The sequence below is a fragment of the Schistocerca nitens genome, chromosome 4, assembly GCF_023898315.1.
Source record: "Schistocerca nitens isolate TAMUIC-IGC-003100 chromosome 4, iqSchNite1.1, whole genome shotgun sequence".
NCBI classification, from domain to species: Eukaryota; Metazoa; Arthropoda; class Insecta; order Orthoptera; family Acrididae; genus Schistocerca; species Schistocerca nitens.
Window position 1 is genome coordinate 136413137 of NC_064617.1, and position 288358 is coordinate 136701494.

General features: G+C 42.6%; 1 protein-coding gene across 1 annotated transcript; it reads right to left on the bottom strand.

Annotated features, from left to right (window-relative positions):
* Positions 1 to 15203: 15203 nt before the first annotated feature.
* On the bottom strand, positions 15204 to 235665 carry LOC126251484 (spondin-1). The gene is made up of 14 exons (XM_049951932.1): positions 235510 to 235665; positions 139803 to 140006; positions 91167 to 91419; positions 83732 to 83876; positions 79206 to 79412; positions 78875 to 78998; positions 71405 to 71535; positions 60937 to 61171; positions 45835 to 46006; positions 26771 to 27002; positions 22424 to 22625; positions 17789 to 17959; positions 17070 to 17248; positions 15204 to 15802 (listed from the first exon to the last, which is right to left on the bottom strand). The coding sequence occupies exons 2-14, from the start codon at positions 139996 to 139998 to the stop codon at positions 15710 to 15712; spliced, it is 2340 nt and encodes a 779-aa protein (XP_049807889.1). The 5' UTR covers positions 139999 to 140006; positions 235510 to 235665; the 3' UTR covers positions 15204 to 15709.
* Between the last annotated feature and the right edge of the window lie 52693 nt (positions 235666 to 288358).

A 288358-nucleotide genomic window follows, 5' to 3' on the forward strand; every position in this document is an offset into this window, starting at 1 on the left:
GTTTCTAAGGTTGTGAAATCACATGGACTTACAGCAGCAGCAAAGGATGTACTGTTCAACAGTTGGCAGGGGGCAAAGTTAGACATGGTAAACAGCCCCAGTGTCCCATACGGTGAACTAGACAGTCTTTCCTTCCACTGACCTGTCCTGTGTTGACACCATCGATTATTCAAATGAATTGGCATCATGGTGCCACCCACCTTCACCCATGCTGGGCATGGCAGGTTCGAGTCAGCCACAGCATCGTAATCCTGGTTTGCGGCATTTTTCAGGTTCTCAATGTTGCTCTCCTTCTGCCCCTGTTTCTGCTCAGTTCTCATGTTGGCAATCCTGCCCCGGTCATTATTTGCTGCATATTTGATGGGATTGCTCACACTTAGATACCATGTATGGGGTGCACTGCATGGTACACCATTTAGCAACAGTTTGTGACAGTTGGCAAGCCGAAGGATGGTCATTGGAGGCTCAGTTGTTCTCCCTCATCTCAGACGCTGTCTCCAAAACCCCACAAGCATCCTGCAGCTTATTCCGCTGACATTGGTAGTGGATCAACAGTAAGCCTAATTGACTTAGGTACATACAGGCTCTTGCGCTGCTGTGCATTGAAGTGACCACTACATGAAGTTGTGTCTTTAAGGGGGTAATTGTCTGTCTCTCTGCACATTGTAATATGGAACAGCAACTTAAGTTGTTAGTGGATAATTTACTGTTGGTGAAAACTTTTCTTGGGTTAGATGCCTTTTCTGTTTTTAGTCTCCAGATAGTTGACAAAGTATGTTTAGTGTCTTGAGCTGCCCCTTTTCAAGACTTGGACTCTTTACTACCATTGTACGACCAGCTTTCTGAGAATCCCCTTAGTCAGGCAGAAAATTTTGAGGCACACATCTCCCTCAAGCCATCAGCAATACCTAAATTTTGTCACCTCTGCCACATTCCCTTCACAGTGCACAACTAGGACAAGGCCGAGTTGCAGCATTGGCAGAACCTCAGTATCATTTCTCTTATTTTGTAAGTTACTGGGCCACTTCTTTGGTTGTGCTTCAGAGACCAGACAGTAGCATGTGCCTTTTAAACAGATGGTCAATGCACAATGTGACATAGACTTGTATTCAGTTTCTCAGCTGGGGGAGTTGATGAAGTTTCAGGAAGTCTATATTTTTCAAGCATTGACTTGCGTGACACATACCTGCAGGTGCCATTGGACGCCATTTCTCAGATTTTTTTAGTGCTCAACATACTATTTGCCCTGTACCAGTTCAATTGCTTACCCTATGGAATGTTGTCTGCACCAGGATTGATTCAGGACACCCCCCTACGTGCAAACTACCTTGATAACAACTGGGTCATGGTGTCCATGTCAGAAGAGCATTTTAAAAAAAATCAGCAGGTGGTTTCCTAAACCTTCTGGTGAATACCCTTCAATGTGAACTGGAAAAATGTAGTTTATTTTGCTCAAAGGTGCATTTCTTGGGATGTACTTACCAATGATGGCCTCATTCCTACAAGACAAGCACATCGTCAACCTGTTGGCACCCAAGAACCTGAAGGAGCTCTAGTCCTTTTTGGGTAAGATTTCTTATTATATGAAGTTCATTCCACAGGCTGTGCATATCTGCTGTCCTCTTAACTGTGTAACCAACAGGGTGTCAAGCTCTTTCTGAATAGGCCATGAAGGCCCCACGGTACTGACCGGCCCCCATGTCATCCTCAGCACATAGGCATCACTGGATGTGGCTATGGAGGGGCACGTGGTCAGTGCACTGCTCTCCCGGCTGTAAGTCAGTTTCTGAGACTGGAGCCGCTACTTCTCAATCAAGTAGCTCCTCAGTTTGCCTAACAAGGGCTGAGTGCACTACACTTGCTAACAGCACTCGGCAGAATGGATGGTAACCCATCCAAGTGCTAGCCCAGCCCGACACTGCTTAACTTCGGTGATCTGATAGGAACCAGTGTTACTACTGCGGCAAGCCTGTTGGCTATGTCAACTACAGCTGAGCAGCCGGCCACCTGGTAGTGCATCCTGGGGACCCACGCTCCATGAACTTTAATTTCTGATAATACTTGGCAATTCCTGTTGCAGAAATTTGCAGCTTTTTGCAAGTGCAGTGTTATCCAGCATATGACTACCATCCGATTTCACCCAGCTTCTGACTTGGAGGTGGAGTGATCGCACAAACATTTAAAACTCAAATGAAGAAGTCTGTGTCTGCTGCCTTGTCCCATGATGATTCGTTGACTAGTTTTCTTCCCACATACATGCGATGCCGGCTAATGGGTGCAGTCTGGAAGAATGGTTACATGGCCATAAGCTGCAGGTTCTTTTGGATTGGTTGTACCCCAAGCTGTATACCCCTACTGTTGTGGCCTGCTGTATTTTCCTCTCTGGGCCGCTGTTTGGGCACAGTCTTTCGGCTTGCAGTAGGGGTGGATGCTGGGTATGATGGTGGATCACACAGACTGGCATTTATTTGTGGTACACATCGGTTGGGAACCGCTGACTATTTGTTCCACTCAGTTGCTCACCTGCTGCTGCCCCCGCTGCATCCTCCATCATTCTGCCTTTGACTGCAAAATAGGGCATGAGCACAGATAAATCCCACAACTGCTGGTGCAAAGTCAATGTAAAGTGACCAGCAAGCATGGATAACTCCCACAACTGGTGGCACAAAGTCAATGTAATTTGATCACCACCCTCTTTGCTCTTCTGTCCAGTGGACCAGGTCTCACCCCTGCCGATGCTGGTGAACCAATTGTTATCCCACTGTCCACAATATTCCACCATTACAGCAGAGCCAGGTGCATCGACATTATCTCCTTCAGTGGCCTATCTGCGGAAAGGATTCAGTAAACCCACCAGTGGGTATTGAGATGGATGCAGATGAGATGGCATGGATATTGCAGCAGAATAGTGTGTAATCCTGCCATGAAGGGTGTGCATGAGAGGCATTGCATAGGCAGAGCCATTGATCCATGTGTTTATTTGCTGGTGGCAAAAGACCTGGCCTGGCCGTTCATACGCAAACTACCTCAGACCTGGCCTTTGCCTCACACTATGCTCTGTTTTCCATTTGATTAGTTACTCTATCACTTGTGCTGGTCACATTACATTTGCTTCGTGCTTGTCTCTTCGTGGATTTTTGGACTCTGGTACCGCGTAGATTGAATCACATGTTGAGTTTCATTCCCTCTTCCCTGTTTCATCTTCATGGGCTTGTAGTCGAGCCACTGTCAGTTGGTGTAGTAATATTTTGCACAGTTATGGCATTGCAGTGATAAAATAGCCATTCACTCCCTTTACAGGGTGTGATTCAAAAGTTTCAAGGCTTAAAAATGGTTAAAATGGCTCTGAGCACTATGGGACTTAACTGCTGAGGTCATCAGTCCCCTAGAACTACTTAAACCTAACTAACCTAAGGACATCACACACATCCATGCCTGAGGCAGGATTCAAACCTGTGACCGTAGCGGTCGCGCGGTTCCAGACTAGCCCCTAGAACCGCTCGGCCACACCGGCTGGCTTCAAGGCTTAACTCAGAACTAGAAATCTATTCGACATTTAAGTACAGCGGACAAAAATTCTTCAAAATATGATCCTTAAGCATCAACACAGTGCTGCCAGTGCGTCTTACACTGTTCTTAGCCCTTCTGGAAGGCCTTGGGTGTCATACTGTCAAGGGCTCTCATCGAAGGCTGCTGGATGGTGCCAATGGATTCGAATCACTTCCCTTTTAGGCCAGTCTTGAGTCGGGGGAAGAGGAAAAAGTCACTTGGAGCCAAGTCGGGGCTATAGGGTGGCTGCAGCAGTGTTGTCACATTGAACTTGTCCAAAACTTTGGCGGTGGTGCACGACGTGTGAGCGGGTGCGTTGCCATGGTGGAGAATGCAGTCGCCCCTGATCGCCGGGTGGATGCAGCAAACTCGATCCCTTAAGCGGCGGAGCACTCCAGCATAAAAGTGACCTGTGTCAGTCTGTCCACGAGCAACAAACGCCTTGTGAATCCACTCCTTTACCATAAAAAAAAAAAAAACCAATCAGCATGCACTTCACACACAACTTGCTCATGTGAGCTTTGATGCTTCGACTCAGGATCATATTTGTAGACCCAGGTCTTATTACCAGTAACCAGTTTCTCCAGAAGGTTTGGTTCAACATTCACCTGTTGGAGCATTTCCTGGCAAACAGTCATGCGCCGCTGCTTCAGATCCACCGAAAAAAATTTTGGCACCAGTTTGGACACACTTTTCACATCATCAAATTCTCCATCACAATCCTCCACACCATACTCTGACTGAGCCCCAGTTCATTGGCAATTTATCTAGTACTAAGATGATGGTCATTGTTTAAAAGTTCCCACACTCTCTCCACATTTTGATCCGTTCGGCTTGATGATGGCCTCCCAGAGTGGTCGTCATCTTCAACATTCCTGCGGCCATCTTTGAAATGTTTATGCCACATGGAAACCATGCACAGGATATGGCTTCTTCCTTAAAGGCCTCTTGAAACACACAGAGTGTCCGTGGTAGTTTTGTTCAATTGCACACAAAACTTGATCACATAACACTGCTCCAAGTGCTGCTTCATTTTTGCCTTTCCCACTTTTTGACTGAGGTCAATGACACGCACTCACACTGCAAGCAATGTGCACTCTCCTGGTTTCTGGAGGCAACTGCCACAGCGTCAGTTTGTTCCCTGAGATCCCCCCCCCCGCAAATCCCCCACCTGGCAGAACCGGTCTGCTTGTACTCCCTACTCAGAAATAAATCAGTCTTGAAACTTCTGAATCACGCCTTCTTTCCTACCTTCAAAAATTCAAAAAGTGTAGTCATGTCAGCATTGTCGAAAGCTTCCTCGAAATCTACAAATGATATAAACTTAGGTTTGCCTTTTTCAACCTATCTTTTAGGATAAGTTGTAGGTTCAGTATTACCTCACATGTTTGTACATTTCTCTGACAACCAAGTTCACCTTCTGCAAGATTGATTTGTATAAATTTTTTTCCATTCTTCTGTAAATAATTTGTGTCAGTATTTTGCAACAATGACTTAGTAAACTGATGAGTTGGTACCTAGTATTCACACCTGTTGACACCTACTTTCTTTGGGTTAGGAATTATTAGTGTCTTCTTGAAGTCTGATGGTATTTCACCTGTCTCATATATCTAGCACACCAGGTGGAATAATTTTGTCTTGGAAAGCTCTCCCAAGGATCTCAATAATTCTGAGGACATGTTATCTACTGCAGGATTCTTGTTTCTACTTAGGTCTTTCAGTGTTCTGTCAAATTTTTCTGACAGTATCATGGCTTCCATCTCATCTTCTTCTACATCCTATAGCCCCTATGTATATTCCTTCCACATTTCAGCTTTCCTTGCTTTGCTTAGTACTTGGTTTTCATCTGAGCTCTTACTATCCACACATCTAATTCTCTTTTCTCCAAAGGTGTCTATAATTTTCCTGTATGTGGCATCTATCTTTCTCCTAGTTACATGTGCTTTACAGCCTTGATTCTATCCTCTAAGTATTCCTGCATAGCCAGTTTGCACCTTCTGTCAGTCTCATTTTTAGATGTCTGTATTCCCTTTCACCTACTTCATTTGCTGCATTTTATATGAGGGTGGTTTGAAAAGTTCTCGGAACAGAACAGAAAAAAAAGTACTTACATCACTCAAACTTTTTTTATTTTTCAATGTAGTCTCCTTGTAGATTAATGCACTTGGTCTAACGATGTTCCAGTGCCTTGACCCCATCTCGAAAATGAGTTTCCTCCAGGCCTGCAAAATACAGGGTGGCACACGAAATGTGTTACCAATTGTTTCTTTCACAATTTACGATGCACATTATATATCCTGCTGGGATCTCTAGAGCAGTACCAGCAGAGCTTGGAAAAACAAATGAGTTACAAAATGACGTCTAATTCCCGATACTGCCGCTGGGAGACTAGTAAGCACCAATGGCTGACAAAGGAAGACTGACAACACAGCAACGATCGGCAATTGTGTTACTTTTTCATGAAACAAAAAGCCTTGTCGCGACTCAGAGGCATTTTCGACAACAATTTAACACATGATGGGTCCCATGCAAGAAGACCATCCACAGGTTGTACGATAAATCTGTACAGGAAGGAACAGTATTGGAAGCAAAGCGACCTCGGCGTAAGCCTGTTTGTTGGCTGGAGAATATTGAAGCGGTATTAGTTGCTGTACAGACAAGTCCTGGGAAATCGTGTAGAAAGGCAGCAGATCAACTGGGAATATCCAGACGCTCCGTTCAACGCATTCTTAAAAGTGACCTCCGTATGCACCCATACAAGATGACCTGTGCACAGAAGTTCACTGAAGAACATAAGCAGCAGAGACTACTGTTTGCTCAGTGGGCGGAGGATAGGGAAGAAACTCTCAACAACATTTGGTTTTCAGACGAGGCGCATTTTCATTTAGACGGTGTGGTTAACGAACAAAATGTGCGCTTTTGGGCCACTGAAAACCCACAAGTGCGTCATGAACGACAACATTATGCTCCGAGGATTACAGCGTGGGCGGCAATTTCCAGTCACGGACCCTTTTTCTTAGAAGAAATTGTGAACAGTGAGCATTATTTGAGCATGCTTCGCAATAGCTTCATTCCACAGCTTCTTGCTACTGCCTTGCCCTTCAACATGCAGTGGTTCATGCAAGATGGAGCAAGGCCACATACTGAAAACACTGTGTTGGAGAATTTACACAAACATTTCGACATGTCGATCATTTCACTTAGGTTTCCTGGTCGCTTCAATGACGCATAAAACCCCCCAATAGTCCAGACCTCAATCCATGTGACTTTTTTCTTTGGGGCTACCTAAAGGAAAAATTTTTCCCGAAACATCCACGTGATTTAATGCAGCTCAGAAGACTTATTCCTCAAGCTTGCAGTGAAATTACGGAAGCCATGTGCCGTAGGGCAATCACCAACTTCAGTGTTCGTTTGAAGGAAGTTAGGAAACGAAATGGTGGACATATTGAGCATGTGCTGAGTTAGAAGAAATCTCCGTAGACGGCTCTTCATTGTAGTATATGTTCCTTTCAGATTGTATTGACAATAAAGTTAATATTAAAAAACAAAATGGTAACACATTTCTTGCGCCACCCTGTAATTGTCAACTACGGCGATCAGTTCTTCTGTTGAAGTTAATCTTCGTCCACCAAGAAAAATTTTCAGTTTTGGGAAGAGATGGAAGTCTGACAGAGCTTTATCGGGTGATTAAGGTGAGAGAGGTAACAATTCATATATTAGTTCATGTAATTTTGCCATAGCAATGGCACATGTTTTTGATCCAGTGTCAAGAGTCGCGGCACCAATCTTGCAGATAATTTTTTAATTTCTAATTCTTCAGTTAAAATGTGAAATACCCTTTCAGATGACATCTAGCAAGCGTGAGCAATTTCGCACACTCTCAATCGACAATTGTCCATGATCATTTTGTGGACTTTTTGCAATGATTTCTGGAGTAGTGACACACCTTGGCTGACAACTGCGCGGATCATCATCTAAGATCTCCTGACCAAATTTAAATCCATTTGTCCACTTGGAAACAGTTGAATACGAAGGAGCAGAGTCCCCCAGTGTATTCTGGAACTTGGCATGAATGTACTTTGCTTTCATACCTTTCTTTACAAAGTACGTAATCACAGCTCGAATCTCGATTTTTTTTTTTCCGTCTTCACAAATCAATACGCGGGAACAACAACAGAGCCGCATCACCGCCACAGCTCTCTTCCAAGAGCATGGATGTGGCACGTGTTTACAGGCGAAAGTCCAATGAATATCATGTAACAACTTGGTCTGTTAGTGCTGACCTCCAGTGGTGATTCTGAGAACTTTTCAAACCACCCTCCTATTACCATTATACATGCATAATCAATCTGAAACCTTCCAGTGCCTCCAGGTCTCATCCACATTCACAATCCTTGTTCATGATTCTTAAACCAAGAGTCAGCAATGATTATATTATGCTTTGTGTAAAATTCTACCAAGCAACTTCCTCTAACATTCCTTTCCACCATTCCATGTTCTGCTATCAGAATATATAAATTATACATAGCACAAGATGATGTAATTTACTTTTCATTAAATTTTTTGGCCAGAAGCATCAATATTCCACTGCAAAGCATAATAGAGAAACTTCTTCCTTTAAAAAATGTGTACTGTGTAGGACCCTGTAAATATCAGCATGTTGCGGAATGAGCCAGGCCAAACTATTTCTGTTTTTGACAATAGGAGTTCTTGAACAAAGAAACATGTGCCATTTTGTAAATTTCATAAGACTTACAGATCTCAAGCTGGTTCATTATAATATGAATAAATTTATATTTTAACGTTGAAAGAAATTCAGCTATAACACATTCTTTGTTGATCTGCTGTGCTTTCTAAACTTTTCGCATGTTAAGTAGAATTTGTCTGAAGTATGACGGTGTGGCTCACCTCATGGTAACAGGAATCTGGTCAGTGAAGTGATCATTCTCAGAAGACCATGCCATCCACCTTGAAAATTTGTGAAATTGATTTTTTGTAGCAAGAAAGTGAATGTGAAACAACTGTTTGTACATTTGATTCTCAGATAGCCAAAATATATAATTTTATAACCAGTTACATTCAAGTTATTCTGAAAGTTGTTTCACAAACAGCTTGAAAAATAAAGCTGACAAAAGAAATGAAAGTCCAGGGTGGAATAACAACAGTACGGAAAGAATAGGTGGCTGCTCAATACACAGAGAAGACACTGAGTTGCAGACAGGCACAGTGAAAAAGACTACTAGAAATATTCAGCTTCAGTAAAGATGGCGGCCAAGTCGAAAGTGTATCATGTGTCTCCACGAAAAAACGTAAATTACGGTAGTAAAAGGAAGACGTGTGCAAGTTAAAAGAATGAAATACTGAAGCTGAACGAACGGACGGATATCCAGTCTACAGTTTACAATCGATGCTCAGAAGGTGGAAATAAGTAAACTACAATCTGTAAAACGGGAGACGCTAATGAAGACTCGGTCTCGGGAAAATGGAAGATAATGACTGAAGGAAGTTGTACTCAGAAGGTAAAAGATCTGAAAGACAGTGAAAATTTAGAACAAAAAAAAAAAAAACTCTTTTGAAGTCCTTTCTGCCGTAGATTCAGTGAACACGTCGGAAAGGGTTGAAAAGTTAGAAACAAAGTAGGCCAACCGTTGCTCGTTGTAAGTAGGTCAAACAGTGAAAATACTACGTCAGGAGATATTCTAAAAACTCCTAAAATAATTGGGCACACCTACACTTCCACAGACTTCACTGCAACAAAGGAAACTACGTTAAAAACGCATCTCCAGCGAAACTGCAAACTGAAGAACATATAGAATACGCGCGGCAAAAAAAACAACACTAGTCACGTGAGAAGAACCACCTTAAATCCTCCGGTTACAAAAAGTGTTAATCACAAAACAATCTGTGTGTTAGGTGATAGTCACGGCCGTGAAGTTTCTGCAATGTTGATGAGAACATGTAGTTTCAAGGCATCTGGTTTCATTAAGCCAGGGGCTCCACTGAGTGAAATAACGGACCTAACAACAGCAACTGACGTAGCTAGTTTGAATAAAGACGATTTCGCCGTGTTAATAGGAGGATCAACGACGTCTATAAAAACGAGACATACAAGGTTATTACAGAAATGAGGAAATGTTTCAATAATTTAACCCACACAAATGTACTCATTGTGAACATCCCACATCGTCATGATTTACCGCCCTGGTCGTGTGTGAACCACAAAATTAAGGTAGCAAACGAGTGTATCACTGAAATATGCACTAACCTTGTGTCGATATTGTAGATATAAACAGATTGGAACGAAGGTTACATGCAGTCCATGGACTTCATTTAAATGCACCAGGAAAGAAATTACTAGCCTTAAAAATATGTATTGCCATCTCGAAGAAGAGTAAAGAAAAAATGTATAAGTGACAAACAAACGGAGATTAAGAAGTGCTTTAGACGAGTTACAAGCTGTGCCATCGGCCAAACGCAAATTACCAAGTGGTTTATACCGATTAGGCGAGAAACAAACGATCAAGTCGTCAGCCAAACGAAAATTAGGAAATTGTTTGAACTGAAGAGGACAGATGTGGATGAAGCAAAACTTATACAAGCCCCAGAAGTTGACTCACCTGCTGATTGCCACCAGCAAACAGAAGCCACACACAAGAAAGACACCGAAAATTTTTTAGGGTAAGTGCTGTATTAGAAATGCCATTAGATAAAGAATCAGAAAACGTTTCAACTAAAGTTACTAAATACCCAGATTTTGCTATACTACACCATAACGTTCAGTCACTCACAAATAAAATTTCCATGTTCACTACTCCAGTATGCACTAAATGTAGACATAATTTGCATTACTGAACACTGGCTACGAAATGACGAAGTAAAATCTCGGGATATAGATTAGCAAGTCATTTTAGCCGAGAGTTTTCCAAACATGGTGGCTCTGCTATCGTTCTGAAAGACAAATAAAGTTCTGTGATGTCAGTAAAAATTATATCGATTCAATTAAAAAATACTTTGAACTTCCCATTACTAAACTGCCAGAGCTTAATTTCATAGTTATTAACATATACAGAGCACCAAGTGGAAACCTTCCAGTCTTCATGAATAAACTAGAGGTTCTGCTGAACAGGATCAGTAGCTACACTAAATATGAAGATAGTGCTTTGTGGGGATTTCAATACTGATTTTAACATAAGAACCAGAGATGGTTTGGTAAATATGACCAACATATTCAATATGATCCCCACAATACACAGCCCAACAAGATTAACAGAATACACAAATTCCATTATTGACCAATTATTCATCTCAGAAACAAATTACAGTTTCACAAGCAGAGTACTGAGCATGGGTTATAGTGATCATGAGGCACAGCTGCTGTGTATAGAAATGCCAACAAGTAGTAGTAGTTCCGAAAAATTAGTTGAAAAAAAGAACCTTTTCTGAAGATAACATTAGAATTTTTAACCTCTTACTGGCGAAGGAAAACTGGGAAAGCATCGCCCCTCTGAACAATGTTAATAGCATGTACACGAGTTTTCAGAGCATCTTTCGTCACTATTTTAATGTAGCATTTCCAAAAGTAGTAAAAACAGCAAAATCTAACAATAATAAGCAATGAGTAACTAAAGGCATAAAAGTTTCCAGTGAGAGAAACAGATTTCTGCAGTACTGTATAGAGTAACCCAAGAATTCGCAGATTATTCAAAAGCCTACAAAAGAATCTATGGTAGAGTAGTCAAAGAGGCAAAAATTATGTGGTATGACAATTTGATGAGGAACTCTCCTAACAAAATGAGATCCACATGGAGAGATATAAAGAAAGAAACTTGTAGTTTAGATCCAAAGAAAAAGAATGTATCATTAACACTAGAAGGCTCAAAAGTCACAGACCCAAATTCAGTTGTGGAAAAATACAATGAATACTTCACTTCACTAGCTGAAGATCTCATTCAAGTACACTGTCAAGGACCAGTTCCAAGTTTTTCCAGCAAGTCAGTAATCTCGACTGCTTCTATGTATGTTTATGAAACAAACCCCAATGAAATTATAAGTAAAATTAAATCATTAAGCAACGAAATGTCAAGTGGTCTTGATCAAGTACCTGATTTCATATTAAAAGCATGTGCTCACCACATAGCAAACCCCTTGGAAAAAATTTTCAACCTCTCTTTAAAAACTGGTGTATTTCCAGATATTTTTAAAATGACAAAAGTTTCATCCCTGCTAAAAAAGTTTATTCTGAAAAAATGTCAGACTACTGACCCGTGTCACAGTTCCTCCTCAAAAATTCTAGAGAAACTCTTCTATGACAGGCTTTGAAGTTTCATAAATAAATATGCACCTCTTACAGTACAACAACATGGCTTTAGAAAGTCTAAATCTACACAGACAGCAATTTTTGAATTCTTGGACTGCATTTTAAAATCCCTTGATCAACATAAATTAGCTGCAGGTATTTTTCTAGATCTATCAAAAGCCTTTGATGTCCTGGACCATAACATTCTGCTCGAAAAATTAGAAAGACGAGGAGTAAGAGGTGTAGCACATAGCTGGTTGTGTTCATACCTTAAAAAACCGCAAGCAGAAAGTATCACTTCAGTATGAATCTAAGAAAATGAATAAAACAAGAAACAACTCCTTTCTTTCTAGCGAATTACCAATAAAATATTGTGCACCACAGGGCTCAATCTTAGGTCCACTACTCTTCTTGATTTATATGGATGACTTAGTTGAATATATGAGTCCCACAACAACTGTCCTGTTTGCTGATGACACCAGCATATTGTTCACTGGATCCAGTCCAGAAACTTTGCAGTCAACAGCAGAAAATTCAATGAAAAGACTTTTTGAGTGGTTCACAAAAAACAAACTCATTATAAATACTGAAAAAAAACTGTGTCTGTCGATTTTCATTTAATTCCTCCAACTAATCAAATGTCTATTCAAGCACAATTAAAAAATGATCCCCTAGAAAATGTGTCACAAAATTTTTCGCTCTATGGGTTCAGCAATACTTGAAGTGGGAAACACATATAAATAACTTGTCTAGAAAACTATCATCTGTGTGCTATGGCCTAAGAATTTTAAAAGCTACAACAAGCAAAACAACAGTACTGCAGGCATACTATGCACAGTTCCACTCACTAGTCCGATATGGCATCATTTTCTGGAGATAATCAACTCACAGTGTAAAGGTTTTTAGAATGCAAAAAAGAGCTCTAGGAATAATTTGTGGCATTAAACAGATGGAGTCCTGTAAATCCCATTTTACTGAGGCTTGTGTTCTAAACGTTCCTGGTTTATTCATTTATGAAACTATCTTGTTCACTAGGGACTACCTCCTGAAAACAGGCAAACTGCTACAGAACAAAAATGTAGACAACTTTAGTACCAGAGGGAAATCAAATATACATCAAAAATTTCACAGATCAACCACCTATTGGAGGAGCATAATTAACATTGGTGTAATACTACACAATAAGATACCAGATGAAATAAAAAATGCTAATCATCCAATATTTGAAGCTAAACTAAAGACATTTCTAATAAAGTACTGTTTCTATTCTGCCAGAGAATTCCTGAATATGTAGCAAAATTAATTGTAATAGGTACCTATTTTTAATTTGCCTACTATTTTGCGAATACTATGTATTATTGTAACTTATCTTTGACCTGTCCAATATCAAATTGTACAATTTGTGCTGTATGATAAAAAAATCAAATCAGGAAGTCCTTCTTCAGAAGTAGAAAACTCATTTACATTCACACAACCACGACTCACACACACAGGGCTGCGTTGTTTCCAGGCACTAGGCCTGACTGCAACTGCATCTTACCTTAGCAGCAATCTATTTGAGGTAGGTAGTGGGAAGGAACTGTACCAACAACATATCCCTCATTCCCGTAACCCTCCTGGCGTCAATCTTAGCTACTCCCTGTCCTGCAATTGCCTATCCTCTTCCTTGCTCCCACCCCAGTTATTACAAACGACTTCTATCTCACCAACACAACTTCAGAGTCCTTTCCCCTCCTCTCTTCCTCCTTCCTCCAAGCACAGTCTCTCAGTGCTCCACCTAGCACCTTATTCTGCTCCCACCACATCTGTACGTGCTCCCATAGACAGCACCACCCCTACCCTGCTTTCCTTTCCACCCCATGCCTCTTCCTTACCCCCACTACCAACCCGAACTACATTGCTGCCAATGTCAGACACAATTGCATTCGGGCCTTAGTGCCCAGAGATGATGGCCATATGTGTGTAGAGTTGTGCGTGTGTGGATGTATGAGAGTTTTCAACTTCTGAAGAAGGACTTTGTCAGAAAGCTGAATATTTCTGGCATTATTTTTCATTGTGCCTGTATTCTATTCAGTGCTTCATCTATGGAGTAGCAATCACCCATTTTATTTTCAACATTCTACTACAAGCCCACATGTTGAATGCTTCAATTTTGTCCCTATCTTCTTGAGTGTCCAGTTTCCACTCCACACAAAACATTTCATCAACCTTTTTCTTAACCCCAACTATAATTTGTTGCATAATAAACATTACTTCTTCTGGATCACTTGATCTCCAAATATCTGAACTGTGCAAGGAGGTCAATTTCACCTTCTGATGCTTTCTTCTCATATATTCTTTATCATGTTCTCTGATCAACTTATCTTTCATTGTGTTGATGATTTACTTTAATACAAACATTGTGCAACACTGTTGTATGTCTGTTTTTAGTAAATGAAAATTTTCAGAGAAGTTGTGTAAAATCTCACACAGCAGAGTGAAAGTATGAAATGGAAAGATCTGGTACATAACAAAAAATTACTGCAGAATAGCTATGGGGTGAAATGGTGGCAGGATTATGACAGCAGTGTTCATGATTGCCTTGCTGAGCAACTGCATCTAATGAGCAGCTGTCCATCATCAGAACATGTAATTTGTAATAAACCAGACATTATGATCTGGCATAACTTGTAAAAAATTACAATATAAAACATTTTTCTGGGATATAAATGCTACATACTAATGTTAAGAGCAATAAATAAATATTTAAAAAATTTAAATTTTCAAAAGCTGTGATTTTCAGTGAAAACAGTTGACTCCCTCTACCACTTGAGTTGTGTTGTGTCATATGATCTTAACATTAAAACAATGCTACAAGACTGAATTTCTGGCCAGTACCTATTTTCAGGAGGCAATGTTATGTCATTCCTATCACACATCGACAACATCACATAGGAATGACATAACAAACACAAAAAACACACTTGAAAATGGGAATCATTTCCCAAAACGCACCGTGTGAAAAATAAAATAAAGAAAATCGTGACTGGTAGCAGATGAGTTATTTATAAACAAACCTTCTATTAGTTTTCTTGACAGAATTTTCTTTCGGCAAATTAGCACTCCAGTCTACCATTAACACTCTGTATGATGAGAATGACTGATTGTTATATGTTGGTAAGATGGCCCAAGCTGAATAAAAACTCTGCTCTTTGATGTGTCTTGATGATTCATATGATTATTGTCACTGGATGTCAGTAAGTAGCTACTCTTTTAAGAGAAAATACAATCCAGCATAAAAAAACTGTAGTTTTATTTCATATTTACAGTACCCACAAATTTTTCATAAAAACTTGATCTTCAATAAAAAAAAGCGTCATGTTTTTTGAGGTCTTTATTATATAAACAGTAATTATAAAAACTATTTTATTAATTCTAATTGTAAAATAGAAATATATTTTACTTCATATATTTGTCTATTGAAGTACAGTTGTTTTATAGGCATTCACAATGTCCAGGTAACTTTAAACAAAACTCTATCAAGCTGGTACATCATTCTAATTACTTAAATCATACTGCAAGGAGTAGACGCCAAAGAACTCAAAATGTAAAAAGAGCCACTTTGACATACAAAATTCATAATTGGTAACATTATCATATACTAAATTATTTCAAATTTCTAAAAAAATATATGGCCATCAAAATCATTTTTGCCTTCAGAAAAGTAGTAGTATATCTAAATTAAAAACATTTTTTTTCTTGCAGTATGCAAGTAATACAATTATTTTATTATTTCTGTCATAGAAGCAAAATAAAATAACATTTTGTAAGAAATGGAAACTATTTGTCATTTATCAGAAAACTCCATAGGAAATCATAATGAAATTATGAATCTGGAACAGGACACACTCCAGCAAAGCACCTTTTCCTTCTCACCAACCTCGTTGGACATCTCCGACCGCCATTTTGTGATTGTGTCTGAAACATTTATTTCAAAACATTACTACAATGATTGATGGAAAAAATATAGGATATCATTTGGCTGTGATGTGAATCAGATTACAATTTCAGGCTTTTAGGACTTATTCACCAATGAAAAACAAGCACAGAGAAAAAGATAAAGATAGAAAAATGTAGCAGAAAGGGAACTACTGAGTTCTAAGAGATTGCATCCTGTGAGAATGCACCTCTGTAATGTAAGATGAGAGAGTGATGTTGGGGACAGGCAGTTAGGGAAGAAAGGAAAACTGACAATAAATGCTGTAGAGAAATAATAAGTGAGAGGAGGAAATAGAAAAGAAGAAGTACGGAAAAACAATGCAAATCAAGGATAGACAGTAGTAGCAAAAAACAATGTACTAGTTGTAAAATGGCACACAATTTGTGGAGCTGACATGTACTGATGCTCAGAGGTTAGCAGCTCCACACTATTGTGTTATGTGATATTACATAAGTGGTGTCACTTCTGGTACTTACTTGAGATATTACATCAATGATGTCACTTTTGGTGCTTCATAACTCCAGTAATGTGCCAGAAGATGCACATGGGAGCTAGAAGGTCAAAGCAATCTGTTTTACATCAAAAACTAGGGAAAAGAGACATTGTTAATGAGAAATGCTTTCTATTTATCTCTGAATGATTGGAAATTATTAATTTTCCACTTGATATTGGTAAGAGAGAGCATGTAACTTTTAGGCATTTACATCCCAGTACATAACTATCATCTGTACTTTTCTGAAAATTATAAATTTATGTATGTGTTTAGTGCTGTGGCTATGGATGTCACAATAAATAAGGAATGCATTTGTTTCCTGCTGCAAGTATCATCTGGTGGTCTTGCAACATATCCCTAGAAAATCATCCCTAACAGAGTAAAGAATGAAAATTTAAATTTCAGCCATCCTTCAGTTTGGTAAGTGAGTGCAAAATACGGCAGACCAGTATTCATCCATGCTCGTTTCATCGTAATAGATTATTATCAGTTGTCTTGAGTCAGATCACAGATCATTCTCTCTCTCTCTCTCTCTCTCTCTCTCTCTCTCTCTCTCTCTCTCTCTCTCTCACACACACACACACACGCACACACACACACACACACACACACACACACACACGCCAGTATGCACTACTACTCAACTGAATATGTGTGTAAATGATATCAATTCATAAAACATGTTATAACATAGTCAAAACAGACTCCTAGACCGTCCCACCCACTCATTAGTCACCCATCTGTGAACTTACAAGAATCCTGCGCTGCCTTGTTTGGAATCCATATCCACAGCTTACACTGCATCTACTCCAGGGCGACCAGGCAGAAAGCCTGCAGTTTACAGGAGCACCTTGAATAGTGTTTTCTTGGTTTTGTTGCACATCCTGTTGTAGGGCACTAAACTGAGCTGGTGGTTGAACAGGTGCTCCTCCTAAAAATTGAGAACAGAAGTAGAATTACGTACATTTTATATTAGCGTCAATACTAAATTTATGCTTTTATTGTGAGAACTTTTATATATTAAAAAAGCAGGTAGTTCAATCATATCCCTAGTTTGCAGGTGTATCAAACACAGTTCAATCTCTTCTGTGATGGAAATAGACAAACACTTGCTCTTTCACCATTTAAGATATTATTGACAATTACTTTCAATTAATTGTTAAAATCAACACTGAGATACATAACAAAAAACATATTCTGAATTTAGAACATGTTGCCATCACGAATGCATATAATTTTTATGTGTGTGTCTATAAACACACACACACACACATACACACACACACACACACACACACACACACACACACACACACACACAGAAAGAGAACTGAAATATGGACTGGCGATGAGCAAGAAAGGCAAATTTCAAGTGATGAGAGGTAAATGCTATGAAAATCAGCTCGTAATGTAAACAAAACCTGAAAGAAATTCCCAACTAAAGTAAGAGAAGATGGACAACTGTTCTTACCAAGAATAACATTACACGAATCTTGACATTCCTTCTCAGTTAGGAAATTATTTCTATTTCCTCTGCAACCACCATAGATGAATTTAATACACATCCCCTTTCTTGCATCAAAATACCAGCGTTGAAAGTACCCACGACATACTCCTGGCTCTGGCTCCATCATACACACCTCTGAAACCGTCCAAATAAATTTGAGACACATTATAGTGTAAAGACATTATGTTCAGTCACATGAAGGTAGTCATAAATTCTATTAGAAATCATGGAATAATAAATGAAAATTGTGAAAAGGATAGATTGCTACTCACCAGAAAGATGACCTACTGAGTCGCAGACAGGTGCAATGTAAATCCCTTCTTAGAGCCTTAGGCTCTTCTGAGAACATCTCCCCTGAATTCATTTCTCTCCTCACCCCTGTGACACCCTGCATATCCTCCTTCTACATCCCCCCCCCCCTCCAAATTCACGAATCCAACAATCCTGGACAATCCATTGTAGTTGGTTATTGTGCCCCCACTGAAAGGATTTCAGCCCTCATTGACCAGCACCTCCAACCAATTGCCCGTAATCTACCCTCCCATGTCAAAGATACCATCCAGTTCCTTCACTGACTCTCCACAATCCTCACTTCTTTACCTCCTGGTTTCCTACTGGTCACTACTGATGCCACTTCACTATACACTGACATCCCTCGTGCCCATGGTCTTGCAGCACTATCCTAACACTTAACTACTTCTTCTTTGAAGGGAAAGGATACAAACAAATTCACAGCATAGCCATGGGCACCCATATAGCATCCTCCTAAGCCAACCAGTTTATGGGCCATCTAGAGGAAACCTTCTTAGCCTCCTAAAACCCCAAACCCCTCATCTGGCTCAGGTTCACTGATAATATCTCCATGATCTATACTCAAGGCCAAGACACCCTATCCTCATTCCTTCACAACCTCAACACCTTCTCTCCCACCTGCTTCACTTGGAACTCCTCAACCCAGTGTGCCACCTTCCTAGATGTTGACCTCCTCCGCTCTGGTGGTTCCATCCACACCTCCGTCCACATTAAACCAACCAATCACCAACTGTACTTGCATTTTGACAGCTGCCATCCCTTCCACACCAAAAAATCATTCTTATACAGCCTTGCCATCTGTGGGCATCATATCTGCAATGACATGAGCTCCCTGTCCCAGTATGGTGAAGGTCTCACCACGGCCTTCACAGACAGGCACTAGCATCCAGACCTAGTGTGCTAACAGCTTTCCCATGCCATTTCCTCAAACACACTCAATCCTCCCACCACTCCCAAAGGACCAGCTACAAAGGAGTGCCCCCTTCATTACACAATACCAGCATGGTCTGGAACAACTGGCCCACATCCTTTCTCAGGGCTTTGATTATCTATCATCATGCCCTGAAATGAGGAACATCCTACTCGAGATCCTACCCACCCCTCCTGAAGTGGTGTTCCATCACCCACCCTCCTCCACAACATCCTAGTCCATCCCTATGCCACTCCAAATCCCAACATCTTGCCACATGGATCATATTCCTATGGAAGGCACAGGTGCAAACTGCCCAGTCCACCCATCCAGCACTTTTATTCCAGTCCTATCATAGGTTCAGCCTACCCCATCAGGGGCCAGGCCATCTGTGAAAACAGCAATGTCATTTACCAGGTCTGCTGCAATCATTGCCCAGCTTTTTATATTGATATGGCTACCAATCAGCTGACCATCAGGATGAATGGTGACTGCCAAACTGTGGCCAAGAGCAAAGCAGACCACTCTGTGGCACAGAATTCAGCTGAACATAACATGCTTGATGTCCATGGTTGCTTCACAACCTGGGCCATCTGGATTCTCGCCTTCACTGCCAACTCGTAAGAACTGCATAGATGAGAGTTATCCTTACCACACATTCTCTGCTCCCGAAGTTATTCCAGCCTCAACATACGCTAACCTAGTGTCCCCACACCCCATATTCAACAGTTTCTGCCCCCTCATTCTATCACCTCTCTCCCTTTTCACATTCCCTCTTCCTCTTTGCGTGCCACTCTCTGCCAATTTATCCATCCATCCTTTCCCTTCCCGGCTCCTCTCCTTTTCTGCTCACTGTTGGTTCACCCCCTGCCCCCTCCCCCCTCTCTCATGCTCTTTTTATACCACCCTCTGCCAATGCTTCCACCTGCCCTGCCAGACAGCGATATTCTCTCCCCACCACCCATACCCTGCTGTCCCTCCCCCTTCCATGCCTCACTCCAGATTGGTATTCATGTGACGGTCTCATTTAGTCGGAGCTGCTAGTGGTAGTGGTCATGTGTGTGTTATGTGTGCTTGCTAGTGTGAATGTGTGCTTGTGTGTGTTTTCTTTGCTGAAGAAGGCTTTGGCTGAAAGCCACATGTGTAACAGTCTTTTCATTGTGCCTGTCTGCAAATCAATCGGTCTCCTTTACAGTGAGTAGCAATCTATCCATTTCCAAATATTGTTGACATTCCAACCGGAGGCTTCCACTGTTCAGCAAAAACTGTTGTAGACATAAGGAGCATAAAAATTAGTATTCAGTGAAAATGCCATTAAAAAAAAAATGAGGAAAGGCACATAGTTAATCACAAAGATGGTTTTTAAGGTACTAGCAGCAGTTGTTACATGTGAAATATGCAAAGTTTCATCATGACTAGGATTTAATGTTAAACGGTAAGTTCCAATACAGCTGGATGACTGAGTAGCATTTTGGGCCAGAGGAAGGCAGGAGCACACCATCTGCAACAGACCCATGCCTAGTAAAGAACTGTGGTATTCTAATCACCTCTTATGTTGATGACCTCTATACTTTCATCAGATAATTCCAGTGTCATGTAATAACTACCTTGATTTTGTTAAGAGAAACCAGGGAATATCAGCTTGGCATTCTGCAGTGACTGGGGTGATTTTTTCCCATTGAATTCCTGGATTCTCTCTGCCATTGCCAGCACTTCAGGGCTTTGATCTGCAAAGTGCTACTCCAGCCTGCAATTGCCTCTAATCATTCAAGCATGGTTAAATACAGCAGCCTCTTCTACATGCCATTGCCTTTTATTGATCTACTTTTACCTCATTTCTATCTTATCACACAGAACATAATACTGTATTGCCTGTTTTTCTACCCTGATACTTTCAGCTATTGTTTTGCAAACGTTTGTTCCAGGTCATTCTTTTTTTCCTCATCTGTCAGCAAATTATTTTAACTTTCTTTTTAGCTGTGGCTCTCAAATTTGTATTTCACACTTAATCCATGTATATATCTCAATGCAGTCCATATTCCTTTTGGCTCAACTTGAGATCTCATCTTGCGTTCCTGCAATATCAGTTGTAACTTTTGACTCTGACCAGATGATTGCACTGGTATGTTATTAATTTTGGTGAACTTGGTTACATTTCCCTGTATGTATTTGCCTTTCATTCTTTATAGCGAGAGTTTCTCATGACATAGTCAAAATGAGTGGTATTATTTTTCTTGTACTATCACAATCATAATTTAATGCCTTCTTTTGTCTTGTTCTTCATCAGTCTTCTAAGAGGAATCAATTGATTTCAACAGTTTCACATCAGCATTTCCATTGGTAGTGAGAAATAACACATGATGATAATTTATGCACCCACACACCTTACACCTTTCATTTTTCAGATGAATCTGCTTGAGAATTCAGAAAAAGATTCTGTAATTATCAGCAATTAATGCGTTATTGTGTGAGATCTATGAAATATGGTAAGAAAGTGATAAACTCCCATGACTAATACACAGAAAGTTTCTGACTCAAATTTGATCTATGCTTTCCACAGACTTTGTTTCAACACATGGCTATACTATACACATCCAAAGATTAATTAAATGCTGCAGTCCATCACAGCTTCATTTTCATTTTTTCAAGCTAAACAGAAACTTTGTGGATAGAACTTCTGAAGAGAAAGACACAGCAGGGTATAACACAGCTACAGCCGAGGTGGATACATTGGCCAGCTGCAGACATTGGCAAGACATTATCCCTATTTAATTTTTGTGAACTGATCGTCTTGAAATCTACAGCAATCATTGTGTTTCTTTGTATATTTTATTATTCATGACTTTATCTTTGAAATGAGTAGCATGTAAGACCAAATTGAAGTCCAAAGTTCAGATATTTGGAGAACAAGTGTTCCAGGAAAGCAATGTTTATTATGTATTAATATATCACTGTGCCAGACTTTGAGCTGAACCTGGATTTCCCACTTTTCATGAGCAGCCACTTTTACCATTGAGCTATTTGATCACACCTCCAGCCCTAACTCAAACCTTCACTGTCATTGATTTCCAAACATTGCACTGAAATGAAATGAATGGATCAGTGGCATTTGATATTACCAAGATCCCATAACATGAACAATATTGGTTCAGACCATCCAGAAATGTTGAATCTACAATCTAATGAATCATGGCAAGCATTTTGTTTCACTGAATTTAACTGAACTGTTATATTAATAAGATCAGTAGAAAAAAAACAGTGTACTTGTTATTCAACCTTAATATGGAATTGTTCTGCCAAGAAGTAATCGAAGAATCTACAAATAACATTAATAAGGTTAGTTTATGCATTTGAAACAATAAAATGTCAGGACTAACGTTTGGCTGTAGCCATATCGAATGTGCAGTCAGGGAGCTCTACACAGTGCAGCTGTTGCACGAGCTCGACACGTGTGCTGCACTTCTCTTGCAACTCAGGCTGCACCAGCAGAAGCCGTGTGCGCAGCTTCACTCCTTTGCCACAAGAAGCGCTGCAAGGACTCCACTCACTCCAGGCTGTCACTGGACACATGGGGTCAGTCTGAAATAAAGTAACAATTGCTGTATGCTGATGCTGACAAGGGATGCACAGAATTCTACTTGAATGTGATGAAACACTCAAAGGTTCCCTCTTCAGGAATTCAAAAGACAATAGAAAAGTGAAATACCCTGCAGCAACTGTGAAGCATGGGATAAGTTATTCCAAGCATCCTGTTAATAGAAAAGGAAGTGTAGAAATATAATGGAGTGCATAAACTGTGTTCTACCCATAGTCAATTTAAGGATGTTGCTTGGGGCACCAAGCTGAGATTTGGCACCAGCAGTGCTACAACTGTCAGATTTATATGCAGGGCATATCGTAATTCACAGCAGGTTCTTGGGGGCAATGTTTCTACCACTTTTCTTTCTAGATTGAATTCAGCCAAAGTTTTGTAACACTCTGCTGCTCTCCTTTGACATAGGCATTTCAGAAAGTTGTATGTGATGCAGAGAGGAGTTATTTTGCCCTATTTGAAATTTGCATTACACAGAATTTTTACATTCATTTACATTGTGTTCTGGAAATCCTGTCATGGGCCTTCAGGGATGTGGAACAACTGAAGTCTTATCAAGACTTCAGCAGTGATCTCTGATGGCATTCTTTATTTATTTATTTGTCCATATAAATCTCTTTTTAAGTACATATATTGTACACAGGATATTGGACAGAAAACCTTTTTAGCTATTGGATTTTCAAATGTCAAACATAAATTTTATAATTTTTATGACAAATTGGATCTATACGGTTAATAATTACAAATTTTTGAAATACTGTATATTTATAACTTATTTCTACAATTAAAGATACAAATTACATTTTTTGATATGAATATAATAGAGGGAAACATTCCACGTGGGAAAAATAAATCTAAAAACAAAGATGATGTAACTTACCGAACGAAAGTGCTGGCAGGTCGATAGACACACAAACAAACACAAACATACACACTAAATTCAAGCTTTCGCAACAAACGGTTGCTTCATCAGGAAAGAGGGAAGGAGAGGGAAAGACGAAAGGATGTGGGTTTTAAGGGAGAGGGTAAGGAGTCATTCCAATCCCGGGAGCGGAAAGACTTACCTTAGGGGGAAAAAAGGACAGGTATACACTCACACACACTCACACACACACACACATATCCATCCGCACATACATGTATGTGCGGACTGGAATGACTCCTTACCCTCTCCATTAAAACCCACATCCTTTCGTCTTTCCCTCTCCTTCCCTCTTTCCAGATGAAGCAACCGTTTGTTGCGAAAGCTTGAATTTCGTGTGTATGTTTGTGTTTGTTTGTGTGTCTATCGACCTGCCAGCACTTTCGTTCGGTAAGTCACATCATCTTTGTTTTTAGATAAATTACATTTTTTCTTGCATAAGATACTGTGAGACTGAATAGTAGCAGTTTTTCAGAAGGTAGGATGTCACAGACTTTTTAAAGCTTTGTAGTTCAGTAAGAGATTTTATATGTCTTGGTAATCTGTTGTAAAGTTTTGTTCCTGCATGATATACACCTTTTTGGCATAATGTGGTGTTACAATGATTGACATGTATGTCACTGTCTGACCTGGTACTGTAATCATGGACACTTTTGTTTTGAGGAAAAAGGTTTTCTTTTCTCAGAATGCTTTATTTGACATGCGTGACTACTTCCAGTATATAAATGCAGGGAAGTGGTAGGATCTTTAGAGCTTTAAAGAAAGGTTTGCATGATTTTCTGCTGCTCACTTGTTTCATTATTCTTATAATTGCCTTTTGTTTCCTGAAAACTGTTATGGCCTGATGTACATTTCCCCAGAAAATGATACCGTACTTCAGTATTGAATGTACACGAGCATCTTAATGAACCACTGCACTGTGTAATTTACCCAGGCAGTTTTGTCAGCCATTTACTGCCCTCAACAATCACATTACTTCAAGCAACATCAATATGTTTTGTTGGGACATTTAATGGGTTCTGTTACAGTAATATATAAATAATAGCTTAGGCATAAATAACTACTCTCTACATTTTTGTATTAACAACTGACAACAGATAGAAAAGTATGTCAGCCTGACAACTGGTTACAAAACAGGGCATGAATCATTAACTGTTTCACTTTTGGATAACAGTCCCAAAACTAGTGAAAATTAATGAGATGAATGCCTATTAATCATTTTTGTTGCTGTTTGCTGAGTGTATGCTTACAATTCTGAAAGATTCTGGAATCATTGACACAGACATAAATGACAATGATGATGAATCAATTACAGGTTAAAAAATAGGGAGGGGGGAGGGAATCGTGAAGAGAATAAAAGGGATGATCTTAAAGTTTTGACTATCATCTCAAAAATACAAAGTTTTTAATTAATTGTTTGTTTCTTTTGCAGGAACATGTCTGCAGTCCTGATACATATTGAAATCCTTACATACCAGTACTACAGGACATCACAAGAGGGGTCAAATCAAAATGGCAAATCCTACTGATAAAATGGAGATTGTCTTTGTGCTATGCTAATCTGTTTTTACTAAGGTCGTATATTTGTTATATCAGCCTGCACTGTGATCAACTCATATTTCCTTTACAACAGTTTACAATATTACATTGAAGAGCCAAAGAAACTAATACACCTGCCTAATATTGCATAGGGCCCCCGTGAGAATGCAGACGTGCTGCAACACGATGTGGCACAGATTTGACTAATGTTGGATACCATGAATCCTGCAGGGCTCTCCATAAATCCATGAGAGTACGAGGGGATGGAGCTCTCTTCTGAACAGCACATTGCAAGGCATCCCAGATATGCTTGATAATGTTCATACCTGGGGAATTTGGTGGCCAGCGGAAGTGTTTAAACTAAGAAGAGTATTCCTGGAGCCACTCTGTAGCAATTCTGGATGTGTGGGATGTTGCATTGTCCTGCTGGGATTACCCAAGTCCGTCGGAATGCACAATGAACATGAATGTGTCCAGGTGATCAGACAGGATGCTTACGTACCTCTCACATGTCAGAGTCATACCTATCCTCCACCAGCTTGAACAGCCACCTATTAACATGCAGGGAGGCCTATGGAGTCGAGGTTGTCTCCATATCTGTACACATCCATTCACCCAATACAATTTGAAATGAGACGTCTGACCAAGCAACATGTTTCCAGTTCAACAGTCCAATGTCATTGCTGGTGGGCCCAGGCAAGGCGTAAAGCTTTGTATTGTGCAGTCATCGAGGGTACACGAATGGGCCTTTGGCTTCAAAAGCCCATCCCAATAATGTTTCATGGAATGGTTCACATGTTGACACTTGTTGATGGCCCAAAATTGAAATCTGCAGCAATTTGCAGAAGGGTTGCAATTCTGTCATGTTGAATGATTCTCTTCAGTCATCATTGGCCCTGTTCTTGCAGGATCTAATTCCAGTCGCAGCGGTGTCAGAGATTTGATGTTTTACTGGATTCCTGATATTCATGGTACTCTCTGAAATGGTTGTATGGGAAACTCTGCACTTCATCGTTACCTCAGAGATGCTGTGTCCCATTGCTCATGAACCGACTATAACACTACATTCAACCTCATTTAAATCTTGATAACCTGCCATTTTAGCAGCAGTAACCGATCAACAATTGCGTCATACACTTGTTGTCTTATATAGACAATTCCAGCCGCAGCACCGTATTCTGCTTATTTACATTTCTCTGAATTTGAATATGCATGCCTATACCAGTTTCTTTGGTGCTTCAGTGTACAAACAGTATTTAAAAATTGAGCACATATTTCAAGTTTTAGTACAACAGCTACCATCAAAACTGGAAATAAGAAAAATTAATTTTTGGATGTTGATGTAAGTATTATCAAGGAAGTAAAATTGAATCCTATCAGCTGAAATCATATACTGTGTGCTCACATTTTTATGTATATTGCACAGCTAAATTTTGAGGTTAAAAATGTGAAAGAGCCATATTTATACATAAAAGAGAGAAAAGGAGGTATGACAAGTAGACCAGATCATAGACAGGTTTTACGGGTAAACTTTAAAGCCTGGCACTACAAGGCTACAATTTTACAATAACATCAGTAATGTGTAAAACTGGTTTACTCCAATCAATCTTCTTTGAGACTGGGTTTTACCTTACAGGGAGTCAGAACTACAGGTGAACACTGAATACTTACAACTTCAGGTGGAGTTGGTGGACCAGTGCACTCAGGAAGCATGCATTTGTCTTTCTCCACCAATGATACATGTGGACATTTCTTGCGACCCATTCTGTCCAGGAATTTTCTTGTTCTCATGGTGAAACCTATTCCACAAGAAACTGAACACTCTGACCATGGACCCCACTGTGTTGTCCCACAGATTGCACCATTGTCCTCAACAAAGAAACCATCTTCTTCAAGGCCACCCCTGCGTAAGAAAACAGAGACTTATCATCATTACCTAGCACCTGAATATCAGCTTTCATAAATTATTGTATTTTTGAGGCAATGTGACACAAATCTGATTATAAAGTAACTTTTGTAGTTTCTGTTGATTTCACTGTGGTGAAACATTCTGTAGAAGTAGGCGGAGTTGAGATAACAAGACAAATCACCAAGAGAACAGAGAAACCAGATGAAAAGGTGAGAAATAAGTACTGGGTTTTCAGCAGCAAGTGAGACTGTTGGCAGCTGAAGCAAAGGAAGTGATGGGAAAGACTATAACCACCATAAAAAATGTACTATGCACAAGCATGAAGTCTGTTATTTTGCTTAAATTCTGATGAGCCCTAGATGAAGTGTTCTGTTAGATTAGATTAGATTTACTTTCATTCCAATTGATCCATAGTAAGGAGGTCCTCCAGGATGTAGAACATGTCAGAAAAACAATAATACATGACAAATATTTACAACTCAAACAAATAAGATAATGTACCATTCCACAGGTCCCAAGTGGAATGATCGTCATTTTTTTTAATGAACACTATATGAAAGAATCATTTTACAAACAGTAATGCACTGAATTTAAAATAAAAAAGTTTATTTATTTATAAGGTAATAAACATGTAGTAGAACTACTACAATACTTATTTACAGTGAACACATTACTGCATTGAAATGGTGCAGAAGTTAGATTGTACTTACACACACACACACATGAATTTAAAATAAAAAAGTTTATTTATTTATAAGGTAATAAACATGTAATAGAACTACTACAATACTTATTTACAGTGAACACATTACTGCATTGAAATGGTGCAGAAGTTAGATTGTACTTACACACACACACACACACACACACACACACACACAGACTCATTTACAACGAACACATTACTGCACTGAAGTTGTGCAGAAGTTAGATTGTACTTTTACACACACACACACACACACACACACACACACACACACACACACACACACACAAAGAAACAAAGATGATGTGACTTACCAAACGAAAGCGCTGGCATGTTGATAGACACACAAACAAACACAAATATATACCCAAAATTCAAGCTTTCGCAACCAACGGTTGCTTCATCAGGAAAGAGGGAACGAGAGGGAAAGACGAAAGGATGTGGGTTTTAAGGGAGAGGGTAAGGAGTCATTCCAATCGGGGAGTGGGAAGACTTACCTTAGGGGGAAAAAAGGACAGGTATATACTTGCACACACACACACACACACACACACACACACATATCCATCTGCACATATACACAAACAGGCAAACATATCTGCAGATGAGAGTTATTAACAAAGTTCTCACCAATGAACTGCTAATTACATGATAAATGTAGGGAAGACCAGCTATAGCTCAAGTGTGATTTAATCAGATTAAATGTGCAAATAAGTGAACCTTAAATAATGGTGTGCTTCTTGAGTTTCTCCTGGCGTATTTGATAATCAAAATATCCACGGGTATGCTGCCGGTCTATAGTGTCCAATGGGCACAATATTTCGGCGATCATACATGTCGCCATCATCAGGTGAACTGACGGACTGAGCTCCTGTGAACGTGCCGGCACGGAGATCCGTACGCTATGGCTGCTCAGAGGGAACTGGGTTCGGTCGCGGCGGCGGCCGATTTAAATACCCTCCGCCCGCGGCGCGCTCCCTGCGCCGTCCGCGCCCCGCGACACGGTCGCGCGGTGGAACAGATTGCGACGGCATCTGAGATGACGTCGGTGTGATGGCTCTGTCCGCCGTGGTCGTCACAACTATACGTTTTCTCGATTTACTGTTGATTAACCCGATCGCTGGTTCCCAAGCCTTGCTAAGATTATAGCCACAGTCACGGTTTATGAGGTCGTCATTGGTGCGAATTTTGATGGCCTCTCTAACAACGCTGTCCCAGTATCTCGACGTCTGTACCAGAATCCTCGTGCGGTCATACTCCATGGCGTGATTTTCCGACAAACAATGTTCAGCGACCGCCGACTTGCTTGGATACATCAGTCGAGTGTGCCTCTGGTGTTCACGGCATCGATCTTCGACGGTACGCATCGTCTGACCAATATACGACTTGCCACATTGACACGGAATCTGGTACACGCCGGCCTTCCTCAAACCGAGGTCATCTTTGGCGCTCCCCACCAGTGCACGAGTTTTATTTGGAGGACAAAACACAGTTCCGACCCGGTGTTTCTTCAGAATGCGGGCGATTTTCCCCTAGAGTGCGCCTGTGTATGGAATAAATGCAGTGCCTACCTCCTCCCTCGTGACTTCATCCATCTCAACAGGTTGTGCTGCAGTGGTTGGGCGGAGAGCACGTTGAATCTGCCACTCTGAGTACCCATTTTTTCGAAATACAGTTCTCAGATGTTCCAATTCCTGGGGTAGACTCTCTGCGTCAGAGATAGTGCGCGCCCTATGTACTAGAGTTTTAAGTACCCCATTCCTCTGTGAAGGGTGGTGGCAGCTGTCTCTAATGGTGTTGGATCTGTTATTCCTCAATGTAGTTCAAAATATAAACAGTTTTCAGCAAGAGGCTACGAAGTTGGAGCTATAACCAGGTTAATAATCGTATACAGGGTTGCAGGCTATCACTACTACTGGAAAACTAATGAAGTGAAAGAAACTGTTGGAAGAGGAATAGAAGTGTAATGGGGACAGACAGCAATGCTAAGGTTCACAAATGACACAGGCCTTCTGGCTGGGTGTAAAAAGCTCTTGTTGATCAGATATTGATTTAGTAGGGAGAAGTTCCTGATAATATACAACAGAAACACAGAATTGCATCAAAATGAAATGTAAAACACTAGGAATCCAGAATGAAGAAACTGGAAGCAGCTGAAGTGCAGAGCCATTTTAGAACGTGAACAATTAAGTGGACATATAAAGTACTGAAAACACTAGGGAAGAAATCTACAGAAGAGCTTACCAGAAGAAGACAGTGGTTAGTAGGGCATCTGCTATGGCATCCTAGAGTAGTTAGCAAGATGCTGGAAGGCACAATAGTGGGGAAGACTAGTATTGGTTGACCAAGACTAAAATATATAAAACAGACTAGAGAGAATTTTGGCTGTAGCAGGTATGTAGAGGTCAAAATATTAGGGCAACATAAAAGAAAAAGAAAACAGGTGAACATGTGAAACATTCAGCACAAAAATCATTATTTAGTCCTGTTTCAGCTGCAGCATGTGCAACACTGATTAACAATGGACTTGCCTCTCCACCAAAAATGTTATTGTCAGTTTGTTCACCTTATTACCACATCTCATAATTCCTACTATCCATTCTATTCTGAGATACTACCTTTACAATACCAGTATCATCAATGTGAAGTTTTCATATCTAGTTCTTGATGTATTGCTTGGAGACACTTGTTTCAATTTATTTTGCTAGTGTTTGTTTGGTAATTTGAGGTTTCCCAGCATGTGTGGCTGGCATTCTCAAAGAATTATCCTCCACTGCTCACAACAGACACAATTCAGCTATAGATCGAGGTCACATAATGTGTGGCAGCATTATTTGAAGGCCTTTCTCTGGTCATCACCACCACGCCTTCTCACTAGCTACCTGTAGTCATTGTTCTCTGTAAGCTAGGAATCCAACATTCACCTAATATAAGGCTTTTGTCTGTCTTATTGAAGTTGTCTTGCTTGCAGACCTTGATGGTTTTTCAGAACAAACAGGTAATTCTAATTTCTCTCAACAGATGGAAATTGAGTTTTTGCATATTTTATAAAAAGTCTGTATTTTTCAATGGCTGCTCAACACTGGCTGATTCCTTCATCTATCATAGCGTGCAGTTGAGTTTATGGTCTTGTTATTCCAACATAGACTTTGCTGCAATGGCATGCCATTCAGTAAGTGTCTCATGCTGTGAGAGGGTCCAATTTGTCTTTCGCTGGTCCAAGATACTCACTGATTGTCTTAGTCAGTTCCTGTACTATTTTTATACTATGTTTTCAAAGTGTATCACCCTGCTGATGTATGGCAGAAAGACGGTCCCAGGGTTTCTTCTTTTCCATGTGTTGGATTTCATCACATTTTCATGTCTTTCGTAGAATACGCTCCTCAGACCACATTCCAAGTGTTGTGTCTTGGACTACAGTTCTATCTGTGGAAAGGAATCATCATACCTATTTGTTCCTAGAAGCTGTAAATGAGCACCATAATTGCTTCAATAAGAAAAGAGAAAGACTCACGGTAAGCGGAGATGTTACAGTTCTGTTTCACAGAGAACAAGACTGCAGGAAGCCCGTGCAAAGGCTCATCAGGCAAGACCACAGCAAGGTCTTTGGACAATGACGCCATGAGTATATATGGCATCTATTCATGAACTCGCTTTCAGTCCTCGGTGCAGTGAATCCTATTTGGGGTCCCACAAGGTCTGATGCCTGTTACATTGTTGTTCACTCTGTGCCCAGCTGATTGCCAACACATCTTTACTTCCAGCTTCTACTGTATGTGGACAACATGGTGCTGTATGCAAGCATCATTAATGTTCAGCTCATGGAGCACAGACTTCAGTCTAACTGCAATGACCCGGTCGAACTCTCAGACTTGCACTGAACCTACCTCAGAATTTTTCGAAGGTGGACCTCCATCAGGTAGCTGGAATATGGTATGTCTAGGAGATGTCTGGTGATGTCACAGAAGTGACACAACCACAACATAGGCATGCTACAACAACACTAGATGTCAATGCCTGTTGTTGGAATGATATGTTTTCTTTCAACATACTAATGTGGCCACTTTTTGTGTGTTTGAGGTTAACACCAGAGATGACAAAATGGCTCTGAGCACTATGGGACTCAACTATTGAGGTCATCAGTCCCCTAGAACTTAGAACTACTTAAACCTAACTAACCTAAGGACATCACACACATCCAAGCCTGAGGCAGGATTCGAACCAGCGGTTGCACGGTTCCAGACTGTAGCGCCTAGAACTGCTCAGCCACTCCGGCCGGCCCAGAGATGACACAGAGAAGAAGCTATGCTGCATTCATGAGAGTGTTCAAAGGAGCAGCCCAGAGGTCTAAGCCTTTATAGAAGATTGAGAGATAAAGATACCTGCTAAGAGGATTTGGCTGCTCAATTTAAGTCCACTGTGGGCATCCTGAAGCAGACTCCTTTGGGCATCTACATCTACGTGATTACTCTTAGATTCACAATAAAGTGCCTGGCAGAGGGTTCAATGAACCACCTTCAAGCTGTCTCTCTACAGTTCCACTCTCGAACGGCGCGCGGGAAAAACGAGCACTTAATTTTTTCTGTGCGAGCCCTTATCTTATTTATCGTAATGATCATTTCTCCCTATGTATGTGGGTGCCAACAGAATGTTTTCGCAATCGGAGGAGAAAACTGCTGATCTGAAACTTCACGAGAAGATCCCATCGCAACGAAAAACGCCTTTGTTTTAATGATTGCCACTCCAATTCATGTATCATGTCTGTGGCACTATCTCCCTTACTTAACGATAATACAAAACGAGCTGCCCTTCTTTGTACTTTTTCTATGTCATCCGTCAGTCCCATCTGTGGTATCGATAACTACGATGTCACAGCATAGGTGCCCATTGCTAGGTTGGCACTACGAGAGTGGAAGATCTTCGCCGAACACAGCGCCCTCTAGCTGACGCTGTGCAACTCTACGAGCGTCAACTTTCGCACAGTTCTTCAAGAGCAGACGGCCGGGACACTTTGCTCCAGCTTCGCTTGGTATAGAGACTTTGCACTACTTACGACGGGCCTAAGGCTTCGCACCTACATGCTCATCTGTACATAGTTACGTAATCAGGTTGCCTATGTTTATACACTAGTAAACCCCTTTTACTTACTTGCAGTAGCGACGTGTTTTACCTCACACGCTCCTACTCACTTCCTTCATTCGGTCAACCTTTAAGTTTTCAGGAACAGACCCACGCGCCGCCTTCCAAGTGGGATACAAAACCATCTGATGCGGATCCCACACCGCACAGCAATACTCCAGATTAGGGCGGACAAGGGTGATGTAAGCAGTCTCTTTAGTAGACCTGTTGGACGTTCTAATGCCAATGAATCGCGGTCTTTGGTTGGCTCTACCCACAACATTATCTATGTGATCGTTCCAATTTAGGGTATTTGTAATTGTAATCCCTAAGTATTTAATTGCATTTACGGCCTTCAGATTTGTGTGACTTACCGCGTAATCGAAATTTAGCGGATTTTTTTTTTAGTACTCATGCGAATAACTTCACACTTTTCTTTATTCAGGGTCAATTGCCACTTTTTGCACCATACAGATACCTTATCTAAATCATTTTGCAATTCGTTTTGGTCATCTGATGACTTTACAAGACGGTAAATGACAGCATTATCTGCAAACAATCTAAACGGCTACTGAGATTGTCTCCTATGTCGTTAATATAGATCAGCAACAATAGAGGGGCTACAACACTTCCTTGGTGAACGCCAGATATTACTTCTGTTTTACTCGATGACTTTCCGTCTATTACTACGAACTGTGACCTTTATGACACGAAATCACGAATCCAGTCGCACAACTGACGCGATACTCCGTAGGCACGCAGTTTGGTTAGAAAATGCTTGTGAGGAACGGTGTCGAAAGCATTCTGGAAATCTAAAACTATGGAATCAATTTGACATCCCCTGTCGATAGCACTTATTGATTCAAGTATAAAGAGCTAGTTGTGTTTCACAAGAACGATATTTTCTGAATCAGTGCTGACTATGTGTCAATAAGTCGTTTTCTTCGAGGTACTTTATAATGTTCGAATACAGTATATGTTCTCAAACCCTGCTGCAAATCGACGTTAGTGATATAGGCCTGTAATTCAGCGAATTACTCCTACTTCCCTTTTTGGGTATTGGTGTGACTTGAGCAATTTTCCAGTGTTTAGGCACGGATCTTTCTGTGAGCGAGTGGTTGTATATAATTGCTAAATATGGAGCTATTTTATCAGCATACTCTGAGAGGAACCTGACGGGTATACAATGTGGACCGGAGGCCTTGCCTTTATTAAGTGATTTAAGCTGCTTCGTTACTCCGAGGATATCTACTTCTATGTTTCTCATGTTAGCAGCTGTTCTTGACTGGAATTCAGGAATATTTACTTCGTCTTGTTTGGTGAAGAAGTTTCGGAAAAAAGTGTTTAATAACTCTGCTTTAGTGGCACTGTCATCAATGACTTCAGCGTTGTTATCGCCGAGTGGAGGTATTGACTGCGTCTTGCCACTGGTGTGCTTTATGTACACTCCTGGAAATTGAAATAAGAACACCGTGAATTCATTGTCCCAGGAAGGGGAAACTTTATTGACACATTCCTGGGGTCAGATACATCACATGATCACACTGACAGAACCACAGGCACATAGACACAGGCAACAGAGCATGCACAATGTCGGCACTAGTACAGTGTATATCCACCTTTCGCAGCAATGCAGGCTGCTATTCTCCCATGGAGACGATCGTAGAGATGCTGGATGTAGTCCTGTGGAACGGCTTGCCATGCCATTTCCACCTGGCGCCTCAGTTGGACCAGCGTTCGTGCTGGACGTGCAGACCGCGTGAGACGACGCTTCATCCAGTCCCAAACATGCTCAATGGGGGACAGATCCGGAGATCTTGCTGGCCAGGGTAGTTGACTTACACCTTCTAGAGCACGTTGGGTGGCACGGGATACATGCGGACGTGCATTGTCCTGTTGGAACAGCAAGTTCCCTTGCCGGTCTAGGAATGGTAGAACGATGGGTTCGATGACGGTTTGGATGTACCGTGCACTATTCAGTGTCCCCTCGACGATCACCAGTGGTGTACGGCCAGTGTAGGAGATCGCTCCCCACACCATGATGCCGGGTGTTGGCCCTGTGTGCCTCGGTCGTATGCAGTCCTGATTGTGGCGCTCACCTGCACGGCGCCAAACACGCATACGACCATCATTGGCACCAAGGCAGAAGCGACTCTCATCGCTGAAGACGACACGTCTCCATTCGTCCCTCCATTCACGCCTGTCGCGACACCACTGGAGGCGGGCTGCAGGATGTTGGGGCGTGAGCGGAAGACGGCCTAACGGTGTGCGGGACCGTAGCCCAGCTTCATGGAGACGGTTGCGAATGGTCCTCGCCGATACCCCAGGAGCAACAGTGTCCCTAATTTGCTGGGAAGTGGCGGTGCGGTCCCCTACGGCACTGTGTAGGATCCTACGGTCTTGGCGTGCATCCGTGCGTCGCTGCGGTCCGGTCCCAGGTCGACGGGCACGTGCACCTTCCGCCGACCACTGGCGACAACATCGATGTACTGTGGAGACCTCACGCCCCACGTGTTGAGCAATTCGGCGGTACGTCCACCCGGCCTCCCGCATGCCCACTATACGCCCTCGCTCAAAGTCCGTCAACTGCACATACGGTTCACGTCCACGCTGTCGCGGCATGCTACCAGTGTTAAAGACTGCGATGGAGCTCCGTATGCCACGGCAAACTGGCTGACACTGACGGCGGCAGTGCACAAATGCTGCGCAGCTAGCGCCATTCGACGGCCAACACCGCGGTTCCTGGTGTGTCCGCTGTGCCGTGCGTGTGATCATTGCTTGTACAGCCCTCTCGCAGTGTCCGGAGCAAGTATGGTGGGTCTGACACACCGGTGTCAATGTGTTCTTTTTTCCATTTCCAGGAATGTATGATCAGAGTCGCTTTGGGTTTTCTGCCAGATTTCGAGGCAGAGTTTCGTTGTGGAAATTACTGAAAGCATCTCGCATTGAAGTACGCGCTATATATCAAACTTCTCTAAAACTTTGCCAGCCTTGGAGATTTTGCGTTCTTTTAAATTTGGCATGCTTTTTTTGTTGCTGCTGCAACAGTAATCTGATCCGTTTTGTGTACCATGTGGAATCAGTGCCATCACTTATTAATTTATGTGGTATATATCTCTCAATTGCTGTCGATACTATCTCTTTGAAATCATTCCACAACTTTTCTATGCTTACAAGATCAGATCCGAAGGAGTGTAGATTGCCTCATAAAAGGCGTTAAGAGCCTTTTTATCAGCTTTTTTTAATAGACATACTTCGCGTTTCCTTTTGATGGTTGTAGGAGTCAATATTACAAAGTTCCACAACAGCTATACTAAGATTACACAGAATCCTCCTGATCTGGTGGACACTATCAGGACCAGATTAGCTTCAATGTGTGGGCAAGAATTTTTGGTGATCGCCTTGAATGACTGGACATCCTTTTGCATTGCCCCTTGAGTGAGACATATCTGCACTCCTGTGTGATGCAATGGCTCCACTCTAGAAGAAGTTCCTTTGGTAACATGAAGAGTTATGTGACTGCTATGTGAGAATTCCCAAGGCCAGTCCCTTGGCGCGATGTGGAAATGGTTCGAGAACACCCTACTCAGTCGACACATCACACAAGGTGATCCAGGTGCGAGGACCACTCGCTCTTTGGACCTGAACCCTTTGGATTTCTCCTAGAATGAATAGGCGAATGGGTGCCATATACAGGGTGTTACAAAAAGGTACGGCCAAACTTTCAGGAAACATTCCTCACACACAAATAAAGAAAAGATGTTATGTGGACATGTGTCCGGAAACGCTTAATTTCCATGCTAGAGCTCATTTTAGTTTCGTCAGTACGTACTGTACGTTATCATGATTTCATACGGGACACTCTACCTGTGCTGGTAGAACATGTGCCTTTACAAGTACGACACAACATGTGGTTCATGCACGATGGAGTTCCTGCACATTTCAGTCGAAGTGTTCGTACGCTTCTCAACAACAGATTCGGTGACCGATGGATTGGTAGAAGCGGACCAATTCCATGGCCTCCACGCTCTCCTGACCTCAACCCTCTTGACTTTCATTTATGGGGGCATTTGAAAGCTCTTGTCTACGCAACCCCGGTACCAAATGCAGAGACTCTTCGTGCTCGTATTGTGGTCGGCTGTGATACAATACGCCATTCTCCAGGGATGGAACAGCGCATCAGGGATTCCATGCGACGGAGGGTGGATGCATGTATCCTCGCTAACGGAGGACATTTTGAACATTTCCTGTAACAAAGTGTTTGAAGTCACGCTGGTACGTTCTGTTGCTGTGTGTTTACATTCCATGATTAATATGATTAGAAGAGAAGTAATAAAATGAGCTCTAACATGGAAAGTAAGCGTTTCTGGACAATGTCCACATAACATACACTCCTGGAAATTGAAATAAGAACACCGTGAATTCATTGTCCCAGGAAGGGGAAACTTTATTGACACATTCCTGGGGTCAGATACATCACATGATCACACTGACAGAACCACAGGCACATAGACACAGGCAACAGAGCATGCACAATGTCGGCACTAGTACAGTGTATATCCACCTTTCGCAGCAATGCAGCCTGCTATTCTCCCATGGAGACGATCGTAGAGATGCTGGATGTAGTCCTGTGGAACGGCTTGCCATGCCATTTCCACCTGGCGCCTCAGTTGGACCAGCGTTCGTGCTGGACGTGCAGACCGCGTGAGACGACGCTTCATCCAGTCCCAAACATGCTCAATGGGGGACAGATCCGGAGATCTTGCTGGCCAGGGTAGTTGACTTACACCTTCTAGAGCACGTTGGGTGGCACGGGATACATGCGGACGTGCATTGTCCTGTTGGAACAGCAAGTTCCCTTGCCGGTCTAGGAATGGTAGAACGATGGGTTCGATGACGGTTTGGATGTACCGTGCACTATTCAGTGTCCCCTCGACGATCACCAGTGGTGTACGGCCAGTGTAGGAGATCGCTCCCCACACCATGATGCCGGGTGTTGGCCCTATGTGCCTCGGTCGTATGCAGTCCTGATTGTGGCGCTCACCTGCACGGCGCCAAACACGCATACGACCATCATTGGCACCAAGGCAGAAGCGACTCTCATCGCTGAAGACGACACGTCTCCGTTCGTCCCTCCACTCACGCCTGTCGCGACACCACTGGAGGCGGGCTGCACGATGTTGGGGCGTGAGCGGAAGACGGCCTAACGGTGTGCGGGACCGTAGCCCAGCTTCATGGAGACGGTTGCGAATGGTCCTCGCCGATACCCCAGGAGCAACAGTGTCCCTAATTTGCTGGGAAGTGGCGGTGCGGTCCCCTACGGCACTGCGTAAGATCCTACGGTCTTGGCGTGCATCCGTGCGTCGCTGCGGTCCGGTCCCAGGTCGACGGGCACGTGCACCTTCCGCCGACCACTGGCGACAACATCGATGTACTGTGGAGACCTCACGCCCCACATGTTGAGCAATTCGGCGGTACGTCCACCCGGCCTCCCGCATGCCCACTATACGCCCTCGCTCAAAGTCCGTCAACTGCACATACGGTTCACGTCCACGCTGTCGCGGCATGCTACCAGTGTTAAAGACTGCGATGGAGCTCCGTATGCCACGGCAAACTGGCTGACACTGACGGCGGCGGTGCACAAATGCTGCGCAGCTAGCGCCATTCGACGGCCAACACCGCGGTTCCTGGTGTGTCCGCTGTGCCGTGCGTGTGATCATTGCTTGTACAGCCCTCTCGCAGTGTCCGGAGCAAGTATGGTGGGTCTGACACACCGGTGTCAATGTGTTCTTTTTTCCATTTCCAGGAGTGTATTTTCTTTCTTTGTGTGTGAGGAATGTTTCCTGAAAGTTTGGCCGTACCTTGTTGTAACACCCTGTATGTAGAGTACATCTGAGAATGCCACCTGTGGCGCCATTTGTATGAGTCCTGGTGTATCTGAATGAAAGAGGCAGCCAGTATTGTGGAATGAGCATTGGTGTCTGGCGGCCTGTGAAGAGAAATTTGAACACATCTTCTATGCAAATGTCCAATAAATCTACATATACAATGCATGAAAAGAAAGTGAAGCACCCTGAAAACACAGCTGGATGTCAATGTAACATCATAGATATACACACCATTTTCAGGTGTGTAAATGAGTTACAGCTCTCTGTGACCAGTAGACTGACCACCAGAGAGCAGTACAGACTGCCCCTGTGGGCAGGCTCCACTGCTGTGGCGTGACTAAGCACGATTCCACACACTTTACACGGGTTCAAAAATGGTTCAAATGGCTCTGAGCACTATGGGACTCAACTTCTGAGGTCATCAGTCCCCTAGAACTTAGAACTACTTAAACCTAACTAACCTAAGGACATCACACACATCCATGCCCGAGGCAGGATTCCAGCCTGTTCACTTCACCATTAAGAAAAAATGTTGCTTCATCACTGAAAACAAGTTTCGCACTGAACGCATCCTCTTCCATGAGTTGTTGCAACCGCGCCGAAAATTCAAAGCGTTTGACTTTGTCATCGGGTGTCATAGCTTGTAGCAATTGTAAACGGTAAGGCTTCTGCTTTAGCCTTTTCCGTAAGATTTTCTAAACCGTCGGCTGTGGTACGTTTAGCTCCCTGCTTGCTTTATTCGTCGACTTCCGTGGGCTACGCGTGAAACTTGCCCACACGCGTTCAACTGTTTCTTCACTCACTGCAGGCCGACCCGTTGATTTCCTCTTACAGAGGCATCCAGAAGCTTTAAACTGCGCATACCATCGGCGAATGGAGTTAGCAGTTGGTGGATCTTTGTTGAACTTCGTCCTGAAGTGCCGTTGCACTGTTATGTCTGACTGATGTGAGTGCATTTCAAGCACGACATACACTTTCTCGGCTCCTGTCGCCATTTTGTCTCACTGCGCTCTCGAGCGCTCTGGCGGCAGAAACCTGAAGTGCGGCTTCAGCCGAACAAAACTTTATGAGTTTTTCTACGTATCTGTAGTGTGTCGTGACCATATGTCAATGAATGGAGCTACAGTGAATTTATGAAATCGCTTCAATCATTTGTAATAGCCCTGTACAGACGGCAGTTCAGCACTACGGGCTGGTGACTGGCTCATTTTTTCCGCCTTTTTGTTTTGTGTGTTACAGCTGTGATTAGTAAACAGGACGTCCATAAGAATTTAAAAGTGACATGTACGAAACTGCAGTAACCTGCGGAGATCTCGCAATTCATGGGTAATTGGGGGGAGTGGCATTTGTGACCGGTGAGGTGCCAGTACCGTAATTTCTGTGTAGACGGGAGTGTCAGCTACGTGAAGCACATGCAGCTTTGAATAACGTTGGGTCGTAACACGTCGCAAAGATTACTCTAATTGTTTCCCCTGCTGTATGTTTATTGTCGTTGCCCCCATACTTTTTTTATTGTCATATGGAGATTACACAAAAGCCAGAAACATCGCAGCGACTGCAGCGTTGACGCAGAAGCAACGCTACGTTGAAATACAAGCAGGCACTCTATAAGCTATTAATGAGCGTGCACGAGCCGAGTTAGTAGTACCTGTTCCTTCTATTGATCCTGTTGCAGCTAATCTGGTAAATTCCTTTTTGCGTAAATCAATGAGGATGTGTTAATGAGCTGAAAACTGCCGCTAAGTTAGATAACTGGTCAGATGAAGCGCACTTGATTAAGACCAAGCATCGTTTGATTGGCGAGATGAAAATATACATCATATATCGTGAGGAGTTAAATGAAGCACAAACATGTCAACAGCTTACAAAGGGGTTTATCAACGTTACTGCAAGCAGAACAGCGCGAAGGTTGTTTAAATCAGAATTGTTTAATGGTATGAAAGAATACAATATAAATTAAATATAACATCCGCTTTGAAGGCTCGACAAGAAATGCTATTTTATTTTAGAGCTTCCTTTGTTCGTCGCTGTTTACATTCTTCGAGAGATTGTCTGCTCCTTGACAGTCGAGACAACACCAAGTCGCAACGTCGAAACATAAAAGGCACAGCCCACAGCGGGTGAAGCAGTTTACTCGCCGTCGCGGCTTGCCGATTACTCGAACCGCACACCTCTCCTTTCAACTCTGCACAAACGTGAAACAAAACGACCGCGCACAGTACTATCTGTTTCGCGACTTATTTCGTTCCTACTACTAATTTAGTATTTTGGCACTATCATCTGTCCTTGCATTAATAGCAAGCGGGAAATATCGTTGCCTAAACAGCATGTAAAACTGCAGTCGGTAATGGCTTAGGGAAATATCTTCTGTAGGACATGAGTCTTCTCGACAGAAGGGAGAAAATAATGTTTTAGGATTAAGATCATACCTGATAACCACGTGGGTCAAGCCAGACTAGAGTAAGGAAGAAACCAAGACTATTTTCTGTAATTAATAAGTTGTGTATGTACGTTAAACATTTTCCAGAGGTAACCTCGAGCAAAATACGAGACAGATTTTTTGACAGAGAGCGTACTGTTCAACCGCAAAATAATGTATCTGGTGGTACTTGTAAAAATTCAATTCCGCAATGAACAGAGGAAAGCGTCAAGCCATAACTGGGAGGAATTTCAACAAGGGGCTCATATTGCTTGTATTACAGATATTATGGGCACACCACGACGTGGTTACCTCACCCTGTACAAAAGATGGGCAAGCCAGGTGCTATATTATGGAGTTGCAAAAAGTGAGAGCAGTTACGCTATACAGGGCTATTACAAATGATTGAAGCGATTTCATAAATTCACTGTAGCTCCATTCATTGACATATGGTCACGACACACTACAGATACGTAGAAAAACTCATAAAGTTTAGTTCGGCTGAAGCTGCACTTCAGGTTTCTGCCGCCAGAGCGCTCGAGAGCGCAGTGAGACAAAATGGCGACAGGAGCCGAGAAAGCGTATGTCGTGCTTGAAATGCCCTCACATCAGTCAGTCATAACAGTGCTACGACACTTCAGGACGAAGCTCAATAAAGATCCACCAACTGCTAACTCCATTCGGCGATGGTATGCGCAGTTTAAAGCTTCTGGATGCCTCTGTAAGGGGAAATCAACGGGTCGGCCTGCAGTGGGCGAAGAAACGGTTGAACGCGTGCGGGCAAGTTTCACGCGTAGCCCGCGGAAGTCGACGAATAAAGCAAGCAGGGAGCTAAACGTACCACAGCCGACGGTTTAGAAAATCTTACGGAAAAGGCTAAAGCAGAAGCCTTACCGTTTACAATTGCTACAAGCTATGACACCCGATGACAAAGTCAAACGCTTTGAATTTTCGGCGCGGTTGCAACAACTCATGGAAGAGGATGCGTTCAGTGCGAAACTTGTTTTCAGTGATGAAGCAACATTTTTTCTTAATGGTGAAGTGAACAGACACAATGTGCGAATCTGGGCGGTAGCGAATCCTCACGCATTCGTGCAGCAAATTCGCAATTCACCAAAAGTTAACGTGTTTTGTGCAATCTCGCGGTTTAAAGTTTACGGCCCCTTTTTCTTCTGCGAAAAAAACGTTACAGGACACGTGTATCTGGACATGCTGGAAAATTGGCTCATGCCACAACTGGAGACCGACAGCGCCGACTTCATCTTTCAACAGGATGGTGCTCCACCGCACTTCCATCATGATGTTCGGCATTTCTTAAACAGGAGATTGGAAAACCCATGAATCGGTCGTGGTGGAGATCACGATCAGCAATTAATGTCATGGCCTCCACGCTCTCCCGACTTAACCCCATGCGATTTCTTTCTGTGGGGTTATGTGAAAGATTCAGTGCTTAAACCTCCTCTACCAAGAAACGTGCCAGAACTGCGAGCTCGCATCAACGATGCTTTCGAACTCATTGATGGGGACATGCTGCGCCGAGTGTGGGAGGAACTTGATTATCGGCATGATGTCTGCCGAATCACTAAAGGGGCTTCTATCGAACATTTGTGAATGCCTAAAAAAACTTTTTGAGTTTTTGTATGTGTGTGCAAAGCATTGTGAAAATATCTGAAATAATAAAGTTATTGTAGAGCTGTGAAATCGCTTCAATCATTTGTAATAACCCTGTATTATGGAGTTGCAAAAAGTGAGAGCAGCTACAACTCAGATATCCTAATTTCCCCATGTCGAGGCCGCAGCGATGTTATGAGCTGTGGCGAAGAAACCCGCATGGTTATAACAGGAATGGGCCAATGCCGTGTAAATATTGCTCATTGTTCAATGTAGATATCTTAGTCCGCAGCTCGACAGCCTGTAGGAGGGACCTAAATTTTTGTAACTTCAGATGCTGTTAGTAACAGTTCCGCCTTTCATGCCGAGTCCGATGGATCAGCCTTAGGTCAGCAGGCCACTCGTGATGTTGTGCCGTTGGCGTCGTCACTGCAGCGTCCACGTGGACCGCACGCTGGTGTCGGTACATTGCTGGTGGAGCGTAAATGCTTCTGTCCTGTTCTGCTGCCATGGCCAGTGCGGAACATTATCGCAACATTTGTGTATTGTCCAACAATAAATGTTTGGTTCTTTAATACTGTTTTATCAACGCCTTTGGACGTCAGGCAGGCATCCACTCACCGGGCCACTATTCAACCACGTCATGGGGTGATGGTCTACAGCATCCTGACGTCGACGTCGACCTGCCCTCAATCGCCACCCAAAGTAACGTATGGGTTCCGGGCATTACAGTGCTTTTCTGCTGTGAGGTATACACTGACTGACCAAAAAAGTTAAGCACCAACTAGGGCAGTTGGAAAACAAAACGAAACTTCACGTCTGCGCTATTTCACTGATTAAAAAAACGAGTGAAATTTACAAAAAACTTGGCAGTATGTGACTACTTATCAGTGTGATGTGCGATCCCTTCCGGCCTCGACTATTTGGTTGGCAGGTGTGTTACAGCTCTCCTCAGGCAATGTAGCTGTTCCTTGATATCCTGGTTAATAACACGGGGTGGCATAAATGTCTGGCCAGGTCCCATACATGTTCTGTTGGATACAGATCTGGGGTTCTTACTTGCCACAGGAGTACAACATCACGCATACATTTCTTAGAGAAAGGTGCCATGTGTGGACGAGTAGGGTGCTGAGGAAGACTGGTACGATGACACTGTCGCGTGAGAGGTAACATATAAGGATGTAGAATGTCCCTTACATCTCTTGTGCCATCAGAGATCCCTGAGTGACCACCAGCTGTAACGTACTCATTAGCTTCCCACACCATGACAGGATGAATAACCAGTCTATGCCTCTCCAAAACACTGCAACAAAACACTGGAAGAGTAGGACCTCTTCCCAAGTCACTGTCATACTCACCATAGTGCAGAACCGTGATTCATTGTTGAACACTAAACACGAACGACACTAATGCACCAAAGTGACCTTTCCATCTTTCACAGAGAACTCCAACTCTAAATCATTTAGATACTTGCTGATGGTGTACTTTTACGAAGTTACATTGACCTCTGACCATGTCTTTTAGGTGCTTTACTTTCTATGTCGGGCAATGTATTAGTTCGAAATGGTTCAGATGGCTCTAAGCACTATGGGACTTAACATCTGTGGTCATCAGTACCCAAGACTTAGAACTACTTAAACCGAACTAACCTAAGTACATCATACACAGCCATGTCCGAGGCAGGATTCGAACCTGCGACCGTAGCAGCAGCGCGGTTCCAGACTGAAGCGCCTAGACCCGCTCAGCCAACGCGGCCGGCTGACGCTACATGTTCATCAGTTTACGTTGAAGAAGTAGGGCAGCTCAGACGCTATGACTTAGCAACGTCTCTACCACCACAAAGAAGTTCGAAACAATTGCTACATCGCATTAGGCGAAAATATATGCGAATTCCAGAAGATCCCACCCATTCTGGAGGAATATTATTCTGAGAAAATAATTTACTGGTGAATGACGTCAGCAACTTTTTACTTGCAGATGATAACAGGGGACATGTTAGCCATCGAAAAGAGAAAAGCGTGGTTATCAGACTATGAATCATTCTTTGTGGATGGAACTTTCAAGAGTTCGAGCAAGCAGTTTGGACAGTTGTCTGTACTCCACGCCGACCTTAATAGTTCTTCGGAGGAAACAAACACCATTCCAGTTGTTCGCGCATTGCTGCCAAATAAAAAGCGAGAAAAATATGAACGTGTTTTTAAAGCTATTAAAACAAACGTGCCTGGATGGAACCCTGCATCTCTAAATTGTCATCGTCTAACCAGCTGACTATTTGTGAGCCGTGACTTCCTGCGGTGCTCCTGTCAGGAAAGTTTCTCTGTCGAAGTTACGCGCTGTGCGGCGTCCTGGTTGGCTAGCGCCCTCTATTTAGGACGGAAGTGTATTAGTTACTAGCAACAGTTGATTTACGTATTTAACGAGTGACAGAATGAATTTGTTGATTATGTAGGAAACTCTTAATCACATACATAATCACAATCATTTACAATTGAGTAAGGATCGAGTACTGTGCAATCATGGAAGGACGAATGGCTGTTTCTAGTACTGATATGCCACAGGTAATAATTTTAGTGTGATATTTCATTTCAATGTAGTATTAAAAATGTATTTTTTCTAATGTATTTTATAGAGTGACCATTGTGGTGGTTCAAATGGCTCTGAGCACTATGGGACTCAACATCTGTGGTCATAAGTCCCCTAGAACTTAGAACTACTTAAACCTAACTAACCTAAGGACATCACACACATCCATGCCCGAGGCAGGATTCGAACGTGCGACCGCAGCAGTCGCGCGGTTCCTGACTGAGCGCCTAGAACCGCTAGACCACCGCGGCCGGCCATTGTGGTGGGTTAGAGGGAAAAGGGAGGAGAGAGAGAGAGAGAGAGAGAGAGAGAGAGAGAGAGAGAGACGAGATGTGGGGGACGATGAAGTGAGGTGGACGAGGCAGAGGAGTTACGTGTAGAGTAGGGAGGGTGTACACCTTGGTATAAATCCCGACAGGCTAGACAGTCATACGCATTAAAACTGTATCACTTTACTTCAGTTAATTAGAGACATTGGAGAAGAGAAGCTGCGGTACTCACGGGCAGGAGGGCGCGGATGCGACGCACATCTCCTTGGAGACGAGCTGTCGGTCGCAGCCCAGCATCTCGGCCTTGGGCGCGTTCAGGTAGGAGCGCTGGCGCATGCGGATGCCCTTGCCGCACGTCACGGAGCACTCGCTCCACGGCGAGTACTCGGTCACCGCGCACTCCGCTGTCCCAGACATGCAATGAACTTCCTGTCAGACACTTTGTACTTTTCACATTCAACCTTACAATTAGAATTTCGCGAAGTTCGGGGCGTTTAAAAAATAACATACGTATTTCCAATGCATATATGTAATAAACTATACGACATACAACCATGAAACCTGCGAATCTCTCAAGTATAGATTACATATGTTCAATGTGTCCTCCACCAGCGACACGAACAATATCACATCGATAATCGAATACCTGCCATACTCTGGTAAGCATATCCATTGTGATCTTCCAGCTTTCCCGGCGGATATGTCGTAAATAGTCTTCACGGGTTTGCAAATTCCGTAATACTTCCTCGGAGTAACTTTCCGATATCTTCAGCTGGTTTAACCTTGCTGGTGGCTGTTAGTAAACATATGGTACAGTGCATGTGCAGGAGGAAAGCTCTGCGATTTTCGGCAGAAGGCGTTTTAGTATGGCGCCATCTACACTACTGGCCATTAAAATTGCTTCACCAAGAAAAAATGCAGATGATAAAAGGGTATTCATTGGACAAATATATTATACTAGAAATGACATGTGATTACATTTTCACGCAATTTGGGTGCATAGATCCTGAGAAATCAGTACCCATAACAACCACCTTTGGTCGTAGTAACGGCCTTGATACGCCTGCACATTGAGTCAAACAGAGCTTGAATGGCGTGTACAGGTATAGCTGCCCATGCAGCTTCAACACGATAGCACAGTGCATCAAGAGTAGTGACTGGCGTATTGTGACGAGCCAGTTGCTCGGCCACCATTGACTAGACGTTTTCAATTGGTGAGAGATCTGGAGAATGTGCTGGCCAGGGTAACAGTAGAACATTTTCTGTATCCAGAAAGGCCCGTACATTATACTGCTGAAATGTAGGGTTTCACAGGGATCGAATGAAGGGTGGAGTCACGGGTCGTAACACATCTCAAATGTAACGTCCACTGTTCAAAGTGCCGTCAATGCAAACAAGAGGTGACCGAGTCGTGTAACGAATGGCATCACATACCATCACGCCGGGTGATACGCCAGTATGGCGATGACGAATGCACACTTCCAATGTGCGTTCACCGCGATGTCGCCAAACACGGATGCGACCATCATGATGCTGTAAACAGAACCTGGATTCATCCGAAAAAATGATGTTTTGCCATTCGTGCACCCACGTTCGTCGTTAAGTGCACCATCGCAGGCGCACCTGTCTGTGAAGCAGCGTCAAGGGTAACCGCAGCCATGGTCTCCGAACTGATAGTCCATGCTGCCGCAAACGTCGTCGAACTGTTCGTGCAGATGGTTGTTGTCTTGCTAACGTCCCCATCTGTTGGCTCAGGGATCTAGACGTGGCTGCACGATCCGTTACAGCCATGAGGATAAGATGCCTGTCATCTCGACTGCTAGTGATACGAGGCCGTTGGGATCCAGCACGGCGTTCCGTATTACCCTCCTGAACCCACCGATTCCATGTTCTGCTAAAAGGCATTGGATCTCGACCAACGCGAGCAGCAATGACGCGATACGATAAACCGCAATCGCGATAGGCTACAATCCGACCTTTATCAAAGTCGGAAACGTGATGGTACGGATTTCTCCTCCTTAGACGAGGCATCACAACAACGTTTCACCGGGCAACGCCGGTCAACTGCTGTGTCTGTATGAGAAATCGGTCGGAAACTTTCCTCATGTCAGCACGTTGTAGGTGTCGCCACCGGCGCCAACCTTGTGTGAATGCTCTGAAAGCTAATAATTTGCATATCACAGCATCTTCTTCCAGTCGGTTAAATTTCGCGTATGTAGCACGTCATATTCGTGGTGTAGCAATTTTAATGGCCAGTAGTGTATTTGCAAATCATTGCGCATGCGTGATTTCCGCGCCTGAGCATTTTTCGCGCGCGTGTTCTATGTACAGGGCGTTGACGTGCGGATGCCATCAGTCGTACCTAGCCACTAGCAAGGCTGAACAACCTGAAGATGTCGAACAATTGCTCCGAGGAAATAGTGTGGAATTTGCACAACGTCATCTGACGGCAAACCCGTGAAGAATATTTACAAGCATGTCCATTGTCACTGATATTGCTTCTGTGGTAGTGCTGATGTACAAACATGGTTTCTTCATCTTCAGAATCAAATCAAAGTCACAAGGACTTAAGTCCAGGGAGTATGGTGGATGGTACAGTACTTCCCGGTCCCATCGAACGGACAGAGCAGCCACAGCTTGCGCTGTGTGCGCCCGCGCATTGTCGTGCAAAATGATGGGTGCAGAAAGTGTCGCCGCTTCTTTCGCAAAGCTGGTGGCCGGTGATGCTCAAAAAATGAACAGTAATACTGTGCATTTGATTCCAAAGATGAAGGAACCACTTCGTGGCATACGCTTCAGAACTGTTCCAGAGATTCGCCAAGCAGTAGACCGCTCCATTCGCACCATGAACAGAACAGGCTCTGCTAACGGTATAGTACGCCTTCCACATCAGGATCCAACGACTGTCACGCATTTACGGGTTCTGTTTCTTCAAGAGGACCTCAACGGCTCCACACGGCTAGCGCTGAAGCGAACTCCTTTGCAGCACGATAAGTATGCACGCTCACAGTGCAACTGTCAGCACGGCGACCATTGGTGCCACTTACCATACCGCGGGCAGCAGTGAGATGCGCGGCAGCTGCGGTACGCCCAATGACCCACTGGACACAGGAGAGCCGCCATGTCGTCTTTTCAGACGAGACCCAGTTTCGCGTACACTGTCTCGATGGACATACCCTCGTGCAGAGCCTCCGAGCAGAACGAATGTTTCCAGATTGAGTTCGTCATCATATGGGGCCAGCACCTGGCGTGATGGTATGCAGCGCCACTGGTTATAGAACATGATCACCCTTCTTTCTCACAGCTTACAATTTGGACTGCAGCTATTATTTTTTTATGATCCCCCCCCCCCCCCCGCCCCCTGCTGGTGGCTGCTGTCTCCTATGTTCGAGGTCCACGTGACGTTATTTTTCAACAGGATACCTCAAGACCCCCCCCCCCCCCCCCATGAACCATGGACCTTGCCGTTGGTGGGGAGGCTTGCGTGCCTCAGCGATACAGATGGCCGTACCGTAGGTGCAACCACAACGGAGGGGTATCTGTTGAGAGGCCAGACAAACATGTGGTTCCTGAAGAGGGGCAGCAGCCTTTTCAGTAGTTGCAGGGGCAACAGTCTGGATGATTGACTGATCTGGCCTTGTAACATTAACCAAAACGGCCTTGCTGTGCTGGTACTGCGAACGGCTGAAAGCAAGGGGAAACTACAGCCGTATTTTTTCCCGAGGACATGCAGCTTTACTGTATGATTAAATGATGATGGCGTCCTCTTGGGTAAAATATTCCGGAGGTAAAATAGTCCCCCATTCGGATCTCCGGGCGGGGACTACTCAAGAGGACGTCGTTATCAGGAGAAAGAAAACTGGCGTTCTACGGATCGGAGTGTGGAATGTCAGATCCCTTAATCGGGCAGGTAGGTTAGAAAATTTAAAACGGGAAATGGATAGGTTAAAGTTACATATAGTGGGAATTAGTGAAGTTCGGTGGCAGGAGCAACAAGACTTTTGGTCTGGTGATTACAGGGTTATAAATACAAAATCAAATAGGGGTAATGCAGGAGTAGGTTTAATAATGAATAAAAAAATAGGAGTGCGGGTTAGCTACTACAAACAGCATAGTGAACGCATTATTGTGGCCAAGATAGACACAAGCCCATGCCTACTACAGTAGTACAAGTTTATATGCCAACTAGCTCTGCAGATGATGAAGAAATTGATGAAATGTATGATGAGATAAAAGAAATTATTCAGGTAGTGAAGGGAGACGAAAATTTAATAGTCATGGGTGACTGGAATTCGTCAGTAGGAAAAGGGAGAGAAGGAAACATAGTAGGTGAATATGGATTGGGGGGAAGAAATGAAAGAGGAAGCCGCCTTGTAGAATTTTGCACAGAGCATAACTTAATCATAACTAACACTTGGTTCAAGAATCATAAAAGAAGGTTGTATACCTGGAAGAATCCTGGAGATACTAAAAGGTATCAGATAGATTATATAATGGTAAGACAGAGATTTAGGAACCAGGTTTTAAATTGTAAGACATTTCCAGGGGCAGATGTGGATTCTGACCACAATCTATTGGTTATGAACTGCAGATTGAAACTGAAGAAACTGCAAAAAGGTGGGAATTTAAGGAGATGGGACCTGGATAAACTGAAAGAACCAGAGGTTGTAGAGAGTTTCAGGGAGAGCATAATGGAACAATTGACAGGAATGGGGGAAAGAAATACAGTAGAAGAAGAATGGGTAGCTCTGAGGGATGAAGTAGTGAAGGCAGCAGAGGATCAAGTAGGTAAAAAGACGAGGGCTAATAGATATCCTTGGGTAACAGAAGAAATATTGAATTTAATTGATGAAAGGAGAAAATATAAAAATGCAGTAAATGAAGCAGGCAAAAGGGAATACAAACGTCTCAAAAATGAGATCGACAGGAAGTGCAAAATGACTAAGCAGGGATGGCTAGAGGACAAATGTAAGGATGTAGAGGCTTGTCTCACTAGGGGTAAGATAGATACTGCCTACAGGAAAATTAAAGAGACCTTTGGAGAGAAGAGAACCGCTTGTATGAATATCAAGAGCTCAGATGGCAACCCAGTTCTAAGCAAAGAAGGGAAGGCAGAAAGGTGGAAGGAGTATATAGAGGGTTTATACAAGGGCGATGTACTTGAGGACAATATTATGGAAATGGATGAGGATGTAGATGAAGACGAAATGGGAGATAAGATTCTGCGTGAAGAGTTTGACAGAGCACTGAAAGACCTGAGTCGAAACGAGGCCCCGGCAGTAGACAACATTCCATTAGAACTACTGATGGCCTTGGGAGAGCCAGTCCTGACAAAACTCTACCATCTGGTGAGTAAGATGTATGAGACAGGCGAAATACCCTCATACTTCAAGAAGAATATAATAATTCCAATCCCAAATAAAGCAGGTGTTGACAGATGTGAAAATTACCGAACTATCAGTTTAATAAGTCACAGCTGCAAAATACTAACGCGAATTCTTTACAGACGAATGGAAAAACTGGTAGAAGCGGACCTCGGGGAAGATCAGTTTGGATTCCGTAGAAATGTTGGAACACGTGAGGCAATACTAACCTTACGACTTATCTTAGAAGAAAAATTAAGAAAAGGCAAACCTACGTTTCTAGCATTTGTAGACTTAGAGAAAGCTTTTGACAATGTTAACTGGAATACTCTCTTTCAAATTCTGAAGGTGGCAGGGGTAAAATACAGGGAGCGAAAGGCTATTTACAATTTGTACAGAAACCAGATGGCAGTTATAAGAGTCGAGGGGCATGAAAGGGAAGCAGTGGTTGGGAAAGGAGTGAGACAGGGTTGTAGCCTCTCCCCGATGTTATTCAATCTGTATATTGAGCAAGCAGTAAAGGAAACAAAAGAAAAATTCGGAGTAGGTATTAAAATTCATGGAGAAGAAGTAAAAACTTTGAGGTTCGCCGATGACATTGTAATTCTGTCAGAGGCAGCAAAGGTCTTGGAAGAGCTGTTGAACGGAATGGGCAGTGTCTTGAAAGGAGGATATAAGATGAACATTAACAAAAGCAAAACGAGGATAATGGAATGTAGTCAAATTAAATCGGGTGATGCTGAGGGAATTAGATTAGGAAATGAGACACTTAAAGTGGTAAAGGAGTTTTGCTATTTAGGGAGTAAAATAACTGATGATGGTCGAAGTAGAGAGGATATAAAATGTAGACTGGCAATGGCAAGGAAATCGTTTCTGAAGAAGAGAAATTTGTTAACATCGAGTATAGATTTAAGTGTCAGGAAGTCGTTTCTGAAAGTATTTGTATGGAGTGTAGCCATGTATGGAAGTGAAACATGGACGATAACTAGTTTGGACAAGAAGAGAATAGAAGCTTTCGAAATGTGGTGCTACAGAAGAATGCTGAAGATAAGGTGGGTAGATCACGTAACTAATGAGGAGGTATTGAATAGGATTGGGGAGAAGAGAAGTTCGTGGCACAACTTGACTAGAAGAAGGGATCGGTTGGTAGGACATGTTTTGAGACATCAAGGAATCACAAATTTAGCATTGAAGGGCAGCGTGGAGGGTAAAAATCGTAGAGGGAGACCAAGAGATGAATACACTAAGTAGATTCAGAAGGATGTAGGTTGCAGTAAGTACTGGGAGATGAAGAAGCTTGCACAGGATAGAGTAGCATGGAGAGCTGCATCAAACCAGTCTCAGGACTGAAGACCACAACAACAACAACAACCTTAAGACCGCACGTTGCCCGTGCTTTGGTGGCCTACCTCGACCCAGAGGGTGTTCGATCGTTGCCTTGGCCTGCACGTTCAGATCTTTCAGCCACCGAATGCATATGGTCGTACACTTCGCCAACCACTACAAATGATGAAATCTAGCTTAGATGTGAGGCAGAATGGAAAGACGTACCCGCATCTTTCAAATGTGTTTCGTACTCAGCTAGGTTAGAGCCTCTGCTGCTGCCAGAGATGGCAACTCCGTGTACTAAATTTTTCATCCTGTGTAACTACGAATCACCCACAAATTTAGTCATGTATTTTATAGTCACAGTAAGTAAAATAGCGTTACTTGCCACCCTTTTGAAAAGTTAGCTCTAGGTTGTACTGTTTTATGCTACGTGTAGGGTTCAAATGGCTCTAAGCACTATGGGACTTAACATTGAAGGTCATTAGCCCCCTAAACTTAGAACTACTTAAACCTAACTAACCTAAGGACATCACACACATCCATACCCGAGGCAGGATTCGAACCTGCGACCGTAGCAGGCGCGTGGTTCCGGACTGAAGCGCCTAGAACCGCTCGGCCACCGCGGCCGGCTGCATGTAGGGAGAGGCGTGTACAAGCACATGTAGGAATTCTGCTTTACTTTGTTTCTCCCAGTCCATGTTCTGTCTACTATTTTCCCTTCTCTTCCTGTTCTCACTAGGTAATTCCATGGGCCCTCAGCATAAAGTTTTTACCTCTTTTGTTGCACTAAACCGTTAGACATATTAAGGAAAGAGACAACGGAGTGAACGAAAATGATATGTGTGATTGTACATTGTGAAAAGAATTTGGCAGTGCACTGAAAGATCTGAGACGAAACAATGCACCCAGAGTAGACAACGTTCTATCACAGTTATTAAAATTCTTTGAACCGACAGTGAGAGAACTTTCCATCTAGACTCGGCTACAAATTCAGAACAGATAAATCCTAATTTCTAAATTTGATAGTTTCCGCGAAACTATTTATGAGATTTTGAAGAGTGAGAACGGTTGAACTTCGATAATAACAACAGAAATTAATATATATCCATAGGAAAACAACGAAGCAGATTCCATTATCTCTGTAACTGCACTGCCTGATAAACAAATGTTGCAGTCACCAGGAGAGGAGATAACGAAATGAAAGTGATTAAAAAAGTCGAGTGAAATTTACAAATAAATTGGTAGCATGAACCCACTTATCTCTATGATGTTGGATCCCATCTTGCCTGGATGCATACACTTATTTAATTGGGGAGAGTGTCATAAAGACATTATATCATCTGCTGAGATAAGCTGGCCCATAACTACTGTAACTGATCCTTGATGCCCTGGATACTGGTTCTGGGCTGGAGTTGACATCCAAGATGATCTCACAAATATTCTATCAGAAATAGATCTCAATATCTTGGCGACCACTGGAGTCCCTCAACTTCATGCATACAGTACATAGAGACGTGCCTTGTGCAAATGAGCACTGTTCTCTTGAAAATTGGCACCACAATAATGTTACGTGAGGGCAACTCAGGAGGAGACAAGATGTCCATGACGTACAGTTGTGCCGTCGGAGTTTCGTCAATCACTACCAGCCGTGACGTGAAGTCGTACTGCATGGCCCCCGACTCCACGATGCGAAGAGTAATACCTTTCTGTCCCCCCCTCCTCCCCATAATGTCAAAATGTTGCAAGAATGGGATACCTCCCCAGATCGCTTCGATACTCGCCAACAATGGTCATCCGAGGTAACACAAAACAGCAATTCACCGCTGATCACAGTGAGACGCCATTCATCAACAGTCCCTGACATGGCAACAATTCAAACGCAGCGGTTTGTGTTGTGGTGTTAACAGAAGCCTACGTACCGGACGACAATTTGCTAGTCTGGCTGCAGCTGGCCCCCAACCAATGGTTGGGGATGACACAGAATGTTGCAGGAAGTCTGATACTTGTTCTCGAATGGAAGGCGGAGATGTGAAAGGATTATGATGTACTTGGTGCACAATACGGCGATCCTCCATTGCGTTGGTTAGACGTGATTGAACAGAACCCTGACGATGGGTATGCCTGCCGTCACATTCCCATGCAGTCCAACATCGGGCCACTGTCACATCCAAATGCCCACAGATCTCTTTATTGCATGATTTGACCAGCTGGCCAAATGGAGACACACAATGTGGCCTCTTTAAAACTCAGTCCGCTGCTGATAACGAATATATGGCACCTATATGTCTTTCAAAGTGATCACTCAGCATCTGACGGTGTTCATGGCCGTTGTATACCGTACCAGGCTTGGTAACAACACTACACACTAAAAACCCTAATACACTCTGGTGGGCATTCTACATGTCACAAGAATTGAAATTCTAATCATTCACATAATGCCGATTTCTGCATCTACATACACACATCAAAAAAAATTTTGCATCACCCCAGTTCCTAAAACTCCTGAAGATAGACGTTGACTGTGGATATTGTATCACAGACACAGTCCCTTTGACTGTTCAGATATGTTACTAAACCCGTACAAAGATGTAAACAACCATGCATGAGCAACGCCTATTAAGTGGAGAAGATCCGACAGCCGATCAGTTCCAGTCATTCCATCAGGGAGGAGGTTCACGGTTCGTGTTGTCTATAGTTCAGCCATGCCTAGACAGTCAATACTGGCGTTCAATCACGTCTTCATTGTTACTTTGTGCCAGGAAGGGTTCTCAACAAGGGAAGGGTCCAGGCGTCTCGGAGTGAACCAAAGCGATGTTGATCGCACATGGAGGAGATACAGAGAGAACAGGAACTGTCGATGACATGCCTCGCTCAGGCCGACCAAGGGCTACTACTGCGTTGGATGACCGGTACCTACGGGTTATGGCACGGAGGAACCCTGAAAGCAACGCCATCATGTTGAATAATGCTTTTTGTGCAGCCACAGGACGTCGTGTTAGACTCAAAATGTGCGCAACAGGCTGCATGATGCGCAACTTCACTCCCGACGTCCATCTTTGCAACCACGACACCACGCAGCGCGGTACAGATGGGCCCAACAACATGCCGAATGGAGCACTCAGGACTGGCATCACGTTTCCTTCATCGACGAGTGTCGCATATGCTTTCAACCATACAATTGTTGGAGATGTGTTTGGAGGCAACCCAGTCTGGCTGAACGCATTAGACACACTGTCCAGCGAGTGCAACAAGGTGGACATGACCCACCAACCACTGTGAGGGACCTACGCAGAATTGCCGTTGAGGAGTGGGACAATCTGGACCAACAGTGCCTTGATGAACTTGTGGATAGTATTCCACGACAAATACGGGCATACATCAATGAAAGAGGCCATGCTACTGGGTATTAGAGGTCCCGGTGCTACAGCAATCTGGTCCACCACCTCTGAAGGTCTCGCTGTATGGTGGTACAACATACAATGTGTGTTTTTCATGAGCAATAAAATGGGTGCAAACGATGTTCATGCTGATCTCTGTTCCAACTTTCTGTACAGTTTCCGGAACTTTCGGAACCGAGGTGATGCAAAACGTTTTTGATGTGTGTATATATTCTGCAAGCCACCGTACGGTGCTTGGCAGAGGGTAACCTCAGTCATTTCCTTTCCTGTTCCACTCCGCATGACTCCTAATTTCTTCTCTCTTCATGGTCCTTACACGAAATGTATGTTGGCGGCAGTAGAATCGTTCTGGAGTCTGCTTCAAAAGCCAGTTCACTAAATTTTCTGACTAGTGTATCTCGAAAAGAACTTCGCCTTCCCTCCAGGGGTTCCCAATTGAATTCCCGAAGCATCTCTGTAACACTTGCTCATTGTTCGAACCAATTGTAAACAAATCTAGTGTTAACGAGTACATTGTTACATTGACGTACAACCATTTCTACTGGTTGACTTTCTTTGTCAGGCAGTGTAAAATGACTATGAAAAGGAGCTTACATGTCGGCAAAAGCTTTCTCACAATTCATTTGTGTGAAAACAGAATTACGGTAACTTTATGGTCTTAGATGAACCGCTCGGTATACGGGATGGTCAGGAACAGTCTGAAAACCTCGTAAGGATGTTTCTGGGTAGGCTGTGTTGAGTAATAATTGTTAACAAAAAATTCGATACATTGCGTCGTCTATGAGTTAGTAAGTACTGAAATCAGCCGAGCTGGCCGTTGCTCACGCAAATGCAAACGGCCTGCCAGAGACTGTGTCGCCAGACCCGAACAAGAGAGCAATAGCAAAATTGGATACAGGACGGTACCAAGGGAGAAACTCGAGCCAAAGGCTGAACATTCTCGTGCGCTATCATACACTCTACGAGAACAACTGACACTAACTGTATCTGGCAGCCCGCTTTAATTTGTATGCACAAAGGCATGACTGGCTACCTTCAATGGTAATTAACTCGGAAATGGCGCAATGTATCGAATTCTTTTCTGAACAGTTATTCCTTAGCACTGTCTCCCCTGTAACACCCTTGAAAGCTTGTCAGACTGTTTCTGGCCACCCTGTATGTATAAACGTTATATTATGAGGGCGAGTCGAATGAAAACCTTAAATATTTTTAAAAATATTATTTATTGTGCAGAAGTGGTACAAAGCAGTATCACCTTTCAACATAATCTCCCCCACCCCCGGTCAGTGCAAGTACTCCAGCGCTTAAAAAGTCCATAAATTCCTTTGGAAAAAAAAACTTTTGGTAGTCCGCGCAACCACTCATGCACCGCGTCGCGTACCTCTTCATCAGAACGGAACTTCTTTCCTCCCATTGCGACTTTGAGTGATCCAAATATATGGAAATAACTTGGGACAAGGTCTGGTGAGTATGGTGGAGGAGGAAGACACTCAAAATGCAGGTCTGTGATTGTTGCAACTGTTGTACGGGCAGTGCGGGGCCTTGCATTGTCATGTGGCAAAAGGACACCTGCTGACAGCAATCCACGTGGCTTTGATTTGGTTGCAGGCCGCAGATGATTTTTTAGGAGATCTGTGTATAATGCACTGGTGACAGTGGTCCCTCTAGGCATGTAATGCTAAAAAATGACGCCTTTTTCGTCCCAAAAAAGAGTCAGCATAACCTTCCCTGCTGATGGTTCTGGTCGAAACTTCTTTGGTTTCGGTGATGAGCAATGGCGCCATTCCTTGCTCGCTCTCTTCGTTTCCGGTTGGTGGAAGTGAACCCAGGTTTCGTCCCCAGTAACGATTCTTGCAAGGAAGCCATCACCTTCTCGTTCAAAGCGCCGAAGAAGTTCTTCACAAGCATCAACACGTCGTTCTTTCATTTCAGGGTCAGCTGCCGTGGCACCCATCTTTCAGACACTTTGTGAAACTCGAGCACGTCATGCACAATGCGGTGTGCTGACCCATGACTAATCTGTAAACATGCTGCAATGTCATTCAGTGTCACTCGGCGGTTTTCCTTCACTAAACCTTCAACTGCTGCAATGTTCTGTGGAGTCACAACTCGTTGTGCCTGCCCTGGACGAGAAGTATCTTTCACTGAAGTCACACCATTTGCGAACTTCCTACTCCATTCGTAGACTTGCTGCTGTGACAAACATGCATCACCGTACTGAACCCTCATTCGTCGATGAATTTCAATAGGTTTCACACCTTCACTACGCAAAAACCGAATAACAGAACGCTGTTCTTTCCTGGTGCAAGTCGCAAGTGGGGCGGCCATCTTTCTACTTATACTGCGATGGTATGTGTTATAACACCCCAATGACCCCCTTAAAGTCAATTAAGACAGAATATCATAATATGAAATAGGGAAGAGTTATCTTGGTCTTGGCAAGTACATCTTTGCCGATAAGCTAACACCAAGAAGTTTTGATAACAACAACATTATACATCACTGATAGTTTTTGTCATGAAAAGAGGAGGAAGAAACCTCAGATTTCATTAATGGACAAATATCCAAGTGATAATTGCAATTAATATCTTGAAAGCTAAGTCCAAGGTGGTGTTAGTCAGGGATAACTTTTATGTGGAAGAGAGTTGTAAGCGCAACGAAGAAATTCAATGCGCCTACAATACTCTTTCACAGAAGAAGTCGCTTGCTGGCTCTCGTCCTGTAAAGACGTGCGAGAACAATTCTTGTCTTAGTTATTGAGAGTACGGAACGCGACGAGATTGTTTTGCGTTCAGAAGTGTTTCTTGCGTGACGTGATTCACGAACTTCGGAAACTGAGTTTCTAAGCAGAGACAGGAATTGATAGACGCGTTTAACCGTGCATAACGGGTTAATTGAACTTTATTGACGAAACTAGTGAATATTGGACTTGACTTTCAAATAGTTGGAACTAAAAGAAGAGTGGATAGTATATCAAAGGACTACACTGAATTAGTCTCGAGTAGGACACAATTACACGACTTCACGAAGATAATACAATTACGCTGAAGAGTCAAGTTGTCGTAATTGTCGAGAAACTTAATTTTAATAGAACTGACTTTACCAACCAACTGCGTGTGCGTGTGGTGCGAAAGTTATAAAGTATTCAGTGGCCAAGGAACAATAACCTGTTCGTTCCAAGTGAAATATCAAGCGTGGACCAACTTATTAAGTGATTTAATCAATGACTGTTCAGCAAGGACAATTTAATCTGAATATCAAAATACCTACTTCATTAACTGAAAAGAGAACTTTTGAACATTTTTTTTAACATTACGGTGTAGGTTCACTCAGACGTGACCAAAGAGTATCTGTGGATCTCGCTTCATACAGGTTCAACAACTCCATAGCAACGAGCCAACAACGTACGAGAAGACTGATAATTGCAATGTTTCCTCGCAAATGGTGGTGTGTACGATACTGATGAGCTACAATTTAACAACTACTGCATATCCGGGCAATGAATCATCCAATCTTAAATCAGAAGAAGCATCCATCGTACGAGTTCGCATTTCTGTCTCCCGTTCACCAACGGGGACCTACAGGGCTATTACAAATGATTGAAGCGATTTCATAAATTCACTGTAGCTCCATTCATTGACATATGGTCACGACACACTACAGATACGTAGAAAAACTCATAAAGCTTTGTTCGGCTGAAGCCGCACTTTTGGTTTCTGCCGCCAGAGCGCTCGAGAGCGCAGTGAGACAAAATGGCGACAGGAGCCGAGAAAGCGTATGTCGTGCTTGAAATGCACTCACATCAGTCAGTCGTAACAGTGCAACGACACTTCAGGACGAAGTTCAACAAAGATCCACCAACTGCTAACTCCATTCGGCGATGGTATGCGCAATTTAAAGCTTCTGGATGCCTCTGTAAGGGGAAATCAACGGGTCGGCCTGCAGTGAGCGAAGAAACGGTTGAACGCGAGCGGGCAAGTTTCACGCTTAGCCCGCGGAAGTCGACGAATAAAGCAAGCAGGGAGCTGAACGTACCACAGCCGACGGTTTGGAAAATCTTACGGAAAAGGCTAAAGCAGAAGCCTTACCGTTTACAGTTGCTACAAGCCCTGACACCCAATGACAAAGTCAAACACTTTGAATTTTCAGCGCGGTTGCAACAGCTCATGGAAGAGGATGCGTTCAGTGTGAAACTTGTTTTCAGTGATGAAGCAACATTTTTTCTTAATGGTGAAGTGAACAGACGCAATGTGCGAATCTGGGCGGTAGAGAATCCTCACGCATTCGTGCAGCAAATTCGCAATTCACCAAAAGTTAACGTGTTTTGTGCAATCTCACGGTTTAAAGTTTACGGCCCCTTTTTCTTCTGCGAAAAAAACGTTACAGGACACGTGTATCTGGACATGCTGGAAAATTGGCTCATGCCACAACTGGAGACCGGCAGCCCCGACTTCATCTTTCAACAGGATGGTGCTCCACCGCACTTCCATTATGATGTTCGGCATTTCTTAAATAAGAGATCGGTCGTGGTGGAGATCATTATCAGCAATTCATGCCATGGCCTCTACGCTCTCCCGACTTAACCCCATGCGATTTCTTTCTGCGGGGTTATGTGAAAGATTCAGTGTTTAAACCTCCTCTACCAAGAAACGTGCCAGAACTGCGAGCTCGCATCAACGATGCTTTCGAACTCATTGATAGGGAAATGCTGCGCCGAGTGTGGAAGGAACTTGATTATCGGCTTGATGTCTGCCGAATCCCTAAAGGGGCACATATCGAACATTTGTGAATGCCTAAAAAAACTTTTTGAGTTTTTGTATGTGTGTGCAAAGCATTGTGAAAATATCTGAAATAATAAAGTTATTGTAGAGCTGTGAAATCGCTTCAATCATTTGTAATAACCCTGTACGTCATCGCGCATCGTGTCTCAACTCCACTACGAGAGCTGTGGCAGTAGCAACTCTACGGCGTCGACAATATCAGCACGCGGTTGGAGTGCGGGGACACCACAGTGTGCATCTGCACTATGCTGCCACCTACAGTCCATTCTGCAAGCTGTTTGTGACACGCTTACCACCTTACAGGATAACGGCGAGAAATGTCGATTTGTTATTACAAATTTAAGGTTTTCATTTGAGTCACCCTCGGAATAGCAAAGAACATAAAGTGCATTTAAAACAGCGTGACGAGCCGTTTTTGTCAGATGACGCGGATGTGCTTCGGCAGACTGGGGTAGGTACTCACGTCGCGTGGTGTCCTCGGTGTTCTCGGTCTCCTCGATGGCCAGATCTGCGAGCGCGGCTTCCACGTCCTGCTCGTCGCAGCTCTTGGCGATGACGGTGTCGCGGAAGAGGTAGAGGCGAGCCAGCGGCGCCATCTCCCTCCCAGACGGGTCGTAGAACGGCGCCCGCGGGTCCTCCGGGTACATCGTCGTGATGCGGTGGATCTTCTCCCGCGGAATCGTCGGCGTATTTGGGGACTGCAATAGGAACAAGCGCAATGCGGGAAACCTCGACACGTAGCAGACCGAGCTCTAAACTCTTATACACACGGGGTGTTAGGAGTCGCGTCTCCCTAGGGCATGCCGATCGGAATAGTTAGCAGCAGCGGCACGATTGTCATCGAGACATCGCTGCCCCAAGATGCATCAATAGTAGCGGCGCGGTTTGTCCATGTTGAACTTCTTCCTCTTGATTCTTGAAGCCCAGTTTTCATTAGAGGGTGGCAGTGTGACACGTGTCAGCGGCAGGCAGTTTTCTTGTCGTCAAGACTACACGCGGAATCGGCGTTCCCATCTGAAGCGGCAGCCGCTAGACGTAACCAATGACAGGCATAAGAGAGGTATTGGAGGGGAACAAATGAAACGTGCTTAATGACTGGAATCTGGGAGGTGAATATACCACTGTGGATGGAAACTGCGAGCGGGAATAGCACTTGCGGTAGTATCAAATTCGTCCAATTGAGCATTGTTTTGTTAAAAATTACCACCACGATACTGTTACATGTGGGTAACTCATGAGGACATAAGATTGTATGTTAACGCCTGCTGTAGGTATGACAGTGTATGATTAACTATACCTTGAAGCTTTACGAAAGAAAGGCAAAATAAGGTGAAGACATACTTACACTACTGGCCATTAAAACTGCTACACCACGAAGATGACGTGCTACAGACGCGAAATTTAACCGACAGGAAGAAGATGCTGTGACATGCAAATGATTAGTTTTTCAAAGCTTTCACACAAGGTTGGCGCCGGTGGCGACACCTACAACGCGCTTACATGAAGAAAGTTTCCAACCGATTTCTTGTACACAAACAGCAGTTGACCGGCGTTGCCTGGTGAAACGTAGTTGTGATGCCTCGTGTAAGGAGGAGAAATGCGTAGCCTACCATCACGTTTCCAACTTTGATAAAGGTCGGATTGTAGCCTATCGCGATTGCGGTATATCGTATCGTGACATTGCTGCTCGCGTTGGTCGAGATCCAATGACTGTTAGCAGAATATGGAATCGGTGGGTTCAGGAGGGTAATACGGAACGCCGTGCTGGATCCCAACGGCCTCGTATCACTAGCAGTCGAGATGACAGGCATCTTATCCGCATGGCTGTAACGGATCGTGCAGCCACGTCTCGATCCCTGAGTCAACAGATGGAGACGTTTGAAAGACAACAACCATCTGCACGAACAGTTCGACGACGTTTTCAGCAGCATGGACTATACGCTCGGAGACCACGGCTGCGGTTACCCTTGACGCTGCATCACAGACAGGAGCGCCTGCGATGGTGTACTCAACGACGAACCTGGGTGCACGAATGGTAAACCGTCATTTTTTCGTATGAATCCAGGTCCTGTTTACAGCATCATGATGGTCGCATCCGTTTTTGGCGACATCGCGGTGAACGCACATTGGAAGCGTGTATTCGTCATCGCCATACTGGCGTATCACCCGGCGTAATGGTATGGGGTGCCATTGGTTACACGTCTCGGTCACCTCTTATTCGCATTGACGGCAATTTGAACAGTGGACGTTACATTTCAGATGTGTTACGACACCTGGCTCTACCCTTCATTCGATCCATGCGAAACCCTACATTTCAGCAGGATAATGCACGACCGCATGTTGCCGGTCCTGTACGGGCCTTTCTGGATACAGAAAATGTTCGTCTGCTGCCATGGCCAGCACATTCTCCAGATCTCTCACCAATTGAAAACGTCTGGTCAATGGTGGCCGAGCAACTGGCTCATCACAATACGCCAGTCACTACTCTTGATGAACTGTGGTATCGCGTTAAAGCTGCATGGGCAGCTGTACCTGTACACGCCATCCAAGGCTCTGTTTGACTCAATGCCCAGGCGTATCAAGGCCATTATTACGGCCAGAGGTGGTTGTTCTGGGTACTGAATTCTCAGGATCTAAGCACCCAAATTGCGTGAAAATGTAATCATATGTCAGTTCTAATATATTTGTCCAATGAATACCCGTTTATCATCTGCATTTCTTCTTGGTGTAGCAATTTTAATGGCCAGTAGTGCATTTCTTTATGGTTGAATATTTTATTTAAATATATTCTTTCACATATGTCATTCTTCATGCTTTCTTATTTTGCCGTCAACAGATTCGAGGAATTGCGCTTCATAATTGTTCCCAGTTTCATTATGTTGTCGACAAAATTTAGAAAACCTATCGCTCCAGAAGAACAACTTGCTACACTCTCAAAACAACTCTTTGGAATTAGTCGAGTAAGTAGTACAGGAATAAAATAGGAAGCTGCCTGGTGGAATTTTGCACAAAGCGCAATTTAATCACTTTTATCACTTAGCTTAATAATCATGAAAAAAGGTTGCATGTTTGAAATGGACCCGGAGGCACAAGAAGGTTTCAGATTCGTTATATAGTGATATGACAGGTTTTAGAAACCAGCTTTATTTATTGGAGCAGAAGTGCATCCTGACTATAATTTATTAGTTATGAACTGTAGATGAAAACTGATAAATTGTAAAAAGGTAGGAAATTAAGGAGGTAGAAACTCGGTAAGTTGAAGGAACCATAGGTTGTTGACAGTCTCAAAGGAAGCAACAGGCAAGCAACGACTGAATGAAACAAGGGAAAGGATGCACTGTACATAACAGAAGGGGAATGGGAAACTTTAAACATATACTATAGTGAAGACAGAGGAGGAACAAAATGGTAAAAACAAAAGGTCCAGTACAAGTCCTTAGGTAACACATGAGATACGGAATTGAATTCACAAAAGGAGAAAATATAAAAAGGTCGGAAATGAAGCAGGCAAAGGAAACTAAGGCGTCTGAAAATGAGATAGAAAGAAAGTACAAAATGGCAAAATAAGAACTGCTGGAGAAAAGTACGGTGCTGTAGACGTATCTGATTATGGAAAGGGCACAATGACTAAAGGAAATTTTTTTAAAAAAATGGAGAAACAATTGGCCACGTGCGAGTAGGACCCTCGCGTTGAGGGCTCCGTACAAGCTTGATTATGTATGTAGACAGTATCATCCATTCCGGTAATTGTCAATCTCTACCATTTTTGCTGTTATCGAAACTGATATTGGCAAGATATCGATTCCAGAGATTCCAAGATTTTCGAGAATGTTTTAATTTCAATAATATAAGAAGGCATAAAGTCGTGTAGGAGTCAGGCGACCATTATCACAGCAATCAGTAGTTCTGCATTCAGGCCGAGTGGGTCGCAGTGGTAAAAATCGAACATCAGGCAAGGAATCGTATGACGCGCTTCGGAATTTACCCGTCATCTGATTTCCAGGAGGTACTCCTGGACGTAGAAATGACATTTCATATATAGCTGGGAGTGCCGTATCTACAGGGTTATTACAAATGATTGAAGCGATTTCACAGCTCTACAATAACTTTATTATTTGAGATATTTTCACAATGCTTTGCACACACATACAAAAACTCAAAAAGTTTTTTTAGGCATTCACAAATGTTCGATATGTGCCCCTTTAGGGATTCGGCAGACATCAAGCCGATTATCAAGTTCCTCCCACACTCGGCGCAGCATGTCCCCATCAATGAGTTCGAAAGCATCGTTGATGCGAGCTCGCAGTTCTGGCACGTTTCTTGGTAGAGGAGGTTTAAACACTGAATCTTTCACATAACCCCACAGAAAGAAATCGCATGGGGTTAAGTCGGGAGAGCGTGGAGGCCATGACATGAATTGCTGATCATGATCTCCACCACGACCGATCCATCGGTTTTCCAATCTCCTGTTTAAGAAATGCCGAACATCATGATGGAAGTGCGGTGGAGCACCATCCTGTTGAAAGATGCAGTCGGCGCTGTCGGTCTCCAGTTGTGGCATGAGCCAATTTTCCAGCATGTACAGATACACGTGTCCTGTAACGTTTTTTTCGCAGAAGAAAAAGGGGCCGTAAACTTTAAACCGTGAGATTGCACGAAACACGTTAACTTTTGGTCAATTGCGAATTTGCTGCACGAATACGTGAGGATTCTCTACCGCCCAGATTCGCACATTGTGTCTGTTCACTTCACCATTAAGAAAAAATGTTGCTTCATCACTGAAAACAAGTTTCGCACTGAACGCATCCTCTTCCATGAGCTGTTGGAACCGCGCCGAAAATTCAAAGCGTTTGACTTTGTCATCAAGTGTCAGGGCTTGTAGCAATTGTAAACGGTAAGGCTTCTGCTTTAGCCTTTTCCATAAGATTTTCCAAACCGTCGGCTGTGGTACGTTTAGCTCCCTGCTTGCTTTATTCGTCGACTTCCGCGGGCTACGCGTGAAACTTGCCCGCAGCGTTCAACCGTTTCTTCGCTCACTGCAGGCTGACCCGTTGATTTCCCCTTACAGAGGCATCCAGAAGCTTTAAACTGCGCATACCATCGCCGAATGGAGTTAGCAGTTGGTGGATCTTTGTTGAACTTCGTCCTGAAGTGTCGTTGCACTGTTATGACTGACTGATGTGAGTGCATTTCAAGCACGACATACGCTTTCTCGGCTCCTGTCGCCATTTTGTCTCACTGCGCTCTCGAGCGCTCTGGCGGCAGAAATCTGAAGTGCGGCTTCAGCCGAACAAAACTTTATGAGTTTTTCTACGTATCTGTAGTGTGTCGTGACCATATGTCAATGAATGGAGCTACAGTGAATTTATGAAATCGTTTCAATCATTTGTAATATCCCTGTATGTGCAGTAATCGCTCCTAGAAATCTGATGATGTGTAAATTCCGAAATGAGTCACATGAGGAGTAAAGTCATTTCTTGCCTGATATTTGACTTTTACCATTGCAACCTGATCAGTCTGAATGCAGAACTATTGATTCTTTTAATTTCAAATTTGAGGACGTATAACAAATGACAAAAAGCAACATCCTTCATGTGATATTAGAAGAAATTAACAATTTTCGGATTTTTTTTTCCTTTACTTACACCACGAAACCTTGATTCCTGCAAATTTCATGATTCTATATCACGGGAAGGACCCTACAGGTTCTGATGAGTGAGTTTACAAGTATCAAAACTTTTGACATACATGCGTATCTTTTGGCTGCATTGAGTTAGAATCTTAAATTTATTACAGAGCCAAGTGTTCAATAGACCTTAGTACGTGACATATACTTCAACTTGATATGTCTACCTGTTTTTTTATTATTTTTTTAAAGCGTCCTAACAGACGGACGAACAGAAAGAGTCAGATAATGAAGGAAACAATTTTTTTTCGTGTGATATAATTACAAATTTACAGTTTTCGGATTTTTTCATTTTGCCAAATTTCTCGATTCTAGGCCAAAGGGAAGTGCCATACAGGTTTTGATGAGTGAGTTTGCGAGTGTCAACATTTGTTACGTGAATGGCCGTATCTTTTGACTGCATTAACTTAGGAGGTCCAATTTTATGCAGCGCCAAGGGGCAGTAGGCCTTAGTGTGTGATGTAAATTTCAACTGCGTACGTCCCGTGAGAAAGTAGACGGACAGACATACAGACAAAAAGTGATTCTATAAGGGTTCCATTGTTTCTGATTGGGATACAGAACCCTAAAAAGAAGCAGCTGTATGAATCAAGAGCTCAGATAGCAAGCCAATCAAGAAGAGGAGGCCGGAAGGTGGAAGGAATTCCCTATCTGCTCAAAAGTGTCTGGACACCTATTACTGGCAATTAATATGGAATATGCCCACCCTTTACATTTATTGTGGCGTCACCGCAAGGCACCACACTTGCTAGGTTGTAGGCTTCAAATCGGCCGCGGTCCGTCAGTACACATCGGATCCGCGAGTCGCCACTGTCGACGCTAGCAGACTGAGTGCCACCACTCGGCTGGTCTGACGAGACAAGCTAGCGCATTGGCCAGCTCTACAGCCGACGTTAATAGGAATGGCTCACTTGTTATAGCTTCAGATATCTTATTTGCTGAGACGCTAGTTAGCATAGCCTTCAGCTAAGTCAGTAGTTACGACCTGGCCAGGCGCCACATACAGTTTATGCATTGATAATTGACCTATACGTGTGAAGCAATCAGAATTGTAAAGAAGTATTCGCAGTTCAGTCTATAACTGCTCTTGTAAATATTATTGTACAAAGTCAAGATCGACGTTCACCGCTGATGCTGAATTAAAGCTAAGTATTTAATTGTATTCTTGTCTACTAACTTTCTAATCACCTAAGATGTTCCAGATACATCCCTCAAGTATAGTTCATTGATCCTCACGTCAGCCTACGTGATCAACGCGTGCAATTAATGGCCACGCCTCGTGATCAGGCTAAGAGTCAAATTGCGTGTATAAGCCGGGTCACCCTTTTTCCATGAGGCCCATAGTTCCGCCTCGTATACAACATTTATAAGGGCTCAAACTCTGATAGGACCACTTTCAATGATGTATCTGCAGGTCTGTGGAGCAATTGCCAACTCATTCTTTCTCTAGAGCCGAAACCAGAAAAGGTAGTGACGTAGGACGCTGTGGCCTGGAGCGAAGTCGCTGTACTAACTCACCCCAAAGGTGTTCCATTTGGTCCAGGTAGGGACTTTGGGCAGGCTGGTCGATTTCCAGAAAAGTTACTGTCTACAAACCATTGTCTCACAGACAGTGCTATGCACCGACGTGCTGACACAAATATCGTCCCTGAACTGTTTCTTTGCTTTATGCAATACTCAGTGCTGGAAAATGAGATGATATCCTTTCACAATTAGCATTTACTTAAGTGCAATAACTGGGTCCACACCCTAATCACGAGAAACAACCCCACTCCGTAACGCAAGCTCCTCCGTTCTTCATTGTTGGCACAACACATGATGGCAGGTAGCGTTCTCCATGCATTCGCCAAACCTAAACCCTTCCATCGCATTGCCACAAGCTATAGTGTGACATATCCCTCAAAATCACTCGTTTCCAGTCATCCACAGTTCAACTGCGACGCTCTTTACACCGTCTCAAACGTCGCTTTGCACTGACTACAGAAATGCGTAGCTTATGAGGAGCTGCTAGACCGTTGAACCCTGTTAATTCTAGCTTTCTACGCACAGTCATTGTGCTAGTTGGACTGCTGGTAGCTCTTTGGAAGTCACGAGTGCCTCATTTAGCTGGTTTCATGCGGTTTTGGACAACCATCCTTCACAACGCTCGACGGTCCCTCTCCATCAGTATAAGGGGTCTGCCTGGTCTTGCTTTAGGTGTGGTTATTCATTCGCGTTTCCGCATCACATTTACATGCCCTACAGCCGACTTGGGCAGCTTTGTAATGGCTCGAATGTCCCTGAAGCTTTGTTACTTGGATGACATCCAATAGCTAGTCCACATTCACTGAGCTCTCTTGATCAACGCATTCTACTATTGCTGCTTCTGTACTGTCAACACAATACTCGTCGCCTCCTTTTATAATGGACGGTCCGCCTTGTGTGACATCTAGTGGTCCATTTCGCCTTAAATAGGAGTATTCGGGTACTACTGAGCAGGTAGTGTATGTAGAAGGGGAAGTGTGGGGTACACCAACAAACTTGAACACATAGTTGGATTCCGGTGGACTGTCTGAACACGCGAGGTAATACTGATGCTACAACTTACTCTGGAAGACAGACTGAAGAAAGGCAAACTTGAGTTTATAGCATTTGCAGATTTAGAGAAAGCTTTTGACAGTCTTAAGTGGAATGTAGTCTTTAAAATTCTGATGGTATCTGGGATAAAACACAGGGACACAAAATTATCTACAACTTGTACATATACCAGACTGTAGTTACAAAAGTTAAAGGACATAAAAGAGAAGCAAAAGTTGGGAAGGTGGAAGTAGAGAAGAGAGAAAATGCAGACTGGTTATAGCAAGAAAAGCGTCACTAAAACAGAGACAGTTGTTGACATCAATTACAAATTTAAATGCGAGATAGTCTTTTCTTAAGGTATTGTCTGGAAGAAGCATTTGTGGCACATCTTGACTAATACAAGGGTAATGCATCATGGACGGGGTGCCTTGTTAGGACCATCAGGAAGGATGCAATCGGTGTTATTCTGGGAATCATTGCAACATATTTCTATAGCACGTCCAGAGGGGGGACTTGGCTGTTATTTACATAGACATGTGACGTCAGTATAATATTGAGAACCTTTCAGCTGTTATGCAAACATCTCTCCAGGTGCTGGCCCCACACCACAGATATGTGTCATCGTCCAAGCAACGGCGCCTAGGTGAACACATATTTTGACAGGAATTTCTCAGATGTCAGGTATGAAAGGGATGCCGCCGCCTCATGCTTGCAGGACCCAAACGAACACCTGTGCGTGGCTCGGCAGCTGATGGCTGTGTCGTCACTTTGCAAGTGGCGACAGTGCACCCTGACTCATGGGGGCGTGTGCGGAGTTGGCAGCATCGGCGTCGGGCGTCGGGCAGCGGGATGTGTTTTTTATTAGCGATCGTTTCCATCGATTTCACTGACCAATAGAATGCTGCGAATTAAAAAAACCTACCCCATACATGTAAGAATATCGATTTAATTAATTTGCATAAATTTTTTACAACAATGTGGTGTTAGCAGTACAATAGTTAATGGGAGGGTGTGTGTGAATGGGTGACATGGAGCAGAACAGCAGGTTAAGTGCAGCACACTAGGTTAATTTGCATAATTTTTATGTAAAATGCAGTACAGTAGTTCAAGGGGGTAGATGACAAAAAGAAGAATGCACCAGAAATGGCGTTCAGAAACATGTGAGATTCGTAAAGTGTAGCAGAAAATGGTGGTAGAACATAACCACTTACATAATTTGATATAAAAGGCGGTACAATAGTTTAACAAAATGGGGGTGACATGGAAAACCACTCAACAGAAAAATAGGTTAAGTGCCGACAAAGAGCCGAACTTTAGGATAATACACCCAGAGTACAGTGTCAAACATTAGGTTATGCAACATGTTTGCCCTTTGCAATTACTTTTTACAAGATCTACATATTTCCAAATAGCAGAGAATGATGAGCAAGAGAAATCAAACCCCCACAAACTGAATTTTTTGTAAGTAAACAATGTACCCTTGTATTTCCTGTTATGAGATCCTTCCTCTCCAAAGAGCCACCAATTTCCATATATTCCATACACTGCCTTGAATCCCCTAAATTATTTAAATAAACAATATTCCACACATTGTCTAAATTGTTTAAGCTATATTCTACACACAACAATCGATTTCTGGACAAATTCTTTAACTAAATAAATAAACTATATTCCATACATTGCCATAAATAATTAAATAATATTGTATACATTGCTAAAGTGTTTAAACAACATTACTCACACTGCAACCGAATTTCCTCCAGATGACGGATCAGCTGAGTTTTTTTTCCTGCTAATTTCTGGGAGGGAGAGTGGGAGGGGAGGAGGTTTACCAGAGGGGGAGAGGTTAATTAATTGATCAATTTAATTAAGTAGTCAATCAAATTGATAAGAGTGGGAGGGTCTATTCCAATAACTCAGACCTGAAAGTGTACCTGTAGCAGAGAGGGAGGGAGGTTTCCTGAGAGGTCAGGGTGAGGGAGAGGGGGTGGGAGGACAATAGGTTAAGGACCTCTCAATCAAAGGAGAGCAATACGTTAATCACCTGTCAATCAAAGGATAACAACAGGTTTGTCTCCGAGTGCATACCTGCCCCTGATGTAGGCAACCCACACTAACAAAATGTGCTCGCGCTGGCCTTGTCCCCCTACTACACTCATCTTCCAAGATGACAACAGCTGTATTCATAGGGCAGCACACATATGTTCCTGATTTGATGAACATCTTCGCTGGCCTGTTAAGTTACCCTATCCTAATCCTGCAGAAAATATATGGGCCCATTTGGAACAGCACGAGAAACATAGCAAGCAGCATCCCTGCAATTTTGTAGCTCTTCCCAGTTTAATCATCAGTGAGTGCTTTCAGTCTGATATAACATATCTGAAGAAACTTGCGGACTCCTTTCCTCGCCAGTCTGTGGTAATTACGAAAGCTAGAGGCGGTATTACATGGTACTGGCAAAGTAGTCCTCTTGGGGTGTCTATTTTTTTTTTTTATTTCGTGCGGTTTTTACAGCAGAAGCCTTCTAGACTTGCACGAAGTCTGGAAACAATGGCGTGTAACTGCCGAAGACAGCTATTTCGAATGGTACAACAGTGACATTGAACAAGAGTAAAAGTTAAGGTCAAGAAAAATCAGTGGGATTACATTTTTAACATAGATCGTTTCTCCGTGATCAGCTACTCACCATGTACGTTATCCCGCTGTCTGTTCCTGCGTCATATGGAAACAAGTCAACTATCTTCTCCTCCATCCAGGTGCAGTCTTTCTTACACAAGTTAAGGCCTGATACACCGACAATCCAGTCTGGGGTAGGTCCTGCAAAATAGATCATAGTGCATAACACAATATGTAAGATTGCTGTTGCTGCAGCTACCGCTATGAGGGCTGTCTTTTATGTTTTTACAAACACATGAAAAAATTCTTTTTTTGTAAAGATAGTTTTATTAGTTTTCGAAATATTCGCCTTGAAAATTTATACACTTTTGCATGAGCTGTAACTAGCCCTGCGAACTTGTCCGCTCTAATTGTGATACATGTAAACATGGCTTTAAAACAATCAACAGCCATTGTTGTCAGATCTGCTGCCTTTCCAGGAGATGTCCTGCTTTTTGAAAAAACTAAAAAGCAAAACAGAACAAATCTCCTGTTTTTATCACATTGAGTTTATTCTTTCAAAGTAATTTTACTTTGTAGAATGCTGGTAAACTATTTGATTAATTCGTTGTTTCTCGAGATGATAATTACGTTTTGGGCCTTCCTTCTGTGAATTCCTCATCTCTCTTATCAGCCCCAAGTGCTGAGCCCACTTTCTTAAAGTTTATTCCTCGCATGGATTTTATTTAAAATCTCTGCTTATCTGTTTATATCAGTAGCAGTCAAATGAAAACGGAACACCACACGCATTAAGACATTTATCCCAGTGGGAGATAAGACGATCAATTCCTGTTTCGTAGAACGTGGACAGCCGCTTAAGGATCCATTCCCTCGTCCAGCTGAAATCGACGTCCACGCACGTCTTTCTTCAAGTGAAAATCATACCACGAATAATCCGGGCTGTACGGAGGATTCTGCAGTGTTTCCCAACCGAACCGCTGAAGCATAGCCTTCTTCCAGTTGGCAATGTGGGGCCGCGTGTTATCGTTCAGCAGGATGATTCCATCCAGCAGCATTCCGACAGCCTGAGGGCAAACAGCAAAGCCAACAGTACAAACATTTCACATCTATGCCGCCAAAGAAATCCAAAGTCAGAATGAAATTTTCATTCTACAGCGGAGTGTGCGCTGATATGAAACTTCCTGGCAGATTAAAACTGTGTGCCGGACCGAGACTCTAACTCGGGACCTTTGCCTTTCGCGGACAAGTGCTCTACCAACTGAGCTACCCAAGCACGACCCACGCCCCGTCCTCACAGCTTTACTTCTGCCAGTACCTCGTCTCCTACCTTCCAAACTTTACAGAAGTTCTCCTGCGAACCTTGCAGAACTAGCACTCCTGAAAGAAAGAATATTGCGGAGACATGGCTTAGCCACAGCCTGGGGGATGTTTCCACAGTGAGATTTTCACTCTGCAGCGGAGTGTGCGCTGATATGAAACTTCCTGGCAGATGGAAGGTAGGAAACGAGGTACTGGCAGAAGTAAAGCTGTGAGACGGGGCCTGAGTCGTGCTTGGGTAGCTCAGATGGTAGAGCACTTGCCCGCGAAAGGCAAAGGTCCAGAGTTCGAATCTCGGTCCGGCACACAGTTTTAATCTGCCAGCGCACACTCCGCTGCAGAGTGAAAACCTCATTCTGGACGTCTTTCCCAATGCTGTAAGTACACCTGAGCCAGCACAGGAAGCCTCCTCTGTTAGAACTAGAATCGATCTTCCTGAAAGATTCCAGAGAAGCGCGGAAGGTGCGTTCGTTGGTCTCTGGGAGGTCCATCGTTGCCGAGTAATGAAGTCTCCTGAGAAAATAGGAGGCAGGGCGGGAAGGAGGGCTGCTGTCCGCTCGGTACGCATGCCAGGTCATCTCGTCCGAGATGCGGAAGATGCTCTGCTGGGGGTTGTAGGTATACTGGGTGCACCTGACTGCAAATCGTGGCTTACACCAGTGACGCCTGACACTTAGATTCAGAAGCTATCTGCGGTTTCTACAGGCAGTTCGCTGCATTGTTGAAGACAACTAGCCACGAACGTGTGGTGGAAGCTGAGCTAGCAATTTGCAACATTGTTCCCAAAGCCGGTCATAGTCCTCTGGTTTGGAGCCGAGTGGAAGGCTTAACTAGTGTCTCAGTCGACTCTGTGACGATCTTGGATGCGTGTTTGCCGACCACCACTACTGGGTGGAGAACTGTAGGATCCCTCTTAATAACTCGGTCGTGCACTACATGCAAGAAGTGGCCACTAGGATAGCGGCATACATGTGGCATGCACATATGGGTTGTTTTAGAATAGAGGAATCCCTCTACAGGGCTGGTAAATATTTTGATTACAGAGAGGAAAGAATAGTAGCCTCAACAATTTCAGAGAGAAATATTCCTTATGACAGAGCAATAAAAGAGAAAGTGAAATTAGTATATTTGAAGTACTTGGGAAGACCCCAGAACTACTCTTGTTTACGAACAGTAATAATTCCCTTAAGGTGTTAGGAACAGAAAGCTGGCTGAAACCAGATGCTGATAGCAACGAAGTTCTGAATTCAGCTTGGAATAAACACTGCAAAGATCCATGTAGGTTGGACGTCAATGATGGGGAGGCTTTTACAGCCGTAAATAATACAATAAGATCTACGAGGTTAATACAGATTTCGAATGCGAAATAGTTTAGCTGAAAATAATTTTAAAAAGCGGATCAGGCATGATAATCGAATGCTATTATAGACCCCCGCCTTACGAGCATTGTTGACGGTACATTTCGAGAAAAACCTGGAGAATATTGCGCGTAAATTTCTTGGTCGTGTTGGGTTAGGGGGAGACTTCAACTTACCAGCCGTAGGGACTTCAGGGTTAGGGCGGATAGGGAGGAGAGAAAATCGTTTGAAATTGTTCTACATGCCTTATCCGAAAGATATCTCGAGTAATTAATCAGAGAACCGCCTCGTGAGGTTACTAAGAAGACTGAACTTTTCATCTCATCGTAGAGCAGAGAATCAGTGATCATAAGGCAGTTACAGCATCGCTGGCTACGTGGGTCGACAAAATTATAAAGGAAGACAGGATGATACTGTATTTATGATCCCGTTGTGGCGGGTATTCCGTCTTCATTTGACCGCCCATCATAATACACTATGTGATGAAAAGTATCCGGACACCTCCAAAAACATACGTTTTTCATATTAGGTGTATTGTGCAGCCACTTACTGCCAGGTACTCCGTATCAGCGACCCCAGTAGTCACTAGAAATCGTGAGAGAGCAGAATGGGGCGCTCCGCGGAACTCACGGACTTCGAACGTGGTCAGGTGATTGGGTGTCATTTGTGTCTTACGTCTGTACGCGAGATTTCCACACTCCTAAACATCTCTAGATCCACTGTTTCCGATGTGATGGTGAAGTGGAAACGTGAGGGGACACGTACAGTACAAAAGCGTACAGGCCGACCTCGTCATTTGACTGACAGAGACTGCCGACAGTTGAAGAGGGTCGTAATGAGTAATAGGCAGACATCTATCCAGACCATCACACAGTAATTTCAAACTGCATCAGGATCCACAGCAAGTACTATGACAGTTCGGCGGGAGGTGAGAAAACTTTGATTTCATGGTCGAGCGGCTGCTCATAAGCCACACATCACGCTGGTAAATGCCAAACAACGCCTCGCTTGGTGTAAGGAGTGTAAACATTGGACCATTGAACAGTGGAAAAACGTTGTGTGGAGTGACTTATGATGGTACACAATGTGGCCATCCGATGGCAGTGTCATCTGCCAGCGTGTGTATTGCCAACAGTAAAATTCGGAGGCGGTGGTGTTATGGTGCGGTCGTGTTTTTCATGGAGGGGGCTTGCACCCCTTGTTGTTTTGTGTCGCACTATGTGAAGTACAATCAAAACGACAAAACACTAACCCAAAAAAGAAAAAAAATGCCATTTCGTGTTGCAGATAATTTTTCACGTTGTAAGGTGTATGTATGGAAGTAAAAATATTTATTCTGGAGGGAAAACTATTCCTGATAGATATGTAGAAACGCAGAGGTATGTGCAATGTGCTGCAAGACCGATTAGGCAGAAAACTTTAACTTCACTTTCTTTCCGGGACTCAAATGTGAACAATTACCTTAAGGAGACGTTAATATGGCTCTGTGCATTTATAGGTGTACACTACGTATCTTGCAACGTTATAGAACATTTGCTTGCATACTGAAGTCAGTAGCCTATGTTTCGATTCAGAAATTGCCCTAAAAATTACATGTAGTAGAGAGAAAGCCACTGCAATGTGGAACATGTTACAGGTGGCGAAAGTATAGACACGCCACGTCATTCGCTTCGCAAATATAAGTTTTCAGTAATTGCTTATGAATCAGCTGATCTCAGTTGTATGCCTACCAATCATTTGTGCGTTGTTGCTATAGTGGACGTAGGTCATGGAAGGATAAAGCATGCATTTTTTGATGTGATTCCAGCAACTGAGACAAATGCTGTAAATCTTTACAACAGTCTGATTGGATGCTTCAACTTAGACAATATACCAAATAAGGAAAACTTAATAAGTTTCACTGCCTATGGAGCTAGTATTAAAATGAGCAAGTATAGCCTCCTGTCTACCCTTCTGAAAAGAAATTTTCCTAGGATTGCCACCCGCACAGTTTGTCCTGGTGTTTAAGGTACAGTCCAGGATCCCGGAAAGGGACTCGAGACACACTTTCGTCCAGCCTTGTTCCGAATTTTCGAGTTAAGCGAACGACGAGAAAGAATGTGTATAATTTCCTCATCCAATCATTAAACATGATTCAAACTACGCATTTTCCTGTTAAATGAGAGATTATTGGGCAGTTAAGTTGCCAGCATGTTCCATGTTTTGTTTGAGCATTTTACGGAAAGGATCTGCGTTCGCAAAAGTTGTCTCGTCCTTCCTCCAATGATGAAGATAGTTCCTCAAGTTCGTTTATCCACAAGAAGAAAATTCAACAAAGAATAGTTAAGATTTTTCCACATGGCTGATGAAAGAAAACGACTTCACAGCAAAGTGTGCGATTTTCCCCGCCTCGTTTTAAAGGAAGAAAAACTGTATTGATCATTAGAAGACACAAAAACACATTCTGAGACGACAGCAGTGTCGTAAAACAACAATTACAATTTTATTTGAGAAAAAATATACGTCTGAACAGTGTAAAACATTGCCTTAGCTACAAATCATTGGACAGCCAAATGAAATCGTATCATCCCTCGTTGGCAGACAGTAATATTGTATCTAAAATTTCCTGAAGGAGAACTAAGGCAACGGTTAGCCCGCCCGGCTAGCCGCGCAGTCCAACGCGCTGCTTCCCGAGCGGGAAGGCGTACCGGTAACCGGCACGAATCCGCTCGGCGGATTAGTGCCGAGGTCCGGTGTGCCGGCCAGCCTGTCGATGCTTTTTAAGGCGGTTTTCCATCTGCCTCAGCGAATGCAGGCTTGTTCCCCTTATTCCGCCTCAGTTACACTATGTCGGCGATTGATGCGCAAACATTGGGGTTACACTCGTCTGGTATACACATTCGCGGGGGAGGGTGTTCACTGGGGGCCCAACCGCACAATAACCCTGGGTTCGGCGTGGGGCGGCAGTGGGGTGAGAGTGGACTGCTGTACCCTGTTGTGGGGTTGTGAACCACTGAGGGCCACGGCAGGGACGAAGCCTCTCCGTCGTTTCTAGGTCCCCGGTTCAATACACAATGCAAGGCAACGGTTATCTCGGAAAACGTTCTTGTCCCATACAGTCGAGATGTAGTCGTAGGCTCGCTTCACAAAGCCTTTTATTTTTCTGTGTCCTCAGATGCTCCAAATCGAGGAAATAGAAAACCTTACACTTAAGGCAAGTTCAGTACTTCGATGTTAATCCCGGGATACGCCAGATATTGCTAGGTTTTTATGAAGACTCCAAGAAAACCCCATACACGCTTTCCCAAGAAATTGAATCTCAACCTGGGTGAGGATCAGTTGTACAATGAATTCTGTGGTTTCCAGAATGCACAAGCTGGACTCGATAAAAGAAAAAGAAAATCAAAAGACTAGATTTGGGTACATTTCTCTTAGCAGCAGACCACAACTGACGTCTCCCATTCCCTGCTTAGGCTTATACTCATTTTTAATGCCTACCAGTAACTCATTTGCTGAAAGTATCTTCAGTATAATGAAGAAATAGTGTCCAGAAGAAAGAAATCGGATGTCCGCGGCCTTAATGAAAAGAAAACATGAAATAAAAGTGAACTTTTCTGGAAGTTGTAGCGAATTATTAAAATTTTTGAAAGAGAAAGGGGATAACGAAGGACTACAGAAAGCAGCAAAGACCAGCGCAAGACATGCTTTCAAAAATATAACAATAGTTATCATGTTATTGTTAGACATTTTATTGAAGATATCTTTTTTTGTCTGAACTATGAATTGAACTTATTTTATGCCTGTAAATGTCCATTTAAAACTCCAGTTCATGTTTAAGTGGCAAATCCATAATTATAAATAAGAATGAAAAGGAGAAGACTTCCTTTTTTATTTTTATGTTAACGCAATATTAAAACTCAATTTTGATATGTTTAGACATTAGCTGTTTAACTGTTTAATATTACTTATAATATTTGTGGCAGACTATTAACATTTTTTTCATTCCATATGCTAGAAACGTTGTCCAGCTCAGGGCTTCTTGAAAAGTGGCATCCCTAATTAAAGCTGTGAGAGCTATGTCGGGATAGCATTGTTTGCGAAAAGCATGGTTCCGGTTTTGAACCCTGGTCCAACAAACAGCTTTTATCTGTTAAAAACTTTCGGAACGTACTTTAACCTCTTTTTCGAATAGTAATATAGCGATTAAGTCTTTGTCTCAGGGCGAAATTACAACGATACAACAATTTTTTAGATACCTCATAAAAATTTCTTTTTCGCTGCGTAACAGTTTTACGATACCTGTTCGATTATCCTGGATAGGCGAAAAATTTTACTGACATCTGAAGTGCACACTCGGAAACATTAGAAAGCAGACGTAAAAACAGAATATCTGCAGCTACATACATCCTGTACAAAGCACTGTGAAGTGCATGTTAGAGGATATCACGTGTTAGGATTTCTTCCCGTTCTAATCGCGTATGGTGAGCGGGGACAGTGACTGCTTAAATGCTTTTATGTTAGCTGCCTGATTAACCAGATCTTGTCTTCACGGTTCGTAGAGGCGGCGTATGTAGTGAGCTGAAGATTATCTCTAAGTTCTCATTTAATGTGGTCCTTGAAATGTCGTAAGCAGACTTTCACAGGACAATTGACGTGAATCCTCAAGTGTTTGCCATTTCATATTTAACCTCTGACCGTTCAATACCCTGATTGTAAAACTTAGGAAGCGCTGATGTGACATCACTCTTAGGTAATTGCGGGACGAAAGACACATGTTCAAACAGGAAAAGCTCAGTCAAACACAAGCTTAGTAATTGTTTTGTCCATCATTTATCAGCGAGTCTACTCCCAGTTCAAGATTACAGCAAGATGGTTGGCAGTCTTACCCAGCATGGACACCAGCGAGACGAGAGGGTGGCGCCGGTCCACCCTGAAGTTGGCGCTCGTGTTGGAGTTGACCCTCGGGTACCAGAGGCCAGCCGCCTTGATGAGCGTCCGCAGGTGCTTGCTCTGTTGGGAGAAACGTGTTTAGCTTATCGTCCTGAAAGTCTAGGACTATAGGGTTTCAGTAGAATAACCAAGGTATTCAGATTTCGGACTCGATGTCCAAAATTTGTTTAGGCAACTTCCCAAAGTTTCGCCATACGCAGTATTCGGCAATTGGTGGGAGTTCACCAGATAGAAGCCTCAGGCGGAGGCCCAGATCCAGAAACTCACCTTGGCCCGCAGCTCGGCCTCCATGCCGCGGACGGACCCCCACTCGGCGACCTGCATCAGTCCGTCTGTCGCGATCTGGCCCTCTCCCCAGAAGGAGAAGTTGCGCTCGTGCGTCGCCCCGATCACGTCGCTGAAGTGCGTGAGCCACAGCGAAAATGGGAAGTCCTTGGGGTGGGTCTTGTTCGACCAGATGCCCTCGAACACCATCTGAAACCACGTCCAAAACCGTGCTGTACCTTAGGCTTCATGTGCAGTTCGAGAAACAACTCTTAAAACAACGTAGCTTATAAAAGTTTCTGGGGCTTTCTCATAGTGAATACAGGATATATGACTCCGGTGAAATATCTTCAGACTCTCAGAAGAATGTGATAATTCCAATACCAAAGAATCCAACCTGAGGGAATATCAGTTTGGGTTCTGGGAAATTAGGTAATGCTGACCCTAGGACATCTCAGAAAATAGGTTGAAGAAAAACAAACCCACACTTGCAGCATCTGAAGGTTCAATAAAAAGCTTTTGAGAATGTAGACTGGAAAACGCTCTTCGAAATTCTCTCGCTGTCAGTGATAAAATATGGGGTCTGAAAGGTTGTCTGCAACATATATAGAAACCAGACGGCCTTTATAAGAGTCGAACGACATCAAAGGAAGATGATAGCTGAGAAGGGGAGGACAGGGTTGGAATCAATCCACCACGTTTTCAAGCTTCTGAAAAGCTGATAATTAGTGCAGGAAACAAAAGAGAAGTCTGAAAGAGAAATTGAAGTTCATGGGAAAGAAATAAATGTGTGATGACCAGATCCAGCAGCCTGCATTTTTCAGCGGCATAGCGGAAAAATGCTACGCTTAAACTGTTATGGTAGGAAGTTTTTGGTACGAGAATACCGCAACTCAGCGTGCCATGTTTCGTATAAGCAGTAACCGGTCAGGAGCTGAGAGGAATATGCAAACCTTCTTTAAAGAACGCCAGCCATCACTGTTTCCATATCCAGCAATGTCATCCATCGAAAATGTTTGGGATTTGTTCGTCACGTTCCTCACGCAACACTATTGATCGTAGACTCGTGTACAAATTGCCTAGATTGTGCTATGCGAACATCCCCACACTTCCTTAAGTTTCATGCTATTATTTAGAGGCTCTGACTGTGCCACTTGGGAGCATCACATCGTACTGAAATTCAGACATTATGTAGAGTTTTGTAATTCCAATTATTTCTGTAATCTGTAAGTTATAGAAGGTAAATGCAACGATACATTGCTAGTTCTGGAATATGTGCATAAGATATACAGACTGCCGGATCAAGCCATGACGCAAACACTTGTTGGTCTTGTGCGAGGATGAACGGTTAGGTGTTCAGTCGAGAGGCTGTCGCAAAAATATTTTCATGCAGGATCCTCCACGTGTGTAGAATATAGCAAAACGTATCCTTCGGAGCACAGTACAGTTTCTTATACTGTAAAATATTCCCAACTTTACTGTGGCGGCGTTCCCATTGCCGTTACAGACTCAAGAGCTGGCATCGTGTATAAATGTGTTGTGTCCAACATGGAGCCGATGTGCAGGTCTTCTCCTAATTCATTTGAAGTGGTCTGACTTCGGAGCCTGCTAGGCCGGCTTAAGGTCTAGTGATTTTCGCATGACATCATCACGTCTTTCCCAGCACCTGTTAGCGATAAACTAGGGAGACGAAGCAGCTCTTTCCATAGCAATATGTTAGTGGTAGAAGGGAATGGAATGAGAACGCTATTATGCAGCTCCTAAAGTTATTGTAGTTCAGGTCAGCCTATTATGTAAACAACTGTTTTCTATAAATGCCCAAATATGTCTCAGCATCTTTGTGTCATCATCGGTGGGTCCATTTATTCAGTTCTGTAAAATGTAAACATTTTTAAGTAATAAATATTGCAACAATATTAGGACTGGAACAGTTTTTGTCAGTTGTTATTATTACCTTAATTTTTCTACAATGTTGCGTTCCATAGGATCCTCTTTACCTTACTGTGTATTGGTAGCTTCTCATGTACAGTTAAATGATGTTACTGTGAGTCTGGTTGGCGAGTTAACAAACCACTTTTCCTAAAAACGTAATTTTGTTGCGTTTAAATATTTTGCGACTATATTTTACCATTACTTACTTATCCGTTCTCTCCTGAATTCTCATCTGTCGTGGAAATGCATGCGCAGTCACTGTTGCTGTTCACTTGCTTTCGTATTAGTTTGCTGCCGATTCAGAACTTTGTCCACTTTATCCCTCTGTCCCTTCCTTCCTCTCTCTCTCTCTATCTCTCTCTCTCTCTCTCTCTCTCTCTCTCTCTCTCTCTGTGTGTGTGTATGTGTGTGTGTGTGTTTATCTGTTTGTGTCGTCTTTCCTGTACGGCTCTTTTAGTGTGTTTAGTTGTACTCCATTGCATAGTATATCGTAGTGTAGTCGTTTACAGTCTGATTTACTTCAGCTAATGATTCTCTAAGTGGAAGTTTTCTTTTGTTATAGTTGTGTAGAGTAGGTTGTGTGTGGTTTCTAATATCTTTAAATCTTTTTCTATTTTAGTTAGGTGACAGTTATGGGCTATTATGTGGCCAGCAAGTGTGCTATGGGAGCAGTTACTTTTTAGATTTCTAAATATCTTGTATTAAAGTTCATACATGTTTGCCCCATGCATAGTGACTGACAAGAGACGCATGTAAGGGCGTTCCCGTTTGTGTGTGTGTGTGTGTGTGTGTGTGTGTGTGTCATTCAGATTCGTCATTTCCTAGTTCTCTAGGAGATAGTTATGCTGTAGTGAGTGTAAACTTGCCTCATAGCACACGCGAAGCCGTTTGCTAGCTTAGGTGATATTTAATGTAAGAGGCGGACTTAGTAAGATGTAACAGAATCTAATAAATCATATTTGCACGGCGAAAAGTTGAAGTTTTTGTGTGACTTCCGAACTACTGAGTTTGAAGTGTTACCCAGTTCTGTCCTTGTGAATATTGTCGGTTGAAGTTGCTTGGTACCATTTGGAGGCGGTGTATTGACCAATAGTGCTGTTCGTTTTCCAGTTCAATGACCCATACTCAAAAACTCTCTGAATGCAGTTAGACAGCTACAGGAAATTAATAATTGATTTGTCGCGCACACAAGTTTAAACCTGTCTCTTGGGTCAAAGCGAGGCTGGAGACTCTTTTTCAGACTATTTCGTAAAAGCAGCAGTGCGGAAGACCGATCCGAGTCTGCCAATAAATGTTTCCTAATTAATCCTCAGATAAATACGAGGGGCGTTTGAAAAGACCGTACAAATTTCGAGAGGTAGCACCACTGGTGCGTATCGAGGTCATGTTTAGTTAGCAGCATCTTTGGCAAGAACGCACACCAAGTTCAGCCATATTGGTGTATTTTTTTGTGTTTGGCAATCGTGTGAATCAAGGAAGTCGAGTGATTGTCAAAAAATGGTCGAAAAAGAATTTCGTGTGGTGATTAAACATTACTTTATGAAAGGGAAAACGTCTCAGGAGACTAAAGAGAAGCTTGATAAACATTACGGTGACTCAGCACCTCCGATTAGAACAGTCTATAAGTGGTATCAAAATTTTCGGAGTAGCCATATGGGCACAAGTTATGCTGAACGTTCTGGACGCCCTGTGGAGATTACGACTCCAGAAATCATTGATAAAATCCATGATATGACGATGGATGTCAGAAGAGTTAAGGTGCGTGAGATTGCTAGTCCTGCGGGCATCTCAAATGAATGGGTACATGATATTTTGCATAAACATTTGGACATGAGATAACTATCCGCAAGATGGGTTCCGTGATTCTCACGTTTGACCAAAAACGGAATCGTGTGAATTGGTGCAAGGATGGTTTGCAGCTGTTCAGGAAGAATCCGCAGGACTTTAAGCGTCGTTTCGTCACTGTGGATAAAACATGGATACATTAGTATACTTCTGAGACCAAACAACAATCTAAACAATGGGTTACCACGGGAGAATCTGCACCAAAAAAGGCGAAGACACGTCCTTCGGCCGGAAAGGTTATGGCGAGAGTCTTTTGGGATTCGCAAGGGATAATCCTCATCAACTATCTGGAAAAGGGTAAAACTATTGCAGATGCATATTATTCATCGTTATTGGACCGTTTGAAAACCGAGCTGCAAGAAAAACGCCGGCGATTTGACAGCAAAAGAGATTTTCCATCACGACAATGCACCAGCACACACCTCAGCAGTTGTGGTCACATAATCAATGGAAATAGGATTCCAACTCGTGTTTCAGGACGAGAAATGCATCACGTGTAAGGACGGGTTTACCCCATGAACTGGACTCGCATTCGGGAGGACGACGGTTCAATCCCGCGTCCGGCCATCCTGATTTAGGTTTTCCGTGATTTCCCTAAATCGCTCCAGGCAAATGCCGGGATGGTTCCTTTCAAAGGGCACGGCCGACTTCCTTCCCCATCCTTCCCTAATCCGATGAGACCGATGACCTCGCTGTCTGGTCTCCTTACCCAAACCAACCAACCATCTTTTTTACCCCATGAGCTGAGCTACCTTGTATTTGGCCTCATCGCAGGCACAGCACTCGAAGTCGTCGTCCTCCTTCTTGGACTCGTCCTGGGAGGGCAGCTCGCACAGCTGTCGGCTCAGGCTGCCGTCGTCCGCGTACCAGTTGTTCGGGTCCTCAAACACCATGGCCCTGCAGCATTCGGTGTCACACTGAAGTAATGCAGTCACACACGTCTAGCAGGAAACAGTACAATTTGACAATGAAGTCACAGAATCACTGCATGCGTTTTTGTATTTACGGCAAATGAAGACAGTGAAAGAGATTAAGAGAAAAGTAGAATGGTTTTGAGTGATTTTGGTAAACAAGATATGATTTTCAGCACCAAGCGCCTGATGTTTCTGAAAGGGAAAGTTTACAATCACTGTTTATTGCCAGTTTTGGCTTAGACAGTGAGATTTGGACTTTTAATGTGAAAACTATTCAAAACCTGAGGGTTGCTAAGTTAACTACAGAGAGACACCTACCTGTTGGTAATTTTTATGAGAGACAGGAAAGCAAACAAATCGATTACAGAACAACCTCCAGTTGAAGATGTAACTTACTCGTATAAGTATATCATATGTACTAAGTAAGATCAGATCCTGTAGTAACCGGGCAGAGAATCGTTGGGCAGTTGTGTTAGGAATGCGTGGTTTTTTAGATTCGAGCACCCGTGCAGTTTTCTGTAGACAGTGAGTCGTTTGATTCGCGTGGAGGCTGTCGGAATCTTGGGTTAGGTCCATGTACTGCCCATAAATAGTGCACCGCATCGCAGAGCGATCTGTTCTAAACGGCGGGGGAGGGGGGGGGGGCGTTGCGTACAGTAAGAGCTGCTCAACAGCAAACACGTTTCCGCCACTCTGCGCAATAGGTACCGTGGATGGAGGATTTCCCTGGCGATGCAAGTCCGAGAAGGATATGGCTGTAGAAATGCTACAGAAAAGACTCTGTGAGTGCTGCAAATGCTAGAATATGTTCTCGTCATTTCAATAGTACTGAGCGCACGAGCGATGGGACACAGTATCTCCCCAAGGTAGCGATGAATTGAGGATTTTCCCATACGACCATTTCACGAGTGTACCATGAATATCAGGAATCCGATAAAACATCAAATCTCCGACATCGCTGCGACCGGAAAAAGATCCTGCAAGAACGGGACCAAAGACGACTGAAGAGAATCGTTTTACATGACAGAAGTGCACCCCTACCGCAAATTGCTACAATTTCAATGCTGGGCCATCAACAAGTGTCAGCGAGTGAACTATTCAATGAAACATCATTGATATGGGCTTTTGGAGCCAGAAGACCACTCATGACTGCACGTCCCAAAGCTTTACGTCTCACCTGGGCCCATCAACCCCGACATTGGACTGTTGATGACTGGAAACTTGTTGTCCGATAGGATGAGTCTCGTTTCAAATAGTATCGAGCGGATGGACGTGTACGGGTATGGAGACAACCTCTGAATCCGTGGACCCTGCATGTCAGCAGGGGACTGTTCAAGCTGGTGGAGGTTCGGTAATGGTGTGGGGCATGTGCAGTTGGAGTGTTACGGGACCCCTGACACGTCTAAATACGACTCTAACAGGTGACACATACTTAAGCATCCTGTCTGATTACCTGCATCCATTCACGCCCATTGTGCATTCCGACGGACTTGGGTAATTCCAGCAGGACAATGCGACACTCCACACATCCAGAATTTCTACAGATTGGCTCCAGTAGTACTTCCCTGAGTTTAAACATTTCCGTTGCCCACCAAACTCCCCAGACATGAACATTATTGAGCATATCTGGGATGCCTTGCAACGTGCTGTTCAGAAGAGAAATTTCGCCCCCTCGTACTCTTACAAATTTATGGGCAGCCCTGCAGGATTCGTGGTGTCAATTCTCTCCAGCAATACTTCAGACATCAGTCGAGTTCAGAACACGTCGTACTGCGGCACTTCTGCGGGGGGGGGGGGGGGGGGGGGGGAGGCTCTACACGCTATTAGGGAGGTGTACGAGTTTCTTTGGCTCTTCAGTGTACTAGCGCCAACCATAGTCCACCGCGTGCAACAGAGTAAAGGAAAGAACGTTTCAACAAAAGTGAAAGCCATAGAAGATGCATAGAGACTTCAAAAAAGCTTTTATCACGGAATAAGTGTGTTGATAAATGCACAGTTACAGATGAAGTGTTTGTAATGATCTGGAGCAAGTCAGTTTACTGAATTCCGTTGGGGCACTGCACAGCAGAAATGCTCGTCTGGAAAGCAAATGCAATAAACTGCGAGCAGGTAACAAAGGTCTTCGAAGTCAGTTGTCATCAACGAAACGACATCTGCAGGATGACGAATGGAATAAAAACGCAATTGTGTCTCGTGAAATTCATCGAATACTGGACAAAATATTTTCATCTAGTCATATCAGAAGTGTGTTACAAGGGTAAAAATTGGTTTGATGGGACAGAGAGGACATCTGAAAATCGATTACTTTGCGTATCCTCTACCTGCAGTACGAACCTTGCTTTCTTGGATAAACCGCAGTTTCAGTTGCCATCCAGGTATTTTGAAGGATGCTTTAGTAATGATATAATTGCAGGCTGGAACACTGACTGATAGGGAAGGTATTTGTGTTTTGTTATTTGATGAAATGAACATTGATAGCAAAATTTGTTATGAGCAGCATGATGACAGGAGACTTGGACCTCACAGCAATGTCTTTGTTGTTATGGCGCGAAGAAGCAGCCCATCTACTTCAGGTTTGATATTCAAATGATAGCTGCACTCTTGACCGAAATAACTGTCTCGTTGGCTAGTATTTGCCTTAATGTCGTGGCTGCCCTACTTCTGTCTGGAAAGATCTTGGTGTTACTCACAAAAACACTTGTTTCCCGCACACAAGTAACTCTCTGATACGTGTGTGGGTGTTCGCTCACGTCCCACATTCGCTAAAACTTTTGAGAAACCAATGCATTGTGTTCGGAAACAAGGCAGATACAAAAGCTGTATTCGAGAACTGTTAATTTTGTACAGTGCGAGATGAAAATATGCCCTACGTTATCTCATCAATACATTACAGAGAACGAAAGCGAGTGCACTCAGCAGCTCAATTTCAATATCACACAACTGCATAGGCGATTCGTTATTTAATGCTGAAGAAGAGCACACCAATAATTTCATACAGATGGTGGATGAGACCTTCGATGTGGTCAGTTCAAGAGCTCGCGAAAGTAATAAACCATTAGCTTGTGGATTCGACTTTCATTTTGAAGCCCAAGAGTAATGCCTACGTAAATTTTGTAAATGCTCTGAGAAAATAAGCGTTGGCTCCTCAAAGCATCGTCTACTATTTCAAAAAGGATTTTTGAAAACTATACTTTCACTCTTCAGTGACTTAGCGGCTTATAATACTGAATATATTCTCACTGCAAGGCTAAATCAAGACTGCCTGGGGAACATTTTTTCCGTTATAAGAGGCCTGGGATATTTTTATAATCATCTATCACCAGTTGAGGTATAGAGCTGTATAAGATTGTGACTGCAAGGGTATTTGGCAGCATCCGGCCAGGTATGTCTCAGGCAATGGCAATGGTTGAAGCAGAGAAGGAGACCGAAGACCTAGATCTCACAGCAGTAGATTTCGATGTTTCACCAGTGTTATTGGCTTCCGACTGCAGCGTTGAAGGATTCAAATTTCTTGCTAGATATGCAGCATACCGCCGGCCGCGGTGGTCTCGCGGTTCTAGGCGCGCAGTCCGGAACCGTGCGACTGCTACGGTCGCAGGTTCGAATCCTGCCTCGGGCATGGATGTGTGTGATGTCCTTAGGTTAGTTAGGTTTAAGTAGTTCTAAGTTCTAGGGGACTGATAACCACAGCAGTTGAGTCCCATAGTGCTCAGAGCCATTTTTTATGCAGCATACCGATGCAGATAGTACGACAGATCACTGGGTATACCGACTGGCGAATTACTGACAATGCCAGAGGATACATCAAGTGGATGTCTTGGCATGATTTCTCGTGGAGGTTTGCTAGTACCCTCAGAAATGTGGCTTGAAATAGCTAGCAAATTTGAATTAATTTTTGCCAAGATCCACAGATACGACAATTTGTCCAGGGAAACTGGAATCATTAAGAGCCTGTGCGAGCGTTTCCCCACTGTTCACCCTTTACGCCAGAACGAGAACATTTATCTGATTACGCTGGCTGTCAACAAAAGACGAGGCAAACAACGCAGAGGAAACTCACCACCGCAAAGCAAGGAAGTGGCACTTGTCATTGGTTTAGGGTACAAATGAACAATATACGCGGAAATAAAGTTATGTAGGAATCTAGATTAGTGATAGAATTGAAGGTCGTTTGCCATTTTATTTCGTAGCAGGACCTCTTTGGTTGTCATCTATGGCACCCTTACAGCACAGAGGTATGTCGACGATATTCTAAGTCCGTTTTGTTGCCCTTCATAGCAAGCCGACTTGGGCTTAAATTTCAGCTATAATGCCCGCTCGCACACGGTGAGGGTTTCTACTGGTTTTCTTGGTGCTCGCCAAACGCTACCTTGGCTAGCAAAGACGTCGGATCTCTCCCCATTTGAGAACATTTGACGTGCAGGGCCATCAAACTAGCTCGGGATTTTGGCGATCTAACGAGACATTTGGACAGAATTTGGCATCATATTCTTCAGGAGAATATCTAGAAACTGTGTCAATCACTGCCAAGTCGAATAACTGCTTGCGTAATGGTCAGATGTGGACAAACGAGTTATTGATTTGCTCAATTTGTGAAGCTCTTTATCTTGAATAAATGATCGAGTTTTTCTGAAATTGTAATAATTTGTTTGTTGTAAGTGTGCATCACATCTACCGATTTCCGTCCCATTTTGGTAATTCCTTCATGGTGCGTCGTCCTCTTTTTCCTTACAGTGTATTTCATGCACCTTAAGATACGCAACCCAACTAACACCATCCATCCGAGGAGCAGATAATGTAAGTTGGTTTGGCTAACTTAAAGTGCATGAAATATTTTTCCGGGTCAGTTTTATTTTGTCCATCCTAGGGGTAACACTTAGAAGCGACAGGAAAGAGCAGTTAAGTCTGTATTGGGGAAGGTGGAGTGACGATGTACATTTTTTCAAGGTCTCTGAGAAAATGCAGTGCATCTGCAAATGAAATCTTATATAAAACACTAGAGCCACTATTTCTACTGTATTGTTCCAGGAATTGGACAATAATCAAATAATGATTGACAACAGATCCCGAACGAATTCAGAGACACTGCTAGGATCTTAACATGGCGATACACCCCAAGCGAAGGTGTAACACAAATTTTGAAGGATCCTGAATGGAAATCTCTGGAAGAAAGACGACATGGTTATCGCAAAACTCTGTTGCGTAAATTTAGAGAACCTGTATTCGAAGAACACAGTGCGCCCGTTACGCTCTCACCATCGTATATCTCGCATACGTATCATAACAATAAGATAAGAGAGACTAGACACTGCAGAGAGGTCAATAGCGTGAGGGTACAGAATTTGGCTGAATTGTGTACAGTCGTCTGTAAAGGGCAGAAGTTATTCCGTCAAGTGATAATAAAAGACTAATGAATCGATATATCAAGGGCAATATGATATTATGCATTAAAATAATTATTTAAATAAAAATCTTTTAATATAACACGTCCTCAAAAGGACTAAAATGTATAAAATAACTTCTCCTAGACGCTTACAGGCTCATAACCTCATGCAGATAGTCCTGAAAATTTGCGCTTATGAATTCTGAATAGCTATGACAAGACTTGCATAATTTAAAACGAAAAACGTAGTGTGCATCCAATAGATAGTTGATGTATAATAGTTCATGTAAGTCTCTAACAATGTCATTGCGTTTCAAATCATGTGAACTGTTGTGTGATTTTTCTCAACCACAGTTACTGTCTACACTCCTTACTATTATGTATTGCATGCGACCCACGTTTTTCGTTCTAATTTTTACAAGTATTGTCATAGCTATTAAAAATTCCACAAGCAGAAGTTTTCAGGGCTGAATGGGGTTAGGAATCTGTATGAGGCGGGGGGTGGGGTTGGGGGAACTTTTTATTCAAATAATTGTTTCTGCTGCTTACTCTTGCGTGTGTGAATTTTTTCAATCGATTTCAAACATTTTGATGAGACTACAACAGAGACATGTGGTAAATTTCAGGTTTATTTAAGCTTACCTTCACCTGAGTCAACAAAAATATTCTTCCTCCTACGTATATTTCGCGAATAGACCGTGAAGCTAAAAATGAGAGAGAATGGAAATCACCCAGAGTCTTACCAGCAATCGTTCTTACCGCGAAACATTCGCGACTGAATAGGAAATGAGGATTGATTGATTGATTTGAGGGACGGGACCGAACAGCAAGGTCATCGGTGCCATCGGATTAGGGAAAGATTTGGAAGGAAGTTGTCCATGCGCTTTCAAAGGAACTATCCCGGAATTTGCCTGAAGCGATTTAGGAAATTCACGGAAAACCTAAATCAGGATGGCCGGACGAGGATTTGAACCATCGTCCTCCCGAATGCGAGTCCAGTGTGCTAACCACTGCGTCACCTCGCTCGGTGGAAATGAGGGAAAAAGCAATGGTACACAAAGTACCCTCCGTCATACACCAGACAAGAATGCGACTTAATATTGCATTGTCATCAACTTTTGAGCTATGTTGAATGTTTCAAGTCTCTAGCTCATTGGAGAGTTAGTTTGGAATCAATTGCAAAATTTGTACCGAACAGACAAACGGACAAGAAAACCACCAAATAAAAATGTGTTAAAATGTTGAATAGTGACCTGCAAGAATAGAAGGAACTAGATAATGGACGAAGTCCATACCTCGTAGAAGAAACTAGATAACGGATGAAGTCCATACCTCATAGAAGAAACTAGATAAAGGATGAAGTCCATACCTCATAAATGTTACACAGCTGTTAGTTTTAGAAAATTCAGAAAGAAGACGAGACTTATTGAAAATCAAGCACACATCATTTTAATTTCGACTCAACAATATCCAGAACAGGTGCCAGTTTCAGTAGATACTCATTTTTTCCTCGCTCAGTACGCTATGCGAATAGAATTGTACAGGCCATAGATACTACTGGTGTGAAATATGCTTATGCTATATACTCGCACCAGGAAAAGTACCAGCAGCTTGTAGGTATATCAGCTGGCGCCGACGCTACAACCTGAACAGCCTAAACTGGCCCACGTACCACCCAAACAATGAAACGGCTGATATTTGCCGGTAACACTTCACTACTGGTGTTGAGAATGTACACAGGGCACTTTCCTCCCAACGTGCCCCTCACCCACCCGTCAGCGGATATCTCGTAGCGCGACCAAAGTGTATGTAGATGTAGATGTAGTGGCAAGAATCCTTATGAATATTCAGCAGAAAATTGGTTATTTGTAGAACAGCACCAGGACTCACCGGAAGATGACGCAACCGGAGCCCTTGGGCGGCGCGTTCCACATGACCTGCACCTCGGTTTTCGGCAGGTCGTCGGCCTCCGAGATGGTGTTGACACACTGGTCGTTGAAGGTGGTGAGGGAGTCGCCAAACAGCTGGAAGCTGCCCACGCGGCGCGGCGACGCGTCTGCGCGCGGGTCCTTCGGCTCCACAGTCAGCATGAAGCGCGTGAACATCTGCAGGCGGCCGTGCGTGCGCGAACCCACCAGTGACACTGCAACAGCACCAGTGGACGGTATTTAAGCGAACTATTAAAACAACACTCTTACTGAGTCGTAAATGAGATGTTCCACGCTGTGTCGTCGTAACTGCCGTCTGTGTCACGTCTGCTGTGCAGCGAGCTACGTTAATTTAAGTATTAACTGTATTTTTCTTATTTGTCACTTCTTCTTCCATGTGTTTTTGCTTTTAGGAAGCTTTAATTGTCGAGTGCTAGTAATAGTGTTCCATAGATTTCGTGTTTGTTTTGAATACAGTCAGAGAGAGTCCCTTTAGTCAGCCACAGTGCCAGTAGTGCTAGTGTTTGTTTTGAATACAGTCCAGAGACAGGTAGTGCTATTTTCATTGTTTTCTACAAGAAGTGTCTAGTAACCACAGTTTAGTCAACTATCAGCCGCCTTTAGTGAATTAGCACTCTAGTTAAAAGTTGATTAACTCTCTACAGTAAATTGATTTCTTAGGATGGATAGGATGTTTGACTGCTGTGTACGGACGCAGAAGGAGCTGGCCACTGTTCGCGAACAGCTGAACGTGTTGATGGCCGCGGTCAGCCGTCTTCAGGCTGCTGCCTCGGAGTGTAGCGGCAGTGGGGAGTCTGGTGCGTCGCATGGTACACCCCAGGTGTTACATGCTTCACCCACTGTCCCTGCTGTCGAGACATCTTTGCGGGTACCGGGCGCGGTTGGGCCACCCTCTCCCCAAGGGGAGTGGCGGGTTCAGCGGCGTTCGGGGCGCACGAGGCGGAGGATCAATGTGGAGGCTGGCCGTGTGGAATCGCCCACTCTGCCTGTGAGTGGACATGTGGCCGCTCCTTCAGCAAGGTCCGAGCAGGCACACGGAGGGGGGGGGGGGGGGTTATTAGTGATTGGGAGCTCCAACGTTAGGCGGGTGATGGAGCCCCTTAGGGAAATAGCGGAAAGGTCGGGGAAAAAGGCCAGTGTTCACTCTGTCTGCTTGCCGGGGGGTCTCATCCGAGATGTGGAGGAGGCCCCGCCGGGGCGATAGAGACCACTGGGTGCACCCGACTGCAAATTGCTGCTCATGTTGGCACCAATGACTCCTGCCGTCTGGGTTCAGAGGTCATCCACAGTTCGTACAGGCGGTTGGTGGAGTTGGTGAAGGCGGAAAGCCTCACTCGCGGGGTGGAATCTGAGCTAACTATTTGTAGTATCGTTCCCACAACCGATCGCGGCTCAGACGATTCTGCGGAGATCTGGGGTGCAAATTTCTCGACCTCCGCTATCGGGTGGAGAAATGTAGGGTCCCCCTGAATAGGTCAGGCGTGCACTACACGCAGGAAGCGGCTACAAGGGTAGCTGGGTACGTGTGGAGTGCACATGTGGGTTTTTTGGGTTAGAGAATTCCCTCCCTAGGCCCGACAAGACGCCTCCTGAGACGCAGCAAGGTAGGAGTAGGCAAAATGCAACAGAGAATAACAATATTAATCTGCTAATAGTAAACTGCAGGAGCGTCTATAGAAAGGTCCCAGAACTGCTCTCATTAATAAACGGTTACAATGCCCTCATAGTACTAGGGACAGAAAGTTGGCTTAAACCAGATGTAAACAGTAATGAAATTCTAAACTCAGATTGGAATGTATACCGCAGAGACAGGCTGGACAGTGAAGGGGGAGGCGTGCTTATAGCGATAAGAAGTGCAATAGTATCGAAGGAAATTGACGGAGATCCGAAATGTGAAATAATTTGGGTGAAGGTCACGGTTAAAGCAGGCTCAGACATGGTAATTGGATGTCTCTATAGGCCCCCTGGCTCAACAGCTGTTGTGGCTGAGCAACTGAAGGATAATTTGGAAAATATTTCGAGTAGATTTCCCCACCATGTTATAGTTCTGGGTGGAGATTTTAATTTGCCGGATATAGAATGGGAGACTCAAACGTTCATAACGGGTGGCAGGGACAAAGAATCCAGTGACATTTTTTTAAGTGCTATATCTCAAAATTACCTTGAGCAGTTAAACAGAGAACCGACTCGTGGCGATAACATATTAGACCTTCTGGTGACAAACAGACCCGAACTATTTGAAACAGTTAACGCAGAACAGGGAATCGGCGATCATAAAGCGGTTACTGCATCGATAATTTCAGCCATAAATAGAAATATTAAAAAAGGTAGGAAGATTTTTCTGTTTAGCAAAAGTGACAAAAAGCAGATTTCAGAGTATCTGATGGCTCAACACAAAAGTTTTGTCTCAAGTACAGATAGTGTTGAGGATCAGTGGACAAAGTTCAAAACCATCGTACAATATGTGTTACATGAGTATGTGCCAAGCAAGATCGTAAGAGATGGAAAAGAGCCACCGTGGTACAACAACCGCGTTAGAAAACTGCTGCGGAAGCAAAGGGAACTTCACAGCAAACATAAACATAGCCAAAGCCTTGCAGACAAACAAAAACTACGCGAAGAGAAATGTAGTGTGAGGACGGCTGTGCGAGAGGCGTTCAATGAATTCGAAAGAAATGTTCTGTGTACTGACTTGGCAGAAAATCCTAAGAAATTTTGGTCTTATGTAAAAGCGGTAGGTGGATTAAAACAAAATGTCCAGGCACTCTGTGACCAAAATGGTACTGAAACAGAGGATGACAGACTAAATGCCGAAATACTAAATGTCTTTTTACAAAGCTGTTTCACAAAGGAAGACTGCACTGTAGTTCCTTCTCTAGATTGTCGCACAGATGACAAAATGGTAGATATCGAAATAGACGACAGAGGGATAGAGAAACAATTAAAATCGCTCAAAAGAGGAAAGGCCGCTGGACCTGATGGGATACCAGTTCAATTTTACACAGAGTACGCGAAGGAACCTGCCCCCCTTCTGGCAGCGGTGTACCGTAGGTCTCTAGAAGAGCGTAACGTTCCAAAGGATTGGAAAAGGGCACAGGTCATCCCCGTTTTCAAGAAGGGACGTCGAACAGATGTGCAGAACTATAGACCTATATCTCTAACGTCTATCATTTGTAGAATTTTGGAACACGTATTATGTTCGAGTATAATGACTTTTCTGGAGACTAGAAATCTACTCTGTAGGAATCAGCATGGGTTTCGAAAAAGACGATCGTGTGAAACCCAGCTCGCGCTATTCGTCCACGAGACTCAGAGGGCCATAGACACGGGTTCACTGGTAGATGCCGTGTTTCTTGACTTCCGCAAGGCGTTCGGTACTGTTCCCCAAGGTCGTTTAATGAACAAAGTAAGAGCATATGGACTATCAGACCAATTGTGTGATTGGATTGAAGAGTTCCTAGATAACAGAACGCAGCATGTCATTCTCAATGGAGAGAAGTCTTCCGAAGTAAGAGTGATTTCAGGTGTGCCGCAGGGGAGTGTCGTAGGACCGTTGCTATTCACAATATACATAAATGACCTTGTGGATGACATCGGAAGTTCACTGAGGCTTTTTTCGGATGATGCTGTGGTATATCGAGAAGTTTTAACAATGGAAAATTGTACTGAAATGCAGGAGGATCTGCAGCGAATTGACGCATGGTGCAGGGAATGGCAATTGAATCTCAATGTAGACAAGTGTAATGTGCTGCGAATACATAAAAAGAAAGATCCCTTATCATTTAGATACAATATAGCAGGTCAGCAACTGGAAGCAGTTAATTCCATAAATAATCTGGGAGTACGCATTATGAGTGATTTAAAATGGAATGATCATATAAAGTTGATCGTCGGTAAAGCAGATGCCAGACTGAGATTCATTGGAAGAATCCTAAGGAAATGCAATCCGAAAACAAAGGAAGTAGGTTCGCCCACTGCTTGAATATTATTCAGCAGTGTGGCATCCGTACCAGATAGGGTTGACAGAAGAGATAGAGAAGATCCAACGGAGAACAGCGCGCTTCGTTACAGGATCATTTAGTAATCGCGAAAGCGTTACGGAGATGATAGATAAACTCCAGTGGAAGACTTGCAGGAGAGACGCTCAGTAGCTCGGTACGGCCTTTTGTTGAAGTTTCGAGAACATACCTTCACTGAGAAGTCAAGCAGTATATTGCTCTCTCCTACGTATATTGCGCGAAGAGACCATGAGGATAAAATCAGAGAGATTAGAGCCCACAAGGAAGCACACCGACAATCCTTCTTTCCACGAACAATACGAGACTGGAATAGAAGGGGAACCGATAGAGGTACTCAAGGTACCCTCCGCCACACAGCGTCAGGTGGCTTGCGGAGTATGGATGTAGATGTAGATGTGTCCTATTACATTTTAGAAGGGTGGGATTCGGGCCACTGGAAAAAGTTGGAAGATGTGTTGGCCGCAGTTGACAGAATTGATGCTGGGCAACGATGGCACTGATGTACCTTAGGACAACATCTGTTGGGCTGCGATGGCACTGAGGTACTTTAGGAAAACATCTGCGGAACCTCTGATGTGTACTTTATCGCCTGGGATCCCTCATATCACAGTGCCTTTCGACTAGATTGTCCTAGCTGGTCTACATTCACCTCAGTGTGAATGGCAAACATTGGCAATGACGCGGACCTCTGAGTGGAAGGGGAAATTGGGTACTGGTCACACAGCTGTCCCCTTACATCTTAAAAACAGGTACGAAATCTTTCCCATTGTTGTAAGTACATCTGAGCCAGCACAGGAAGCCTCCTCTCTTGGGACTGGGGTCGAACTTCCTGAAATGATCCAGACCAGCGCGGAAGGTGCGTTCGTTGGTCAATGGGAATTCGATCGTTAGCCAAGTAATGAAGCCTCTTGAGAAAATAGGAGGCACGGCGGAAAGGAAGGCTACTGTCTGCTGGGTAGCATGCCAGGTCATCTCGTCCGAGATGCGGAAGATGCTCTGCTGAGGGCTGTGGGTATACTGCGTGCACCTGACTGCAAATCGTGGCTTACACCAGTGACGCCTGTCACTTAGATTCAGGAGCTATCTGCTGTGTGTACAGGCAGTTCGCTGCATCGGTGAAGACAACTAGCCACGCGCGTGTAGTGGAAGCTGAGCTAGCAATTTGCAACATTGTTCCCAAAGCCGATCATAGTCCTCTGGTTTGGAGCCGAGTGGAAGGATTGAACTAGTGTCTCAGTCGATTATGTGACGATCTTGGATGCGTGTTTGCGACCACCACTACTGGGGGGAGAACTGTAGGATCCATCTTAATAGCTCGGGCGTGCACTACATGCAAGAAGTGGCTACTAGGATAGCGGCATGTATGTGGCTTGCACATGTGGGTTGTTTTAGAATAGAGGAATCCCTCCGCAGGCCTGGTACATATTTTGATTACAGAGAGGGAAAAATAGTAGCCTCAACAATTTCAGAGAGAAATATTCGTCATGACACAGCATTAAAAGAAAAAGTGAAATTAGTATATTTAAACTACTTGGGAAGATCCCAGAACTGCGCTTGTTTACAAACAATAATAATTCCTTTATGGTTCAAATGGCTCTGAGCACTATAGGACTTAACATCTGAGGTCATCAGTCCCTAGAACTTAGTACTACTAAAACCTAACTGACCTAAGGACATCACACACATCCATGCCCGAGGCAGGATTCGAACCTGCGACCGTAGCGGTCGCGCGATTCCAGACTGAAGCGCCTAGAACCGCTCGACCACACCGGCCGGCAATCCGGTGAAACCTGGTGAAACCAAATGCTGATAGCAACGAAGTTCTAAATTCAGCTTGGAATGAATACTTCGAAGATCCAAGTAGGTTGGACGTCAATGATGGGGTAGTTTTTAAAGCTGTAAATAATACAATAAGCTCTGTGAGGTTAATACAGATTCCGAATGCGAATTAGTTTAACTAAAAATAATTATCAAAAGCGGATCTGACATGATTATCGAATGCTATTATAGACCCCCGCCTTACGAGCACTGTTGACGGTACATTTCGAGAAAAACCTGGAGAATATTGCGCATAAATTTCTTGGTCCTGTTGGGTTAGGGTGAGACTTCAACTTACCATTTGTAGACTGAGAGATTTACGGAGTTAGGGCGGATAGGGAGGACAGAAAATCAAGTGAAACAGTTCTCCATGCCTTATCCGAAAGTTAACTTGAGTAATTAATCAGAGAACCGTCTCGTGAGGGTAACGTCTTAGATCTCCAGGTTACTAAGAATATTGAACTTTTGGTCTCATCGTGGAGCAGAGAATCAGTGATCATAAGGCCGTTATAGGAGCGCTGGCTACGTGTGTCGACAAAATTATAAATGAAGACAGGATGATACTGTATTTATGCTTAACTAGTGCGACGAGAAACAGATTTCGGATTACCTGGGAGGTCAACAGCAAACATTCATCTCTGAGATTAAAAATTTTGAGTGCTCAGAATTCAGGAGTATTGTACAATATGCCTTAGAAACGAGTGTGACTAGCAAACTTATGACACCTGGGAAAGATGGGCTGTTGTTCGTTTGTTAGAAAGTTGCTCCGAAACTAAAGAGAGCTTCATTGGAGACTTCGCTAAGTTTGTAAACAGAGGGAAGGAAGATTTGCGTTAACATACAGTCGACGATGTGAAGGAAATTCGCCTTGTTCTAAGCAGAAGATCCATCCCAGCTTTTTGATTAAGCCGTTAACGAGAACTACAGAAAACCTAGAACTGGACGTCCGGATGTGGGGTCCTGAGAAGTTCAGAAACTTAAGCACTGCGCCAATTTTCTTCTTTTTCGTTTTCATTTATTTATTTCTATTATTGTCTTCAACATTACCCGTCTAGTGGAGCATACTCTCGGTGTTATTACTTGGCTAAATATACTGTGTTCTAAAGGAGATTCATTGCAAAATTATTGAGAATTAGAATTCTTCTTGAAATAGAACGTCTTCTTAAAAATCAAAATTAATCTCTGAAATAAAATCCTTGAACTAAAATAAAGGTTTCTTGAAACCGAAAATATTTTAAAGATAATTATATCATCGGTAACTTAAATGCTCTTGGAGACTGAAAATCCCATGGAAACTAAGTATCTTCAGGAGCAAAATACGTAAATACAGTACCTCTTTCAACCCTAACCGTTCCAATTATTGCTCACACTAGTCGCTATTGTCACAACACCATTTTGAATGTGTTTAGCGTCATTCCGTACTGTTCCTCACGAAAACCACGAAAATGTTGTTGAAATTTCGTATATGTGCGTTATGTTGTGATATGGCAAAAGATGGGAGGAGTATATAGAGGGTCTATACAAGGGCGATGTACTTGAGGGCAATATTATGGAAATGGAAGAGGACGTAGATAAAGACGAGATGGGAGATATGATAACTGCGTGAAGAATTTGACAGGGTACTGAAAGATCTAAATCAAAAAAAGGCCCCGGGAGTAGACAACATTCCATTAGAACTACTGACAACCTTGGGAGAGCCAGCCAGCCCTGACAAAACTCTACCGTCTGGTGAGCAAGATGTATGAGACAGGCGAAATACCCTCAGACTTTTCAAGAAGAATATAATAATTCCAATCCCAAAGAAAGCAAGTGTCGACAGGTGTGAAAATTACCGAACCATCAGTTTAATAAGTCACGGCTGCAAAATACTAACACGAATTCTTTACAGACGAATGGAGAAACTGGTAGAAGCCGAATTCGGGGAAGATTTGTTTAGATTCCGTAGAAATGTTGGAACACGTGAGGCAATACTGACCCTACGATTTATCTTTGAAGATAGATTAAGGAAAGACAAACCTACATTTCTAGCATTTGTAGACTTGGAGAAAGCTTTTGACAACGTTGACTGAAATAATCTCTTTAAAATTCTGAAGGTGGAACGGGCAAAATACAGGGAGCAAAAGGCTATTTACAATTTATACAGAAATCAGATGCCAGTTATAAGAGTAGAGGGGCATGAAAAGGAAGCAGCGGTTGAGAAGGGAGTGAGACAGGGTTGTAGCCTATCCCCGATGTTATTCAATTTGTTTATTGAGCAAGCAGTAAAGGAAACAAAAGAAAAATTTTGAACAGGAATTAAAATCCATAGAGAAGAAATAAAAATTTTGAGGTTTACCGACGACATCGTAATTCTGTCAGGAACAGTAAAGGATCTGGAAGAGCAGCTGAACGGAAATGAGACACTTAAAGTAGTGATGAGTTTTGCTATTTGGGGAGCAAAGTAACTGATGATGGTCGAAGTAGAGAGGAGAGAAAATGTAGACTGGTTATGGCAAGGAAAGCGTTTTTGAAGAAGAGAAATTTGTTAACATCGAGTATAGATTTGAGTGTTAGGAAGTCTTTTGTGAAAGTATTTGTATGGAGTGTAGCCATGTATGGAAGTGAAACATGGACGATAAATAGTTTGGACAAGAAGAGAATAGAAGCTTTCGAAATGTGGTGCTACAGAAGAATGCTGAAGATTAGATGGGTAGATCACATAACTAATGAGGAGGTATTGAATAGAACTGGTGAGATGAGAAATTTGTGGCACAACGTGGCTAGAAGAAGGGACCGGTTGGTAGGACACGTTTTGGGACATCAATTGATCACCAATTTAGAGTTGGAGGGTATCGTGGGGGGTAAAAATAGTAGAGGTAGACCAAGAGATGAATACACTAAGCAGATTCAGAAGGATGTAGACTGCAGTTGTTACTCAGAGATGAAGAAGCTTGCACAGTATAGAGTAACATGGAGAGCTGCATCAAACCAGTCTCAGGACTGAAGACCACAACAACAACACGGTCGATCTTCAGACCGAAGACGGGTGCTAGTCTGTCCTCCGCAAAACTGTTCATACCTTCGTAACTACTGCATCCAATTTGAAGCAACTTACTGTATTCGATTTTTGATCTCTATCTACAATTTTTATCCTCCAACCACACTTCCCTCTCTTACCAAATAAGTATTTCTTGATGCCCAGGATGTGTCCATCTTACTGATTCCTTCTTTTAGTGAGGTTGTGTGATAATTTTCTTTTTGTCTCTATTTCGATTCAGTACAGAATTCGTCTGTAACACCAGTTTTCTAAAGGGTCTATTCCTTTCTTGTCTAAACGGTATATAGTCTACTTTTCACTTTATTTAAAGGTTACGACGTATATAACGTTATTCAGTATGTCGCTCTTTCATATATCTGAGATGTATTGCGACCAATCGATCTATTCCAGATCTACTGCTTCAAAGGAAAACCGCTTTGTTCGTCATATTCTTAACTGATTTCTACATGATAAAATTTAGTTCTGATGTAACACAGCAGACACTTTCGTCAAATACACAAAACTTCTTGATATTATTCTTCCCTTTACATATTGATCCTTTTACTTATATTTACATTATCAGTTTTCTTCGAGTGGTTAAAATTTTTGTATTTGGTTTCCTTTTAGATATCATCCGCAACTTCACTAACATGTATTGGAAGTCAGAACCACATCTTATTGCCAGTGAGACAATAGTATTTTTGGAGACTAGCTACCATCAACTACCCCTGCGAAACCTGATATTTAGTAATTAAAACACAAACAAAGACGTATCAGTAACTTTCATGACATTTTATCTAGAGGAAATCCAAGTACTGTTTCGTAATCCCCTAAGAAAACGAAGTAGTGTGATGTTGATCATAATAACGTCGTTAAATTTTTATTTTGCCTTTTTTTGGTGCTTATTATTTTTGTATGTTGCTACCCCTTTCAGCTCCTTTCTTTCCTGTTCAGTCATATTATAAACGCAATTTGCACGTGAGTAGAACTGAGAAGTTCTGAGGGACTCTCAATTTCATATGGATGCAGAGAACTACCCGAATTATTAGCCATCAACGGAATTCCAATTTTTACATCGTAATTCTGACTCAGGACTTGTCTGATGCCTTGGGAAGGGCATCACTAACCTTAGAGTAAAAGCAACAGGCTCAGATAAAAGGGGGTCTTTTTGCCAGCAGTGCCTGTCTGGCCGATTACTGTGGCTGCTGCCTTGGCAGATGCTTGAGCAGACGACACACGTGTGTTTGTTTATACCGTGGCGCTGCATTGTCTTTGCACATGATGAAGGAGGCAACACTGACTCACAGGGGCAGCAATGTATTTGAGTCGTTCTGTGCATCGGTGTGGTGTTATTTATTGTTATTTATGAAGAAAACTGTAACACCTCAAGATTATTCGAAATGCTTATTTGTTGAAACTTCCTGGCAGATTAAAACTGTGTGCCGTACCGAGACTCGAACTCGGGACCAATGCCTTTCGCGGGCAAGTGCTCGCAGGAGAGCTTCTGTAAAGTTTGGAAGGTAGGAGACGCGGTACTGGCAGAAGTAAAGCTGTGAGGACGGGGCGTGGGTCGTGCTTGGGTAGCTCAGTTGGTAGAGCACTTGTCCGCGAAATGCAAAGGTCCCGAGTTCGAGTCTCGGTCCGGCACACAGTTTTAATCTGCCAGGAAGTTTCATATCAGCGCACACTCCACTGCAGAGTGAAAATCTCATTCTGCTTATTTGTTATTTATAAAGCTAATATATATTGCCATCGTCAGTTACTTTGCTGCCCAAATAGCGAAACCTGTCAACCATCGCGACCAGCTCGTGGCTTTGCCTCTGGGCAGTGTTGGCTGACCGCATGGGGCGGCTGGAGTTCGCGGGGTTATCTGGCGCTGTGTTCTGGTCGCTGACGTAAAGCCCTGCCTCTGCGTCCGTTTATCTGCAGTTTCCGGGAAGCCGTCTGGCGGCTGACTAGTGCCTACGGGCCGGTCCTCTAAGAAGCAGCGACGGAAGCACGGCCGCCTCTTGAGGTCAGGGCTTTGAACGCGCCGGTGGCGTGGTGGAGCCGTACCGAAACGATCCTGCGCCCTTGGCAGAACTACCAAAGCTGCGCCCCCCTACCCCCGACTCGGTAAAACTACCTTATTGTAATTTTCTCTACACAGATTCAGCAAATTTTATAATTTTGCAAGTAAGTTTGATAAAAATTAAAAATAATCGAAAAAGTACATTAATGAAAGACGTTTATGAAGATTATTGCGCCCAACATATTAAATGTATCAGTGTAGTAGGTGAATAACAAACTGTGGTGTCACCGCTAGACACCACACTTGCTAGGTGGTAACTTAAATCGGCCGCGGTCCTGTAGTACATGTCGGACCCGCGTGTCGCCACTGTGTAATCGCAACCTAGCGCCACCACATGGCAGGTCACAAGACACGGACATGACCTCGCCCCAGTTGTACGGACTAGATACCTTGCGACCAGACGTACGAAGCTTTCCTCTCATTTGCCGAGAGACAGATAGAATAGCCTTCAGCTTAGTCCATAGCTACTACCTAGCAAGGCGCCATTTGTATCAGTGCTAATAGCGTACTAATATTCAAGAGAGATGTATTCCAACAAGAGAATAAAGATAAGTATTAAACGCATCTACGTACTTTTCCTCTTATTCATTAATAAGTCTCATGTTCCAGAACTTCAAGCCCGTCTGCGTTAGTTTAGCGTGCACCTAGCTACCTCATTGTGTCTATGCTGTATGAAATAGACACAACACAAACTGTGTAAACTGTCTACAAATAAGAAAGTAACACAAAGCTACTGTAAATTGATTTTCGTTGTTGTTGCTGTCCGCGTGGGATTAGCCGAGCGGTCTAAGGCGCTTTAGTCATGGACTGTGTGGCTGGTCCCGGCGGAGGTTCGAGTCCTCCCTCGGGCATGGGTGTGTGTGTTTGTCCTCAGGATAATTTAGGTTACGTAGTGTGTAAGCTTAGGGACTGATGACTTTAGCAGTTAAGTCCCATAAGATTTCACACACATTTGAACATTTTTTGTTGTAGTTGTGGTCTTCAGTCCAGAAACCGGTTTGATGCAGCTCTCGATGCTACTCTATCCTGTGCAAGCTTCTTCATCTCCCAGTACTTGCTGCAACCTAATTCCATCTGAATCTGCTTAACTTATTCATCTCTTGGTCTCCCCCTACGATTTTTACCATCCACGCTGCCCTCAAATACTAAATTGTTGATCCCTTGATGTCTCAGAATATGCCCTACCAACCGATCCCTTCTTCTAGTCAAGATGCGCCACAAATTTCTCTTCTCTCCAATTCTGTTCAATACCTCCTCATTAATTATGTGATCTACCCATCTAATCTTCAGCATTCTTGTGTAGCACCACATTTCGAAAGCTTCAATTCTCTTCTTGTCTAAACTATTTATCGTCCACGTTTCACTTCCATACATGGCTACATTCCATACAAATACTTTCACAAACGACTTCCTGACACTTAAATCTATAGGTACTCGATGTTAACAAATTTCTCTTCTTCAGAAACACTTTCCTTGCCATTGCCCGTCTACATTTTATATCCTCTCTACTTCGACCATCATCAGTTATTTTGCTCCCCCAATAGCAAAACTCATTTACAACTTTAAGTGTCTCAATTCCTAATCTAATTCCCGCAGCATCACCCGATTTAATTCGACTACAGTCCATTATCCTCGTTTTGCTTTTGTTGATGTTCATCTTATATCCTCCTTTTAAGACACTGTCCATTCCATTCAGCTGCTCTTCCAGGTCCTTTGCTGTCTCTGACAGAATAACAATGTTATCGGCAAACCTCGAAGTTTTTATTTATTCTCCATGAATTTTAATTCCTACTCCGAATTTTTCTTTTGTTTCCTTTACAGCTTGCTCAATATACAGACTGAATAACATCGGGGATAGGCTACCACCCTGTCTCACTCATTTCCCAACCACTGCTTCCCTTTCATGCCCCTCGACTCTTATAACTGCCATCTGGTTTCTGTATAAATTGTAAATATCCTTTCGCTTCCTGTATTTTACCCCTGACACCTTCAGAATTTGAAAGAGAGTATTCGAGTCAACAATGTCAAAAGCTTTCTCTAAGTTTACAAATGCTAGAAACGTAGGTTTGCCTTTCCTTAATCTATTTTCTAAGATAAGTCGTAGGGTCAGTATTGCCTCACGTGCTCCAGCATTTCTACAGAATCCAAACTGATCTTTCCCGAGGTCGACTTGTACCAGTTTTTCCATTCGTCTGTAAATTATTCATGTTAGTATTTTGCGGCCGTGGCTTATTAAACTGATATTTCGGTAATTTTCACATTTGTCAACACCTGTTTTCTTTGGGATTCGATTTTCGTATGTTGTATAAAAAAAACAACAGATTTTCTTTGCTCCTAATACATTATTAATAGCGCATAAATTATTAATTAGAAACAAATTAATTAAGAGATGATAAAGTATCCATGTCCAGGAATCGTATTTTTGTTATAAATTTACTTTAGATTTCTTTTGAAGAAGCAACAGCAGTGGCTGGAGGGTCAATATAATTTTATTACACTTTCTGGTCAAAGATCCAGACTTGCGCTAGTAGATATTAATAGGAGGGTGATTCACCTTTCGATTTTAGAGCGGCTTCAGTTGTGCTGAGGACACTTTCTGTGAGGTGTCTGAATGTCTATGGAGGAATGGGACGCCATTCTTGTTCAAGAGACGAAAATACCGAAGGTAGCGATGTTGGAGGCTGGAGCAAACTCGACGTTCTCAGTCATCTCAAAGGCATTCCATTGAATTCAGGTAGGTACTCTGGGCAGGTAGTCCATTTCAGAAGTGTTATTGTCCACATACCATTCCCTCACAGACGTGGCTTTATGGCAGGGCGAATTATCAAGCTGATACATTCAATCATCGTCCCCGACCTGTTATTCATCTGTACAGAGTACACAGTGCTATAAAACGTGTTGGTATCCTTCCAAATTTAACGTTTTCTTAAGCGTAATAAGTGGGTTACACCCTGACCACGAAATCACCCCCATACTGTAATGCTGTCTCCTCACTACTTCACTGGTTGCACTAAAAATGGTGACAGACAATATTCTCAAGGAATTCGCCAAATCCAAACACTTCCATCGCACTACCACACGGTATACCACGATTCGTCACTCCAAATCACTCATTTATAGTCACCCATTCCTCGACCACCTGTTTCCCATTTCAAGTAACCTCCCGGTTGTGTTAGGTGAACTGCTGGTAGCACGCTGGAACCCATGAGTGATTTCTTCCCCTTACTTCATGCGACTTTTTAGAGACATCCTCCGCAATGCTCTTCTGGTGGTCAGCTTTAGAAGGGTTCAAATGCCCCTAATGGATTTGTTTCTCAAGTCACAGCCAAAGAACAGTCCACTTTCGAAGATACTGATCTCTACTGCCCGATCCTTTCTGCTGTTAACTGTTTTCCTACTGACAACATAGTGCATCCCGCCTCCTGTTACTTTTGATCAAAAATGATTTCAGGCGAATTATTGTCCAGTTGCTCCGTCGCAGACGAAGTTATGCGTAAATCAAAGGAACTGAACCTTACGTATCAATCAGTGTGCTATGATGTACTCAACGCTGTTGACTCGGCGTCCCATCTGTCCGCGAGACAGCTCTGGCGAACGGATGTTTCGCGGTCACGTGAACATGAGATCACGCTCCAAAACAAGAACGGCAGCACGAGACTTATTTACGTTGATTTATCACTATAGAGAGGTCGGGTTTTTAGAACGCCGGAAGACGTGAATTCATAGTAGCTTGTTTTCGCATACTTCTTTGAATGCGTACTTCATCGCCACAAATACACGCTAAACATTGAGACACTGCTTTCGTAGTGATCAGCGTGCAATGAATTGATGATGACAGGACTCTGTGATAAGGCTACTTTAGGGCCCACAGTAACAGACGAATAATCAGCCATCACTGTGACGCAGGAAGGTCCATCCGCTTTCCTTAGCTTCTTTTACACGTGCAACTTTCTTGTCTCTATCTAGAACTCGTGGCAAGTGAGTTTACTGCAGCGCCGCTGGCTTATTATTCCTGAACTGAAACACGGTGATTTTGCTAATTATGCGACCGCCTCAAAACTGCGGGTGTTCTGAGTGGTGTCTGCTGTATGGTTAGGCAGGTCAACGCTGAAAGTAAGGTTACAACGGACCATTCGTCTTACATAAAGTCAAACATAGTAAAATAATTACGGAACTAGTCATGGTAATAAAAGTCAAACATAGTAAAATAATTACGGAACTAGTCATGGTAATAAAATCCATTAGTGACTTAGCCAGAATTCAGAGTGGATAATTTAACTTCCCCACAGAGCTATAACTGAAAGACAGCATGAGGGCTCCTTCAAAAATTTCAGAACAGCAATATTTATTTACTCAATAAAATATATACATACGAAACCATCAAACAATATTTAGAAAGCAGTATATAAGGCGTTTTTATTTTATACCTTGCGCCTTGTTTTCCAGCAAAGCGCCAAATAACAACCAAAATGGTTTCTGCTTCAGTAGAGCTGGCGTTTCCCTTTTGGAAACAAGTTCCATTAAAAAAATATTTTTCACGTAGGGGATGGATATAATTAAAGTGCAGCGACTCACAGAGGACCAGGTGGACTGTATTTATCGTATGGCAGTCAAACTTGGTAAATATGCTAATGCGTTAATGCGGGATCGATATCCGTTGGAAAAAAAAAAAAGTTTCAATTAGGTCGCCAGGTGCAAATCTGATACGATATTGCAGTGCCTGTGTTATTCCGAATTACGATGCAATGATCCTTTGGGCATGCATGCATGTACCTGTGTTTTTCCTTTGGACTTGCATGCATGTCCAAAGGTTTCACGTAGCTGGTTCCTCTTGTGGGAGAACCGGTCAATGGAAAAATCATATTTTCGAGACAACTTCGCAATGTGTCACGAAAACAAAGTAAACATTAAATTAAATATTAATAAGATACAAAGTCCATTACTGTAACATGAATGAACGAAGCAAGTGTAGTTAACATCCGATATTAGCATGGGACGACCGTTCCTTGTCTGTCCGCATGCCTAGTTATCAGCATATTCACGTTTTTAGAATTCAACATTCAGCTGGCCATTGACGAGCAACTCTAGATGTGAATGTCATGACACGTACCCACCACGAGGAGTTAGTTTTAACCAGAAAGCAATAAAAACAGCTTTATGCCCCTCTGACCGAATCGCGTCTCTCGTTGATTTGTTGTCCTCCTGCGGAACATTTTCTGTCGATATCGATGTCAGAATGAGAAACGTGTGGGCAGTTCCTGATACAGCACTTACTAACAGGCAGTGCAGTTTTGTACCTCTCGAAAGGCATTACGTGTTATCGGTACTGCCATCCTTCACAGAGGAAAGTCAGTCTTGACAAAACTGGTTCATTTCGAATGTTGGATGTATCAGACAGGCGAAATACCTCAGGGCTTCAGAAATAGCGTATTCGGCTATTGACAAAGAAACTAGGTACAGACAGGTGTAAATATTACTAAATAATCTGTATACGAATTGTCTACAGAAGAATCGAATTACTGGTAAGGCGACCTGGGGGAGGATCAGTTTCGTCTCAGAAGAAGTGTAGGAACACAAAGGTAATGCTCGTTCTATCACTTATAAGGTCAGGAAAGAAAAACGAACATTTATAGCGTCTGTAGATTTAGAAATGGCTTTCAGCGATGTCGACTCATGTACATTCTTTCGTATTCTGATCAGCTATAAAATGCTGGAGGTGGAAGGTCATATATAACATGCACACAATCCAGACTCCAAAAATAAGAGTTGAAGAACATGAAAGTGAGGCTGGGTTGAGGAAAAAACGAGACAGGTTAGTAGCCTAAGGTCCTTGTTTTTCAATCTGTACATGAACAGTGCCATAAAGGAAACAACGCCGATGGCACTTTCGCTTGTCACAGACGGAAAATAACTTGGAAGATCAGTTAAACGGAATGTACAGTCTATCAAAACTGGTTGTATGAGTGATGAAATGTTTTCGGTTTTTCAGTCGAGCCGTGGAGCCGTCTTGTCGCAACGTTTCGATGAGTTTCCTACTCGTCATCTTCAGAAAAAGATAAGGAAAACTCGTCGAAATATTGCGAGCCCATGACTCGGCTGATAACCAGTAAGATTTCATCAATGAAATTCGTCGAGAACGCTGCTTTTCCGTATGGTTACATGATGGCCATCAAGAACAGTAAAACACGAGTTACAGAGAGTAGCCATGTAAAACTGCTGCAGCCATATTACATCACGAGACTTTTAAAAAGTAGACGAATTAAGCAGTTGCAGGGGGGGGGGGGCGGGAAGCACAATAACAGACGATGTCAGAAGTAAAGTAGATAGAAAATGTAGACCGGCATTAGCAGGAAAAAAGAAGCAATATCTTAACATCGACTGTTAGCTTCAATGATTTTTTTGTTGTGTACCGTTATAGAGACGTGAAACGTATAAGTATATAATACAAACAGGAAAAGAATAAAAGTGTTTTGGAATGTTTACAGAAGAATTCTGAAAACTGAAGCACAATAACAGACGATGTCAGAAGTAAAGTAGATAGAAAATGTAGACCGGCATTAGCAGGAAAAAAGAAGCAATATCTTAACATCGACTGTTAGCTTCAATGATTTTTTTGTTGTGTACCGTTATAGAGACGTGAAACGTATAAGTATATAATACAGACAGGAAAAGAATAAAAGTGTTTTGGAATGTTTACAGAAGAATTCTGAAAACTGGATGTGTAAATTGTAACACAAGAAGAGGTACTTCCTGGAAACGGAGATGAAAGTGCTTCGTGGCACAAATGGGCTAATAGAAGAGGTGGGGTAACCTGTAGATTACAACAACGGCGTTGGAGAAATGTATAGTACAAAAAGCTCCCGTTTTCGACTGGACGATTACATTCCATTACACACATCTGAGGTGTTTTACGAACTATGTTCCGTTTCGAATCCAAAAATAAATCTGGCGAAAGACGGACAAATGAAAAAGTTTAAGAAATTTATTCGCAACTGAGGAATCTGTCTGACATTAGCTGTATTAGGTATGAAGATATTATCTGTTAGAGACACACGAAAATTTGTACCGGACCTGGACTCGAACCCGGATTTCCCGCTTGTCGGGAACGGTGGCCTTAACCTCTTCGGATATCCGAATACGCTTTCAGGACCGACACAAGTAAAATGAGAATGTAATCCCAAATTTATTAGATTGTCATTGGAATAACCATGTTCAAAAGCGAACTGTTTAATACCTTCTAGATGAGCAAAGGTTTTTAAGGGCTAGGTTATAGAGAGTCTCACGTGGTAATAAATTGTTAGTGAGTAGCTTCGTTTCTTCGAATCGCCATACGCTGTGTCTTAAGTTCGTTGATTAGACTTGCCAAGGATCTGAGGCAACTTTACTTTCTCGTGCAGCCGAGACTGCTAAGGCATGCCTGTGCGATTTGTAGTTGGTTAGACTTAAATGCGCTTACAGCGACTGCCGCAATATCCTGGGTTAAATTACACATGTGCACGCAGTGCCTCATGGCATTAGGGCCTGTTGAAGTATTGATGATGATCCGTTCGTCGTGCGGTGGACGGGAGGGATTTGGGGGGGGGGGGGGGGGTTAAGCTTACTCTATAGACGATATCACCCTCTCCCTTGTTTCAACACAATACAATAGAAATATGACACCAAACTATACACACATCCATTACTGCCACCAGCACTCAACATACATACTCCCGACAGAGCGTGTTGAAAGCGGCCAAGTGCACGGAGAAAAAAACTTTTTTCTCGTAGTAGCTGAACCTACTCCTCGCGGTCTCCCTGTTAACAATAAGGAGCGATTCTTTCTTTCTTATTTATTACTACTTGTTATGTTAACCAGGGGCCTAGAAACGACGGAGAGGCTCCGTCCCCGTCGCAGCCGCAGTGGTCCGCAACCCCAGGACGACTACCGCAGTCCACTTCATCCCTCCGAGGCCCCACACCGAACCCAGGGTTACTGTGCGGTTCGGTCCCCGGTGGACCCCCCCAGGGGACGTCTCACACCAGACGAGTGTAACCCCTATGTTTCCGTGGTAGAGTAATGGTGGTGTAGGCGTACGTGGAGAACTTGTTTGCGCAGCAATTGCCGACATAGTGTAGCTGATGAGGAATAACGGGAACCAGCCCGCATTTGCCGAGGCAGATGGAAAACCGCCTAAAAACCATCCACAGACTGCCCAGCTCACTGGACCTTGACTCGAGACCGATGAGTGGATTCGTGCCGGGGACCGGCGCTCCTTCCCACCCGGAAAGCCGTGTGTTTCTACATTAAGTGCACACTTTTCCTTGCTCTAAGCAGTTTAAGTGGAGGCACCATTCTAACAACTTACGTGGCAAACACGGAGTGAAAAAAATGTACACTCGTACCTACATATATTTCACTTTAATGTGTATAAAATACTACATCTCGGATGGAAATTCGTTTCAGTGCAGCGTTTTAGGCCCCTTGATATCAATATTTCACCACAAAATTTGTTCCTTCTTGGCGCGATTCACTTCACAACTGCGGGGAACAGAGTATAACCGTTTGTTGATTCAGCAGATCAGAAGAACAACTGCAACTCCCTCCTGAGTCATAGTGTAAAATGGTACAGAAGAGCCGTAAAAGATCTGCTGCTTAGTAAGAGCATTGCAAATGCTGTGCTTGTTTCAATGAACTTGGAATTAAAAACTTCCGTCGTCCAGTTCAAAGAAAAAATTGTTGAACAGTCAGCAAGTGTCAGCTTCAACGATTCTGATATTCCTACACAAGTAAGAACTGCTAAGGCTGTCATCTATTGGGTAGGTAGTTTGACCCAAGTGCTTACGCGGCATGGACGTATGGTGTCTTACTCCAAACTGACCTCTGAGTGGACATCCCAGATAGTTTAAGGTAGACTCCGAATCACTGCGTAATTTGGCATTTTTCACATTAACATGTCTTTGCCAGAGGTGAAGCATGCGGTAACTTGGCAGAACAGAACCTACGACGGACCGGCAATCGAAACTCGGTCGTCTGGACTTGTCTGACACTCGCCCCCTTGGGCCACCGAGCTAGCCTACAAGACTACAGAGGGATCCAACCCTCCGCTTGAACAATATTGGTGGGCTTGAGCGACAAACATTTCGTAATGCTTATGAATCGGGGAAGAAATACACCACGATGAAAATTGTACAGACTGAATTCAAAGATCTAGATACTCTTCAGAGTGCATAGATTTGTGATGTGATCAGTAAAATTACACTGTTCAGAATATTTCTTTTCTACGAACTTCATTTCATTTTTGTATTTCTCATTGTCTATTAGAAGATGATTTTAAACTGTAATAAAAATAACTAACTGATGAAATGCGCAAAAAGAGTAGAGAAAGATATTACAGAACTGAATGTAATTAGCGAAGATTGGTGGAAATAATTTTACAAAAAAATGTGGCAAATAGAAGATTCAGAATTGAGACAAAAGAAGAGCACACATAGTAGTACTGTGGATTCAGTCACTATAGAAGAACTTCAAATGGTTCAAATGGCTCTGAGCACTATGGGACTCAACTTCTGAGGTCATTAGTCCCCTAGAACTTAGAACTAGTTAAACCTAACTAACCTAAGTACATCACAAACATCCATGCCCGAGGCAGGATTCGAACCTGCGACCGTAGCGGTCTTGCGGTTCCAGACTGCAGCGCCTTTAACCGCACGGCCACTTCGGCCGGCTATAGAAGAACTGCAACCAATTTTAAAAAGTATGAAAACAGGAAAGTATGTGGACCTCTTTGCATTAATATGGAACTTCTAAAACACTACTGTATATTTTGTGATTTTAGTTTGTTACATTTATTTAATGAATGTTGGTAGAGTAAGAAAATACCGAAACTGTGAAAAATTGAAGAAGTTTAAAGAGCTTAAAGAAATAACTGTAAAAATTGTAGAGGAATCAGTCTCCTAAACCTGGACTATAAAATATTCGAAAAAATTAATAATAATAGTCGGTAATAACACATCTGAAGAAATGACAGCCAGTAAGGGAATTAAAAGGGCTGTAGACTGTCATCAACCTTTTTAAGATGCATGTAATTAATTTGATTATGAACTGTAGACAGTAAGTAAAACAGGATATACAGATTAATAGACAGAAATATCCAGAATAAGATTTTCACTCTGTAGCGGAGTGTGCGCTGATATGAAACTTCTCGGCTGATTAAAACTGCGTGCCGGACCGTGGCTCGAACTCGGGACCTTTGCCTTTCGCGGGCAAGTACTCTATCAATCTGTCAGGAAGTTTCAGAAAGAAATATGTTAATATCCTCATGTAGGTAGATGATATAACAATTTTGGAAGGAAGCGAAGATGAGCTTGAAAAAATGGCGTATAAACTACATCGATTAGGGAAAAGAGAATGTAACATTCTTATCCAATGAAGAACACTAAAATCATGGCTCATCATGGGAAAACCGCTCAAAAAATAATAACAGATATCCCAATTTGAGCAGGTCTCCAGTTATAAATTTTTAGGATACGATATAAACTATGATACAGACAAGGATATAGAAAGCAACATTAACAAATACCATTCAGTATGCGGAACACACACAAAAAAAGTTCCAGAACAAAATATGCAAGGAGACCGTAGCTACACCAGTACTGCTGTCTGGAAGTGAGTCGTGAATCCATAAAGACGTGATAAAACTAAACTACAAGCAGCAGAAATGAGATTTCTCAGGAAAGTTAGAGGTGTTAGCAGGAAGATCATATTAGAAATGTGGGTATTAGAAATCAACTAGATATTTACAATATTAATGAAAGATGGAATAAAATCAATTATTATAAAAGCATCACATACAAAAAATGGCACTAGACTGAATCTCACACCACACCATGTTTTTCTAGTCAAGAGGAAGAAGGGACATAAAAAAATGTTCAAATGTCTGTGAAATCTTATGGGACTTAACTGCTAAGGTCATCAGTCCCTAAGCTTACACACTACTTAACCTAAGTTATCCTAAGGACAAACACACACACACCCATGCCCGAGGGAGGACTCGAACCTCCGCCGAAACCAGCCGCACAATTCATGACTGCAGCGCCTTAGACCGCTCGGCAAATCCCGCGCGGCAAGAAGGGGCATAGTTAGCCCCGGAAGGAGATGGTTGTGCAAAGTAAACGCGGAACAGACACAGCTAACTGAACCATGAAGCGCAGAAAATTAATAATAATAATAATAAATGAAACGCCTTATACAAAGGCTTTGAAATGTTTTGTGTATCTGACCATTTAGAATGACCTACAGGCCACAGGTGCCACAATGCATCGAGAGTTGAACAGGCTAGGCGCTGTTCCGTGGCATATTGCCCCCAATATGCTAATTTCGCAAAGTTGTCAATGGCTAACGTTATGTGTTTGATACACCATAAGACCTACTAACAAGGGAACCTCCCCATCGCACCCCCCTCAGCTTTAGTTATAAGTTGGCACAGGGATAGGCCTTGAAAAACTGAACACAGATCAATCGAGAAAACCGGAAGAAGTTGTGTGGAACTATGAAAAAAAAAAATAAGCAAAATATACAAACTGAGTAATCCATGCGCAAGGTAGGCAACATCAAGGAGAGTGTGAGCTTACGAGTGCCGTGGTCTCGTGGTTAGCGTGAGCAGCTGCGGAACGAGATGTCCGTGGTTCAAGTCTTCTCTCGAGTGAAAAGTTTAATTTTTTATTTTCAGACAATTATCAAAGTTCAGGCACTCACACAAAATCAACTTCGCTCTCCAAAATTACAGGACATGTTCAGATTTGCTTGGACATATGCAGGTTTTGACGGTCTACACACGGAAACATTTGAAAACGTAAAAGACATATGTTTTGACAGAGCACAGGGAAAACTGTGTGACTGTGAAACTGTTGCATTCATTTGTTGCAGTTTATGTGACAAACACTTATGTTTTCATCACTTTTTTCGGAGTGATTATCACATCCACAAGAAAACCTAAATCGGGCAAGGTAGAAGAATCTTTTTACCCATTCGCCAAGTGTGCAAGTTTGGTGGGTCGACAACATAATCCTGTCATGTGACGCACATGCCGTCACCAGTGTCGTATAGAATATATCAGACGTGTTTCCCTGTGGAGGAATCGGTTGACCTTTGACCTTGCGATCAAATGTTTTCGGTTTCTATCGGAGAGGCACGTCCTTTCGTCTACTAATCGCACGGTTTTGCTGTGCGGTCGCAAAACACAGACACTAAACTTATTACAGTGAACAGAGACGTCAATGAATGAACGGACAGATCGTAACTTTGCGAAAATAAAGAAAGTAAAATTTTCACTCGAGGGAAGACTCGAACCAAGGACATCTCGTTTCGCAGCTGCTCACTCTAACCACAGGACCACGGCGCTCCTCAGCTTACATTGTCCTTGATGTTGCATATCTTGCGCATGGACTACTCAGTTTGTATATTTTGCTTATTTTTTCATAGTTCCACACAACTTCTTCCTGTTTTCTCGATTGATCTGCGTTCAGTTTTTCGAGGCCTATCCACTGTGTCAATTTATAACTAAATCTGAGGGGGGGTGCGATGGGGAGGTTCCCTTGTAAGCACATTGCACAAGCAAGTAGTCGCTCGCACGGAAATCGCGCTACTAATGCGTACTATCAGCTTCAGTTCGGTGAGCAAGAGCTACCGGCCGCGGTGGCCGAGCGGTTCTAGGCGCTTCAGTCCGAAACCACGAGGCTGCTACGGTCGCATGTTTGAATCCTGCCTCGGGCATGGATGTGTGTGATGTCCTTAGGTTAGTTAGATTTAAGTAGTTCTAAGTTTAGGGGACTGATGACCTCAGCTGTTAAGTCCCGCAGTGCTTAGAGCCATTTTAACCAATTTTTGAGCAAGAGCCCACACGTTTCTCCGGGTATGCCATAACCAGCTGACGATACTCATTGACGATTAGACCTAGGAGCCACCGAATTGCAGGGTTGTTGATTGCTACATTATTCAGGCTATTCCCAGACACTTTCTGTGCGTGCCTGATTGCTCGCAGCAGGAACGTATGCATGCGTCCCTGTGAAGACAGCTTTTATCATCCTGGGAGATGGGCGTGTCCACAAAATACTCATCATGAATATGAAAGAAAACGCTATTAACGAGTATGTTGAAATAAACACACTTGTTCATGTTAACAGTAACCTTAGTGCGTGGGAAATCGTGGTAAGGAAAGCACCCCAAAACATCGCAAAACCACCTCGCCCTGAACAACATCCTCCACACAATGCGGGTTAAACACTTTACTCGGCCGACTGTCCACTCGACGCCTTCGATCGTTTGAAAAGAGGCAAAATCACAGCTTATCGGATCACATTACACGCCTCCAATCAGCTTCTGTCTACGTTTTATGTTCTTTGTCTCACTGAAGACTGTCGTGTCCTAACACAGGATAGAGCGAAGAGAGGGCTTACAGTTCAGTCTGCGGCTGTCCAGCGGTTAGGAGCAACTGCAGAAAGACTAACATCCAATGAAGGCAGGGTAACTGCTCGGATCAGCGCCAGACGCTGCCACAAGACACCAACGAGAGGCGCGGATTTTGACACTCGACTGGATGATCGCAGCAGGAGACTCAAGGAATCACAAGTCTGATTAACGCTTTTTAATACAAATCAGACTAACAACTACACCGAAGGGTAGTTCTAAACATTAAAAAAAGTAGAGGATGCAGTTGGTTGCACAACAGAAGTTATGTCTGAGTCAGTGGGTCGAGAGCTGACAGAACTAGCAAACATTAGCAACATTGTAAGTACGAACTTTGAGAGCAGCACTCCAAGTGACAAAAACAGACTTGTCGAAGTTTAACCGAGGCCGCTGACGAGCGACACTGTGTTGGTGTGCCAAGGGTCTCATCGACGAAAGGAGGCCGTGACGTTCGGATGATTAATTTACTTCAAATTTTGTACACGTTTTAATAGCCCATTAGGACAACACAATGTGCAAGTGTTAAGGCGTACTTCTTAGGCGATTTTGAGAAAATCGCAAGATAAGTTTTACGCGTCAATGCGGACCCGAGCACGAGCTGGCGGCAGTCATATGGTTAGCGTTCGATCTCCGTAATCGGTGGATCTTTGGGTCAAGTTTCGCACTTTTTTTTATTTATATTTTTCCCAACACTAGTCATATTATTTCGTACATATTACACTTGAAAGGTAATGTGATAGAAACACACGTGTATTTGCACGAACTTTCACTGAATTTCGAATGTTATTTAGCTGTTTTCTAATTTTTATTATTAGAACAGTTATTAAGCGACTTTTATTTCTATCGGCAAGTTAAAAGTTGTAACAAGCGTCCTTAAACTTGTACATATTTGAATGACAACGAATGACAAGTTTATTCTTTTGAAGATGCTATTGAAGTGCATTCAATCGTGCATCGCACAATTTTCGGAAGCGATATTTACGAAAATGTTCCGTTATGCACCGATTGAATCCAAATTGTCTGAAGAAAGAGAAATTTTTTTCAATACATTATCGAGCTTCGTTTTGCCTTAGAAACTGAAGATTTCTTCTACCTGCGAAAAAATTGCATTCATTCAATGTAGCACCCGCCGCTTTAATTTATGTTTTCCGCGTCTGCATGAAAAATATCATCCTGTATCTTGTATTGTCGAAAGCACATCCGAAGACTAATCGTACATTACTTTCATATTTTGGTATATTCTAACTCATTGTACTATCGAATAACGATATTTACACCTTTATTTACCGATGTTTGACTTGGGCTTTCCAAGCTTATCCCTCATCCTTGAAAACTGTGTCTGGAAATCGATGCGTCCAGCTGCAAAACAGTTCTCGGTACCACCGAGCGAGGTGGCGCAGTGGTTAGCACACTGGACTCGCATTCGGGAGGACGACGGTTCAATCCCGTCTCCGGCCATCCTGATTTAGGTTTTCCGTGATTTCCCTAAATCGCTTCAGGCAAATGCCGGGATGGTTCCTTTGAAAGGGCACGGCCGATTTCCTTCCCCATCCTTCCCTAACCCGAGCTTGCGCTCCGTCTCTAATGACCTCGTTGTCGACGGGACGTTAAACACTAATCTCCTCCTCCTCCTCCTTATCGGTACCTTGTCCAATTGCAGGTGTAAGGGATTTCGGAAATCACGACAGGCACGAATTCTCGGCAAAGCTAGGTGCGTTTGATCGTTTACTTGTCGATAGTTATAAATATTTGTTGTGGTAATAAAAATTAGCAAACTACCAAATAACATTGGAAATTCAGTAAACGTTAATGCAAATACCCGTATCATTTCATCATACTACCTTCCAAACGCAATGCGCAAGAACTGACTAGCGTAGAAAAAATATAAATGAAAAGAAAGACCGCCAGTCGAACCAGCGACCCACCGATTACGGCGCTTGAACGCTAACCACATGATCGTCGCCATCTCGCACTCAGCGTCGTACTCCTTACCACTTGCACATTATGTCGCCCTAATAGACTACTAAAAGTGTACAAAGTCTGAAGTAGATCGGTGATCCGAACGTCGTGGCCTCCCCTTTTGAGAACTCTTCTGAAAGCAAAAAACATGGGTGTTTAAAAGGATTGTGGCAGCTCACCGGCACTTTACAAGTATCGGCCAATCTGTCGTGGGAATCTGCACCTTCCTGATGCCTCTGGCCAACCACGTTTAGGTCTTTCCTCTCCTTCTACACTGTAGGTGGAGATGTTTCTGGCCTTTACATTAAAAACTCCAAGTCTGACAGCAACAACGTACAGCTGAAAACTAAACGTCACTGCCCTTCCTATTATGTCTAGCAACAAAAGTGACTTGTACCCGCCGTGAGGTCCCTGGTGGTTGGGGAGCGGGGTGCTAAAGTTTTACCAACTTCCCATCTCACTCTAACCTGTGTAAACCCCTGAAGTTGCGGTCCTCAGGGGCAAGTATCAAACTTGGTCTACTGGTACGCCTTACAACAGCGTCTGGGCGGTGGACGGCGTTACCATTTTATTCTCTGATGTGAAACTACTCCCATGGGACAGCTGCCCAGAGCGTCTGCAGTTTGCAGGGTTCTAGCGCTACTGTTTACCTCCAGTAACCTAAACGCTAACACACTTGCCTGCTCTCTGCATTATGTCTCTGATTTCGTTTCTTGGAGTGCCCTCGCTGCCTTCCAACAGCCTTAATCTCAACAATGTACAAGTCAATACATGCTAAATATATGATAACAAGTGCAGCTTTATATGCCGCTGTGTGAGCATTTTGCGAGGATCCGACACCAAATGCCCATTGGACGACGTTCCCTTCTCAGTGTACGCTCGGAAACTGGTTAATATGGGCCGGCATTCACTGACAGCAGCAGTTTCTGTCGGTCTTGAAACCGACTGTTACTGCCAACGCGTGACGCTCGACTCTGGTCCCTATCGGTTTGGACTTTTTTTTTTTCAACCACTGTATTACGCCTTTGTAAACGTCTGCGAGTGATGCACCAATCCTTGTACACGCGTTGTACAATCCGCGGTGATGTATCAACAAATCGGGAAACTTCATTCGCGTTATGGACATGCGCACATCCAAAAACTACAGCTCATTTCTGCCATGTTGGCACATCTCCAAATAGAGCAATCTGGGCTGACAACAGTCTGGTACATAAACGCCATTTCACTGGCATGAACGATGTCAGCAGTGTTCGCGTCACAAGACTGCCAACATCACTAACAACGCTTCAAAACGATCGGTGAGTTGTTTTAAGGGAGTGACTGATATTTTTTTCCCATCGAGCTTACGTTGAATGTGCAGGTGTGGATAAAAATACAGGGCTATTACAAATGATTGAAGCGATTTCATAAATTCACTGTAGCTCCATTCACTGTAGCTCATTCACATATGGTCAAGACACACTACAGATACGTAGAAAAACTCAAAGTTTTGTTCGGCTGAAGCCGCACTTCAGGTTTCTGCCGCCAGAGCGCTCGAGAGCGCAGTGAGACAAAATGGCGACAGGAGCCGAGAAAGCGTATGTCGTGCTTGAAATGCACTCACGTCAGTCAGTCATAACAGTGCAACGACACTTCAGGGCGAAGTTCAACAAAGATCCACCAACTGCTAACTCCATTCGGCGATGATATGCGCAGTTTAAAGCTTCTGGATGCCTCTGTAAGGGGAAATCAACGAGTCGGCCTGCAGTGAGTGAAGAAACGGTTGAACGCGTGCGGGCAAGTTTCACGCGTAGCCCGCGGAAGTCGACGAATAAAGCAAGCAGGGAGCTAAACGTACCACAGCCGACGGTTTGGAAAATCTTACGGAAAAGGCTAAAGCAGAAGCCTTACCGTTTACAATTGATACAAGCCCTGACACCCGGTGACAAAGTCAAACGCTTTGAATTTTCAGCGCGGTTGCAACAGCTCATGGAATAGGATGCGTTCAGTGCGAAACTTGTTTTCAGTGATGAAGCAACATTTTTTCTTAATGGTGAAGTGAACAGACACAATGTGCGAATCTGGGCGGTAGAGAATCCTCACGCATTCGTGCAGCAAATTCACAATTCACCAAAAGTTAACGTGTTTTGTGCAATCTCACGGTTGAAAGTGTACGGCCCCTTTTTCTTCTGCGAAGAAAACGTTGCAGGACACGTGTATCTGGACATGCTGGAAAATTGGCTCATGCCACAACTGGAGACCGACAGCGCCGACTTCATCTTTCAACAGGATGGTGCTCCACCGCACTTCCATCATGATGTTCGGCATTTCTTATACAGGAGATTGGAAAACCGATGGATCGGTCATGGTGGAGATCATGATCAGCAATTCATCTCATGGCCTCCACGCTCTCCTGACTTAACCCCATGCGATATCTTTCTGTGGGGTTATGTGAAAGATTCAGTGTTTAAACCTCCTCTACCAAGAAACGTGTCAGAACTGCGAGCTTGCATCAACGATGCTTTCGAACTCATTGATGGGGACATGTTGCGCCGAGTGTGGGAGGAACTTGATTATCGGCGTGATGTCTGCCGAATCACTAAAGGGGCACATATCGAACATTTGTGAATGCCTAAAAAAACTTTTTGAGTTTTTGTATGTGTGTGCAAAGCATTGTGAAAATATCTCAAATAATAAAGTTATTGTAGAGCTGTGAAATCGCTTCAGTCATTTGTAATAACCCTGTATGGAAACACCAAAAACACAGCACATTACAATTCCTAATACGGAGTAGGAAAACATTTGGCATTCAAAACAGCTTCCAGCCGTCCAGCCGTCTCGGAACGGGTAAATACAAGTGCTGTATGATTTTGAAGTGATCTTCTACCATTCTTCCTGCAAAATAGTGACAAGCTGAGGTGATGGAGGTGGATAGCGGTCATCCGCCCTTCTCTCCAAAGCAGGCCAGCAAGGCTCAGTAACAACACTGTGGTGGCCAGAGCCCAGGGCCCACTCCTCCTGGAACCAGGCAGGTTAGCAGGTGACACGACCTACTCCGTCCGAAGTAGCCTAATGGCCTGCACGTAACAGCAGTTTGCGGGCTCATGTCTCAGTCTACGGCAGATTATTTTAGAGTGAACACTCATCCGACGAGCTTGCAGTTTGTCAGTAGAATGGGAGGGAAAACGTTACTTCTGAACGGAAACACCTTCACGTTTCAAAAGAAGTTGATTAATGGTGTAACGCGATGGATGTGCAACATTAAGGGTAGCAGAAGCTTTATTATAACTGTTTCTGTGGAGGAGTAGGATGCTGTAGAGATTCAAGACGACCACAGTCACGGGGAAATACCTCACGACAAAATTCAGAGACAAGAAATAATTCGTCATCTGAAGAGAAAATCTGCAGAAGTATTTGTGAGAGACCATCAAAACTAATTTGCAATCAATTAAAAGGAGAATATACGCAACATACACCGGTCAGAGATATCGACAACTTTCGTAAATCTGCTTACAAAGCTAGGCGGAAAATTGTGCCGAAATTGCCGACGAGTGATGAAGAGGTTCATGGTGTTATCAACACGCTAAATGTGGAAACTACAGACGGGACACATTTCTTGCTAGAAAATAATGCTGAGAAAAATGTAACATTTTGTATATCTGAAAACCTTAAAATACTTACTCACTGTGACACAATGTATGTTGATGGAAAATTTAAGGCTTGTGCAAAGTTATTTGTCAGTTTTTTATAATGCTCTGGCTAGGTAATAACCTTATTTTCCAATGTTTTTTTTCTTTATTGAACGACAAGAAAACTTCATAGTATCAGTATGTCTTTCAAACAGTTGTCAGTAAATGTAATGATCTAGGTCTCAAATTTTCACCATCAACGATGTTTTCAGACTTTGAAGACAGCATAATGCAAGCTGGAAGTGAAGTCCGGACTAGTTTCAGAATGCAAGGAAGCAAATTTCATTCAACTCAGAGCTGATGGTGAAAAATACAAATATTGGGACTTACACATGACTATTACCCAAGAAATGAAATTGGAAGGTTTCTTTCCTGTGTACTCAACTTGCCGATGCTGGATCACCATATGCTTGGTGATTGTTTTGTTGACGATTTCATATCAACAATGCCTACATAGAAAAAATTGTAAACTTTTGTGATTACTTAGTGGAAACTTGCATAGAAGAAAATTCACAGTTTCCTCCATCTGTGTGGGTAGAACTAAGCTGTAAGAGACAGCGAACCACCAATGCTTGTGAAAGTTTCCACAGTAAATGTAATAGTCGGCCGTACTCCTGCAGTCCAGACATTTACAGATTTCTTGAGGTGATGAAGCGAATTCAGCTCGACTCTAAAAATAATAAATTTCTAAAAAACCTAGAACAAGGAAAGGAACTGCATATACTTGAAATTCGAGGCACAACAAGTGGCAAATTTCAAAGCTGGGAAAATTTCCTTTAGATGTGCACACACATACTAGGGTATAAATGAAGAAACTTTGTGAACATTTTTAAAAATACAAAAAAATTAAATATGTAAATAAAGTGATCGAAAAAAGTCCAAACACGAAGAAGGAGCTAAGCGAGAGAAAAGAAAGTTGGTAGACATCTGGAAGATAACGTCTGTCCAAATTCGCACCATCGCATGAGGATGGAAATCAGGTTTGCTTAAATACACTGTGCAACGGCCGCGAGCGTTAGTTAATTGGACGAAGTGAGTTGAAGTTAGTCAAGAATGCCTTTAAGACTACGAAGAGGCCATTATCAACACCTCCGGAGTTTGAACGAGGTCGGGTAGAAGCTCATTATTTCTTGCGCGATATTGCAGAAAGACTTGGCAGGAATGTAGCCACAGTAGGCCCTACATGATTGCTGGCAGTGGTGGTCACGGGAAGGTATGGTCGCAAAAAGACTGGGTTCCGAGAGGGAAGACCGTCGTGTTCGGCGTATGGCTGTAGTGCATCTCTGTGCATATGCAGCAGCAATTCGAGCACCAGTCGGCAGCAAAGTGACACAACGAACTGTTACAAATCGATCACTTCCAAGGACAGCTCCGAGCAGACTCCCTATAACGTATATTCCACTAACTCCATATCACCGCCGTCTGCGACTTCAGTGATATGAGAGCTCATTGGCGGGCAAATGGAAGTCTGTTGTGTTTTCTGATGAAAGCTGCTTCTGCATCAGAGGCAGTGATGGCCGTGTGTTGGTTAGAAGGCCAGCTGAGCACCTGCGGTTAACCTGTCTATGGTCTACACACAACGGACCGACACCTGGAGTTATGGTCTGGGGTGCGATTTCTTATGACAGCAAGAGCATGGTTATCCCTCGCACCTGACTGCAAACTTGTACGTCACTCTGGTGATTCGATCTGTTATGCTGCCATTCATGGGCATCATCCCAGGGACTGTTTTCCAAAAGGATAACGCTCGCCCACATACCACCGACATGCTCTACGAAATGTCGACATGTCGCCTTCGCCTGCTCGATCACCACATCTGTCTCCAAGCGAGCACATGTGGGACATCATCGGACGACAACTTCAGCGTCACACATTGTGAGCATTAACCCTACCTGTTGTTGTTGTTGTGGTCTTCAGTCCTGAGACTGGTTTGATGCAGCTCTCCATGCTACTCTATCCTGTGCAAGCTTCTTCGTCTCCCAATACCTACTGCAACCTACATCCTTCTGAATCTGCTTAGTGTATTCATCTCTTGATCTCCCCCTACGATTTTTACCCTCCACGCTGCCCTCCAATACTAAATTGGTGATCCCTTGATGCCTCAGAACATGTCCTACCAACCGATCCCTTCTTCTGGTCAAGTTGTGCCACAAGCTCCTCTTCTCCCCAATCCTATTCAGTACCTCCTCATTAGTTATGTGATCTACCCATCTAATCTTCAGCATTCTTCTGTAGCACCACATTTCGAAAGCTGCTATTCTCTTCTTGTGCAAACTATTTACCGTCCATGTTTCACTTCCATACATGGCTACACTCCATACAAATACTTTCAGAAATGACTTCCTGACACTTAAATCTATACTCGATGTTAACAAATTTCTCTTCTTCAGAAACGCTTTCCTTGCCATTGCCAGTCTACATTTTATATCCTCTCTACTTCGACCATCATCAGTTATTTTGCTCCCCAAATAGCAAAACTCCTTTACTACTTCAAGTGTCTCATTTCCTAATCTAATACCCTCAACATCACCCGACTTAATTCGACTACATTCCATTATCCTCGTTTTGCTTTTGTTGATGTTCATCTTATATCCTCCCTTCAAGACACCATCCATTCCGTTCAACTGCTCTTCCAAGTCCTTTGCTGTCTCTGACAGAATTACAATGTCATCGGCGAACCTCAAAGTTTTTATTTCTTCTCCATGGATTTTAATACCTACTCCGAATTTTTCTTTTGTTTCCTTCACTGCTTGCTCAATATACAGATTGAATAACATCGGGGATAGGCTACAACCCTGTCTCACTCCCTTCCCAACCACTGCTTCCATTTCATGCCCCTCGACTCTTATAAGTGCCATCTGGTTTCTGTACAAATTGTAAATAGCCTTTCGCTCCCTGTGAAGAGTTTGACAGAGCACTGAAAGACCTGAGTCGAAACAAGGCCCCCGGAGTAGACAACATTCCATTGGAACTACTGACGGCCTTGGGAGAGCCAGTCCTGACAAAACTCTACCATCTGGTGAGCAAGATGTATGAAACAGGCGAAATAACCTCAGACTTCAAGAAGAATATAATAATTCCAATCCCAAAGAAAGCAGGTGTTGACAGATGTGAGAATTACCGAACAATCAGTTTAATAAGCCACAGCTGCAAAATACTAACGCGAATTCTTTACAGACGAATGGAAAAACTAGTAGAAGCCGACCTCGGGGAAGATCAGTTTGGATTCCGTAGAAATACTGGAACACGTGAGGCAATACTGACCTTACGACTTATCTTAGAAGAAAGATTTAGGAAAGGCAAACCTACGTTTGTAGCATTTGTAGACTTAGAGAAAGCTTTTGACAATGTCGACTGGAATACTCTCTTTCAAACCTTACCTGTATTGACCGACAAAATGCAACAGGCATGGAATTCCATGCCAGAAACTGACGTCCGGCAGCTATACGACAAAATGCATGCAAGGTTGCATGTTTGCATTCAACATTCCATGGTAACACCTGTTATTAATGTACCAGCATTTTACATTTTCAATGGCTTACCTCGCGCTTACATTTCCCTGTGGTCTTACAACGTTAATCACGTAAATATCTTAGCTAGACAAATGTATTCCCGAAATTTCATTACTCTACATTGCTTATTTCTTGGCGTTGGGATTTGTTTCCGTTAGCGTATCTTTGGGGTGTGAATCAGTTCGCCTGCTCGTGGTGCACCCTGGATAACGCTAAGAGAACTGATATTCTCAACTTGCATTTTCTTTAATGATGCTCGTTTTTAACAACATGGGCTTACTCTCAAGTATTAACAATTTTCATTCAATTACTACTAGAAAGGAAGGTGTATATTATTCTCATGCATCCGTTTCAGTGAGCTACCACCAGATGTCAAAAATCTTAGCGGTAATCCGCGCACTTTTCAATCTAAACTGGCACACTCCTTTTATTGTGTCTAGTATTTCCTAGGAGAAATTTCAGCCAATTGCTGTGTTTCATTGCTATTGTCCTAATTTATATCCAGCCGTTTTAGGCAGTTTTTAAGATCTATCTGCACTTGACGAGTACAAAATGAAATCCCATGTCACATTTAACCATATTCACGATAAAAGCAAAAGTGTTTTACAGCTTCTACTACAAATACATATGCTAGTAAGCTTTGCTTGCCTGCTGTATTCGTAGAAGTTTAGCCTGAAGATAGGCCGAAATGAGCGCTGTTTTCTGGGCAGATAAATCTTGTGGGAAAACGATTACGGTTCCGCGGGCTGGCCACACGCCCGATGAGCTGAAGGACCGTCACCAGCTGCGATAGATACGTCTACCTGCTTTAACCGGGAGGAACGGGTCCCATCCTTTTCCGGACCTCTGAGGACACTGGAGGAACGGGTCCAATTTTTGTGACCTCGAGAGGAATGGATTCTGCGCCCGGTAGCTGGAGGAGATGCAACACATCATCCTCGTGCTCACGCAACCAGTCCTGGACGATGCGAAGTGTGCGAACAGGGGCCCTGTCGTCTTGGAACGCAGCATCAACATTGGGGGATGTACAGCGTACCATGGGATGGAGCTGGTCAGCCAAAATGGTCACATAATCCTTTGCGGTAATGGGACCTTACGGAGTAACGATGGAGCCGCTGGAATACCACAATGAGGCTCCCCAAATCATCACTGAACTCCCGACATGTTTCACTCTTGGGACCAGAAATTATAACAGACTACAACAATGCTCAAATGACTCCCTGCGATTGCTCCATAATCCGGGTTTTATGCCTTCGGCACTGGCGAGTGATTGTGGAATTCCAGCTCGCTGACAGGGTTCGCGAATGCGACATTCAGTTCGGCGGTAGCTTTTGTAGCTGTCGTCTTCATAATTTTCGTCACAATCCTCTTCAGTGACCGTCTGTCACGATCACTCAATTCAGTTTCCATTCGCTTTTTGACCTATCGGATGATGTTTTGCTACATTCGTTGTAAGCGGTTTAAATTCGGTCACCGCCTCTTAAGGCACCAAACACTTTGGCTACCTAGGCTAATGAAACACCTAGCATACGAGCACAAATTACCCACGTTCGAATTCACTTAGCTCCGACATAATGCACTCAGAACACTGTTATGACAACGACTGACAGACGCAACGTATTGAGGACATTGCACAGGGGCTGTTCGTGTTCAAATACAACAGAGCAACATGTAGGGTTAGCTAATATCAGCATTTATATTCAAGCATGCGTCTGTCGCAGTGTTTGTATATTGTGGTGCAACCCCTGCACGTGTCATTCCACTGTGGACTACGTTGCATGGATGACATTTAACGGTGTGAACCCACGTTGAGCTCACGAGGCTCTTAGACTGCTAGAGCGTGGGAGGTCTTGTGGCAGAAAACAGCTGAGGATGTTGACAGTGGTCACCGCTGGCTGTCGTTCCAGTGGGCAGCGACCACACACACACACACACACACACACACACACACACACACACACACTCACACACTAATAGGCAGTCGCAGAGGCGGCCCGGCATGCCGACGTTGCTGCAGTTGCGCTGAGCGCTCCAATTAGCCGGTCGCTGGCCCTCTTGCTGATTTGCCCTAATAGTACGGGGGCACCTCGCTGCTGGCTGCGGCCAACTACACTACAGGCCATTAAAATTGCTACACCAAGAAGAAATGCAGATGATAAACGCTTATTCATTGGACAAATATATTATGCTAGAACTGACATGTGATTACATTTTCACGCAATTTGGGTGCATAGATTCTGAGAAATCAGTACTCAGAACAACCACATCTGGCCGTAATAACGGCCTTGATATGCCTGGACATTGCCTCAAACAGAGCTTGGATGGCGTGTACAGGTACAGCTGCCCATGCAGCTTCAATACGATACCACAGTTCATCAAGAGTAGTGACTGGCGTATTACGACGAGCCAGTTGCTCGGCCACCATTGACCAGACGTTTTCAATTGGTGAGAGATCTGGAGAATGTGCTGGCCAGGGCAGCAGTCGAACATTTGCTGTATCCAGAAAGGCCCGTACAGGACCTGCAACATGCGGTCGTGCATTATCCTGCTGAAATGTGCCGTCAATGCGAACAAGAGGTGATTGACACGTGTAACCAATGGCACCCCATACCATCACGCCAGGTGATACGCCAGTATGGCGATGACGTATACACGCTTCCAATGTGTGTTCACCGCGATGTCGCCAAACACGGATGCGACCATCATGATGCCGTAAACAGAACCTGGATTCATCCGAAAAAATGACGTTTTGCCATTCGTGCACCGAGGTTCGTCGTTGAGAACACCATCGCTGGTGCTCCTGTCTGTGATGCAGCGTCAAGTATAACTGCAGTAAGGTCTCCGAGCTGATAGTCCGTGCTGCTGCAAACGTCGTCGAACTGTTCGTGAAGATGGTTGTTGTCTTGCATACGTCCCCATATGTTGACTCAGGGATCGGGACGTGGCTGCACGATCCGTTACAGCCATGCGCATAAGATGCCTGTCATCTCGACTGCTAGTGATACGAGGCCGTTGGGATCCAGCACGGCGTTCCGTATTACCCTCCTGAACCCACCGATTCCATATTCTGCTAACCGTCATTGGATTTCGACCAACGCTAGCAGCAATGTCGCGATACGATAAACAGCAATCGCGATAGGCTACAATCCGACCTTTATCAAAGTCGGAAACGTGATGGTAAGAATTTTTCCTCCTTACACGAGGCATCACAACAACGTCTCACCAGGCAACGCCGGTCAACTGCTGTTTGCGTATGAGAAATCGGTTGGAAACTTTCCTCATGTCAGCACGTTGTAGGTGTCGCCACCGGCGCCAACCTTGTGTGAATGTTGTGAAAAGCTAATCATTTGCATATCGCAGCATGTTCCTGTCGGTTAAATTTCGCGTCTGTAGCACGTCATCTTCGTGGTGTAGGAATTTTAATGGCCACTAGTGTACATCCACGTACTTGCTCTGCAAAACTTCAAATAACATAATCGAACAGAACATTTAAAAGTAAATTTTAATGAGATAAGTGCTACTGGTTATCTCTTTCCACAGTCAGAGTTCATATTGGGCTATATGGATGAAAACTGAACTCTCATGACGATGTCGGCGTCAAGTCTGTTGCAATACTTATTTCTTTCTCCACAAATAAGATGAGAATCCTGTTTAACACATATATTTGACTGTCCAGTGCAGAAGTAACAACGCGGCCTTTTCTAACAATTGAGAATATTCACTTTTCAAATAGCACTATAATTCCGCTGGCGGCTTTAATTTAAATTTCTTTTGCAACGATGAATTGGATATCGGTTCGAAGTTTCATATTATTTTATTGACTTGGTCGAGAATGACGGTTTACAATAAACGGGTTTTTAATCCGTAATTCGTCCGATATTTAATCTTCTGCTCACTTGGAAAACTCTGATTGTAGACACTAGAGTGATACGCACTCTTGCAAATGCGGGTGCTCTATGAGACGGAGAAAGTGACGTTTTGAATAGCCTACAACATTTACGCCCTTTGCAATCCTAACATCCTGTTGAGTTTCCCGTCTTCAAGGTTGTCGTCTGGCCTTGATAAATGGAGCCTTACTCGAATATTCGCTGTCGGTGTCATCTGCTGCTTCCTATTGACTGTGTACAGATTGTAGGCTGCGAACTGGTGCACTGTTTTTATCTGGGATTGTTATTTCGGGCACCTCCACGGCTTCTACGCCTTTTAACAATGTTGAACGATTTGGGCAGTGCGTGACTGTCGGCTTGCTCATTTGTTCGCCGCAGAGCATTTACTTTGCTGTCTAATCTAGGCGTATTGACGCGCGTTCCGTCGTTAGGGCGCTTGGCAGGGCTGGCCTGTGACGATGGTGGATCCAGATTTTCTTGCCATATCTCGGTCGGTCAGCTGCTTATCTGGGATATTTCTGGGGCGGTTAGCCCAAGTGTATACTGTAACACTACACCTTGCATTGTACTAATTTCCTTTTCGTGCAGTTTGCACATACATGATCTGTCGAATTACAGAGCACTGAAGTCTCTGGCTGTACATTATACGAAATGAAAGCCATAGTTAGGAGCGAGTGGATGAGTTTCACTGATATATACGAACGTCTCTGATGCTGTTGTCTACTTTATACCTGAATGAATCGCGCTATTTTTAGTTGTCAACCGAGAATACTATTACAATGAAATGACTACTCCTAGCTGCACACAGGCGTTGATATAAGTCAACGGGGACAGTTGAAAATGTGTGCCCCGACCGGGACTCGAACCCGTGATCTCGTGCTTACATGGCAGACGCTCTATCCCATCTTTTCTTTTTCATCTCATTTTGTTCTACATTGATCGTTGAATTTTTTCATGGCGGACGTCTGATGACACTCGTTCAGGTTGTTCGTTGATCCGTTCACTCAGTTTTTTTATTACATAGGGTAGATCCATCTGGGCCACCGAGGGCACAGAGGGTAATGTGACTGCAGGGACTTATCTCTGGCATGCCTCCCGTGAGACCCACATTCGCAACTTATTGTCTCGCACTATATTCATAGTGCCCCTGCCCATTATATACCTTACTCGCGGCGTTACCGCCGATTCCCGTAAGAGTTCGGGCACTTGTTTGTGCATCTGCACAGAAGAAGATGGTCAAATGGCCGGTGAGCCCTATATATATATATATATATATATATATATATGGAATCTGTTCTTTCGGACATGTCCGAAAGAACAGATACCATCTTCATATATCCGAGAATGCTATTCCCAACTGTTCAAAGTATCTCGCAACTGTGTCTTTCTGGAATTAGAACGGCGCGTTGAATACTCTCACAAATGTAATTCTTTATTCATCATGCAACAGAATTACACCACTTCCAGAACTGTCAGTATGTCGAAATTTCCTCCTTCCGTCGTTGTCTGTGACCAGTCTTCCACAACAATCGTCTCTGTTGATTTTCTAAAACAGAGAATGTAAAATGAAATCTAGCTGGAGTTCGACGAGGCCGTCCTCGGGTACCTTTAACTCCTGATTTATTCATACATGAGTTTCATAGGCAGACGGGTGTACCACGTTCCTATCAAACAAACACAGAATAGACGTTATGTTGTACGATTCCATCGCACTCACAAGTAGTTTTGCAAACAAAGCGTGCGATGATTCACCTAGGCAGCCAGCTCACACCAATCGAGCACTTGTAACACATCGTCCACCGCAGTGAGTCGTGAAGATGGGACTCAGTTAATCTCTGCACTCGTTTGGCGACGATAAATTTTATGAAAATCAAGAAAGTGCCGAGGATATTAGGATAAAATGCATAGAAACGCCCAACAGTCAAAACGCAACACCACGAGCTGCCGGCATGGCGACCGATGTTGCGGCTGCCCCTGACGCAGCACTGGGCGCCCTACCAATGTGGAGCGACCCACAACACTAGACGCAGGAGCGACACCACCTCGTCTTCTCAAATGAGTGCTGGTCCTGCGTTGACTGCGACGACGAATGAACCCGTGTGGGACGGAGCTGTGTAATATATTGATTATTCCTTGCTACTGTAGTGTTTAGAATGAAATTTTCGCTCTACAGCAGAGTGTGCGCTGACATGAAACTTCCTGGCAGATTAAAACTGTGTGCCGGACCGAGACTCGAACTCGGGACCTTTGCCTTTCGCGGGCAAGTGCTCTACCAACTGAGCTACCCAAGCACGACTCACGCATCATCCTCACAGCCTTAATTCCGCCAGTACCTTGTCTCCTACCTTCCAAACATCACAGAAGCTCTCCTGCGAACCTTGCAGAACTTGCACTCCTGGAAGAAAGGATAAAGGTCCCGAGTTCGAGTCTCGGTCCTGCACACAGTTTTAATCTGCCAGGAAGTTTTACTGTAGTGTTATCTTGAAGCTGTGAAAAAGGAGTACAGGCGCTTCGGGGCGCGGAGGCAGAGACGACGCTGAGGGCAGACGAAACTAGGAGAGATACTTTTACATGAAGTAAACCGTAAGGGGAGTGCCTTGCGAAAATGCAGGCGCCCCCAGACGCGGTCCCAGGGCGCTAGTGACTTTTCAAGGAATTAACATGTAACGTCATAAGTCGTCTAGACACTGTGGTAGGTTGCCACCGTAGATACTCTGTAACCAACAGGCACGTATTAGCGCATAAAGCCAGCTTGATATCAGCCCTGAGAACAGCAACGTCAAGGGTTAGAAAACGCCAAAAAATAAAAATAAAAATAAATAAAAAACCTGTTGCCCTAGCAGTCCCTACTCCGCGAAGCCTGAGGGGCGGGGCTAAATGACGTATAACAATAATGTTGCAAGCCTTATTTGGCAGAGCAGTTACGTTTAGCTTTCAGCTAAACAATGCTAATACCAAATACGGGTCCGCTACGGTCGCAGGTTCGAATCCTGCCTCGGGCATGGATGTGTGTGATGTCCTTAGGTTAGTTAGGTTTAAGTAGTTCTAAGTTCTAGGGAACTGATGACCTCAGAAGTTAAGTCCCATAGTGCTCAGAGCCATTTGAACCATTTGGACCAAATACAGGCTAAGTTACTGCAACTGCATTAACATCCCCGCCTTAGGAGCAGTAGAGGGGACCTAACTAAACCGTGATTGGCAGGCACCTGCAAGAGACCTGCGGGATTGGCTGGGTGGATTTAAGTGGAAAAAACAGTGCCCCCCGCGACTCTTAACCCCTGGATTCTGCATTTTCCGCGGAGTTCTCAGTCAGACGACCTGGGCGCCGAATCCGCGTCCGTCGACTCCAGCCTCGGTCCAGTTCTGCGTAAGTCTGCTCTCTCTCACTTGGAGTGCCTCAGTGAACAGTGTCACATTCAGTATGTTTTGTTTTGCAACTAAGTTGTTGCCTTAAGATGCTGCTAGTGTTTGCTACTGTGATTAGCATGCACTCCTGGGACTTCTGCACTGGCTTCTGTTGTAACAGTGTTATTCATAATTTTTCTAACCCTAGAACTAGCCTCCAGTGTATTAGTTAGTCCTGTCTGGAATAAACAACTCTTTCAAAACCCTGTTTGTCCAAGAGTCTCCACAACGAGATCCCTACCGAGGCTCACCACCTGCATTTCTAGTAAATGCCTGTACCAGTGTTGGCTCAGATAGAAGGAAACAATCAAATGTCTTCTGCCTTCTGCTCTGTACCACTTGGGAGCGCAGACTGACCAGTATAACCCCTTTTCGCCCTCTGCCACCTATGTCAGGACACGACAGCTCTTCGATTGTAACTAACTATCTTTAATTGTCGAGGCTCAGTGATTGTGCTAGCTGGACTGCTGGTAGCAATTTGGAACTCACGAGCGATTCCTTCCGTCAATTTCATGCGATTTTTAGGGTTCCGTAAATCAGGCGGTAAAAATGGAATCCTTGTAGAGTTAATTTTGCTTCTGTCTGTCTGTTCGACTGTTAAAAACCTATGATATCAGGAGCTGGTGTACGTATAGAGCTGAAATTTACGTCACATGCTAAGGTTTGCGGTCCCTTGGCACGTGAATGCAATCAAAAGATACGGCCATTTATTTCACATATTTTGACACTCAGGGTACTTCCTGTTGTCCTAGAATCATGGAATTTGGCAAGAAGTAAAGTTTCACAGTACAAGTGAAGGAAAAAATGGCAAAATTTGGATTTGTAACCAAGTCACATGAAATAAACATTTTTTCTCATTTGTTGTCAGACTGTCTGCTAGTCCCTCTGTTAATACCCAATTTGTCAGGAATGAGTAGACGTATTATGTTAAAATTTATGTTCCATACTAAGATCTATGGCTCCCTGGCGATGTAAAACATTTAATCTTCTAAGTCAATGCAGTCAAAAGATAGGGCCATTTGTGTTACATATTTTTATACTCGCATACTCACACATCAAAACATACAGGCTACTTCCCATTGGCATAGACACATGAAATGTGGCAAGAAGCACTGTTTCACACTGCAAGTAAGTAGGTATATGACACGACAAAAAGTTTTTTTCTCATTTGTTATCCGACTCTTTGTCTGTCCGCCCGTCTGTTGCGACCCCTTTTTCTCAGGAACGGATAGATATTACCAAGTTCCAATTTACATCACGTTCTAAGGTCTATTGTCCCTTGGCGATGTTTAAAATTTAAGTGTCTTAGCGGTGTTTAAAATTTAAGTTAAAAATATATGCCACATATTCTGATATTCGCAAACTCACTCATCAAAACCCATAGGGTATTGCCCATTGACCTAGAATCATGAAATTTTGCAAGAAGCAAAGTTCCATAGTACAAACAAACGAAAAAGTTCGAAAATTCTTAATATGTAATTATATCGCACGAAAAAAATTTTTTGTGTGATTATCGAAAGTCTTGAAATCCCCAGAACCGATATCTTGCCAGCATCGGTATTGATAACAGGCAAAAACCGTAGAGATTCCCAGGATGGATGAACTGTCTATATACGTAATTAAGTTTTTAAGGGACCCTCTGTGCGCGAGTCTTACTCGCCTTTATCCTGTTTTTTTATTTTTTATTATTTTTTATTTTATTTTATTTTATTTATTTTTTACAACCATCCTCCACAATGCTCGACGATCCGATCCCTATCCGTTAATACGTGAGGTCTGCCTGGTCCTCATTTAGTTGTGATTGTTCCTTTGCGTTTCCCCTTCACAAACACATCATCAACAATAGACTTGGGCAGCTTCAGAAGGGTTGAAGTGTCCCCGATGGCCTTGTTACTCATATGACATTCAAAGACCATAAACCACTTTCGAAGTCGCTAAGCTCTCCTAACCGACCCATTGTGCTGTTAGTGCTTCTCTATTGACAACGCAATACTCCCTGCCTCCTTTTGTGTTTGCGGATCCATCTGTCGTTACACCAAGTGGCCAATGCCACATTACATAGATGTGTGCAGGTACACTGTGACACACAGTTAAAGGGTCAATTTTAGAAACCCCGGTATCCCACTGTGATTCAGAAACCTGAAATTTGGCTGAAAGCTGCCTACAACCTTCCTCTCCATTGTTATGAAAGCGTGACGCACTGCGCTTCTTCAAACAGCAATTTGACGCCATGCGCCAAAAAAAGGGCGAGAGTTCAGAAGTTCATGTGAGGTGTAAATGGGTTAGTGATGTCACACTGGTACAAAATGTCACAACGATTTTGCCCAGCGCCACCGTGGAAGTGTTACACGATGGGACGGTCGTCACACCCCGTCTTATCCACACTTTATTCCTGCTCTTGACGCCTCTGCAATAGAGGTCATAACAGTGATACCCAGCGTTGAAATCAGGCGGTTTTCTTATGCGTGGCCGAGCAAAACATATCAGACACATGACACACTGCCGTTCAGAATTGACACTAAAAGGTCTCGGAGAGTGGCATGAAGGACATCACTGAAACCACACATTTCTTTGGGGCGTTGATTCCATACATTTTTCGGTCGAAAACGACTCTTCCTAGTGAGCTGAGCGACAGGTCGACGTTCTTCACAACGTTTCACAACACTGCTGACATCTCCAGACGACTCAGTCCTTCAGTAAGGAGACGTGGGCCTCCAGTCGCGCTGAACGTGATCACACACGCTTTGGAGTGTAGAGCGTACGTAATTTTTGCTCTGATGTGCGAGACCCCTTCGCAATATCTTCAGTCCCACCTACGGATCTTTCTTGGGCACGTTAAAAATGCCCATTTTCAGAGACAGCCTTCTCTGATTCCTAGGCGCCGGTGTGACAGGCAACCATTTCGACACACCTCAGCTGAGTGACAGTACAAAGACGAACTAGCGTCTGATAGGCGCATGCGAAATCTAAGGGGTGTCGAAAGGGATGCCTGTCAGCCGGCACTTAGGAATCAATGAATGGCTGTCTCTGTACAGGGCATTCATAAAGTGCCCAACAAAGGTGTGCAGGTGACACTGAGGATGTTGGGAATTGTAAGTCTTAGAGGGACCCATTGCTATTTTATTCATTCATTCCTGAAGGTCCTCTCCTCTCCCCATGATTACAGAGCAGGAGGGTGCAAAACAGGGGAGCTGAAAAATCATAATCACCCTCTGTTTCTTCGGATAACGTTCAAATTTCATCGAATGGTTTTGAACAGTCCATAGTGGTTCCATCTTGCACACCAGGGCAAAAATTACGTTCTCGCTTGCGGGCTTTCAAATAGAAAATGTGACGAGTGACCGTAAACTACGTACCCTCTGACTCAGAGTTGAAATATTGAAAGTTTTGGCTGGTTTCGTTGTCTAGGGGCTGGGATACGAAGTTGCCGGATTACAAGCCAAATACTGCTGAGTCTACAGTATACAATATGAATATACACACGAATCAAATGATCGAAGATTCCTATCACTTGGCAATTGCGAATTTTGAATGTGACATAGGAATTTATAAACGGAAGATTGCAATTAAATAAAACCTGCAGGTACTATTTTAACGACTTTAAATGACGAGTCCGATAGCAGAAGAACCTTTAAGAATGCCGTTTATTACTGCAAAACACTTATTGGTGTCGATGGTCCAGCAATTAAATAAAATATAAGTTGATTAACAGAGAAACAATAGATTCCTACTTCACGTAATTAGTTATGAAGAACACAGCTCGCGAGATATTCACTTCTAAACTCATACTACGTCTTCACTACAGAAGCCACGGAAATCTGACAAGTGCACAAGTCCGCACTACGAAATATTTCTATCTCCCGCAAGCACACGCAAACTCCCACTCTCCATCGTAGGTCCTGCGGCCGACCGTTGCTGCTTCCCGTCCAGCACTCCTCCCCCATTTCCATCCAGTCTCCCCATTAATGAGAGCTGTCATTCGCTAGTGCACTCCCCACATTTCTTCAAGCCAATGCACACTCACAAACATATTGAAACACATACGAAATACTGGATTTACATTCAAATAACTCTAAATTAAATAAATATTCCTATGGCTGGACCATAAACACGCTCTAACTCACATTATTAAATACATAAACAAATCAAATAAACATATATCAAAGGAATAGAAACAAAAGGTAGGCCAGTAACCTTATGTCTTTGTGCTTTCTAAAAAACGGTAAATATTTAACCAATTTCTTCATGAATAGTATATATCGGAGATAAACAAAGACACAGACGAATAAATATATAGTGATAAGCATGCTGCTACTGGTTTTTCGTGTAACTGTGGAGAACTTGTGGCCTGACGCGATCAATAGTAATCGCCCACTTTGACCTTCAATAACTCATGTACTGTTCAACTTATATGCCTGTAGTTCATACCAATTTAGGTTTACACTAATAGCTTTCTAAAGACACGTCGATCGACAAAATCGGAAGAACCGTTTAGATTTCGGAAATTCGTTGCTGGGTGTTACTTGTATGATTTAGTCAGATACTAAACTTTAATAAAGATATTGAAAATCTGATTACAGCATCAGAATTGTCGTGCAAATAATGGTAATGTACATGTTTTTTAAGGTATCATGATTCCTCTGGCTATTATTAATTTCTACATGAACTGTGAAATGTCTGCCATTATGGTTACACAAAGTCCAGCATCTTTGGCAACTGCCGGCATACAAATCTCCTTCATCGACGCAAAGCACAGTCCTCCTCACAGCGTCAACATGGAATTCCCAGCCACACGGTCGGCCTGGACCACACGCTGGGGCTACCCCTCTTGCTCCGGCCAATGTGGCCGCCGACGGGGCGAGAGGTTCCCGCACGACCACGCCACAGCTTGCCCGTTACCTCACACGCTACACTCAAAAGTTTGCTGGCCCACGGTGTCCTTATTGAAGTGCTGACTGTCTGGAGGTGTAAACTGTCAACAGTGTCAAATGCTGTCAAGAACGTCGCCCTGTCGCCCAGCGCACTGCGAACTGTCGTTTTCGACCAGGAAGTGTGTGGGAATCAATGCCCCTGGGCACGGGATGGTTTCATCGACGATCTTTGTCATCCCCTGAGGCCTCTTCGTGTCAATTCGGAAATGTCCTCCTCGGGCACCCATAAGAAAACTGCGTGATTTCAACGCTGGACGTTGCGGGTCTGACCTCCATCACAGAGGCGTCAAAAGAAAGGGTGAAATGTGGCTAAGAGGGACTGTGACGACTTTCCCATCGTGTGACACGTCCACTGTGATTTTGGACAGAATTGTGGTGAAATTTGGTGCCAATGTGACATCAATAGCCCACTTTGCACGTCACATGAACTTCTTACCTCCGGCCTTTTTTTCTCATGTGTCGACAGATTGCCGGCCGTGGTGGCCGAGCGGTTCTAGGCGCTACAGTCTGGAGCCGCGCGACCGCTGCGGTTGCAGGTTCGAATCCTGCCTCGGGCATGGATGTGTGTAATGTCCTTAGTTCTAGGGGACTGATGACCACAGAAGTTAAGTCCCATAGTGCTCAGAGCCATTTTTTTTCCGACAGATTGATGCGTCGCCGACTCCGACGGTGACGTTGCAGGGCGCCACACTGTTACACCATTAGAGGAAGGTTGTTGGCACCTTTAAGTCAATTTTCATGCTTCTACGGTCGGCAATTACGGGGTTCCGAAAAAGTTACCCTTGAATTGTGTTGCGCATTATACTTTTCATCTTTCAGCTATAACCCCTACTGTCCTACATTAACAACATCAGAAACGTATGTCCTCATTTTGTCCTTTAGATAAGTTGGTAGTTCTCCTCTATTAAACTGGGTTTACACTAGCAAGTCGCTTGCAGAAGTTATTGCTGCAAGTTATTGCTAGCCGCTTGCAGCTGTGTTTACACAGCAGCGCAAGAATTAAGCAAGACTCTTCCGCAAGCTCTTTGGCAAGAAACTTGCGTCATCAACTTGCTGATACTGTTTACATATGCTTTCAGTACTACTACGAGTGTCAGCCGAAGTGTAAAATGACAAGTAGGCGGGTGAGATGTGCTGGAGCTATTGTAATTGTAATGCAAAACGTGAAAAAGAGAAGTATTTGGGTTAGAGAGTAGATAATGAGAAGATCGCAAAATGGTGCCTGTAATAACCTTTTGCAAGAACTTAGTATCGAGAGCATGGATACTTTTGAAAACTTTTGCAGAATGTCCTCAAATGATCTGGAGTATTTGTTGATGTTAATAGCTCCCGTCATATCAAAACGAGACACAAACTTCGGTACTGCTATTTCAGCAAAGGAACGTTTGCTAGTCACTCTATGATTTATAGCTACTGGTGAGCTACGAATAAAATAGGCATTTCATTTATTTATGTGAAACATACAACCAAAAAATGTTTGAATTTTGAAATCTTTTCTTTGTAGGAGACTCATACAAGTCCGTAATGTACTTGTTTCATATTCCCGTCAGCACGATTTCTCTGATCGTACCCAATGTATGTAGAGCCATTTTTAACGTCGTGAAAAGGGAAAATTATTTGAAGATATGTGAAAACACAACAATGAAATTAAATTTTTATTGAAATAAACTGCATTTTATAGAATGATATGCTTATAAAAATGTTTTTTTTTCTAATGCTCATAAAATGGAAAGTGACAAGCTAAGTAAATAGAACATGTAATAATTACACATCGTCTTTTTCTAGACTCCTAAAACAACAAGCGAGTGGATGCACGTGGCAAAGGGGTTGTGTCTTCAAGTTATGCTACTTTCTATGTACTTCTTTTGATGTGTCGAATATCGACGAGATTTCATTTAATGCGCTCATCTTCTTCACTCTATCCTTAAAAAAATGGTTCAAATGGCTCTGAGCACTATGGGACTCAACATCTTAGGTCATAAGTCCCCTAGAACTTAGAAGTACTTAAACCTAACCAACCCAAGGACATCACACACACCCATGCCCGAGGCAGGATTCGAACCTGCGACCGTAGCAGTCCCGCTGTTCCGGACTGCAGCGCCAGAACCGCACGGCCACCGCGGTCGGCACTCTATCCTTAAAGTCTCGCTTATGCACGTCCCGTATTTGGGGTGGCTCTCCGTGGCTTCAACAAAATGTTCTGTATCCTGCTTCATCCATTCCCGCTTCTCCTCCATTTCTGAAATTTGTTTGCACATAATACAGTTGCATAAAATTAAGTCATCACATTAAGTAAAATGTTAATTATGAGTGTTATGCAGACGACATACTTACTATAACTTGCGCTTCCTACTTGCAGGACCGGCCGCGGTGGTCTCGCGGTTCTAGGCGCGCAGTCCGGAACCGTGCGACTGCTACGGTCGCAGGTTCGAATCCTGCCTCGGGCATGGATGTGTGTGATAGGTTAGTTAGGTTTAAGTAGTTCTAAGTTCTAGGGGACTGATGACCACAGCAGTTGAGTCCCATAGTGCTCAGAGCCATTTGAACCATTTTGAACCTACTTGCAGGAAATAGAAATAAATCCTAAAAGCTGCAAGTTACTTGCGTGGTGTTCACACTGGAAGCGGAAAACGTGCAGCAAGTCACTTCCCCAATAAATTGCTACTGTCGCAAGTCGACTTGGCGATATGTTTACACTCGCAAATCGCGCGGCAAGTTCCTCCGCCCAAGTAAATTGCTGCAATAACTTGCTAGTGTAAACCGAGCATTAGTTGGACCCACCGCAAGCAGCAAGATGGTCCCCGTCCCGGCTTTTAGTGTAGCGGAGCGTAGAGAGGAGGTACTCACACGTGTAGACGGAGCCAGGGACGTACATCTCGGGCTCCCCGGTGACGGTGATGCGGAAGCCGTTGTCGCCGGGGCTCTTGAGGACGGCCGAGTGCTCCGGTCGGGGCTCTCGCGTGCACCGGAAGCCCTGCGACGAGCCGCACAGCAGCGCCAGCACCAGCAGCGGCAGCGGCGAGAACCACCGCCTCAGCGCCATCGTTCTCTCTGCAACAAAGAGCGACCGGCTCGTAAGGTCGATTCACAGTGGACAACAAAAGAAAGTTAAGCTACGTCGCGACAGTTGAAGGTGCGACGCATTACACAGAGGGTCAATACACTGTGACATCGATTTGTGGCAGAACTGTACAACATACACATGTCCTCGGGGAAGATCAGTTTGGATTCCGTAGAAATAATGGAACACGTGAGGCAATACTGACCCTACGATTGATCTTAGAAGCTAGATTAAGAAAAGGCAAACCTACGTTTCTAGCATTTGTAGACTTAGAGAAAGCTTTTGACAATGTTGACTGGAATACTCTCTTTCAAATTCTGAAGGTGGCAGGGGTAAAATACAGGGAGCGAAAGGCTATTTACAATTTGTACAGGAACCAGATGGCAGTTACAAGAGTCGAGGGACATGAAAGTGAAGCAGTGGTTGGGAAAGGAGTGAGACAGGGTTGTAGCTTATCCCCGATGTTATTCAATCTGTATATTGAGCAAGCAGTAAAGGAAACAAAAGAAAAAATCGGAGTAGGTATTAAAATCCATGGAGAAGAAATAAAAACTTTAAGGTTCGCCAAAGACATTGTAATTCTGTCAGAGACAGCAAAGGACTTGGAAGAGCAGTTGAACGGAATGGACAGTGTCTTGAAAGGAGGATATAAGATGAACATCAACAAAACCAAACCGAGGATAATGGAATGTAGTCGAATTAAATCGGGTGATGCTGAGGGAATTAGATTACGAAATGAGACACTTAAAGTAGTAAAGGAGTTTTGTTATTAGGGAGCAAAATAACTGATGATGGTCGAAGTAGAGAGGATATAAAATTTAGACTGGGAGAAGCAGAAAAATTTGTTAACATCGAGTATGGATTTAAGTGTCAGGAAGTATTTGTATGGAGTGTAGCCATGTATGGAAGTGAAACATGGACGATAAATGTTTGGACAAGAATAGAAGCTTTCGAAATGTGGTGCTACAGAAGAATGCTGAAGATAAGGTGGGTAGATCACATAACTAATGAGGAGGTATTGAATAGAATTGGGAGAAGAGGAGTTTGTGGCACAACTTGACTAGAAAAAGGAATCGGTTGGTAGGACATGCTCTGAGGCATCAAGGTACCACTAATTTAGTATTGGATGGCAGCGTGGAGGGTAAAAATCGTAGAGGGAGACCAAGAGATGAATACACTAAGCAGATTCAGAAGGATGTAGGCTGCAGTACGTACTGGGAGATGAAGCAGCTTGCACAGGATAGAGTAGCATGGAGAGCTGCATGAAACCAGTCTCAGGACTGAAGACCACAACAACACATTATGAAATACTTCGATGAAAGCGATCATTGACGCATAACCATCACGATTCCCGAAAACATTGCTGTTGTGCAATATAACTGGCATTTTATTCACAGGGGATCTCAAATTCGTTCCATGTTTCTAGATTTACAGAATGCTTCTGACACTTCACAAGTAACTTCTAATCAAATTTTGTGCCTATGGACCATTGTCTCAGTTGTGCAATCGGGTTCGTGATTTCCTGTCAGGAAAGTCACCGTTCGTAGTAACTGACCGGAAATCGTCTAGTGAATCCGAAATAATATCTGTCGTTTTCTTGGAGAACTAAGAACTCTCTAAGAGAATTAAGCACTCTGCCATTCTTAATGTGTATAAACGTTTCTTGAGACAATTTGAGCACCGTCTCACACTGTTTGCAGATGATGGTGAGCCGTGGCAACTGGCGCTAGGTAAGTTCCACTTGCTTCGCTGGTATCGATATTCGTCTGGTCTTTTATCTCTGACTGTTTCGCCTTTGGTTTTCCGGCTTGGCGTGTGGCTGGAGCTCTCTCTCCGGTCGGCGTTCGACGAGGCAACATTGTTTTGAAAGGAAGCCCTCGTCTCCATCCGCTGTGCTTGGGCCTCGCCGTCCTTGTCGTTTGGCCGTGCGCCAGGTGTACGGTGCTGATTAGTCGGGGCCTTTGCGTGCGAAACGGTGGCGGGTTCGTCGTCTTGTGCTGGACACTTTCTCATCGCGTAACTGGAAGCATTAAGTTACATATGGTTCATATTCTGATGTTAACTGGTGAAGATGTGTGAGACTTATGGTGGTATCTGCCAGAGATCAGTTAAGGAAGGGTCTGAACTTGGTTCCACAGTGTCTTATTCACTAAGGCTAATGTACTGCTTATTCTGCTTCAGGGCATGTACAGTGTGTGTGTTATTTTAAGTGGCTTATATGGAACTTTTTAGTCTGTTTTAGGACCCACTGTTCGGGACTGTGTATGTGTCCAGCAGCTGTAGAATTCAACACAATTGGCTCGGGGTTGGTTTAATCACTTGTTCCAGCAGGATTTGGAATAATTATTTAATGCTGGAATTTCCTTAAGCCTACTGTAAGTGGTGTCTTGAATTTTTGCTAACTTCTTAGATACTGTTAATTTTCCAGGATAGCCTAGTAATAATTTGCATTAACTCTTGAGAGCGTAGTTGTTACTGATTATAATCTTGGCTGTGACTGGAGCTTGCACTTGTTGGAATTTATTTGTGCTGCAGGGAATTTTGTTAAGCCTACTTGTGCTCCGGGATCGGTGCTTTTTACAAATCCTTGTCAGGGCCATTTATGTAGGGCCCAGTCGGATTACACATCCGCCAGTTTCTGCGATCCTGTACACGAGTTTTGGGCAGCGAAAGCTCGCGCTGTCTGTCTTCTGCAGTGTTATTTTTTCCAAGCGCCGCTATGGCCTTTAATGCTGCTTTTAAAAGTGAAGTTGCAATTTTAGAGTGATTTTGAGTCATTCCATTTGTTAATTAAGAGAGGCTACCCTTTTACAACATTATTGCTTCTGGAAGTCATTTAAACATTATACTAGTGGTTGAGATAACAAACGTGGTTCTTATTTAATGTAAATTTAACTTATTTTCATATTGTTGGGGAGCACTGTAACCCTTGTTGCTATCATTTCTGTTTGGTGAGGTTTTCAACTCCGTGTTCTTCTTTGGCCACCTTCTGTTTTAGTATGACTATTTTTGGACTGAGGACTACTATGTGGCCGGTTCAGTTTTGTTGTTGTTGTTGTGGTCTTCAGTACTGAGACTGGTTTGATGCAGCTCTCCATGCTACTCTATACTGTGCAAGCTTCTTCATCTCCCAGTACTTACTGCAACCTACATCCTTCTGAATCTGCTTAGTGTATTCATCTCTTGGTCTCCCTCTACGATTTTTACCCTCCACGCTGCCCTCGAATACTAAATTTGTGATCCCTTCATGCCTCAGAACATGTCCTTATGTTGCTTATGTTGATGTTCATCTTATATCCTCCTTTCAAGACACTGTCCATTCTGTTCAACTGCTCTTCCAAGTCCTTAGCTGTCTCTGAGAGAATTACAATGTCATAGGCGAACCTCAAAGTTTTTTTTTTTCTTCTGATTCAGTTTTATTAAATTTTTATTTTTCTCTTGTGCCCATGAAGTTTGGTAATTTTATGGCTGTTTAAATTTGGCTTGAAGGTTGTATCATTAGTATCTTACCTTGTGGTCAGGGAAAGTATGATTGCGTGCGAGTTATAATTGACATTTTCTGCCATCACTGATTATGGTTCAATATTAAAATTAATTGTTTGATTAAATTCTTAATTGTGTTTAATGTAATTCAGTCTGTGAAAAATAAATTTGTATATTGTACCAGTAAAAAAATTAAAAAAGGGGAAAGAGGAAGACGGTTAAGCCAGTTGTAATTTCCTTAAGAGGACAAAGGTCCGAATTAAAGTTTTATATTGCCATTTTTCTGATTCTGTAATTCTGTAATAATGAAAGTTGTTCTCTAGTCAAAACGAAAATTGTGTACCAACCACAAGTTTGTCCATCAACAAAGATCCCTAGCTTCCTATTTCCTTGAGTAACTGTAATTTGAGCAGTATTCAGCTCAGATGGTATCGCTTACCTTTAGTAGTGTTATCGGAAGATCATAACGAACTGCGAAAAGATTTATGTAAGATATCCGAATGGTGCTAATAGTGAAATTTGACCATAAGCAATAAAAAATGTGCGGTCCTCGACATGAGTACTAAAAAGACTCCGTCAAATTTCGGTTACGCTATAAATAACACAAATTTAAGGGTTGTATTTTCAACGAAATATCTAGGTATTGCAATTGCAAATAACTTAAATTGGAACCACCACATAGAAAATGTTACGGGGAAGGTGATCCAAAGACTCCGTTTTATTGCCAGAACACTTACAGGATGCAACGGATGTACAAAAAGAGACTGTCGTCACCACATTTGTCAATTCTCTTCAGGAATATTTCTGCACAGTATGGGATCCTTATCAGGTAGGATTGACGACGGACATGGAGATATCTAGGTATTGCAATTGCAAATAACTTAAATTGGAACCACCACATAGAAAATGTTACGGGGAAGGTGATCCAAAGACTCCGTTTTATTGCCAGAACACTTACAGGATGCAACGGATGTACAAAAAGAGACTGTCGTCACCACATTTGTCAATTCTCTTCAGGAATATTTCTGCACAGTATGGGATCCTTATCAGGTAGGATTGACGACGGACATGGAGAGAGTGTCACGGATAGGAAAAGGAAGTTGGGGTGCCAATCATTAAAACATGGGTACTTTGCGTTGCAGTGAGATATTTCACGAAATTTCAATGACTTGGTTTCTTCTCTAAATGCCAAAATATTTTGTTGAATACCACTTACATATGGAGAAATGGCCATCGTAATAAAATAAGAGAAACCAGAGATCACTCCCAAAGATTTAGGCCTTCATTTTTCCCACGTGATACCTGAGAATGGAACGGTATAGAAAGAATGTAAGAATGTGAAATTGGCTAAGAATGAGAAAGTGGCTCTATAGACCGTCTGCCAGACACTTAATGTGAACTGCTGAGTAATTACATAGATGTAGATACAGAACGTCACTTCGCTTGGCCCAGTACCAAATGGCGAATGCGAGGTGATGAGACACCAACTGTGATGCAATAAGTCAGTATAAAAAGTAAGGAGCCAGCAACGATAGACTTTACTAATTGCCAAAGCAAAATTCACATCGATTCTCCAAAAATTTACTGTAAATTTTCCACACTGCTGAGTAGTGAAATAATATGAAAAATGAAATCCAAACAGTTGAAAACATCAACATTTATCTGATTGTGAAAATATGTAGACACAAACATCAAATAATATTAAGAAGGCAACAGATACAGGGCCTTTTTACCTTATCCATTGTATTTTCTTTTCTTTCAAAGTACCACTTATCGTCAAATCAACTGAGTTTTCTTCTTAAACACGGCTGATTGTTTCAGTGTAAAAAAAAAATTAATGAAAAGTGATTCATCAATTTATATTCCTATTGAAGCACAGTGTACGCTTCTATTCAATACAGGCCCTGTAAAATCTAAATCAATTTTCGCTTTCAGATATGTGGCCTCTTGTGTCGAAGAAATATTCATGTCCTCGTGGAACATTCGCAAAGAGTCACGATAGTTTAAAATAAAATAAAGATTAATAAGACATAAAAATGCAACATAATCCTCTACTAGAACGTGAATGATCGTGGCGACACTAGGTTAACTCCTGATGTTGGCAAACGACGGTACCACCACCTATCAACGTCAAAGTCAAAACTTTCTTACCGAGAATCCTTGGCGATATCATTTCTTTCCATTCCGTTGACGGCCTTTGTAAATGCAACCGTCTGAAATACTCTGTGATCAGCCCCTGAAGAACATGAGACGGCGACCGGCCACCGTGCCATCCTCTGCCATGTGGCGCCATGAGGATGCGGCATGGAGTCTGGACACCTCTCTCTTGGCCGTTCGCTAACGGCCAGAGATTAGAGGGGCTACTTCTCATTCAAGCAGCTCTCCACTTGGCCTTAAGAGGCTGGGTGCACCCTGTTACAGTCCTCCAGCGGAAGTGTTTAAACTCAGAAGAGTGTTCCTGAAGCCACTCTGTAGCAATTCTCCCATATCACTCCAACTGCACACGCCCCACGCAATTACAGAGCCTCCACTAGTTTGAGTAGTCCCCTGCTGACATGTAGGGTCCACGGATTCATGAGGTTGTCTCCATACCCGTAGACGTCCATCCGCTCGATACGATTTGAAACGAGACTCGTCCGACCAGGCAACATATTTCCAGTCATCAACAGTCCACTGTCGGTGTTGGCGGGCTCAGGTGAGGCGTAAAGCTTTGTGCCGTGCAGTCACCAAGGGTACACGAGTGGGCCTCCGGCTCAGAAAGCCCATATCGATGATGTTTCGTTGATTGTTCGCACGCTGATACTTGTTGATGGCGCAACATTGAAATCTGCAGCAATTTGCAGAAGGGTTGCACATCTGTCAAGTTGAACGATTCTCTTCAGTCGTCGTTGGTCCCGTTTTTGCAAGATCTTTTTCCGGCCGCAGCGATGTCGGAGATTTGATGTTTTATCGGATTCCAAATGTTCACGGTGCACTCGTGTAATGTTCCTACGGGAAAATCCCCATTTCAACGCTACCTTGGGGTTGCTGTCTCCCATCGCTCGTGCGCCGACTGTAACACCACGATGAAACTCACTTAAATCTTGATAACCTGCCGTTGTGGAAGCAGTAACCGATCTAAAACCTGCGCCAGACACTTGTTGTCTTACATAGGCGTTGCCGACCGGAGCGCCGTATTCTGCCTGTTTACACAGATCCGTATTTTAAGATGCATGCTATTACCAGTTCCTTTCGCGCTTCAGTTTATGACTTTACTTTTTTATTTTGTCAGTTTCAACCGCTTTTCACTGCTACACTTCGATTAAAATAACTTTCGTGTATCAGAGAGCCGAATGGTAGGGGCTTGCCGCCATCCAATCGTAGTTCTTTCTCGAGAGCCATATGCCAGCCGTGTTGCCAGTTTTATAGAGCCTTGTCAAGCGCAGCTGGCTGCACGCCGACAACACTGTCACACTCCCCCCCTCCCCCTCCGCCCCAACAGTGAAATTTGTTAATCAAAAGTTATTTTAATCTAGGAATAAACAGTGCTCCAAAACAGTAATCAAAAATAAGGATATACGAACTTTAAATTCTTTCCATTTCCTACAGTAGGAATTATCGTACAAGGAATGGACGCTGGAACTAAATCCCGTTAATGCTTCACTAACAGTAATTCAAAGATAAATTACGGGACACCACTCACCGAAAAGCAAAATGGTTGAGTCGTGAATAGACACTCACAAAAAGAAAGAATACTTGATGGTTTTCGAAGAGAACCTTTTGTGAGCTAGAATAACACACACACACACACACACACACACACACACACACACACACACACACATTAGCACGCATATGCCCCTACATGATTCCGGCTGGACGAGCAGTGCCAGTCCTGTATTTCGACAGTTGGACTAGACTGTGGTGGCATTGTGTTGGGTAGTTTGGGTAGAAGCAAAAAGAGGCAGGACGCAGGGAGAGGGATTGGGAGCGAGTGGCTAGCTCGCAGGGAGGCATCTGTTTGCCAAATCCGTTTAGGAATGGAGGGAGGGGTGGAAGGTACTTACAAGGGAACCTCCCCATCGCACCCCCCTCAGATTTAGTTATAAGTTGGCACAGTGGATAGGCCTTGAGAAACTGAACACAGATCAATCGAGAAAACAGGAAGAAGTTGTGTGGAACTATGAAAAAAATAAGCAAAATATTCAAACTGAGTAGTCCATGCGCAAGATATGCATCATCAAGGGGAATATGAGCTCAGGAGCGCCGTGGTCCTGTGGTTAGCGTGAGCAGCTCTGGCACGAGAGGTCCTTGGTTCAATTCTTCCCTCTATTGAAAAATTTAACTTTTTATTTTCAGACAATTATCAAAGATCAGACACTCACACATAATCAATTTCGCTCTCCAAAATTCCAGGACATGTTCAGATATGCTTGGACATATACAGGATTTGACGGTCTACACACGGAAAAATTTGAAAACGTTAAAAACATATGTATTGACAGAGCACAGGGAAAACTGTGCGACTGTGAAACTGTTGCATTCATTTGTTGCAGTTTATGTGACAAGCTCTTATGTTTTCATCACTTTTTTGGGAGTGATTATCACATCCACAAGAAAACCTAAATCGGGCAAGGTGGCCGCGGTGGTCTCGCGGTTCTAGGCACGCAGTCCGGAACCGTGCGACTGCTACGGTCGCAGGTTCGAATCCTGCCTCGGGCATGGATGTGTGTGATGTCCTTAGGTTAGTTAGGTTTAAGTAGTTCTAAGTTCTAGGGGACTAATAACCACGGCAGTTGAGTCCCATAGTGCTCAGAGCCATTTGAACCATTTCGGGCAAGGTAGAAGAAAAATTTTACACATTCGCCAAGTGTACAAGGTAGGTGGGTCGACAACATATTCCTGTCATGTGACGCACATGCCGTCACCAGTGTCGTACAGAATATATCAGACGTGTTTTCCTGTGGAGGAATCGGTTGACCTATGACCTTGCGATCAAATGTTTTCGGTTCCCATTGGAGAGGCACGTTCTTTCGTCTACTAATCACACGGTTTTGCGGTGCGATCGCAAAACACAGACACTAAACTTACGTCAATGAACGAACGGACAGATCATAACTTTACGAAAATAAAGATAGTAAACTTTTCATTCGAGGGAAGACTTGAACCAAGGACCTCTTGCTCCACAGCTGCTCACGCTAACCACGGGAACACGGCGCTGCTGAGTTCACAGCAACCTTGATGTTGCCTATCTTGCGCATGAACTACTCGGTTTGTATATTTTGCTTATTTTTTTCATAGTTCCACACAACTTCTTCCTGTTTTCTCGATTGATCTGTGCTCAGTTTTTCAAGGCCTATGCACTGTGCCAACTTATAACTAAATCTGATGGGGGTGCGATGGGGAGGTTCCCTTGTTAGGCTAGGCATGGTTGTTGGAGCCGGTGGGAGTGGCGCACGTTGAAGGTGATGTGGACTGGGAGCGGGTACAGAGTGGAAGAAGGGGATAGTCAAGGATGTGTTGTGAGGCTAATTCCCTTCTGCGCAGTTTAGAGAAACTGGTGCCATTCATCCTAGTGGACAGCTTATTGGTATTCGTATCGACATAAAAGGCTGTGCAGTATTTACAGAAGAGTTGGTACATGACATGGCTGTTTGCACACATGTCCTCGTACACCCACACACTCCTTATACATGCTCTATAAAATGCACAATGCCAACAATCCTACAAACTCCACTGTAGCTGACTATTGTGATCCCACTGAAAGAATTTTCACTCTTGTTGATAAACACCTCCAGCCAATAGCGCAAAACCTAGCTTCCAACATCAAAGATACTAACCATTTCCTTTACTGACATCCCATTCCTTTACCTCCTGGATCCCTTCTCGTCACTGTTGATGCCACCCCCTATTCACTAATATTCTTCATGCCCATGGCCTTGCCGTTATCGAACACTACCTCTCCCAAGATTCTTTAGATTCCAGACCTGTCGCATCATTCCTTATAAAAATTACCTGCTATATCGAAACTCAGAACTCCTTTTCCTTCGAAGGGAAAGAATACAAACAAATCTGCAGCACAGTTATGGGTACCCACATGGCACCAACCAATGCCAACCTATTTATGGGCCATCTGGAGGAAACCTTCCTAGCCTCCAAAACTCCAAAACACAAACTCTAGTCTGGTTCAGGTTCATTGATGATACCTTTATCATCTTTGATCAGGGCCAAGACACCCTATCCTCATTCCTTCACAATCTCAACACCTCTCAGCTCCAGTTCACCTAGTCCTCCTTAATGAGCCACTTTCCTGGAAGTTGACCACCACCTCTATGATGACTCCATCCACACCTGTGTCCACATTAAACCCTCTAACAACCAACAGTATCTGCATTTTGTCAACTGCCATCCCTTCCACAACAATAAATCCCTCCCATGCCCAATATGCTGACTGTCTCACTAAGGGCTTCACAGTCAAGCACTACCCCTCCCCTGCAAACCTAGTCCAGAAACAGATTTCTTGTGCCACATCCTCACGCACCTCAAATCCTCCCACCACCCTCAAGAATCAGCTACCCTTCGCCACACAGTATCACCATGGACTGGAACAACTGAACCATAACCTTTGTCAGGGCTTTAATTATCTCTCATCATGCCCCAAAATGAGAGACATCCTATCTAAGACATTTCCCACCCCTCTTAAAGTGGTGTTGCATCGTTCATCCAACCTACACAGCATCCTAGACCATTCTTATGTCATTCCATTCCCAACCCATTGTCACAGGGATCATAACCCTGTGGTAGACTAAGGTGCAAGTTCTACCCAGTCCTCCACTCCAGTTCTCTCACAAGCTTGGCCCACCCCATCGGAGACAGTGTGACTTGCGACAGCAGCCATGTCACATACCAACTCTGCTGGAAACACTTCACAGCTTTTTATGTCAATATGACTATCATTCAGCTCTCCACCAAAATCAATGGCCACCGCCAAACCGTTGCCAAGTACAAAGCTGACCACTTATTGCCTCAACAGGCAGCTAAGAATAACATGTTCAGTTTTCAGTGACTGCTTCACAGCCTGGGTCACCTGGATTCTTTCCTCCACAACCAGGTTCTCTGAACTATACAGAAGGGGCTTATCCTTGCAACATATCCTTTGCTCCCGCAACTACCTGGCCTCAATGAATGATAACCCACTCTCCTCCCACTCTCCGGTCCACATGCGGTTTCCTCTTCCTCCGTCATATCACCCTCCTCCCAAATCACGTCCCCATGTTGCCTTTGCCCACTGCTCGGACACCAGTGCATCACATGTCTAGCCCGTCTACCTGCCACCCCTCCTTCCTCCATTCCTAGCAGGATCTGGCAAACCATGTGTCCCTCCGATCCGCTAGCACAGAGTAACGTGCGCGCGCGCGCGCGCGCGCGCGCGTGTGTATTTTACTTAGGCTCTAAAAACAACCAATGTACAAGTTAGCATATTTTCTTTCTTTTCCTGTGTTGAAATAGACGATGAATTAAGGGAAATTAGAGAAAGTACTAATGAAGGTTTTTTTTTAGAAAAATGGAACGGTTCAAAGCGGCCAAAGAAATATATGAATAATGACAAAATTACAAATACTTAGCATAAGATATTACGTACAAGACTTCAGAACAAAATGGGTATATAACATAGGTAGAATGGCCTACACTAAGATTCTCAGAAATACACCTACATCTCCATGAAAGGGACAAGACACGCTGGGACAACAAAGGAAAACGTGAGAAGACCAACCTAAAGCCTACACTGTCCAACATTTGACAAAACAGAAAAGACGTCGTGACAGCAGGAGAAGCTGGTGTCTCACACGTAATCATGTGACACTGGATGGTGCACTATACAAGAAGTCTCACTCAAGTTGCTTCTTTCCACTTTGAAAAACAGACAGAAGTTTTCCATTCCTCCTGTAGCACAATTTCCCAGTCACACACAAGCTTTCTAGGGAGCATTAATTTTCACGAAAGTTTACCTCCTTTATTAATATAAAGGGTGTACCAGGAGGAATTGTGAATATTCAGGGGTGTGACATGAACGATCAGAAAAGTCTAGTAAACATGGGCTCTAAAATGCAAATGAAGAGTACATCTTCATCTTCGATACTGTGAAATAATCCTCCTCAACCGAAAAAGTGCTCACAGCTCTTAACGTATGCTTTTTAGACCTCATGTTTACTGGACCTTTTTACTTGGAATGACCTTTCCTGTAATATTACTGAATAGTGACCATTCCGCTGAGGACAGCTTGTATTAATTCGCAACTATTTGTGTAGTACACATATCAGTTTTGGAGCTGTATCGGAAATATCAGTTCCATTTATTTGAAGTATGCCAGAACACATAAGAAACAAATCTCATATCTTTGAATATCTTTATTTTGAAAGTTGTGTCGTTTTGTCTGCTATGTGCGACTTATGTATAGAGTGCAGAGAACTAACAGAACGAGAGCTGATAAGAAACTTTGATGCAATAACTCCTCGACTGCTCCACTGACCTCAAGGGCGCTTGTAGCTAGTTCGTCAGTATGCGAGTTTTCAAGTCGCTACCGATCAGTATTACCCAACAAATTCCTATCAGTGTTTACTGCTGTGCACTCGCGAGGTGATTCTAAAATTACAAGTAAATATAGTCAGACATAGAACACTCACGATGATAAATTTATCTTGGATTTGTTAAGGATCAAAACTGTGATTCTGCATCACACCTGTTTGGTGACTTTTACACAGGAAGTCACTACCTCGCGCAGCACCGTTTTACGGAATACTAAAGTTCTTCGTTGTTTTCGAATAAACTGCAAAAATGGTTTAGTAAAGATGTAAAGAAAGAGAAGGTCATGCTCGATATCCGTTCCTAATGGTAAACTGTGGCCCACGAACGTTTCCAAGCAGTTAGGTACTAAAGTCCCTCTGGCAGGCGCCTGCAGTCGGCATTATTCCCGGTATCATAGTCGTCTAATTTCTTTCCAGAACCATTAAATGTCAGCAGTTCAAGTGAGAATAAATACCTTGTAAACATGATATACACTACTGGCCATTAAAATTGCTACACCACGAAGATGACGTGCTACAGACGCCAAATTTAACCGACAGGAAGAAGATGCTGTGATTTGCAAATGATTAGCTTTTCAGAGCATTCATACAAGATTGGCACCGGTGGCGACACCTACCACGTGCTGACATGAGGAAAGTTTCCAACCGATTTATCATATACAAACAGCAGTTGACCGGCCTTTCCTGGTGAAACGTTGTTGTGATGCCTCGTGTGAGGAGGAGAAATGCGTACCATCACGTTTCCGACTTTGATAAAGGTCGGATTGTAGCCTATCGCGATTGCGGTTTATCGTATCGCGACATTGCTGCTCGCGTTGGTCGAAATCCATTGACTGTTAGCAGAATATGTAATCGGTGGGTTCAGGAGGGTAATACGGACCGCCGTGCTGGATCCCAACGGCATCGTATGACTAGCAGTCGAGATGACAGGCATGTTATCCGCATGGCTGTAACGGATCGTGCAGCCACGTATCGATCCCTGAGTCAACAAAAGGGGACGTTTGCAAGACAACAACCATCTGCACGAACAGTTCCACGACGTTTTCAGCAGCCTGGACTATCAGCTCGGAGACCATGGCTGCGGTTACCCTTGACGCTGCATCACAGACAGGAGCGCCTGCGATGGTGTACTCAACGACGAACCTGGGTGCACGAATGGCAAAACGTCATTTTTTCGGACGAATCCAGGTTCCGTTTACAGCATCATGATGGTCGCATCCGTGTTTGGCGATATTGCGGTGAATGCACATAGGAAGCGTTTATTCGTCATCGCCATACTGGCGTATCACCCGGCGTGATGGTTACACGTCTCGGTCACCTCTTGTTCGCACTGACGGCACTCTGAACAGTGGACGTGACATTTTAGATGTGTTGCGACCCGTGGCTCTACCCTTCATTCGATCCCTGCGAATCCCTACGTTTCAGCAGGATAATGCACGGCCGCATGGTCCTGTACGGGCCTTTCTGAATACAGAAAATTTTCGACTGCTGCCCTGGCCAGCACATTCTCCAGATGCCTCACCAATTGAAAACGTCTGGTGAATGGTGACCGAGCAACTGGCTCGTCACAATACGCTAGACACTACTCTTGATGAACTGTGGTATCGTGTTGAAGCTGCATGGGCAGCTGTACCTGTACACGCCATCCAAGCTCTGTTTGACTCAATGCCCAGGCGTATGATGGCCGTTATTACGGCCAGAGGTGGTTGTTCTGGGTACTGATTTCTCAGGATCTATCCACCCAAATTGCGTGAAAATGTAATAACATGTCAGTTGTAGTATAATATATTTGTCCAATGAATACCCGTTTACCATCTGAATTTGTTCTTGGTGTAGCAATTTTAATGGCCAGTAGTGTATTAACTACTCTTTAGCAGCGTATGTACTATGAAGACACTTGATTACAACTGTGTGTCGGACCAGTATTCGAACTCAGATCTCTGTGTTTCGGAGGCAATGCACTAGCAATTGCGTTTTCAGTGCACGAGTCATGGATCGATCCAAAGTTCCAAGTTTCCAAACGTTTACCCTGCATGTCTTCGAACATCCAATAGAGGTTGGGGACCACCTGTGGGACGAATGATACAGTGGAGAAGATTCTTCCAAGTTTTCCAGTGGATACCGCTTTTTCATCAATGAGACTATGGAGATGTATATCGTACAAGAAATTATGCTTTTTTCTGCTTACATTTAAATATTATGGTAGAGTTTTATCATTTATATTTCCATACATTCTTTTTAAAATGCGAAGTAAGCTTTTAACAATACACTGTTGTTATCATGACAGACTGGAACTTCATTAGTTGTCCGTTTACGAAATGCGTTAGGTGTGCCTCCTAGTTAGGGCTGCACGAGGCCACGAGGCATGTGGTTGAATATTCATACAATGTTAGGGCTTAATATCCCGTTGACAACGAGTTAATTAGAGGCGGAGCACCAGCTGGGATTTAGTAAGGGGGGATAAGGTAATAATCGGCCGTGTCCTCAACAAACAGAAGGTTCGAAAACTCTAAGCAGGTTTGAAATTCATGTAGGTTTTGGTGGCCATGCTGAGACCAACTGACTTGCACAGGATAGACGAGCGTGGGAAGCTGCATTAAACGAGTCTTCAGAGTGAAGACAACAACAGGGACTGTGCAAGCCTAGTGAAGCAACTGCTGGAATCCACAGAAGAGCACGGAGCAGACTGGCCGTTGTATACATTATAGGCCTGGCGCCGCCGCGTCTGCGTCACGATTATCCAGCGTGGAGCGGAGCGGACCACCCGGCGCCGGTTTGTTGAACAACACCGACAGTGGCCCTGAGCCGCACACATCGGCGATACGGGCCTATCGTGACCGGACCCTAGCTCATTCTACTCGTATCTGCAGCACTAATGACCCGCAGTGACCAATGTTACTGATAACCATTAAAACTGCAACACCAGCAAGGGTAGCAAATAGCGGTATCCTACTGATAGTCCGACTGTACAGGGTGGTCCAGAAATGTAGCGACAAAACCTCGAGGAGTTGTAGAGGATGTCATGAGGAACAAACTGAGGTAGGAACCCGTGTCCGGAAACGCCGTCCAACGACACTACAAGCTGCCGAAATTGTAGACGCCGGAGCCTGCTACTACACTACTGGCCATTAAAATTGCTACACCAAGAAGAAATGCAGATGATACGCGGGTATTCATTGGACAAATATATTATACTAGAACTGACATGTGATTACATTTTCACGCAGTTTGGGTGCATAGATCCTGAGAAGTCAGTACCCAGAACAACCACCTCTGCCCGTAATAACGGCCTTCATACGCCTGGGCATTGAGTCAGAGCTTGGATGGCGTGTACAGGTACAGCTGCCCATGCAGCTTCAACACGATACCACAGTTCATCGAGAGTACTGTCTGGCGTATTGCGACGAGCCAGTTGCTCGGCCACCATTCACCAGACGTTTTCGATTGGTGAGAGATCTGGAGAATGTGCTGGCCAGGGCAGCAGTCGAACATTTTCTGTATCCAGGAAGGCTCGTACAGGACCTGCAACATGCGGTCGTGCATTATCCTGCTGAAATGTAGGGATCGAATGACGGGCAGAGCCACGGGTAGTAACACATCTGAAATGTAACGTCGACTGTTCAAAGTGCCGTCAATGCGGACAAGAGGTGACCGAGACGTGTAAACAATGGCAACCCATACCATCACGCCGGGTGATACTCCAGTATGGCGATGACGAATACATGCTTCCAATGTGCGTTTACCGTGATGTCGCCAAATACGATCATGATGCTGGATTCATCCAAAAAAATGACGTTTTGCCATTCGTGCACCCAGGTTCATCGTCGAGTACACCATCGCAGGCCTCCTGTCTGTGATGCAGCGTCAAGGGTAACTGCAGCCATGGTCTCCGAGCTGACAGTCCAGGCTGCTACAAACGTCGTCGAACTGTTCGTGCAGACGGTTGTTGTCTTGCAAACGTCCCCATCTGTTGACTCAGGGATCGAGACGTGCCTGCACGATCCGTTACAGCCATACGCATAACATGCCTGTCATCTCGACTGATAGTGATACGAGACCGTTGGAATCCAGTACGGCGTTCCGTATTACCCTCCTGAACCCACCGATTCCATATTCTGCTAACCGTCATTGGATTTCGACCAACGCTAGCAGCAATGTCGCGATACGATAAACCGCAATCGCGATAGGCTACAATCCGACCTTTATCAAAGTCGGAAACGTGATGGTAAGAATTTTTCCTCCTTACACGAGGCTTCACAACAACGTCTCACCAGGCAACGCCGCTCAACTGCTGTTTGTGTATGAGAAATCGGTTGGAAACTTTCCTCATGTCAGCATGTTGTAGGTATCGCCACCGGCGCCAACCTTTTGTGAATTCTCTGAAAAGCTAATCATTTGCATGTCACAGCATCTTCTTCCTGTAGGTTAAATTTGGCGTCTGTAGCACGTCATCTTCGTGGTGTAGCAATTTTATTGGCCAGCAGTGTACTTTGTACTATGACGGACCGTAGGCGGAACATCTCGTAATGTTGTCTGTTATTCAGTGATGGTGACTGGTTGCCACGATCGCCACTGGAGAAGAAGGAGTTAGCTGCTGCATAGAAAGGCCTTGTCTCATATGAATGCGATGCTCTGTTGCCTCGGTAATTGACTGTTTCGGAACAGGTTTCCATCCGCAGTTTATTTTTCTCCCAGAACTCTCTAAAATCTCCAATGTATTTCGGTATGCAGGAGACAAAATAAACTGGACATGGTAACTCATATCCGAAAGCGTCAACCAGCAAGACAACAGATAATCGCGTTCATAGGAGACAAGGCCTATCTATGCAGTAACTACATCTACATCTACGTGATCACTCTGCTATTCACAATAAAGTGCCCGGCAGAGGGTTCAATGAACCACCTTCATGCCGTCTCTCTACCGTTCCACTATCGAACGGCACACGGGAAAAACGAGCACTTAAATTTTTCTGTGCGAGCCCTGATGCCTCTTATTTTATCGTCATGATCATTTCTCCCTATGTGGGTGGGTGCCAACACAATGTTTTCGCAATCGGAGGAGAAAACTGGTAATTGAAATTTCATGAGAAGATCCCGTCGCCTTTGTTTTAATGATTGCCACTCTAATTCACGTATCATGTCTTTGGCACTATCTCCCGTATTTCGCGATAATACAAAACGAGCTGCCCTTCTTTGTACTTTTTCGATGTCATCTGTCAGTCCCACCTGATGCGGATCCCATACCGCACTGCGATACTCCAGAATAGGGCGGACAAGCGTGGTGTAAGCACTCTCTTTAGACCTGTTGCACCTTCTAAGTGTTCTGCCGATGAATCGCAGTCTTTGGTTTGCTCTACCCACAATATTATCTGTGTGATTGTTAAAATTTAGGGTATTTGTATTTGTAATCCCTAAGTATTTAGCTGAATTTACAGCCTTCAGATTTGTGTGACTTATCGCGTAATCGAAATTTAGCGGATTTCTTTTAGTGCTCATGTGAATAACTTCACACTTTTCTTTATTCAGGGTCAATTGCCACTTTTCGCACCATACAGATATCGTATCTAAATCATTTTGCAAGACGTTTTGATCATCTTATGACTTTACAAGACGGTAAATGACAGCATCATCTGCAAACAATCTAAACGGCTACTGAGATTGTCTCCTATGTCGTTAATATAGATCAGGAACAATAGAGGGGCTATAACACTTCCTTGGTGAACGCCAGATATTACTTCTGTTTTACTCGATGACTTTCCGTCTATTACTACGAACTGTGACCTTTCTGACAGGAAATCACGAATCCAGTCGTACAACTGAGGCGATACTCCGTAGGCACGCAGTTTGATTACAAGACGCTTGTGAGGAACGGTGTCTAAAGCCTTCTGGAAATCTAAAAATATGGAATCAATTTGACATCCCCCGTAAATAACACTTATTACTTCATGAGTATAAAGAGCTAGTTGTGTTTCATAAGAACGATATTTTCTTAATCCGTGCTGACTATGTGTCAATAAATCGTTTTCTTCGTCTCGTCCATGGCGGTCGTGGCAATCAGTCGCCGTCACTGAATACCAAAGAATACCGAAAGACGTTCCGCTTATGGTCAGACAGCGTACAGAGTCACGTTTGCTGCCGAAGGGGTGGTCCTGTGGCAGGCGACGGTGCCTGTAACTTCAACGCTCTGTAGCGTCGTTGGAAGACGTTTCCAGAAACGGGTTTTTTTATTCTCAATTTGTCCCGCAAAATAGTCTCTACAACGTCGCGAAGTTTGTTGCAACATTTTTGGAACAGCCTGTATAATGGGAAGAACTCCTTATTTAATTTGTAGGCGATTTCGTGGTACAGAGGGTGCAATGTTTAATACGCAGAGCTGCCGCGTGCAGCAGCAGCAATGGTCCCAACCAGGATCGACACGGATTCGAACTGAGCTCGGATGACAGCGAACGGTACGTCATTCCATGGTCCCTGGTGCCTTGTAACTCTATCCCAGAGTTCGTCAGTCGCAGTGGATGGGAAGTGATGGTGCGTCAGTCCCCCCCCCCCCCCCTCCCCCCTCTCTCTGTCTCCTTTGTTTTCAGCTTGCGGTATCTTGTTGAAAGATAACGTACAAGAGACCTCGAAGACAAGGCACAGCCACCCACCTTAACCCGACAGAAATGTTAACGACTGCTGTCAAATTTTCGGCTATACGAAGCAGAGATGATTCTGCACGACTGAGAGAACAATACGTGTGTCCCCTCGGACGCTAATGACCTAGATATTTTGAGATACTACATGGCTTTGAGTAAGCCCCTCCTGATCCATTCGACTCCATATTCGCATGACAGTAGCGGAACCTCGACCAACGAGAGCAGCAATATCGAGAATCTATAATCGCAGTCTCGATAAGCCACGGTCCTGCCGTTTCTGACTATCAACACATGTCGATAGACATTTTATTCGAGGCATAACACGATCATATGATAAACAACAGCTCATGGGCTATGGTATGAAGCTGATTTAATTGAGGTCTTGTTTGAATTGACCGCGATTAAATGCCAGGCCGGATTTAATGAATTGTGACAATGTTATTTAACATTTCGGGACGGAGCGCTTTTCCCCAAAGTGGAGCAATTCGGCGTCGCAGTGCGGGTTCCATATTCCTTGTGCGGCTGGTCCCGGCGGAGGTTCGAGTCCTCCCTCGGGCATGGGTGTGTGTGTTTGTCTTTCGGCTAAATTAGGTTAAGTAGTGTGTAAGCTTAGGGACTGACGACCTTAGCAGTTAAGTCCCATAAGATTTCACACACATTTGAACTTTTTTTTCCGTATCCCTTAGGTTTCTTTCATCGCTTATAAAATCTACAGTTTTTGACTTATCGGTGTAATTTTTTTTGTAAATTAAGCTTAAAACATGCTCTTTAATTATTCCATATCGCGCACTTTTTGACTTGGCGGTGGTGTTAAATTAGAAAAAAATGAGAAATTTGATTTTTTGTTACTTTTTATTAATTAAAACGTGAAGCATTGAATTGGACATATTAAAATTAGTTGCATCTAACTCTTTAAAGTTTTAGCTTTAAAACGACATACAAAATACAATTTTATCTCTTATGGGACGTCCGCGGGAAGAAAAATAAAAAGTCAATTTTGAGGGATGAAAAATTTAATTCATGTCAATAAACTACAAAAATTCATAAAATTTGGTTAAAACAAATTTCACAACTTTGGCATATCGATATTTCGATAGGCAACCATATTTTACATGTCCTTTCGGTACTTTGCTACTTTGTGATACCTGTTGAAGCTGGTTCAAATGGCTCTGAGCACTATGGGACTTAACATCTGAGATCATCAGTCCCCTAGAACTTAGAACTACTTAAACCTAACTAACCTAAGGACATCACACACATCCATGCCCGAGGCAGGATTCGAACCTGCGACCGTAGCAATCCCGCGGTTCCGGACTGAGCGCCTAGAACCGCACGGCCACCGCGGCCGGCTGTTGAAGCACTCATGCACATGAAGAGAAGGGTTGGACGGACAAGTTTCACAAAAAAAGGGGGACCGTTTTCACCCTCCTGGCTTGGAGCGATCACTGCAAACGACACAGTCACCCTGTTTTCCGGTGTCTATTCTTGCGACAGCATGGTACAGGCCGGCCATCCTGTGTGGGTCACCACGCTCAGAGCGTGGCCTCTTCCTCGGTTGGTTGGTTGAGCCCTGACGTCGCCCACAAGCTACTTGACGAGACTCTTCCGAAACTGCAAATGACTCTTTGGTGTCTCTCCTCTTTTCTTTGCTATGATGACATATAGCAATAAAGCGTTGACGATCCCCACCTGAAATTGCCACAACAATTATCCTTTTGTCAGGATGCGCCCCGTCCCGTGTCGATACTCCAAGCCAGTCCCGAGATACAGCGCTGGGTGTGTGACGCGACAATCGGGCCACGTATACGGGCCTCGCGTACCGAAAGGGTTAAGATTGGTAGTATTTTGCGAGCAAATATGTAAACGGAGTTTTCTAAAATCAGTGACAAGCCAAGTAATTTGTTTCTGCGTAAAAGTGATACTGATCTTTTCGCTTAATTTGGAAAAAGCTATCAGTAAGGAACTCAGATGATAATTGTTTAGAACTCCCCTGCTACCTTCCTTATCAAGAAGTTTGACAATGGCGTTTATCATACCTGTATCGTACACTGCTTGACAATTGATTAGGAACGACTGACTCTTTCTAACAAGGGAACCTCCCCATCGCACCCCCCTCAGATTTAGTTATAAGTTGGCACAGTGGATAGGCCTTGAAAAACTGAACACAGATCAATTGAGAAAACAGGAAGAAGTTGTATCGAGCTGTGAAAAAATAAGCAAAATATACAAACTGAGTAGCTCATGGGAAGATATGGAACATTAAGGAGACTGGGAATGCGGGACCGCTGTGGTCTCGTGGTAACGTGGGCAGCTGCGGAACGAAGGGTCCTTGGTTCAAATCTTCCATCGAGTGAAAAGTTTAATTTTTTATTTTCAGTTTATGTGACAAACTCTTATGTTTTCATCACTTTTTTGGGAGTGATTATCACATCCACAAGAAAACCTAAATCGGGCAAGGTAGAAGAATCTTTTTACCCATTCGCCAAGTGTACAAGTTAGGTGGGTCGACAACATACTCCTGTCATGTGACGCACATACCGTCACCAGTGTCGTATATAATATATCAGATCTGTTTTCCTGTGGAGGAATCGGTTGACCTATGATCTTGCGATCAAATGTTTTCGGTTCCCATTGGAGAGGCACGTCCTTTCGTCTACTAATCGCATGGTTTTGCGATGCGGTCGCAAAACACAGACACTAAACTGATTACAGTGAACAGAGACGTCAATGAACGAACGGACAGATAATAACTATGCAAAAATAAAGAAAGTAAAATTTTCACTCCAGGGAAGACTTGAACCAAGGACCTCTCGTTCTGCAGCTGCTCACGCTACCAGGGGACCACGGCGCTCCTGAGCTTCATGTCCATGATGTTGCCTATGTGGCCCATGGACTACTCAGTTTGTATATTTTGCTTATTTTTTTACAGTTCCACAGAACTTCTTCCTGTTTTCTCAATTGATCTGTGTTCAGTTTATCAAGGCCTATCCACTGTGCCAACTTACAACTAAATCTGAGGGGAGTGCGATGGGGAGGTTCCCTTGTAAGGAACAACTGCCAGTTGCTACGGAACAACCGACGACTGGTACGCAGCCCCGATCAATGACACTGAAAGGAAATGTAAAGGGATGGACATGTTGTTGTTGTGGTCTTCAGTCCTGAGACTGGTTTGATGCAGCTCTCCATGCTACTCTATCCTGTGCAAGCTTCTTCATCTCCCAGTACCTACTGCAACCTACATCCTTCTGAATCTGCTTAGTGTATTCATCTCTTGGTCTCCCTCTACGATTTTTACCCTCCACGCTGCCCTCCAATACTAAATTGGTGATCCCTTGATGCCTCAGAACATGTCCTACCAACCGATCCCTTCTTCTGGTCAAGCTGTGCCACAAACTTCTCTTCTCACCAATCCTATTCAATACTTCCTCATTAGTTATGTGATCTACCCATCTAATCTTCAGCATTCTTCTGTAGCACCACATTTCGAAATCTTCTATTCTCTTCTTGTCGAAACTATTTATCGTCCATGTTTCACTTCCATACATGGCTACACTCCATACAAATACTTTCAGAAATGACTTCCTGACACTTAAATCTATACTCGATGTTAACAAATTTCTCTTCTTCAGAAACGCTTTCCTTGCCATTGTCAGTCTACATTTTATATCCTCTCTACTTCGACCATCATCAGTTATTTTGCTCCCCAAATAGCAAAACTCCTTTACTACTTTAAGTGTCTCATTTCCTAATCTAATTCCCTCAGCATCACCCGACTTAATTCGACTACATTCCATTATCCTCGTTTTGCTTTTGTTGATGTTCATCTTATATCCTCCTTTCAAGACGCTATCCATTCCATTCAACTGCTCTTCCAAGTCCTTTGCTGTCTCTGACGGAATTACAATGTCATCGGCGAACCTCAAAGTTTTTACTTCTCCTCCATGAATTTTAATACCTACTCCGAATTTTTCTTTTGTTTCCTTTACTGCTTGCTCAATATACAGATTGAATAACATCGGGGAGAGGCTACAACCCTGTCTTACTCCCTTCCCAACAACTGCTTCCCTTTCATGCCCCTCCACTCTTATAACTGCCATCTGGTTTCTGTACAAATTGTAAATAGCCTTTCGCTCCCTGTATTTTACCCCTTCCACCTTTAGAATTTGAAAGAGAGTATTCCAGTCAACATTGTCAAAAGCTTTCTCTATGTCTACAAATGCTAGAAACGTAGGTTTGCCTTTCCTTAATCTTCCTTCTGTACGCATCCGATAGGTCATACACTACGTTATTTGACGAAGTTGGTTACGGAACCGAGTAGTGAGAAATTTCGTGTGGTACGGCAACTTGTCTGCAACACATCATTTGAATGCTTGTTATTGTGGAGGAGCAGTTGGACGGCTCGAAGCCGGTCAGAGTGTCACTATTGTGGCTACAGTAATAGATGTGTCCGGAGGTGTCATCTCGTGAAGGCCGCTGGAGATGGAAATGGCAAGCGAAAGAATGCCGCTGGTCATAGACGCACCACTACATCACAAGAGGATCGTTATGTAGTCCCAGAACCATTTCGCGGCGATTAAATCAAGCTGATTTGTATGCTAGGATGTAGGTTAAATGAATCTCACTTCAACCACGCCATTGTCGCGAAAGAGATCGTTGGGGTAGGGAGCATGTTGGTTTGCATCAGCAACTGTGGTCCAGAGTGATGTTTTCCGACGAATTCCACTTCACTGTGGCAAGTGGTGTAGAGAGAGAAGAGAACGCGTTACGCACCATAGAATCTCTACGAACCTCATCCGTAAAGTCTAGGCGTTACGGTACGGGCAGGCATTACGCACAATAGCCGAACACAGCTACGTATCTTTATGCGACGTGCCGTTAAAAAAAAAAAAATTGGTTCAAATGGCTCTGAGCACTATGGGACTCAACTGCTGTGGTCATAAGTCCCCTAGAACTTAGAACTACTTAAACCTAACTAACCTAAGGACAGCACACAACACCCAGCCATCACGAGGCAGAGAAAATCCCTGACCCCGCCGGGAATTGAACCCGGGAACCCGGGCGTGGGAAGCGAGAACGCTACCGCACGACCACGAGATGCGGGCACGTGCCGTTAGCACAGCGGTGTTGCAGGGAGATTATTCTGGATTATGTCCGTCTGTTCAGGAGCGCGGTAGGTGCCGACTTTCTCTTTATGGACGACAGTGTCCGCCACATAGGACCTTCGAGGTGTCGGACACAGACACAGTGGAAAGCGAAACCGTTGCATGTATTGGCTTGCATACCCTGCGGACCTAAACCGTACAGCGCATGACTGGGATGCTCTTGGCAGATGTCTTTCTCAAGGAGCTCACACTTCCCGAAGCGTGCAAGAACTGAAAACAGACTTGAGAGAGGAGTGGAACAATATCCTTCGACGGCTGCTTAACAATTTGCTATCCAGCATAAAAAACAGATCAAAATGTGCATTAGTACAAGACGAGGGCACATAAAAATACATTACGTTTTTTGGGCTCTATTCATTCAAAATGTAAGTACACGACAACGTTTTGTGGATGGATATTAGAGCCACCGTTATTTATCGAAAATACATTGTGCGGCGAGGAAAATGTATTAAAAGCTCGGTGGCAACTTACTTCGACGATGAATATCCCAGCGGGACAAACGAAAACTGCTTAAATCTCATTAAAACAAAAGAACTGAAACAGTTTTTCTGTTCCGTTTCGCAATTTCCATAACGCAATATATATTACCAGACAGCCGGCAGGTGTGGCCGAGCGGTTCTAGGCGCTTCAACCTGGAACCGCGCGACCGCTACGGTCGCAGGTTCGAATCCTGCCTCGGACATGGATGTGTGTGATGTCCTTAGGTTAGTTAGGTTTAAGTAGTTCTAAGTTCTAGGGGACTGATGACCTCACATGTTAAGTCCCATAGTGCACAGAGCCATTTGAACGATTACCAAACGGCTAACCGGGGCCACATTTCAAGTTGCAGGTGCCAATCTAACGGCTCCCAGGAGCAACAAAAATTTAATTTTCAGTGTTTCACACAGTTATTGGGCGAATAAAAATTTAAAATGATGTTATAAACTCCTCATTAAGAACTATAATCTCTATTGCCGGCCGAAGTGGCCGTGCGGTTAAAGGCGCTGCAGTCTGGAACCGCAAGACCGCTACGGTCGCAGGTTCGAATCCTGCCTCGGGCATGGATGTTTGTGATGTCCTTAGGTTAGTTAGGTTTAACTAGTTCTAAGTTCTAGGGGACTAATGACCTCAGCAGTTGAGTCCCATAGTGCTCAGAGCCATTTGAGCCAATCTCTATTAAATGTTTACCGCAATAACTCAAGTATTACAGACAGAAACTGCGTACATCTTCTGCGCGTTTCTCGTGGCGCGCAAATTACCCACAATATATTCATGGAGTATTTGAGAATGAGAGCATTTAGTACTTCTAACAGACTTTATGCATACTTTCAAATCTTTACTAAACATTCTCTCGCAGACGCCCACCGCAAAGTGGTAAAGATAACGAAGATTCGCTTACTGCACTTTCGCTGCTCATGCAGAAAAACTGCAGCGTCAGACACGACGTTTTTGATTTATTACTTCTTTACTACTAACTCTCTTCGCAACACACTCAGTAGACATTATCCACATATACCACAGAATGTACATGCAGCATTGTATCACTGAACGACACATAATTCGGAAGATATATTTTTCAGATGGGCGTTTCGATCTTTTAAAAGAATCTGGGTTGGGGGTTTACTGATATGGGACTAATCTTTCATTATTTCTACCCTACGTCACACGCCTTCGCGACAGACTATTTAATGGGCATCCACATTTAAATGTATATAGCCAAGAGGAACGATGTTTGCTTTAATATGTTGACACATAATACCCGATGGCCTCAGGAGGCATATGGTGGACGGACAGGTTAGCTCAGCGTGTTCAGTCAAAGGAGTTATCATCCTCTGTAACACAAAACATGAGTGAATTTCTCATTCGAAAGATGTCATGCGACGTACGCACAGAATCACGGTCGAAATAACAACGAAGAAACACATCGAAAGAAAGAAAAGAAAAAGGAGGTTAGCTTCGGTGCGGAAGGGCCCGAGTTCCATTCCCGGTTCCTCCTCGTATATTTCTGAGATGGAGAGGCCTGGAAAAGGGTTCACTCAGCCTCGTGACACCAAATGAGGAGCTGCTTCAATAAAGAAGCAGCAGCTTCACAAGGATACATTTTGTGTGTTAATCACTTCTTTCATGACTGGCAATCTTTGTCAATACGAAAAATGCCCTGTTATGCCGCAGGCCGGAGACCACGCTAAAGTGTTGGTCGATCAGTAACTAGTTGGGTAAGTCAGTTCATAGACCATAGGAAGGCAAGGCTGCACCAGACCTAATAAGGCCATGCCTAATAGACCACTGTGATGTTCAAACCAACCTTCGGGTTGCTGACAACTTTAGCCTCATTATTACACAAAGGATACGATACTGATTGGATAATCTGCCCACCTGACAGAGAAGAACGACAGCGTGTCGTTGATCTTGAAAATATATTCTATCGCTAGTTACTCGTACAATCTGACAGTCATCACTTTTCTCATAGAAATACAGTTTCAGCTGTGAATGAAGTAGCAAAAATACAAAGCACCATTACATAAAGAAGAATTAATCCATCAGAGACGGAATGCAGCCATCAAGAGAAAATGTCGCTCATATGACACTGATCGAGCGTAACAAAAAAATCATGCTTCCGTCTTATACAAAGCTGCAGCTCATGAATTTGGTAAGGGCATTGGATAAAGAATCAGATGCTTTACGGTACATATCCAACAAATTTCTAGATCTGGGGTAAGCCAAAGCGAGAAAAAGATGTGATCATTGGTCCACATGTAATGAAGGCCATTGCTGACACCGCTGCCAAGACTTCCTGAATCGTGCTAAAGACATACATGGGTGACATTCAAGTCATTCTAATCAGGTTCCTTGGAAGTTATCAATCTGCTGACTTTTTGGTTGTTGTGTAGAAATGTATTAATGGGAACAGTTCGTCAAAGTTTATCTCCACCACTCACATATCAACCACCTTCCCCAAGGATATAGGCTGATTCAGCAATGAACATAGTGAACGGAATGTTTTCATCAGACATTACATACATTCATAACTGCTTGATGTCACGCATTTCAAGAACCGACTGGCGCGGATACAAGGGGAGGGTGTGGCACATGGCCCTCCCCACAACAAAAGCAAAGCATGTAGAAGTAAAAGCACTGTGCGAACCACCGATGCACAAACATTATTATATTATATTTCATCTATATTATTGTTATTATTATTAAAATCCTAGACATCATTGGTATGTTAACTGAGGAAGGTAACGGAGAGTTTTATTATGGGATGGGACGTGAGTGTGGGGTTCAGAAGATAGACAGTAAAACTCGATCGAACACCCCTCCCAGGTCCGCGACCGGAAGAATGATGTTAATAGACACTAATGGTTTGCAAATTATGAATCAGCATGTTTCAACAGTCTTAGACGACTTCTACATGTCAAGATTTCCACCAAAATGTATTTTTGTTTATCACTTTTATTGGTTAGGAATTTTTTGTTTATAAAGCATTCTTCTTTTCTGTTTTATTTGTAGCATAATTAACTTTTGTAACATTACTATTAAGGGAACAGTAGTAATTTTTGTCCGTTATGGTCAGCTAAGAACCCTGTGCCAATTTAGTTCATTCTGATATGTGCTTTTCTTTCTTCCAATAACCTTTAATTTTTTTGCTATGTCATAGTAATAATTATTATATAGGTATTGATTTATTCTAATAGACCTGTTGCAGGGCACGTTGATTCAGTCTACCAATCCATGCTGCGTGCATTCTTCTTCCTCCTCGCCCACATTCGTTACAAACGTGCTGATATCTGCATCCGGTTCAAATTGGACTTAACTTCTGAGGTCATCGGTCCCCTAGAACTTAGAACTACTTAAACCTAACTAACCTAAGGACATCACACACATCCATGCCCGAGGTAGGATTCGAACCTGCGACCATAGCAGCAGCGCAGTTCCAGACTGCAGCGCCTAGAACCGCTCGGTCACAGCGGCCGGCTCTACATCCGGAGCTGTTTGATGTTATGAGGCTGTTTTTTCTTTCTTGTTCGTCCTTGAAGATAACTTTCTGATCTTTGTTTCTAAATAAATTCCTGTTATGCCTGTCGATTATGTTGATGTTTGCTCCTTTCAGGTCATTTGATGTCTGTTTACACGATGCTGATAGTCCTTTCAGCGTCATAATTTTATTAAAGGTTTGGTTCGTCAGTCTGTCATCTACCATTCTAGCCAAATGTCCGAAGAAAGAGTTTCTTCTTTTACGCATGATGTGCATTACGCCCTTTTTCACGTTCACAGATGTTTTTGTTAACTCGTGGCCTATCGTATTCTGTCTCTCTTGTCGTCGGGCCACGTATGCTTCTAACCAGTCTTCTTTCTATTTTCATAATTTTGTTTGTGCCACCTTTCCGCAATAGTTTTAATGGTTCGGCACCATACAAAGCGTCAGGTCTCACTACTGTTTTATAATGTTTAATTCTGCTCTCCCACGATAAAGCCTTCTTCTTGTATACGTTTCTGGTGTTCCGAAATCTAATGTTCATCTTGTTTGTTCTTATCACAAGCTCTCTTCCGAATCGGTGTTTATTCTTAACCACTCACCTAAATTTTTGAATGAGATGACTTTCTTGATTTTGGTTTGGTTTAAGAGTAACTGCAACATATATTTTATTATACACAGTTGTGTGAGTAGTACTGTCTATTGTATAGTTATTCAGTTGTAATTGTGAAGAATAGCCGGCCAAGTGGCCGAGCGGTTCTAGGCGCTACAGTCTGGAACCGCGCGACCGCTACGGTCGCAAGTTCGAATCCTGCCTCGGGCATGGATGTGTGTGATGTCCTTAGGTTAGCTAGGTTTAAGTAGTTCTAAGTTCTAGGGGACTGATGACCTCAGCAATTAAGTCCCATAGTGCTCAGAGCCATTTTTTTGTGAAGAAAAAATAAACGTAAATGTCTGACAAAATTAAAGCACGACTGCTGTCGCTTTGCCAGCTAAACTGGGAGTTACATATTTGTACTCTGAGCTAAAATCGTTTCTCCACTTTCCCACCCGATCCTCAGTGAAATGTGGGCAGAATAATCGCGTCTTTCGTGAAGAGAACAGTACGCCACTCGTGTGCACTGCAGAGGACGTGTAATCCATGACAAGTGGTGAGCTGCTGGCCTCGCATAACAGCCGTATCACTTCCACGAAGACTGCCGTCACAGCTCCAGATGATACTCCCCTTCCGGTGGTTGCAGCAAGGCTGTGCTGGTAGTATGGGGTCGCCGTAGCTACGAGCACATAGCAGAAAATATCGATCTTCAAATGGGCGTTTGTGTCCTTGAGCGAGTATGAGGCTTTTCTGAGACTTCTAGATACAGAATTGGCGATTTTTCTCATGCTCTATAAGCAACAAAAGAACGAACGACTGTGTGGTATCGGGTTATTTTGAGGAGATGACGACTCCAGTTTGCAAAGATGTAGTGATTTACGGTGCTGTCATCTCATTATTTGATCAACTTCTACATATATTAAGTCGCTGAAATCCTCTTGAAGGTACAGTCCAGCACTACAGAAAAAAGTGTATAGTTTGTATCAGAAAGAACTTTAAAACACTGAAAATTCGTAGAAACTTATTCATGTGACTTACAAACTTAGTCTTGGTATCATCTTGAAGACAAATAGGTCAAGTTTTGACTTGCAAAGTACGCTAGTACAGAACGGCGCCACCGCAAGCGCTCGAAGCAGTTACAGCAAAGTTGGCTGCATTTACCGGTCCCGAGAGTGCGTTGTATGTTTTGATTTGAAGAGTGCAGCGTAATTTTCGTACAGCGTATGACAAAGATCCTCCGAGGAGGCATAAACGTTTTTTTGAAACTGGATATTCGGTAAAACAGAGCAAATTCTCAGGTCGTCGCCGTGCGTCTGACGACGTCGTAGAGCAAGTGAGACAAAGCTTTGTGAATAGTCCTACAAACTCGACCAGGCGTGATTCTAGGGAGCTGGGCGTTCCACATACGGATCTTTGGTGTGTGTAAAGGAAACGGTTGCATCTCAAGCCATACGAGTTTACAATAGTGTATGAATTAAAAGACACTGATAGATTGCTTGTAAGGACATTAGCATGAAAATGTTACATCGGTTGGATGAAGATTTCATTGGAAAGATTATCATTAGCGATGTGTCTACCTGTAACTGTAATGCTGAAGCTAATGAACCCTGCTGTCGGATCTGAGGCAGAGTAAATCCACGAAAATTCCTGGACCACAAACGTGATAGCTCAAAATTGAATGTGTTTCGTAATTTGAGTAAGAGCAAAGTTTACAGAGATTTCTTTTTTCAAGAGAAAACTACCAAAGGAATACTGTAATTAGATATGGTGGAAAACTTTTTAATCTCGTAGATTGCCGGCCGGAGTGGCCAAGCGGTTCTAGGCGCTACTGTCTGGAACCGCGCGACCGCTATGGTCGCAGGTTCGAATCCTGCCTCGGGCGTGGATGTGTGTGATGTGGACTGATGACCTCAGAAGTTAAGTCCCATAGTGCTCAGAGCCATTTTTTGAACCAATCTCGTAGATTGGGGTTGATGACCAAGAACACACACATACAGTTTATGCAAGATGGCACACTGCTCCACTACCTTCCCAATACTCGGGTTTTCCTGTATGTGCGGTTTCCATATTAATGTGGATGACCTGAAATGCACCAATAGCATGTCCCCTATGTTCACTGGACGTTTTCTTTTGGGGATTCATCAACCATACTGTATCTGTTGCACTCTTATCGTCTTCTCTACGAGAGCTCCTATCTAGAATCTGCCTCCTACTTGAACAAGTCTTGTAGGATGTGCTGCAGTGAGTTTTCCTAGAAATCGACTTCAAATGGAATGTGTGCTACATAATCAAAGAAAGTCACATTGACTCTGCTTAGGTATACGGTAAAAGGCTTGATATATTTTGCTATGAAACGACACCAACATTATGTCTACAAGTTAAATGAATAAATCAATATGGATTTTCAAAGATGTAGAGACTTTTTGATACACCCTTTACACACAGATTAGCCAAAACGTTATGACTACTGACCACCACGGCTGTGGGCAGACAAGCGCAGAAATTTCCATGCCCTCTGTCTTCTCTACTGTCTTATCAACGTGTACTGTCCCTCAAATCTCTCCTCATCTTAGCCGGCGGGTGTGGTCGAGCGGTTCTAGGCGCTTCTGTCTGGAACCGCGCGACCGCTACGGTCGCAGGTTCGAATCCTGCCTCGGGCATGGATATGTGTGATGTCCTTAGGTTGGTTAGGTTTAAGTAGTTCTAAGTTCTAGGGGACTGATGACCTTAGATGTTAAGTCCCATAGTGCTCAGAGCCATGTGAACCATCTCCTCATCTTAACGCTCCTATCCGAAAGAAATGGTTCAAATGGCTCTGAGCACTATGGGACTTAAGTGCTAAGCTCATCAGTCCCCTAGAACTTAGAACTACTTAAACCTAAGGACATCACACACATCCATGCCCGAGGCAGGATTCGAGCCTGTGACTATAGCGGTCGCACGGTTCCAGACTGTAGCGCCTAGAACCGCTCGGCCACTCCCGCCGGCTATCTGAACAACAAGGCAAAACACCTGTTCCCATAAGACTAAAATCCTTTCTGTCCCACTCGGTCGTTCAGCCCCTTTCTCAAAGTCCTTCTCAGCAGCAGGAACCCGACTCTGAAATAACCTTCTGTACCATATTATTGAAATGAATAATGTCTCCAGCTTCAGAAGACAATTAATGACTCCTAAAGGAACAATAATGACTATCACTTTACCTAACAGCCGGCCGGTGTGGCCGACTGGTTCTAGGCGCTTCAGTGTGGAACCACACGACCGCTACGGTCGCAGGTTCGAATCCTGCCTCGGGCATGGGTGTGTGTGATGTCCTTAGGTTAGTTAGGTTTAAGTAGTTATAAGTTATAGGGGACTGATGACCTCAGAAGTTAAGTCCCATAGTGCTCAGAGCCATTTGAACCATTTTACCTAACACACTCATTACCCGTGTACTTTCTTTTCTCTAACCAGATCTTCCTCACTGCACATTGTTCTCAGATGGTGCACTCTCTTTAAATTTCCTTGCCTCAGAACTCGTTGTATCAGAAAACATCTATTTTGTACACCTACAAATTTTTATACCTGCCGCTATCATTATTGTTATTACTGTCATTATTATTATTAGCAGCAGCAGTAGTAGAAGTACTGCCAGTCTTAACTTTATTAGTGCATAGTCTGTGTTAGTTACTCACATTGTCTCTATAGACATTCAAATCATTTTAATTTTCTTTATTATCATTTCAGACAACTATGATGTAAAAAGATATGTATGTGTGAAACCCTCCTACGAGAGGGCCTGATGATCCAAATCAGATCAGGTTAAATAATAAAAAAAAAGTTTTATTTACAAGTAAATTACATATCCTCTTCGACTTTCTTGCTTGCATCCTACACAATCGCGCCTCGCTCCGTTCTTCAGAAGGCGGGAATCAGAAGCCTTCGGTCAAATAATATATTTGCTGCAACACCTGCTCGCCGACCTTTGATATCCTACATTACTGTAGAAACAAAGTAGCAAGAACTCCGTTGTTGAAAATAAGTGAGCTGTGTAGGCAGCAGCTTTGTGAACTAAGCTCAGAATTACTTTAGAAGTCATGATAGACGACACTTAGCCGGCTGCGGTGGTCTCGCGGTTCTAGGCGCGCAGTCCGGAACCGTGCGACTGCTACGGTTGCAGGTTCGAATCCTGCCTCGGGCATGGATGTGTGTGATGTTCTTAGGTTAGTTAGGTTTAAGTAGTTCTAAGTTCTAGGGGACTGATGACCACAGCAGTTGAGTCCCATAGTGCTCAGAGCCATTTGAACCATTTTTGACGACACTTAGGTATCTTTGTGATGGTGCTGGACAAAATGACACTATAGAGATATGTCAGTTCTCCAACCCCTCGTGTTCCATCTTCTGGTTGTAGGTTGGCCAGGGTGTTCCGACAGCTAACAGTAATGGCTTTCCTTTAAAATCCAGGAGCAACTGCAGTGCACAGGAAGTTAAGAGACCAGTCGCGTCCTGGAAGCGTCGGGTTAGCTGTGGTCGTTCATCCTCCGTGCGAAGAGCATCGTTTTCTCTGCATACAGTGCGAACTGGGGGCTGTAATCGACTGGAACGTGAGTAGTGGAAAAAAAAAGAGTCTAAAAGGTTCGACCCTAGCAATCACCGTTGAGGACCACCGTCATTGATGTTGCTGGATGATCACGTGAAATGTTCTCTTTCTGAGACATGACCGCAAGGGAGTGAGGTGTGACACAGTGAGCTCATTAAATAGTTTGAAGAGGTGGCCGTCATACCACGCTCGGGAGACGTCCAGGAATAAGCCGCGCCTCTATTTATAACCGACTCCAGCAGGCGCTACAGCCTTTGGTGCGCATTGTTTATCAGCGCCTTTGCCGCGGAGCGTCCGCACGATGACCTCCTTTTTTCCGAACTTTGCGCAGGCGCTCATGTTTCAAGCAGCGCAAGCACGCATGCGTGTTTGTGCAGGAGTAATTTGTTTCAACTTGAGGGCGTGCGTCGTAGCACATGGCTTCCCGTGTTTGGTGCGAACGTCTTGAGCTGTTTATCAAAATGGATGTACCTGAAGGCGATTTTTTAAGCAGTAATGTTTGTTACCTCCAAAGAAACAACGTTGACGTTGATAGACGATTACAGACAAAGAGAAGTATATGGAACTCCGTTTCTGAAGGTGTATTTCAAACAGAATATGAGATGCGGTTATTTATTACAACTATCAGAGCCGGCCGTTGTGGCCGAGCGGTTCTAGGCGCTTCAGTCCGGAACCGCGCTGCTGCTACGGTCGCAGGTTCGAATCGTGCCTCGTGCAGGGATGTGTGTGATGTCCTTAGGTTAGTTAGGTTTAAGTAGCTCTAAGTTCTAGGGGACTGATGACCTCAGCAGTTAATGTCCCATAGTGCTCAGAGCCATTTTTTGGAAAATACGACCCCGTTAGAGTGGATTCTGCGGTCTATGGCATTCCAGAATTTGCCTGGTCTGTGTATGTTAATCTATAATCTTTCTCGGAGTTAAATGGAGAATTTGTTTTATGAAATGACATAAAAATGACGTAATGACAGTCAGATAATCTTCCCAGTTTCAGACATAACCACTTAAACGCCTTGTTTTGAAATGCGAAATGAATAGCTGAAACTGGTAGTCTGTATGAGCCGTCGATTGCCAACAGGCCTGTAACGAAATGATCTTGCCAACATCATAGCTGCAGAAACTACATTTCGGTTAACGTTATCCTGTCTACAGACAAGTTCTAAGTTACCCAAGCAGAAAGTCGTTCTCCTGAAATTTGAAAGTATGTCGTGCCGTTTCTGTGTTCCTCGCAGTGTACTACCTCTATTATTTATATACTGTTTTCCCATAGTCGCATTCGTGTTTTCCTTTTCTGTTGCATTTCATCACAGTGGACACAGCACGGATTGACGAGCAAAGAAGTGAAACCATAGCAAACTGTTTGAACAATGAAGCAACGTGTGGACACGGGAGACGCATACGTATAGTACGTTATTTCCAAAGATTTACGAGCATGCAGAAAGAAGCATCGTGTGGAAACAGTGAGCCCGTGTGGACACACCTTATTCAGCGAGACGCACACCTCATGGGTATTTCCTGTTCTCATAGATGTACGAGGGGCGTTTGAAAAGTCACTGCAAAGTCGCAAAGATGGCACCACCGGCGCGCATCGAGGTCATGTTTAGTTAGTAGCATCTTTGGAAAGAACGCAAACCAAGTTTCAACCATATTGGTCTAGTTCTTGTGTTTGGCATTCGTGTGAATCTAAGAAGTCGAGTGATTGTCAAAAAATGGACGAAGAATAATTTCGTGTGGTGATTAAACATTACTTTATGAAAGGCAAAACTTCTCAGGACACTAAAGAGAAGCTTGATAAACATTACGGTGACTCTGCACTTTCGATTAGAACAGTTTATAAGTGGTTTCAAAATTTTCGGAGTGGCCATATGGGCACTAGTGATGCTGAACGTTCTGGAAGCCCTATGGACGTTACGACTCCAAAAATCTTTGATAAAATCCATGATATGGTGGTGGATGACAAAAGAGTTAATGTGTGTGAGATTGCTAGTGCTGTGGGCATCTCGAATGAACGGGTACATAATATTTTGCATAAACATTTGGACAAGAAAAAGCTATCCGCAAGATGCGTTCCGCGATTGCTCACGCTTGACCAAAACCGGAATCGTGTGAATTGTTGCAAGGATGGTTTGCAGCTGTTCAGGAAGAATCCGCAGGACTTTAAGCGTCGTTTCGTCACTGTGGATGAAACATGGATACATTAGTATACTTCTGAGACCAAACAACAATCTAAACAATGGGTTACCACGGGAGAATCCGCACCAAAAAAGGCGAAGACACGTCCTTCGGCCGGAAAGGTTATGGCGAGAGTCTTTTGGGATTCGCAAGGGATAATCCTCATCAACTATCTGGAAAAGGGTAAAACTATTACAGATGCATATTATTCATCGTTATTGGACCGTTTGAAAACCGAGCTGCAAGAGAAACGCCAGCGATTGGACCACAAAAAAGTTTTTTTCCATCACGACAATTGCACCAGCACACACTTCAGCCGTTGTGGTCGCAAAATTAATGGAAATAGGATTCCAACTCGTTTCACATCCCCCCCCCCCCCCTATTCTCCAGACTTGGCTCCCTCGGACTACTATTTGTTCCCCAATTTGAAGAAATGGCTGGCAGGACAAAGATTTTGTTCAAATGAGGAGATGATTGCAGCAACTAATAGCTATTTTGCAGACTCGGACAATTCCTATTATTCGGAAGGGATCAACAAATTAGAACAGCGTTGGACGAAGTGCATAAGTCTAAAAGGAGGCTACATCGAAAAATAAAAAAGGTTTACCCCAAACACGTAAGTAGTTTTTATTTTTGCACGGCCTCTTCAAACGCCCGTCGTAATAAATAATTATCGTCGGCAGATCCACAAGAGTCACAAATGGGATATTATCCGAGAAACGCGTCATATGAGGCAATAGAGTCATTCCTTGCTGATATTTGACTTTTACCACTGCGACCAGGTCAGACTGAAACCAGAATCACTGACTGTTTTAATTTCAAGTTTGATGTCGGACAACAAATGACAAAAAAATTATTTTTTCGATTGATACAACTGCGAATTAATAATTTTCGCATTTTTTTTTTTTTTGTTTGGTTGTACTGTGAAATCTTGCTTCTTGCCATATTTCATAACTCTAGGTCAGCGGGAAGTACACCATTACGTATTTGTGAGTGAGTTTGTGAGTGTTAAAATATGTGACATATATGGCCGTACCTTCTGATTGCATTGACTTGAAAGCTAACGCTTATTATACCACCAAGGGACCATACACCTGCACATGTCACATAATTTCAACGTGATAAATGTTTCCGTTCCTGAGAAAAAGGTGTTTTAACAGTCGAATAGTTGGACAACAAAGAGACCCTACAAAAGTTGCAGATTTACCGACTTAGGTACGGGACCATAAAAAGGGACAAAACTGCAACTGACTGGACCACATTTCATGCCTCCAGACAGCCACTATTCACTCACCATGCTGTTTGCCTAATAAAACACACACAACTATACTAGCCGGTGTGAGCGACGGCCTTTTCCGAGGTACAGCGTGCTGTCCGCTCGGAAAGTGGATGGTATGGAACTGCGTTCACTGACAGCTTTGAAACCGACTGTCATGTACAAGACTTGACACACTCGCTCACCGCCCGTGCCGGTCGTGATTTTTTTGTTCTTGCTCCGTGTTACATGGCTGCGAATGCTGCATCACTCCATCTAGCAATGCTGCGCAGAGAGCGGTTGGATACAAACAAAGCGGCGAATGTCATTCGCGGTGTGTGTACGGGTACATTCAATCATCATATCTTCTTTGTGTCATTCTGCCAAGTTTCCACGTCCACCACTCTTACTACATTGTTCCATACAACCGATTGGTACATGTACGAGGTCGTTTCAAAAACTTCGGGAGGACTTCGTCCACAAAATGTTTCTACGCTTACCTTTTACTATTGCGCATGGGCTCCTTCGAAATACTCTGCTCCACAACTGATACGAGGGTAATTCCAAAAGTAAGGTCTTCTATTTTTTTGTGAGTACATGGACCTGTTTATTTCTACAATGGTTTAGATTAGTTTACAGCTTGAACATTTAGCTATTTTTCGACATAATCACAATTTCTGTCAATGCATTTTTGTAGACGGTGTGGCAGTGTTTGTAAGGCCATGTCATACCAGCTCGCCGCCATGCTGTTCAGAAAGTTATGAACCTGTTCTTTCACCTCGTCGTCGGAGCTGAATCACTGGGACCACAATTAACGCTGACAGGTACTGTGAGACTCTGAAGAAACTCAAACGGGCAATTCAGAACCGGAGAAGATGAATGTTGAGGTAGGGCGTACACATTCTCCATGACAACGCTCGCCCACACATCGCTCGGCAAACCATTACTCTCCTGCAACAGTTTCAGTGGAACACAATCACCCACCCACCCTATAGTCTTGACCTGGCGCCCAAGGACTATCACCTGTTCCCTAGGTTAAAAGAATATCTGGCCGGAAAGCGATTCAGCTCCGATGACGAGGTGAAAGAAGAGGTTCATAACTTTCTGAACAGCATGGCAGCGAGCTGGTATGACATGGGCATACAAAAACTGCCACAGCGTCTACAAAAATGCACCGACAAAAATGTTGATTATGTCGAAAAAAAGCTAAATGTTCAAGCTTTAAAGTGATGTAAACCATTGTAGAAATAAACAGGTGTATGTACTTATACAAAAATGGGAGTCCTTACTTTTGGGATTACCCTCGTACATCGCTCCCATCGCAGTTTCCACTTCCGGAAGCAGTCTCGGTACGCCTCTTGCTGGATCGCGCGAAGCGCCGTCTGCAAAGTTTCTTTTATTCTTTGTCTATCGTTGCAACTCTTTGTCCTTTCAAAGGGGTTTCAGCTTTGGAAATTAAAAAAAGTTCGCAGAGACTGTGTCTGGAGAGTATGGAGTAAGAGGCAGCACTGTGATTTGGTTTTTAGTGAATAGACACGCACCAACAGGGATAAATGCGCGGGTGCGTTGTCGTGTTGCAAGAACCATGAATTGTCTCACCACATTTCAGACCGCTTCCTTCTCACATCTTCTCGCAGGCGTCGCAACACGTATCGATAGTACCATGATTTATCGGTTTGTCCCTGTACCACGAATTCATGATGACCTAATCCTTCAAAGTCAACGAAAACTATCAGCATGGCTATGACATTTGACCCGACCTGACGAGCTTTTTTTTAGTCTTGGAGAACTTTTCCCCAACCATTATGAAGATTGAATCTTGGTCTCAATATCATAACCGTAGACCCACGTCTCACCAACAGTTATGATTCTCTTAAGGAACGTTTCGTTTCATTTGCGCGATCCAAAAGCTCTTCACAGAATGCGAGGCGAAGGTCTTTCTGGTCTTGACTCACGACGAACTTGGCGGCAACACGAGGCATTCCAACGTGCTGTGTCCCAGTTTCATGACAGGAACCATGTGAAAACGCATAACAACAGCCACCAGGAACATTATTCCGAAAAGTGACTATCCTTCATTATATACAAAGCGTATCGCAATTAATACCGAAAAGTGATACATGAAGAAATGCAGGGTGATTATAATCAACGTTTCAGTTTCAAAACGCCGTAAAAAACGAACCACTGTTTAAAATGATGTCAAATTTGAACTGAATATTATCGAAAAGGAGGGAAATATTATGCGAAAAAACCAAAATTTTACAGCAAGGTGGAGGTGTAAGGTGCAGAATATGCAAAATAAAAGACGCAGGGTGCACTGCTGTTCTTCATTTTGCGCCTGACATGCTCAGTATGACTGTCTCAATGCAAGATCGTGCACTGATGGTAAAGCTATTTTGCAAGAGCGATGACATGACAAACTTGGCGGCAACACGATGCATTCCAACGTGTTGTGGCCCGATTTCGTGACGTGATCCAACTCAAATGTTATGTTGTTCTGCAACTCTTGGACAGTCAGTCTCTGATTGGCACACACGATTCCGTTGACGTTCCTGACAAGAGCGCCGTCGGTATATGTCAAAGGGCGTCCTGAACGAGGGTCATCTATAGCTTCCGTCCGGCCTTTTTTAAACCGTGTGAACCTTTCGTAAGACGGAGTAAGGCTTAAGCACTCATCACCGTAGGTTTCCAGCATCATTTGGTGCATCTCTGTATGGTTTTCTTGAGTTTCACGCAAAATTTAATGCAGACGTGTTGCTCCTCTAACTCTGCCATCTCGAAATTAGCAAGCTGTGCGACACAACGTTCTACTTAATATAGAACTGAACAATAACTAACAGACATACAACAATGAAACATCCGGCAGTTACACATTAAACACAGGCGTGTGCACGGATGTCAGCTGCATTTCGCTCCAACACACCATTGGCTCGAAATTACAAATGTTCCGAAATTTTTCGGAAAGACCTCGTACACCGCTTAAATGACATGATGTGCGACAGCTGTTGAGGCGCACATGAATGCCAGGTATCAGATCTGCACCACCTACAGCGCTTCAAGCCATAAAATGTGCTCTCTTAGCCGGCCGCTGTGACCGAGCGGTTCTAGGTGCTTCACTCTGGAACCGCGCGACCGCTACGGTCGCAGGTTCGAATCCTGCCTGGGGCATGGATGTGTGTGATGTCATTAGGTTAGTTAGGTTTAAGTAGTTCTAAGTTCTAGGGTACTGATGTGCGACAGCTGTTGAGGCGCACATGAATGCCAGGTATCAGATCTGCACCACCTACAGCGCCTCAAGCCATAAAGTGTGCTCTCTTAGCCGACCGTCGTGACCGAGAGGTTCTAGGTACTTCACTCTGGAATTGCGCGACCGCTACGGTCGCAGGTTCGAATCCTGCCTGGGGCATGGATGTGTGTGATGTCCTTAGGTTAGTTAGGTATAAGTAGTTCTAAGTTGTAGGGTACTGATTACCTCATATGTAAAGTCCCATAGTGCTCAGAGCCATTTTGTGCTCTCTTAAGAGGATAACTAATACAAAATATGGTCAGAAGTATCCGGACGCTTGTTAGTGGACATTAATATGTCGTGTGTCCATACTTCGCTTAATGGTGGTTTGAACTCTGTTGGGGACATTTTCAGCGAGATCTCTGAATGTCTGTGGAGGAATGGGAACATGTTCTTCTTCAAGAGCCGAAATGAGAGAAGGTAGTGATGTTGGACGCTGGGTTCTGAAGCCAAGTCGACGTTGTAATATATCCCAAAGCTGTTCCATCGAGTTCAGGTCGCGATTCTGCGCAGGCCAGTCCATTTCACCAATGTTACTGTCCAGGAACTATTGCCTCACAGATGGTGCTTTATGATAGGGTGCGCTATCATGCTGATACAAACAATCATCGTCTCCGAACTCTTCCTCTACTGTACGCAGCACACAACGCCATAAAATGTGTCCATAACCTTCTCCATTTAGCGCTTTCTTAAGCGCAATAAGGCGAATGTAGTATAACCACGAAAAAAGCCACCATACCGAATCCTCTGTGCTTCACTGTGGGCATTGCACATCAAATGGTTCAAATGGCTCTGAGCACTATGGGACTTAACATCTATGGTCATCAGTCCCCTAGAACTTAGAACTACTTAAACCTAACTAACCTAAGGACAGCACACAACACCCAGTCATCACGAGGCAGAGAAAATCCCTGACCCCGCCGGGAATCGAACCCGGGAACCCGGGCGCGGGAAGCGAGAACGCTACCGCACGACCACGAGCTGCCATTGCACATCGGGGCAGGTAATAGTCTCTAGGCAGTCGCCAAATCCAAACCCTTCTGTGGGATTGCCAAGGGGTGCAGCGTGATTCGTGACTCCAAATTACTTGTTTCGAGTCATCCACTGTCCAATGCCATCGATGTTTACACCACCTCCAGCGTCGATTAGCAGTGATTACACAAATGTGTGGCTTACAGGAAGCTGCTCGACCACTGTATCCCGTTCTTTTCATATCCCTCCGCAGATCGTGCTACCAGGATTGCTAGTGCTATTTTGTGACTCACGAGGGAGTCCTTCTGCTGATTTCATGAGAATTTTTTGCCTCCACACACCGCAGTGGTCGACAGTCCCCGTCCGTTAGTACATGAGGTCTGACTGGTTTTGGTTTGGTTACGCTTGATCCTTTCGCGTTTGTACTTCACTATCACATCACCAACAGTCGCCTTGGACAACTTTACAAAGTTTGAAATGTCCCTGATTGATTTGTCACTCATATGACATGCAAGGCCTACTCCACGTTCAAAGTCACTGAGCTTTCCTGATTGATACATTACCGAGTGAGGTGGCGCAGTGGTTAGCACACTGGACTCGCATTCGGGAGGACGACGGTTCGGTCCGGCGTCCGGCCCTCCTGACTCAGGTTTTCCCTGATTTCCCTAAATCGCTTCAGGCAGATGCAGGGATGGTTCCTTTTATACTTCTCTGCTGACAACACAATACTCTGCGCCACCTTTCATACTGGATGGTCCGCCTCTCATGACATCTAGCGGTCATTTCCGCATTACATAGAGGCGTCCGGATACTTATAATTAGGTAGTACATTTTGTCCGGTGAGTCTCTTAGACTAGCTTTAATCGCAAGGAGACGTGTCCTCCGTTACGATCTTCCACCTGTGCCTTGATTATTCAAGAAGCTGGTAGCGGCATCAACACACAGTAGACGTAATACAGAACCTCTTCCAGCTCTTCATTGACACATTGTCAGCCATACAGCTACCCGAGGCTTACCAGAGACACGTAAGGAGGGCGAGTAGATGCAGTGTAGTATTTAGCGACGGCATATGGGAATTTTCTTATGAGGAACGACATAGTTACATCTGGCCCTACAGTCTGGAACCGCGCGACCGCTACGGTCGCAGGTTCGAATCCTGCCTCGGGCATGTATGTGTGTGAAGTCTTTAGGTTAGTTAGGTTTAAGTAGTTCTAAGTTCTAGGGGACTGATGACCTCAGACGTTAAGTCCCATAGCGCTCAGAACCATTTGAACCATTTGAACATCTGGCCCCAGCGAAACAACTAAGTTCTTTTAACAGCCCTACATGACAAATTCTTCATAATCTTGTATACTAGTTAGGTGGTAAGTTTGCGGACACCAGTATCAGTGAGTATTAGTATTCACGTGCCTATTGTGTACAGGCCCACGGTAGGGACGACTGTGGACGGTCCGTTTGCTAGACCGGCGAAATCTTCCACCATATGCGACCGGAAAGCGGCGTTTAGTTGGCCACCCAGACAGCCGTGTTTGCCAAGAGGATTTGTCGCAGTACCACATGTGGGTCGCGGTGACTCACCGCTTTTTATTCCTCCCGATGGAAACACATGTTCCCTGAGCCAAGCTGGACGCAGACTGCCATATGGCGGTCGCGTCTTATTTGGCCCGAGATCCAGCTCAGGGTCATAACGACCAGATTGGAATGACTCGGCAGCTAATATGGAGTACATTTAACGCCGTCCAGGCTGCTGACTGCACCGCTGAACGCCGACGAAAGGAACGGCACAAGCGGCTGCAAGAGCTTTAAAGGAAGTGGGGGCTTCGTGAAATGAAGAGAGCAGCAGAAGACAGAAGGACATGGAGGCAAACCATGTGGAAACGCATAATAACAGCCACCAGGAACATTATTCCGAAAAGCGACTATCCTTCATTATACACAGGGCGTATCGCAATTAATACCGAAAAGTGATACATGAAGAAATACAGGGTGATTGTAATTAAAGTGTGTTTCAAAACGTCGTAAAAAACGAACCACTGTTTGAATGATGTCAAATTTGAACGGAATATTATCGAAAAGGAGGGCAATAACATAGGGAAAAAAAACGAAAATTTTACCGTTCGATGGAGGTGTAAGCTGCAGAATATGCAAAATAAAAGACACAGGGTGCACTGCTCTTTTTCATTTTGTGTTTGAGATCCTCAGTATGACTGTCTCAATGCAAGATCGTGTACTGCTGGTAAAGATATTTTTCCAAGAGCGGTGCGCCAGCAGCTCTGCAGTAGTTTCGGACACTCGTGTGTTTGTTCGATGTCTGCCAATCATCTGGAGAAAGTGATTACGAAATTCGAAAAGACGGGTTCTTTTGAACTGTAATGAGGTAGAGGGAGCGAGACAACTGAGCCGACGTCAGTAAAAGGGATCGAGCGGTGTGCAAAAATGCAGTGCACGGGGAATTACCCGAATTGCCTTTATGCCTGTCAGCATAGTGCATAACATTGTACGAAACATCCTGCATTGCTATCCGTACAAAATTACCCGTGTTCAGAAGATGCTTCATACTGACCTGCCAAGAGACAAACGTTTCCTCTAGAATTTATAGCTCCTATGGAAGTTTACAATGAATCGACATTGAACATTCTGTGGACAGACGAAGCCCATTTCCAACTCCAAGGACATGTCATTACACAGAACTGCAGAATAAGGGCAACGGAAAATCCGTTCGGACATCAACCGGCTCGAAACTTCCTGGCAAATTAAAACTGTGTCTCGGTCCGGCACAGTTTTAATCTGCCAGGAAGTTTCATATCAGCGCACACTCCGCTGCAGAGTGAAAATCTCATTCTGATCAACCGGCTCATTCTACCAAGACAACTTTGTGGTGCGAGTTGACGGTGTCGGTTATCGTGCGCTCGTCTTATCTGTACCGTCACTGGTAAACGCTATGAGAGTCTTTCGCTTACCAATGTCATTCTAACGCTTCATCAACGTGGATATGGGGATAGGATCACATTGCACATAAGGCCGTTGATAAAATATCGATATACCAATACTTTCTCCAAAAGGACATCGATACATATCGGCGACACATTTTTACCCGTATATCAATATCGAAATGGAAACATAGAGTGCCGATATTTTTAGTTTATATATATATTTTTTCAAATTTCAGTAAATATTTGAAATTGTTCTTTCGAAACTGTAGTAGAACATAATTTCACTTTCACTTTGTGAAGGGGTTTTACAACTTTTTAAGCTTTCATCATGTCCAATCTTCCTCTTTGACCGTGTGAAGCAAGTATGTTGTTGTTGTGGTCTTCAGTCCAGAGACTGGTTTGATGCAGCTCTCCATGCTACTCTATCCTGTGCAAGCTTCTTCATCTCCCAGTACGTACTGCAACTTACATCCTTCTGAATCTGCTTAGTGTATTGATCTCTTGGTCTCCCTCTACGATATTTACTCTCCACGCTGCCCTCCAATACTAAATTGGTGCCGCGCGCGACTAGCCGAGCGGTCTCAGGCGCTGCAGTCATGGACTGCGCGGCTGATCGCGGCGGAGGTTCGAGTCCTCCCTCGGGCATGGGTGTGTGTGTTTGTCCTTAAGATAATTTAGGTTAAGTAGTGTGTAAGCTTAGGGACTGATGACCTTAGCAGTTAGGTCCCATAAGATTTCACACACATTTAAACATTTTTGAACTAAATTGGTGATCCCTTGATGCCTCAGAATATGTCCTACCAACCGATTCCTTCTTCTAGTCAAGTTGTGCCACAAATTTCTCTTCTCCCCAATTCTATTCAATACCTCGTCATTAGTTATGTGATCTACCCATCTAATCTTCAGAATTCTTTTGTAGTACCACATTTCGAAAGCTTCTATTTTCTTCTTGTCTAAATTATTTATCGTCCACGTTTCATTTCCATACATGGCTACACTCCATACAAATACTGTCAGAAACGACTTCCTGACACTTAAATCTATACTCGATGTTAACAAATTTCTCTTCTTCAGTAAGTATGTATACATGGCACAAACAAGAAGTCCGTTTGCGCCGGTCGGTGGCGGTGTGAATGGAATAACAATACATCCGATGTGAAGAAATAGCACACCAGTTGGGTTAAAAAAATCATTTTTAATGCAACTAGTGTGCTATTACTTCACATCGGCATTCTTTAACAACAGATGCTGAAACTGATGAGAAAAAAATCCAAATGACAAGATTGGCCTCTGCGGTGGACGGAGACGTGTGAAGGAAATGCTGACGTAATCGGAGGTCGGCGCTACCAACAGAAACAGCAACGTTTAATTTCACCACTACGCCAGCTAGTTCGCTGAAGTTCGCAGAAATGAAAAAAAAAAAAAAAAAAACAAAACAAAACAGGGAAATCGACTTGAACTGTTCCAGACAAATCCGGTATGCCGCGAAACCGAACGACGGACCCATCGGACACCTTTTATTGTACCACTTACCTGCAGTTACGATTGTTCGCAGAGTGGTTATCGCCAAGCATGTACGTGCATCGTTTTTCTTTCTGTTCTTGCTCTAAGGGGGATAAGCAGGCTGCTAGCTTGTTGGTGTACAGAACATCTAATAATAGGTCTATACTTAAATATGCAGTACATTTAAAATGTGCAACCGATATTCTTTTTTTCGCTGCTGCGTCGATACCTTTTCTGGCGATATATCGATAATTTTTTTCTGTATATCGATGGTCGATTACAGAATAATTTTTAAATATTGATATATCAGACTCCCGATATTTTTAAAGATATCAGCAGTCCTAATTGCACAGCTAGCAAAGTACCTGCTACGGAGCTATTTCGGAAATGCTAGAATTATGAGCCGTCATTTTCCTGCAGCCTCAGATTACGTGACCTTACTCCGTGTGACTTCTGGCTGTCGGGTTATCTGAAAAAATCTGACTTCAGTGATTAGACTACAAATGTGGTGTACTTATCAAGTGTGGATTACTTCACGAAGTGTTCGAGAAGATATTAGAACACGCACACAAATTGTTAGTAATTTATTAAAACCTCAGTCTGGCAAATATTTAACTTTGGAAACAATTATTGTCGTCACAGATGACGTGTATCTGATACTGTCGCTGACACTTACGATGTTTAGCGCTTTGTTCATTGCAGAATGATACTCGTAGCATCACATCAGGGTACAATTGTGTATAAACGTTCTACTAGCACGCAGCCGGTTTTGTGATTAGACGATACGTCGTTGTAACCGATGATACAAGTGTTTGCTGATTACATAGAGACTGGACGAGCGACACTTCGGTCGGACATAAATAACTTCCCGGCTGCGGCGGCGTAAAGAAACACGTGGGGGCGCGTCTGCGACGACGTCTCCGGTTCGTTGATGCGTCTGTCTTTACTTGTGGTGCCGTCGTGAGCTACAAACTTCAGCATGAGACGCCGTCCTGCGGACACCACAACAAATGTAGATGAATTCAGGGCACGCATTGCGCAACGCGTTCTGGACGTGACCCCCTGAGACACTCCGGTCTCTTGTGGAACACGCCGTTTCTCAATTTTAACCTGTGGCAGAAAACGGTGGACCGCATATTGAAGGCGTCTTGCGCCAGTCTCGCGACAGTTACAAACCGGTTTTACTGCTCCTTTTTATGCAGTTTTTGGTCTCAGGACAATTATAAACCGATTTCATTGTTGCTTTTAATGGGGCTTTTCGTCTCAGGACGATTGAAAACCGATTTTTCCCATCCGATATGGTATGACGTGGCCGTGGTGGATGGGCTTACCTAATTATCAGTGCAACTGTTGAATGCCAAACTAGTGCGGTCTTGCACATTGCATAATACGGCTGGTTTGATGTGCAGCTCTGACCATAGCTATTGCATTGCGATTCCTCTGCCATTTGTATCCGAACCCATTTACGTTATGGGGCTTACAGCGCCATCCAGCGGTAAAATTTTCGTTCAAAAATGGCTCTGAGCACTATGGGACTCAACTGCTGTGGTCATAAGTCCCCTAGAACTAAGAACTACTTAAACCTAACTAACCTAAGGACAGCACACAACACCCAGCCATCACGAGGCAGAGAAAATCCCTGACCCCGCCGGGAATTGAACCCGGGAACCCGGGCGTGGGAAGCGAGAACGCTACCGCACGACCTCGAGATGCGGGCAAAAATTTTCGTTAATTTTTTTTCTTCCCATAGCGTTTCCCGCTTCTTCGTCGACATACGATTCAAATTTGACGTCATTCTGACCAGCGGTTTCTTTTTAAAGCGTTTTGAAATTGGAACTTTAATTATAATCACCCCATATAAGTTAACAGAAGCAAAAACGTTCTAGTAAACATGGATACGCAACGTTCCGAGATAACAGTCAATGTGTGGTTACGTCGCCACCAACTTCATTATGAAACATTGCCTTACGTGCAACAAATGTATAGGAAACGTAAAAATTCCGATTAAGCGCGCATCTAATTGAGCTGAAACTTCACCCGCGCCCTTCCTTAAAAAGAGATACAATGCTTCTGCAAAAAGTTAGGTGTTATAACTCACTGTACAATAATGATTGTTAAAGGATGTGTTCCACATGCCGTCTTCCCAATTGGATGGAATAGTCCACTCGTACCTTCGAGTGACAAATTCTTCCAAACACCACTGCATCGACTAGTAAATATTGACAAGGCTGCACAATTCGCTGCTTCAGTTCTTCAGCTGTATGAACGTGAGAAGTGAATACTTCACTTAGACAGAAAAAAACTAGAGGATTGACCTATACATCGTGGATCAAACTGGCGCGTTAGATGTAGTGTTTCGAGAATTTCCGCGTTAATTCTAGAACCACTCGGCCTTCTACCGTCTCGAACACACGATATTTTGAATATAAGTGTGAGAGAGCCTATTTACTGCGCATGTCTGTGTGTGCAGGTTTGAAGTTTGTCATGAGACAACTGAAGACGCGACGGTCGAGCGGCACCGACAAGTGTTTGCTGGTCACACCATGGAAGCCGTAGTGAAAGAACAGGGAATGTTTATGTATTCTGTGCTGTTTTATAACTTTGACAATTCTAGTGGAAAAAAGAACAGTTGAAATATTGTTAATTAATGTTCGTTTTGGACACGGAGAGAATAAGACGTGTATTGAGATTCACATGTAGAAAGGACAAGGTTATCAAGCCAACCTTACCTTATATGTAAATCTACTTTGTTTCTAACCATAGGAAACACGAAGAGACTTACTTGATAGTATTTGTTTATGTGGACACAGATTTGTAAAAGTCTGATGTTCAAATATACGTCGTTTAGTGAAGCAAAAAGATTTGTAAACGTTTGATGTTCAAATATACGTTGTTGAGTGAAGCAAAAGAAACTGCGTGCGCCTGCTTAATTTTATAAGTAGAAAGGGTCTTGAGAAATTCCTGTTCCTAGCAAATATACTTCGTAGAAGAAGAGGAAAGGAGGTTGGAGAAGCAAGCTAACCAGCAAGGAAAGTCGACTGACAATCTCAAGTAAGTCGTATCGTTAAAGACGTGGGAGTTTACACACATACTTCACCACTTTAAGTCGTCCAAAGCGTTAGAATGCCTCGTACTGCGCCGGCTTAAGCGACACATCTGTCGCTTGCGGCCCAAGGTGAGAGAGGCGCCAGAAATACAACAATCGTAAGATTCGATAACAATAGAAGTTGCATTGTTGAATTAAAATTTGTACCACGGCCGGTACTTGAACTCGGTTCTCCTGCTTGCCAGGCAAATATGGTATCAACTACACACACTGACATTATGGCTAAGTTAGCTACCCAGATTACCCCGTCCGAAGCCCCCCGCCCCCGCCCCAACAGGAAGCCTTGGCACACATTTTAATTCATTACTTCAGCTTCTATCCTTATCGAAGATAAAGCTGAGACTCAGCATGTCTCTAGGAAAATGTAATTCCATCAGGTCAGCTGTAAGATGTCTATGCAGGACATATCACAGTTAGCAGCGGCTGTTTGGGGCACCAAGTTGAAGTTGGCGCCATATGTGCTGAAGTGCAAGATTTTTATGCAACGTGTATTACAATTAGTAGCGAAAACTATTCAGGGCGAAAGTATACGATGGAAAAGGGGGCGTCAAATGACAAGCCGTTTGTGCGGAAAAATATTCTCCAACCGCCCATGGTCATATGAGCATCAAAATGTTCTTGTGTCCCATCATGCATCTACCACACTCCACAACCACGAACAACGGCCATGAAATTTTAGCCAAATCAGATGAGGACTTTACTGCAAAGTTTACATTTCGAATGCATTTACTCTAATTTGGGCAGAATTTCATACTGCAGTGAACAGCAGTTCGTAACCACACATTTACAGTTATTTTCCAAATGGCTCGCTTGTGGTTTCACGTTTACTGAAGCGTTTCTCCTATTATTGTATACTTTAACCCACGTAAGTTTTCTCTGTTATTTATGATACATCCTGTACAAGTTGAGTTAGATTCATACCGCAAAAATAGCAAGTCACGTAAAGTTTTTGTGGCTCAAAAGATGTGGGGTATCAGTGTGTCATAGACAACAAAATAGCTGACACGAAACAGAAGGACAATCGATTCGGTTGAATTATTGTTAGTGCTGTTTTTGCGAACCCGTTTTCATTTTCCTTTCACCTAATTTCTTCTTCAGCCTGAGCACCTTTACAGTAGGTTCGTTTATGACCAATCAATGCATTTCTGTGAAGGTCAGCGCCCTGAGATACAACCATGTCCTGATTTATTCCCGCTGAATATTGCCATGACATGATTCCAGTTTCAATCATGAACCACAACGTAGCCAGGCTCTCCAGCTGGATGGTGCGCGGCGTTTCATTCGTGCAACACAGTCCTATGGATAATGACTCTATATTTTATACTATCCCGAAGTCTAAACCTCATACATAATACATTTTACTTTTTAACGTAAGCCGTAATTAATCGTGAGACTACCTGTACAAGTTAGGGACTAAAAGACAGGCAACTATCAGTTCCGCTTGCTCGTAATTCGATCGATGGTAACAATCTGCAAAGTGGTTAGCGTACACATCCTAATTAGCGAAAACAAGAGTAAGAATACCCTTTTAGCGAAATAAAATTTTGTTAGAAGTGAGCTTCACGTTTTATATATACGTAAACTAATGAGCTTCTTTTTTCCTTAAAAAAAAATAGGGCATCGGTACACATTGCTGAAAAGGCGCCTTGCAGTTCGTCAATGCTACGACCTACACGCGACATTAAAGCGTTCCAGAGTCTAGCCCTGAAATAAACTAATGCCAAAGTTACACTGATTGGCCAAGATATTACCACCACACGTTTGATATTATTGTTCCATCACTGGGATCCGAGATGTGTTACGTCGGTTTCAGGTGGATTTTGTAGCCAAGAGTTTCATGACTCTCAGATGATTGTAGCACGATTCTGGCCTAGTGACACGGGCTGTTATCCCGCCGAAAGACGCCATCGCTGTCGAGGAAGACATCAAGCATGAAGGAATACAAGTTGAACGCAATAATGTTCTCGTATTCCACAGTTGTCATGGTGCCTTTGATTATTACGACAGATACCAAGCAAGGCGAGGTGAATGTCACCTGCAGTATACGAGGGGAGTTCGACAAGTAATGCTATACATTTTCTTCCGAAAGCAGGTTGGTTTTATTCAGGATTCCAATACGCCATATTATTCCCTACTCTTTTGGCTACAAAACTCTATTTTTACCGCAATCTTCGTTCAAAGCGACGGTCTTACGCCACCTTACTGGGAGGACCTTCATGCCAACACTATACTGTCGGTTCTTGCAGGGAATTGCTGCCCGACCCTTGCTTGACGTGTTCTACACTTAGGAGGAATAAAGTAAAGAACGGAAGGACAGAGTTTATTAATTCCAAGACGTAAGGCTACTCTCCACGTTGTAATTCAAGGATAACTTAATTGAATCGTTAGCCTCCTTACAGAATTACGATATGAGTCAGAAACGACGCCAGAAAAATTCGTACGACGGTGCAGAGAGTAGTCGAAGAGAACATCAGATATGAATTTAAATAGAAGAGTAACCGTGCACTTGGAGAAAAGAATCGCACGCGCAACGCAGCGCTCCTGGTGGCCAGGCGCGGAAGTACTGGAAGCGATTCACTTCCTACGCACTCACGACACAGCAGTTTCACTGCACAGCACTGCACTAAGCGCGTGGAGGCTGGCGCATAGGGCGCTGCAATACCACTCGACTGGTCGATGTCACAGCCAACGTTTTGCAGCATCACTAACGTCCCCGTCACCCACGTACTGCTTCGCGCGCAGTGCATCTTGTATTGGGCTAAACAGATGAATGTCGGTAGGTATGAGACCCGTGCTGTAGTGTGGAGAGGATTTGTGAGCTCCTCGCGGTTGCGCGGGCTTGTGTGAACCCTTGTATTGTCATGGAGTAGGTGGTTGATTGTGACCCGTCAGTCATCTCGAATGAGAGTGCCCGCACGTTCCAACACTGCAAGAGTCACAGATGGCGGCCGGCACGGGTGCGGCAGATCGGACAGGTTTGCGCGACATTGTTGCGATGATGACATACGCCTCACTGCATTTCTGTCTCTGTAGCCATCCAGCAAGCAGCTATGAAAATCTGCGATACTCTGGTTTCCCGCCAAAAGAACCTTAATGACAGCTCTCTGGCTGGAACACACTGCCGTCAAGGATGCTATTTTGAACGCTACGTATTTCGGCAGTAAAGGAAACAAAAGAAAAATTCGGAGTAGGTATTAAAATCCATGGAGAAGAAATAGAAACTTTGAGGTTCGCCGATGACATTGTAATTTTGTCAGAGACAGCAAAGGACTTGGAAGAGCAGTTGAACGGAATGGATGGTGTCTTGAAGGGAGGATATAAGATGAACATCAACAAAAGCAAAACGAGGATAATGGAATGTAGTCGAATTAAGTCGGGTGATGTTGAGGGTATTAGATTAGGAAATGAGACACTTAAAGTAGTAAAGGAGTTTTGCTATTTGGGGAGCAAAATAACTGATGATGGTCGAAGTAGAGAGGATATAAAATGTAGACTGGCAATGGCAAGGAAAGCGTTTCTGAAGAAGAGAAATTTGTTAACATCGAGTATAGATTTAAGTGTCAGGAAGTCATTTCTGAAAGTATTTGTATGGAGTGTAGCCATCTATGGAAGTGAAACATGGACGGTAAATAGTTTGGACAAGAAGAGAATAGAAGCTTTCGAAATGTGGTGCTACAGAAGAATGCTGAAGATTAGATGGGTAGATCACATAACTAATGAGGAAGTATTGAATAGGATTGGGGAGAAGAGAAGTTTGTGGCACAACTTGACCAGAAGAAGGGATCGGTTGGTAGGACATGTTCTGAGGCATCAAGGGATCACCAATTTAGTATTGGAGGGCATCGTGGAGGGTAAAAATCGTAGGGGGAGACCAAGAGATGAATACACTAAGCAGATTCAGAAGGATGTAGGTTGCAGTAGGTACTGGGAGATGAAGAAGCTTGCACAGGATAGAGTAGCATGGAGAGCTGCATCAAACCAGTCTCAGGACTGAAGACCACAACAACAACAACAACGTATTTCGGCACCACCTATCAGAACTTCCTGACACGATAGAGGCTCAAGCGGGAATATTCCACTATGTCCAACAACAAATTCCGCATTTGTTCAAGCGAAATCGGCCGTAAAAAAAATGTGTTGCGCTATTTATTGAATGTGCCTCGTAAAGCTGCCTCCCACCGGCCCACCTCCTTGACGCGGCAGCAGTTCGTTTGGATGACGACGCATCAAGACACGACCTTCGACCTGGTGTGACAAGAAACGTGATTCATCCGACCGGGCGACATGTTTACGTTGATCTACAATTCAATCCCGATTATTCCTGGCTCACGATAATTGTAACTGACAAAGACATTGGGCCAACACGGGAACATTTTAGGGAGAATCTGCTGCGGAGCCCTATATTCAACAGTATGTGTGCTACGTAGCACTAGCGCATGCACCAGCACTCGACTCTGTTGCCTGACCTGGCCACAGTTCACCGCCTTTACAGAGCGGACAAGCCTCCGACCTCTGCGTTTTCTCTTGTGGAGTGGACTTTCTACTCGTGGTTTCACTGCTGTTCAATTACTTTCCTTAGATGCTCAACACATTAGTACGTGAATAACCTGCCAGCTTCGTTGTTTCTGAAATGCTCGTTCACAGGCGCCGGGCCATTTCAATTTGCCCATTATCAAAGTCGCTATGTGGTGTGTTTCATCATAATGGGAATGTAACTAGAGGCGGTGATTTAATATCAAAAAGTAAAAAATCTAGCGTGCCGTGTTTAATTTGTTTTCATGGTTTGTCCTAAATCAGCAAGCCAAACTAAAGTTTTCCGTGCTGAAAAATATTTAATGAGAATTATTGTGGTGTGTCAGACACGTGGCAGGGTTGAGTATGACACACTGAGGTGGCAAAAGTCGGGGGACATCTTCTAATATCGTGCCGAACCTTCTTCCCGCCGAAGTGCAGAAACTCGGCGTAGCATGAGCTCAGCAAGTTGTTGGAAGTCTTCTGCAGGAATACCTGGCCATGCTGTCTCTGTAACCGTCCAATAACTGCGAAAGGATTTTGTGCACAAACATACCTCACGATTGTGTCCCATAAGTGTTCCGATGGGACTCACGTCGCGCGATCTGGGTGGCCAAATCATTCGCTCGAATGGCCCACAACGTCCTTCACACCAATCGCGAACAACTGCGGTCCGGTGACATGGTGCGTTTCCATCAATAAACATTCCATCATTGTTCGGGAACATGATGTCCATGAATTGATGTAAACGGTCTCCACGAACATAACCATTTCCCATCAATGGTCGGTTCAGTTGGACCAGAGCACCCAGTCCATTCCATGTAAACATATGCCACACCATTATAGAGCCACTATCAGCTTGCGCAATGCCTTATTGACAACTTGGATACATGGCTTCGTGGCGTCTATGCCATACTCGAATCTTACCATCAGCTCTCACCAACTGAAATCGGGACTCATCTGATCAGGCCACGGTTTTCCATCGTCTAGGGCTCAATAGATATGGTCACGAGTCCAGGAGAGGTGCTGCAGGGGATGTCGTGCTGTTAGCGAAGGCACCCGCGTAGGTCATCTGCTGCCATAGGCATTAACGCCAGATTTCGCCGTACTGTCCTAACGGATACGTTCGTCGTAAGTCCCAGACTGATTTCTGCAGTTGTTTTACGCATTGTTGCTTGTGTGTTAGCACTGACAACAGCACTCGCGACGGTCGTCGCTCCAAAGCAAATTAACGACGAATTTCGCCGTAATGTCTTAACAGATACGCTCACCGTACGTCCCACACTGATTTCTGCGGTTGTTTCACGTAATGTGCTTGTCTGTTAGCACTGACAACCCTAAGCAAATATCGCTGCTCCCGGTCGTTAAGTGAAGGCCGTCGGCCATTGCGTTGTCCGTGGTGAGAGGTTATGCCTGAAATCTGGTACTGTCGCACACTCTTGACACTGAGCATGTCTAAATATTGAATTCACTGACGATTTCCGAAATGGGATGTCCCAGACGTCTGGCTCCAACCATTCCGCGATCAAAGTCTGTTAATTTCGGTCATGCGGCCATAATCACGTCGGAAACGTTTTCACTTGAACCACCTGAGTATAAATGACAGCTCCGCTAGTGCACTCCCCTTTCATATCTAGTACACGCGATACTATTGCCATCTTGTGCATATCGCTATTCCATGACTTTTGTCACCCCAGTGTATTTGACGACATTTTCTGAAGTGATTCTTTGTGTGTTCCTGACTAGGATTATGGCAGGCTTCCAAGACGCGTAATTTTCAGTTGATGTGGATAAGTAAAGTGCTCTCTAGGGAGACATTTCATTGCACATGTAACAATAAGACCTTACTTGCTGCCACCACATTTGAATCGTGCTCATTATCGGCAGAAATTTCTAGTGGTAGTCTCTCTCATTCTCCGCGAGAGAACGTCGTCTTAACGTGACGGTGCACAGTCCTACTTTGGTATTAATATCCATGGGCAGCTGAACAGCAGAAATCCTCACTGTTGGATTGAAAGTCAGTATCCTATCCCTGGATAGCACATTCATCGGATTTTGCACCTATGTATTTCTCCCTAAGGCGTAATTTGCAATCGTTCGTACTCGAATGGTCAGTATGGAGCGAATAGCACGTCGTCACTACGGTCTTATCTGGTTATCTCATTGTAAAGCAGAGAACAGGGATGTGTAAGGGTATGCTGTAAAGTGTCAAGCGTCATTGAAAGGCATGCGATGAGACTGATGGACGTCACTTTGAACAGCTGTTTGCTTTCTAAGTCGTTGCTACAAGATGTAACGTTCTGGCGTCCATTAAAATATAAATATTCATTTCCAGTCTTCAGTACTCTGTTTTCGATTGTCTGCGATCAGTAGAGATTCGTTCTATCGTAATTAATCTTCAGGCCTATTGTAACCCTCTCTGTATAACTTCTCCATCGTCTTCTGATGTCCTTCTAGATCCGGAGCAAACAAAGCAATGTCATCTGGTACAGATCCTTTCACACTTATGCCCCATTCATCATAGATGAATGACTTGAAGACCTCTTCCAAGGCTGTAAAAAACGTAGAGATGAGTTCAGCACAATGGAGCATCTTCAAGTTGTCAACGAAGTTAAAGGAAGAAACAGTTTATACCAGTTACCATTCTCCTTGGGGTTTATAGACTACGAGAGAATGTTTCACTCCGGAAAAATAAAACCAGTGCAAACAGCACTTGAAAATCAACGAACAGAATTTACCTACATCAGTTCCTTGAAGAATTTATATAACGAGGCTGCAGCTCACATTCGATTACATCATTACACATTCGATTACATCATTAAAGTACAGACTGAGAAGACTGAAGCAAGGGAGGGGGGGGGGGGGGGAGTGGCTCTATTTCACCAAGAACATATCAAGTTGAAATTTATGCCACGTTTTCAGGTTATGGTTCCTTGGCGATGCAAAAAAAATGAAGCTTCTGTCAGTGAAAGCAAAAGATATGGCCATTTATGTCACATATTCTGATACACTCAATGTACAGTGTACTTCCCGTTGGTCTACAATCATCAAATTTGGCAAGAAGCCAGCTTTCATCATATAAGTAAAGGAGAAAATCCAAAAATTGTTACTTTGTAGTTATATCACACGATAAAAGTATTTCTTTTGACCTTTTTCATCCAATTTCAAACTTGAAATAATACATTCCCGAAAGTCTTGGAATCCCTGGATTCGATATCTTGCCAATATCAATGTCGATAAAAGGCAAAAATCGTTGAGCTCATCGGTTCCAGGAATTGATCAACTGTCTACGTACTGAATTAAGTTTGTGCGAAACCCTCAGTGTGCCAGTCCCATTCGCATCTGGCCAATTTTATCCCGCTGTCTGGTTCTGATATGAGTGCTGTGATGATAGAAGAGTAGCAAATATTAATGATGAAGTTGCAAGAACAGTAGACGAATTTGTGTACTTAGAAAAACTGAGAATAAAAATAGATCGACACTTTAACAAATATGAGGCTATAAATACCTCAAAGTTCATTTGAGAATCTTAATGCTATATTCAGGAGTAAATTTCCAACGTACCTTAAACGGCAGGTCTATAACGTATGGAACTGAAACGTTAAATGCGCAGACAAAACATAGGGGTTGGCCAACGAGCATTGGTCATTAAAAAAAAAAAAAAAAAAAAAAAAGTTACAAATGACTGCCAAGTACTGGAATGGGGCCGGGTTCGGAATGTAGTAAGACGAAAGAAAGGAAAGGGAAACTCAACGATTGTGACCAACAACTGCGTAAGTCATTAGGGGCAGTCTGTGTGGAGACTACAGAGGTTACTGGTCGTGATCGGCGCTATCTTCGAACATTATAGGAAGCACGGGTAGCAACGACGAACGTGGAAACATGAGCGCGATCGGACGGAGGCAGAGAAGTGAGCTGTGAGGAGGCAGAGCTACGGAGTACCGGATGGAGCGGCGTTGCGCGTAGGAGGCGGCCAGATAACGAAGGCGGTGCTGGCCAGGGCAACAGGCCTTTGTCCGCGCTCCGTGTCACTGCTGCCAGCGTGGAGCCGCTCCCAAAAGGACAGCCGCGGCACTGCAAGGACGTCATTGTAGGACTAAATAAAGGCTCGTCCTAAATACATTGCTGTTTATTAAAACTGAAACACCAGGAAACATAGCAAATGACCGGATTTTTCACCTTGTGTGTATATAGGGTGATCAGAAACACCCTGGAAAGGGTGTTTTAGGGCAGGTTGTGTTGAGAAATAATTCGGTAGGTTGCGCCGTTTCCGAGTTATTTAGCACTGACGTTACCTTATAAGGCCGTTCCGCGCAGAAATTCAAGAGGCTCGCCAGAGACGATGTCGCCAAACGTGTTCTTCACTTGGTTTCCTAAAATCCAACAAGAGAGCGATATAAAAACTGGAAGTGGGACGGTAGTAAGAGTTGGATCCGAGCCAAAAGGCTGAGTAGTATCGTGCGCTGATATCTACTCTATGAGAACAACTGACACTAACTGTATCTCGCGGGCCACTTGAATTTGCGAGCGCAACAGTCTGATCGGCTAATTTCAATCCTAATTAACCCGGAAACGGCGAAACATACCGGTAGAAAACACACAGCCTGTAAATTAAAAAAAAAAATGTGAAGCACCCAAAAGGAGGAGGGGGAAACGAAATGTAACTTCACGATCTGATAGAGTATGTGATTTACTTCAATCATTACAAAGTCGAGTCAAATTTGTAAAGAACTTGACTGTATGAGCTCATCATTATGACGCTGTAGCCAAGATGCATGCACTGATTCGCTGGGAAGGGTGTCATACAGCACCTGTATCCTTTCCTGAGGCAAGATGCCCCACATCTCTTGCATGTGTTATTTGATATCCGGATATAGACTGGGGCAAATAAAAGAGGTCCGGAGAACAGAGTCCCAGGGTGCAAAGAAACACGGCAGAGGAAAGCAAATACAATACTAACCTGACTATACCGGATGTTGAAAGAGACCACCATTCATCTGTTGGCACTTTTAGGCCCTGGTCAGCACGTTACTGAAGGCGGATCGTAGTTGGGCGGCTGGAATTTCTGCAATCTCATCCGAAATGTTCTTGAAGACTATGAGGGTTGTTGCGATCACCTTAGACTTGAGGGATTCCCACACAAAGAAATCGCTCACTGTCAGATTATGTGTCCTGTATGGCCAGGTAGTGCCACGACCAAACTGACCTCTGCTAACAACTCTGTCAGGCCTGAAAATTGTAGAAATGTGCTCTAAGTTTCGGCTGGCTCTATGGCCAGTTGCTCCATCCTGATAGAAGTAACTGCAGGTCTTTTCCTCCCCCAGTAATGCTGCCACAAATGGTTTCAAAATGTTGCCAATATAACACGCCAAAGTCAGCGTCTGATGAAAGACGATGGGACCAATAATGCGGAGTGCAGACACAGCACACAAAAACACAACCTTCTGATCGCGTAATGGTATTTCGTGAAAGTTATGCGGATTCCCCGCTGCCCAGAACCTGTGGTTCTGTGAGTTGACATAGCCACTCAGGTGAAACCAGTCTTCACCGGAATGAAGAACAGATCCATGTCCGAGCCATTAATTGTTATATCAGGGCGCTCGAGGTGCTGAGGAACATCTGCTGGTTTTAATGCATGAACAACAGACACTCAGTGGGGATGCATGTGCAGCTCCAGGTGGGACATTCGTCCGTTTCAAATGGCTCTGAGCACTATGCGACTTAACTTCTGAGGTCATCAGTCGCCTAGAACTTAGGACTAATTAAACCTAACTAACCTAAGGACATCACACACATCCATGCCCGAGGCAGGATTCGAACCTGCGACCGTAGCGGTCACGCGGTTCCAGACTGAAGCGCCTTTAACCGCACGGCCACACCGGCCGGCTATTCGTCCGTTTGATCGACGTGATATGCCGGTCTCTTGCAACAGGCTTTGGGTTGACTTGGTAGGACTCTGAAGCATTTTATGACGAACTGCATCCACATTTTCTGGCGTACGTTTCAGAATTTTTTTTTTTTTGTTTGTTCAAAACACATCCCTCTAAGCCTTGCATGGGACTCTTTTCTGGCATTTTGACACCATTAATCTTCTCAGCAAACAACTGACCACACCGTTTATACGACTTTGTTATCACGTAACTTTCCACAACGAACACCCGTTGCTCCACCATTGTCCTCTCTGCGCTGCCCCACTTGCAATGACACATCCCCCACAACGCTCTGAACCAGTGTGATCACTTGGCTGGCGTACACGTGGAGAGCGCGTCATGAGGAGTAGCAATATGCATGCATTCACGTGTAATCGTATCCACTAATTCAGGCCACTTTTAATTGTCCCACCCTGTACTCGCAATGGGCTGGTGTTGATGTCTCAACTGGTACCACACAGATCTGGGATTCTGTTGGACTTGGGAGAACATCAACATCACGCAGACAGTTCACCATGTTGAAAAATGGCGCCACAATACTGTTGCATGAGAGGTAACACATGAAGCCCCAGGATGTCTGTGTCGTAAACTGTGCTATCTCAGTTCACTCAATCACTAGCTGCCGTCACCTAACGTCCTAACACATGGCACCCCATACCAAGAGGCCTACCGCTGTGCTTCTCCAAAACATTGGAAAATGAGACCTCACAGCAAGTTGCCGCCATACTTGCTGATGATGGTCATCCAGGTTACCACAGACCCATAATTCATAAACGACGCCATTCACCAATAGTCCATGCTTCCTGATCACGACACTACCCCAGTCACAGCCGTTTATATTGTGGTGTCAATGCAGACTACACATGGGACGGTAATTCTATAGTCCGGTTACTGTCAGTCTCTGCTCAGGGGCGCAGGATGACACAGAATGTTGCTGCACAGTATGAAAGTCCTCCCTTATGGTGGGCAGCTGTGTTCGAGCGGATCCCTGATGACAGCTGGCTTCATGTCCACATGCAGGGCGACATCGGGACACCACCACATGGTAATGCCCCACATATCTGGATATTGCACGATTTGACCAGATGGCCAAATGGAGACCCTCATGGAGGCCCCTTTCAGACTCTGTCAGGTGCTGGTAACACTGTATCGCAGGAGTACACAGCATCTCTGTGTCCTACACAGTAATCACTCCACTTATGATGCCTTTCACGCGCCTTACATAGCCTACAAGACATGATTAAAACATAAAATACGAACAACAATAATGCACTTTGGTGGCCATTCTACCTGTCACAAAGAATTGCAACCACAATATTTTACATAAATACGGTAGCTGTGTATGTGTACTAAGTTACACTGACGTCCGATCGTGTCTTCTGGGTGCTTCCCTTTTTTGTCAGGCAGCGTATGATTACATTGACTGTGATTTGGAAGTCTGCAGGGTATGAAATTTAATGTACAAAGAAGCAACTTCCATCAGCAGAAAACCTTCATCTTTGCATCGACTGAGACTGAGGTTGGGTGACAGATACAGATACATGATCCTATACTGCTTCAACTCTATGCCAGAGTTCAGCGATCATGGGGGCTGGCGAATGGTGACATGCCATTCTCTCACCGACCCATAAGTAGATGTTTTCAGTGGGTGGAGAACGTGCTGGCCAGGGCACTGGTCAGAAACGCTGTTTATATAGGCAGATCAGGACAACAGGGGTAACATGTGGACTTGCGTTATCTTGTTGGAAGATAATGTGACGGAGACGAAGACATAGAACAGCCACTAGCCTTAACAAGTCAGATACATAAAGGCTGCTGATCTAATTACTGGCTGTCCAAATAAGGGTCGTACGTGTTGCGTACCCATGGCATCGGTTACCATCACGCCAAGTGCTTAGCTTGCCTGACAATGATGAATGCAATCTGCCGACGTTAGTTCTGCTAGGAGCCTCCACACAATCCTAAATCCATCGTGATGCTGGAAGCAGGACCCGAACTCGTCTGAAGAGACGACAATGGCGCCACAACTGTGTCCGGTGTTGTCGTTGGTCGCACTATCGTCGTCGTGCCTCTCTCTGCTGCCGCGTCGAGGGAAGCCGCGGTAATGGTCGCCGTGCTGACACTCCATAGTGCTCCAGACATCGTCGCATTGTGCCCGTGGACACTTGTCTTGCTGCGGACAGACTCATTCCTGACTCAAGGTTTCTGACAAGTCTCGGGCGACTTGTCACGGCTCGCGCAGCTCCCCCTGTCGGAGGTTCGAGTTCTCCCTCGGGCATGGATGTGTGGCTGTCTTTAACATAAGTTATTTTAAGTTAGACTACGTAGTGTGTAAGCTTAGGGACCGATGACCTCAGCAGTTTGGTTCTATTTGGTCCCACAAATTTCTTTTGTACGACTCTGCACATCTGAGCGAACAAAATGCCATCCCTCTCACGCGAAAGTAGGGCGTGGCCGCTGATATCTTGCATAACGTTGAGTGTGGCCCAGAACGTATTCAATTCACATTCACATTACAGTCGTGGTATCCCCACTAACGTAAGCATATCGTTGAACGATAAACAGCAGTTCGATAGGCCATGATCTTGCTACTGTAGAATTCCGAGACCTGTTGGTACAGGTTTTTTCCTCTTACAGGTGGCGTGACACTATCTTCTCACTAACAAGCAGCTTTAAAATATGATTTCTGAATGACAAATCTTCTGTGTAATCTTTCCATATAGAGGGTGAACATTAATATAATCGAAAAACTGCAGCGACAGATTCCTGACTGAAAATGGAGGAAAAAAGGCTTAGAAGACCATGCGTCCGAAAATGGATGGTGTGCATTCAATGACAACAAATCGCCCCGGAACACAGTACAGAGTTACATTGCACCCACGCCACAAGAGACGTTCAAAGCGGGCTCCATGGTAGCAGTTGTCATGCAGGATACACATAAGCGTACTCTGGCTTACACCATGTTGGCGCCGGCCGTTGTGGCCGAGCGGTTCTAGGAGCTTCGGTCCGGAACCGCGCTGCTGCTACGGTCGCAGGCTCGAATCCTGCCTCGGTCATGGATGTGCGTAATGTCCTTATGTAGTTAGGTTTAAGTAGCTCTAAGTCTAGGGGAGTGATGACCTGTGATGTTAAGTCCCATAGTGCTTAGAGCCATTTGAACCATTTGAACACCATGTTGGCGGGCCAGTTGCCTGGAGCTTGTACTAGGGTTCGTCTCAATACTCTGTAGAACCCGGTCCTCCAAATCTGGCGTATGCACTGTCTGCCGCTTCCCTGTTCGTCTGTCTGAAAGGACACTTAATCACACAGATGCCCAAAAAGCGCTGGAAACGTTGTGTGATGTGGTTGGTGTCTGTGAGACTACGTGTTTTGGTACAGCAGTGCTGCCTCTCGACCGTTTTACCGTTTCCATGTGCTTGGTCGTACACAAACACCATCTCGGCTTGTTCCTGACATGAGTACCGGACCATTCTGCTGCTTACAGGACGCTGCGTGAATCACACAGCCTGCAGTACACCCGGAACACACTGTACGTAGTCAGAGGAACGTTCGTCCGTCAGCGCCATCTACCGTGGCAACGATGTTCCACACACATGTTCATAGAACCTTTGTTCCTACATTTCCAAGTCAGGAATCCGTCTCTGCAGTTTGTCAGTTATATTAATGTTCACCCTGTACACGTAATGTAAATGACGTTACTTCTACCGACCTACGAGGAGAACACGGCAAGCGCCATAACACAGCTTTCGAGAAACTTCGCTCAGTGGAAGAGCAGTCAAAATAAGCGAACTCATGTCTTGGCTTATCCGCAGATACTCGATAGTTCCTGAAAAACTGACAAAGTTTTCGAGGTATTTTCGAGGTACTTTGTGTGTCCTTCACGGCGCGATATCCTCAGACGAAATGATGGCAGAGTGGTTAGTGTCGTGGCTTCTTAATTTTGCGCCCCTTCCTCGAAACCCGACTATTACTTTTATTTTCGTTTTCCATTTATATATCCTTGTCTGCAGAAGAGTACCACACGAATGTTTTCAAGAGTATATTGATATAGCTTTGTCTTTTTTCGACTACTAATTGTATGTCAGATGAATCAATCAAAAAAACGAAAATAATGAGAACATTATTTGAAATTGTTTTGATGAAATTCCTGTAGTGTGATTCATAATCAATTCCAAGCGCCAGTTTTCGGAAAAGTGATCCGTTATACATTATTTGTAGCGAAATTATTGCTACTGCGCTATATCTTCATCAGTGTTAACGAAGTTTCTTTCTCGAGTGAGATACATACAAAGAAATGTCACAGTGGCAAACTTGCCTTCGCGCAATGCTCATGATGTTCCCTTTATCTGTGTTTCGAATGTTTCTACGACTGGTATCATCCAGCGGAATGCACCAAATCTTCCTGAAGATTAAACATGAATTAAATATAAAAAAAAAATTATATAAGAATTGACATGAGAATGAAATATCAGAAAATCAGAATTTAAAAAGATTATAACCCTCAACATACCCCACTCACATACATTTTATAATAAATGTGTGACACTTGTGAAATCCAGTTGTAATTCTACAATTAATATAATGCGCTTGTATCTCCTAATTTGATGAGAAACATTCTTGTGGTAAACTTCTACGGACATAGGTAGATAAATGAAAACAACAATAATAATAAAATAAAATAAATTAAACAAGAACAATAGGCGGTTTTCGAACACGGGGCGCAAAATTACGAGTAAGAATCCGCGACACTAACCACTGAGCCATCATTCATCTGATAATGCCGCGCTTAAAAGGCACATAAAATGCTTCGAAAGTACGTTGAAAACTTTGACGTTCGTTTTTTCAGAAACGGGCGAGTATCTACAGATAAGTCGATACACATTTTCGCTTATTTTGACTCCTCTTCAACTGGGCGAAGTTCCTGTCAAATCGAGTGATGACACTTGCCGTGTTCTCCTCCTTACTGACAATCACTTGCATATCCAAGAATATACTACACTTTATCCCACTTCGGCGATATTAACAGGAACCACCACAGCTATGTGTCCTCAGAGTCTTTCGCGACGGCATAAATGAATAAAACGTTCTCGGTTTTCAAGCTGCGTCAATTCGAATAGACGCGGCTTGAAAACCGAGAACGTTTTATTCACCACCACAGCTGTATTAAAGTGTATTTATTACGCCACGAGCTATTTCGTACAATGAACATTATTAGGTTACGTGTAGCTAAATAAAATGAAAAGCTACAGTACCTTAAGCGTAAGTCAGAATGGTTCAAATGGCTCTGAGCACTATGGGACTTAAAATCTGACGTCACCAGTCCCCTAGAACGTAGAACTACTTAAACCTAACTAACCTAAGGACATCACACATACACCCATGCCAGAGGCAGGATTCGAACTTGCGACCGTAGCGCTCGCGGGGTTCCAGACTGAAGCGCCTAGAACCGCTCGGCCACTCTGGCCGGCCGTAAGTCAGATTTCGGACCAGATTTTAAACTGTAAGACATTTGCTGGGTCAAACGTGGAACCTACTCATGCAATTAGGTAGGAAATGAACGAGATGGGGTACGGATGAGACGAAAGAACCAGAGGTTGTTGACAGTTTCAGAGGATGCATTAGGCAATCACTGAATGAAACGCAGGAGAAGAATACCGTAGAAGATGAATCGATTGCTTTGACAGATGAAATAGTGAAGGCAGCAGGGGATGAAATAGGTAAAAAGAAAAGCTCTGACGGAAATTCTTATCACGGGAGATACCAGATTTTATTCATGAAAAGAGAATATATAAAATTGCGGCAAGTCAAGCAGCTAAAGGGAATACGGATGTCTAAAAACGGATTGACAGGAAGTGCAAAATGGCTAAGCAGGACTAGCTAGAGAGCAAATAAAGGATCTAGAAGCATATACATGCAGGGGAAAGATATGTACCTCTTACAGGAACATTAAAGATCCTTCGGAGAAAAGAGAATCAGCTGGATGAATATCTAGAGCTCAGATGGAAAACTAGTTCTAAGCGAAGATGGGAAAATTGAAACGTAGATCGAGAATATAGAGGGGCTCCGCAAGCGAAAGAACTCCAAGGCAGTATTATGGAATGGAAAGAGGACATATCTGAAGATGAAATACGAAACTGCGAGAAGAATTCCACTGAAAGACCTAAGTCAAATCAAGGTCCCTGGAATAGATGACATTCCGTCTGAATTAGTGGTTTCCCTGTGAGAGCCAGCCATGTAAAAACTATTCCACGTCGTGCGCGAGATGTATCAGACAGTCGAATACCCTCCTGTAATAATTTCAGTTCCAAAGCAAGAAGGTGCTGACGTGTGTGAATATTGCCGACCGATAAGACGTTTGATAAGTCATGAGTGCAAAATATTAACACGAAACATTTACAGAAGAATGGGGAGAAACGCAGGAGCACGCAACGCAATGCTGACCCTACGACTTCTCTTAGAAGGTCAAGGAAAGACAAGCCTACGTTTACAGCATTTGTAGACTTAGAGATAGCTTGTGACGATATTAACTGGAATACGCTGTCTAAACTTCTGAAAGTAGAAGGGGTATAATACAGTATCGTACTGAAAGGCTATTTACAACTTGTGCACAAACCAGGCGGCAGTTATAACAGTCAAGGGGGGCGAAATGGAAACATTACTTGAGAAGGGAGTGAACAGAATTGTAGCGTAAACCGAATTTATACGGGTAGAAATTTCAAGACCCGGTATAGAGAGCACACAAGTCGCCAAAGTAAGAAAGCACTCGCTGCACATATGGATAAAGAAAAGCATATGGCAGAAAATATAGAGGATAATGTGGAAGTGTTTCATAGGACACCGAAAGGACAGTTATTGAACCTACTGGAAGAAATGGAACTTTACGTACATACAAAACGGCAACCAGGCTTACTGTTGAATGAACAGAATGGGTTTAACCTGAATGATTATTTTGATGTATTCAGAAATCTACTAGTTTGAGCAGTGTCGAGCGTCGCAGGAGACTGGGCCTTTCTTCCGCAAGCTCCGCCACAGGAAAACTAAAACTTCTTACAGAGAAGCCACGAGGTGGCACCACTGAGATTCCACTCCAAATGTATCATCGACTATCGAAATTTTAATTAATAGTCACTGGCGTGTTAATGACCTTACACTTACGGTTATGTTCAATGGTTTTGCCATGCTGGTATGTTTAATATGGATTTTATTCCCACATATTTTATGTCAGTTGATGTTTTACTGCCAGACACTTTTGTTGCCACATGACGTAATTTTAATTAATGATTACGCAAACTGAATTTTTAGTATTGAAGATACGATGCTTGTTACCCGTATACCCAGGCCTTAGTGCCTTCTACTGGCCTCGGTTATTCATATAAATACGGACGTAACCAGGCCATCACTAGCACTTACTGTGTACCTACGTATATGGACGTTGGCGTTGATATCAGAATACTTTTGTGGCATGTACGAGTAAGGGTAGTATGCGTGGCTGTTGATCATGTTAATATTTTTAACGTTTTTTTGTAGCACTAGACCTGTGTAGATTGTTGCTGTAGCTAAGTGAACTTAGTTGGTCACCACTGTTAATTTAACTGGTCACATATCTGAAGATGGCAAGGGACGAAACCGGTAATTGTGAAATGTACAATTTTTGTGATCAAGATGGATCTTTACAAATGAAGTGGAATATAAATTTTGGAGTTGCGAAGCCGTATCTGAAGTATTTTGTCTGGAGTGTAGCATTACATGGAAATGAAACGTGGTAGATAAACTGTTCAGACAAGAAGAGAAAGGGAGATTTTTAAACGTGGTGCTACATAAGAATGCCGAAGATTAGACAGGTTGATCAAGTAAGTAACAAGGAGATTCTGAACACAATCATTGAAGAAGTAGATTTATGGAACAACTTGAGTGAAAGAAGGGATCAGTTGGTAAGATACATTCTGAGTCCTCAAGGGACCATCAGTTTAGTTAGTATTGGAGGGAAACGTGGAGGGTAAGAGCTGTAGAGGCAGACCAAGAGATTAATACACTAAGCAGATCCAAAAGAATGTAGACTGCAGCAGTAGTTATTCGGCGATGAAGAGGGTTGCGCTGGGTAGAATAACATGGACAACTGCATCACATCAGTCTTCGGACTACTGATAAATGATATGTAACTCGGACTATCAACACTCTTCATAACAGATCATGACAGAATTATGCCAATGCCTTAAAAAGTCTAAGTGCCTTACGTAAAGTAAAAGTAAATTTTGGAAAATGACGAGCACACACAACACTCCGCCGACTGCCTGCCGAAGCACAGCGAGCTGTTAGGGTAGCCAACATGGAATGCTGCACACACTGGACTCTCCAGACAGGGCCGCTCAACAACAGAGGTAAACAGAGTAAATGTTGGCCTACTGCCTGACATCTATCGACTGAGATACATCGATTGTTGCATATTACAATCGTTACTAATGAGGATAATAACGTTAATCACAAAAATGACGTTCAAGTATAAAACATACCATACAGACACAGTTGTCCAAAGAATTTGCGAAAATGCATAAAAACAAAAGTAGAACAAAATAATTAGGCATAGTAAAAGTGGAACAAATTCCAGTTCTTACAGAAAATTGTATCGTAATTAGACAAATGAAACAGCAAATGCGCGTAAATTATAGACAATTGTCCTTTATGATTAAATTTTGTTAATTATAGTTCGTACATGGAAGAGTGCGTTGCTCGAGAGTTTATAATGTTCCACGATAAAATCGGAAATCCGTACTGGAAACATGACTGAAATTACGTTTCACGTCTATGGCATGAGGTTGTATTACATAATATTCAGTGATAGACTTAATCGATGCCAACAAAATAAAACTTGACAAAGTCTCATGGGCTCTTTTATGCGTTTTGGAGAGTGTGATGTGACTTCAGTTCTTCCTATTCGAAGTTAATGTTAGTAGCCGCTAAGAGCTCTTTCGCACGGGAGGCCACGCATCAAAATTTAGAGGGCTAAAGAGATTCGCTTTACACTGGACCTTACGCGTTCTTTCACGCGAGAAAGGCAGAGCTCTGTCTTCGGCTAATTGTAGCCGCCGCAGCTCGCTTTACACAAAGCAATCAGATGAGAGCCTCAGTTCAGGCCGGAGGCGGTGAGGCGTTTGCCGCCAATCGTGTGTGTCACATCTTATCATTCTTCCTGGGTAGTTTCAGTACACATTTTCTGTTGTTTCTGATAACTGTTCACTGTTTATCATTAGTGTGCAGTATAGTAAAGGTTTTCTGTACGTGTCAGACGATGGAGAAAATTATATTCGACATAGAAAGTTTCATTGCGGAAGTGCAAAGTACGTAATTACTGTGGAACTGTTCCTTGTCTGACTGTTCAAACTACACTCACGCTCATAAATTAAGGATAATTGCAGAATGTGGTGCCGCACAACGTGGCACTACACAAAATTGGCGCTAATAGCATAGACACATAGGGAACACACACGATACATATCTGTAAGTCCACGGCATTGGTGACAAGTTGAGAAAACTGTCCCGAAACACATGTGCTACAAAACGCCACTGTATCCTGCGCATATACCCCGACATCAATATGGGATATGATCACCACGCACACGTACACGGGCCGCATACTCTAGATCAGATGGTCGAGCAGCTGCTGGGTTATAGCCTCCCATTCTTGCACCAGTGCCTGTCGAGCTCCTGAAGTGTCCTAGGGGGTTGAAGAAGTGCAGCGATACGTCGACCGAGAGCATCCCAGACGTGCTCGATGGGGTTTATGTCTGGAGAACAGGCAGGCCACTTCATTCGCCTTATATCTTCTGTTTCAAGGTATTCCTCCACGATGGGGCCGTGCGTTATCGTCCATCAGGAGGAAAGTGGGACCCACTGCACCCCTGCAAAGGCGGACATACTGGTGGAAAATGACGTCCCGATACACCTGACCTGTTACAGTTCCTCTGTCAGAGACATGCAGGGGTGTACATGCACCAATCACAATCCCACCTCACACCATCAAGCCACGACCTCCATACAGCCAATTTCAAGGACATTAAGGGGTTGGTATCTGGTTCCTGGTTCACGCCAGATGAAAACCTGGCGAGAACCACTCTTCAGACTATACCTGGACTCGTCTGTGAACATAACCTGGGACCACTGTTCCAATGACCATGTACTGTGTTCTTGACACCAGGTTTTACAGGCTCTCCTGTGACCAGGGGTCAGTGGAATGCACCTTGCAGGTCTCCGGGTGAATAAACCATGTCTGTTCAGTCGTCTGTAGACTGTGTGTCTGGAGACAACTGTTCCAATGGCTGCGGTAAGGTCCCGAGCGAGGCTACCTGCAGTACTCCGTGGCCGTCTGTGGGCACTGATGGTGAGATATCGGTCTTCTTGTGGTGTTTTACACTGTGGACGTCTCGTACTGTAGCGCCTGGACACATTTACAGTCTGCTGGAATCGTTGCCACAATCTTGAGATCGCACTTCGTGGCACACAGAGGGCCTGTGATACGACCTCCAGTCGCCCTAGTATTCTACCCCTCGTAACGTCATCAATATGTGTTCTTTGAGCCATTTTCAACACACAGTCACCATTAGCACGTCTGAAAACGTCTGCACACTTACTCGCTGCACCGTACTCTGACATGCACCAACACACCTCTGCGTATGTGGACTGCTGCCAGTGCCACTGTGCGACGACCGCAGGTCACATGCACCGCATGATCATGCCCCGAGGTGATTTAAACCCGCAAACCGCCCACCAGAGCGTTGTTTCACTAGGTATCAGCATTATCCTTAATTTATGAACGTGAGTGTAGTTAAATAATGTTTGAAACTTGAAACAAAATACGTACACTGCCTGGCAAAAACAGCGAAGGCCCCAGAAGGGGAGGAGGAAACGAAATAAATTACACGACTTGGCAGGGTACGTTATGTTATGGCCACTATTACAAAATTTAGTCTAATTTAGAAAGACCGTGTTAATATGAGCCCACTTATCAATACGACGTTGCATCCCCCGGATGTACGTGTCGATGCGGTTAGAGTGTCATAAAGCTGTAGTACCGTCCCCTGAGACAAGCTGGCCAACTGTTGTAACTGGTCCCTGTCATCCTGGATGGCCTTGATGTCCGAGTTGGCCCACACGTGTTCTATCACGAACACATCTAGGGAACTCCCTGAGCGCGGGAGTACCTCAACCCCCAAGCAAACAGTTCATAGAGATACGTGCGATCTGTAGACCAGCGTTTAAAATGGCATCATGACACTGTCACGTGAGCGGTAGCACACGAAGTCGCAAGATGTTCGTGACATATCGTCGTCCCATCATAATTTCTTCGGTCAGTACCGGCCATGATCTGAAGGCATACCCAATGGCTCTACACATCAGCACACCGGGAATAACTCTGCTGTACCTCTTCAAAGTATTGGAAGAATGGGTCTTCTCCTCAGTTTGCTGCCACACTCGCCGATGATGGTCATCCGCAGTAGTAGAGAACTGCGATTCTTCACTGAGCAGTCAATGATTCACTACTCCACATGTGTTGTGGCGTTAACGGAAGCCTGCACATGGTGTAGTAACTCCTAGTCCTGCCGCTGCTAGTCTCCGACTACTAGTACCGGATGACGCAGATTGTTGCAGGGAGCCCGTTGCTTGTTCCCGGATGGTAGACGCAGTGTGTAGGGGTTGCGATGTGTGTGAAGCACAATGCGACGATCCTCCCTTGTGGCGAACAGACACAGTCGCCCGGAGTCTTGACGAACAAACCGCAAATATGGACCGTGGGTGATACCCGAGGACCACGAATGTAGACAGTATAATGGATCGGATCCATTCATATTGTATTGAATAACGACAGCAGTTAGGAAATCACTTATCATTCACATTAAGATAATATTCACACATCAAAATATACAAATTTGCCGTTTAGTGTACATTGCACACAGCCACGAGCTTAGCACGCCTACCGGCCGTCACTCTATTCACAACTGTTCTTACCCTCGTGACAGCGACCGTACCGTTATAAGCCCGTTTTACACGAGAGACTTTCTGCTCAAAATCGACTACCCGAAGTGCATGCACCTTTCGTGCCTGCATGTAAAACAGCAACCAAGTCGCATGTGCGTCTGTGCCGTCAATGATATGTAGCTTGTGCCGAGTACAGAGTAGCACATTCCCGAGCATGCTGCACACTGCGCATGCGCAGGGACAAAGGACTGTGGTGTCGTCTGCTCTGCTAACGACGGAACTTATAACCTATTCTCGTCGAGCTCACTCCTACTATAGGAACTAATTTTGTGCTTTCCTGCCTTCTTAATCTTTATTATATTTTTCCTTTGTTTTCGTAGCAACTGAAAAGTTACAGAAGGTCCTTGGTATTTAGTGTTTTACTCTACAAGAGAGAAATATATGAAAGCAAAAAGTATTTACCTTCTACAGAGAAAAAACCTACACTATACATAAATAAGAACGTAAATATGTAAACGTTTATAATGAAAATGATTTCAACAGTGAAAAAGTCAAAATTATTGGACGAGGAGAATAATTTTCGTTGATATTCGGCAGTTCGCAAGGAAACAAGATACAAAGGATAAAGCAAAAGGGCGCTGTTTACTGCGTTTGCATATTGTCTGATGTGTTTGCAAGTAAATATTTTCTCTAGAAAATAACTGTATCTGTTCTGAAATGTCTGAGTAACACTTTTCCTATGCTTTCAGGCATCATGAGTGTGAACAATTTATCACACGACGATTGACGAGAACTTCCACTATGAATTCTGCTTCGGCCATTACTAAAGTCTATTGTCATTGTTAGTTCTTACATTATGCTACTATATTTCGATTTTTCTCTAGAAGGACAGGCCCTTATAACCTCACTTTTACCATTCAGATGCCAAACTACACAGGAGACATCTCACACAACACAGTTAATTTTGGTGCCGACGTGTAAACGAAAATGATCACATAAAACAGACGAGACTCAGTACAAGAATAAAACGCCAGGGGCGCTGCAGTAGACGCACTTGTCTCGAGTCGACAACAAAGTCGATCGTGTAAAACGGGCTTAAAGGTGCCCTCAGAGGGGTGGCCTGCTAGCCATTGTCCCTCAGGTACAAATACCCCCAGAGAGGCCAGCACTCTCCAGCGACTAGGTCGAATGTAACTAGTGAACAACGAGTACTCTTGCGCTCACGTTCCCATACAGTCAAATATCGGGCCACTGTCACATTCGAATGCCCCACAAAGTGGATATTGCGCGATTCTACCAGGCGGCAAAATGGAGACCCTCAACGATAAAGCTTTCAAACTCTGTCACGTGCTGATAACGCCATCTCATACGAGTACACATCGTCTCCGTGTCCTTCACAAAGGTCAGTCACCATACCATCTGACGCTATTCACACCGCTTATATACACTACCAGGGCTGCTAACAACACTAAACACGGGGAATTTTAACGCAGTCAGATGGTCGTTCTACCTATCAAAGGGAATTGCCATGCTAATCATTTACATAGCCACTGCAGGTGTGTACGTTTATGATGTTACATTGACATCTGACTGTATTTTCTGGGTGCTTCTCTTTTTTTTTTTTTGGTAGGCAATGTACCCTTTACAACAGGAATTTTGACGTGAGCTCAACAAAGTTAAAGAAAATCGTATGTAAATATTTGTAAAAACTCTAGTTAATATTTAGCAAGATGATTACCGAAGAAACATGTACAGCTGATACATTATACTGCAATTCTTTCCATGCTTATTGACGAAAAGTTACAAGTTTTCTTCCTCGATCTGTACAACTTTTCAGGCCTTCATTCGAGAATCCTGCCATTCGCATACTCCAGTACAGATGACGAAGTAATCTGCTAACTATTGCGAATAGTTTTCGCTGGACTCTATTTGGAGCCTAAAATCGAGCCACATTTTGTATTTCTGCATCTTTAAAATCATCGTACTGTAACGTATCTTCAAATTCTGTTCCGTCTCGAGTGCAAACTAACTTTTGAAGCACAACGCAATATTTCAAGACGTCTTCCGAAAACTCGAGGGCGATATTGCATGTCGGTGGAAACTCTGTTACATATTGTATAATACGAGTACTTCAAATGTACATTCAGTAATACGCCTTGCTCTAGACAGGCGAAAATTAAACACAATCTTTTCTAAAGGTAAATCTGTATCAGCAAAAGGTTGCAGTGATACACTGACTTTTGTGCTGCAGTATCGAAAGATTGGTCGCCTACATGATATATGGTGAAGTACACCATATGGTACACTGTATGTTAATTTTATTAATTGCTTATAGTGATAACTGTGAAAGTAAAACTACGAACTGTTTTTGAAGCTGCGCATTATCCCTGCGGCGATTATTTGTGCAATGATACAAATCTAATAATATATGAATAACTGAATGTCGGTGTTGCTATCAGTTCTCGTCCTGGCCACGTTCAGATTAACACGTGTGGTACACCTTACAGTCTTTAATGTGTGGCTTTGGATTATTTTCTTTTATGTTGAATAAACCAAGCTGAAGTCACTGTGGAGACAGAAAGTAATGATTGAGTTATACTAATTTGGCGAAGGAATTAAAGATAAGGGAGAAGAAATAAAAACTTAAGGCTTGCCGATGACACTGCAGTTCTGTCAGAGACAGGCAAGATTTTGTAAGCGCAGTTGAACAGAATGGACAAGATAAAAGATAAACACGAAGAAAAGGAAAAAAAACGGTAATGGTCGAATTTACTCATGCAATGCTGAGGGAATTATATTAAGAAGCGAGACACTGAAGTAATGGATGAGTTTTGCTATTTTGTTAGTAAAATAACTGATGAGGGACGAAGTAGAGAGGGTATAAAGTGTAGACTGGCAATAGCAAGAAAATCGTTTCGGAAGAAGAGAAATTTGTTAACTTCGAATATGGAAGTGTGTTTTGAAGGTATTTGCCTGGAATGTAGCCATGTATGGAACTGAAACGTTGACGATAAACAGCTCAGACAAGAACAGATTAGAAGCTTTTCAAAAGTGGTGCTACACTAGTATGCTGAAGATTAGATGGGTAGATCATGCAAGTATTGAGGAGGTACTGGATAAAATTGGCACAGCTCGAGTAAAAGAAGAGATCAGTTGATAGGACACGTTTTGGAACATCAAGGTATCATCAGTTTAGTGTTGGACTGTGAGAGCGGGTAAAATTGTAGAGGGACACCAAGAGACGAATACAGTAAGCAGATTCAGAAGGATTTAGGCTGCAGTAGTTATTCAGAGATGAGTAGGCTTGCACAGGATAGAGTAGCATGGAGAGCTGCATCAAACTGAAGATCACAACAACAACACACGTATTTCCCGAAGTATTTATGAGGAAACCTGTCTTTAATTGTTGACTTACACTCAAAAAAAGCATTTAAAATGAAAGGAGTGATATATTTGGTTTCAAATAGATTGCCGATTAGTACTTTGTAAACAGTATCTTGTGTTCTTCAAGACAGAATTGAATATAAATGAAAGTTATTTTACATTGATCGATTGAAATAACAACGAAGTAGATTAAAGTAAGAAATATTTGATATCATGTTAGGATGCTAATGTAGGAACCAGAGATTCAGTGAACTCAGCGGTGTGCAGTTTTAAGTATGACAGCTGGTAGTGTAACAAGGACGATTAACAACGAGATTACGAGACTTCAGACAGAAACTCTAACCAGAAGTATCAACCTATTTTGCCCTCTACCACCTCAAAAGAGAGGAACTGGCCAGCTATTAAATATCTAAAGAAGTAGTAGTGTACCTGTAGCAGTACATGGTCATCGTATAATTCAAGTTCCTTCATCATATCGACGTAACACGCAATTCTCGCTACGTGTATAACACTACAAAGATGCATAGCATTTGTTTACAAAACGACTACCTCATTTGCAACAGACACAAACGGACTATCAGCGTTCGTGGTCCCTGAAAGCGCGCGTGATCTATGTAAACCCTGTGTTTTATTTACAGATTGTTGTCTGAAAGTCAGTTCAACTACCACGGGTGGTCTTTCTGTTCTGTGTGACGAAGACTGGGTACGATGAGCAGGACTTCGGTTCTTTGCACAGAAGACCGGCTGCAGGGAAGTGCTCAGTGCCTGCTCATACGACCTCCCGTGTGACTGGGCCACACAACCACGCATCACTGCGGTGTCTCCCCTCCCGGCAGAACCGTCACGCGTTTGTTCGCCCCGCCGCTGTTGCGTAGCTCATTGTCGTCATCGTGGTACGCTCACTTGCGACTAGTTAGTCGCGGTGGTCAAAAAACGCGACCAGTAACTTTTTTTCCCTCGCAGAGCTGCGGATGCAGTTGCTTATGTGACATACTCGCACGTGTTAACAGCGAGCTTCGCGCATTCTCCATTACGCAGTTCGTGAGTCACGAACAAAATGTCTCAACGCGTTCCACATACGAGTCACGTCTGTGAAAATAATCTCAATATAAATATCAATCCTGAAGCTATATTTATGAAAGCGGAAACAATAAGTCCCTGAATGAATACCGCGAAAGCAACCACAGCCAAGAACTATGTGGTGAAGTCTTCCAAAATACTGTATAATGACATAGAAGAAAAAAAGGTATCAAATGTTCAAATGTGTGTGAAATCTTATGGGACTTAACTGCTAAGGTCATCAGTCCCTAAGCTTACACACTACTTAACCTAAATCATCCTAAGGACAAACACACACACCCAGGCCCGAGGGAGGACTCGAACCTCCGCCGGGACCAGTCGCACAGTCCATGACTGCAGCGCCTAAGACCGCTTGGCTAATCCCGCGCGGCAAAAAGGTATCATTGGTATAATTTGCTAGTGCTCGTTATAATACATTTTTATGTATTAACTGAACAGTTCACTTTCTTTCTGGTAACTAGAATTCATACATTAAGTACAGCCGTCTTGCCATGGTACACAGCCGACTGCAGATGCAATACAACTAGCAAACAATCTCTAATCCCATAGCTGACAGCCGTGTTCTATACAAGTTGCAAATTGGCAAAATTAACTAAACTTCATCGACTTTGAAGAAGAAGTCTTCCGTGACGTAGAAGAGAACACGACGACCATTGCTCGAAACATTACCCATGTCACAGGCTCCCCTGGAGCACACAAATCAGAGTCCATTGTCTCCAATGTGTGCCTACTGTGAAGCGGGAGATTTGACAAATTATGTTACATCCAAACAGTACGTTTCCAGACATGAGTTCATTATCAAAACTTAGCGTGTTACACAACACTTAGAACCATGTAACACAAATTGTGGGACATTCTTTATAACAAGAGTAAATGAAGTAATAATTTTAAAATGCATATCTAAGGTACAGTGAGCTGACACAAGTCATGGGACACCGATATGCATATACAGGGTGGTCCATTGATCGTGACTGGGCCAAATATCTCACGAAATCGTCGTCAAACGAAAAAATTACAAAGAACGAAACTTGTCTAGTTTGAAGGGGGAAATCAGATGGCGCTATGGTTTGCCCGCTAGATGGCGCTGCCATAGGTCAAACGGATATCAACTGCGTTTTTTAAAATAGGAACTCCCATTTTTTATTATATATTCGTGTAGTGCGTAAAAAAATATGAATGTTTTAGTTGGACCACTTTTTTCGCATTGTGATAGATGGCACTGTAATAGTCACAAACATATGGCTCACAATTTTAGACGAACAGTTGGTAAAAGATAGGTTTTTTAAATTAAAATACAGAGCTTAGGTACGTTTGAACATTTTATTTTGGTTGTTCCAATGTGATACATGTACCTTTGTGAACTTATCATTTCTGAGAACGCATGCTGTTACAGCGTGATTACCTGTAAATACCACAGTAATGCAATAAATGCTCAAAATGATGTCCGTCAACCTCAATGCATTTGGCAATACGTGTAACGACATTCCTCTGAACAGCGAGTAGTTCGCCTTCCGTAATGTTCGCACATGCATTGACAATGCGCTGACGCATGTTGTCAGGCTTTGTCGGTGGATCACGATAGCAAATATCCTTCAACTTTCCCCCCAGAAAGAAATCCGGGGACGTCAGATCCGGTGAACGTGCGGGCCATGGTATGGTGCTGCGATGACCAATCCACCTATCATGAAATATGCTATTTAACACCGCTTCAATCGCACGCGAGAAATGTGCCGGACATCCATCATGTTGGAAGTACATTGCCATTCTGTCATGCAGTGAAACATCTTGTAGTAACATCGGTAGAAGATTACGTAGGAAATCAGCATACATTGCACCATTTAGATTGACATCGATAAAATGGGGGCCAATTATCCTTCCTCCCATAATCCCGCACCATACATTAACCCTTCAAGGTCGCTGATGTTCCACTTGTCGCAGCCATCGTGGATTTTCCGTTGCCCAACAGGGCGCTTCGTCGCTAAATACAACGCGTGCAAAAAATCTGTAATTGTCCCGTAATTTCTGTTGTGCCCAGTGGCAGAACTGTACACGACGTTCAAAGTCGTCGCCATGCAATTCCTGGTGCACAGAAATATGGTACGGGTGCAATCGATGTTGATGTAGCAGTCTCAACACCGACGTTTTTGAGATTCCCGATTCTCGCGCAGTTTGTCTGCTACTGACGTACGGATTAGCCGCGACAGCAGCTAAAACACCTACTTGGGCATCATCATTTGTTGCAGGTCGTGGTTGACGTTTCATATGTGGCTGGACACTTCCTGTTTCCTTAAATAACGTAACTATCCGGCGAACGGTCCGGACACTTGGATGATGTCGTCCAGGATACCGAGCAGCATACATAGCACACGCCCGTTGGGCATTTTGATCACAATAGCCATACATCAACACGATATCGACCTTTTCCGCAACTGGTAAACGGTCCATTTTGCCACGTGTAATGTATCACGAAGCAAATACCGTACGGACTGGGGGAATGTTACGTGATACCACGTACTTACACGTTTGTGACTATTACAGCTCCATCTATCACAAAGCGAAAGTAGTGGTCCAACTAAAACATTCATATTTCTTTACGTACTACACGATTATGTAAGAAAAAAAATGAGGGTTCCTATTTTAAAAAAAACGCAGTTGATATCCTTTTGACCTATAGCAGCGCCATCTAGCGGGCCAACCATAGCGCCATCTGGTTTCCCCGAAGCTAGACGAGTTTCGTTCTTTGTAGTTCTTTCGTTTGATGCTTATTTCGTGGTCACTATCAATGGACCACTCTGTATACAGATGGCGGTATTATCGCGTACACTAGGTATAAAAAGGCAGAGTATTGATGGAGCCGCCCGCATCTCGTGGTCGTGCGGTAGCGTTCTCGCTTCCCACGCCCGGGTTCCCGGGTTCGATTCCCGGCGGGGTCAGGGATTTTCTCTGCCTCGTGATGGCTGGGTGTTGTGTGCTGTCCTTAGGTTAGTTAGGTTTAAGTAGTTCTAAGTTCTAGGGGACTGATGACCATAGATGTTAAGTCCCATAGTGCTCAGAGCCATTTGAACCATTTTTATTGATGGAGCCGTCATTTTCCACGTGAAAAGGTTTCCGACGTAATTACGGCCGCACGACGGGAATTAACAGACTTTGAACTCGAAGTGGTAGTTGGAGCTACACGTTTGGGACATTCCATTTCAGAAATCTTTACGGAATTCAATAATCCGAGATTCACGGTAGAGTGTGCCGAGAATACCCCGATTTCATGCATAACATCTCACCATGGACAACACAGTGGCCGACGGCATTCACTCAAAGACCGAGAGCAGCGGCGTTTGCGTAGAGTAGACAGTAATAACAGACAAGCAACAATGCGTGAAATAGCCACAGAAGTCAATGTGGGATGTACGACGAACGTATCCGTTAGGACAGTGCGGTGAAATCTGGCGACGAGAGCCTTTGCTAACAACATGACAACACCTGCCTTGCCTCTCCTGGGCTCGTGGTCATATCGATTCGACACTGAGACGACTGGAAAACCGTGGCGTGGTCAGATTAGTCCTGATATCTGTTGGTAAGAGCTGATTGTAGGGTTCGAGCAGACACCACTGTTCCAAGTTGTCACAAGGGCACTGTGCAAGCTGATGGTGGCTCCACAATGGTACGGGCTATGTTTCCATGACTCCCCCCCCCCCCTTCCCCCCTCCAATGAACTATAGACGTTGCTGTCGGTGGTTGGCTTGCGTGCCTCAGTGATACAGATAGCGGTACTGTAGGTAAAAGCACAACCAGGGGGTATCTATCGAGAGGCCAGACAAACGTGTGGTTCCTAAAGAGGGGAAGCAGCCTTTTCAGAAGTTGCAGGGGCAACAGTCTGAATTACTGACTGATCTGGCCATGTAACATCAACCAAAACGGCCTTGTTGTGCTGGTGCTGCGAACGGCTGAAAGCGAGAGGAAACCACAGCCGTAATTATTCCCGAGGACTTGCTGCCCTACTTTATGGTTAAATGATAATAGCGTCCTCTTGGGTAAAATATTCCGGAGGTAAAATACTTCCCCATTCGGATCTCCGCGTGGGGACTACTCAGGAGGATGACGTCATCAAGAGAAACAAAACTGGCATTCTACGGATCGGAGCACGGAAAGTTAGATCCGTTAATCAGGTAGGTAGGTTAGAAAATTTGAAAAGGGAAATGAATAGGGTGAAGTTAGATATAGTGGGGATTAGTGAAGCTCGGTGGCAGGGGGAACAGGACTTTTGGTAAGGATTAAAAATAAAATGCAAATAGGGGTAATGCAGGAGTAGGTGTAAAAATAAGTGAGAAAATAGGAATGCGGGTCAGCTACTACGAACAGCATGGTGAACGCTTTATTGTAGCCAAGATAGACACGAAGCCCACTCCTACCACATTTGCACAAGTTTACATGCCAACTAACGTTGCAACTGAAGAGGAAATTTAAGACATGTACGATGAGATAAAAGGAATTATTCATATAGTTAAGGGGACAAAATATAATTGTGATGGAGGACTGGAATTCGATAGTTGGAAAAGGAAGAGAAGGAAGAAAGTAGGTGAATATGGACATCGGGGGGGTGGTGGGGGGGGGGGGGGGGTAGGAATGAAAGAGGAAGCTGCCTGGTAAAATTTTGCGCAGAACATAATTAAATCATCGCTAACGCTTAGTTTAAGAATCATAAAAGAAGGCTGTATACGTAGAAAAGACCTGGAGACTCTGGAAGGTTTCAGATTAATTATATAATGGTTAGACAGAGATTTAGAACCAGATTTTGAATTGTATTACATTTCCAGGGGCAGGTGTGGACTCTGACCACATTGTGTTGGTTATGAACTGTAGATTAAAACTGAAGTTGGAAAAAGGTAGGAAATTAAGGAGATAGGACCTGAACAAGTTAAAAGAACCAGAGGCTGTTAAGAACTTCACAGTGAGCATTATACAACGGTTGACTAGAACAGAGGAAAGGAATACAGTAGAAGATAAAAGGGTTGTTTTAGGAGATGAAATAGTGAAGGCAGCAAAGGATCAAATAGGCAAAACGACAAGGTCTAATAAGAATCCTTACGTAACGCACGAGATATTGAATTCAACTAACAAAAGGGAAAAATTTAAAAATGCAGCAAATCAAGCAGGCGAAAGGGAATACAAACGTTTAAAAAATGAGACTGAAGGAAGTGTAAAATTGCTAAGCAGGAATGGCTAGAGGAGAAATATAAGGATTTAGAAGAATATTTCACAAGGGGAAAGATAGATATCACCTACAGGAAAATTAAAAAGAGGCCTTTGGGGAAGAGAAGCAGCTGTATGAACATACAGAGCTCAAATGGTAAACCAGTCCTAAGCAAAGAAGGGAAACATGAAAGATGGAAGGAGTATGTAGAGGGTCTATACATGGGAGATGAGCGTGAAAGTAATATTATAGAAAGGGAAATAGACGTAGTTGAAGATGAGATGGGAGGTATAATACTGCGAGAAAAATTTGACAAAGCTGTGAAAGACCTAAGTCGAAACAAGGCCCTAGGAGCAGACGACATTCCGTCAGAGCTACTGATAGTCTTGGGAGAGCCAGCCATGACCAAAAACTGGTGTGCAAGATGTATGAGACAGGTGAAATACGCTCAGACTTCAAGAAGAATGTAGTAATTCCAATTTCAAAGAAAGCAGCTGCTGACAAGTGTGAAAATTGCCCAACAATCAGTTTAATAAGTCACGGTTGCAAAATACCAACACAAATTCTTTACAGAAGACTGGATAAACTGGTAGAAACAGACCATGAGGAAAATCAGTTAGGATTTCGGAGAAATGTAGAAACACGCGAGGCAATACTGACCCTAGCACTTACCTTAGAAGATAGGTTAAGGAAAGGTGTGTCTACATTTATAGCGTTTGTGAACTTAGAGAAAGTTTTTGAGTATGTTGACTCAAATAGTGTATTTGAAATGCTGGAGGTCGCAGAAATAAAATACAGGCACTGAAACTCTATTAACAACTTGTACAGAAACTAGACGGCAGTTATAAGAGTCGAGGGGCATGACAGGGAAGCAGTGGATGAGAAGGGAGTGAGCCAGAATTGTAGCCTATTCCCGTTGTTACTCAATATGTACATTGAACAAGCAGTAAAGGAAGCCAAAGAAAAATTTGGAGTAGGAATTAAAGTTCAGAGCGAAAAAATAAAGGCTTTGACGTTTGCCGATGACACTAATTCTGTCAGAGACAGCACAGGACTTGGAAGAGCAGTTGAACGGAATGGAAAGTGTCTTGAAAGGAGGATATAAGATGAACACCAACAAAAGCAAAACAAGGATAATGAAATGCAGTCGAATTAAATGTGATGCCACGGGAATTAGATTAGGAAACGAGACACTCGAAGCAATAGACGAGATTTGCTATTTGGGCAGCAAAATAACTGACGATAGCCGAAGTAGAGAGGTTATAAAATGTAGACTGGCAATGGCAAGCAAAACACTTCTGAAGAAGAGAAATTTGTTAACATCGAATATAGATTTAAGTGTTAGAAAGTCCCTTCTGAAAGTATTTGTGTGGAGTGTAGCCACGTATGCAAGTGAAACATGGACGATAATCAGTTTAGATAAAAAGAGAATAGAAGATTTCGAAACGTGATGCCACAAAAGAATGCTGAAGATTAGATGGGGCGATCACGTAAGTAATGAAAGAAGGGATCGGTTGATAGGACACATTCTGAGAAATCAAGGAATCACCAATTTGGTATAGGAGGGAAGCGTGGGTGGTTAAAAAATCGTAGAGTGAGACCAAGAGATGAATAAAGTAAGCAGATTCGGAAGGATGTAGGTTGCAGTAGTTACTCGGAGACGAAGAGCCTCGCAGATGGAGAGCTGCATCAAACCAGTGTTCGGACTGAAGACCACAACAACAACAACAACAACACGTTGCTATTTTTTCTGCCTTAACTTTAATTCCTACTCCAAATTTTTTTTTGGCTTCCTTTACTGCTTGTTCAATGTAGATACCGAATAACATCGGGAATAGGCTACAACCCTGGCTCACTCCCTTCTCATCCACTGCTTGGAATGGACTCTGTCCTCTGGTCCAGCTGAACCGGTAATTAAGTGGAAATGGTTATGTTCGGCTACTTGGAGATCATTTGCAACCATTCATGAATTTCGTATTCTCAAACAGTGACGTCATGTCAAGTTGGCACAACTGTTCGTGACTGGTTTGAACAGTATTCTGGACAATTCAAGCGAATGGTTTGGCCACCGATCGAACATTTATGGGACATAACCGAGAGGTGATTTCGTGCACAACATCGTGCACCGGCAACATTTTCGTAATGATGGACAGCTGCCTCAGTATCTCTTGAGGTGTCTTCCAACGACTTGTTGAATCCATGTCACGTCGACCTGCTGCACTACGCCGGACAAAGGGAGGTCAGACACGATATTAGGAGGTATCCCATGACTTTTGTTACTTCAGTGCATGTCAACCAGGGCCATAATGGTTAAATAGACACTACTGGCCATTAAAATTGCTACACCCCGAAGATGACGTGCTACAGACGCGAAATTTAACCGACAGGAAGAAGATGCTGTGATATGCAAATGATTAGCTTTTCAGAGCTTTCACATAAGGCTGGCGCCGGTGGCGACACCTACAACCTGCTGACATGACGACAGTTTCTAACCGATTTCTCATACACAAACAGCAGTTGACCGGCGCTGCCTGGTGAAACGTTGTTTTTATGCCTCGTGTAAGGAGGAGAAATGCGTACCATCACGTTTCCGACTTTGTTAAAGGCCGGACTGTAGCCTATCGCGATTACGGTTTATCGTATCGCGACATTGCTGCTCGCGTTGGTCGAGATCCAATGACTGTTAGCAGAATATGCAATCGGTGGGTTCATGAGGATAATACGGAACGCCGTGCTGGATCCCAACGGCCTCGTATCACTAGCAGTCGAGATGACAGGCATCTTATCGGCATGGCTGTAACGGATCGTGCAGCCACGTCTGGATCCCTGAGTCAACAGATGGGGACGTTTGCAAGACAACAACCATCTGCACGAACAGTTCGACGACGTTTGCAGCAGCACGGACTATCAGCTCGGAGACCATCGCTGTGGTTTCCCTTGACGTTGCATCACAGACAGGAGCGCCTGCGATGGTGTACTCAACGACGAATCTGGGGGCACGAATGGCAAAACGTCATTTTTTCGGATGAATCCACGTTCTGTTTACAGCATCATGATGGTCACATCCGTGTTTGGCAACATCGCGGTGAACGCACATTGGAAGCGTGTATTCGCCATCGCTATACTGGCGTATCACCCGGCGTGATGGTATGGGGTGCCATTGGTTACACGTCTCAATCACCTCTTCTTCGCATTGACGGAACTTTGAACAGGGGACGTTACATTTCAGATGTGTTATGACCCGTGGCTCTACCCTTCAATCGATCCCTGCGAAACCCTAAATTTCAGCAGGATAATGCACGACTGCATATTGCAGGTCCTGTACGGGCCTTTCTGGATACAGAAAATGTTCGACTGCTGCCCTGGTCAGCACATTCTCCAGATCTCTCACCAATTCAAAACGTCTGGTCAATGGTGCCCGAGCAACTGGCTCGTCACAATACGCCAGTCACTACTCTTGATGAACTATGGTATCGTGTTGAAGCTGCATGGGCAGCTGTACCTGTACACGCCATCCACGTTCTGTTTGACTCAATGCCCAGGCGTATCAAGGCCGTTATTACGGCCAGAGGTGGTTGTTCTGGGTACTGATTTCTCAGGATCTATGCACCCAAATTGCATGAAAATGTAATCACATATCAGTTCTAGTATAATATATTTGTCCAATGAATACCTGTTTATCATCTGCATTTCTTCTTGGTGTAGCATTTTTAATGGCCAGTAGTGTACTTTATCGCGGCTAAACTGCGTCACGTAAAAGACGAGTAATTAAAACTTTCAATATAGTCACGCGTAGCTTTCTCGTCTTGCAGCCCTCACCAATGTCAGTATACCCTCCACCAAGCAAAAGGTTACAATTATTCGGCAGCCGATACACGAAGCACCAGGGAAACGATAGTTTTGACGCATTATCAGAGTAAACATGACAAAATTATTGGAAGTCAACGTGCCCTGAAGCGAGTAACGAATAAGATTATCAAACAAGTCCAGGTGACGTCTCAGACGTTTCACAGTGTCTGACCCCCCACGGCCGTAGACAAGACTCCAGCGTCCTCGATGCTGACAGTCCGTATCTGCAGGTCGTCACGGAATGACGACTCTGGCGTCAGCGTATTGACGTTGCGTAACTCACTAGCACCTCTAAAAATAAGTAATCTTCACACAAATAAATTTGTCTCGTGGGCAGAGTGATCCTGTTGACCGAGATTAATCGAACGAGCCTTGTTGTTGTTGATGAGAGCTTCAGTCCAAAAAGGTCTCCACGCTAGTCTACACTATGCAAAACTTCATCTACGCATAACTACTGTGACCTACATACATTTGAACCTGCTTACTATAGTCACACCCTCTCCAATTTTGACCTTCTCACTCTTCGCTTCGTTACAAGAATTATTTGATGCGTAAGGATGTATCTTGTCAATTGATAGCTTCGTTTAGTCAATTTATATCATAAATTTTTTCCCCACTATTCTTCAGTACCTCTACATTAATTATTCGTTGTACCCATCTAATCTTCAGCGTTCTTGTGTACAACCACATTTCTAGAGCTTCTATGATCTTCTTGCCTGTACTATTTCTCCTCCATGTTTCACTTGAACAGAAGGATACACCTCGTACAAATACCTCAAGAAAAGACTTCTTAACACTGAAATTTTCTATTAGATGTTAAAATATTTCTGTGTTTCAGACACACTTTTCTTGTTATTGCCATACTGCATTTTATATCCTCTCCACTTCGGCCATCGTCAGTTATCTACAGGTTACAGTGTTGTGTTTCGTGACTTGACTCCCTCACTGTTGCCTGATTCTGTTCGCCTATAATCCAGTATATATGTTTTACTTTTGTTGACATTCATCTCTCAGTGGGGTGACAAAAGTCATGGGATACCTCCTAATATCGTGTTGGACCTCCTTTTGCCCAGCGTAGCACAACGACTCGACGTGAAATGGATTCTACAAGCCGTTGGAAGTCTCTTGCAGAAATAGTGACCCATGCTACCTCTGTAGCCGTCCGTAATTGCTAAAGCGTTGCCGGTGCAGGGCTTTGTGCACGAACTGACCTCTCGATTACGTCCCATAAATATTCGATGGGATTCATGGCTGGCGATCTGGGAGTCTAGAATGTTCTTCAAACCAATCGCAAACAATTGTGACCTGGTGATATGGTGCATTGCCATCCATAAAAATTCTATCGTTGTTTAGGAACACCGAGTCCATGAACGGCTGCAAATGGTTCCAATGCAGTCAAACATAATCGTTTCCTATCAATGATCGGTTCAACTGGATCGGAGGACCCCAGAACATTCCATGCACAAATAGCCCACGCCACTATGAAGCCACCACTAGCTTGCACAGTAACTTGTTGACAACCTGGTACATGACTTCGTGGGGTTTGCGCCACACATGAAACCTACCGTCAGCACTTACCAACTGAAATCGGGACTCATCTGATCAGGTCGCGGATTCCTAGTCGCGTAGAGTCCAACCGATATGGTCACCATCCAGGAAAGATGCTGCAGGTGATGTGGTGTTAGCAAAGGCACTCGCGTCGATCGTCTGCTGCCATAGCCCAGTAACGTCAAATTTCGCCGCACAGTCCAAACGTATACGTTGGTCGTACGTTCCAAACTGATTCCTGCGATTATTTCATGCATTGTTGTTTTTCTGTTAGCACTGACAACAATACGCAAGCGCCGCTGCTCTTGGTCGCTAAGTGAAGGCATCGGCCACTGCATTGTCCGTGGCGAGAGGTAACGCCTGATATTTGGTATTCTTGGCACACTATCGACACTATATCTCGGAATATTGAATTCCGTAATGATTTCCGAAATGAAATGTCCCATGCGTCTAGCTCCAACTATCACTCCCCGTTCAAAGTCTGTTTATTTCCGACGGGCGGCCATACTCTCGTCGGACACTTTTCACATGGATCAATTGAGTACAAATGTGAGTTCCGCCAGTGCACTGCCCTTTTATAGTTTCTGTACGCGATACTATCGCCATTTGTATACGCGCAAATCGCTATCCATTGACGTTTGGCACGTCAGTGTATTACCTCTTTTCAAGACACTCTTCATTCCGTTAAACTGACCTTTCAAGTCCTTTGCTGTCTCTAACGGAACTATAATGGCGCCGGTAAACCTCAGGTTTTCGTCTGTTCTCCATGAAATGCGATTCCATTTTCAGATTTCTCCTAAGTTTCCTTTACTGCTTGCGCAGTGCACAGAGTGAATATCGTCTGTGATAGACTACATCTCTGTCTCACACGCTTCTCAATCACTGCTTCCCTTCCATGTCTTTCGCTTATTATAATTGCAGTTCAAAATGGCTCTGAGCAGTATGGGACTTAACTTCTGAGGTCATCAGTCCCCTAGAACTTAGAACTACTTAAACCTAACTAACCTAAGGACTTCACACACATCCATGCCCAAAGCAGGATTCGAACCTGCGACCGTAGAGGTCGCACGGTTGCAGACTGTAGCGCCTAGAACCGCTCGGCCATATAATTGCAGTCCGGTGTCTGTAGGTGTTGTAGATAAACTTCCACTCGCCGTATTTTACGACTGATAACTTACTAATTTTTTTAAGAGTGTATTCCATTCAACATTATCGTAAGCTTTCTCTAAACCTACAAATGTGATAAATGTCGGTTTGCCTTTATTCAGTCTGAGATAAATTATAAGGTCATATTGGCCTTGCTTGTTGTTACGTTTCTGTGGAATCCAAACTGAATTTTCCCGAGGTCAGCTTCTACCAGACTTTCTATTCTTATGTAAATTCTAAGGAAATTTAATTAATCCGCGATGGAGACAGCCTACGAAATCATCCTTCAACCAATGATCTGGAATTTCTCATGAGTCTGGGAGATTTACTTCGAAGTATCAATCGAGGCAAACAATTCTATGCATGAGCTTATTTTTTTTATTTAAGACAGAATACTTATTTTTTTTTAAATGGCTGGAGCTACTCCATTCAGTTTCCCCTGCTATCCGCCGTGTGTTGGACTTGACAGATTCCATAACCCGCCGCAGTGCAGAGAGAAAACCATCTCAGAATTAATGATCTGCGTATGTTGTTCGCACAGTAAACGCAGGAGCGTTTAGGAAATGCTCTGCAATAGCAGTACATAAAGGAGGCGCTGTGCGATTTGGGGAACTTTACTATAAAAATTCTGAAAAATCACTTCGCACGATGATTGAAGAAATGTTTTACTTTACCGGCCCCTAAAGGACCTACCGAGCGAGGTGTGCACACTGGACTCGCATTCGGGAGGACGACGGTTCAATCCCGCGTCCGGCCATCCTTATTTAGGTTTTCCGTGATTTCCCTAAATCGCTCCAGGCAAATGCCAGGATTGTTCCTTTGAAAGGGCACTGCCGACTTTCTTTCCCGTCCTTCCCCGATTACGTCGTTGTTTGGTCTCTCCGCCTCTTAAGGACCACAGCGGATCGACAGCTGGTGCAGGCACTGAGAGTTGCTCCTGAACGGAAGTAATATAACGTACTACGCATGAATAGGCGAAGAGATCCACTACCATTAGATACATTATTGGCTGCACATGACTGAAAACAGTAGCTACTGTAAAATACCTAAGAATAGCCTTTCGGAGAGGTATAAAATAGGATGACAACAACAACAAAAAGTAGTAATTTAGGCAGACACCAGACTGCGATTCAGAGGGAAAATCTTAAGCAAATGTAATTTATCCACGCAAGAAGTGGCTCACAAAACACTCGGTCGACCGATTCTTGAGTATTCCTAATCAGTCTGGGACTCAAACCATGCAAGATTAGTAGGAAGAAGGTGGGGAAGATCCAACGAAGAGTGGCTCGTTTTATGACCGGATCGTTTACTTGGCACGACAGCGTTACGAAGGTCAACAGACTTCAATGGCAGGCGCTACAAGAGAGCGTTGTGCATCACGGAGAAGTTTACGTTAGAATTTCGAGAACGTACAAGAAGGGTCAGACAACATATCACTTCCTACCACATAGGTCTCGCGACAAGATCACGACGAAAACATCAGAGAAATTGGAAGTACGGAGCTTCACCGACAATCGTTCATCCCACGTGCCATTTGCGAATGGAACAGCAAAGGTGGGAAAAATAAACTTACCCTCCGAGACGTACCGTAAATTGGCTTGCAGAGTATAGATGCAGGGAATTGAGGGAGGCGATCGTTTCGTTACTGTTGACGCCTATACTGAGAATAAGTCAGACGCCACCGCCAGTGCTGAGAATAATCTGCTCATCATTTGCAAGGAAACTACTAAGATGTCAATAAACATGAGGTAATTCAAAATTGTGGTCTCACTTTCATTATTTAGCATATCTGTTTAATGACATTTATAATTTCTGCATGTACCTCTGCATCCATACTTTGTAAACCACTCTGAAGTGCATGGCAGAGTGTACTTCTCACTGCAGCAAGTATTAGGATTGTTTCCCGTATTATACGCGTGTAGAATTCGGGAAGAATGACTGCTTAAATGTCTCTGTGTGTGATGTAATTAATCAAATCCAGTATTTGTGGTCTCCCACCCTTACCATTTACACGTTCGTACAAGCATAATGTGCAAACTGCGTTCACAACCGTAGCGATAAATGAAAATGATAAAGGTGAGGGGGCTACTCTGATTTTTATATTGCATAAACTATGATGTCGAAGTTTTGAGACTTTGTTGCAATTATAGTTCTTAAATCAACTGTATTGCACATGTAAATTTCAGATTTTTGGATGGACAAATTATGTGTTCTGAGAGTTGTAATTCTCTAGCGGCTATTTTATTGTTATTATTAATAACACTGTTGATATCCGAGTCAAGTTAAAAGTGGTGATGCCCACCAGTTATATTTGGACCGAGGGGGGGAGGGAAGGGGCTTGAAGGGAAGAGGAAGCCAGTAACTAACAACAGCCCCCCTCTACCAGAATTCGAACAATGAACCCATGCCTGGCTCTGTGGCTAATGTGCTTAAGATCTATTCGCGTTGTGAATTGTGACAACTGGAAGCTTGCGGAAATGGATCGGTGAGAATGGGTGTCTGGTACTACACATTGTGTCCCAGCCTACCCTCACATCCCCGTCTCACTAAAACATCGAGGACTGGGAAGACACCAATTTTTTCTGCCTCCATGGTGAACTATATGCTGGCGTGGAGCGAAGTCAGACCTCGCAGCAACTCGTCCAGTTTTTCTTACCATGTGAGATAGATAACCTCCATCGAAAAAGGTTGCGCCTTTCTGGATTCCATCACATAGCAGGGAGTTAAATTTAAATGACCATCAGAGGCTTTAATCCTCACTGCAGAACTCAGTTACTCCACAGGACTCGAAGAACAGGTAGTTCTAATTTTATCAGATTAACAACCTGCCCTGAAGCTCTAAATAGTAGAATATCATTATATAAACAACATAAATAATTGTATCGTGTATCGCATTCTCGAGCTAATACGTAAGTTACAGGATCGAAAAAAATCACTGTCTCGATCTGGGTAAAGCACACGGCGGAACATTGAATTATAAAGACGTTGGCAGCAAAGAAAGCAGTGTGTACAGGAACAGAATAATACGATAAAATACTATTTAGTGCCTATAAAACACACATAAGGGGACAATGGTACTATGAGTCAAAATTCTCACCTGAAACTAAGTGGAGTAGCTATACTGCAATTAAGTTATCGCTCCCAGAAAAACTGTGAAATTAAGGGTTTAAATACAATAGACATTTCATGATCACTATGTTTCGCCTCAGATCTACAATGGCTGGCCACAGACTACATCACTTTATCCAAGAACGTGAAAATCTTGTTAAAGACAACTAAGCTCTCAATACATTGTTATTTGTATCAATCTGTTATAGGAGAACAAATTACAGTGTAGGTTAGTACACTGCTTTCACATTCTTGGGACCAGAAATCACTTGTCACGTTTTGTATTACGTCACACCATTTAGTAATAATAAACTTTTATACAGCTATTAAATGTTAGTCATCATATTGTGTTCCTGTTAGTTATGGAACAATTACAAAAGTTTTTACGGCTCTATGGGCCAATTCGAAAGGAAAAAAAAAGCAAAATGTGTTATGAATAATTTACCGGCGCTGCTACGTTCGAATTATAGATATATTATCAATTTCTGGAGAAGAACGACATACCGTGGACCCAGAGTAAAATGATATACTACGTCGTTTCGTCCAGTACAGTAATCACTGACAAAAAAAGCTAAAAACTACTCACATAATATTTTCATTTCAATACTAGTTCAAAACTATTGTAAACCTAATGAATTTAATAAAGCTGGGTTTTATTTCATTAATCCCGCCCTGTTTGATAGGTACACAGATGTTCGCTTCGTTCCATAGATATAGAATGGGCAGATTCTGAAGAGCGTACAGCGGTTGAGCGAAAATTTGGAAACACTGCGAGTAACGCATGCGTGAACATAAATGCTGATGCTAGCCAAGCTTGAAGCATTCGCTGTTGTTTGACCGTGGCACCTTTGCGATGCCCTCAGTGAACTGAAAGTGTCCGTCATAGTCAGAACGGTGTTCTGAGTAGTTGCGGCTACATTATGTCTGAGCTAACTGAACTGGAACGTGGGCAAACTGTTGGTGCTCTGTAAACAAGGTAGCCGAAGTGTTTGGTGTTTCAAGACACACAGTATCGAAACTCTATGCGACATAGAGGGAAAACGGAAAAAAACATCATCCACTAATACACAACACAAGTGTGTGTTGAGTGATCGTGAGATATCATCATTGATGAGGATTGTGACGACGAAAAACAAGAGGATGACAGATTCAAAAGATAGCCTACTGCAGAATGTCGCATTTGTGAACCCTGTCGGCACCAAAAAAACGCGAAGGAAGCTCCATAAACAGAGAATTGCACAGGAGCTGGGATTCCAGATTCACTCATCGGTGACGCAAATGTCCGCAACAGCAAATCGTGGTGCCGAAGCCATAAAACCTGGACTTTGTAGCAATGAAAGTTACTTGGTCAGATGAATCTTTGTTTCACTTCTGGCCGAGTTTACGTCCGATGAGTGAAACATGGCAAGGGGTTCGGTCATGATTTGGTCAGCAATAGCGTGGTATTTCATGGACCCCTTGGATAGTCTGCAAGGTCACATTACTGCCAAGGAAAATGAAACTATTTCGGCTGATAATTACCATTTCATGGTACAATGGTGATGCTGTGCTCCAAGACGACAGGGTCTCTACTCACACAGCTCCTTTCTTCCAGGAATGGTTTTGTGAGCACGAGGATGAACACCCGCATCTCCCCTGACCATCATAATCACAAGATCTCGATAGTATTGAGCCGTTGTGACGTAATATTGGAACACGTGAGGCAATACTGACCCCACTACTTAGCGTAGAAGAAAGATTAAGGAAAGGCAAACCTACGTTTCTAGTATTTGTAGACTTAGAGAAAGCTTTCGACAATGTTGACTGGAATACTCTCTTTCAAATTCTAAATGTGACAGGGGTAAAATACAGGGAGTGCAAGGCTATTTACAATTTGTACAGAAACCAGATGGCAGTTATAAGAGTCGAGGGGCATGAAAGGGAAGCAGTGGTTGGGAAGGGAGTGAGACAGGGTTGTAACCTCTCCCCAATGTTATTCAATCAGTATATTGAGCAAGCAGTAAAGGAAAGAAAAGAAAAATTCGGAATACCCAGGTATTAAAATCCATGGAGAAGAAATAAAAACTTTGAGGTTCGCCAATGACATTGTAATTCTGTCAGAGACAGCAAATGGCCTGGAAGAGCAGTTGGATCGAATGGACAGTGTCTTGAAAGGAGGATATAAGATGAATATCAACAAAAGCAAAACAAGGATAATGGAATGTAGTAGAATTAAGTCGGGCGATGCTGAGGGAATTAGATTAGTAAATGAGACACTTAAAGTAGTAAAGGAGTTTTGCTATTTGGGGAGCAAAATAACTGATGATGGTCGAAGTAGAGAGGATATAAAATGTAGACTGGCAATGGCAAGGTAAGCGCTTCTGAAGAAGAGAAATTTGTTAACATCGAGTATAGATTTAAGTGTTAGGAAGTCGTTTCTGAAAGTATTTGTATGGAGTGTAGCCATGTATGGAAGTGAAACATGGACGATAAATAGTTTGGACAAGAAGAGAATAGAAGCTTTCGAAATGCGGTGCTACAGAAGAATGCTGAAGATTAGATGGGTAGATCACATAACTAATGAGGAGGTATTGAATAGAATTGGGGAGAAGAGGAGTTTGTGGCACAACTTGACCAGAAGAAGGGATCGGTTGGTAGGACATGTTCTGAGGCATTAATGGTTCACCAATTTAGTACTGGAGGGCAGCATGGAGGGTAAAAATCGTAGAGGGAGACCAAGAGATGAATACACTAAGCAGATTCAAAAGGATGTAGGTTGCAGTAGGTACTGGGAGATGATGAAGCTTGTACAGGATAGAGTAGCATGGAGAGCTGCATACAACCAGTCTCAGGACTGAAGACCACAACAACAACAACAACGTGGAGTAATTTGGAGAGAAAGGTGCGTGATCGCTGTCCATGTCCATCATCGTTACCTAAACTTGCCATTGTTTTGCAGGAAGAATGATATAAAATTCCCTTTGTAAACCATTTGAAACCTGTATTTATCCATTGCGAGCTGTCTGGAATTTGTTTTGAATGCTAACGGTTTTCCTGTACCACATTAGGCATGGTGATGTATAATGTTTTTGGTGTTTCCATAATTTTGTATACCACTGTAGATCAAGTCATAAAAACATGAATACGTATAACATTTTTACAGAAGAATAAAGGCCGGTATGCTAATGTTCTTTTCTCATACACTAAGTGAAATGGTCCTCAAGGAAGCGAAGTAAGCCAAAAATATGAAACGTAGTTTCATTTAAAAGTTAATACAAAACTTGCCACAAACATTTAAATGTATATACAATGAAGTGAAAAAGATAATTTTGGAAACAGATCGCAATACTGTAGGCTACTGAAGATGTGCATAAATCAGATTCTACGTAGTACAATACTTGACATTGTTAGTAACATATATATCAATTGGCTATGGTACGAAATTCGTCATTGAAGCAGAAGAAGTTGGTGACCAATAAATCGTTTAGGCTTCCCTTAAACTGCACTTCGCAAGTGTGGTAGCTAAACGTTTTGTGTCTGTTGGCAAGTTATTGAAAATGTGTGTTCCTTGATTAGTGGGCCGAAGCAAGTGGCTTCAAGTCTTTATGTAAATTATTCTTATTTGTATTAGTTATTCCATAAACTGAGCTGTAGTTTTGAAAAAACGATATATTATTTTCGACTCTGAAGCAGTATCAGTATTCTCAGTTTCTTGGACAGGCTACTGACAGGAAGTTCTTGAATTCACACCACAAACAATTCGTATTACACGACTTTGGACTCAGAAAATGTAAACTTGGCTTGATGAGTTAGGCCTACACGAAATAGCAAAAGACATCAATGAGTACCAGAGCTAGCAAGTTTTGAAAATTGAAAGTTGCAAAGAAAACAAGAAAATAAATTGGAGGAACAAATCACGAAGGCAATTTCGTAAAATAATCGACTTTTCCCCGAAAATGTGTATAAGAGAAACATTCAACGTCAACTATGAAGAACGTGTATGTTATCGAGCAAAGTCGGGTTGTCTCATTTTATACTGTTTTGAAGGCAAAACGACTCTTTCTCCGAGCCTTTAAACGTCCGATGCGAAAACGTTTATAATGCACAAATTGTATTTTGCTTTTTTGTATTCATTGGCATTGATAAAATATGAGCATAGAATCTCAGGTCTTCAACGCTCCTCCAGATGGAAATACGTCATTTTGGGTTAGTTGCCCTCACAGAAATCCCATCCAGACGCATCATGCATTCTATTACGAGGTTCTTATGCAAAACACTTTTGAAAATTTTTCTCAAGAGAACTGAAGCGTAGACAGATCATCTACCTGCAAAATTTAAGGCTGGATTTAGAAAACCTCGATCCTAAGCGAAAGTTAATACTATCCTACAAATTCTTAGAGGCAAACAGGCAGTTACCACGTTTATAGACTTTAAGAAAGTGAATGGTTCAGCAGGAACACACACATTTTGTTGTGGTACAACGATTAAGAATAGGCAGGAAGGCAAGAGCACAGATGAAACAAACATTAACCTACGCTAGTTAAAAAGTCAAATTCCTAGGATGTTTTGATACTGAAACGTAAACGATTCAGGAGGACAAACTTTTTACATTGCTTACTGTTTTCTTGAAGACCTAATTAGAGCATATGACAAAGAAGCAAAAGAAATTAGTGTTGGGAGACCACTTCAAACCACAGTTGATTTGTGTGGTGTGGCATTCGCAGATGATTTAGTAATATTTTGGAACAACAAATATTTAAGGACGCCTTGGAAAACTCCTCTAAAATGCAGTTGGACCGTAAATCTCATACCGATAACTAAAATTCACCTCGATAGCGAGCCTTTAGTACCGCAGATACGGATTATTTGAAGTACCTCATATCGGATACATACGAGACATAGTCGAAACCTCCAGATTAAATGGAACAATTGATAAAAATAGAACATCTACATTACAAAAACCCTACAGAATCCCCTGAAGCAGGTACACAAAAAAAGTCAACATGCACGAATACAAAACTAAGACATCAGAACAATGATTATATCTGAATTATTATACTCGGCGGGAACATTAATTTTTAGAGCAGACCGGCAATTACAGATAAATAAAACAGCAGGAAAGAAGAATCATAAGAAAACCCTTTCGGACAGACGGAACTGGGTGGCAAAAAATTCCGCAAATTATACAAACATTCTCTGAAAATCTCCGATGCTTTGTGGAAGAGCCTATTGAAATTTTATTGTACATTGTCAGAATGAACAATAATCTGAAATGACTGAAAGAATTCTGGACTTTTCCCTCACGATCTAAGTGCAACTGGTTATTTGAAATTGAAGGAGACATCGATGAAACAGGTATAGTAGAGAACATTGTGTAAGAGGGAATTAAATTCAAAATTCCGTTGACAATCATCGATTTATCTGGGAAAAAACGAAGCACTGGTCTTTATAGAACATGGACAGAATGATGTTGAAAATACCCACTGTTACGAAAAGAAACCTCTCGTAATAAAACGCGGCTTCAGAATTCAGAATTTCAGGTGTAGTTGTTTGCACAGTTGATCGTAGCAGGTGATGGGCGGGGAGCGAGCGTTCGCCGTGGTTGTTACCTGTGAAGCAGCAGCAGCAACAGAGCAGCAGCTTGGTCCAGACGGCGCGAGCTACTGGCTGCAGCGCGTCCCAGCCGCCGAATCAGTTGACCCGCGGCCACCAGAGGCGCCACTGGTACCGCCGCCGGACGCCTGCAGGTCCCCGCAAGCAAGGTCCCAGCGCACTGTACAATGCACAGACAGCTCACAACAGTGACACCTGTGAAGTCTCGGTTCCACAGGAGCGTATGGAAGAGAACACAACCGAGCTAACATTCGCATACAGTCCACCAGTGTTCATTATCGCTATGAGGGGAACAGAAGGAAACACGACTGAACGCGCTTAGGTTGCCAACCCTACGAACTCGGCGTTGTTGACTGGGCCAGCTTAAGGCGATTGCTCGGAGCACCAAGCTGAGAGGGGCGCCAAATGTACCCACGTGTTAAATGTGTATACCGGGTGCATTATAAGAGAAAACTGGCACATAGGAAACTATACGACAATAGAAGCAAAAACTTTTCAATCCGCAAACAAGCCCTTAGTGAGATACTATAATGGCTACGAGTTGCCACTTACTTCAGTGTAGAACGTTGTCCTAGTTAGTATCAATATACACTGATGAGCCAAAACATTATGACCAACTGCTTAATAGCTTGTTTGTCTGTCTCTGGAACGAAATACATAACTGATTCTATGTATCAGGGATCCGGCAGTTTGTTGGTATCTTTGTGGAAGTTTGTGCAGTTAGATGTCTATGCACAGCTCATAAACACTGCTGGCCATTAAACACGGAGATGACGTGCTACAGAAGCGAAATTTAACCGACAGGAAGAAGATGCTGTGATATGCAAATGATTAGATTTTCAGAGCATTCACATAAGGTTGGCGCCGGTGGCGACACCTACAACGTGCTGACATGAGGAAAGTTTCCAACCGATTTCTCATACACAAACAGCAGTTGACCGGCGTTGCCTGGTGAAACATTGTTGTGATGCCTCATGTAAGGAGGAGAAATGCATACCATCACGTTTCCGACTTTGATAAAGGTTGGATTGTAGCCTATCACGATTGCGGTTTATTGTATCGCGACATTGCTGCTCGCGTTGGTCGAGATCCAATGACTGTTAGCAGAATATGGAATCGGCGGGTCCAGAAGGGTAATACGGAATGCCGTGCTGGATTCCAATGGCCTCGTATCACTGGCAGTTGAGATGACAGGCATCTTATCTGCAGCCGGTCAGTGTGGCCAAGCGGTTCAAAGCACTTCGGTCTGGAACCGTGCGACCGCTACGGTCGCAGGTTCGAATCCTGCCTCGGGCATGGATGTGTGTGATGTCCTTAGGTTAGTTAGGTTTAAGTAGTTCTAAGTTCTAGAGGACTGATAACCTGAGATGTTAAGTCCCATAGTGCTCAGAGCCATTTGAACCATTTTTTTGCATGGTTATAATGGATCGTGCAGCCACGTCTCGATCCCTGAGTCAACAGATGGGGACGTTTGCAAGACAACAACCATCTGCACGGACAGTTCAACGACTTTAGCAGCAGCATGGACTATCAGCTTGGAGACCATGGTTGTGGTTACCCTTGACGCTGCATCACAGACAGGAGCGCCTTCAATGGTGTACTCAATGACGAACCGGGTGCACGAATGGCAAAACGTCATTTTTTCGGATGAATCCAGGTTCTGTTTACAGCATCATGATGATCGCATCCGTGTTTGGCGACATCGCGGTGAATGCACATTGGAAGCGTTTATTCGTCATAGCCATACTGGCGTATCACCCGGCATGATGGTATGGGGTGCCATTGGTTACACGTCTCGGTCACCTCTTGTTAGCATTGACGGCACTTTGAACAGGGGACGTTACATTTCAGATGTGTTACGACCCGTGGCTCTACCCTTCATTTGCTCCCTGCGAAACCCTACATTTCAGCAGGATAATGCACGACCACATGTTGCAGGTCCTGTACGGGCCTTTCTGGATACAGAAAATGTTCAACTGCTGCCCTCGCCAGCACATTCTCCAGATCTGTCACCAACTGAAAACATCTGGTCAATGGTGGCCGAGCAACTGGCTCGTCACAATACGCCCATCACTACTCTTGATGAACTGTGGTATCGTGTTGAAGCTGCATGGGCAGCTCTACCTGTACACGCCATCCACACTATGTTTGACTCAATGCCCAGGCACATTAGGGCCGTTATTACGGCCAGAAGTGGTTGTTCTGTGTACTGATTTCTCAGGATCTATGCACCCAAATTGCGTGAAATTGTAATCACATGTCAGTTCTAGTATAATATATTTGTTCAATGAATACCCGTTTATAATCTGCATTCCTTCTTGGTGTAGCAATTTTAATGGCCAGTAGTGTAATTCGCATAACCAACGGGCAGCTGATTTGTGTACAAGGTGATGGCACTCGACAGTGACCCAAATGGGTTCCGTAGGATTTAAATCAGGCAAATTTGGTTGCTGAGACATCAAAGTGAGTTCCATAAATGCTCCTCAGAACACCGTAACACGGTTCTGCCTTCAATACATGGACAGTTATACTGCTCAAAGATGACATCGCCGTTGGGGGAGACATCAAGCATGAAGGGATGCAGGTGGATTGCACCTGTCAATGTGTCTTCAAATCAGGTTCCATGCAAGTGCAGGAGAATGTCTCTCATAGCATAATACTGCTCCCACCAGCCTGTGTCCATTGTGTGCTGTATGTTCCGAGCCACTGTACATCTCAATGATGGCATTTGTGGAGACGACCAGTGACCTAGTGTAGCAAAAATGTAATACATCTGACGAGATGACACATTTCTATTGGTCGACGGTCGAATGCCCACTGTGATGGTAATTGATGATGTTGTTAGGTCAACATGTGAACAAGTAGGGATGGTCTGCTGCAGAGCTCTGTGTTCGACTATGTACAATGAATGATGTGCTCCAAAACACTTGCATGTGCACCAGCATTGTAGTCTTTTGGCAGATCACTATCACTATCTATCCTACTTTACAGAGCAGACAAGACAGTTTCCAATCAGTATTTAGAGCTCTCCAAGGGAGTGTTTGTCCTTCCAAAAACTTCTTAACAATCTTAACCTTATTTTTATCTGGCGCTTCAGTAAAGTCTCATGGTGTAAATTACCATCACCTGGAAAACTCTTCACAAGTAAATTTGCCCACATGCCACCATTACTACTAAAGGATTTATTATTTCTATTCTACCTTGTTCTCAATTTTTATTACATATTAGATTCTGTACATCTTAAAACTTCTCACCTGACTCTTTTGCTAAACCTTTTTCTTATCGCTTGCAAGAAACTCAGTATAATTAAAGAGTACAATGCAGTGTACGAGCTGAAATTGATAGTTTACAATTAATTTATGTCACATATGTATGTGAACAAGACTGAAGGAGTTGAGCCCATGATGACATTGTCAGTCTGTTCAAAATATTCTTGGTTGAACATCAAATAGGGTGAGGACAGAGCAAGCAAAAAAAAAAAGCAATGACATCTGCCTCAAACATTTTGCCAATTAGTGACAAAGAATCTGTGAGAGGAACCTTTGTAAAAAGTGATAGCACATAAAAGCCAACCAAATGGTCAGAACTGCTTAGACAGAGAGCCCTCAGTCTGTTGATAAACTCAGCTGAGTTAAGTTACAGATGAGATGTGGGCATTTTCTCACCGATGGTTTCAGCAAAGAAGCGAGATGTTTGGCTAAATCATATGGAGGTGTTCCACTGTTTCTCCTTATTGGATGTAAAGGAACACTTTCCTTTAGAATTTTTGGAAGGCCATACAGTCATGGTAGTACACAACCATGTGGTCTTAAACTCTTGATGATCTTTTGAGGTAAGAAGGAGGAATTTAACTGTGCAGAAGTTTTCTTTTGCACACATGCTGTAGGGTTGTTATTAATTCTCCTATAGGTAGAGGCACTTAACAGACCATATATCTTATCATCATGCACACTATGAGGTAAAAAAAGATTGCATTATCTTTGTCAGCCTTCAACAACACTACATCACCGTTCTCCTATACATTTCATAGTGCAACCCCTTCCGCAGAGGTCCAGTTAATACATTGAGGAGGAGCTTTCAAAAGAGCATGGTGGTACTCCCCTCTTGTTTTTTCAGCAACATCTGAAGGAAGGCATTGTATGGCTTCTTCAAAACTCCACTCACAAAACTAATTGCAGGAAAAAATCTGATTAACTATGATAATGGCTTCCAGTTGGAGAGTGTGTGGGACCCCATCATCTCCATAATTTGTTGTAATTGAAAATGACAGAGTGAGCCAATGCCCGTGGGGAGCAGTAACACAGAGGACAGCTGAGTTCAGCAGTTCCACCAGTGAGGGTTCTGCCACCATGAAGTGTGGTCCATCTATCAACTTGAATTCTGAAGCAGCGCACTACATAGGACGGAGTGGAGCTAGTCTTCATCAGCCTCGATGGCTCGCTCGCAGATGACTGGAAAGTGTCTGATCAAAATATCGTGCAATGAATTAAATGATGACTGGCAGCAAGCCTGAAATTTGTTTCGACAATTAGTTTGCTGGTACAATTGAAAAATTCACAGAAGAAAGATATATCAATTTCTTTGGCTGTCATTTTTAACTATGGTGCAGGTTATGTCTCATTTCCACAAAAAAATCCAGTTGATGTGAGAGTAAATGTTTGCAGTCCCACACACAAACCAAAATGCTGGGTAACAACAGCAGGCTGAACCTGTCCCTACATTAGGTGCATCAAAAAGGTCATTTTTATGTGAAACTGCAGGACCTAATTTTTAAAATATAAAATATAAGGGAATGCTTACCAAAAGACAGAAGATATATTAACTTCTGTAACTGCCACCATTAACTGTGATATAGGTGATGTCCCATTTGCAGCAAAACTGCTGTCTAATGGAGAGTAAATTTTCATATCAATGTACCAATATGAAAATGCTGGGTACAAACAGAAGGGCGGACCCGGTACTGTTCTTGGTATCACACATAGGTCATATTTATGTGAACTCGTAGAACACAATTTTTAAAACTATAAAACAGAGGGAAGTACTGATCATAAGAAAGAGGGTGTATCAAAGTCTGCAAATCTCATAATTAACTATAGAACTAGTGATGTCTGATCTGCACCAAAAACACATTCAATGGGAAAGTAAATCTTCACAACCACATAATCTAATGAACCTAGCAGGGGACAATAGGAGGTAGAACCTTTTGATACATTTGGGTTACCAGATAGGTTATTCACACATGCATCTGCAGAATGAAATCATTAAAAATTATAAAAAAGGTGGAGATGCATACCAAAGGAAAGGAGATATATCAAGTTATGCACCTCTCATAATCAACAATGGTGAAGGTGGTGTATCATTCGCAGCAAGAAATGCAGTCAGTGGGAGAGTAAATGTTCGGAACCACACGATCTGATAAATCTAATGGAGGACAACACAAGGGAAGACGTGTTATTACATTATATATACCAAATAGGCCATTTACAAGAATTTTAAGCATCACATTATTAAAAAATTACCAAAAAAGAGGGGGAACATGCCAAAAGAAAGAAGATCTCTTAAGTTCTCCATCTCCCATAGTTAACTATGATGAAGGTGATGTCTCATTTCCAGCAAAAACACAGTTGATGGGAGAGCTAAGGTTCTCAACTGCGCAATCTGTTGAACCTAGTCAGAACAACAGAAGGAAGGTCTTGTTATTACAGGTCATACACAAAACAGGTCTCACACACACACAAACTCCAGAATCCAATTATTAAAACTGTAAAAAATTGCAATGAATGTAATAAAACAATAAAGATGTAGTAAGTTTTTACCTTGCTGCATAGTTAACTATGGAGCAGGCCATGTCTCATATCCAGCAAGAAACACAGTTGATGGGAGAATAATGTCCACAACCATGCGATCAGAAGAACCTACTGGGGACAAATGCAGAAAGGTCAAGTTACTACTTGTTGTACAGCAAAGAAGTCATGCACACACCACCTTGCATAATCGCATTATTATAGTTATAAAGAAGTGGGAGGTACATATCTAAAGCATGAACATGTAATAAGTTCTGCAGCTCTCATTGTGAAGTGTGGTGGAGGTGATGTCTCATTTCCAGCAAGAAACACAGTTGATGGGAGAGCAAACATTCGCAACTCCACAATCAGATGAACATGCTGGGAACATAACAAGGAAGGTCCTGTTGCTATAGGTCATACATGAAATAGGTGAAGCACATACGAACTTCCAGAATCAGATAATTGAAACTGTAAAATAGTAGGAGGTACATGCCAAAAGAATCAAAATGGGGAAGCTATGCCATCTCATAGTTAATAATGGTGCAGGTGACGTCTCATTTCGAGCAAGGAACACAGATGATTCGAGAGTAAATCTTCCCAGCCACAGAATGAGATGCACCTGCTGGGGACAACAGAAAAAAGGTCCAGTTATTTCAGGTCGTAGACCAATTAGGACATGCACATACAAAATTGCAGAATCGAATTGATAAAATTAGAAAAATGTGGAAGATACAACTTTCATAGCTATCTGTGTTGCACATGATGAATCATATCCAGCAAGAAACACAGATGGTGGGAAAAGTATATGTTCACAACCACGCAATCGGAAGAACCTGCTGGGGACAATAGAAGGAAGGTGCTGTTACTAAATGCATTACACATTATAGGTCATGCACACACATGAAGTATGAGAAACAAATGATTAAAATTATAATAAAATTAGGAGGTTCATACCAAATAATGAAGATTTAGTAAGTTCTGCACCGTTCATACTTAACTAGGGCACAGCTAATGTGTCATTTGTACCAAGAAACACAGTCGATGTGAGAGTAAATGTTCACAACCACACCATCAAATGAACCTGCTGGGGCAACAGGGGAAAGTTCTTTTACTACATGGCCAGCCGGTGTGGCCGTGCGGTTCTAGGTGCTTCAGTCTGGAACCGTGTGACCGCTACGGCCGCAGGTTCGAATCCTCCCTCTGGTATGGATGTGTGTGATGTCCTTAGGTTAGTTAGGTTTAAGTAGTTCTATGTTCTAGGGGACTGATGACCACAGATGTTAAGTCCCATAGTGCTCAGAGCCATTTGAACCATTTTGTTTTACTACCTGTCATATGCCAAATAGATTCCGCAAACACGAAATTTCGTAAGTGAATCATTAAAATTATAATGAACTGGGAGGAGTCTACCAATAGAATGAATATGAAGTTAGTCATGCACCCCTCATAGTTAACTTTGGAGCAGGTGATGCCCCATTTCCAGCAAGATACACAGTCGATGTGAAATTTAATATTCACAACTATGCAGTCAAATGTAATTATTGGGACAACACAAGCCAGGACCCTTTACTTCATGTCGTAAACAACATAGGTCACACAAAAATGAACTTTCTGAATCGAATTACTAATTTTATAAAAAAGTGGAAGATATAATCCAAAAGAATGAAAATGTAGTAAGCTCTCCACCTCTCACAGTTAACGATAGTGCAGATGATGTCTCATTTCCAGCAAGATACGCAGTCAATGTTCACAATCACACAATCAGATGAACCTATTGGGGCAACAGAGGGAAAGTCCTGTTAGTACATGTTACACACGTAACAGTCATGCACACACACAAACTTTCTGAATTGGATCATCAAAATTATAAAAAATTGGGAGTTACATACCAAAATAATGATGTCATAAGTTCTGCACTTCTCATAGTTAGCTATGGCACAAATTATGTCTCATTTGTACAAAGAAACACAGTCGATTTGAGGATAAATGTTCACAGGAATGCAACTGGCAAAACATGCTGGGACAAAAGAAGGAAGGTCCTGTTACTAAATGTTGTAAACCAAATAGAGATGAACACAAGAACATGCAGAGGCAATTATTAAAATATTAAAAAAAAGTGGGAGGAACACACACAAAAAAAAAAAAAATGTTGTAGTAAGTTCTGCACCTGTTAATGCACAATGTTAACTACGGCGAAGGTGATGTCTTATTTCTACCAGAAATATAATCAATGTGAGTGTAAATGTTCACAATTTGTACACTAAATAGTCACTCACACATGTTGTTGTTGTTGTTGTTGTCTTCAGTCCTGAGAGTGGTTTGATGCAGCTCTCCATGCTACTCTATCCTGTGCAAGCTTCTTCATCTCCCAGTACTTACTGCAACCTACATACTTCTGAATCTGCTTAGTGTATTCATCTCTTGGTCTCCCTCTACAATTTTTACCCTCCACGCTGCCCTCTAATGCTAAATTTGTGATCCCTTGATGCCTCAGAACATGTCCTACCAACCGGTCCCTTCTTCTTGTCAAGTTGTGCCACAAACTCCTCTTCTCCCCAGTTCTATTCAATACCTCCTCATTAGTTATGTGATCTACCCATCTAATCTTCAGCATTCTTCTGTAGCACCGCATTTTGAAAGCTTCTATTCTCTTCTTGTCCAAATTATTTATAGTCCATGTTTCACTTTCATACATGGCTACACTCCATACAAATACTTTCAGAAACGACTTCCTGACACTTAAATCTATACTCGATGTTAACAAATTTCTCTTCTTCAGAAACGCTTTCCTTGCCATTGCCAGTCTACATTTTATATCCTCTCTACTTCGACCATCATCAGTTATTTTGCTCCCCAAATAGCAAAACTCCTTTACTACTTTAAGTGTCTCATTTTCTAATCTAATTCCCTCAGCATCACCCGACTTAATTCGACTACATTCCATTATCCTCGTTTTGCTTTTGTTGATGTTCATCTTATATCCTCCTTTCAAGACACTGTCCATTCCGTTCAACTGCTCTTCCAAGTCATTTGCTGTCTCTGACAGAATTACAATGTCATTGGCGAACCTCAAAGTTTTTATTTCTTCTTCATGGATTTTAATACCTACTCCAAATTTTTCTTTTGTTTCCTTTACTGCTTGCTCAATATACAGATTGAATAACATTGGGGAGAGGCTACAACCCTGTCTCACTCCCTTCCCAACCACTGTTTCCCTTTCGTGCCCCTCGACTCTTATAACTGCCATCCGGTTTCTGTACAAATTGTAAATAGTCTTTCGCTCCCTGCATTTTACCCCTGGCACCTTTAGAATTTGAAAGAGAGTATTCCAGTCAACATTGTCAAAAGATTTCTCTAAGTCTACAAATGCTAGAAACGTAGGTTTGCCTTTCCTTAATCTTTCTTCTAAGATAAGTTGTAGGGTCAGTATTGCCTCACATGTCCCAATATTTCTACGGAATCCAAACTGATCTTCCCCAAGGTTGTCTTCTACTAGTTTTTCCATTCGTCTGTAAGGAATTCGCATTAATATTTTGCAGCTGTGGCTTATTAAACTGATTGTTCGGTAATTTTCACAACTGTCAACACCTGCTTTCTTTGGGATTGGAATTATTATATTCTTCTTGAAGTCTGAGAGTATTTCGCCTGTCTCATACATCTTGCTCACCAGATGGTAGAGTTTTGTCAGAACTGGTTCTCCCAAGGCCATCAGTAGTTCTAAAGGAATGTTGTCTGGTCCCGGGGCCTTGTTTCGAATCAGGTCTTTCAGTGCTCTGTCAAACTCTTCACGCAGTATCGTATCTCCCATTTCGTCTTCATCTACATTCTCTTCCATTTCCATAATATTGTCCTCAAGTACATCGCCCTTGTATAGACCCTCTATATACTCCTTCCACCTGTCTGCTTTCCCTTCTTTGCTTAGAACTGGGTTTCCATCTGAGCTCTTGATATTCATACAAGTGTTTCTCTTTTCTCCAAAGGTCTCTTTAATTTTCCTGTAGGCAGTATCTATCTTACCTCTAGTGAGATAAGCCTCAACATCCTTACATTTGTCCTCTAACCATCCCTGCTTAGCCATTTTGCACTTCCTGTTGATCTCATTTTTGAGACGTTTGTATTCCTTTTTGCCTGCTTCATTTACTGCATTTGTATATTTTCTCCTTTCATCAATTAAATTCAATATTTCTTCTGTTACCCAAGGATTTCTACTATCCCTCGTCTTTTTACCTACTTGATTCTCTGCTGCCTTCACTACTTCATCCCTCAGAGCAACCCATTCTTCTTCTACTGTATTTTTCCCCCCATTTCTGTCAATTGTTCCCTTATGCTCTCCCTGAAACTCTCTACAACTTCTGGTTTAATCAGTTTGTCCAGGTCCCATCTCCTTAAATTCACACCTTTTTGCAGTTTCTTCAGTTTTAATCTACAGCACATAACCAATAGATTGTGGTCAGAGTCCACATCTGCCCCTGGAAATGTCTTACAATTTAATACCTGGTTCCTAAATCTCTGTCTTACCATTATATAATCTATCTGATACCTTCTAGTATTTCCAGGATTCTTCCATGTGTACAACCTTCTTTTATGATTCTTGAACCAAGTGTTAGCTATGATTAAGTTATTCTCTGTGCAAAATTCTACCAGACAGCTTCCTCTTTCATTTCTTTCCCCCAATCCATATTCACCTACTATGTTTCCTTCTCTCCCTTTTCCTACTCTTGAATTCCAGTCACCCATGACTATTAAATTTTCGTCTCCCTTCACTACCTGAATAATTTCTTTTACCTCATCATACATTTCATGAATTTCTTCATCATCTGCAGAGCTAGTTGGCATATAAACTTGTACTACTGTAGTAGGTGTGGGCTTCATGTCTATCTTGGCCACAATAATGCGTTCACTACGCTGTTTGTAGTAGCTTACCCGCACTCCTATTTTTTATTCATTATTAAACCTACTCCTGCATTACCCCTATTTGATTTTGTATTTATAACCCTGTATTCACCTGACCAAAAGTCTTGTTCCTCCTTCCACCAAACGTCACTAATTCCCACTATATCTAACTTTAACCGATCCATTTCCCTTTTTAAGTTTTCTAACCTATCTGCCCGATTAAGGGATCTGAAATTCCACGCCCCGATCCGCAGAACGCCAGTTTTCTTCCTCCTGATAACACCATGCTCTTGAGTAGTCCCCGCCCGGAGATCCGAATGGGGGACTATTTTACCTCTGGAATATTTTACCCAAGAGGACGCCATCATCATTTAACCATACAGTAAAGCTGCATGCCCTCGGGAAAAATTACAGCTGTAGTTTGCCCTTGCTTTCAGCCGTTCGCAGTACCAGCACAGGAAGGCCATTTTGGTTTGTGTTACAAGGCCAGATCAGTCAATCATCCAGACTGTTGCCCCTGAAACTACTGAAAAGACTTCTGCCCCTCTTCAGGAACCACATGTTTGTTTGGCCTCTCAACATGTTTGTTTGGCCTCTCAACAGATACCCCTCCGTTGTGGTTGCACCTACGGTACGGCCATCTGTATCGCTGAGTCACGCAAGCCTCCCCACCAACGGCAAGGTCCATGGTTCATGGGGGAGGAAATTCAACTATTAAAATTATAAGTGGTTTCGAGGTGCCTACCAAAGGAAAGAAGGTGCAGTTTCTTATGGTGCACATAATCTGTTTTTGCACCAAGAAACACAGTGGAATTGAGAGTAATAATTGTTCATAACCCCACAATCAGATGAACCTTCTGCATTCAACAGAAGGTATGTTTTATTAATAAATAATGTACATGTAATAGGCATGCACACTTGAACTTAACAAATTGAATTATTAAAATTTAAAGCAGTTCAGAGGTGTTTACTAAAAGGAAGGAGGAGTAGCTTGTTGTGCAGCTCTCGTAGTTATATATGGTGCAGGTGATCTCTGTTATGCACCAAGAAACACTGTCTGTGTGAAGGAAATATTCACAAAAACACACTGAGATGGACCTGCTGGGAACAACAGAAGGAAGGTCCTATTGCTAAATGTGGTACATGTAAAAGTTATGCACACATGAAATGTACTAATCGAATTATTATAATATCAGTAAGTGGGAGATGCTTAAAAAAAAGGAGGTCCAGTTTATTCTGCAGCTGTCGTAGTCACATATGGTGCAGGTGATTCTCCATTTGAACCAAAAATACAGTTGATGTGAGAGAAAATGTTCACAACCATGGCATCTGATGAACCTGCTAAGAAAAAAAGAAGCAAGGTCATGTTACCTGTCCATGTAAAAGTCACACACATGTGAGCTTTAGAAAACAAATTATTAAAATTGTTAGTAAGTGGGAGACCCTCACTAAAAGAAACAAGGTGTAGTTTGTTCTGCAGAGCTTGTAGCTACATATGAGGAAGGTGATCACTCATTTGCACCAAGAAGCAAAGTCGATGCAGGAGTTACTGTTCACAACCACGCAATCAGATGATCTTGCTGGCATCTGCAAAAGGAACATCCTATTTCTAAATGTTGTACTTGTAACAGTTGTGCACACATGAACTTTACAAATCGAATTATTATAAGTAGGTGAGAGGTGCTTACAAAAAAAAGGTCTAGTTTATTCTGCAGCTGATGTGGTTAGATACGGTGCAGGTGATCTCTCATTTGCACCAAGAAACCCAGTCAATGTGAGAGTAAATGACACAACCATGTAAAATGGGAGGTGCTTAACAGAAGAAAGAAGGCCTAGTTTTTTCTGTTGTTTTCGTAGTTAGATATGGTGCAGGTGAACTCTGCTTTGCACCACAAAAGCTGTCCATGTGAGAGTAATTCATCACACGCAGGCAATCAGATGAACCTGCTGGCAACAACAGAAGGAAGGTCCTGTCAGTTAACGTTGTATTATGTAATAGTGACACACAAACACACTTTAAAAAATGAATTACGAAAATCATAAGTAGGTCTGAGGTGCTTTCCAAACGAAAGGAGGAGTAGTTTGTTCTGTGACTTTCGTAGTTAGATGTGGTGCAGGTGATCCATAATTAAACTAAAAACCAGAGTTTATGTGAGAGTAAATGTTCACAACCACACAATCAGATGAACCTTCTGGGAACAAAAGAAGGTATGTCCTGTTACTAAATGCTGTAAATGTAATAGTCAGACACACACAAACTTTCCATAATGAATTTTCAAAATTATAAGGTAATGGGACTTGCTTCAGAAAATAAAGGTGATGTATTTTTTCTGCTGTTCTCGTACTTAGATATGGTGCCAGTGATCTCTCATTTGCGCCAAGAAACACAGTCAATGTGCGAGTAAATATTCAGATTAAAGCAATCGGGTGAACATGCTGGATACAACAGAAGGAAGATCCTGTTACTAAAGCTGTACATGTACTAGTCACACACGTGTGAACTTAACAAAAGGAATTATTAAAATTATAAGTAGGTGAGAGGTGGTTACCAAAAGAAAGAATGTGTAGTTTGTTCTGTGGATCTTGAAGTTAGATATGGTAAGGGTTATGTCTCATTTGCACCAAGACACTGAACTAATGTGAGAGTAAATGTTCACAACCACACATTCGGATGAACTTGCTTGGTAACACAGAAGAAAGGTCCTGTTACTAAATGCTGTACATGTAATAGTCACTTACGCCTGGACTTTACAAATTTAATTATTAAAATTCTTTGTAGGTTGGAGGTGCTTCCCAAGAGAAGGAATGTGTACTTTGTTCCGTGCCTTTTGTAGTTAGATATGATGCAGGTGATGTCACATTCGCATCAGGACACACAGTCGATGTGTCACTAAATGTTCACAACCACACAATCAGATGAACATGCTGGGAAAAACAGAAGGAGGTTGCTGTTATTAAATACTGCACATGTAATACTCACGCACACATGAACTTTACAAATTGAAATATTAAAGCTGTATGTAAGTGGGAGTTACTTGAAAAAAGAAAAAAGGTGGGGTTAGTTCTGTGGTTCCCATAGCTAGATATGGCACAGGTGATCTCCCATTTACACCAAGAAACATAGTCGATGAGGGAGTAATTGTTAACAAGCACGCAACCACATTAACTTTTTGGGAACAACAGAAGGAAGGTCCTATTACTAAATGTGTACATGTAATAGTCACACACACTTGAAATTTACACAGTAAATGCTTAAAATTATAAATAGGTGGGAGAGGATTACCAAAAGGAAACAAGGTGTATTTTTTCCGTGATTTTGGTTGTTAGATATGGTGCTTACATTACTTTTATCATTTTCCATGGGTCCCTTGGAGAGGAGTCTCTGGGATGTGGAAAGAGTCAATTTATTTATTTTTTATTCCCCCTGCCTGCCCCCCCCTCCTCAGATAGATGGATAATGGATATTGTACAATTCTAATGCAGACAGAGTTATGAGCTATAATCCTTGTGAAGATTTTCATCGATAGAGTAGAAGGAGTTGATCAACAGGAAGTTCTTTAATTCACTCTGAAACCAATCTTTATCACTTACAAGACCTCTGATATGCTCTGGTAAGTTATTGATTATATGAGAACCCATGTATTTGACTCCTTTTTGTACTAATGCTAAGCTGTTATAGTCCTTATACAGATTGTTGTGGTTCCGGTATTATAATCATGTTTTGCACTATTTTGTGTAAAAAAGAGACATGTTGGAAATGAAAAAGGACATCAATGAGTATATGTACTGAGAAGTAATAGTTAGTTTCTTAAAGAAGTCTCTGCATGATGATCTAGGACTGACACCAGAAATAATTCTAATGACTCCTTTCTGAATTTTCAAAATGTTCTCTTTGTGAGAGGAGTTTCCCCAAAAGATGATTCCATAACTCATTAGTGAATGGAAGTAGGCTGTATAAACTAACTTCTTCATTTTTAAATCACCTATTTCTGCTATCATGCGTACTGCAAATGTAGCTGAACTAAGGTGTTTAATTAAGTCTAGAGTGTGAGTTTTCCAATTTAGGTTGTGGTCAAGTTGTAGCTCTAAAAATTTGACACTGTCTACAGCTTTAATTTCATTGTTTGAATACATTATACTTAGAGGATCATGTATTCTTTGTGAGGCACTAAACTGTATGTACTGGGTCTTGTAAAAATTCAGTGACAATCCATTTGCTGTGAACCATCCACTGACACTTACAAATATTTCATTATCTGATTGTTCAGTGAGATCACAGGTACTGTTTTTTATACCAATACTTGTATCATCTGCAAATGAGACAAAATTTGCATTTTGTGACACTGCATATGGAAGGTCATTAATATATAATAAGAACAACAAGGGACCTAAAATAGAGCCCTGGGGCACCCCTTGTCTGATGGTTTCATTTTTTGAATGACTATTAGAAATCTCTTTCGGTGGGGTAGGATATAAATGAATTTTCTCAAACTTCTGCAGAAATGCATTTTTTAAATATTTTAAGCTGTCTTCTGAGGAACTATGCAAACCTTAGTTGTCTGCTACTGAAAGGAAAAAGTTGTGGAAAGTGTCTGCAATTTTGGAGATATCTCTAATAAACTTATTATTTACATGTAACATAATTTCCTCATTTGCCTGATTAGTCTTTCTTGTTACACTTTTTACTATGTTCCATATAGTTTTTATCTTGTTATTAGAGGCATTTATTTTCTTGAAAATAAATACATTTTGAGGTTCTGATTACTTTGTTTAGAATATTCATCATTTTCCCTTGACATCAAGTAATGTCTTCTTTTTGTTTTTCAAGATACTTTTATTCCATTTGTAATCCAAGATTTTGAAACATTTAAGCTATTTGCTTTTCAATGTGACATATATTAGAGAAACAGTTATATTTTTCATTTATCCCAGGTGAATTGTATACATCTTTCAAGTCTGTATTTCTCAAACAGTTTTTAGTACCTTCAATTCCTGTTTCATTTATTATTCGTATAGTTTCCCAAAGAATGTCAGTGTTTTTATAATTGTAACCCTTTCTAATGTAAGTGGCAACTCCTCCTTTCTCTATATCTTTTCTACAATACTATGAAGCTATGGTATATCCTTCTATATTAAGCATTTCAATTTCACTACCTAAATGATGTCAGAGATACAAATAATGTCAACGGGATTTGTACACTGTAGCTTATCTAAACAGATCTGAAATTCGTTAATTTTGTTTTTTAAACCTCTGATATTTTGATGTAGTAAATTTACTGTTACTTTTTTTTGTCTTCACAAGTATTATGCTTAACATTTTAGGATACATCTTGTTTCAATATTGAATGTGTAGATAATGAGCTCGGTTGTTGCTACACTTCGATAGCTTAGCATCTCCCCATAAACTCTGACTCTTTGGTAAATTATTACACTTTGGATTATAACCAGTGATCTCTCATTTGCACCAAGAAACTCACACAGTGTGAGAGTAAATGCACACAACCATGCAATCACATGATCCTGCTGGGAACAACATAAGGAATGTGTTGTTATGAAATGATGTAGATGTAATAGTGATTCACACATGAATTTCCCAAAAGGAATTGTTAGAATTATAAGCAGGTGGGGGATGCTTACCAGAGGAAATAATGTGTAGATTGTTCTGCTTTTCTTGTATCTAGGTATGGTGCAAGGGATCTCTCACTTACATCAAGAAAGAACCTCAATGTGACACTAATCGTTCACAACCACGCAATCAGATGAACCTGCTGGGATCAACAGTAGAAAGGTCCTGCTACTAAGTGCTGTAGATATAATAGTCACACGCACATGAACTTTCCACAAAGAATTTTCAGAATTATAAGGTGATGAGAGTTGCTTAGGAAAATAAAGGAGATGTATTTTGTCCTGCAGTTCTCAAAGTTATACATGTTGCAAATGATCTCTCATTTGCACCAAGAAAAACAGTCAATGTGAGAGTAATTATTCACAATCATGCAATCAGGTGAATCTGGTGGGGACCACATAAGGAATGTCCAGTTGCTAAATGCTGGAGATGTAGGAGACACACATACAAGGACTTCACAAAAAAATTATTAAAATTGTAATGAGGATGGTAGTCATTACCAGAAGAAAGAAGGTGTAGTTTGTTCTGTAGTTCTCGTAGTTAGATATGGTGAGTGGGATTTCTCCTTTGCTCCAAGAAATTCAGTCGATGTGAGAGCAAATTTTCAGAATAACTCAATCAAATAAAATTTTTAGAATAAGTCAATCAGATAAAGCTACTGAGTACAACAGAATGAAGGTCCTGTTACTAAATGCTGTACATATAATAGTCACGCACACATGAACTTTACAAATCGAATTATTAAAATTATAAGTAGATGAGAGATGATTACAAAAACAAAGAGGGTGTAGTTTTTTCTGTGGCTCTGTTGGTTAGATGTGGGGCAGTAGACCTTTCATTTGCACCACAAAACACAGTCGATGTGAGAGTAAATGTTCACAACCGAACAATCAGATGAACTTGGTGGGAAGAAGAGAAGGAAGGTCCTGTTACTAAATGCTGTACATGTGTTAGTCATGCAAAAGTGAACTTTACAAACTGTATTATTAAAATTATAAGTAGGTCAGAGGTGCTTAACAAAAGAAAGAAGGTGTTTTTTCTTGTGTGGCTCTCTTAGTTAAATATGTTTTAGGTGATACATCATTAGAACCAAAAAACACAGTTGATGTGAGATGAATTGTTCACATCAATACAATCAGATGAACCTGCTGGGTACAACAGAACGAATGACCTATTACTAAATGCTGATATACAACAGCCACATAGACATGAACTTTACAAACAGAATTCTGAAAATTATAAGTAAGTGGGAGATGATTATCAAAAGGAAAGAAAGTGTAGCTTGTTCTGTGGTTCTGGTAGTTAGATATGGTGCTGATGATCTTTCATTTTCAAAAAGAAACACACTCAATGTGACAGTAAATTATTACAACCACACAATCTGACAAACCTGCTGGAACAGCAAAATGAAAGTCTTGTTACTAAATGCTGTGCATGTAATAGTCATGCACACATGAACTGTAAAAACAAATTATTAAAATTATAAGTAGGTGGGAGGTACTTACCACAAGGAAGAACATGTAGTTTGTTCTGGTGCTCTGTTAGTTAGATATATCTTAGGTGATCCATCATTAGAACCACAAAACACAGTTGATGTGAGATGAATTGTTACAACAACACAATCAGATGAACCTGCTGCGAACAGCAGAAGGAAGGTCCTGTGACTAAATTCTGTACATATAACAGTCACACAGACAGGAACTTTACAAAATGAATTCTTAAAATTATAACTAAAGATGATTACCAAAAGGAAAAAAGGTGTAGTTTGTTCTGTGTATATGGTGATCTCTCATTTGCACAAGGAAACATGGTCGATGTGATAATAAATGTTTACAACCACGCAATCAGATGAACCTGCTGGGGACAGCAGAAGGAATGTCCTGTTGCTTAATGCTGTATATGTAATAGTAATGCACACATGAATTTTGCAAATTGAATTATTGAAATTATAAGTAGATAGGAGGTGCTTGCCAGATGGAAGAAACTGTAGTTTGTTCTGTGGCTGTCATACACTATGTGATCAAACGTATCTGGACACCTGGCAGAGTATGGATTACAAGTTCATGGCTCCCTCCATCAGTAATGCTGAAATTCAGTATGGTGTTGGCTCACTCTTAGCATTGATGACAGCTTCCACTCTTGCAGTTACATGTTCAATTAGGTGCTGGAAGGTTTCTTGGAGAATGGTAGCCAATTCTTCACCGAGTGCTGCACTGAGGAGAGGTATCAATGTCAGTCAGTGAGGCCTGGCACGAAGTCGGCATTTCAAAACATCCCAAAAGTGATCTATAGGATTCATGTTAGGACTCTGTGCAGGCCAGTCCATTACAGCGACATTATTGTAGTGTAACCACTCAACCGCAGGATATGCATTATGAACAGGTGCTCAGTCGTGTTGAAAGATGCAATTGCCATCTCCAAAAAGCTCTTTAACATTGGGAAGCAAGGAGTTGCTTAAAACAACAATATAGGCCTGTGCTGTAATAGTACCATGCAAACCAACAAGGGGTGCAAGCCCATCCACAAAATACATGACCACGGCATAACACCACTGCCTCCCAAATTTACTGTTGACACTACACATGCTGGCAGATGACGTTCACCAGCCATTTGCTGTACCCACACCCTGCCATTGGATTGCCACATTGTGTACTGTGATTTGTCACTCCACACAACATTTTTCCACTGTTCTGCTGTCCAATGTTTACATTTCTTCCACCAAGCGAGGTGTCATATGGCATTTACCAGCATGACATGGGGCATATGAGCAGCCGCTCGACTATGAAATCCATGTTTTCTCACCTCCCGCCTAACTGTCATAGTACTTGCAGTGGATCCTGATGCAGTTTGGAATTCTTTTGTGATGATCTGGATAGATGTCTGCCAATAACACGTTATGACCATCTTCAAATATGGGTGGTCTCTGTCAGTCAACAGACAAGGTCGGCTTGTACACTTTTATGCTGTATGTGTCCCTTCACGTTTCCACTTCACTATCACATTAGAAACAGTTTGCCTAGGGATGTTTAGGAGTGTGGAAATCTCACATACAGACATATGACACAAGTGATACCCAATCACCTGACTGCATTTGAAGACTGTAAGTTCTGCAGAGTGCCCCAGTCTGCTCTCTCACAATGTCTAATGACTACTGAGGTCACTGACATGGTGTACCTGGCAGAAGGTGGCAGCACAATGCACCTAATATAAAAAATATGTTTTTGGGGGTGTCCGGATACTTTTGATCACATAGTGTAGTTGTTGTGATCTCTCATTTGCACCAAGAAAGTCAGTCAGTGTGAGAGTAATTGTTCACAATCATGCAATCAGATGAAACTACTGGTAACAACATAAGGAAGTTCTGTTACTAAATGCTGTACATGTGATAGACACAAACATGAACTTTACAACAAAAATTATTAAAATTATAAGTAGGTGGGAGGTGCTCACCAAGAGAAAGAAGGTGTAGTTCTTATAGTTAGATATGGTGAAGCTGACTCTTATTTGCACCAAGAAACACAGTCTATATGAGGGTGAAAGTTCACATTCACACAATCAGATGAAACTACTGGGAATGGTAAAAGGAATGTCCCATTACCAAATGCTGTAGATGTAACAACCGTGAACAAATGAATTTTCCAAAATGAGTTTTAAAATTGTAATGAGGTGGAAGGTGCTTACGAAAAGAAAGAACGTGAAGTTTGTTCTGTGGCTCTCTAGCAAGATGTCGTGCATGCTATCTCTCATTTGCAACAAGAAACACAGTCAATGTGAGAGTAAATTTCCACAACCACACAATCAGATGAATCCACTGGGAACAAAAGAGGGAATGATCAGTTACTAATTGCTGTAGATGTAACAGTCAAGCAGATATGAACTTTCCAAAACAAACCATTAAATTTATAAGGAGGTGGGAGGAGCTTACCAACACAAAGAATGTAAAGTTCATTCTGCACCTCTCGTAGTAAGATATGGTGAATGTGATCTCTCATTTGCAACAAGAAACACAGTCAGTGTGACAATAAATTTTCACAACCATGCAATCAAATGAACCTGCTGGGAAAAAAAGAAGGAATGTCCTGTTACTAAATGCTGTACATGGAACTGTCACACAGACATGAGCTTTTAAAAGGAATTATTAAAATTATGAGGTATGTCCACAAAGTAAGTTCCATTTGGTTCTATACAACAAATGTGTACAGGTGCAAAAAAAATATTTATTGTACAAAAATCTACAAGTGTTAAGCTACATTTCTACATAGCTTTTGAAATTTTGTAGACACTTGTCTTAGTGAGTCACAAGTTTTTGCATGCCTTCTTCATAGAAGGTTGCTGCCTGTGTATTCAACCCTGTGGTATCATGTTCTTTCAGCTTGCCATCATCTTTGAAGTGTTGACCACCAAGGACAGATTTCAGGTGTAAGAAGAGATGAAAGTTGTTAGGAACAAGGTCTGGGCTATACGGAGGATGATCAAATGCATCCCAGTGAAATTCCCTGAAGAGTTGTTTGGTCACATTCGTCATGTGAAGTTGGGCATTATTGGGGAGAAAAACAACAACTTTTGATAGTAATACTTGGCATGTGTTCTGTGTTGTGCAGTGCAGTTTCTTAACGGTCTCATAGTAACCATGTGCATTGATTGTTTTGCCTCATGGTGAGAAATCAATCAACAAAATGCCATTTCTGTCACAAAAAATGGTGGACATGACTTTTTAGGTGACAAGATGTGCTTAGGCTTAACCTTCACTGGGGATGAAATGTGCCTCCATTCCATTGATTGCCGTTTTGTTTCAGGGGTGCCATACAAGACATAAGTTTCATCCCCTGTGACTATCCGAGAAAGAAAACCATCACTTTCTTCATTGTAGTATGTCAAAAACTGAAGTGTACTGCCCATCTGTTGTTTTTTGTGTTGTTCAGTAAGAGTTTTGGGTACCCAATGTGAGCAAAGTATTCGAAATTTCAGTTTTTCAGCAACAGTCTCATGAATTAGTGATCATGAGATTTGTGGAACTTCCACAGCAAGGGCAGTAAGTGTAAACTTATGGTTGTGCTTAATCTTCTCTTCAATTGTGTGAACCAGTTCATCAGCAACCACAGATGGGCATCATCTACATTCTTCACCGTCCACTAGATCACATCCTTCATTGAACAGTCTGACCCATCTTTTAACCATTGAATCACTCATAGCATTTTGTCCATAAACCTCACAGATTTGCTGAAGAATTTCTTTTTGTTTAACTTTCTTTGCATTTAGAAAACAAATCACAGATGTGATTCAATATAACACACAGTGATCTTTTCAGTTATGGCTGACATTATAAAGAAGCATGACAAAGCACATGTCGGCAGCAGCGATCTGAATATGGCACACATGGCTTCTCCTTGAGTCAGATTAACTGCTGTACATGCTGGGAACTGCTGCCATGGATGGAAATAGAAACAGAACTTACTTTGTGGAAGGACCATTGTATAAGGAGGCAGGAGGCACTTAACAAAAGAAAGAAGGTGTAGTTTGTTCTGCAGCTCTTGCAATAAGATATGGAGCACATGGTCTCCCGTTTGCAACATGAAACACCATGAATGTGAGAGTAAATTTTCACAACCATGCAATCAGATTAACCTGATGGGAACAAAAGAGGGAATGTCCTGTTACTAAATGCAGTAGACATGACAGTCACACAGACCTGAGCTTTCCAAGACAAATTATTAAATTTATAAGGAGGTGGGAGGTGCCCTTACCAAAAGAAAGAAGGTGAAATTTGTTTCTGCAGCTCTAGTAATAACACATGGTCCACATTATCTCTCATTTGCAACAAGAAACACAGTCAATGTGAGAGTAAATTTTCACAACCATGTAATCAGATGAAGCTGCTGGGAACAAAAGAAGGAATGTCCTGTTACTACATGCTGCAGATGTAACAGTGACAAAGACATGAGCTTCACAAAACGAATTATTAATATTATAAGGAGGTGGGAGGTGCTTAGAAATGAAAGAAGGTGAAGTTTGTTCTGTATCTCCCGTAGTAAGATATGGTACAAGTGATCTCTCATTTACAACAAGCAACATAGTCAATGTGAGAATACACTTTCACAACCATGCAATCAAATGAACCTTCTGGGGGAAAAAAAAGGGATGTCCTGTTACTAAATGCTGTAGGTGAGATAGTCACACAGAATTGAAATTTCCAAAATAAATTATTAAATTTATAAGAAGATGGGAGGCGCTTACCAAAAGAAAGAAGGTGAAGTTTCTTCTGTAGTTCTCCTAGTAAAATATGGTGAACATCATCTCTCATTAGCAACAACAAATACAGTGAATGTGAGAGTAAAATTTCACAACAATCTTATCAGATGAAGCTGCTGGGAACAAAAGAAGGAATGTCCTGTTACTAAATGCTGTGGATGAAATGGTCACACAGACATGATCTTTCCAAAACAATATATTAATTTTATAAGGAAGTGGGAGGCACTTACTAAAAGAAAGAAGCTGACATTTTTTCTAAGGCTCTTGTAGTAAGATATGGTGCACATGATCTCACAGTTGGAACAAGAAACACAGTCAATGTGAGAGTAAATTTTTTCACAACCACATAATAAGATGAAGATGCTGGAACAAATAAGGACTGTCATGTTACTAAATGCTGTACATGTAACAGTCACGCTGACATGAGCTTCACAAAATGAATTATTAAATTTATAATGAGGTGACAGGTGGTTAACAAAAGAAAGATGATGTTTCTACTTTGGATCTCGTATTAAGATATGGTGCATGTGATCTCTCACAGGCAACAAGATACACACTCAATGTGAGAGTAAATTTGCACAACAACGATATCAGATGAACCCGCTGAGAAAAACAGAAGAAATGTCATGTTACTAAATGCTACGGATTTAAAGGCCACGCAAACTTGAGCTTTTCAAAACAAAGTATTAAATCAGGTGGGAGTAACCTACCAAAAGAAGGAAGGTGTAGTTTGTTCTGCAGCTCTCGCAGTAACACATGCTGCACATGAACTCTCATTGGCAACAAGAAACACAGTCAGTGTGAGGGTATATTTGCACAACTATGCAATGAAATAAAAATGCTGGGAAAAACAGAAGGAATTTACTGTTTTCAAATGCTGTAGATGGTTCAAATGGCTCTGAGCACTCGGGGACTTAACATCTGATGTCATCTGTCCCCTATAACTTAGAACTAACTAACCTAAGGACACCACACACATCCATGCCCTAGGCAGGATTCGAGTCTGTGACTGTAGCAGTCACGCTGTTCCAGACTGAAGCGCCTGAAACTGCTTGGCCACACCGGGCGGCTCAAATGCTGTAGATCTAACAGTCATGCAGACACGAGCTTCGAAAAATGAATTATTAAAATTGTAAGGAGGTGGGAGGTGCTTACCAAAAGAAAGAATGTATAGTTTGTTCCGTGGCTCTCTTGGTAAGATATGGAGCTCATCATCTTGAATATGCAACAAGAAACACAGTCAAAGTGGAAGTAACTTTCCACAACCACGCAAACAAATGAACCTGCAGGGAAAAACAGGAGAATTGTCTTGTTACCAAATGCTGTAAATGTAACTGTCACACAGACATGAGTTTTGCAAAAGGAACTATTTAAATTATAATCAGGTGGGAGCCACCTACCAAAAGGAAGAAGGTGAAGATTTTTCTGTGCCACTCGTAATAAGATATGGAGCAATTGATCTCTCATTTCCAACAGAAAACACAGTCAATGTGAGAGTAAATTTCTACTACCAAGAAATCAAATGAACCTGCAAGGGGGGAAAAAAAATAAATAAATAAAAAAAATAAAAAAAATTCCTGTTACTAAATGCTGTACATGTAACAGTCACACTGTCTTGATCTTTACAAAACAAATTATTAAATTTATATGGAGGTAGGAGGTGCTTACCAGAAGAAAGAAGGTGAAGTTCATTCTGTGGCTCTCACAGGAAATATTGGAAACATGATCTCTGACTGGAAACAAGAAACACAGTCAATGTGAAAGTAAATTTCCACGACCATGCAATCAAATGAATGTGCTGGGAAAAAAAGAAGGAAGGTCCTGTTACTAAATGCTGTAGGTGTAACAGTCATGCAGACATGAGCTTAAAAAAATGAATTATTAAATTAATAAGGAGAAGGAAGCTGCTTACCAAGGAAAGAAGTTGAAATTGATTATGCTGTTCTCCTAGTAAGATATAGTGCACATAATCTCTCATTTGCAACAAGAAACACATTAACTGTGAGAGTACACTTCCACAACCACGCAGTCCAGTGAACCTGCTGGGAAAAACACTTCGCTTCGCTTTCGCTTGTTTGGGGGAGGAGACCAGACACCGAGGTCATCGGTCTCATCGGATTAGGGAAGGATGGGGAAGGAAGTCGGCCGTGCCCTTTCAGAGGAACCATCCCGGCATTTGCCTGGAGCGATTTAGGGAAATCACGGAAAACCTAAATCAGGATGGCTGGACGTGGGATTGAACCGTCGTCCTCCCGAATGCGAGTCCAGTGTGCTTAACCACTGCGCCACCTCGCTCGGTCTGGGAAAAACAGAAGGAATGACCCATTACTAAATGCTGTAGATGTAACACTCAAAGAGTCATGAGCTTTATAAAATCAACTATATAAATTATAATCAGGTGGGAGGCCTTTACAAAAAGAAAGAAGGGGAAATTTACTCTGCCACTCTCGTCGTAAGATACAGTGCATATGACTCTCATTTGCAACATGAAACACAGTCAATGTGAGAGGAAATTTCCACAGCCATGCAATCAATTAAACCCTCTGGGATAAAGAAAAGAAATGTACTATTACTAAATGCTGTAAATGTAATAGCCATGGGGAAATGAGTTTTACAAAAAAATTATTAAATTCGTATAGCGGCAGGAGGTGCATACCAAATGAAAGAAGGTGAAGCTTCTTCTATCGATCTCATAGTGAGATTCATTGCACGTGATCTCTCACTCACAACAAGAAACACAATCAACGTAAGAGAACATTTCCACAACCGAGAAAACCAATGAACCTGCTGGGATGAACAGAGAGAATGTTAAGTTATTAATGCTGTAGATGTAACAGTCAGACATGAGTTTTACTAAACAAACTATTTAAATTATAATCAGGTGGCAGACCCTTACCCAAAGAAAGTAGAGGTAGATCAGTCTGCTGCACTGGTAGTAAGATATAGTCCACATGATCTCTCACTTGTAAACAATAAATACCATGAATGTGAGAGTAAAATTCCACAACCACGCAAGCCAATGAACCTGCAGGGACAAACCCAAGGAAGGTACTATTACTAAATGTCCTAGAAGTAACAGTCACATGGCCATGAGCTTTACAAAATAAATTATTTAATTTATAACCAGGTGTAAAGTACTTACCAAGAAGAAGAAGAAGGGGAACTTCATTCTGCCACTCTCATAGTAAGATATAGTGCGCATGATCTCTCACTTACAACAATAAACACCATCAATGTGGGATTAAAATTCCACAACCATGGAACCCAATGAACCTGCTGGGAAAAACAGAAGAAATGTCCCGTTTATAAATGATGTAGAAGGAGCAGTCACACTGACATGATCTTTACAAAACGAACGATTTAAATTATAATTACGTGTGAAGTAATTACGAAAAGAAAAAAGGTGAAATTTGGACTGCCACTCTCGTAGTGAGATATAGTGCACACGATTGATCGCTTGCAACAATAATCAGAATGAATGTGAGAGTAAATTTCCACAACCACGCAGTCCAATGAACCTGCTGGGAAAAACACAGGGAATGTCCTGTTACTAAATGCTGTAGAAATAAGTCACACTGACATGAAGTTTATAAAACGAACTATTTAAATTATATACAGGTGTTAAGTACTTACCAAAAAGAAAAATGTGAAATTTTGTCTGCCGCTCTCATAGCAGAATATAGTGCAGATGATCTCTTACTGGCAAACATAAACATCATGAATGTGGGAGTAAATTTCCACAACCACGCAACACATGGAACCTGCTGGAAAAAACAAAAGCAATATCCCGTTAGTAAATGTAATAGAAGAAACAGTCACACTGACATGAGCTTAAAAAAATTAACTATTCCAATTATAATCAGGTGTGAAGTACTAACCAAAAAGAAGAATGTCAAATTTTGTCTGCCGCTCTCGTAGTAAGATATAGTGCATATGATCTCTCACTTGCAACAATAAAAACCATGAATGTGAGAGTATTTTCCACAACCATGCAATCCAATGAATTGCTGGGAAAAACAGAAGGAATGTCCCAGTACTAAATGCTGTTTAAGTAACAGTCACACTGAAATTAGCATCACACAACTAACGATCTAAATTATAATCAGGTATGAAGTACTTAGCAAAAGGAAGAAGGTGAAACTTGGTCTGCCGCTCTCTTAGTAAGATATAGTACTAATGATTTAACTATTGCAACAATAAACACCATGAATGCAAGAGTAAATTTCCTCATCCACGCAGTTAAATGAACCTGCTGGGAAAAACAGAAGGAACGTCCAGTTACAAAATGCTCCACAAGTAGAAGTCACAGTGACATAAAATTAATAAAATGAAATATTTAAATTATAATCAAATGTGTACTTACTAAAAGGAAGAAGGTGAAACTTGGTCTGCAACTCCCATAGTATGATATGGTGCACATGATCTCTGACTTGTATCGATAAACACCATGACTGTGAGAATAAATATCCACAACCACACAGTCCTGTGAACCTGCTGGGAAAAACATAGGGAATGTCCACTTACGAAATGCTCTAGAAGTAGAAGGCACACTGACATGAGCTTAAAAAATGAACTATTTATATTATAACCAGGTGTGAAGTACTTTCCAAAAGCAACAAAGTGAAGCTTTGTCTGCGGCTCTCGTAGTATGATATGGTGCACATGATTTCTCACTTGTATTGATAAACACCATGAATGCGAGAGTAAATTTCCACATCCACACAGTCCAATGAACCTGCTTGGAAAAACTGAAGGAACATCCAGTTACGAAATGCTTCACAAGTAGAAGTCACACTGACGTGAACTTAAAAAAAATGAACTATTTAACTTATAACCAGGTGTGAAGTACTTACCAAAAGGAAGATGGTGGACCTTGTCTGCAACTCTCGTAGTATGATATAGTGCACATTATCTCTCATTTGTATCAAAAAACACCATGAATATGAGAGTAACCATAAACAACCATGCAGTCCAATGAACCTGCTGGGAAAAGCAGAAAGAATGTCCTGTTTCAAAATGCTGTAGAAGTAGAAATCACACTGACATAAATTTAAAAAATGAACTATTTCAATTGTAACCAGGTGTGAAGTACTTACCAAAAGAAAGAAGGTGAAACTTGGCCAGCGGCTCTCATAGTACGATATAGTGCACATTATCTCTTACTTGTATCGATAAACACCATGATTTTGAGAGTAAATTTAAACAACCACGCAGTCCAATGAACCTGCTGGGAAAAAAGAAGGAATGTTCAGTAAAGAAATGCTTTAGGAGTAGAAGTCACACTGCCATGAGTTTAAAACAAATGAACTATTTAAATTATAACCAGGTGTGAAGTAGTTACCAAAAGGAAGATATTAAAACTTGATCTGGGGCTCTCTTACTATGATATAGTGCAAATCAACTCTCACTTCTATCATTTACCACCATGAATGTTTGAGGAATTTTCCACAACAACGGAGTCCAAAGAACCTGCTAGGAAAAACAGAAGGAATGTCCTGTTACAAAATGCTGTAGAAGTATAAGTCACACTAATATGAGTTTAATAAAATGAACTATTTAAATTACAACCAGGTGTGAAGTAGTTACCAAAAGGAACAAAGTCATACTTGATCTGTGGCACTTGTAGTATGATGTAGTGCACATTATCTCTCACCTGTATCGATAAACACCATGAATGTGAGAGTAAATTTAAACAACCATGTAGTCCAGTGAACCCGCTGAGAAAAACAGAGGGAACGTCTAGTTATGAAATGCTGTAAAACTAGAAGTCACACTGACATGAGCTTAAAAAAATGAACTATTTAAATTATAACCATTTGTCAAGTATTTACCAAAAAGGAGAAGGGGAACTTTGTCTGCGGCTCTCTTAGTATGATATAGTGCACATTATCTTTCACTTGTATCGATAAACACCATGAATGTGAGAGAGTTAATTTAAACAACCACGCAGTCCAATGAACCTGCTGGGAAAAACAGAAGGAACATCTAGTTACGAAATGCTGTAAAAGTAGAAGTCACACTGACATGAGCTTAAAAAAAGTGAACTATTTAAATTATAAACAGAAAGATGTACATTCCAAATGGAAGAAGGTTAACTTGGTCTGCAGCGCTCGTAGCATGATAAAGTGCACATGATCTCACACTTGTATTAATAAACATCATGAATGTGAGAGTAAATTTCCACAACCACGCAGTCCAATGATCCTGCTAGGAAAAAAAGAAGGCAATTCCAGTTACGAAATGCTGTAGAGATAGAAGTCACACCAAAATGAGCTTGAAAAACAGAATTATTTAAATTACAACCAGGGCTGAAGCACTTACAAAAGTAAAAAGGTGAAAGTTGGTCTAAGCCTCTCGTAGTATGATATAGTGCACATTATCTCTCACTTGTATCGATAAACAACATGAATGTGAGAGTAAATTTTAACAACCACGCAGTCCAATGAACATGCTGGGAAAAACAGAAGGAATGTCCAGTTACGAAATACTGTAACAACAGAAGTCACACTGACATGTGCTCAAAAAAATGAGCTATTTGAATTATAATCAGGTGTGAACTACATACCAACTGTAAGAAGGTGAAACTTGGTCGGCGGCCCTCGAAGCATGGTATATTGCACATTATCCCCACTTCTATCAAAAACACCATGAATGTCAAAGTAAATTTCCATAACCATTCAGTCCAATGAACCTGCGGGGAAAAACAGGAAGAATGTCCAGTTACGAAATGCAGTAGAAGGAAATGGTCACACTGACATCAGCTTTAAAAAATGAAATATTTAAATTATAAAGAGGTGTGAAGTACTTACCAAAAGGAAGAATGTGACACTTGGTCTGTGGCTCTCGTAGTATGGTATAGTGCACATTATCACTCACTTGTATCGATAACGACCATGAATGTGAGAGTAAATTTCGACAACAACGCAACAAAATGAACCTGCGGGGGAAAACAGGAAGAATGTCCAGTTACGAAATGCACTAGAAGTAGATGCTACACTGACATCAGCTTATAAAAATGAACTACTTAAATTATAATGAGGTGTGAAGTACATAACAAGAGGAAGATGGTGAAACTGTGTCTGCGGCTCCCGTAGTATGATACAGTGCACATTATCATACACTTGTATCGACGTACATCATGAATGTGAGAGTAAATTTAAACAACCATGCAGTCCAATGAACCGGCTGGGTGAAACAGAAGGAATGTCCCGTTACAAAATGCTGTAGAGATAGAAGTCACACTGAAATGACCTTAACAAAATGAACTATTTAGATTATAACCAGGTGTGAAATACTTACCAAAAGTAAGAAGGTGAAACTCGGTCTTCAGGTCACATAGTATGATATAGTGCACATTATCTATTACTTGTATCGATGTGAGAGTAAATTTAAACAACGACGCGGTCCATGGAACCTGCTGGGAAAAACAGAGCGAATATCCAGTTACGAAATGCTGGAGAAGGAGAAGACACACTGACATCAGCTTAAAAGAAAGAACTATTTAAATTATAACCAGGAGAGAAGTAGTTACCAAAAGGAACAAGGTGAAATTTGGTCTGCAGCTCTTGTAGCATGATATAATGCACATGATCTCTCACTTTTATTAATAAACACAATGAATGTGAGAGTAAATTCCACAACCATGCAGTCCAATAAACCTGCTGGGGAAAACAGAAGGAATGTCCAGTTACGAAATGCTGTAGAAGTTACACTGACATGAGCATAAAAATTCAACTATTTAAATTACAACCAGGAGAGAAGTACTTATAGCACTCACCAAACAGAAGAAGGTGAAACTCAGTTTGCGGGTCTCGTAGCATCATATAGTGCACATTATCTCTCTCTTTTATTAGTAAACAGATGAATGTGAGAGTAAATTACCAAAACCACGCTGTCGAATGAACCTGCTGGGAAAACTGAAAGAATGTCCAGTTACGAAATGCTGGAGAAGCAGAGGACACACTGACATCAGCTTAAAAAAATGAACTATTTAAATTGGAACCAGGAGAGAAGTTGTTACCAAAAGGAACAAGGTGAAACTTGGTAAGCGGCTCTCGTAGCATGATATAGTGCACATGATCTCTCACTTTTATTAATAAACACCGTAAATGTGAGAGTAAATTTCCACAACCATGGAGTCAAATGAACCTGCTGGGGAAAACAGAAGTAATGTCCAGTTATGAAATGCTGGAGAAACAGAAGACACAATGATATAAGCGTGAAAGAATGAACTATTTAAATAACAACCATAAGAGAAGTACTTACGAAAAGGAACAATGTGAAACTTGGTCTGCCTCTCTCGTAACACGATATAGTGCACATGATCACTCACTTTTATTAATAAACACCATGAATATGAGAGTAAATTTCCACAACCCACGCAGTCCAATGAACCTGCTGGGGAAAACAGAAGGAATGTCCAGTTACGAAATGCTGGAGAAGCAGAAGACACAATGATATAAGCGTAAAAGAATGAACTATTTAAATAACAACCATAAGAGATGTACTTACCAAAAGGAGCAAGGTGAAACTTGGTGTTCCTCTCTCGTAGCATGATATAGTGCACATGATCTCTCAGTTTTATTGATAAACACCATGAATGTGAAACTAAATTTCCACAACCACGCAGTCCAATGAACCTGATGGGGAAAACAGAAGGAATGTCCATTTACGAAATGCTGGAGAAGCATACGACACAATGATACAAGTGTAAAAGAATAAACTATTTAAATAGCAAGAATAAGATGAGTACTTACCAAAAGGAACAAGGAGAAACTTGGTCTGCCTCTCTCGGAGCATGATATAGTGCACATGATCTCTCAGTTTTATTACTAAACTCTATGAATGTGAGAGTAAATTTCCACAATGACGCAGTCCAATGAAACTGCTGGGGAAAACAGAAGGAATGTCCAGTTACGAAATGCTGGAGAAGCAGCAGACACACTGACATCAGCTTAAAAGAATAACTATTTAAATAATAACCAGAGAGAAGTTCATACCAAAGGGAAGAATATGAAACTTGGTCTGCAGCACTCGTAGCTTGATATAGTGCACATGATCTCTCACTTTTATTAATAAACAACATAAATGTGAGAGTAAATTTCCACAACCATGGAGTCCAACGAACCTGCTGGGGAAAACAGAAGTAATGTCCAGTTACGAAATCCTGGAGAACCAGAAGACACAATAATATAAGCGTAAAAGAATGAACTATTTAAACAACAAATATAAGTGAAGTACTTACCAAAAGGATCAAGGTGAAACTTGGGCTGCCTCTCTCGTAGCATGATATAGTGCACATGTTCTCTCACTTTTATTAATAAACACAATGAATGTGGGAGTAAATATCCATAACCACGCAGTCCAATGATCCTGCTGGAGAAAACAGAAGGAATGTCCAATTACGAAATGCTGGAGAAGCAGAAGACACACTGACATCAGCTTAAAAGAATAACTATTTAAATTATAACCAGGAGAGAAATACTTACCAAAAGGAAGAAAGTGAACTTGGTCTGCCTCTCTCGTAGCATGATATAGTGCACATGATCTCTCACTTTTATTAATAAACACCGTGAAAGAGAGAGTAAATTCCAAGAACCAAGCAGTCCAATGAACCTACTGGGGAAACAGAAATAATCTCCAGTTACGAAATGCTGTAGAAGGAGGAGACTCACTGAAATCAGCTTAAAGGAATAACTATTTAAATTGTAACCAGGAGAGAAGTTTATACCAAAGGTTAAAGTTGCTCTGCGGCTCTAGTATCATGATATAGTGCACATGATCACTCACTTTTATTAACAAAAACACCATGAATGTGGGAGTGAATTTCCACAACCACGCAGTCCAATGGACCTGCTGCTGAAAAAAGAAGGAATGTCCAGTTACGAAATGCTGGTGAAGCAGAAGAAAGAATGACATTAACTTAAAAGAATGAACTATTTAAATTATAGCCAGGAGATAAGTTCATACCAAAGCGAACAAGGTGAAACTTGGTCTGCGGCTCTCGTGCATGATATAGTGCACATGATCTCTCACATTTATTAATAAACACCATGAATGTGAGAGTAAATTTCCACTACCACCCAGTCAAATGAACCTACTGGGGAAAACAGCAGCCGGCCGAAGTGGCCGTGCGGTTAAAGGCGCTGCAGTCTGGAACCGCAAGGCCGCTACGGTCGCAGGTTCGAATCCTGCCTCGGGCATGGATGTTTGTGATGTCCTTAGGTTAGTTAGGTTTAACTAGTTCTAAGTTCTAGGGGACTAATGATCTCAGCAGTTGAATCCCATAGTGCTCAGAGCCATTTGAACCATTTTGAAAACAGCAGGAATGTCCAGTCACAAAATGCTGGATAAGCAGAAGACACAATGACATTACCTTAAAAGAATGAACTATTTAAATTATAGCCAGGAGGTAAGCACATACCAAAAGGAACAAGATGAAACTTGTTCTGCGGCTCTCGTAGCATGATATAGTAGTGCACATGATCTCTCACTTTTATTAATAAACACCACGAATGTGGGAGTAAATTTCCACAACCTCGCAGTCCAATGAACATGCTGGGGAAAACAGATGGAATGTCCAGTTACAAAATGCTGGAGAAGGTGAAGACACACTGACATCAGCTTAAAGGAATAACTATTTAAGTTATAACCAGGAGAGAAGTTCATACCAAAGCGAACAAGGTGAAACTTGGTCTGCGGGTCTCATAGCATGATATAGTGCACATGATCTCTCACTTTTTTAATAAATACCATGAATGTGAGAGTAAATTTCAACAACCACGCAGTCCAATGAACCTGCTGGGGAAAACCATAATACTGTACAGTTACGAAATGCTGGAGAAGGAGAAGACACATTGACATGAGCTTAAAAGAATGATCTATTTAAATTATAACTAGGAGTGAATTAGTTACCGAAAGGAACAAGGCGAAACATGGTCAGTGGCTCTCGTAGCATGATATAATGCACATGATCTGTCACTTTTATTAATAAACACAATGAATGTGGGAGTAAATATCCATAACCACGCAGTCCAATGATCCTGCTGGGGAAAACAGAAGGAATGTCCAATTACGAAATGCTGGAGAAGCAGAGGACACACTGACATCAGCTTAAAAGAATAACTATTTAAATTATAACCAGGAGAGAAGTACTTACCAAAAGGAACAAAGTGAAACTTGGTCTGCCTCTCTCGTAGCATGATATAGTGCACACCATCTCTCACTTTTATTAATAAACACCGTGAATGAGAGAGTAAATTCCAAGAACCATGCAGTCCAATGAACCTACTGGGGAAACAGAAATAATCTCCAGTTAAGAAATGCTGGAGAAGGAGGAGACTCACTGAAATCAGCTTAAAGGAATAACTATTTAAATTGTAACCAGGAGAGAAGTTGATACCAAAGCGAAGAGGTTAAAGTTGCTCTGCGGGTCTAGTATCATGATATAGTGCAGATGATCATTCACTTTTATTAACAAAAACACCATGAATGTGGGAGTAAATTTCCACAATCACACAGTCCAATGGACCTGCTGCTGAAAAAAGAAGGAATGTCCAGTTACGAAATGCTGGTGAAGCAGAAGAAAGAATGACATTAACTTAAAAGAATGAACTATTTAAATTATAGCCAGGAGATAAGTTCATACCAAAGCGAACAAGGTGAAACTTGGTCTGTGGCTCTCGTGCATGATATAGTGCACATGATCTCTCACTATTTTTAATAAACACCATGAATGTGAGAGTAAATTTCCACTACCACTCAGTCAAATGAACCTACTGGGGAAAACAGCAGGAATGTCCAGTCACAAAATGCTGGAGAAGCAGAAGAGACAATGACATTACCTTAAAAGAATGAACTATTTAAATTATAGCCAGGAGATAAGTACATACCAAAAGGAACAAGATGAAACTTGGTCTGCGGCTCTCGTAGCATGATATAGTAGTGCACATGATCTCTCACTTTTATTAATAAACACCATGAATGTGAGAGTAAATTTCGACAACCACGCAGTCCAATGAACCTACAGGGGAAAACAGAAGGAATGTCAAGTGACGAAATGCTGGAGAAGCAGAAGACACACTGACGTCAGATTAAGAGACAGAACTGTTTAAATTATAACCAGGAGAGATGTAAATACCAAAAGGAACAAGGAGAAACTTGGTCAGTGGCTCTCATAGCATGATATAGTGCACATGATCTCTCACTTTTATTAATAAACTCTATGAAAGTGAGAGTAAATTTCCACAACCACTCAGACTAATGAACCTGCTGGGGAACAGAAGGAATGTCAAGTTACGAAATGCTGGAGAAGCAGAAGACACACTGACGTCAGCTTGAAAGAGTAACTATTTAAATTATAACCAGGAGAGAAGTTCATACCAAAGCGAACAAGGTGGAACTTGGTCTGCGGCTCTCGTAGCATAATATACTGCACATGATCTCTCACTTTTATTAATAAACACGATTAATGTGAGAGTAAATCTCCACAACCACGCAGTCCGATGAACCTGCTGGGGAAAACAGAAGGATTGTCCAGTTACGAAATGCTGGAAAAGCAGAAGACACAATCATATAAGTGTAAAAGAATGAAGTATTTAAATAACAACCATAAGATAAGTACTTACCAAAAGGAACAAGATGAAACTTGGTCTGCCTTGTAATGGAAATGACAAATAGACGTCATTTTATTTTATGATACACAAATAGACGTCATTTCATTTTATTATACACTAAAGTCGTGTTATAAAAGCTTTTGCTTAAGATAATACTAAGTTAGGTGTTTCGATCAATAATCGATATTGGAATTGTATGTTCTTTGTAGCTATGACCGTGATCTTTGGTCTACTACGGGTTTTCGGCCACTTGTGTGTTGGCCGCGGTTGAGTGTAGTTGTGCATATAGTTCTTGCAATAAATGTGTTTTGATACAAAGAAACCGTGCAATACTGCGTCATTTTTCGATAGTCCAGTAATACTTAAAAAACCCGCACCTTTTCTTGGACCCAAAGCAGCCAAGGAATCATCGCCTAGACAACAAGAAGCCACATGGAAAACGCAGACACAGCAGCATCAACAAAGGAGACAGCATGGCCAGCTCTACTAAATTACTTTACAGCCATTATCCACACCGTAACAGTGTCCTTATGGAGTTAACTTTTCCTGCAAAGTAGAGCGGGATCGTGACAACTGGGGGCTCGTCCGGAATTAAGACATTTATATGTACTGGATTGACAAAATCTGTTGTGCAGAAGCCTAATGACCACGTGGTACGAAGTGCTATACATGGAAGTCATGGGAGACGAAACGAAGCAGTAAAGTGAACTGACCACATGCGTGAGGACCAAGACTGAAAAGATAAGTACATTTGTTTAGTGCTGTTTTTTTTTTCCTTTTATTATTTTGTGTGTGTGAAATTTCACGAAGATGACCATTGTGAAAGAGAAAAGTGGTGCGGAATCTGAACAGGATTGTGAAAATTTGTTAGTCTTTGGGGACGTAGACATACCGATAAAAACGGAAGATGAGTCAGTCAAAGAAGTGGATCAGAGTCTTAATTCCTCAGAACGTGAGACGTCGGACATTAAATTACTGTTACAAATGATGAATCAATCGTTAGTTTTTAATCAGACTGTTGCAGCCCGCTTACAAGCTAATGAAGAACAATGGCAAAGCATGAATCAGATGGTCGCGGACAATTTTCGGGTAATAACTCAGAAAGTGTCGCGTCTAGAGGGAGCTATGAACAAAAAGTTTGATAATGTCTTACTTTGGGGTAATAAACTTCGCAACGATATTTTAAAGATAGACAAGAAACTTAGGAAGGCAGAAACAAAGATTTTGGTGGTAGAATCTAAAGTGGGAGAAGTAAATTCTAGTCTGAGTAACAAAATTCAGTCTGTAAAAAATGAACTGGTCACAGACAGAGAGGAAAATGCAAAATGTTTTTTTAATGTTAATAATCAAATAGATACAGTTTGTGTAAATGTAAAAGCTATGGCAGTAGATCTTGAAAGTAGAGCAGACTCTAAACTAAATGTTGTGAATGATAAAGTGGAAACAGTCAGTAACACAGTAAAACTCCACGAGATTGAAACTAAGACAGATGTTAGTGAATTAAAAAGTACAGTATCAGAGTTAAACCAAAAGTTTGAAATATTTAGCAATGATGTAACTAACAAAAATTTTTCTATGAACACATGTACCTTATTATCCAATATTCCAGTTAAAAACTTTTCTATGAGTGTAGTTTGCATCCTGTTGACTTTCTGCAGAGTTGTAGAGACAACTTTTTGCCCAATATGAGTGAAAGTTTCAAAATTAAGTTTGTTAAAAAATTTTTGGAGGGAGAATCTTTGTCATGGGCCAATCAAAATTTTTCTATGGACATGTCTTATGCAGAATTTGAAATTGAGTTCTTAAAACGGTTCTGGTCTGAAACTGAACAAGCCAGGATAAAGAGCGAGTTCCTAAATGGGCCAAATTATAGAGAAACGCAGGGGACTATGAAACAGTTTTGTAAAAATCAACTGAAGAAACTTGTACATTTGAGTAAACCCTTCGATGAGCTCACACAGATAGATGCTTTAAAGAGAAGGTTGCCAACAGATGTGCAATGGGACCTAGTGTATGGACCAGATAACAACATTGGACAATTTCTAAACTATGTGGACAAGCTTGACAGGATTATAGACAAAGTGGGGAAACCAAAAAAACTATTTCAATCACGCACAAAGAGGTGGAGATCATAGTTGGGGAAACACTGATTCAAACAGGAGGGAAAACAGTAGGCCCAACAACCATAGTTTCCATCATAGGGAACAAAATAGTCACAATATTAATAACAATTTCCATTCAAGGGAAAACTATAATTTCCATTCGAGAGGACAATCTGGGAACAATTGGAACAGAAGTAATTACAGGGATTCTGAAAAACAGGAATTGGCGTGAACATAGTGACACCAGGGGTCAAAATGCTATGGGAAGTCCTGAAGCAAAAAACTAGTGTACGCTCCATTGTCGGTCCACAAGGTAGGGGCGAAAAGCATAGATAATAGATGGACCAATAACAGTGACTACATTGCACCAAGAGATACGTCTCAAGTAATGAGTAGTTATCTTATGAATGTGTACTACCCTCTAAACACAGTACCTGTTAAGAATGAACACATTGATTGTAATAAAGAGCCAGAGAAAATAATTAACTTAGTTGAATTTTATGAATGGGCAGAAGCTTGTAGTTTGTCAGAGGACCTGCAGATTAACGATTTAAATAATCTAGGAATTGATGCACTGATGGGGGAACCAAGTGAGCAAATTGTCGACACTGATTTAATGGGCAAAGAATTAAAAACACCTGGGTGTGAAAGCAATGTTTTAAGTTTTCGGGAGAGAGAGGTTGATGATTGCAGTATGTGGGGAAATGTAGATTTAATGATACATGATGATGGTGAAAAATATTTTGTTTGCTTGAAAGAGGAAATGGAGGCATTAGGTGTTGTGGGAGATACTGATATGCATGTTGTAGATGTACCCAAAGATGTTATTAACAGTTTAAGTGGTGTTAATGCCAGTGTCACAACCAATAGGCTCTGTAATCCAACATCTTATGAAGGAACCTGGGCAGTTGATAAAGATTCCCTGAACAGTGAAACTGACTGTGCAAGTAGGCTACCATTTGCAATGAACAAAGGGGAATTATTTCTTTATAATATGTGGATAAATAGTGATGCAATTAAAAATGACAGCAATGTTAGAAAAATGATTCTTAATATGTCTCAAATTTTATATCCTAATTGGTGGCAAAACACTAAACATATTATTGCTGAACAACTGAAGGATAAATACCTGAGTGGTGAACAATGTAATATGGGTGAAAATATTTGGATTAAGGAAATTATCGATGCAAGTGACAGTGCTAATGATGTGTGTGTTAATGTAATGACCGTAGATAATAAAGGTGACAGTAATATAGGTACTTGTAAGTCAGAACGTCATTGTTTCAGTGAAATTCAAAATGATTTATTGTATGAATATGTTCAGCCTGAAAAAGGTGGTGACATAGGTAGTCCGTTCATTAGAGCAAAAGTTGGTACCTGGGAAGGCAAGTGCCTTATAGACACAGGGAGTCAGGTGTCAGGAATATCTGAAATTCTAAGCAAAAAGCTGAAGTGCGAGAAAGATTACATTGAAATGCCAGTCATTGGGGTGAAAATAAGAGGGGCTACAGGAAAACATAGTAAAACTGTGAAAAGACAAACTTTGTTATCTTTTACAATTGAGGGAGTCACATTTACACATGGATGCCTAATTATACCAGGCCTCAGTGAGGACTGTATTCTCGGGATGTCATGGATTCGGAGTGTAGATGCAAGATTTGACTGGGGAGGACAAAAACTTATCATATCAACACCAAATGGGGGGGGGGGGGGGGCGTATCTCCACCAAGTTTGTCAGATCTAATACAGTTTTGTGCCCTTGAAAATGTTTATTATTTGTTTAATATGTATTCACTGTATGAAGTGTTTGCAATGAATTTTCTGTGTAATATGCTAGCCATGTTAGTTTTTGATATTTCTGTATGTTTATGCAATTTGATTGATGTTTAATAATTTGTGTACTTTTAGTTTGTGTAACTCTCACACCACACTTGTTGAGATGTCATTTAAAATGCAAGCCACTAATCTGCACTAAATCTGTCTTGCAACAATTAAGTTTTTTAAATTTGTTACTCTTAAAGGCAGAGTCCTAATTACTACACACTTAAGTGCTTGAATGTCTAACTCTACAAGGAGACAATCATTTTCAGTAAACCACATGAATTACTGTATATTTCTCTCTCAACCACTGCAAATGCAGAGGCAGTAATATTTTTTAATTTTGATATATACATACCATTCCAAAACTTTCATCCATGATTCTACCTTTGCACTTTTACTGTGAATATGAACCCTCGTAACAAACAATTAAATTTTTTTATCCTTGGAGTAATGTCTCTGTGATAAGATATTTTACACCCAATATGTTAATGCATTTGTATTACATGTTTATAGAATTTATTAGTATTTAAAGAATCTTTTTTGACCAGTTCATATCTGTGTAGTATTACTCAGACAGATACTGTAAACTTCTCCCACTAGATAAACATTACCAGAAGGTTAACTATGTGTCCTAACCATGTACTTACATATAAACATTATGTAACCAAAAGGTTATCTCTGTATATGATTTTTAGATCACATGGCAATATAGTCAACAAAGCAATACAAACAGCTAAGCTTTGAAAACAGACGCACTGCAGGACAAGCAGGAATCAGACCTTTTAACGGACGTCACCTATGTGCAGATGGTCAATGTGGGACAGACTGTGAGTAGTGTGAAAAGTGGGCACTTAAAGAAAATAAAACAAGCCTGCAGTTAAAAGTTACAGTCTTTCAATGGTTTCATGTGAAGTGCTAAATCATTATGGACTCTTCTAAGTAAAAATTGTGAATCTTCTTTCGTATTTCATTTACTCTAAGGTTAAAAAATTGTATGTTTTCCTTTACTGAGTATAACAATTTCAGTGTTAGCATAACTCAAAGGAAACAGTCCTATTAATATTTTAATGTATTTAAAAACATATTCTTGGCAGTTCCATTATTCTGTTGTCAGAATTTTGTTCGCATTTTCATACTTACAAAATTCTTGGGGGGCTATTGTAATGGAACTGACAAATGGACGTCATTTTATTTTATGATACACAAATAGACGTCATTTTATTTTATTATACACTAAAGTCGTGTTATAAAAGCTTTTGCTTAAGATAATACTAAGATAGGTGTTGCGATCAATAATTGATATGGAATTGTATGTTCTTTGTAGCTTATGACCGTGATCTTTTGTCTACTACGGGTTTTCGGCCACTTGTGTGTTGGCCGCGGTTGAGTGTAGTTGTGCATATAGTTCTTGCAATAAATGTGTTTTGATACAAAGAAACCGTGCAATACTGCGTCATTTTTCGATAGTCCAGTAATACTTAAAAAACCCGCACCTTTTCTTGGACCCAAAGCAGCCAAGGAATCATCGCCTAGACAACAAGAAGCCACATGGAAAACACAGACACAGCAGCATCAACAAAGGAGACATCATGGCCAACTCTACTAAATTACTTTACAGCCATTATCCACACCATAACGGTGTCCTTATGGAGTTAACTTTTCCTACAAAGTAGAGCGGGATCATGACACACTCTCTCGTAGCATGATATAGTGCACATGAACTCTCACTTTTATTCATAAACACCATGATTTTTAGAGTAAATTTCCACAACCACACAGCCCAATGAACCTGCTGGGGAAAACAGAAGGAATGTCCGGTGCTTTAGAAGCAGAAGGCACTCTGACATCAGCTTAAAAGAATGAACTATTTAAATTATAACCAGGAGAGAAGTACATACCAAAAGGAACAAGGTGAAACTTGGTCTGCGGCTCCCATAGCACGATGTAGTGGAAATGATCACTCGCTTTTATTAATAAACACAATGAATGTGAGAGTAAATTTCCACAACCACGAAGTCCAATGAACCTTCAGGGGAAAAAAAAAGGAATGTCCAGTTACGAAATGCTGGAGTAGCAGAAGACAGACTGAGACCAGATTAAAAGGCAGAAGTGTTTAAAGTACAACCAGGAGAGATGTACATATCAAAAGGAACAAGGAGAAAATTGGTCAGCAGCTCTCATAGCATAATATAGTGCACATGATCTCACACTTTCATTCATAAACTCTATGAAAGTGAGAGTAAATTTCCACCACCATGCAGTCCAATGAACCTGCTGGGGTAAACAGCAGGAATGTCCAGTTACGAAATGCTGGAGAAGCAGAAGACACATTGACATCAGATTAAGAGAATAACTTTTTAAATTATAACCAGGAGAGAAGTACATACCAAAAAGAACAAGGTGAAACTTCGTCTGCGACTCTCGTAGCGTGAAATAGTGCACATGATCTCTCACTTTTATTAATAAACACCATGAATGTGAGAGTAAATTTCCACAACCACGCAGTCCATTGAACCTGCTAGGGAAAAAAAAGGAATGTCGAGTTACGAAATGCTGAAGAAGCAGAAGACACACTGACATCAGCTTAAAAAAAAGAACTATTTAAATTAGAACCAGGAGAGAAATAGTTACCAAAAGAAAGAAGGTGAAACTTGGTCTGCGGCTCTCGTAGCATGATATAGTGCACATGAACTCTCACTTTCATTCATAAAACCCATCAATGTGAGAGTAAATTTTCACAACCACGCGGTACAATTAACCTGCTGGGGCAAACAGCAGGAATGTCCAGTAACGTAATGCTGGAGAAGCAGAAGACACAATGACATTACATTAAAAGAATGAAATATTTAAATTATAGCCAGGAGATAAGTACATACCAAAAGGAACAAGGTGAAACTTGGTCTGCGGCTCTCGTAGCATGATATAGTGCACATGACCTCTCACTTTTATTAATAAACTCTATGAAAGTGAGAGTAAATTTCCACAACCACTCAGACTAATGAACCTGCTGGGGAAACAGAAGGAATGTCAAGTTACGAAATGCTGGAGAAGCAGAAGACACACTTACATCAGCTTAAAAGAGTAACTATTTAAATTATAACCAGGAGAGAAGTTCATACCAAAGCGAACAAGGTGGAACTTGGTCTGCGGCTCTCATAGCATGATATAGTGCACATGATCTCTCACTTTTATTAATAAACACGATTAATGTGAGGGTAAATTTCCACAACCACGCAGTCCAATGAACCTGCTGGGGAAAACAGAAGGAATGTACAGTTACGAAATGCTGGAAAAGCAGAAGACACAATCATATAAGCATAAAAGAATGAAGTATTTAAATAACAACCATAAGATAAGTACTTACCAAAAGGAACAAGGTGAAACATGGTCTGCTTCTCTCGTAGCATGATATAGTGCACATGATCTCTCACTTTTAATAATAAACACCATGAATGTGAGAGTAAATTTCCACAACCACGCAGTCCAATGAACCTGCTGGGGAAAACAGAAGGAACGTCCAGTTACGAAATGCTGGAGAAGCAGACGACACACTGACATCAGATTAAAAGACAGAACTGTTTAAATTATAACCAGGAGAGTTGTAAATACCAGAAGGAACATGGAGAAACTTGGTCAGCGGCTCTCATTTCATGTTATAGTGCACATGATCTCTCACTTTTATTAATAAACTCTATGAATGTGAGAGTATATTTCCATAACCACACAGTCTAATGAACCTGCTGGGGAAAACAGAAGGAAAGTCCAGTTACGAAATCCAGGATAAGTAGAAGACACACCGACATCAATTTAAAAGAATAACTATTTAAATTATAACCAGGAGAGAAGTTCATATCAAAGCGAACAAGGTGCAACATGGTCTGCGGTCCTCGTAGCATGATATAGTGCACATGATTTCTCACTTTTAATAATAAACACGATTAATGTGAGAGTAAATTTCCACAACCACGCAGTCCAATGAACCTGCTGGGGAAAACAGAAGGAACGTCCACTTACGAAATGGTGGAGAAGCAGACGACACACTGACATCATCTTAAAAGAATAACTATATAAATTATAGTCACAAGAGAAGTGCATACAAAAGCGAACAAGGTGAAACTTGGTCTGAGGCTCTAGTAGCATGTTATAGTGAACATGATATCTCAGTTTTATTAATAAACACCATACATATGAGAGTAAATTTCCACAACCATGGAGTCCAATGAACCTACTGGGGAAAACAAAAGGAATGTCCAGTTACAAAATTCTGGAGAAGCAGAAGACACAATGATATCAGCGTAAAAGGATCAACTATTTAAATAACAACCATAAGAGAAGTACTTGCCAAAATGAACAAGGTGAAACTTAGTCTGCCTCTCTTGTAGCGTGATATAGTGCAAATGATCTCTCACTTCTGTTAATAAACACAATGGATGTAAGAGTAAATTTCCACAACCACGCAGTCCAATGAACCTGCTGGGGAAAACAGAAGAAATGTCCAGTTACGAAATGCTGGAGAAGCAGAAGACACACTGACATAAGATTAAAAGACAGATCTGTTTAAATTATAACCAAGAGAGATATACATACCAAAAGGAACAAGGAGAAACTTGGTCAGCAGCTCTCATAGCTTGAGATAGTGCACATTGTCTCTCACTTTTATTAATAAACACCATGAATGTGAGAGTAAATTTTCACTACCATGCGGTCCAATGAACCTGCTGGGGAAAACAGCAGGAATGTCCAGTTACGAAATGCTGGAGAAGCAGTAGACACAATGACATTACCTTAAAACAATGAACTATTTAAATTATAGCCAGGAGATAAGTACTTACCAAAAGAAACAAGGTGAAATTTGGTCTGAGGCTCTCGTAGCATGATATAGTGCACATGATCTCTCACTTTTATTAATAAACACCATGAATGTGAGAGTAAATTTCGACAACCACGCAGTCCAATGAACCTGCTGGGGAAAACAGAAGAAATGTCAAGTTACGAAATGCTGGAGAAGCAGAAGATACACTGACATCAGATTAAAAGAGAGAACTGTTTAAATTATAACGAGGAGAGATGTACACACCAAAAGGAACAAGGAGAAACTTGGTCAGCAGCTCTCATAGCATGATATAGTGCACATGATCTCTCACTTTTATTAATAAACTCTATGAATGTGAGAGTAAATTTCCACAACCACGAAGTCCAATGAACCTGCTGGAGAAAACAGAAGGAATGTCCAGTTACGAAATGCTGGAGAAGCAGAAGATACACTGACATCAGCTAAAAAGAATAACTATTTAAATTATAACCAGGAGAGAAGTTCATACCAAAGCGAACAAAGTGAACCTTGGTCTGCGGCTCGCGTAGCATGATACAGTGCACATGATCTCTCACTTTTATTAATAAACACGATTAATGCGAGAGTAAATTTCCACAACCACGTAGTCCAATGAACCTGCTGGGGAAAACAGAAGGAATGTCCAGTTAGGAAATGATGAAGAAGCAGAAGTCACACTGACATCAGATTACAAAAAATGAACTATTTAAATTATAACCAGGAGAGAAATAGTTACCAAAAGCAAGAAGGTGAAATTTGGTCTGCCTCTGCCGTACCATGATATAGTGCACATGATCTCTCACTTTTATTCATAAACACCTAGAATGTGAGAGTAAATTTCCACAACCACGCAGTCCAATTAACCTGCTGGGGAAAAAAAGAAGGAATGTCCAGTTACGAAATGCTGCAGAGGTAAAAGAAACAATGATATCAGCTTGGAAGAATGAAGTATTTAAATTATAACCAGGATATAAATACATACCAAAAGGAACAAGGTGAAACTTGGTCTGCCGCTCTCGTAGCATGATATAGTGCACATGATCCCTCACTTTTATTAATAAACACCATGACTGGGACAGTAAAATTCCACAACCACGCAGTCCAATGAACCTGCTGGGGAAAACAGAAGGAATGTCAGGTTACGAAATGCTGGAGAAGCAGAAGACACAATGATATCAGCTTAACAGAATCAACTATTTAAATTATAACCAAGAGAGAAGTACTTATCAAAAGGAACAAGGTGAAACTTGGTCTGCAACTCTTGTAGCATGATTTAGTGCACATGATCCCTCACTTTTATTAATAAACACCATTTATGTGAGAGTAAATTTCCACAACCATGCAGTCCAGTGAACCTGCTAAGGAAAACAGAAGGAATGTCCAGTTACGAAATGCTGGAGAAGCAGAAGACACACTGACATCAGCTTAAAAGAATAACTATCTAAATTATAGTCAGAAGAGAAGTGCATACAAAAGCGAAGAAGGTGAAACTTTGTCTGCAGCTCTAGTAGCATGTTATAGTGCACATGATCTCTCACTTTTATTAATAAACACCATGAATGTGAGAGTAAATTTCGACAACTATGCAGTCCAATGAACCTGCTGGGGAAAACAGAACTGAAGTCCTGTTACGAAATGAAGGAGAGGCAGAAGACACATTGACATCAGCTTAAAAGAATGAACTATTTAAATTATAACCAGGAGAGAAGTTCTTACCAAAACCAACAAAGTGAAACATGGTCTGCGGCTGTCGTAGCATACTATAGTGCAAATGATCTCTCACTTTTATTAATAAACACAATGAATGTGAGAGTAAATTTCCACAACCACGCAGTCCAATGAACCTGCTGGGGCAAGCAGAAAGAATGTCCAGTTATGAAATGCTGGAGAAGCAGAAGACACAATGACATCTGCTTAAAAGAATGAACTATTTAAATTATAACCAGGAGAAAACTACTTATCAAAAGGAACAGGATGGTACTTGGTCTGCCTCTCTCGTAGCATGATATAGTGCACATGACCTCTCAGTTTTATTAATAAACACCATGAATGTGAGGGTAAATTTCCACAACCATGCAGTCCAATGAACCTGCTGGGGAAAACAGAAGGAATATCCAGTTACAAAACGCTGGAAAAGCAGAAGATACACTGACATCAGATTAAAAGCATGAACTATTTAAATTATAACCAGGAGAGAAGCACATACCAAAAGGAACAAGGTGAAACTATGTCTGTGGCTATCATAGCACGATACATGCACATGATCTCTAACTTTTATTAATAAACACCATGAATGTGAGAGTAAATTTCCACAAACATGCAGTCCAATGAAACTGCTGGGGAAAACAGAAGGAATGTCCAGTTACAAAATGCCGGTGTAGCAGAAGACACATTGACTTCAGCTTTAAAGAATGAACTATATAAATTATTACTATGAGTGAAGTAGTTACCAAAAGGAACAAGGTGAAACTCTTTCTGCGGCTCTCGTAGCATGATATAGTGCGCACGATCTCTCACTTTTATTAATAAACACCATGAATATGAGAAAAAATTTCCACAACCACGCAGTCCAATGAACCTGCTGGGGAAAACATAAGGAATGTCCAGTTATGAAATGCTGGAGAAGCAGATGATACAGTGACATCAGATTGAAAGCATGAACTATTTAAATTATAACCAGGAGAGATGTACATGCCAAAAGGAATGAGGTGACACTTGGTCTGCGGTTTTCATAGCATGAAACGTTCACATGATCTCTAACTTTTATTAATAAACACCATGAATGTGAGAGTAAATTTCCACAACCACGCAGTCCAATGAACCTGCTGGGGAAAACAGAAGGAATGGCCAGTTACGAATTGCTGGAGAAGCAGAAGACACACTAACACCAGCTTAAAAGAATGAAATATTTAAATTACAACCAGGAGAAGAGTACATACCAAAAGGAACAAGGCGAAACTTGGTCTGCGACTCTTGTAGCATGATATAGTGCACATCATCTCCCACTTTTATTAATAAACATTATGAATGTGAGGGTATATTTCCACAACCACACAGTCCAATGAACCTGCTGGGCAAACCAGAAGCAATGTCCAGTTACGAAATGCTGGAGTACCAGAACACACATTGACATCAGCTTAAAAGAATGAACTATTTAAATTATAACTACAAGTGAAGTAGCTACCAAATGGAACAAGGTGAAACTTGTTCTACGGCCCTCGTAGGATGATATAGTGTGCACGATCTCTCACTTTTATTAATAAACACCATGAATGTGAGAGTAAATTTCCACAACCACGCTTTCCACTAAACCTGCTGAAGAAAACAGAAGGAATATCCATTTACGAAATGCTGGAGAAACAGAAGACACATTGACATAAGTTTAAAGAATGAACTACTTAAACTATAGCCACGAGAGAAGTAGTTACCAAATGTAACAAAGTGAAACATGCTCTGTGGCACACGTAGCATGATATAGTGTGCATGATCTTTCACTTTTACTAATTAACACCATGAATATGTGAGTAAATTTCCACAACTACGCAATCCAATGAACGTGCTGGGGATAACAGAAGGAATGTCCAGTTATGAAATGCTGGAGAAGCGGAAGACACACAGACACCAGCAAAAAAGAATGAACTAATTAAATTATAACCAGGAGGGAAATTTTTACCAAAAGGAACAAGGAGAAACTTGGTCTGCGGCTCTTGTAGCATGATATAGTGCACATGATGGCTCACTTTAGTTAATAAACACCATGAATGTGAGAGTAAAGTTCCACAGCCACGCAGTGCAATGAACCTGCTGGAGAAAACAGAAGTGATGTCCATTTACCAAATGCTGGCGAAGGGGAAAACACATTGACATCAGCTTAAAAGAATTAATTACTCAAACTATAACCAGGCAAATGTAATTACCTAATGGAACAGAGTGAAACTTGGTCTGAGGCCCTCGTAGCATCATATATTACGCATGATCTCTCAATTTTGTAATAAACTCCATGAATGTGAGAGTAAATTTCCACAACCACGCAATCCAATGAACCTGCTGGGGAAAACAGAAGGAATGTCAAGCTACCAAATGCTGTAGAAGTAGACGTAACACCGTCATGGGCATAAAAATTCAGCTATTAAAATTATAAACCGGAGCGAAGTACTTCCCAAACGGAAGAAGGTGAAAGTCGGTCTGCGGCTCTCGTAGCATGGTATAGTGCACATGATCTCTCACTTTTATTAATAAACATCATGAATGTGAGTATAAATTTACACAACCATGCAGTCCAATGAACGTGCTGGGGAAAACAAAAGGAATGTCAAGTTACGAATTGCTGGAGAAGCAGAAGACACAATGACATCCGCTTAAAAGAATGAGCTATTTAATTTATAACCAGGAGAAAAGTACTTATCATAAGGAACAGGACAGAACTTGGTCTGCCTCTCTCGTAGCATGATATGGTGCACTTGGTCTCTCACTTTTATTAACAAACGCCGTGAATGTGAGGATAAATTTCCACAACCACGCAGTCCAATGAACCTGCTAGGGAAAACAGAAGGAATGTCCAGTTACGAAATGCTGAAGAAGCAGAAGACACACTGACATCAGCTTAAAAAAACGAACTATCTAAATTATAAGCAGGAGTGAAGTAGTTACCAAAAGGAATAAGGTGAAACTTGGTCTGCGGCTCTAGTAGCATGTTATAGTGCACATGATCTATCAATTTTATTAATAAAAAACACCATGAATGTGATAGTAAATTTCCACAGCCACGCAGTCCAATGAACCTGCTGGGAAAAACAGAAGGAATGTCCAGTTACGAAATGCTGGAGAAGCATTAGACACTCTGACATCAGCTTAAAAGAATGAACTATTTAAATTATAGCAAGGGGACAAATACATACCTGAATGAACAAGGTGTAACTTGGTCTGCGGCTGTCGTAGCATGCTATGGTGCACATGATCTCTCACTTTTATTAATAAACACTATGAATGTGGGAGTAATTTACAGCACCACATAGTCCATTGAACCTGCATGTCAAGTTACGAAATGCTGGAGAAGCAGAAGACACGTTGACATCAGTGTAAAAGAACAACTATCTAAATTTTAACCAGAAGAGATGTACATACAAAAGCGAACAAGGTGAATCATGGTCTACGGCTCTCGAAGCATGTTATAGTGCACTTTTATTAATAAACACCATGAATGTGAGAGTAAATTTACACAACCATGCAGTCCAATGAACGTGCTGGGGAAGACAAAAGGAATGTCAAGTTATGAAATGCTGGAGAAGCAGAAGACACAATGGCATCCGCTTAAAAGAATGAGCTATTTAATTTATAACCAGGAGAAAAGTGCTTATCATAAGGAACAGAACAGAACTCGGTCTGCCTCTCTCGTAGCATGATATGGTGCACTTGGTCTCTCACTTTTATTAACAAACGCCGTGAATGTGAGGGTAAATTTCCACAACCACTCAGTCCAATGAACCTGCTACGGAAAACGGAAGGAATGTCCAGTTACGAAATGCTGAAGAAGCAGAAGACACACTGACATCACCTTAAAAAAACGAACTATCTAAATTACAACCAGGAGAGAAGTAGTGCCCAAAAGAAATAAGGTGAAACTTGTTCTGCAGCTTTCTTACCATGATACAGTGCACATGATCTCTCTCTTTTATTCATAAACCCCAATCTATGTGAGAGTAAATTTCCACAACCACGCAGTCCAATGAACCTGCTGGCAAAAATAGCATGAATGACCAGTTACAAAATGCTGGAGAAGCAGAAGACACACTGATATCAGCTTAAAAGAATAAACTATTTAAATTACAACCAGGAGATAAGTACTCACCAAAAGGAAAAAGCTGAAACTTGGTCTGCCTCTCTCGTAGCATGATATAGTGCACATGATATCTCACTTTTATTAATAACCACCAAAACTTGGTCTGCGAGACTTGAGCATGATATACTGCACATGATCTCCCACTTTCTTTAATAAACAACATGAATGTGAGAGTAAATTCAACAACCACGCAATCCAATAAACCTGCTGGGGAAAACAGAAGGAATGTCCAGTTACGAAATGCTGGAGAAGCAGGAGACACAACGATATCAGCTTAAAAGAATGAACTAATGAAACTATAACCAGGAGAGAAGTACATACCAAAAGGAACAAGGTGAAACAAAGTCTGCGGCTTTCGTAGCATGATATAGTGCACATGATCTCTCACTTTTATTAATAAACGCCAAGAATGTAAGAGTAAATTTCCACAACCACACAGTGTAATGAAACTGCTGGGGAAAACAGAAGGAATGTCCAGTTATGCAATGCTGGAGAAGCAGAAGACACACTGACATCAGCATAAAAGAACAACTATCTAAATTATATCCAGAAGAGAAGTACATACAAAAGCGAACAAGGTGAACCTTGGTCGGCGGCTCTCGACGCATGTTATAGTGCACTTTTATTAATAAACACCATGAATGTGAGAGTAAATTTCCACAACCACGCAGTCCTATGAACCTGCTGGGGAAAACAGAAGGAATGAACAGTTACTAAATGCTGGAGAAACAGAAGACACAGTGACATCTGCTTAAAAGAATGAACTATTTAAATTATAACCAGGAGAAAAGTACTTACCAAAAGGAACAGGACGGAACATGGTCTGCCTCTCCCGTAGCATGATATAGTGCGCATGATCTGTCAGTTTTATGGAAAAAAGAAGCACAATGAATGTCCGAGTAAATTTCAACAACCACACAGTCCAATCAAAGTGTTGGGGAAAAAAGAATAAATGTCCAGTTACGAAATGCTGAAGAAGCAGAAGACACACTGACATCAACTTAAAAGAATGTACAACTTAAACTATAACCAGGAGAGAAGCAGTTACCAAATGTAACAAGGTGAAAATTGGTCTGCGGCTCTCGTAGCATGATATAGTGCACATGATCTCTCTCATTTATTAATGAACACCATGAATGTGAGAGTATAGTTCCACAACCACGCAGTGCAATGAACCTGCTGGAGAAAACAGAAGTTTCGTCCATTTACAAAATGCTGGCGAAGGAGAAAACACATTGACATCAGCTTAAAAGAATGAATTACTCAAACTATAACGAGGAGAAATGTAGTTACCAAATGGAACAAGGTGAAACTTGGTCTGTGGCTCTCGTAGCATAATATATTGTGCATCATCTCTCACTTTTATAAATAAACACCATGAATGTGAGAGTAAATTTCCACAACCACGCAGTCCAATGAACCTGCTGGGGAAAACAGACGGAATGTCCAGATACGAAATGCTGGAGAAGCAGAAGACACAATGATATCAGCTTAAGAGAATCAACCATTTAAATTATAACCAGGACAGAAGTACTTACTAAAAGGAAAAAGGTGAAACATGGTCTGCCTCTCATGTAGCATGATTTAGTGCACATGTTCTCTCACTTTCATTAATAAACACCATGAATGTGAGAGTAAATTTCCACAACCACACAGTCCAATGAACCTGCTGGCGAAAACAGAAAGAATGGCCAGTTACGAAATGCTGGAGAAGCAGAAGACACACTAACATCAGCTTAAAAGAATGAACTATTTAAATTACAACCAGGAGAGAAGTACTTACCAAAAGGAAAAAGGTGAAACTTGGTCTGCCTCTCTTGTAGCCTGATATAGTGCACATGATATCTCACTTTTATTAATAACCACCATAAATGTGAGAGTAGATTTCCACAACCACCCAGTCCAATGAACCTGCTGGGGAAAACACAAGGAATGTCCAGTTACGAAATGTTGGAGAAGCAGAAGACAGATTGACATCAGCCTAAAAGAATGAACTATTTAAATTATAACCAAGAGAAAAGTTCTTACCCAAAGGAACAAGGTGAAACTTGGTCTGCGGCTCTCCTAGCATATTATAGTCGACATGATCTCTCACTTTTACTAATAACCACAATGAATGTGTGAGTAAATTTCCACAACCATGCAGTCCAATGAATCTGCTGGGGAAATAAGAAGGAATGTCCAGTTACGGAATGCTGGAGAAGTAGAAGATGCACTGATATCAGCGTAAAAGAACAACTATCTAATTTATAACCAGAAGAGGAGTACATACAAAAACGAACAAGGTGAATCTTGGTCTGCGGCTCTCGAAGCATGTTATAGTGCACTTTTATTAATAAACACCATGAATGTGAGAGTAAATTTCCACAACCATGCACTCCAATGAATCTGCTGGGGAAAACGGAAGGAGTGTCCAGTTCCGAAATGCCGAAGAAGCAGAAGACAAATTGACATCAGCTTAAAAGAATGAACTATTGTCTTTATAACCATGAGAAAAGTACTTACCAAAAGGAACAAGGTGAAATTTAGACTGCCTCTCTCATAGCATGATATAGTGCACTTGATCTCTCACCTATATTAATAAACACCATGAAAGTGAGAGTCAATTTCCACAACCACGCAGTCCAATGAACCTGCTGGGGAAAACAGAAGGAATGTCCACTTACAAAATGCTGAAGAAGCAGAAGAAACAATCCAGAATGAGATTATTCTTCTGCAGCGGAATGTGCACTGATATGAAACTTCCTGGCAGATTAAAACTGTGTGCCCGACCGAGACTCGAACTCGGGACCTTTGCCTTTCGCGGGCCAGTGCTCTACCATCTGAGCAACCGAAGCACGACTCACGCCCGGTCCTCACAGCTTTACTTCTGCCAGTATCTCGTCTTTTACCTTCCAAACTTTGCAGAAGCTCTCCCCGCGAAAGGCAAAGGTCCCAAGTTCGAGTCTCGGTCTGGCACACAGTTTTTAATCTGCCAGGAAGTTTCATATCAGCGCACATTCCGCTGCAGAATGAAAATCTCATTCTGGAAACATCCCCCAGGCTGTGGCTAAGCCATTTCTCCGCAATATCCTTTCTTTCAGG

Bases quoted from the DNA above. Each gene is read 5' to 3' on its own strand.
- LOC126251484 (XM_049951932.1), bottom strand. From the start codon at position 139,998: ATGGCGCTGAGGCGGTGGTTCTCGCCGCTGCCGCTGCTGGTGCTGGCG. The intron at 61,172-71,404 runs GTGAGTAGCTGA...TTCCTATTGCAG, and splicing joins ACAGCGGGATAACGTACATG to TCCCCAAATACGCCGACGAT. The intron at 22,626-26,770 runs GTAAGTATTCAG...ACTTTATTTCAG, and splicing joins CACCAACTCCACCTGAAGTT to ACTGACCCCATGTGTCCAGT.